Source organism: Melanaphis sacchari, unplaced genomic scaffold (assembly GCF_002803265.2).
Source record: "Melanaphis sacchari strain LSU unplaced genomic scaffold, SCAv2.0 Contig24_pilon_pilon, whole genome shotgun sequence".
NCBI lineage: Eukaryota > Metazoa > Arthropoda > Insecta > Hemiptera > Aphididae > Melanaphis > Melanaphis sacchari.
The window spans coordinates 2,855,268-3,143,625 of NW_020271125.1; the positions used below are offsets into that span (position 1 = coordinate 2,855,268).

At 25.1% G+C, this 288,358-nt stretch overlaps 4 protein-coding genes and 1 non-coding gene across 11 annotated transcripts in view; 3 read left to right on the top strand and 2 right to left on the bottom strand.

Annotated features, from left to right (window-relative positions):
* Positions 1 to 10,998: 10,998 nt before the first annotated feature.
* On the top strand, positions 10,999 to 132,200 carry LOC112595012 (lachesin-like). Its single transcript, XM_025340077.1, has 8 exons — positions 10,999 to 11,088; positions 38,008 to 38,117; positions 67,085 to 67,292; positions 76,892 to 77,053; positions 81,842 to 81,970; positions 87,332 to 87,622; positions 92,303 to 92,368; positions 131,974 to 132,200. Exons 1-8 carry the CDS (start codon positions 11,016 to 11,018, stop codon positions 132,039 to 132,041), a joined length of 1,107 nt encoding a protein of 368 aa, XP_025195862.1. The 5' UTR covers positions 10,999 to 11,015; the 3' UTR covers positions 132,042 to 132,200.
* Positions 132,201 to 133,345: 1,145 nt separating this feature from the next.
* Positions 133,346 to 181,283, bottom strand: LOC112595043 (cyclin-dependent kinase 14). 2 transcript variants are annotated; one of them, XM_025340116.1, is made up of 11 exons: positions 180,976 to 181,283; positions 169,853 to 169,939; positions 149,630 to 149,782; positions 138,985 to 139,181; positions 138,498 to 138,589; positions 137,008 to 137,182; positions 135,714 to 135,900; positions 135,417 to 135,631; positions 135,182 to 135,349; positions 134,354 to 134,444; positions 133,346 to 134,289 (listed from the first exon to the last, which is right to left on the bottom strand). In XM_025340116.1, exons 1-11 carry the CDS (start codon positions 181,022 to 181,024, stop codon positions 134,222 to 134,224), a joined length of 1,482 nt encoding a protein of 493 aa, XP_025195901.1. In that variant the 5' UTR covers positions 181,025 to 181,283; the 3' UTR covers positions 133,346 to 134,221. The 2 variants fall into 2 exon arrangements, with proteins under 2 accessions (XP_025195901.1, XP_025195902.1); XM_025340117.1 differs by lacking the exon at positions 180,976 to 181,283 and adding an exon at positions 170,173 to 170,464.
* A 29,537-nt stretch (positions 181,284 to 210,820) lies between these two features.
* LOC112594942 (collagen alpha-1(XVIII) chain-like) overlaps positions 210,821 to 288,358 on the bottom strand; it is a 236,579-nt gene continuing 159,041 nt past the window's right edge. For 3 of the 6 annotated variants that reach the window (XM_025339965.1, XM_025339964.1, XM_025339963.1), the window contains exons 3-29: positions 245,900 to 245,996; positions 239,203 to 239,261; positions 238,885 to 238,965; positions 233,303 to 233,458; positions 230,486 to 230,531; positions 229,451 to 229,513; positions 229,225 to 229,313; positions 229,085 to 229,114; positions 228,803 to 228,890; positions 227,862 to 227,932; positions 224,550 to 224,586; positions 223,706 to 223,786; positions 223,284 to 223,352; positions 220,374 to 220,474; positions 219,414 to 219,519; positions 218,847 to 218,882; positions 218,697 to 218,749; positions 218,596 to 218,601; positions 218,316 to 218,375; positions 218,156 to 218,242; positions 218,020 to 218,095; positions 217,872 to 217,939; positions 217,661 to 217,753; positions 217,462 to 217,581; positions 217,249 to 217,263; positions 216,722 to 217,032; positions 210,848 to 211,746 (exon numbers count right to left, since the gene is read on the bottom strand). In XM_025339965.1, the coding sequence (XP_025195750.1) occupies positions 211,416 to 211,746; positions 216,722 to 217,032; positions 217,249 to 217,263; positions 217,462 to 217,581; positions 217,661 to 217,753; positions 217,872 to 217,939; positions 218,020 to 218,095; positions 218,156 to 218,242; positions 218,316 to 218,375; positions 218,596 to 218,601; positions 218,697 to 218,749; positions 218,847 to 218,882; positions 219,414 to 219,519; positions 220,374 to 220,474; positions 223,284 to 223,352; positions 223,706 to 223,786; positions 224,550 to 224,586; positions 227,862 to 227,932; positions 228,803 to 228,890; positions 229,085 to 229,114; positions 229,225 to 229,313; positions 229,451 to 229,513; positions 230,486 to 230,531; positions 233,303 to 233,458; positions 238,885 to 238,965; positions 239,203 to 239,261; positions 245,900 to 245,996 (2,430 nt within the window). In that variant the 3' untranslated portion in view covers positions 210,848 to 211,415. Of the gene's footprint in view, positions 211,747 to 216,721; positions 217,033 to 217,248; positions 217,264 to 217,461; positions 217,582 to 217,660; positions 217,754 to 217,871; positions 217,940 to 218,019; positions 218,096 to 218,155; positions 218,243 to 218,315; positions 218,376 to 218,595; positions 218,602 to 218,696; positions 218,750 to 218,846; positions 218,883 to 219,413; positions 219,520 to 220,373; positions 220,475 to 223,283; positions 223,353 to 223,705; positions 223,787 to 224,549; positions 224,587 to 227,861; positions 227,933 to 228,802; positions 228,891 to 229,084; positions 229,115 to 229,224; positions 229,314 to 229,450; positions 229,514 to 230,485; positions 230,532 to 233,302; positions 233,459 to 238,884; positions 238,966 to 239,202; positions 239,262 to 245,899; positions 245,997 to 288,358 lie in introns of all 6 variants that reach the window. The other 3 variants (XM_025339959.1, XM_025339962.1, XM_025339961.1) reach the window with 3 other exon arrangements.
* Positions 225,564 to 225,636, top strand: Trnaf-gaa. The gene has a single exon. It is a non-coding gene; the product is annotated as a tRNA-Phe (tRNA).
* LOC112594943 lies at positions 268,068 to 268,437 on the top strand. Its single transcript, XM_025339966.1, has 2 exons — positions 268,068 to 268,350; positions 268,418 to 268,437. Exons 1-2 carry the CDS (start codon positions 268,068 to 268,070, stop codon positions 268,435 to 268,437), a joined length of 303 nt encoding a protein of 100 aa, XP_025195751.1.

The window sequence follows — 288,358 nt, forward strand, 5'->3', positions numbered from 1 at the left end:
TGTCACTGTAAAAAAATCAAAAAGCGTATCTAACTAAAATCTAATTTGCAAGGAAGGCATAGGTACTACTGGCCCACAAGTACACACCTGTCTATACGACTAAGAGTTTGTTACAAATATTGCCGTACAATTATTGTGTTATGAATAGGTGTCCTATCTTGTTGAAGAAATAAATTGATGCGAATGTGTATTAGAACATTATCCAAAATATTTTTGAAATGATTTAATTAGAAATCAAAGTATCTTAAACCGCAGTTAATGTGCTATCATAAAAATAGGAACCGAATAATAATTGGTCACCTAATAAGTCTACACCGGACGTCTGTTTCCTATACTTGATGAAAATTTGTAGGCATAATTTTGTTCAGAGTTGATTACCGAATATGTTGGGTAATAAAATAATATTAATTAATAACACTATTAGTGTTAAATTTGGATTCGTCAGTTCAATAAATATATTTTAAAAATTCCTCGGTTCTTTAGAAACTTGTGTCATTAATCACGCGATAAACATAAGCCTTCTCTCTGAATCACTGCTATTAAATGTTGAATTAAGCTTGGTCGATAAGGACGTAACTTATTTTTTTTTAGATTCTGAGCAGAGCGATGAATGTATTGATTTTACAATGATGTGTGTGTGTGTTTTTTATTTGTGGATAAATACATGAAAAGTCATCGATAAAATGCATTGATTTTTTAAAAATTGGGGTGGTTTTTGATATCGAATTGGAAAAACAAATAATAAATGTAGGAAAAACCGGTAATTTTTACGCAAATCTATAATTTTCGATAAAACTTATTTTATTTATTTGATGTAACTTAAAAACGAATAGATAACCGTAGAGACTTGAAATTTTCAATAACTAAATGTTTATATTATCTATTTAGGATTTTCAAAATATATTGATTATTTAAGAGCTATTTATATGTGTAAGCAATTTTTAAAAATAGTTGTTTTTTTTTTTAATGTCGATTAAAAATTAGTTTTTGAGTAGAAATTATTGAAAATTGAATACAAAACTTCTTATAAAATATTAATTTTTTGATAAAATATATTTTAAGACACGAAGGAATTTGATGTTAAATCTTTTTTTATTTAATATTATCTATATTTGCCAATATATATAACTACATAAAAAATTTGTAGAAACTACACAAAATCAATAGACGTGTTTTGTAAACATTTTGGTATTTTTACTGAAGTCATTTTACGTCCTTACAACAGTTCTTTGTTAAGAAAATCATTCTCCGGTATCTATGGTGAAACCTTTGCTTTACAAAGTTAAAGTAAATCATATAAAATTACAAAATGATGATAATATAATTTCGTTTTAAAAACACTGTGTTATTAATAACTAAACAATTTGATCTTTAATTTGAAATTTCTTGAATAATTTCTGTAGGTATGTCATATTTTGAGTTTTTTAGATCTTGAGTAAAACGATTTGGAACGTAAATCGATTCATGTTAGAGGAAAAATTCATTCTCATGTTAAACATTTTTTATTAAACGACATCAAAATATTTGACGATACCGCCAATATTAGTATGTTTTGAAAAATGTTTTTTTTACAGCATGGAAGTATAGAAGCTGTTTGTTGTCGGAAATGTTAATGTTTTAAGTTTCCTTTATCAAAATAGAAATTATTAGAATACCTAGGTACAAGTTATTGAATTTACATATTTTTTTTCATAAATTATTGTTATTCAATTTCATGCATCATGTAATACCTACTTAGGTATATAACCTACACCTAGGTATTACATTTTTGTTATAATTCATAATTATACAATAATATATGCATATAAATCTGCTTATCTGTTTGAATTTATTTACCTACACCATATATTGTATAATACATTTATTGTAATATATTAATTTTCGCTATTGTATTATGCGAGTAAATTATGCATATTGTGCTAAAAGAATTGTGCTTTTTGCCAAAAGTAATAAATACATAAAATTAAAAAAACATTTAGTTTTTACTTTTATCTATTTTTATGCTATTTTCGAAAAAAAAAAATCATGAAATTGTGTTTTCATTATTAAATTCAAATATTTTTTAATTGTTTTTAAATGTATGTAAAATGTAAATAAATTTCATGAGATGATTATCGAAAAAACCACATCGTAAAATATTAGTTTCACGTAGAGATTGTAGTCCAAAACAAATAATCACCGATAACTGTTATTTAGAAACTTGAAAACCATTGGAAAATACTAAATGTATTAAAAATAAAATTCTCCGTGTACGAGCGTCGAGCAGTAATAATAAATGCGTGATTTAATAACAGAATTCACGGATTCGTGTGAAATCAAATAAAGACAACTAGTTTATAGGTACTATACGAATCTATTTTTATTGTTATATCGGTAATGTCTAAAAGATGTTTTTAAATTCTGCTTTTGGGCCACGCGCGCCCACGCCACACTAAAAGTGGTTTTGACACTGAGTGAAAACGCGTGAGCATCGCGCGTCAAAAAGGCTTGATGAAAAAGCATATGATATGTAGATGGAGTGCGACATACTACATTGGTTACGACACGTTTTCAAGCCCAATTTTTTATGTTAACCGTTTTTTAAATAAAATAAAATATCGGTGCGTTTTTATTGTTTGAAATTTGTATAGTTGTTAAATCGATTGGACTATCATGTGGCTGTTAAAAATTTGCAAAAAAAAAAAAAAAATAGATTTGCAAATTATTTTCAAAATGAGTATATAATTTTTAAATTAATTGTTTGTGATAACTGATAACCGATAAGAGGACACTTTTATGCGCATAAAAATTATTGATAATAAAGTTTTAAATATTGGCACAGAAAAAAGTTTGAAAATTACATTATTTTATGTTCGCGGGTAGCTGGGGAAACGTGCGAATACGGAGAACGGATTTCAAGTGCGGGGGAGTGGCGTACGAATTTCAGGTTTGGTCTTGCTAAATATATGCTAAATAATGGAACAGGAAATAGTTTATTTGAAAATATTGCGTTCATTATATTATTATAAGTATTTAATTATTTTAATCATACGAATGTATACAATATTATAACAATTTTTTTAATAGGTTCTCAATTTTATAAAATTTCTGTAAACACTATAAGACAGTAAAATAGGTTTGTATTGTCGATAATATTATATTAAAATAAATCAATAATTTCAATACGTTTAGTAAAATTTAAAATAATATAATACATAATCAAGTGTTAAGTTTCTTAAAAAATTATTTTTAAATAAAATCAAAATAATTAATATCATTATTAATTATTGTTTAAATAAGTAATTTTGTTCAAATTTGAACTTAAAATTTCTATAAAAAATAAATTTCTTTGAATATTTTTTAGATTTTATGGATCCAATATGAACTTGTGAGAAATCTTAAATGCAATTTTTAAAATTTAGATATAACAAGAAAATCTTTTATGAATTCCTATTTTCTGACTACAAAATAGTTAACAATTTATTTGCGTAGGTAAGTAATGTGTAAAAATGAACCACGTGAATTTCGTGTGTAGAGCGATAACGCGATTATGTAAGGAACAGTGCAGTTTTTACAGTAAAATATTATAAATAGCATAGGATAACTAAGATGAATTCGTAAACCATATACCTATGATACCCAAATATGGTGGATGTGGAGTTCTCTAATTTAACCATTTCAACGATCTGTTCATTTACCTATTTATGTACTTTTTACTAATATACCTATTTAAGGAAAACTCGTTTCAATTTTAAACAGTTAAACCAGCTAAATAACCACTATCATAATTATGTCCACAGTCCAAACGAATAATAACATAGAAAAATAACCATGTCAAAATATTGATGAGAAAACTTAGTTTTTATTTTATAGTAAAGATTCATGAACTAGATTAATATATGTACTACTGTAATTTGTAATTCAGTACCGTGGTAATATTTTAAGAGACATTAGGGAATATCCTAGGCACTACTGTATTTCAGTATTTATTTTTTTCGTGTTTAGTAAATTGGTTATTTATGTTCAAAAAAAAAAAAACTCCACGATGTTTATTTTTCTCAATTTATTTTTATTTAATAAAAAAAAATAAATCCGGTGCATACAATTATAATATCTCAAATATCAGTAGAATGATATTAAAAAAAAGTTTATCATTCTATTTAAGTATTAATTTGTATCTATTACTTAAATATGCCGTATATGAGTAATAGATACATATATTACATACTTTTAGTCTATATTGATATAATTATATTTAAACACCTAGGTGAGTCTTTACATTTCGCAAAGAAATTACTATATACTCACATACTTATTTTAGAATTGGAGTGTATAAATGAATGAATTGATTTTACAATAATGAGCAGTTTCTGTGTTTGGATTTTTACCAGCATCACCTTTTGAAACAGTGAAAATGGTTCGATTTTAAATAATTTTAAAAGAAAAAAATATTTTTCAGTATTAAAATAACGAGGAGAACAACTGATCAATGAAAAACAAACATTTTTATGGTAAATACATTTTTTAAAATATTGCCTTTGTTTTACTTGTAATTCAAAAATATTTAACTACAAAAACTTAGAATTTTCACAAAATATTCATGAAAGCATTTTAAAAAAATAACAAAATGTTTAATACATTTTGACTTTTTTTAAAAATTTCAACTTTTTTTGTTTATTTTTAATTTATGTAGGTACCTAAAAAAATTTGAAATTTAAGTATATATTTTCTCTTATATTTTTAATATTTCAATTAAAAAAACATCAAAAATATTTACTCAAAGTTTTTGCTTAAAAGAGTTTCAAGTTTGTATTTTTACAAAATTTATTAAAATCATAACAATTTGAAAATTATTTTGTAATTAAAAATCTATTAGTAATTTTTAAATTTAACGCCAAAAATTTAAAAATTAACGCAATTATCCTTATAACTTTTTTTTTCAGAATCCTAAAACAATTCATTACTGTATATAATATTAATTTTAAAATTTTGACGAAATTTTAATGAAAAATAATGATTTTAGCATTAATTATTGTTGTAATTCAAAAAAATTGTTCGTAGGGAATCGAAAATGCTTACCATTACGTATATTATTATTGACTATAGGTACACGATTAAATTTTAAAAATATTTGAACAATTTTAATTTATTAAAATTCTGTTCACATATTTTGTACGTATAATTGACTATTATACGTTAATAGAAGCCAGTAATATTACAACACAATACAATATACTATCTATATGTTGCTATTAAAATTAATAGAATTATTCAAGTAACCTTAGGCATATATTAGTATATTTAATCTATGCCTTGAGTATGTTAATAATAGAAAAACAAATTATTAATATAGTATCATAAATATATAATAAATATCATTAAGCTTAGAAATATACTATGCTCACAGATTGTCTCTAAACAGATTCGTTTTATACAGATTTAGCTCATCCATTTCACTAACTTACTTAATGACGAGAACCACTCAATACTTTTAAACAGAAGAGCGAATTCCTCGTTTTTTTTTTTACAATATATCGTTATTTCATTTAGTCGACTTGACCATCAGTTAATCAATACAAACTGCTTTCTAAGTATCTTAAGAATTTACAATGTATTATAGTATATTAATATAGGTAGGTATACAGTGATAAGTGATACATACATAACTGCATTGTTTATAATTTAAAATGATTAAATAAACTTATGTACCAATATTACTCATCGGTTATTTAAATTTAAGATAAATATTGAAGTATTATACTTATTGTTTTTTAAACATTTATTATGGAACACCATTACTCATTATTCGATATAATTATATAAATTAAAATTATATTAAGAATAAATTGATTCTTTTAATTTAATGTACTTTAGATATATACATAATATGTATTACATATATATTATATATATATATTATTTTTTTTGAAAAATTGGGTGATTATGTTTATTAATCGTACATAATTAAATTTTATATTATCTGCTATAATATTTTAGTAAAAAAATTAATAACGTCTAATTAAACGATAAGAAAAAATACATAAATATATATATATTTATTTTATAAATACGATTGTATTCTGTTACAACTATGGTTTACTAATCAGGGCTTTGATTTAAATAATATTTTTCTTTAGTGAAATAAGTAAGTTTTTCTTAAGCGGTGATTTATTATATTAAAACTAATTAAATATAATAATCCCAGAGAATCACTATCGCTACCTATTTAATAAGTCATAAATGAACATAATATCTACAACATTTCTCCTTAACCTACAAGATGTAAGTCCCAAATTGAGTAATCTGCTAGTTGCATGATTTTTTGAAATATACGTATTTAATTTAAACATAATAATTTTAAAAATAAAAATTGTCAATATGATTTGATGAGTAGAGTAGTTTGGTGACTAGACAGTTGATCTAAACTGAAAATTTAAAAAGAGAAAATTATAATGTTCTTAGAGCGGTAGTATTTTTAAAACTTATCGTGCTTTATTAATAGATCCTATAGAATCTTAAAAGCTTGTTTAATATAAGTGTTAATGTAAATAGAAAAATTCAAGTTAAAATAAAATAAAATCTCTAGATCTCCAGTAGAAATAACTTGCGTAACTAAATAATTATTAATCATACTATAATATAATTATTGATGATTGATATATTACCTATACGTGAAAAAGTATAATAACGCTGCACTTATTTACATTTAATGTTTGGCGATTAACACGATTTCATTTTACAAAGTTTTCCAAGTTTAATTGCAATTTTGAGGTATCATTTGAAAAATATAATAAGGCCCTAGTACATTTCTGGTCTGTACATAGGTAGTACCTATATATTTATTAATTATTAATTAGTATAATAATCAAATGTTATGCTATATTGCTATGCTGATGTAGTGATGTAATGTGATAATGTTATTTAAGATAAAAGAGGCAAAAACATGTTAAATTATACTTATACTATCACTCGTATTCATTTTTTTAACTTAACTTTAACTTAAAAGTATACCTACATGGATATCAAAATATGCTGAAAACCTAATTATCGATTTATTAATTCTTTATAAGCCAATATTCAATGTATTAAAAGTTGTTGAAAAAAATAGAACATAATAAATAAATACATTTTTAATCCAATTTTAAAGTTACGATTGTTAAATAAACACAAACTTAGGTACAACCAAACATATTCTATTTTAAATCTGTCACATTGTTACTTCCTTATGTATAGTGAGAACTGTCTTAAACGGACGTATTATATATCGTATTGTTTTTTTTCAAGTAATATACAACTTTTATATTTAATTTAAAAAAAAATTAAATTGATAAAACTATTGTAGTATCTATTGTTTATCTATAACACAAAAATACAATTTGTACGTACAAATAATACACAAACTAAAATATAAATAATGAGTATAATTTTATAGGGCCTAGGACATCTCAGCCCTACCGTTTTGCCGACGAAAATTTAAAACTTCATGTATTATATGGTTTTACCTTTGACCTCCTTTAAAACTATTATTTGTGTACAAAAATTAGGTCAGATTAGATACTAGTGAATTATTTAAAAATTAGCACAAATTCGTCTTCTATTTTCTGAGCGAATAGTGCAAATAAAATAAACCTTTTATTAAATCTCTTGTATAACAATGCTTGCGCAAAGATCCTCTTAATCCTTAATTTAAACCAATTTATAATATGGTAGTGCAGTTTTTCGCTGATAATATGCATTTATAGCATATAGGTATGTACCATATTATTATGTATTTATCTACAAAAAACAAAAAAAAAAAAAAAATCAAATAATTCGAAATTGTGGGAAAATTGTGTTTCTTAGGTATAAATACTGTAGTGACGCATTGTTTGGATTTTAGATTTATTCGTTTCGGGATGTAAACATTTTTTCTTTGTCAAAAAGTTTAAAAGTTCAAACTTGAACACAGTTCGTCAAATATCATGATTATTTGCAAATTACGTATTTTGTAGTTAACAATTCATACAATTTTCAATTTAAATAGCTACAACTTGAAAATAAAATAAGCTCCTTTCATGTTATTCTACACAAATTTAAAACTATTGAATACCTATACAATATATAGACATAATTTTTATAACTTTGTATGGATTTTAATAATTTAAGTATATTTGTTTGTATTAAAATAAACATTAAAAGTGAATAATAGATACATGAAATAAAAACTTTAGGTACTTACACAGTAAGGATCTTTCAATTTTTAATAAATTTATACACATCTATAATTATGATTTGTAACGCATATACAATGCAATTCTATTGTAAACCTACGTATTAGTCTGTATGTACTTATTAGTTATTAGTTATTACTTAAAGCGTAAATCTAAATAATATTATACGGATAAATTAGTTGGGTGGTTAAACATATATGTATACGTTATGGTGACTTCGTGAAATCGATCTTTCCGTGAAAAGTAAAGTTATCCGTTTCAATTTTATGAATTGGAAACGGTTTTTTCACACTCTACGGAATAACAAAATATTTCATGAAATGGTCTTTCCAATTTGATATCGAGTAAATTAGATTTTTATTACCACATAATTGATGAAATTTAAAATTTGTGGCGACGAGAAGAGTGGGTTTGAATTTTATATTATTAAGTATAGTCATTCACAACGGTGATTTTGACTATGGTACAAATCGATAATACTATACAACGGCAGTAGAAACGATTAATAAAAACCTATCATTACCAAACTAATACATTTATTATTTATACTTAAAACTTTTTGATAACATGGTATTTATATAATAATAAATGTATGAAGGTAGGTACTAGATATTATTATAAAAAGTTTATAATTGAATGCGAAATTTAAAAAGTCTAATCTGACTTTTTTTAATCAACGAATCATAATAATTTAACTGAACATTTCAAATCTTGTAATAACTTATGTGAAACACCATTATATTATTTATACTTTACTATCATAGTATACATTATTTATATATGTATATATATATATACATATATGTCCTAGACGATTAGACAGGTGTGTAACTTTATATTTATTCTATGTTATCATAGAGCTCCGCTATATAGGTATAACTATATTTTGATCATTTAATAAAACATACAGTAAACTTTATAATATAATCCTTTAGGTTGCTAAATATTCGTATACTGAAGCAGTCTAGTTTCATCACTTGCTACGTATATTGATACCCAGTAAACAACGATACCTACAACGTAACAATACTGCTTTTAAAAATAATAAATTAACTACAAAGGTTTTGTTAACAATAGAACTTACTATGATCTCATTTTTAATATTACCTATTCAAATTATTTCTGACTTAAAATTTTAAAATTTATATTTTATATAATATTATTATATAAAATTATCTATGGTATATTAAACGCGCACTAAAACGCATTTCTCTTGAAATGTCGTTCTTCATTGTCATGCACAATATTAGTTCTCACAATGAAAATCCTTTGATAAAAAGCCCCCAGACATTTGGTTTCTGATTAACTTGCATAGCTAGTACAAAGACTTTAGGTACACGGTTTTAATTATTATATACAAATAAACCGATACAGCGCTTAAATGTATACACAATACATGCACACACACACAGATATATATACATGTAAAAAAATTATTATTTTAATTATTCACAAAATTAGGCATGTTTGATAATATTTGATAGAATTCTGCAATATTGTTTATTGTATAGAATCTTTAATATAAATGAATAAATTATTCAAGTATTAAATGTTCTTATATTTTATATAAGATTTATTCTTGTAAGCAACAACTAAAAATACGATTGTATTTTTATATTTATTTTTATTCGGCAAAATGCAATAGTAATAAAAAAAAATCGATTTCATGTACTATGTTATTTTTACATTCTAATAGTTTTATTTTTTTTTTTTACACATTAAATTAAATATAATATTCATATTATGAAGTATAAATTGAACAACTAAACATACCATGTTTTTACTATCATCTCTTGTTAGATGAAATACAATTTATTATTTGTCCAATAAAAATACATTTTTTTATTTAAAATTATTTTAACTCAAACAATGCCATTATATATATTTGGAAATCAATAAATAATTATTGTATAAACTATAATAAATTAAATAATAACAATAATCAAAAAAAAAACAAGGAAGACTGTAAATCTCTCAGTATTCTTTAGTGTTAGAATTTATCTAGATAATTATTTTTTTATCTTTTATCTTATCTAGATAAATAATTACAATTGATCTAAATATTTATTTTAGCTAAATATTTCGCTTATCTAGATAAATTTACAAGATACATTTTTTGTGAAAATTTGCTAGATTTCTCCGAAAATGTTTTATTTTTACAGATTAAAAATTAATTTCGACGGGCTCTTAAAACAGTCGTACCCTCGTACTCCAGGTCCCACAGCACGGCGCACATGGCATGTTTTGGGTTATTTTTCGAGGCGTGTCCAAAACATCCCGGTGAAATCGCAATAGTTCCTGGCTGTTCCGGATAAATTTTAAACTTAGCTCAAGAATACCTATATAGGTACCTCCTATCGAAACACGCCGTCCGATCTGATCGAATTGATTTCGCTTTTACCCCGGCAGGTCGTATCGTCCTATCGTTTTTAACACGTGACGCAACGGTGTTTTTCTCTCCACCGCGAACGGGGAGGTGCCGGGCACCTGCAGCGGCTATGACAGCTTCGGAGATAGCCTCGTCATCGCCGCCGTCGGTCGTGGACGGAGAAAATATTTTTGGAACGTCCGCACGCGGGGCAGCATCTCTCTTTTCCTATTTCCCACGTCGTCGGACGTGACGGCGGACGTCATCTCTTGCGCGCGGAACGCCGTGGGGCGTGTCCTGGGACACGTTTTCGGGCCGCGAACGTTCGACTGCCGCCGCGCGCCGTCCGAAACTCGCGCGCGTGCGCACACCGACCGTCCGTTTTACCTGTAAACTCCACGGCCGCCGCCGTCACCGGTGTCAGCACGCGGTTGACGACAGTGTCGCGCGCGCCGACCATGCTGTACCACCGAGTCGCTTGCATCGCGTTCGTAGCCGCCACCGTCACGATCGTCTCGCAAATGTCATCAGGTACGTTCGCTGCATCAAAGTTGTTTTTTAACCCGCTCCGCACGATATTATTATGATATTAAACTGTAATGGGCGCCACGGGTCTATGTATACTGCGACGATATTTATTTTTTCCTTTCGGATTTCCCGTTTTCGACATCCGTCCCGCAGCGTGGCGTGCTTACGATAATACGTCGCACGCACCGTGCCTACCTAGGTACCGCCGATCGCTGTTCTGCAATATAAATCATCATCGTCGTGATAATACATATTATACTGCTGTAATAGATTATAATAACAATTATCATTATTGTAGGAGTGGTGTACCCGATACGAGATCGTACGGATAACTACCTAACTGTTTGGGATTAAATAAAAAAAAATAAATGATAATAATATTATATTATATTGTCATATGTTTGTACGCACGAGGCAACGCCGCCGTGTCGCGTTCAGCGTTGTACACGTCTTGTAGATCGTGGTTGTCGTATGTACAGTATACTTACCTGTAATAGCTTAAAAAACGTATTATAATGAGTACCTTAAAAATGATATCACGTAACGCAAAGACCGTACCGTAGAATATTGTGTAAAAACAACCAGCCAATGAACGTAGTTTGAACCCGTCGTAGCTGCGCATTTTTCTTTTTTTTTTCTTTTTTTATTTTTTAGAAAATTGCATCATATATTCTGTCGAAAACAGCAAGCTTGTCCAAATAAACAATATATATAAAAAAAAAAAAATAATAATAATAATAATAATCAAAGAGATTTATGTAATTAAAAATGTCTTTGTCAGTAGAAAAGTTCTTACATAGAAAATAGTATGCATACATGGCGATATATGTTTAAACTTCCCCTCCCTAAACTATTACTCTGTTCCAGAGAACAAACATTTTTCATTGTTCAGATAAAACGGTTCAGTGTCAAGAAAGTAAACCGACAAGTGACTTATTAAAGTACATAAATTTTAGTTATTATATTTTGCCGTAATAATTAACGTTAGTTTCATAAATCTTATTTTAAAAGTTAGACAATCTTAGAATATAATATTATATTATAAAAGTGATGCTTAATCACTATAGTTTTAAAATCGTTGGAAGCATCCACACAAGCAATTTAATATAAAATTAAAAATTAAATATAATAATATTGATTTCAATATTTAGTTACTATTTTAAAATAGTGTCCAATCGTATAGCAATTAAACTATTAAATCTAAAGCAATAATTAAATGTGCTCATAATAATAAATAATAATATTTAACATTTACCCGTATATTAATTAGGTATTTAATATAAATCATTTTATCAGATAAATTTATTAGAAATTTTTTCTACAATACATTTTGAAAGACTTTTATTAAGTAGTCAATAGTCATAAATCAAAAAATAATTTTGAAATCAAAATATTTTCCTTTAAGTAGAAGATAACAATAAATTAGAACACATTTTACTTAATAAACAACACCTAATTTATTTATTTTTTTATGTATACTTGACTAAATATGTATAGTTGATTAATATAATTAAGACCTGACAAAGTTTAAAATTAAAAAAATTAAATCGTTTACCAAGTATACCTTTATACTTTATATGATTCAAAACAAATCGTTGAAAATAATTGGTCATGAAGATTTGATCTTGAATGCCAGGATTATTGATCATAAAACAAATATTTTTAGTTTCTTAGTTATTTTGTTACACTAGATATATTTCTTATTTTTTTATTTATTATAATAGGATATTCAGTTAGCTCAACTTGCAATGTGATTTACAGATATGATAATAATATATACTATTATACCACTATATCAAAATTAAATAATATAAAATAATAATTTGTGATTTTTAATTGATTCTCTTCAATGGTAAAATTAAGATGTTTGGACAAATTTAAGCATGATGTATTCGCTACATGAGGTAACTGAACTGACATCATAGTGTGGCTTATTAGCTTTTATAGCATGGCGATAAATCCAATAAACTTATACGATCGTTATCGACTTACCGTTCCGTTGGTCGTGCCAATTATAAAAAAATAAATAGTCATTACTTGTGTTTTTCGGTTCACGTTGGTGTGGTATTGTATCTATACTGTGTTTTTGTTGAATAATAATGGGATTAATAGAGTGAAAAAGTAAAAAATAAATTTATTTATAATTAACTCTTCAAGTAATAAATATTATAAAATTAATAAGTAGAATAATATGTATATAAAAATATTGGATGATTATTTTACTGTTGAAATCTTATCATTTTAAAATCTTTTTCTTTTATAGTTTCTAGTCGGCATAAAACAGTATTTTTTTTAAGTTTTTTACTTTATTACATGGCAGTACATATTTTTAATTTTATATTTTGAATAAAAATATTTTCCTGAGTATTTTGCGGGTTATCTCTGTACCACTTCACATCACTATCGGATTCTTTTGTATCGAATTACTCTAAAAAATATTTTGCTTTAGAATAATATGAATTTAAAAATTTATATTGACAATTTTACATTCAAAATAATAAAATATTAAAAAATTTAGTTTTTATAATCTATATACTCGTATATTTTAATTAAGTATAAATTTAGTATAGATATTATTATAATATGCGTTTTTTATTTAAATCTGTTAAATCTGTTATTGACTTAATAGCAGTAAAAAATACTTCGATATTTAACTTTGGAGATGGTTTTTTTTTTTTTTTATGAAAATTACTTAACTGGTACTTTAAGAAGTTAAAAGTAAAAAAGTTGGGGCTCTTCTTAACAAAGGGAAACACTAAAAAAGTTAATCCCAGAAACTTGAAATTGTAATCAACTATCAAGTATTTATATTGCTTACTATTTTCCGTGCGTAGTATAATTTTGATTTTTTTGAGCTATTTTAAGTATGATATTTTTTTTTTTCTGTAAATATTAATAAAAAAAAATAATATTCGCTGTGTCAAAATTCTTGTAAATTAAATTAAAGGTTTTAAATACTCGTAAATTTTATTTTTGTTTGTATAAATATATTTAAAATAGATAAACAATATATTTTTTTTAACATTTATTTAAAGTTAAAACTTTGATAAAGTTTGTTAAAATTACAAATATTTTCAAATTATTTTTTAATTATTAAAAGTTTTTTTTTTTTATATTTAAGATTTGAAAATTTAGAGCTAGATTCCTTATAAGTACTTCATACTCAGTGTCATAACAACTTGTTTGATAGGAGAGCGTTTGTAAAGTATAACAGAGCTTTTTAACCAAATACTTCTAAATCATTATAATTTATAAATAAACTTATTAAATATACATTTATTGTAATCGAAGTCTTTATTTTTTATTTGCAATATGATAATTTGAACATTTATATGGAGGGACTTGGATCGTACGCCCGACGATTCGATGCCTTCAATCCGATGGGTGGGATCCTCTCTAACAATTTAGAGAATGTTTTAGGTTATACGATTACAGGTAGTGGGGAACGTCCCGCTATATCAGGCCTGCTTGAATAAAGTGGCATTTGATTATAGGGTCCGACACCGGGTTGCGTGACCCAAGCAGGTGCGCTGGGGGAGACTAAGACTTGAAGGCCCTGAAAAGGGGGTCGTTTTACGGTCTCCCTGTACGAGTATCAGCCGTACAGAAGGAAGTTCTTCGTTCGACGATCGATATACCCAGGGCACTACGGGTGTTTAGTCCACGAAGATTGGTACGTCGAGGGCCTTCGTCGGACGTCTGGCCAGGATCGTTGTCGATATTCGATTAACTTGAGAGGTGCTCATCAAGTGGTTACCGTTAATCGACGCGATAAGCAGCCCGCAGTACGTCGTTAGTAGAAGTGGCGTGGCTATAACCTGCTGTTCGTCCGCGGCGCTAGTCCGATCGTTATTCTCTGTTGTCATTGAATCGCTGACAACTCGATGGTTAGATTTCTTCTTAGTTCAATTCCAATTCCTCGTTGATGTATCGTTGTTAATTGCTTGGAATGTTAAAGAAGTTAGAAGAGTGACTATTCTCGGCAAACTGACCAGTATATATACCCGTTTGTCGATTTCATCTAACTCCTGATTGGCCAATCGATATCGTTTAGACGCGTTATCTATACACGTTTCTACTAAACGTGCGGTCTAAACAACGTTGTTTTCACTTGCCATAATGTCCTGTTGTTTCCAATAATTTTGTTGGCTTTGAGAAAAGTCGTTTTATTAGTCTTTTGCCGTTACAATTTTTTTTAAGTTCTTTTAAACTCTAAGAATCTTTAGTTACTAAGTGAAACTCCTTCTTAAATTTAACAATCATAAACTGTAAAAAGAGATTTTATACCATAGTTATGTTTCAACAATTTCACTTCATAAATAATTTTTATATGAGTATTCTATGAGATTTTACCCATAAGTCATTAAGAGGGAAGTATTAACACGACAAATACTTTATATTTTCCTAGAAACTAAAAAACTATTAAAACCATGAGATGAATAAAAAAACAACATTTCCTTTTAAAAACAATATTTTAATTTAAAATTGTTAGCTCTACTATTAATATGTAATTAAAAATGTATATATTATTTTGAAACAATAAAATTAAAATGATTTTAAATTCAACTTAAATTGTTTTAATTTTTATTGAAGAAGTTACAATATTAAATGATAAAAATTGTACGTAAACTAAAATATATTATTCAATAAGTAGTTTTTTGAATATTATTAATAGTCATATAATATTATATTAATAGTAAATTTTTATTATAAAAAACTATGCAATCAAATTGACAATATTGATTTATATTATTTATAGATTTAATAGTGTAGAATACTAAAGAAGTAAAATGATAATAAAAAAATACAAAGTATAAAAAAATTTACTGCATGTGAAAATTTCAATTATTGTCAATATAAATAAACGCTATTTAAAAATAGAATAACTATTATAGATGAGTAAATAAATCACGATATAAAACAGTTTTTTTAAAATATTTCTTTAGCATAAGTAGAGAGGATGCGATAGTATTATTTTTTTCCGGATAAGCAATAAATATTTATATTTAAGCATTTCTAAGTTTATTGATATTGTTGGTATTATAGATACATATTATTAGATATTTAAGTGCGATATTATAAGTATATTAAATAATAAAATAAATTCACTTACACAAATCAAAAATACGCTTATATTGTATTCACTAGAAAATTATATCGCATCCTGTATAATAATATAATAATTAATATTTTATATAGTAAAAAATACTATTGGTTTATATTTTAAGATAGTAAAAAATTGAAATCACATAACTAAAACGAGTAAAAAAGAGTTTATGTATAGTAAATAAAATTATATTATCCAATGTATTAACTATACTTTTATTTAAAAAAAATAAAACTATATGGTTCATATATATATATATATATATATAATGTTGGTACCCTTTTTAACTAAATAATTTCATAAAACGTCGAAAATTTATGTAATATTAATTACTTATTGTTTGACATAAATCAAACTAATTGCGGTGTAAAAAGTAATGTTTGTTACGGTGAACATTAAATGATTGAAAAAATGTGTATATTTAAATGAGTATAATTTTATTGTTATAAAAATGAATGATTAAAATCTGAGTGAATGTAAAAAAAAAAAAAAAAAATAATAAATTATTTTTAATAAATGGTTTTTACAAAATATCATAATTAAATTACATTACAATACACAGAATTCTTAGTGTAGAATTAATTATATATTCAAACATATTATTAACGGTAGAGGATAGCTTAAGTTTAAATACCAACACATTTTAATACAATTTTTTTTTTCAAGTTAGTCAAAAGAGCCTTTGTGTAATATATATTTCTTTAATGAAGAAAAATTTTAAAATTTAATATTTAATTCTGTTATGGTAAAATAGAGTTCATAAATATATATTTTCATTTTCCATTTTTGAGTTAAACTGTAAACAATATTATTCAAACGTTTTAGTCGAAAATTAAATTGAATTACAAATATTTAAAAATATATTGAAAGTGGTAATTTTTAGTTTTTTTACAGTAACTAATAGTTAAAACCAATGCTAAACAGAAACAATAAATAGACAATTTTTTTCTTTTAAGCCTTAACACATTCATCATATATTATAATACAATACATAGATATTATCATTATTAATATAATAAACGTTAATTTTAATAATAAAGTGTATTGAATTACATTGTAGGTTTTTAACCTTTCTGGGTCATGAATTCCTTTGATTTATAAAGTGAACTTATGTAATTATTACGTATGAGTTTTCAATTAAAAAAATAAAAACTACCTAATATTGTCTATAAAAATTCATTTAGAATTATTGTTTTTTTTTTTTTTTTTTGAAAGTAAGAACATACAATTGAATTAATTTGTGTTAAATTGAATTAATTTAAAAATATTACAGTATATATATATATATATTATAATTTAAGCAAACAAATTATGTATTATTTATTTTTCACTATTTGGGTAACAGACGAATCGTACCAATCGAGCTCTCAACGACGAGATTAAAACACTAAAAAAGTGGTATTTTTTTTTTTTTATTAAATGCTCAATACAAAATATGTTAGTGTGTATATCTGTTGTCAGCGTGTTAGTGTGTGTGTATGCATTAAGTATCTTATGCACGTATAGGTTAATATATGGTGACAGAAGCGCATAAAAATGGCAATTTCAGAGTGCGGTCGTAGACGCAGGCAATAACCAGCCTATTATAGGTGTAGCTCAAGTTGTTAAAATATTAGCATTTTATCTTCCGCACACGTATAATTGTTTTTGACCTACGATTGTAACAATCGGGAAAAACAAAACCATTTTCAACGTGTCTCTTCGTTCTGCTCCTCGCGTCTATATGCCGACGATGCAACGGCGGGGTTTACGATCAAAAAAGAACCAGCCAGCCTGTAAAAAAAAAAAAAAAAATACCGAATGCTAACGAAAAAACATTTTAAGTTCACTTTAATGGTTGACATTTACTGTAGCGATATTATATAAGGCCATTTTGTAACCAGACAAGCTCGACTGAACTGACAAGCATCAACAGAAAAAAATAAAATAAAAATTGATACGACTATAATAAAAAGTTCTTAATTTTCATTTAGGATGTGTGAATTTATTTCTACAGACTAAAGGACTACTGTCGTTTATTAAATTATTTCATATATAAATATATATTTATAGCGTTGTGGTAAACCACCTAAATATTAAAATAATAAATATACGAGTATATTCACTTTATTGGATTATATATAATCATTGTCAATAATTAAAATAGATTTACGATTATATATATAAACCTAACCTTTAGTACATGGCACAAAAATAAGATGCTTAGTTTCTTTTTTTTATTACCTAACTTAATCGGGGGGGGGGGGGGGGGGGGGGTTAACAATTATTTTTTTGTCGTTGGTTAAAGTAAGAAGTTTTTGAATATTAGCTTAGGAATTTAGGATTTTAAAAGAAAATATATTTTATTTCTATTTTTTTTTTTAATATAATATACAAAACTTAAAACTACTTTTAAATATTTTAATTCCAGGTATTTAGTAAATAAGTATTATGGAGTAACCGTGTTTCAAATACTCGTAATTCTACTACTGCTCGTTTAGAATGGCCGTTAAGTAAAACATTCTAACCGTGTATTACCTATTACGAGCTACTAGCACGGCCGGTATGTTGACAAACATCTTGAAACTTTTGTCAAGAGGGTTAAAAGGGTGGTCATTTGTATTTACCTTTTACACCACTATTTGACTGTACAATTACTATGTAGGACATCTAAGGCCTTGATTAAGCTATTTATAAAGTACGTTAGATTGTTTTAACAATATTTGAAAAATACATTTTTAAATTACCACTAATATACATTTTTTAAAGATCAACTAGGGGGTTGATATGGAATATAAAACATTTTAATTTACTAAAATTACTAACATATAGGTAATATTTATATTACAATTAATTATAATATTTTCTAAATTATTAGCTCGGATTATATAAGATAATATTAGACAATATAGAATAATAATAATATTAATAATTTTATATATTATATTTACCTATCTAGTAAAAGGTATATGGATATTACGTACTTTTTCAGGGTCAAAACATTATTTTTTAATATATTTATACAAACATAACTCTACAATAGGATAAAAAATGTTTTTTAATATCCATACAGCTATAGTCTGGTGCACTTATGAGTTATGACATACATTCTTGAACACTATTTTTTTAGTATTTTTGATTATGTTAATGGTTTTTAGAAATAAAAGTACTTCTACGAGTTATTTGGTCTTAATTTTTTGTATTATTAAAAAGCAAGAATTTTAATTTTAATTTAAGTACAAGGCTACTCAAACAAATATCTTATTAAATTTAATTTTTAAAAAAGAAATATTTTTAGATAGGTACCAGCCAAATAATTTTCTTCAATTATTTTGGAAGCAATATAATTAAAAATTGTTAGAGTGTAAGTATATAGATGAATCATAAAATATTATTAATTATAAACACTTTTCATAAAATGATTTTTGGTATACTTTTTTAAAAATTATATGTGTTTTTTATTTTTAAAAGGTTACTATAAACTAAATTGTAAATATTTCAATAAAAAAAAAAAAAAAAAAAATAAAAAAAAATATTCAATTGAAATGCTAATAAAAGTAAATACATTATAATACATTATCTACTAATATATCATAAGTTTAGATTTTTAATTAAAAATGTTGTTTTAATTAAGGCGATTCAATGGAAGCTGGATGAGTAATTGAGTTAAGATAACAAAATTAAATTTTAAGTTCCTTTGATGAATATGGTTATAATTTTCATAACTTCCAAGTGAATAAAAATACAAGAAATACTGTAAAAAAAGCCAGTTTGTAGGACAAAAAAAGTTTTAAAAAAAAAAACTTATAAAACTTCAAACGATAACTATTTTTTTTTACACGGTTCAATGTAAATTATCAATATAATAGACGTCTTTTAAATTTTTTAAATGAAAAAAAAATTGTAAAAGTTTATTTTTTTATCAATATACTTAATTACTTTTCCTTAAAATTAAACGCCTAATTAAAACTCGTCGACATACAACCAGAATAAAATTAAAAAAGCTACAATTATTTTTAAATTTATTATAATATGCATACAAAATAACTAATAAGTATTGTATAATGTTATTTTTTATATTAATGTTCCAATATAAAAATTTGAACAATTTTAGAAAAAAAAAAAATTTAATTGTAATGGAGCAAAACATAATATTTTATTGGATAAATAAACGATTTATTAAGTAAGCTTAAAGCTTAAATCCAATTCAGAGGTTAATTATTGTAATTAATTTATACGTAAAAAATATTTTTGTAAGCAAATTATAAACTATAACAAAGTCATTAAACCAAATGAAATATAGATCAAAAGATCCCTTTGACAATAATTATTTGATTATTTGTTTCCGTCAAATTGTATTAATTTCTTAATTATTAGCAACGCATAACTAAACAGCCGTATGTTTTTCAATTTTTGAATAAAATATTTAACATTTTAAATTCGTATTTTAACACAACTTTTGCATAAAGTTTATCTATATATAATTAAGTTTTATTTTCGTATAAAGAAAATAATCTAAAAATTTGTATTTTATTGATTAAAACAACATTAAGTAGCTAACCAGCTCTGCTATAGTTTTAGGTCTGGTGTAGTGTACATTATTGTCATTTAGTAGGTCATTATAATGAATATGTTAAATTTTAACTTAATGATAAATTATTTTATATGATAATAAGCGATTCTGATCAGAGACAGATTAACTGTTTTGTAATCTCAGTGACCAAATAAATGTTTTAATAACATTAATAATTTAACAAAATGTTCGAATTCTAAATTCTACACGTAGTGATGAATGTATTTATTTCATGTTGATATGTGTTTTTTATTTTTATTTTTGTGTCTGAAGATACTTTTTTTAGTATCAAAAATGCTCTAAACTTTTGGGAGATCAAAGTAGAAAATTATTAATGCATTTTAAAGTAATGGGAAAAAATAAGAAATATATCATTTATTTAAATTTCTAAATTATTCTTAAAATAATTGTTTAATAACCTTAATCACTAAAAAACAAAAAGATGGATTGTCTGGACTTAGAATCGTTTTTATTGTATATCTATGAAGGTTTATGACTAAATTCAAATTTAACACATCCATTAAATTATCTACCTAATCAGTGAAAAAGTATATTTATTATCCTATTGTACCGCAAGGCAGTTTCTTCTTATCCTCTTGTTTTCGGTAATTTTATTTTTCATCATTTTAAAATATAATATGAATTTTCTACTTTTTATCACTAAAATGCAAATTAGACCAGAAACTACAATCAAATTTTGAAACCACATTATTTGTTTTCTATTATAAATACTCATACACATAAATGTATTTGTACAATATAAACATCGTTGTAAAATTAATACATTTATCACTCAACTCAAAATCTAAAATTTAAATACCATCGGTTTGTATTTTGTTTTTTAAACATTTACTTTTCCCTTTTTTTTAGAACTTCTAAATAAAAATTAATTTATCCCAACAATAATTTAAAACAATATTTATTACATTAAATAATCATTGAAACTTTAATGTGTATCGTGTTTTTTATGAGTAGAATTTAACATAACCCAATAACATAAGTTTTGTTTTTTATGAAGTTTGATCTTTTGTAATGCTTATCTATCATTATTCAAAACTACTCCAGGGATAGTATTTTTTTATGTGACTTAAAAGTATAATATGAGTTGAGAAAAAAAAATTATAAAAACACTATTTATAAAACGTGTTTAGTTAAATAATAATTTAGAATATTAATTATAATAAATAAGGAGTTTTATTTAAATCATGATTTAGTATTTTATTGTTAGTATCGTAACATAGTATGTTAAAATAAATTTATTTAAACATTTAATTAGTCAACTTGTAAAACAAAACAAATATTGAATAGATAAAATCACAATATAGTCAAAGTTTTTGTTACATCATATATAACTCGTATTTATATCTCTCGAGAAAAATATACTAAATATTTTACATTTTATTCATTCGTGTGTATTTTTATTTATCTAGATAAGTTCTATTCCTACATAGATAAGAAAACGAAAGCTATACATTACTTGTGACTTTTAGACCGAACAAGATCGCTAGTGGATCGAACCTTTAATAAGACCGCAATAAAAATAAATCCATATAGCTAGTAGATAGACGAGTAGAAGAATAAAAGAAAAAAAACATTCAGAAAAATAAAGACACGGTTTAATTCGATAAGAACAAAATTTCTGGGATGCGTAAAACTAGTATTGCAATTGATGTAATATCTGAATTTATATCAATTTGGTGAAAATTCACTATTTGATACATTAATTTTTTATTTAATAGTTGGTTAATGTCATATTTTTTAATTTTTTTTTTCACATCATAAGTGTAACAAAAATGTAAATAGTTATAATTTGATTCAATTTTTTATTAATTGAACAACATAAATATTTTTCGTATTTTCTTTTAAAGCTATTTTCATGAGAATGCCTACATAAAGATAATTATATTAAAATTTACTACGGGTTTATGTGTCGGATATGTACTTAATCATCTTAGAATTTGTTTGCATGTTCCGCTATTTTGAAAAATATATTATATTTATTTGAAAGTAATTTATTTTTCTAGATACGACCGTAATCAATCTTCTCTTAATTTTATTTTGTTTGACGGTTTCCAATTTTGGCAAACTTGATGTCCGTCTACAATTACAATTTCATACTTTTATAACTAAACCTCAAATATATTAATTTTTATTTTTTCTTAGTAACTTAACTGTTTTTACAAAAATGTGTATATTAAAAATACGTTTCGAATCGATTGAGAGTTATGATTATTAAACGCGGTATTAGTTTGTAGTAATTATTCATTTATTTTCGATTATTTATAACTTCGTATAACTCTACAGGTCTTTAGTAGCAACATTTCTGTTAAGCAAGTTGTACGACAAAGACAACTATCACATATATCATTATAGTTGTAAGTAACAAAAAAAAAAAAAAAACAACAACTGACGACTATTAAGAATGACAAGGACTTATTCTATGAATGTAGTTAGTAAAGAGTGTTTTATTACCTAATGCAGGGCGCTGGAAGTTACTTCATCAACAATTATCTAGTTTGAAATTATAATGAGTTTAAACAGTTTTTTCTTATTAAGATTCGTCGTCTCAATTATTCACTTCAAGGTTTCAAACATACAAATGCATTGTGCAAACTATTCAACAGTGTCTTGATCTTTATATTTATAATGTGTATACAGTAAAATATAAAAAAATCAATAAATATTAATTTATACATTTAAAACAAGATGTTTGTTCTTCCCTTTGGCATTTCTTTCGTTAAACGTTTAGTAGATCCAGGAAAATTGAAAATATCGAGAAACACGTAGTATCCTGCTGGTTGCTAGTCGCAGGTTAAACATTTTGATTTCACTAGTTTGGTGGAATACCATTGTAGTGGAAACGTTCGTTATCACTTTTTATTATCAGGTTGTAAATAGCTAGCGCGAAACGGTCTAGAGGTTACTAATGCAGTCGTTTTATTTACTTTTCTATTTCTTGGACCGTCGTCAATTTACCATTTCATACTCTCTTATTTTTCACGTCTGCGAAATTAATACGTTTTTTTCCTTATCTTTGTCGTTACAAAAATCGACGGGGCGTATGTGCGACAATGAAATGGTTTTAATCCAATATACAGAGAGAATGAGGGAGACAATGAGGGGAATGGGCGCAAAGGTATTATCGGGTATACCTATCGGAAAACTGAACTCGTTATTTAATACGATTGAAAACGGTCCGGGAAATGCAGCAGGCGAGAATAGACTGCCTAAAAGATAATCGAAAAACGAATGGTCAACATTCGTTAAGCAGTACGAGGGATTTCGTAATTCGGCATGATGTTATATGATTGTCATATTTTACCGATTTTCGGTTCTTTACTTTATAATAATTTATAAAATTGTTCAAATAATAAAATATGATAGTTACAATGGATTCAATTGCTAAATTATGATAATAAAAATTTAATTCTATGTTTTTATTTATCGTTTGATTTAATTGATGGTACAAAGATTAGTGTCTTGGATACATTTTAGTTTCAAGTAAATAGAATATTTACTTGAATTAAAACAATTTAATTACTTTTATAATACATTTCTATCAAAAAATACTTATTATATTATAAATTATAATATCATACATAAAAGTTTAAAGAAATATAACTTACTCAAATACATATTTAATAATATTATATGTAAATGTTAAATACATTATAAAAATTACAAAATTAACATAACTTTACAGTATCAGATTAATATTTAAAAGTACAATTTTTTTAATATACACACAATAAGTTATTAATCACAATTCATACGGCACCATGCAAAATAAAAATATACGGAGTTTGAACGTAGTAAGATAAAAATACTTTAATGGCATATAAGAAAAAAATATTAAACTAAAAGCATTGCAATAAATCAACATGAAAATAAAATGTTATTATAAAGAATATCAGTATTACACGACGGTACAATTCATCATAGTTATTATTGTTAATTAAAGAGCATGTCGAAAAAAAATGTATTCAAAATATAAAACATATATTTTTTTGTCCGATATATTTTTGTTTTTGGACTTGAGCTACTAATAATTCGTATTGGTGTTGTGTTTTACACAGTTCAATATTTATAACAATCAAACACATTTGTTCATTTAATTATTATGTACGATAATAAACTTTAAATTGCTTAATTGAAACACAAGTTTAAGCTATAAAGTATTGTAAAATTATACGGTTTTAAGTGGCAAACGTCTTCTGAATGCGAATGAAGATCATATTTATGCAATAGTTATGTATTAAAAAATTATATTTATAACGAAATACAACTTATGATTTAAATGTCATCTCATTTAATATTTTTATATTGAAAGGCATTGTTTTAACTCGTTTTAATTTTAAAATTATTGATTTTGACAATGTATTACCTTTAATTAAATGAGTTATTCAACTAGGTTAAATTGTGTCATATATGAATACAAACAATTTAATAACTTAAAAAAAGAAACTTTTAAACCTAACTATTGATTTAGTATAACTTTTAACAATAAAAAAAATAAAGATGTAATTATTTTTTTTTCATCTCCTAGTTTTATATCGTACATAGTGTGTTAGTACTAATATTATGATTTTTTATTCACGTTTTGAGGAAATTTGTTTGTTTAAATATATTTAAAAAATATTTTTTTTTAAAGATTTACTGTTTATTTTTCATAAACAATGAATAATATTGATAAAAACCATTTTATGAAATATCGTATAGTGTGTAGCTTTTTTTCATATTAAAATGGTTTTGATCCAATAAAATGAATTATTAAATAAATTTAGAAACAAATAGAAAGTATTTCCATGATCTATTGTAACCACTTTAGTAAACTGCGAAGAAAGGTTTTAACACATCGTACAATAATATAATATTTTATAATCGTGCGTTTCATGTAATTTTGAATGTCTTGTTCAATTTTAAATAAAGTACAAAATGATTGGTAAAATACCCATGATGTAAGAATATTCATCGATTTAATAAGACACATATAATTAACAATAATTGTATTAATAATCCTCACCAAACCTAAAAAATAATGTTTATACCAACGGATTTTCAGATATCATAGATATGCATATTGTAGAGAAATCGGTTCTATGGCATGGGCTATAAAGTATAGATTCTGGCGATAGTAGGTGACCACAAGGGGTAGTTTTATATTACTATAAACAAAATGTTCGTCGATTAATAATCACTTGAACACAAAACGATAGATGACAGGAATCCGTCGATGACGCCGCCTATTTGAGCGTCAAAATGTTGTTAACGGTACAATAACCATAGTGATGAGCTATAATAATAACAACATTATGAAGGCCTCGTGCACGCAAAACCGATCTACGGATTATACTCTACTCTCTCACTGCCGTAAACCCTTTTCATTATTGGGTTTCGTATCGCTTTACATCGATTGTGGACTGGCCACCCAACAAGCATACAAACATGGTCCATTGTAATTGAAACCTTTGTTTCTATTTTGTCAGCGTGTTTTAAAACTCCATTCCACTAGTATTTACCTAGCTATTATCGGTACTCATATTATATAAGCCTTTCCAATCAAAGGATGCGACTTGAAAAACCATAGACGGTTTTGTTTCAATATAACCGAAAAATACAAAAATGAATAAAACAGCACCCGATTATTTTGTTATAAATGACACGCATTTAGGTACTGCGCATAATGTCATACTAAAATTAAAAAAAAAAATTCGGATATCTCGTATAATAATGATCATTAATTTGAATTTTTTTTTTTTTTATCATTATTAATCACAGTGATTAATTGTAATACTAACTCATACCGTACAATGTATTGTAATCGGTTCACTTAAGTCTATGATATATAAAACGTATATGAAATTTAAATATCGGTGAACCATTTAGCATGATTTAATAATATACACCAACAGTAGCGCTTACATTGTACTATTACTAATAGTCTACAAATACGTTGTGAAACAAGTTAAAAGATCTTCAGGTGTCTTTACAGCTAATGACATGATTCGAAATGATTTTATTACTGATTATACATTTGTCAATAATTAAATTAAAAGTTATGACTCTAGAAAAATTATGAAAATTCTAAATTAATGAAATAATAAATGAAAAAAAAAGTGAAAGGTATTAAATGTAGAAAACCATAAAATAAATGTAATACACTTTTGTAAGACTTCATTCTGGTACACGTAATAATTCATAATAATAAAACAATTTTGTTTTTTATATAAACAAATTGTTACAGCGAATTGTGTATTGATAATAATGTATAAACATTTAATTTTATAAATGTACACATTATAATACAGTTATAATAATAATGATAAATATAACTAATGCATTGATAATAATCGAAAAGTATTTATTTTTTTTTTTTAATTGCATGTATCTGTAAGTGCATACATGTACTCGTATTTTTTACCGTATAAACCCGAAAAATAGTTATTAAAAATATAATTATCTATGTCAGTATTATTTGTCTAATTATAAAAAAAACACAATAATTTACTTATAAAAATAGAAAAGCTATTGTAGTTATTACAGTTAGTCACTGAATGAACGATAAAAAATATTTATTATTCATACATTGAAATATTACATGTTGCAATATAAATGATTGCATGTAAATTCTTACAAATATTATTTGATTAATTTAAAAATAAAATATAACTCAACTAATATTGCTTAGAATGGAAATATTCGTGTTATCGCTTATCACTTAATAAAACGTATTTTTACTAATGCAAATGTTTTAATGGACAAATAAATATAATATTATCATTGATACCTGTTAATGAATTACATGTTTAATGTCAATAGATGATAATTTGCATAGCCATAAATATAATAGTATATAGATTTAGTGTTTTTATAAAAATAGGTATTTTGCAGAAAAGATGTAAGTAGGTTTCTAATACACGATAATAAAGTTTTTATTTTACAAATATAAAAAAAAGTTTAAAAAAAATATAATTATAATATAATTATTGGTAAATATATATTTTTTTAGAATAAAGATATAAACATATATATATATATATATATATAATATTCAATAGCCAACAGTAAAATTATCAACTATATTATTTTTTAAATCGTGTGTCTTAATTGAAGAATACGTTTTATGTTTTTATCATTCTAACTTGGCGGTGCTTCTTAAGTGACCCATTTATAAATTTTATGTGATCCGTATGTTCTAAAAATGGGTAAAAAATAAAAATACTTTTTTTAGGATCAACTGTCTTAAAGAGCTCTTTTAGAGGTTTTATCTATTAATATCAAATACAAAAATAAAATGATAAAAAATACAATTGATTATAATATATAATAATAATTGTTATTTTATTATGTTAACAAATTTAATGATTTACACAAATTATTGTATATATATATATATATATATATATATATATATATATATTTAATTTTCTTCACTTTACCGATTTGTTTATTTTTATCATAGTTATGCATGAAAATATAGATTTTCTATCAAAATATTGTAACAACATCGCAATATAAAACATATTTGCTATAATGATTTATAAACTTATTTTTATAGATTGATATAATGCTAAATTGATAAGTATGATTAATATTAAATGACAAATTTACTTTTGGTTCAATATAGAACGATTATGTTTATGTAACTAATCACTTATCAAGTTATGGTTGAAGACTATTTTACATATTTTTAGCATTTAGCATAAATTTAGTACTGCAATTAGTTTAAATAATATTATACCTATGTATAAGTTAAAAATTAAACTTATGTATTTATTAACATGAATGTAACAATATATTATATAATACTATAATATTTAGTGTATGAATTAAAATTATCTAAAAGAAATATTTATAAAAAGTTCAACTATGGATATTTTACATCAATATTTGTCAATGTGATAGACAGATATTATTATATTTAATATTTAATATAGAGTATAAAAAATATTAAAATAACAGTATTTGAATGTTTTATAACTTACTCCTAGGTAACTTTAGTTTTTATTGTTATTATAATTATTTTACACTTTTAATTTTTACATTATATTACCATGCCATTGTAAACAAAGGTGTACTTGAATAACTATCTTTTTTTTTTTTTTTGGCAGTGGGAGGGATTAAGATTTTAAATATTTGATGTAAGTGTTATTAAAATATAAAATTATTGTTTATACTTAATTGTAATATTTTTTTCTATTATTAATACTATTGTCGCAAATATATTATCATACTTTTATCGAATATTTAAAAAATATAAACATTATTTTCAAGGATGGTTTACTAGCCCCCCCTCCAAAAAAAATAAATAATTTATCTAATAGTAGGAATATTTTATGATGAAAAATAATTTATAAACAATATGCCATAAAGCATGAAAATGTCTTCACAAATAATATTGCGAGAAAATTAGACTATATTGTATTAACTTTTAAGTTGGTTCTATAGAATTTTAAAACAAATATTTATTAAGAATATGTTATTTCTAATGATACATATACTCGACTTTGTATATACATAAAATTATTTTAATATTTTGGTAATTTTTCAAAGTGCTGACTGATACATACCTGTTGCAATGTTTAAAATTTAAAATGAATTATTTTGTTGTTAATAGAATATTGAAATAAATTATTTTTAAGAAGGGCTTACTCTTCTGTAGAAAATTAGTATCTATTAAACTGTTCTAGTGGAACTTTCATTTAAAATTACAAATATTGTAAACTTCAAACCGTTTGATTTATACTCAAGGGCATTCTGATCATAGTTGAGTCTGAAAATGTGAAGGGTGGTATAAGTTAGTTTACTATAATAAATTAATAACGCATACTCTTCGAGTATCAATCTATTTTATTTTAAAGTTATATTTTAAATTGTTTTCATTTTTTTATGATATATCAAAACAGAACTACTCCTTAAAAACTATAATATATATAGTAAGAATACTACTTAGATACTAAATAATAAATATTCATAACAATATAATTATAACATACAGTTCATTCCATTAATGATATTAATATATTTTTTTTTTATTATTTAGAAAATCCGAATAAAATCTTTAGTAAAACAATAAATTATATTATGTACATTTTGAAAAATATTTTATTTAAAACTCTATAGGTGTCGATAATATTACTAATATGTAATAACTCAACGTTAAGTACGCATAAATGCGTGAGTTCTAACTATATCAATATTAGTTTCATATTATAATTCATTCTTACATCATTATATTTGAATTTTTATAAATACTTGAATTTTCATTGTAGTTTTTTTTAAATTTATTATATCTAGTATTTTTATTTTTATTTTTTATATTTATAAGTTATATAACATTTTTTTAAACATTTTTCTTACTCTATAATTGGACGGTGTTTGTGAGAAAGGGCATAAGTCATTTTTTGACATTTTCATATTATACATTAATTTAGTAGGAAATTTCATGCTCTATCGTTTGGTGCAACTGTAAATATTCTATTTATTGTTTTTACCGAAATACATCTATGTGCGTTTAGACATAATAAAAAAAAAAAAAAAAATGTGTTTGTGAGAAAGGGCATAAGTCAATATTAATATGCATAATTATTAAACTAAAATCAGTGCATTGTTGCCGTGTATAGTGTTTTAATAATAATATTTTAATTGCTGCAAAGATATTTTAATAATATTATTGGTAGCTACTAACATCTAATTATGACGTCTAAAAGAAGTAAACAGTTATTGAAAATGGTTGTTGGTAAGTACTCTATTAGTTTATTATATTACAATATTATCTTATAATATACACTTATAAATAATAATATTACTTAATTTTATTACGTATTCATCATTTATTCTTATATTTAAATTAATAGACAATACTGATGGGGACTTAAAGATTAAACCAAAATTAACAGAAATTTGTCGAAATTTAAATCATCAGTTTGAATCTGAATACAAAAAACAAAAAACAATAGTAAGTGTTTGTCATGAATTAAAAGTATGTCATTAGTCTAGGGCTGGGATTTGTAAGTAGATACATAATTTTACAAAAACATAATAAATTAAGTACCTACTGCAAATGTTAAATTAATTTCACGTGATTTTCAATAAAATAAAACATATTTTATTTTATATGTTTTTACATATTTTGTCAGAAATACATATTTTAACATTATTTGTAAAATTTCTGCATTTTATTTTACAAATTTCGTAAATGTTGACAATTTTCGTGGTTTAGTAGTATTATACATTTATACTTTGATAATAGTACTCGTGAAAATTGTAAGTGTATAATGCATGTATGAAATAAGTACATGAAAATATTAGTTAAATATTAATAACTTGTTTATAGTTTATCTTATTTGTTTCTATTCAATAACTATACATTAATGATCTTAGATTATACTTTATGTTCATTAATTATTAGACAAAATATATTTTCGAATTTTCAAAAGTGTCAGTACTTACGTTCACGTGGTTGTGAATACATCTTTATTTTTATATTTTTTAAATTAAATTGATTAAAAATTAAAAACAATTAATTGTATACTATTAAAAAATGATTTAGAATTTTATTTTGATTTTACACGTTAACATAATTTAAAATTCACTTCAAAATAATAATATATCAATTCCAAAAGCATATAACGATATCATATATATCACTGAAGAAAATAAAAAGGATCTACTTTCTCTTTTAAAATATATTCCTGAAACTTTTCATAGTTTTTATCAGAATTTAAAAACTAAACAAAATATAAATGACCCTATAGTGTCAGATGAAGAAAATTATTAATTTATTTATGTATTTTATTTTTAATCATATCCTGAGATTTTAAAATTTTAATTTAGTTATCAGTTTACTTATATAATATTATATTCCTACATTATTTTTAATTTCTATTTATTTTTTTAAAAAATGTTTTAAAAAACTACTTATCAACAGTTATGTTTGTAATTTTTATTTTTTGTTTAAGGTTAAACTAAAGTATTTTAATAGTTAATGATATATTGTATAAATTAATAATTAAAAAAAGTTTATGGAGTTATACTTATTTTTATTTTACTATTATATTAGTTTTGTAATATATTTTAATAATTTATAATTATTATGTATTATTTTATTTATGTTATTTGTGTTACCTAAAAATAAATTATTTTTATAAATGGTGTTGAGTTATAAAAATGGTAGTACATAATACATATTGCTAAAAAAACATTACAGTATAATATTATTATTTTATTTATGACATGTGTCCTTTATCACAATAATTATGATTTTATTTATGTGCGATTAGATACAAGTCAGTATGTGAGAAAAGGCACAAGTCATAAAATTATTAAATTCAATGTGATAATGGTCACAAGTCATTTAAAATAATGAAACGATAAATTAAAATTATTATCCCTTGTTCTAAAAAATCAAATAAAATATAAATTATATAAATTAAAAAAAATTAATTAACAATAAGCAAAACATTGCAAATGAAACGTTTTTCCTGTCTCCTGAAAACTAGTGAATTTTGACTTGTGCCCTTTCTCACAAACACCGTCCAATTTTTGTAAATTAAAATTAGTATTATTGTAGTAAGGAAAAAAACTACATACTGGAATAAAAAAGTTTTTTTTTTTATTCAAGTGAATGAAATCATAAAAAATATATTTTTTTTTATACTCGTAAGTTATATTACAAGTTTTTACTATATATTTAATTGGATACATTTTTATGAGCATTACATTGAGTGAGAATAAAGTTTGTAATTTTTCAAATTACATTTGATTAAAAAATTATAGTATTATGTATTAATTAGTTTAGTTTCTATATTTAACATAATTATTCAATATAATATAATGTTATAATGTTTTTAAATATTAAATTTGCATGCGGGTTTAACTCAGTACACAGTTAATAATAATATCATGATATTTTTTTTTTACACTAAATTAATTTAAGTAAAAAAAAAAAATTATTATTTTTAATCACAAATTAAATCTTTAAATGATTTTTACGGCTTCCACAAAGATTGCTTAATATAGTTTATTAAATAGAATTTAAAGATTTATTGATATTTACACTCTCTGAATAAGATTTAAATTATATAAACATTTTTGTGTACAGGTAAGGAACACAATTTTTGGTTTTATTGGGCATTGAATATTGGATCAACATTTTATTGAACAAACAGCATTGTTTAAAATATGTGCTGTGAATGTATAAGTTGTTGAATAATAAAATTTATTTTACCGAAATCTTGAACAAAATATTGCTTTTAATGTTTTATGTTTCTCGTTGTATGTACCCATGGTCTAGTTTATTTTTATGTTCAATCCCGCAAACAAAATTATAGTTTTAATGTTCTCGTAAATATATTTCATTGTTATCTCGCAATAACTCATGTGTTATTGACTTATATATGCTTAACTGCGTTATTTACGTATTACCAACTAATTGGAATATATTATTTGTTGTCACATTATCAGTAATTAAATTTAACATAGAAACATAATGTGTATGATAATTTATTATTGATATTGCTAATAATGTACACTCACATGTGTTATAAATTTAATTATAATTTATACCTGACGACTTTATAAAAGCTTTTATAAAGACATAAAATATTATTATTTCTTTTAAAATAATACAGTAAAACAACTTAATGGTCATATTTTTACAATTTTGAAAGACGGAAATTTTAAAAATAATATTAAAAATTTGTTTTTACTAAAACAAGATTGATTTTCATAGTAAACTTTATTTAAACTTCAATTTACCATAATCACCTGCAAATATGGTATACACATACGTAAATTATAAGTAATTAACCAACACAATTTAATGCATGTTATGAGCATTTTAAAATAAGATGTTGACTTTCTTTAAATTATTTAGAATAAAATTTAATTTTTACTAAAAAGAAAAACCTAAACTGTACTTAAATATTCACTTTGACTTATGTCTCACCTCATCACGACCATCATTATACTAATTGGATACAAATTTAATTTAATTTTTTGATCCAAACTCAAAATGTTGTGAAAACACAACTTACACTGTTAATTATATATACCTCCAAAACTAAAGATTCTATAAAAATTAAATTAGAAATTAAATCCAAAACAAAAGTCTCTGACTTATACAACACTAAAGCTCTTTTTATCGTTTTTATAGTAAGTACTTATTTTGATATCAAAAAATCGTTAAATAGTAAAGGATGTGAAATTGAATCTTGAAATATGGTTGTTTGTTTAATACAGTATAACATTATATTTTATTATTTGAAACTACTAGAATAGTTTCGATTTTATTTGTGGATAATAATACTACAGTCACATATAGTTTCGTTATGATATATGTAATACTAGTGTTAAAAAGATAATAAAATATGTATATATTGATTGTTATTTATATAAATTGTATTTGTATGGAGTGGATAAAATGAAATAAATTTTGTTTTACTATTGAATTTTTAAAACATTTAGTTAGTTAGTTAGCTTAAATTTTATTAATTTAATAAATAAAATATTGTTGTTATAAATATTTAGTTAAGCAATGAGTATTGAATTGAGACTTGTAATCGTGATAATTAAACATTTAAGTTGTAAGGTGAATAAAGAGATTTAAATATGATGATATTATACACAATTGAGTTTATCAAGTACAATATCATACTAAAGAATTAACATTTACTTTATTTACACAGTACCTATATACGTTTATTTCTATAAAATTTTGTTTCTTTTAAATTTTTTAAATTATATTTCATATACTTAATAATTTGATAAATTTTCATCATCAATCATCAAAATTAATGCTTTATAATATGTAATGAATTGTCAAGTTCTTGGTTAATATTACATTAATTAGAATATAATGTTATATAATGTTGTTATGGATACCTCGTGATAAAGGACACATTTTAATTTCACTATGGTAACTAGTGACCATTATAGAGAGATTTAACTGCATCTACAGACGTAATTTATTTAAAATGGCACCTATGTATTATATTTTGCTCAATTAACAAATGCTAAATATATTCTTTAATATTAGTCCAATTTGCTTTAGTTTGAATATAATTTAATGTACTATACAGTGCAAAAGGAAATTAATTAGTTTAAAACTTGATAATACGATTCGTGGGAGACCATTAATGCAACTACGAGAAAGTTCTAACTTTTGAAGTAATTATTTTTGTCGTATAATTTTTATACATTTCAATAAAATTGAAATATTATAGTACATTATTTTTAATTGAAACGAGTTTTTTTAGTTGTCAGAGAGAAGGTAGAACGCGATATGGGCCACTTATTATGACTATAAGGGTGTATGACTGCATTTTTGCAGTCAAAAGTGACTGATGGAAACGAGACTTATTTCAAGGTGTAAAAAAGTCGTCTCAACGTTTATCGTCATGGCTTCTGGCTTCTGCCACGCGAGCTATTACCGCACGATGTTTTTGAGGAAATAAAGAAGTAAAAACAGGAAAATAGCATCTAGTGGAACCAGATGGTTTTTATACGTCAGATCGTTTATTCTCATTACAAACGGCCATTTCGTTGATCAACCGTTTCTCCCTCTATCTTTATCTACATCTCACCTACTACTCTTCTTCTTCTCCCCACCAAACGTTGTTCGCCATCTGTATTTTCCTCTTCCACCTCGTCCTCATCGCTGCACATTATCCCTCTCATACTCCTCCTTTATACCACCAGTGGTTGTACTAACCCCATTCTCGTGCCCCGTATACATCCATCGGATTCACTGCAGTGGTGTTGAGCGGTGGAGGGAATCTGGCTTGCTAACACGGTGGAATGACGGTAGTCAAAAAACAGGTGGACTGCAAAACGGATGAAGTCATATCGTCCCGCCAGTCCCGAATAATAGCTATATAGAAACTTATTTACGGGTCCCATAAAAAATACATTAACTGAAGAGCAATGAACCAATGGCGGTAGTCGGCAGTTGTGGCGTTAAGCCCAGGATGAACTACAGAAGACCGACTAAATCGTCTGCTGATATTCTTACACCAAATACTAACGATAAACATAAACATTTTATTGCGTTACTCGTTGTTTTTACTGTGTATTACGGTGAATATTGTAATAATGATCAACGTGTTACATACATTATGTGTGTGTGAGAGGTTATTTGAATCCATCGCCGATCTGCGTGTCTAAACACGTTTCCAAACAAGCCTCATTGTTATATGTAAAGACGTTTTGAATGTTGAAACATCCCTTGAGAAATCCAAGTAGAGTAAAACACTACGTGAATGTGGAGAGATAGATCTTCGTGACATCTTTCCCTTCGATATTACATTAAAACGGGTTTAGATTTTTCGTTTAAATAACAAAATTGAAGAATTGAGTTTTGTAATACATTTTCCGATAGCTGGGGGAATAACTTTTCACATTTTATAATCGGGATTTTTTTTTTCATTTTTGTTTAAATATTTATAAAAAACAATAGTTTGTATTAGTAAAAATGTGTCCATCGGTTTTCATATAAATATATTATTTAAGATTTTTTTATAGAATATTAAATTCAACGGTCTATGCCAAACATGTATTATTTAACAAGGTAAAATTTGTAGTAAGTTAAATTATTTAAATTTTAACTTTCCATACAAAATCAATACTTTTCAACTAATAGATTAGTCATTTTTCAAACTAATATCAAAAATCTAATGTTGCACACAAAATATTACTGCATATATTCAATTCGCGGTTCATGTAAATTTATTGGAGTCATATTATACTCGACTGTACAAAATAATTCACTTGAAAATATTAAAATAACTATGTGCTCGTTATGTCTAATTAATTTCTTCTTTTGGTTCGATGTCATATTATTTACCAGCTGTCCGTCAAGGTATTTGAGTTTCGAAGCAGTTTTTGTCCGTTGTTATCTGTCTGTTTGTTGATTCGTTGACGTAATTTATAGGAGACTTGGCGAAGTGAATGGTAATTTGGAATATTTATCTGGTGCGCAGCATTTAAAAGCACTGTGCGTGTCTAGAATTAAATGATGGTGAGTGCATCTACAACCCGCATACTTGGCAATTAAGTTATAACGGGATATCATGCATAATAATATAATATGGTGATGTGTAAGTATACGCGCGTACTGTCTACGGTATCGTTCGCAATAGTGTTGTTGTATGTGTGTTGTATTCGTTTTAAATTTTATTTGATAATATACATCTAATAAACTTTATAATCTGTAGAGATTTAGATAGTTCAACGTAATTCAAGATACACGACGTTCAACAAAATCTCTTTTATTGTATTGCTCTATATGCAGCAATTTAAGTTAGGTATTAACTGTATATTTTTTAATGCAAAAAACAATTTATGCATTTTTATCGTCATAAATCGGATAAAAACTGTCTACGAAGGCGCGCGCGTTTAAATTTATATCTCTGTTTTAATAATGAACACAAAATTGTTCTGTAATTTGTATATTTTACCGGATGTAAATATTTGAAAATAATTGTTTTATACTCTCGAAAAACGGAGTTAACGTTCTTTTAAATAGGCACTTATGTCTCTAGATTTTAATGTAATTCAATTGCATAAGAATTGTCTAATTTTATTTTATAGTTTTTAATTTAAATATAAAATAAATCATTACTATTGATTCAATGTGAGTGTGAAAATATATAGGTATTTATTAATTAAAAATTAAAATTTTATAACTTTTATGACCGATTTAATAAAAAGTATATTGATAATATGCGTTAATTGTTTATGATAAAATGAATATTTATTTTTTTTACATTTAAATAATTATAAAACAAAGTTAAGATTATTTATAATAGATATTTTTAGATAATTTTTTAATCACAAACAGAGTGAGAAATATTAATTTATACAAATATCATAGAAAATATTTAATCGACTTAATGTTAATGTAACAATTTTAAATTAAATTTTAATTTTAATTAAAACGTTAAAATATAATCGAGTTGAAAACTGATTTAATCTAATTTATCATTTATCAGGTTAAAAAAAAAAAAAAAAAAAAAAAAACAACACTTTGGATTACTAAAATGAAATACTTGAACATGTATTCTACTGAAAATCGATTTAGATACCATATAGAAGATATTTTATTAAAAATTGATAGATTTAAAAAAAAAAAAACATCTGGTTGTAGCATTTTTTTTTATTTATGATCATTTACTTATTTACAATTGTTGCGCAAATAAATTACTACCGCATTACGTATGTGTACGAATAAATATATAAATTTTCGTATTTTTTTATGTTACAGTTTTATCGGTGTTGGAACCCGAGTTCGCCGAACCCATTCCAAACGTTACGATACCCGTGGGAAGGGATGTCTCACTGCCTTGTGTCGTCAGCAATTTGGGAAATTACAAAGTATTTGAATCTTATTTAAAATTGATTTTCGTACTTTGTGTTTTTGTTTTGTTTGCTTTTCATTCGACACAATAGCAATAGCTTTAACTTCTGGTTTTTAGTCTAGTATTTGATAAGAAAAAAGAGCTATAGTTTTTATTGTTAACTCAAGTATCACGAAAGGTACTGACAAAAAAAAAAAAAAAAAATATACAAGGAAAATATGAAAAAATAAAAGAGAATCAAATAAAGTAGTATAAAACACAATTTTATTTTTGTGGCATGAAATGCGATCCACGAGGTTTTTACTTCTCTTTAATTCGCATCAGGATGAATGTCACTAAAGGCTTATGTTTAAATCTAATAAACCGAAAATAAGATAGTTTAACAGCTTATTTAAAGACCAAAAATGTCAGTGGTTACCTACACTATGTTATTATCGATAACATAATGTATAGTTCAATATAATTTAATGTTGAATGTATAACGATTGTAATGCAATATAAACCTATTTTATGTACACTAAATTTTAATGTTTGTCTGTTGATTTTAACAATTTGATTGATAATACCTACATTTAATTACATATTATATAATACAATTTATGACATTTATATTTTATTTTCAGTATGTAAATCTATGTACCTATACTTAATTTACATAAAATTATAAGTACATGTAAAATACAATATAGTAGTTGAATTTTCAAAATACTTAATATGTTTAACTTATGTTTATTCAGGCATTATTGTTTAATTAATAGTAACAATAAACGATCATCATTTAAAAAAATTTTATACCCCTTGTAAAAATGTATGTATATAAGTAAATAGTATTCCAACAAACACATATAGTTATTTGGGCATACGAAACTGCGTCCGAAATTTTATCTATGTTAAAAAGGTATACTGTAAACTGAGCCCGAATTTGTATCTATGTTAAAAAAGTATAATGTAAACTGTACCCGACAACTTGAGCTGTGCCCCGTTTGTAAAATATACTAAACTTTTGACTTATTAAAGTCTCTACGATTGTGCACTTTTTCAATTATATTACATAAAATTTATTTTCGTCTAGAAATACTAACACATTATCGAATAACTATTGCATTTTAAAACTAAAAAAAAACTCGATAATTATTACAAAATTTAATTAATAAATATAATAGTGGTCAAACTCCAATTGATAATTATGTAACCACAATATGTTATTAATTGTAATATTTGTAATTATTTTACTTTTTAATATCATATATATATATTTTTTTAGTTCTTAATTTAATTTTAATTTTAACTTTTTATATTATATAGTTGTAATGAATTAAATATACATCAAAGATAATTTTGCAAAAATATTTATCTATTGATTCTTAAAATTTTATCCAAGCGCAGTTTGCATGTCACCTTTTTACACTTGATAAAAACTCAGGCGTAGCTTACACGTATGATTTTGGGTTTATCTGTGTTTTGGACACGGTTTACAATCACCGAGTTATTTATACCACGTATCATAGTATGGTATTTTGTAAGTTATGTATAATTACTTCTTAATTATGTTCTAATTAATAAAATACTAATTTATTGATATTTGAATCATAAATAGGTAACTAGTATAAATTAATTGAACGATCCCTAAGGTGTTCTTGGGTTTTTTTTTTAGTCAAAACTGTATATAAATTTATTACGACCCACAATTATTACAACTTTTTTGAATAAAATTATTTGGTTATATTTTTAGGAATATCAATGAGTAAAATAAAAAAATGAATTTATTTATTTTCTTCAAATTTGCTAAATACAATAAAACTAATTAATGGTTAAGACATATAATTATATTTACATAGATACGTAATAAAGAATTAATCTATGTAAGTTAATGCATATTATACATTTTCTTTTTAATGATAATAATATTATATGTATTTGTCATTAATCATTAGAAACATTGTATCAAATTTAAATTTTAAATAGTATAATATTCTATAATTTAATTGCATATTTAAAATTATAAATTAACTAATTTAACAAAAATAGCTAAAATATTTCATAATAATTATTCATTAGTTAGTTAAAAAAAAATTTATTATTAATTTGTTAATTATTTAATTATTAAAAAAAATAATAACCATTTTATAAGGCTTTTGGAAATTTTAAAACTATAATATATTCTTTAAAAACAAATATAATATTGTGGGTATATTCTACTTCATAATATTAGAGAATAAAAGCTAGAGTGAAATATATTTTCAATGCATAACTAAACATGACTATTATATTTAATAGTATAGCCTTTCAAATATAACTGTTGGCCAAACCTTTGAATGATGCTTATAATAATAATTCTAATTATTAAATAATGACTTTTATGGTCCTATTATAATGGTAGTTTGACAATCAGTATAAGCCTTTGTCATCGAAATAATTGATTTAAGGTCAGTCAAATCATATTTTAAAGTGTATATTCTAACATTGATAAAACAAGAAAATTAATGAATTTAATTAAATATAGGTGGAAATGTATTTAAGGACATTTGTATAATAATATAATTAAAATATATAGCTATTAACTATTTATTTTTTTTTTTTATATAAGTTATAAAATGAAAAATTAACTTAATTTTTTATTAAATACATTTTAATATTCATCCATATTTCAATAATATATTAAAAATTCAGTAAAAACATGATGGATAATTTGATGTTTAAATAAGACATATTATTTTATGTACCTATATGTATTTTCATAGTGTTTTAATATAAAAAGAAATAATTCCTATTGCATTGCATAAGTAGGTTATTAATATTTAATTGTAAATTAAAAGCATCTTGTTCTAATTTTATAATTTTTATCATTTTGGCATCGTCAGCAAAGATAAGAATATTAGAATTAGTGATAACATTAGGAAGATCATTTATTAATATGCTAAAAAATAGAGTTAACAGGTGGTCTCCTCAAAGAACATATGTCGAAATAAAAAACTGTTTAGAGCATATTTAACAATTTGGTAACGTATAGATGGAAATTATTGAAGCCAATTTAACGAAGAACCAGAAAATTTAAATAATTGTAATTTTTTAATAAAATTATATGATTAACTTGGTCAAATGTCTTTTAAAAGTCAATATAGATAATATCAGTTTGTGCATTTGTTACAAAAGAATGAAGGATTATATTTTTTACTACGACTAAATTATTACAAACACATGGTTTGGGGATAAATTCATATTGGTTAGTTGTAAGGAATGAAGAACGAAAGTTTAATAATTTTGACGAAATTCAATGTGCAAATATTTTCGGAACGGTAAATAATTTTGAGATAGGGCAACAATTCGGAATTAAGAAGGGTGTATATATTTTTTTATTTAAATTGGATAAACAAAATATGTTTCATAAAATGATGAGAATATACTTTTATTGAAGGATAACTTAAATATTATATTAATTTAAAATAGTGTTAATATAAATCTGCAGTTAAATAGAAATATGACAGGTATACCATCTGGCCTTATAATAGAACTGAGTGTAAGATTGAAGATTATATTAAGGACATCAAGTTTAGTGAAAGAAATAGAATTTAGGTTTAATGTAGAATTTAAATTTACGTTATTAGTATTTAGAGTAGACAAATTAAGTAGATATTGTAAATTAGAGTAAGCATCGGAAAAGTATTACAACCGTTGTATCTAAAGTTAAAGATTAAGGTAGTGCATTATTATTGGTAGAAATATTTATATCTATTCAAAATTATTTAGGACTATTTTTTTATGAAAAATTTAATTTAATTTATACTATTTTTATAATTAGGTTTAGTGAGTCTTTTGTATTCAACTCTTAAATGAAAGAAAATAATATTATCAGAGATGTTTTTGAAGTTTTGAGTGATATTTATGAGTGATTTTTTTTTTTTTTTATTAATTGTGATTTTATAGAATTATAATACTCACTAAATTAGGTAAGTATTATAATATATAGATTTCTTAGGAGCAAAAATATGTTAAGAGCGTTGTATAAAACCAGATAGAAACGATCAGCTAAGTCGTTTACATCGGAGAAGGTAAAATTATCAACAGTAAGTCTCCGATGTACTTAAAAATTTTAACATAATCACTAGAGGTTGGAATAATATTCTTTTGCATATTTTTTTTTTGAGTTTATGCAGTAGAATTTCGGTTTGAAATCTATAAAAAATAAGAATCATATAATTTAATGGCAAAAATTGTTTTTGTGTATTTGAGAATATTTTTGGATAAGAGAATTTTTCGAATAAAAAAGAATATTAGATAATATATCGATTAATTTTATAGAATTTGAATATTTTCGATATTTATCAATAAGTAAAAATGGGTAAGGGTGACTAGTGACGGATAAGACTAAATCTAAAGTAATATTATTGTGGTTACGTACTAATTTGAATGTGTTAAAATTAAACTAAAATAACTTATTAACACAATAAGAATCTATTAGAAAATCACCAATTATTGACAAAAAATTAAGTGCAAATCTAGAGAAGCTAAATCAAAATCGTCTTACAGGAAAAATCTAGCTTTTCAATTAGATATAAGAAGTTGATTAACAGCTTTAAAAAAATTGTTCATACAGTGTAATAGAAAACAATTGTACAATATAAACAAAGCCAAGAATTAAAATGTTAGGACTTATATTAAGTTGTACAAAAACGTGTTCGATACATTAAACAAAAACACTTAAAACTTTATATTTTAAGGTGAATTTAATTGCAATTAACACATCTCCACCGCGATCACTTGAGGTGTTGAACGAAGATCTATCACAACGAAAGACTGTGCAGTTAGAGAAATTAAGCTCAGAAGTAGATATGTATGGGTAAATCCAAGTTTCCTTGAAAGCAATGATATCAAAACAAGAAGTGCATACAAGTGATACTTAACTTTGAAACTTAACTTCTAACATTTTGGTAATAAAGTTGAAACTCGGTGAAACTTAGTAAGTTTTTTTAAACAGTAGAAGTGATAATTGATGGAATGCCCATAAAATATTTTACAACGAGGTTCGACTCGTCATTAGAATGTTGGTTATTTAATTTTTTTAGTAGACAAACATATATTGTTTAGAAGTTTTGTCATTTGTTATTTTAACTTCATCAAAATTTGGTCAAATTTTAATTTCATTGATTTATTGAAGATCTTGAAAATATCAGAAGTTATATTTAGTAAAATTTTCAAAAGGCATATTTTTCCATTAAACTTGCTAAATTGTTCTTGTTGATCGATTTGATTCGATCGACATTTGACATATAGTCAGAGTTATTAGAATTAATAGATACTTTTGGGATATTAAATAAAATCACTTTTTTTGAACGGCTTGGTGGTCAATGAAGTCAAAGTGGATTGGTTGATTTTTAGAGCCTCTATATTCGTACATATGAACTATTTAAGTTGTTACGGAGAAGAATATTGTCATTTTTGATAGTAAATAATTAAGAAAAAGCTTTTGTGAATTTATGTTCAAAAGAATCTAATTTCGAATTTTGTTGATTATCGAGGTTATCGAAGATATTTTACTGTTTTATGATCAAATGAAGATTTGATGAGCTAATATTATCTGAATAGAAGTATTAGATAAATTATCAGATAATCTGATTTAGAAACCTTAAACTTTTTTAAAAAATTTTAGAAATACGAAATTTTTTCACGTCAATTATATAATCTAGATCTCCTTGATTTAATTTAACACAGTGAAATATACTATTACTGGATCAACAGGTTAATTAATGCAGTTAAAATAACTAAGTTGAGTAATAGTATTGAGCGTAATTAAATCTGAATATTTGAATGTTATGGACATAATGTCATGACTTAAATTGAAAATTTGTTTAAATCAGTAAAAATACAAAAAATAGGTAACTAAAATCACATTAGCTTTGACAAAACACGAGAAAGCCATTAGTCGTGAACCAACACCACATACGCATTTAGTACACAGTATTATGCATGTAAAATAATATATGCAGTTTCTCTTTCCACTCATATTTTCATCGTAATTTTACATCATTTCATTTTATAATTACCACTTACCAAGAGTTAGGAAGTTATTGTTTTTATAGAACAAAACCGTATTTATATGAAATGATGGCATACTTATGAGAACCTATCTTCAATTTTTAAATTTACATTGCGCAATTTAGAATTAAATGCATACTTGCCATACCTCCATATTGGACACTAGTTGTTCTTTGAATAACTACGCATAAATAATATTTGCTAGTTTATAGAAATTAAAAATTCTGTTAGATTAAAATATAAACTAGGAATTTTATTCTGTGAAAATGTCTCCTATACTTTTAAATTAAACCTGTTTAATTTGATACAAATAATGTTTGTGACTCATTAACAATGTCTATTCACATACAATGTATTATTATGCCTAGTTAAATATTACTTGATTTTAGTATATTAATATAATGCTCATTATGTTTTATATAATGTAAATTTAAAATCAATTCAAATGTTTTAAACTAGCACGAGTTACTATAACATTTTTATAAACTTGAAACTTGAGTAGATGAAATATGTGATCCAATTTCAATTATCGAATGCTTTTGGCATATTTCGAATTACTTAAAATATTTCAAAATATTTGTAATCAAACATCATAATAGTTAAACATGTTAAACTATATACAGAAATGTATATTAAGTTTTTTTTTTAATTTTCAACAAATAATGACTTCAAAATGTGTATGGTCATAATAAATGTCTAAATAAATATGAAATTAAATTAAATTTGTTTTTCAATCAATTAAACTTATTTTTTCATCCGTCCACTTTGTAAAGTAAAATAAACTATTTATGCATTAGTTCTTCAACAATAAAAATCTTTAAAGTATTATTATTATCATTATATTATTTCCGAAGTATTTATTTGCGTAAATGTTTAATCATACATTAATAAATATATCAAGATTTTAATGACCTTTATAATTGCGATCAATGCTAATAACCTATTGTAAATTTTAAATTTGTGTATTCACCAACGTTAAAATTTATAATATTAATCCAAGCATGAAAATTGTGTATTTATCATTAAATCATTTGTAAAACTTTCAGTACTAGTAGACTTTGAAATTTATTTTTACAAAATTGTTTAATCGATTTATATATTATGTTATTTTTTTGCGAATCATTTATTATGTAATAGTACTTAATAATATAAAGATCAATATATCAGGTCGTACGCTATTATTTTTCATAAGTTTATCACTAATTATTAAATTTATATTAAGTATAAAAAAAATAAAAAAATGTATTACATAATATTATTATTTTAGAAGTAATCGTTTTATGTGCTTCAATCGGTGTCATTTGCTTTGCGGTGAGTTTGATTTCTGACAACTCAAATCAAAAGCATATCAACAGTCATTAACTTGCATGCATTCAATTGTGCACAATAATATAATGACATATATTTACGTTGATTATCAAGTATATGTATATTACACGAAGCGTACGATAAAGCTCCTCAATACCCCAAAAAACCTGCAAACGTATACGCATTGTATCCGGTTCGGTTCTGAAATATCGAAGATAATATCATTCGTCTAACGTATATTGCCGAAGTACATTGTTTTACTTGACATACGTTTATGACATTCGTATTATATATAATATTAAATAATAATATTATATTTGGTTTGATGGGACGATGCCTGCTGTGTGTTAACATTGCAAGTGCAAAATAATAATATACTTGTATTTCTGAGTATCCGTTTGACGGGCGTGAGGCTGCGGTTTCGGTTCGGCAGTTAACAAACGTTTTGTTCTTGGTATAGCAAACCGTGTTTCCAATGTGTTTTGCCAAACGGAATTATAACACACGGACGTTTCCACCGTGTCCGACCATTCCCGTTTCCGCGCCGCAGCCATTGCAGATAATGTAACGGTGATAAATCGTCGTCGGATATATTTAATGTGTGCGTGTGCGCGTGTATTATACCATATATGTTTACCCTCGTGCACACGAGTGTGTTAGTGTTTTTCACGAGTCAAATTATCGAGTTCCCTGTACGGCTTGTAGTATACTACGTGTAACTGCAGTACACGTGTAAACGAGATCATGCGTGTGTATCTCCTTGTGAGAATGTGTGTATGTGTATGTGTATGTTTGTGAGTGCATACGTATATGTGTTTCCGGTGGGATAATAATAATAATAATAATAATAATAATAATAATGTATAGGGATGACTGGGCGTGTTTGTGGCGGAGGTAATGGTGGTGAGTGGGTCGGAGTGGAGCTCACGCAAGGTGTTTCAACGGGTTAATGAGTATTTATGGATTATCGTCCGAATTAACCGCGCGTCGTGCTGTTTATGTTTTGTACAAATGTGCGCCTCCTCCCCCCAGTGTCCGATAATCCTAACGTACAAGGGTCGCCTACACAGCTACACAGGCCCGCGGAACCGATGTCGGGATAACACGCGGTTGCAAGTGTCCAGGGACGAACTAAGGTTTTTTTACCGCGGCCGATCGGCGAGCATTACTGCTGCACCTTTAGTGTGTCTAAACAAGAAATGGAAATCGTGCGAGTGAATCGGTCGCCTGCAATATTGAACTATTATTATTATTATTATTGTTTCCGCCGATATGGTAGCCGTAGACGGGATATGCACACTCGTATAATATTATATGACAATAATAATAGTATGATATTTATGATGGGACGTTATTGTATTATTAAAACGCTTATATACCTATATTTTCATTTAATTATATAAAATTTGTTGTTGATGTTTAAACATTTTAAACATTATTATATGCTATATTATGAATGCAATTTTATTATACAGTTGTTTAATTTTGTAGAATATCTGTTTATTGAACAGTATTGGGCTTTTTCACTGTTTAATAAATAATAATACTGTTACCGATTTATCGCAGGTACTGTTATCCCGTGAAACCAATACGATTATGTTTATCCTAGTGCGATTATGGAACTCACACGTTTTCAAAACATTACGGATGTAGAACACCTATAATAATCCTACGGCTATTATATTATACTAGTGACATCCATGAAACCTTTTAAAAAACCATTATGGCGTGACGATTTTAATGACTAATTATTTATTCAGGGTGTAAATCCCTTTCGAAAATCTAGAAATTTGATAAAGTTTTGAGCACTATTTAAGGATCTAATTTATAGGTGTATTCATTTGTAATTATGATAATTTACAGAATATTTCATAATAGCGTGCAAAATATGTAAATCATCTATTTGAAATAATTTAAGTCTGTGATTACTGTTATTTTATTCGGTGAAAAATAATTCAATAATGTAGTTACAACTTACAAATAATAAAATATTTGACCGAAATATAAAAAAAACATATTTATTAAAAAAATTTTGAAATATAAAAAATGTTTAATGGCCTACAAAAGTCACAAGCTGGTAAATAAATACGTGACATTCCACTCAAAAAAGATTCATATTGTGCTTATGAATTCAAATAATAATACCGTGTATGAAATGTAAAATATTATATGTTTAAAAAAAATATATTTATAGTGTAATGGGTCTGATAAATTGTAAACAAATATAATGATAATTCCCAACTGATAGTGTACCTAATACACACACATATAAATATAATTTTTTATGTTAAAATACTGTACGTTTTACAGTAGTAATAAAGTAGATATAATTTATTAACGCTTAAATTAACATTAATACGTTATTAACGAATAGAAGATTCAGTCGCTTGGAAGGCTCAATGTTACCTAGAACCAGAGGTTTATAAATGAATAGTTTCATTAATATTTTCTTCCTTTACTGGTCTAACGACACGATTAAAATATTAATATGAAATATTATTGGGTTGAACTTAATTTTTTGTACAATCTAAAATCTAAAATAAGCAAGCGTGTTTCTATGTAATAACAACAATTACAAATTCGTGTTTTATGGTAAGTACAGTATTACGCGACAGATGATTTATTTTAATCGTAATGGGTCGTTAGGTTGGTTTTGGGTACCGCGACATGATATTCCGCCATTTTATATTATTCGGTCACTTAAAATAATTGAGATGAAAAACTGTTTATAATATTATGAATCTTTTGGGTTGCCAGGTGCTGCGCTGTGTCTGACACGATTCTAATCATTCTTATTGCTTATGCATTTCGAAGGTGGTCGGTATTATTATTATCCAAACGCCGCAGCAATCGTCAAACATCGGAATACGGATTGATTATTTTAATAAAAATATCACGGCGGACAGCGAATCGATTAGTATCAACAGAACGGCCTTTGTCGGCGGAAAATCGAAATGTTTATCGATAAGTCTTTTGTCGGCCGACGAAACGAGCCCTTCATTCACCCGCAGCACGTTAACGAACCTCGTAAAATTTTGGCGTACATCATATCGCGATTCACGAGCTCTTAATGATTAAGTTGAGGTCACGTATTATACTGTTGTTTTTCGTCTCAGAGAAAACCTTCATAACAACTATATAACTTATCACCGACTTTACCGCGAATTTTGGTAATTAAAGTTGCACTATATTAGTAGAACTCTGTCGGTTTTTGTAAATGTCCAACCGACGTCGTCGACCGCGATCGTGTGGCATCTGCGTGCTAGTGGATATAACGGTGCTGTGTTGGACGCATTCTCATTTCCATTGGTATCAAGAAATGTTGTTACTATTTTGTCGAAACATAAATACCGTTTCCTTTTTATTATTTCGGATCAAATTGACTAATGATTTATCAACACTTTTGATGAAATAACTTTAATAATATTAATCGATATCAACACACATGACGTGTTATCAATATTGAAAATATAAATTCGTTAATTACTTAACAATAAAAAATTTTGAATAATTAACATCATTACTTAAATAATTACACTATTATTAATATATGTATTAAAATATACAAATTTAATTAAGAAGTGCAATCTCCAATTTCGTATTGTGAAATAAAATATGGTTTAAAACCATATGAATACAACACGCACTTAATTAGCGTGAACTGGAAATATACTCTAAAAATAAATATCAAAACACTTAAGAAGATTATTATTAATGATAGCATGTATTTAAATGTTACTCTACTACTATAAGATAACCTCGTCGAGTACACAAAAATTAAAATCGCACACGGAAATTGTTTAAAATAGGTAGTACTTAGATAAAACAACCAGATTAGTTAATTAAGTATATGTAGTATGAATATACAAACTATAATATGAATTATTTGAAATAAATATATATGTAGGTATATCATTTTCATGATATTTGTAAAGTGTAATATTTTGAACAGAAAAAATAAATATCTAAATAAAACGAGTAGAGTGCATTACATCTTTAACTGTAATATCTTATTAAATTTAGATCGAAATCAATCTTTATTATTATTTTAAATTTGGTATGAATTAATCGTCTGAATACAAACATATTTATATGGTTAAAGGTAAAAATAAAACATATTGCATTATATTATTTTTCAGTACACTAGTAATAAAAAAAAAACACCCCGTTGTTATTTATAACAGTTGTAATTTAAAATTGATCAGATCCTGGAATATCATGAATTCTATGAAATAAAATAAACTATGTTAACTGATAAAAATTGTTCAAAAAAACTTCATAAGACGACGCATTGTATATATAATATTATTGCATAACGGTTGTATAAAAAAAAAAAAAAAATGACAAAACAATTTTCTTTTTTTTTATGCATCTTACTTTTATGATTGAAAATATATTATTATTATAAATGCGCCATTAATTTTTTTTCTCGAACTTTTTTCAATTGGTTATTTTCATTTGGGAATACACTCAAAAGTCTTGGAAATAATCTGAAACTTTCTTTATAATATGTTTAATATGTAAAATAAATTCAATAAGTTTGGAACGATTCTTCACTGATTTCACCTTTTGGTTGTTTTTCGATGTCTCTATCCATATCAAACAATTTTGAGAGATGAGATTTCTCGAAAACAAACAAAATGAATATTGCTTTTCATTTTAACGCCTACTTATGCAGGCCAGTTAGTGTATCCAATATATTTTGGTTTAACTATTGAGTAATTGATGTATAACCATGTATGCTCGGAATGCGTAGGTACTTTCAACTAATGAACAGAATTGTGTTCTGCACTACATAAACATTGTTCTGCAAAAGTATTAAAAAAAAAAACCGCATAGCAAGTTTCTTATGAGTACAAAATATGGATGCTTAGTGAATGTTATTTCTATGCTCAAAACAAATAACTGTCTCTTGGTACAAAGATGAATTACTTTTGTGATTTTTTTTTTTTTTTGTTCATAAAAATGTTTTATTTTTGTGTAGCATATTATTTTATAATACCCGTATTATTATTACAATATTTATGTATTTTTTTTTCATTAAAACAGTATTTACGAGTAGATTAAATAGTTACATATTTTTAAAATACCAAATACAAGTAATATTTAACTTGACATGTAATTTTATAAACTAATAAATTATAATGCCGCAATAATATTTTACAATAATATGTTTTATAACCCATAATGTAGTTATATAATTACACTGTAGACTTTGCAACCAAATGAATTGTAATTAACGTGTTATTCATTAAAATGCATAATAAATATCACCATTAAATTAATGATAAATCAAAACATAAAAGTTATTATTTTTAGAAGAAGAGTTAATGTAATAAGTTATAATTATACATAAAGCATTTATAAAATATTTTTAAAATTAAATATTAGTATATATAACCTCACTGATATCATATTTTATATTATACTGTAAAATATGAATAGGTTTATCAATCAAATAATTTTTTGTGGTTACAAATATTCAATATAAATAATTATGAATTATTCTTAAGTTACATAGAACACTAAATTACATACTTGTAGAACTATTATTTATACATTTGTTTGAAGTATTTAATATATTTTTTTAATTTTAATTTTTACGCATTATTTTAACTTAATTATTTTTTTTTTTTTTTTAAATAAAACATAAAAATAACAATAAGTGTATTATGGCGTCAAAAAAAAAAAAAGAAAGAAATCTTTATTTCAGGTTAAATTTTGGACAATAGTATCTATTTGTCAATTAACTTGAATTTATACTTTAATTTATTCAAAAACAACAGTATGTACTTATACAAACTTACTCAGTTATTATTATTCACAGTTATACATAGATTTTACGTAAAATGTAAAACTCATAATTTTTAAAATAAACATCGATTCGATTAGGTTCAGATTTGTATGAACAAAAAAAAAAAATGAAAAACGTTATATACCTGCAAATTGCACAGTATTAATGTTTTACAATCAACATTTTAATATTTTATTATATTATGAAATATAGCAATAATCATATTACATAATATAATATCATAACATAACAACAGTCAATTAACTGGTAACTGAATGACTCCGGATGAAGGACTCCGGAGATACATTGATGTTCCCTTATAATTCTTGTAAAATGTTATCAACCAACCTAAAGATAACGTTGATTCAACTTTAGTTCAATAAAAAGACTGAACTCTCTTAAAGATCTAATTTAGACACATATTTTAATCCCATGCAATTAGAATAAATAGGACAGTAGGTATTTACTTTATTTAATTTTAATTTAATATAGCATAAAATTTTATGTATTGGTTAGAAACGCCAATAACCGTATTCTTTGAGGCGTATAAATAAATAAATAAATAATAACTATAACTGTGTACATAACACAACAATACAAATTAATATTATAATTAGATAATATTTATTAGTTAACTAAAAAAATAAAAATAATAAAAATTATAATAGCACTACGGTATACACTATATTTTTACAACATTATTTTTTAGATTGATAGATTTTACTAACCTATACTATTTCACGTTTACGTAATAACTAATAACCAATTGTTGACCATTAAAAAAATTATATATATTGTGATTCGAGAAATGTTGAACTATTTTAAAATTAAAAGTAAATTATTAACTCAAAAACGTATTGAGTGAAAATTAGATAGTTATTAAAAACTAAATTATTAAGATAAGTACATTCAATATCGATAGAAATATTCTAAATTTTACAAATAACACTAATTATTATTTATTTCTTCTTTAAAAAATTACTAGTGTTACATTTCTAAATAAAAATAAAAAAGTAAATACTTATTAATAATTTATATAATTAAATCAAGTATTTTAATTTTAAACTTGAAGTAAAATATTTGTATTTTTTATATTCATGATGTTAGTAGGTGCCCTTATATATTACCTTAAGTTAGAATTATTGTTATTCAATGTGTATACGTATTTTAAGAAGTATATAAACACACTTCAACAATTTTAACAAAATCAATAATTAATTAATTTAAGTGCAACGTACGAAAATTTCAATGAATTATTCTCCGAAACAATGTCATCAATGATAATTCAATAGGTTTGGTGTATAATACTTGTAATATATTATTGTGCAGTATATTGTCAAAGGCCGTTTAAATCCGACGAGTTGTTATACAACCCCTATTGAGATTGTTTAATTTAAATTTTATTTTTATTTCTCTAGACACTCATTCTCTCCGACCTGTATAATTAACTAAGTTTATGAACTTTGTCAAATACTGTTATCTGGTAGTTGCATTTACTTTGCCAATAAAATGTTTCCCATGTCTTATCTCCGACCATACACTATTTAACCGAGGATACTAAGAAATCAGATTAACGTTATCCCTAGATTTTTTTTATTTAAATACTGGAAAACTTAAATGCTTCATGTAGTTCCTGTTAATTGTTATATATATATAAATAGGTGTCAACAAATAATATTAACTAATATTTGATAAGAAATAGTAATTGTTTTATTATAGAAATAAAATAAAAGTTATATCAATAAGTTAACGATAAAAATGCATTATTAAATTGTTAAGACTTTTATTTTTCAAGCCATTTTTAAGTCACATATTTTATGCATACATACAGTAAACTACCAATTATATATGAAAAAAGGTAACGCGGCATTCACAAATAAGCAAATCCTCATGTTAGAAGGCAAAAAATTGACAAAAAATATTTTAAAAGATTTTAAAACCCTAGGGTGGGATTGGACATTGTAATCAACAATTCAACTTTCTGAGGTAAGTTTGTATCTCTACAGGATACTCTTAAGTTGGTACTAAAAAAAATATCAAGAATTGAGAACAAAAAAGAACTTTTATCATAATATAATCTTGTTCGGTTTTAAACACGGATTCAGCTATGGCCAAACTTTGCGTACTTTTCAATTTTTGAGTCTTTAATTAAGCAACCCTGTTGGGTACGCTAAAAGCCTTTACAATAGGGCTGTTTTCTAATAACTGCGTTCAATGGCCGTGGTACCTACAGTGATATTGTTATTATCAATTGTATTAACCATAAAAGAAGATTAAAGTAAATAGAATATGACGTATTTTTTTTTATTATTTTTTTATTTTTTTTTTTTATTTATATCCGACAGATTTTAATGATGATTGAGAAAAAAATGACGAAACGTTGGCGATTTTACACGATATAAAAGATCTATTTAGGTACTACGATAATAGCTAATAGATGGTTTTAAATAATATGTTATCCACACGTATTTTAAATCGACTGTTTAAAATAATCTTTCTCAAAAATTAAAATTATAACACTGTTTTAATGTTATCAGATGTATCATGTATAAAAATTGTACTAAAAAAATAAATTAATGAATAATACTACTTTGCGTTTTAAAACATCGGCGCCGCGGGTCACGAGGTGGCCTACCGCACTTTAATTATTTCCCACTGGCCGATATGAGAAAACGATTCGTTATCTCGAAACGTGTACGCATATATCGAGATGGATGATGATGAATCGCGTTTGATGTCAACGTGACGATGGACAGACTCGAGTGACTGGTGTATATAGGTAGGTACGTAGGTACAGTGTACAGTGTACACGCCCTAGCGTCGTTATCGATGGCGGGGGCGAGGTGCGTTCGTTTTGTTATTGCGGTGGACTTTCCGGTTTGATTAATTGCAGCGCTGCCCGCGTGCCTTCCGGCGGGACTGCAAAAACGAACAGTCGTGTTTTCCGGAAGGAAATATACTCGAACAAGTGGTTTTTTCCTGCCGGCCGCGGGGTTTCTAACACCGAATGATATGCAACAGTTGGCGGGCGGGCAAAACCGTCGGAACCGCCGCCCCGCGGTGCTATCTCAACTGTAGCTGCTGCTAACCGCCTCCACCGAGTGTTATTATTGTAATATCGTCGCGCTCATCGATTCGCTGTCGTTGAACAGTTTGCATAAATAATAATGTCACGACACTGTCGGCAAGGTGGTCGATAAGAACCGTCACATAGGATCGCGCAAACGTCTTAGTCGTGGTGCTCGAAGACGTTTGAATTCTTCAGAATATTTTAGACGAGTAAAATTTAATATGTTTTTCAACAAATGTGTTCAACAAACATTATACGTACAGTTGACGCGACGTAACGATAATCGCATAGTAATGTTATTTGTCACCACTTTCATAAACTTAGTACTGTACAGCCAATATGTGGATCGCGTACATAGGTGCACGTGAATAAATTATCATAACAGGTACCCATTGGCAATTTTGTGCGTGGGGGGGCGATGGGTGTACCACTCCCCCTTGGGACCTTGGGAGTGTAAATGTATAAATTTAGCCTATTTAACCTAACCTTTATTGATCTATATATTTTATATGTTAGGCCGTTGTAGTATAAAGATTATAAAACTTATAGTAACCATATATCAAGCAACAGAAAAAAATATGTGGGGCATATATGTAAGTATATGCCAAATATTTTTGCCAACCCCCCACCACTCGTTGTGGCTGCTCAAGAACCGCCCTTACAAGTACCGAATGCGATTTCTACAAATATCGTGATATCCTTTCGTGTCCGTTAGTTTTAAACAAATCAAAAAATATAAAATATACGTATGTAATCCAAAAAATAGAAATAATATTAATATCTCGTACAAATCGACACGATACGAGGCATTGACAACAGTCTTCGTCGCATCGCGCGTTAGTCGTTTATTACTTCAATCATTGTTCAAGCGTTACAGAGTAAGGACCGACTCCACTTAAAAATTAATAAATGGTGTGTAACTATTGGTGAATCGAAATTATATATTTTTCTTTTACAATAAAATATCATGTGTTGGTGACTATAGTAATAAAGTTTCATCGCGACAGGAGTCGCCGATTACCAACGGCTACTCGCACCTCATGTGGTCTACGATCGTTATAAACTATTTAAACTGTATTTTTAAATTACGAATTTCGACATCATCTTGCTTATCAAAAATTCACATTATAATAAAATACCTTGGTTCCCTGTCAATGTATACCGCCTACTTCTAAATTTCCTCACGAGGAGCTATGCCGTTGAATATACGTATAGCTATAGCATTAGATTCCGAGCGCGGCGTTTGGCTTGTGTAAATAATTTCTGATCGCGTTTTGTACGTTGTCGTGACTTTGGTATTTTCAACGATAAATGGGCCGAACTCACAACGACATCGGCTGTTATTAATTACTATTAAACGACTGTAACATCGACAACGACGACGAGCGGCGGAGTAGTAAGTAGGGGCGCGGTTATTTTGCGACGGAAAACTCCGTGTAATTAACAACCACAACCCGGCTTGTTAATTCACATTACCGGAACAATCGCATAAAATGTATACTCAACGATCGACGGTTAGCGACCGAGCCGCGCCGACCCATTTTCACTTCCGCCACTTTAAGACGGAACACATAATTCCCAAGTTATATATTATTACGTGATTATAATTATGGCACACTTGTCTGTATCTGTGTGTGTGTGTGTGTGTGTGTGTATGTTTGTGTGCGTTGAGAACGATCGTCATTGCAGTGTACTGTACATGAATGTGCGTCAAAAAACCCATGACTAAGTACCATTCACCCGCAGCGTCATTGTAACGCCGTTCTTTCCGCGTTAATTCGCGGAAGTGCATTCCACTAGGTTGTAATAACAATAATTCACTCGGCAATTCCGGAAGAAAGCTGCAGATGTGAATGCATTCGTACACCCTCCCTTTCCCTTTGTAACGTAGCTGCATTACTACATTTAATGCGCAGACAAACGGAATGCATTGACTGCCATAAACACTGAATGATTAACGATTTTGCCGCTAAGCTTCACGCTTTTACATAGTTTAAAATATCAATGAAAATTTACTGAGTTGTAGATCGACTATACGTATTATATAGTATGGATTCTTCAGCAAAAACCGTGTATGCACAAACAGCGATTTACAGTTAACATTATTATTATTATTATTATAAGACAGTATACAATATTCACGGACCTGTCCGAAATCAAAATGGGGAGTATGATAGACGAAAGAACGATGAACTAGAAAGGTTATATAACAAACCAAATATCGGATTGTTCTTAAAAGCGGAACGATTAGAGTGGGTTGACCATGTCTAGCGGGCTGGTGAATGTTTCAAACGAAATGTCTTAATCTGAAACCCAACAAAAAAGCGATCAAAGGGAAGAACTCGCCAGTGATGGTTAGACAGAGTTAAGAAAGATATTTCAGATACCGATAAGACAAAGCGATTGGAGGATGAAATGGACCGGAATGTATGTAAAAGTTTGGTTGAAACGTGCAAAATACCTTAATGGCATGTATAGTACTAAAAAAATTTCACTATAAATATATTACGAACTGACGTAAATACTATATAAATAAGTTATATAAAATTATCACAAATGATTAAATATTAATATAAAATAAATAAAATAATATGACATTGTATTACTTTACGAGCTTTTAAAGTGATATATTATGCCATAATGTACAAAATATAGAAACTAATATGTGTTTATAACAATAGTTAGTGTGTACAATAAATGCGAGGAAAAACTATTTTTTTTTTTTAATTTAAGTTTAATTAATACATTTTTATGTCTTTATCTTCTATATCTATATTTACGTACATAAGATTTGATATAATTTACAAAGTAGTAAATTATCTGAATAATATTATTTTTTTTTAAATAAACTTTTTATTTTATTGTATTTGGTACAATTATATAATATGACCGTCATTACTACCAATAAGCTTTCTATAGCACTTTCAAATAATTTTTTTTACGAAGATTTCAAGTTACGGCTTTTAAACCAAATAGTAGAGAAGTAAAGTTTGATTATTAACGAATAATCGTTTTAACATTCATTTTAGAAAAATAGGCGTTAAATAATAAATACAAAAAATACAATTTACAATGAAGTAGTACATCATATTTTATTATATGTGATTAGTGCTTAAAACTGTTGATACTCATCAGAATTAATTAGAATTTAGAAATTTAATTTAATCTCTCAATTATTAAAATTTAACAGCTCATAATAACATTATCGTATAAAACTGGTCTTTTTAATTTATATTTTACTAAATATATTTATATTTTCATTAATAGAACTTTATTCTTCCATAAATAATTTATATATTATATAAGAAAAAAAAACATTATCATAATATTAGGTTCACATTTAAACTCGAAGTGAGACTTTTTCAAGAGAATATTTCCATCCCCTCTCAACTCATTCATCCTACCATAACAATGTCAAAAATGATATTTCAAAAGATTACATAGTATTCTAAAATGTAACAAAATATTTTTTATTGAAAACCATTAAATTGTCTTTTATAGTTTTAATGTTTTATAAAGGCTTAAAAAAAAAAAAATGTTCCACTTCCATATTAAATAACTTTGTTCAATGGCTGACTTATTTCACATAAAGATCTCTTACAACGTCACAACACAAGAAAAGTCATGATACGCAAATGATTTCAAAAGCAATGCAGTTGCAACTTCAGATACTATTATCAATTTATTGTTTTAATTTGTACATTTTCAACATATATTAGTTTTTAGCTCAAAACAATAAAAACATTATATTATCGATAAAGAGTCAATGATTGTTTTTACTTTTTATTTTATTTCATCTAATTTTATAACAATAAATTTAAAAAAAATTCATTTATTCAAACATTTGCAGAGTTAAACCTAAAAAATTGTTTTTTATCTTATTGATAAAGGCTAATAAACATTAAAGCATGACGTATGTAACGTAAATTATTTCATATCTTTAAAAATTAAAAAAATGATGTAATCGTTGTTTACAAAACGTAAATACTGTTAATTTATTTGATGTTGTATTTTATATTTTTTTTAAATTATATTTTTTAGAAAAATACACAAAACAAAGTTTTATACTGAACCAACAAAGTGTTATAGTTAATAAATACAATTTATTTTATTGTCCTAAAACAACAGATTTGTATATGATTAAGTTAAATTTTTGATCAAAATTCGAAAGGTGTTATACTGTAACCGTGTATCAAAATACTAGTTCAATACCGCATATAATCGTTTTTCATGTTACTGACAATGTCACCCAGTTCATTATTATTCATTTAAACAGTCACGGTTGTCAAAATGTACCATTAATGATACAGCATTTATAAAAAGCTATTTTATACTTTATAATAAAAATATTTACGAACCAATCGATGCCGTCACGTTTATACATTAGTATTATATCTACGTATCATCAATATCTTTTAAAATTCAAATGATTTCGTAATATTATCATTAAATTCAAAATAATATTATGGTAATAATAAATACAGTTAATTTATTTATTATTTTTTTTTTTTTTACTATTGTTAGAAAAAAAAGAAGGTAAATCGAGTTTTTAGAAATATACTTATAATCACTGGTACATGATTATCAATGTGTATTCAGCCAATCGAAATTGTCGTTTATCATTTTGAAATATTTAATACGAAAAATATAAGTGTGTCAATGTTCATTTTATTTTTTATTTTTTGTGCGTGTGCGACAGGTATTATTTAACATAATATTATATAATATCAATTAATTAATTGAATTTGAAAATTTAGAAATTTATTTATTTAAACAAAGTTGTCTACATCATTTTAATCGTAAATTGTTCGTATAAAACATATACAATTAGTTAATTATTACAGTAGTATAAGTGACTTTAGCCCCTAACTATGAGACCTGAACGTTTTAACGTAAACCATTTTGGCATGAGTATATTTAATAATATTATTTAGTATAAACAAAAATATTTTATTTTTATAAAATTAAAATAAATATAAGATTGAACATGTATGGTGATATAAAATGCTTGTATACTACAAAAGCAGACTGATATGTCTGTATTATCATAAAATATAATATTTACTAATCAGTTGTAATAGACAATGGCTCAAGTAAAGTCCATTTGCGGTCGAGAAATATATACCTGTGATGGATATATGTACACACACACACACACACATATATGTATATATATATGATGCATATAATTTTAATAAAACCAAAACATTTTAGAGATGCCGATACAAATATGATTGTTCATGTTCCATTCATACATCAATTGAAACATCTGAAGTAAAAATTATTTTTACTAATTAATAATATTTTATAATAATATTATTTTCCGAATGCGGCTCTTTAAAAATATTAATTTGTGGCTCCTAGACTACAACGTCTATATTTTATTTTTATAATTTAAAATATTGTTATAATTTATAAATAATATTGTTAAATATACGCCAGAACTTAACGCCAATATAGCCATACGCTAAAATAGTTTACGCCAAAGTGGCCACTCCAAGATGTCTTAGACTGCCTAACTATTGTGCAAGGATCTTAATAAAACTCAGTGTCGATAATCTTATGAACATGAAAGAATAAACTTAAAAAATATCATCGTGGTTTAATTATTATTATTATTATTACTATTTTTTTTTTTTTTTTTTTATCGATCCTAACTACCTGATCTATAAACTCCATTTATTACTCAAAACTATTTTAGGATTAAAATAAAATTCTTCTGTGTGATTTATGATTCATGGTATAAGTGTATTTTAAACAAATGCATTAAAAATAGATAAATAATTAGGTAATATACGTAAGTAGTATAAATATAGATAAGTAGAATATATATTATAACTTAAGTAGGTATATACAAAATTCAGTGAAATATACAGTAGAAAAATCGAAAATTATGAACGAGAATGGCTTTGAATATTTATTTTTAAATTAACAGTTGTTATAGGGTGTTACCACTGGGTATCTTCCTTAATCTAATTATTCATATTATTCTTACTTGTCACCTATCAAACCTACTTATTATACTAAGAAAATGTACAGATTGTAGATTACTTCAAATAAATAAAAAAAAAAAAAAAGTTAACAGTTAATAATACTCGTATTGCATGTTCAAGAAAAGCAAATGCTTATCATTTTTTTTAAAAGTTTAAAAATATAAAATAAAATAACAATTACTTTCATTTGTGGAAAAATTATATTTTTTTTATGAAATGGGCCATTTTTCAGTACTATAAATAAAAAAAAAAAAGGGTTTGTGTTAACTGAATAATATAATGTATTGTTTTTATAAGTTATAGAACATACTTCTATATTCTTTATTTTAAAAATGTAGATTAAGTTAAATTAATTATTGCTTGAATAACATTTTTATTCTAACATTGTTCATGTTCATTAGGTTAAAATTAAAATATAATGTGATACAATAGTTGGCTTATTTATCAAAGTAAATAAACGAAAATCAAAAAAAAAATAAATATTTCAAATCAAAATTAAAGATGAATTTATATTAATATTTAAAATAATTAATATTATTTCTCTAAGTGGTTTATATAATTTATTCTATCATATTTATTTTTAATTAATTATTTTCATTAAAACGATATAAGTAACTTAATTGTATGTAAAACTGTTTTTAACGCTTCTTCTATATTTTAAAATTCGTGATAAGCGATTTTAAACATAACTACTCAAGTAATCAAGTGTACTAAGTTAGAAAAATATATACAACAAATACTGTATTAAGTATATCTATATTATTAACTTATTTTTCATAGACATTGAAAAACATTAAAAAAAAGGTAAACATTGGCTGCAGTAACAAAGTATAACATTGCAGGTAGATAGTAGGTACATTGTGAGTATTTTATATGAGTCTACGAGTTCTCATTCTAAATATTTTTTGATTTGAGTGAATATATTTTTGACAACAAAATAGAAATAGAACGTGTGTGTGAAAATAATATGCATTGAACGACTCTTACAATACTTTCGAAAATGTTTGGGTTAGTAGGCTTAAGGTCGGTTAAGCGTAAACCGGAGTCTCCGATAGCAAAATAAAGGGAAAATTACCGAACCGATCAGGAGGAGTGATGGAGGATCAATTGCTTTTGTCCGGGACCAAATTAATTTAAGAAAAATTTCTGGATTATTCAATTGCAGGAAACATTGACTTCGCCCTTACCGTCGTTTACGTGAATCGCTTCAGATTGAATCGGACAACAGACAAGTCTAATGGATACTTAAAAGTGGAAAAGCTTATCTGCAGTACGCCACTCGTGACTTTTCGGAATCCTGTTGGCCCAGCGTATCGCGTTTAATTAAAACGTACATTTTCATAACTCGTTCAAATGTAAATTTATTTTCTAAGACGATGCACACCAATAAGTATTAACTATGTTATAGGCATTGTAATTATCACAGATATATGTGCCATGCTCGATGATAGCGAATAGGACAATAAAAATATACGACAACTTTAGTTAAATTAAAGATTTCTTGGATTTGATTCTATCTTTCTGCGATGTGAATTGAAATTAATTAAATGTCTATAATAAATTATATAAACCTATATCATATTAAATACGACAAAATTCAGTAATTTTTGTTTTAAATGATTATACAATTCGTATTCATTATTATCAGATTAGCCATAATATTGTTCACGCTAAACATTAATTTTTATTCAAATAAACTTATTTCAATACTATAGCTTGTAATATGAGAGTAATTATTTCAAGACTATATAATTTAATAAAGTTTATCCGATGAAATAGTTCGTACACTATTACCGAGTTCATAAACAAGTAAGGAAAATCGCCACAGTAGTCATTCATATTATTCTCTATTGTAATAGTTTAATTTTATCCGATTTCACCACTATGAAATAAATTTAATAGCCACATATTTCATCATTGAATGGTAACATTAATTCATTATCATACTAAAATCAGAAGGATATTATAATCAATTAAATCTACTTAAATGTTTGTATGTATAATAAACTATTTAAAGAAATACTTTGCCACCGAATAACTTAATAAAACAATATTATAACGATGTGTGATACGAAACGTCAACAAGTTAAAATGCCGATAGACACAAATTAAAAATTACGAAAATCAATAGCTTAAAGTATCAACCGTTGTTATAATTTCTATAAATCAAATAGTAGATGTTTATTGTTTTTTCAATGAAAAAAATAAAATGTTTTATTATTAAAAAAAAAATATAAATTTAGAATTTTGTTTTCTAAAAGAATACACATTTTTTATTAAACGATTTCATATAATAATTCATAAATAAGTAGTAAATGATTTACAACTATAATAGATATAATTTTGATTGTATCATGGTGTTTAAAAGGAAAATATAATCTATAATTTTATAAATAATATTATTAATTTTAATTATTTTAGTATTACAACTTCCTACTCTTACCATCGTCCTACTTTGTCAAACATTTCACATCAAGTTTTTCATTTATACCAAATATTCTTTTGTACCTTAGGACACAGATTGTGTATGACGTGTAGTTATAATTATAAAAAAAAAAATTGAATTTTTAAATACTTTCTCAATACATCCTCCATATATAACCTAAACATAGCTAAGGTAACTAAATGCTTACTTAAAAAATCCATTGCTCGTCTATCCCATACTTTCAACTCTGTTTTAAGACTATCGTATTTCTCATTTGTGTGGAAATTATCATTACCTTAGTTCTCAAACATAATAAACCATCTAATTTTTTATTTTCCTTTTGTCTTATAAGTTCTTAAAAACGTATTACACCAAGTATCTCCAAAAATTCTATTCATCCCGATTCTCTTTTGGTTAGTTTGGTTTTCATGTTGCACACTTAAATATACAACAACTTTATATTGTTATTGAAATTACTTACTAAAGAAAAAATGATATTGTAAAAATGTATTTTTTGATATCTCTCAGGCCTTTGACAGGATTTGACATGACGGTTTCCTTTACAAATTAAAAATGTTTCTTCATACTACCTACTTCTTTATTATAAGATTCTACCTTTGATCGTCATTTTCAAGTTAACTTCGGTGGTACATTTCCTCAATAGCCAAAATATCTACTAGTGTCCCTCAAGACGGTATCATTTACAATATTTACACCTTTAGCTAACCAACTACACCCAACACACTGATCACGCACTCGATACGAACGACAAGGTAATTTTATCTATTCACTCGGACTCTACCTTAGCTATGCAAAATCTACAATTCCATCTCACTCTTATTGAAGATTAGTACTTCAACTAAAGATTTAAAATAAATCAATCCAAATTTATCCATACTACATTCATCCTTAGATTCATCTGCTACCCGAATCTTTATATATGGAACCCAAATTCCAAGTGCTCTTAGTATTAAATACCTTGGATTAACCCTTGATAAAAGGGCTAATTTAGACACCGTAAATAAAATACAAAACATTTAACTTAAATCAATAACTACACATTTAAAAAAATTTCATCAACGATAATAAATATACGCACATCAATAATAAACTGCTTATTCATAAATATTTACTGAAACCTATTTGGACATATAGTCTGCAACTTTGAGGTAATACGGAAAAGTTCAATATAAATAAAATACAAACCTTTAAAAACATCAAACTACGTAAATTATTAAATATCTCTAACGTAGTCTCTAACCATACTATCTATTTCAATCTTGAAATTTCATCAGTGTACGAAGAAGTAAAATCATACTATAAACGTTACCATCTTCGATTTCTATCTTATATCAATTTTGCTACTTCTACAATTTCTGATAATCCACCTAGACGTTTAAAATGAAAACGGTGTTGTGGTCTATTTAAAAATAAATAAATAAATAAGTTAAAGTAAGAAGCAAGTAAAAGTGTCACGAATCTTACTAAATTTAAAGTAGTATAAGTAGTATATTATAAGCCGATACCTACTGATAGGTTACACTGTCTATTACGCTGGTATGCCATAAGACACATGATATGCGTATAACTGCTTAAAATATTTATAAATCATGCGCATTAATCTAAAATAATTTTTATTAGGGAGAAAATAATGCATTGATTGACAATAAATCATAGTTTTATTAAAAAGTAATAATCAGAGGGCAAAATAAATTTGAAAATAATTTATTCAATTTCATATCTACTAATTTTACCAACTAGCTATAATTTAGATCACAGAAAATAGACTAATGTCATGTTATAGGGATTTTTATTTTTGATAGCATTTTCCGATAATACATATAAAATATCGTTTTAATTTCTGTCTATTTTTCAATGACGTCAACAGATTGATTTCAAGACGGTCAGAATTATATTAAAACTCACCGATCAGAGACATTGATTTCCAGTAGAATTTCAATTGTTGAGAACGACAACAGATCTGTCAATATAATTACAATCACATACAATGTTATATATATATATTATACAGAACGAACTATCTAAAGCAGTTTATTGGCAATAGACGAGATAGACTTGAGTATTACATTGTTATATATATAATGTGTATAAACTGACGGTCAGACAGTTATTTAAAAACTTACGACGGTCCATAGAAAATAAAATGAGGTTTCTTAGTGGATGGTGGTATGGAAAAGTATCTCTGGATCGTTCACATGTTTTGTTGTAGGTATCCTTTCATCTTTATATTATTATGTTTGAGATAAATTTATCTTTACTTTATGGTTTCGATGAATAAATTTGTTTGCTTTTAATCTGAAGATTACTTGGAAGACATATTTTTTATCAAATTATTATTTAATCATAACATAATATATAAATAGATATATTTATCTATTTAATCTATTTCTATATCTAATGAGATAATATATTCATAAAATATTATCAAATATGTCATATGAATAGTATACATATAAAAGTTTAATAATAATGGATTGGGACCGGAGTCTTACATAGTTGAGTTCTATATGCAATGATTTGCTACAACAACTTGAGTCCTATAAAACATTTGCAGCAACTTCAATTTACAACAGTATTTAATTTGGATTTTGAAAATTTTTTTATCATTATGGTGTAATTGTTGTAATTTTTAATATACCTTCTATACATTCCTATATATATCCCTTCTATATACATATTATATAGTAAACATTATACGCTTTTTGTTTATAAATTTATGTTAGAATATTACTATTAAAATATTTTTTTATAAGTTATTATATTATGTGATATGATAATTTTGACTATGATTTTTAAGTTATTTTTAATAATTAGGTAATATTAATAAGAATAATAATAGGTAGGATTTTCTTCTGGACGTAACATACATTTGAACGCAGAGATTATCGAAATTAAGTGATCTTTTCATATAATAAGTCATACCAAAAGTGTGACTATAATAGTTCCGAGGTTAATATTTGTTCTTAAAATTGGTACCTTTATTTGTATAAAATACAAATTCAATAAAAATTATACTTATTTTTTTATTTCGTGAGAAAATTACAAAAATACATTAAGGTTATAATATAAAAGAAATACTTTGACCCAGAATAAATATTTAAAATAACCCATCATTTTAACTAACAGATTTTTTTATTATTTTCTTATTTTTAATAAAAATGTTTTTAAAAAGTGGGAAATGGTTTTTTTTCCATTGGAGTCTTTGCTTCCTTAATAAAAGTAATTATCCAACATCCTTTTGCTCTTTTACTTCGCTATTAATACCCGTGAACATAATCAATTAAAAGATAGAGAAACATTTTTTTTGGTAGAGTATAGACAAGGGAAGGTGTGCAAATTAAATTGCCGCAGGCAGGGGGTTTATGCATAGCCTGTAATAATAATAATAATAATAATAATAAAAAACAGCAACATTTCAGCAAGAAACAAATTATCTCTAAGGTATACTTAAAATTAAATTTTATTTATTACAAAGAGTTCTGCCTTTGTGTAAGATTATACAAGCATCTGGAAATTAAAAAAAATATATATTAATAAGCAAACACTTTTTGTGCACCCAAAATGAACATCCTCTAGTTTTTATACACGAGTTCAAAGAGTGTATAATAACATGGTAGATTATAGTATTGATATTTTATATTTTTACTGTTCACAAAAATTATTAAAACAGATTTTCCAAAAATGAAAAATCTCGAGAAAATTAATTTCACTAACGTTATTTCTAAAAGTAGTGAATTGAATACTTATTTAATATCTTCTTCTGCTTTTATAATGGTACTTTGTTGTATTACAGTTAAGTTTTGAAGAACCAATGGGATTTAGAATCTTTCTAATCCTAATATAATACGAAAGATTTATATTCAATGCGTAGAATAAGAAATATATATATCGATAAAGTTAATATTGCATTGTTCATATACATTGTAATTGCAATACTTGCCCTACTACTATGTAGTTATGAAAACGCTATTTATTTTATTACACATCAAATTATAGTTTAATATATTGTTTTTTAATTGGATATTATGTTAATCGGTAAAATGTATACAATTTAATACCGAAAGACATAAGTCATAATTGTACTCAAGATAAACATGACTAGCAGTATCATTCATAAAAATAAATCTTTTTAGTTGAATAAAATTACAAATTTGTTGCAACATGTGATGTTGTTCTCAAGTTTATCGAATTTAATAACGTGATTGTTGGTGTTTTTCTTAGTGTTCTGAATGCAACGTTATGTTTTTTATTAAGTGTCAATATGTTGATAGAATACACAAAATATGAGTAGATATCGAGATGCATTCCGGCTTATATTATAGCTTATGACTGTTTACAGGTCGCCTGGATCCACATCGATAGGAAGATGATACTCGCAGTGCACAAACACGTCATCGCTCGTATACCCAGATTCAGCATGGCTCACGATGGCCAGAAGACGTGGTTTCTAAACATCAACGCCGTGAGAGCGTCGGACAAAGGCATTTACATGTGCCAAGTTAACACTGACCCTATGATCAGTCAAATCGGTTACCTTCAAGTGGTCGGTGAGTATAAACACGTCCATAAAGGTGTATAAATATCGAATAATTATTTTATATTTGTTAAAACATCACGGTTCTACAAAAATAGCATAGTCTATGTGGGTGACAAAAAAAAAAAAAAAACAACTACCAGCATAATATTTTGTTTAATATTCCCTTCTTACATTGTTGACTCTTCGTCAAGCCAATATTGTTATTAATGCGCATGAAATATTTAATTATTTTTTGTTATTACTTTCATCTAATCCCTATGAAAAAACATTCTAGATTTTTAATAGTTGAGTGCCTTGAGATTTTTGCTCAACAAAAATATTAAATTTGAGTTTTTATTTTGTATTCACGGAAGACAATTGATTACATTTAAAAAATTCATCATCATATCGGAACTCATAACACTTTAACGTTGCCCGCCAGTTTAGGTTATACTACCTACTACCCGAATATACATAATTTAATATACTTTTGGTAACGAGAATTGCGGGGATGGAGATAAAATTTAATTAAAAAAAATCCCCACACCTAGGACCGGCTTAAAATTCAGGTCTATTTTTTTTTCAATGGCACCGGACTGTCCAGCAAAGCCGATTATAATATTTTAGAACAGAAAATCCCATTTTTTCTCTTATACTTTTCATTATATCATTCAACGGCATTTGAAAGAAAATAGTTAAAAAAAAAAAAAAAAAACACAACTAAAAATACACAAGCTCTTTGGATGGATTATACACTTAAATGTAATCCAATGACTCTACTTTTTTTTTTATAATACTAAAAAAAGTTAAGCAAGTTTTTTATCCTTAGATTTATTAACAAATAAACGTAATATCTAAAATCATAAAGTATACATAATAAAAACATGCTATATACCTATATTTTCTAATATTACCTAAAGTAAAAATAAAAGCTTAAACATAATAGATTATTTAAGTAAAACTATATTATGGTTTTTAATTTGAAATTTTTGATAATTTTACGATATTCATCATCATAAATCTAACTTATGGGTAGACATTAATTGTCACAGTAAATTAATTATATCAAATTAAAAAAATAACAAGATTCACAATGATTAAAAGTCATTATCTATATGAAAATATTTTGTGCCAATTTTAATGTTATTTAAAAAAGAACGAATATACAACATTTTGCTAAATATTTGAATAATCATTAAGTTTTGAGTTTGAAGTAGTGTAGTTATCTTAATTAATTACACATCAAGTATACACGGTGATTCACCAAGCATACTCCGCTAATTTTTTCTCAACGACGTAGTTGAGAAGAATCTGGTTTTTAGAACCTTAAAAATATATGCTCAATTATCATATTATTAATTTTTTAAGATTTTTGCATTACTATAGGAATAACTAATGAAACTTAGATTTACTATTGTAAACTATTTAGCAGATTGCTTTTTAATGCGCTAATATTAAATTGCAACGAGTAGTTTTTGAAAATTAAATCTAAAAGAAGATCTTTACAGGTCGTAAAAGACAAAGAAAAAGAAGTGAAAAGTAAGAAATAATAACGACAAGGAACTCAAATGAAGGGACTTTTCCAGAAACATAACATATTGACATAATAATAAAATTAAGAGCTGCGAAGAATGCAGTAGGCTAGGCGTGCATGAGGAAATCATATATATATAAGTATATCTATTTGCGATGCCACCTCTAGGTGAATTACTTGCTCGTACCTTTAAAGTTCATCTCTCAAATATTACATTTACTTATTGAGTATTGTATTTGTTTGTACAATTTGTAAATTTTCAATTAAAAAAAAAAAAACGTATTTTTAAAAATTCCAAAATTATAATTTAAACAAATAAAATATATTACTAAAAAATGAAATAAACATACTTTGTAAATCACTGAACACAATACATCTATATACATAAATATACCTTACCAAATTTAAAACTATTGGTTTTACAACTCAGTAATAGTGATTCAATATAAGTTTTTAAAAATAATAAAAATATACACATTAGTGTTTTTAAATGTACCTAACTATTTCAACCAAACATTTATGATATTTAATAAAATAATATACGTAATATAATATAATTTATTATTAATATAGATAGAAGTTGTAATGCAATAATATCATAAAATGTTTGAACTAAGACTAATAGTTATATCATTTGTATTTCGCTTTATAATAATATTAGAAAAATATTTATAAGATATTTTTACAATATTGTATTTTTTAAATAAACCACATGTATAGTTTAATTTTAATGTTTCAGAAAAACATGATAAATATTGACTTTTTGTGTTAGAAAGGTTATTGTGTTGATTATAAAACAAAAGAAAAATATTTCAAATCAATTTAACTTTAGAATTTTAGATATTAAACGAGTAAGCAAAGAAACAATTTAAAAACTACGTAATTAGTTTTAATAAATTATTTACGTTTCTTTATTTAATTTATTTTAATAAAAACCCAAAAAACGAATTTAGTAATTAGCAATTAAACCAAATAAATATGAAATTTATCAAAACATCTTAATTATTTAATTTTTAGTTTTGTATTAAACAGGTACCAGTTATAGAAAAAGTTTTACCTAATTTAAATAATAAATATAACAATTTTAAATTTTTAAATTTAGGTTATTCTATATCTTATTGCATTTATTTTCGTGCTTACGTTTTGGAGTTTGTTTATTTGATTATTTATAATTAGAAATACGTAATTATCTATAGTTATAATTTGAACTAGGATTCAATAAGTTTTAATTCCTTTTTTCTCTTTCGCTCTCTCTCTCTTTTGTAGGGCATTTCATTTATTTTATGACAAGTTTCTAGAATAAGATAAGAAAATTAAATTAAAAAATAAAATAAAAAATGTATATATTTAAGTATAAAAATAGAGGTTGACTTAATTTAATCTATTAGATAAAATATGGTAATAGTTTTTTTTTAAGTAATACAAGTCATATAACACAATTAAAATTCAAAATAAATAATCTTGTATATTATTAGTTATTATTATTTTTTTTTTTTTATAACGGTTTGTTATTTTATTAACAGTTATATATTACGTTTATTACATTGAAAATGTGGAGCTTTTGTTATTATTGACCAAATCATTATATAAGCTTCAAATTCCTCTGAAAAATACTTGGCCATTAAATGTCAAAACTATCTTGAAAACATATCGACTTTATTTAAACGAAAAATAACTTTAGTGAACAGAATGATAATATTTATTATTACATTCTTTTCTTATAAAACTGACATTTCTAAGAGAAGATTATGTGCTTTTCTCGTTTCTCCTTTAAGATTGTTATTCATTCGTATGGCGTTCTAAAAATAAACCAGAATAATAGCTAACATTTTATGCATTATTCAAATGTACCTAAAATTCTTTAAAATGTTTGGCAGTTATGTGAAAATCACTGAGTCATGACGCTTTATCTATATATTAAAAATAATAATTAATTCTTTAAAAAAACTAAATTATTTCTGAATCCGTATAGATTTTGAATTATCTTTATTCATAGTTTAAATTTAAATACAATTCTTGTGCTTGGTATTTGATCACAATTTTTATATACATATACATAGGTACCTAATCAAAATAATAATACAGTGGCGTGTTGAAATACTTTAATTAAGGAGCAAAATTTTTTACATACCACCCATCCACCCACCTGTTTTAATAAATGTCCCTACATACCAAAACTGTTCGCTTTGCTAACATTGTCACAATAAAAAAAAAGTAATGAACAACTAATTTGTAATTTATTGTGACGCGTTGAATTCATTTTTAATAATGAGTTTATGAGCAAATATGTATTCACCCTAACATTTTACACAATAAAAAATCTGAAATCTATAGAATATGCATATATATTTTGTAGGTATAATTAGATGTAGGTACCTACTTAACTAGTAAGTTACTTTATTACACTTATTAATAATTATTTTGTATCTTTATTTATGTAGTGTATGTGTATGTAGATTAATAATGATATAAATATTGGCACCTATGAATATTTTGTTATCATCAATTTTTAATAGTGTAACGGGCAATTTACATCTTGATTGTCATCAAATTTTTATTATTACTTAAAAAAAATCTAATTTGATGTTTATAATATCTATAATCTTATACTCAAATTAATTATATTATGTATAAGTATTAGGTCAGCGGTTCCCAACCTTTTTAGTTTCGCGGACCATTAATTTTGTAAAAAAATATTTGAGGCCCATCCATAGCATACCTATACGTTTTTATAAAATTATAATATATACGTAACATAACATGTTATATATTATATATATATATATAGTTATTAGGAATAAAAAATTAAAAAAATTTAAAAAAAAAATTGTTTATTAAAAAAAAAACTTAATTCAACTTTATCACTAGATAAACAATTTAATGTGATTTTTGACATTGCTTATTCTTCACGAGAAAGTCAATATCCGGATTAAAACTTGTTACTTGTACACTTATTGTACACTATAGTTAAAATTGATTAAATGTTATTATGATCAGAAATATAATAATATTATTTTAAATATATATAATGTTTAATAATATTATACTTATGACTCGCGGCTCAGTATCATGCTGCTCGCGGCCCATGGGTTGGGAACCGCTGTATTAGGTAGTTATAATAATTTGTATAAAATAAATTATACTTTTTGCTATACATTTTGTAGATTGTAAATACTTAAAAATATAAATTTAAAAAAAAAAAAAAGAAAGAAACAATGACATAAAAACTTTTTATTTAAAGAATAAACATTTTTATAATAATGCTTATATTGATACATACTTATCAAATGCTTCTTCTAAATCAATTGAAATATTGATCATTTTCGTATGGTAATAAAAATAAACTTTCCAAGCTGGTTTGATGTATAGTAGATCTTAATCTAGTTTTAATCAATTTTATTTTGAAGGAAGATCATTTATTTGGCGCTAAAGCCTGAAGAGAATAGAATGGTACACAAATATTTATAAGCTGTATATAAATTAGGCAATGTTGTAATCAAGTTGTAAGATTTAAAAGTTTTAATAATTTTAGTAAATTGAGTTTGGTTTTTATCAGTTATACCATCTTCATTTTCAGAATTTTCAGATAAGTAATATTCTCATTACAGGATTGGGTTAATTCTAGTCTAATAATATTTAATTTATACAGTGACATGCTGTTATAAAGTTTCATTACAATATACAAAGAAAACGAAACATATTTTATTTTTAATTCATATAGTTTAAAATTATAAATCCATTAAATTAGTGAAGATATATTATGTAGAAAATACATTATTTGGGACTATAATACACGATTAGACAATAAAAAAAAAAAAAAAATCAAATAATATTGTTCCAGAACCTTCAAATTTAGTATTTATTGATGATGAAATTTGATCTAAAATGACAAAATACACTTTTGTTATAAAGTTATTGTCTAATTTTTTAACACATTGATTGAAAAAAGGATGTTAAGTGAAAATACATCTAATTTTCACTTAACATCCTTTTTTCCCGTTGAACTAGTGCTTAAAAAAAAATCAATTGCAATAAGATTTTTTCTTATAGTTCTTCCATCAATAAATTAGCACATTTAACTTTTCTGATATTTCTTATTTATTTATTTTTTTTTTTTTGAACTAACAATGTATAGTGCTAAATAAATCAATAGATGGTGATTGAAAGTGTTTTGATAAAGGAAAAGGTAAATGAAAAAGTGTTTTTCATTAATATAAGATTTATAACAAATTTAAAAAAGACATGATTTCTAAAAAAATTTTTAGCTGTAGATAGTAGTTCATAGGTTTTGACAATATTTTCTAGGTGTTCAATAAACTATTACAGCATAATATTTTTTTTTCAATAACCAAAATGGCTTTATCATGTGATGTCCAACGTGTTGAAAAAAGATTTTTTATTCTAAGAACTCTATCATTTGAATAACATTTTTTTAAAGTATTTTGTTCTTCTAAAAATATTATCGTACGTTTTTGAGGCAACTTGTGGATAAATTATTTAACCAGCCTAAATCATATTTAATGCGAATATCGCATAGTAAATCAAACCAGAGAAAACGATTCTATATTAAAAATATCAGTTATTGTATCAGTCATGATTGAAAAATGCCAACTTCTTCACTTTTTTTTTTAATACTTGAGAACAAACAATATCATTCATAACTAAAAGTATTATATTTTGGATGTTATTAGATAAATAAGTCAATCGATTTTTATCTCGGCAGATTCAAGTGTAGCGATTTGAAAAGAGAGTTTAGCAATAAGCTTAATTAATTCAAGAAAGTTTCCTTGATTCTTAGATAACCAAATTTATTATGACCTCTTAAAGATTAATTTTAACGAGCGAGATATAGTAACACTTAAAATATTATTTTTTTAATATGTCTAATATTCTCAACTTTGGTATTAAAATCATATAAAGATTTTACTATACACTCTTCGATTAAACAAATACATATCATTTCTAACCTCAAATTGTAAATTATTTGGGAATGCTTTATGATTCATAACTCATAAGTCATGTCTATCAAGTTAATAAGAAGTATGTCTCCAGTCGTTTGAATCATAGTTGAACTTTTCATCGATTGCATCAAATAGTTTGCATACAACACAAAAAACTTAATCCTCAGTTGCTCAGTTGAAGAATAAGATAACCATTTACGTTTGACAAACTCTTCAGTTGGAATCTTTTAAAAATAATGTTGCTTTTAGAGCCTTGAATGATTTCCTTGTATTCTTAAAGAAAATTTATCGTCTTTTAACTCTCTTGGTTGTGGTTGACATGGTTCTTGATGTGCGATTTACAAATAACGTTCAATTAAAATATTTGAGCATAAAAGTAAAGCCGGATCATGAGAAAATGTTTTTTATTTGTTTGATATTTTATCCACTACATTGTCTACTAGTAACAGTGTATTATCTTCATCGTAATAACTGCACTCTACACAGACAATTAAGCAGTACAAATTAATATTTATATTCAGCGTATTAAATTTTATTAAAATATTATTATTAAATAAATTATTATTATTCATACAATCATACCATTATAATATAGTTATTAGGTATGAGTTTGTCATTTATATACGGAACATGATATTTTATAATAAGTATATACTATATATAGGTAGTAAATATTAATATAAATTTGATTTATGAGAAGTTATTTAATCAACGGAAGAAAAAACGATCATATCTGGCCTGAATTATTATAAATATTTTAATATGTAAAAAGTGTTTTTATACAATCAAAATTTTAAAAAATCAACAACCTGAAATGTTTATATGAAACATATCGATAACACAAAGTTTATTTTAAGCATACAATATATTATCTTGTTATCAAAATAAAAAATGAAATAATAAATTATGTAATACATGGTAATTAAAAAAAATATGATAAGTAAGAAAAGTAATGTAATATCGTTCAATTTTTTAATAAATAAAAAAGCTATCAGTTTACCTATTAATTTTAAAATAAAATAAAACTTAAACAGAATTTTCAAATTAAAAAAAAAGAGATCTTTATATGAATGTCTCTAAAATATCTAATCATAAACAAATAAAATAATTTAAAATATGTAAAATAATATAAATATTGAAAAATATTATTATATTAATACAGAAGAAATAATAAATAGTTATAAAAATAAGTTTTTTGATATGAAAATTCTTGTCTATAATTTTTTTTTGCTAATTACTAAAGGTATAGAATTTTAAAATCTGGACGTAAGATAGTTCACAAATTTTGAGCTGAAAGTTTTAGTATAGTAATTCATTTTAGTATCATAAACTCTAAGTTATCTTTTTATTAATATATCTGACGTAAGAATTATGTTTTAACTGATAATATAATTGCAATTTTTTTTAAATAATAATTCTACTAGTAAGACGTTAAGGATTTTAAAAGTTTTATAACGAGACTTTCAGAGTACCGCAATAAAGACAAATGCGAATAATTTATAAAATAAATTGTAGCCATATCTCAATTTTATATTTAACCATAAGTAATAAATAATGAAAAACCACATTGTGGATTTCATATAAACATTACCGATATAAATAATGATTTTCTACAATACTGGACGTTTCAATAAAGAAGCATAAATGTATTATTGACTTACGTTTTTTAGACTGTCAAATACCTGACATAAGCCTATTGTTTATGATTTGTGACTTTCTTTTCTACCAAGCGTCCAATACGTTTCTTATACCCGTGATTTTTCATCTTTTTCTATTAAAAATATATATATTTATTTAAGTAAAAAGTTTCAAAACTAAACCATTAATGCATTTATAGATAAGCTTAATGTTTATCAACTTAGTTATATACTATTATATATGTTTGATAACATAAATTATTACATTACTAAGAGTTACACAGTTTTTTTTTTTTAATATTATTATTATTAAAGTAAGACATTTGCAATATTTAGTATACGTAAAATAAGCAAATAAAATATTAATATTGTATGGATAACATTTACATGATGATATAACAAAAGGAAATAGGTTGTCTAGTTATAGTATCCCCAAGTAGAATTATGGTTAAGGATTATATAAATCCCTACACAAGTGTCTTTTTAATCGACGGGGGATTTTTTTAGCAAAATGGCTCCGCTTTGAATGGCTTTGAATGAGTTGGTATGAGCGACTAGTTTGGAGTAATATTTTTTATAACAATAAGATATAATTTGTGTAAATATTTTAATTTTAAGATTATTGTGTAGTGATTTGTAAGAAACATACCAAATTGTAGAACTTAGTAAACGGAGGGTAATATATTGAAATTTTCGAGTTTTTTTATTCAAATTATTTGGCACGACCTGATATTTTTAATCCATCAGCCCAAATGGGCCTTAACATTGATTTATAAATAATTATTTTATTATTGAGGAGGTTAGACGACTTAAACTAGTTATGACTATAGTTTGATAACACTTCCATAATCTTTTGTTTTAAAAGTATGTTATAACAAGTTGTGTGCTTTAGGAAAAAAATATAAATTTTTATTCAGTTTTATTAACAACAAAAACTCATAAATACAAAGAATGGTTAAATATACAAATCTAATATTCACGAAATTTTAGTGATAATATTATCTTATGTTATCATAAATCATGCGATAAATATAATTGTAAATTTTAAATTTAACTAAATAAAATAATATTACTAAATTTGAAGAATGTCTGATATTTTCTGGCTATTAAAATTAATATTGATGGTTAAATTTAAGTTAATACTATTTCTGTTTTTAATATTTTAACTTTAAATAATTATATCTTTGTTAAAATGTTCTACTTCATATTTTAAATAAAAATTATAAAATGTATAAAATATAAAATAATATATATATATATAATATATATATAAGTATTTAGAATACACGAATAATTTATATTTTTTCAATTTTTCTTTATATGCACTTTAACTATAAATTATGATATACAATTTTATAAGTTTTATTACTATATTGATAAGTTCGTATAATCTGAGAAGAGTTCCTATTATTCATTAATTATGTAGGTATTGTGCAAATTTTTGTCATTTATATTGATAAGAATTAATAAAGTAAATTAATCAATTAAATGTTAACAGTGCCACCAAACATAGTGGACGATGAAAGTTCTACTTCAACTGTAGCCGTGAGAGAAGGCCTCAATATATCACTTACATGCAAAGCAAAAGGTAATCCAGAACCAAGAATTGTGTGGAAAAGAGAAAATGGATTCAATATAACAGTGGATAAAAGGAAAAAAGGTAAATATTGAAAATTAACTACGCACAATTCAAGTTAATATAATTATCATAGTTTAAATATTGATTTTTGTTAATTCAAACTATTGTTTATATTTACATATTATTTAATCGTATAAATTATTTATTTATATTTATTATTTGATTTTGCCATGGTTTGATCAAATTCTTCTAAAAGGTTTCTATTGTTGACATTTTTCTTGCTTACACATTTCCTAAAAATTAAATTAATACAGGATTAAATATCATAGGAGTTAATTTAATAAATAATCGCTTAATACAATTAATACATTAATTGTATCAAATAAAATATTTTAAAAATTATGTTGTTAAGTTACGATAAATTCTAAAGTGATTTTTATGTATAATTTATTGTATATTTTCAGGTAAATTGTAACTTGATTTAAAAAAAAAAAATATAAATGGAAATTAAAAATTTAACAAACCGAAGTAATTTATATTAAAAATATTTTATTTTGTCTCGTAAAATTATAATTTAAACAATAATTTTGGATTATATATACATATGAATATACCACATAATATATTAATTTATATTATTATATATATATATTATCGTTAAATTTAATAAAGATTCTTACTAATATATATTTATCCCGAAATATATTATAGACGTATCACAGGTAATAGGCATCAATTTTTATTAAATGCTTTGGAATTTTAAAATAAATATACTTCTTTTCAAATTATTAGTGATATACTAATGATTTCTTTTCTATTTGTTATTTAAAAATATGGAATTTGAACGAACAGATGTTTTTTAATTATAATGTATATTTCCTAAACAGTCAATTTTCGTCCATATAAAAGACATGATATTATTACATTTATGTAAGATTACAATACCTACATAACATGATACTCAAAGAACAATATTGACCCAACACATGTATACATACCCTGTTATATGTTGTCTAGCCGGAGTGAATCTCGATTGGCCAGTATTTTCAGAGTTATTTTTTATTGCCATAAGTTTTTCCTTTGGCAAGTTTAGTAATAATATTATGTACCGTAAAAGTTGAATATCTACTTGAGTTTTTTCCAATGGTAAATCGTCCATTACATTTTGGTCCTGGCAAAACTACAATAAATTGATTTCAAGATATTTGATGTCTCAATTATCGATATCAAGATACTGAAAACAGTTAAAAATAATATTATGTATATTACTACCTATAGTAAATAATATAAACTTAATAATCAATATAGTATATATCGCACAAATCACTTAGATACCTACGTTATATTATTATTTTAAAATAAATATAAGCACAACATAATTTATTAATAAATTATTATAATATGCGCATACTGTGTGCATAATAGTATATGGATTGTATAAAACAAATTAATAAAGTGAATAACCAAAATATGTCAAAATATATTTTAATGCTAGTAATAATGATGAGTGATCGTTTGCTGACACTTTTTCCAATACAAAACAGTAATTTAATTTATGTGATAATTTTTATTTGCACGTATTATATTCTGATAAATTTGTTTTGACAGGTATTAATTATTGAATTGCTTATAATATATTTTATTTATTACGACGTAGGTGGAAATTATTATATGATAAATTTTTAATTTGTATAAGATACCTGTTTTACTTTTAACTATAATTGTAGCAAACTAACATAGTACAAAAAAAAAAAAAAAACACTGAATTAAAAATATTTTATTAAGATAAGCGCACAACTTGACGTGCTCTTTCTTTGACCTACTCGAAATATACAAAGTTATCGTTTATCAAAACTAATCATGTATTACAAGCTTTAACCTAAAAATTAATTTATTTATTTTAAAGTTGAGAGCATTAGCGATAGTTTTATAGTGTTTTAATACAATATTAACGTAAGTTATGGAATTCGAAAATATAACAACTTAAAATTATGTACATACATCACAGGAAATCAAAATTCCGCAAAAGAGCCAAAATTTAATCGTCACAGTTAATTTTCTTATTAATATAAGTTAAAATAATTTAAGTTTATTTACAGGCTAATATTAATTATTTGATGTTAAAACTAACAACATACGATTAGTTTGTTTAAGTGCAAGTTTGCATTGTTGCACGTGGGCCAAAAAAAAGAAAGCAAATAGTTTCACAACAATTGGCATCCTGTAAACTTTATTTTTTATAATATTATGAAGAAAAAAACGTAGTTCTTATTTTTCAATATTCCGAAAAGATAGATAAATTTTGACAGAAGTCTCCTTCCATATTTATTTTCAAATCATATTTAACTTGATGTCTTTAATAAATTAATAGATTTTTATAGTTAACTAGGTTCGATCTTTTGAACTTTGTCAATGATTAGGTATCCATCAATGTTTCTTCCATTAATGCAGTTTAAAATTAAAGGCATTTTATATATTATTTAATAATGAAATAAAATATTAATTAGTAATGTTTTGATAATATTATATTTGTATATAAAACTATTCTATAACAGCTTAAAATTAGAAGATAATTATTACGAAAATAAATACTAATTACTAATAAACCACTCGTAAAGGTAGTTATACAAAATTTTATTTTGATTGTTTGAGTATTCACTTTATTACAACTAAACGACACACAGTAATTTTATGTTAAATATTTTATACGCTTAAGATAAATTATTAATTAACTGAACGTCACAATTTAATGTATTGAGTTTTATTGTTTAACTTCGTTGTATAGAGGTTACACTTCTAAAATGTCGTCCATAATCGACGATTATTTACTTTTAGTGCCACTCCAGGGCAGTGCCTAAGTTAAGCATTAACTTTTCCGTGGCGTTTTTTTCGTAAAGTCTTTTAAGTAAAAAAATTATATTTTACTCCAAGATATGCAAAAAAATAATCTCCATCGAAAGTGAGATTTTACGATGAAAGTTTATCAACGTTCCTTTTTTTATATATATTTTGCTAATGGACGTTGAAAAAGTTACGTTTTGCGATGCGGTTAATCGCTGATATACATGGTTTATATACACATACACACATATATATATATATATAATATAATAACAACAAATCATAAAAAAAATAACTTCAAAGCTTAAGTCATGTGATGCAACATTAAGTGTTCCCTGAAGGTAAAGTTTATGGGATTAGTTTACAAGTAGGTTGTTGTAAAATAAGTGCAAGGGATACACAGTTGTGCGGTTTTCCTACCTATAAAATTAGATTACGATTCGTAGAATTGAATTGTCTCCAACGGTTACAATCGACGTGACAGCTTCGTGATTGGTTTGGATGTTAGCAAGATAAATCAATTTTTTGGGCACACTTCATTGGCCTGAAACGTAACACCAATGAATTAATGAGATAATCAGTAAGGGTTTTGCTGACAAAACATCCGTTAAACAATTGCTCACCTGTTATCTGGCAAGGCAAAATAAATTGACATTAATTTATATATTATTTACAAACAAAAATCACGCGTGCATGTACGATGAATTCTAGAAAAATGTTCGCAATAATAATATACTGTTGAATTAACCTTGAAAAATTATTATATATAAATATCTAACACAATTACACAACATTGTATTCCATTTACACGCTGCGTGTTTTAAGGCGAAGACTATTAAAAAAATATTTACACGATTAACATTTTTTCTCTTTTTTACTATTGTACAAACTAAACCTATAGATGTTATAATTTTCGTTCTTATTTAAAATAATTATAATTAAAAAAAAAAATACATTTGATAATATTAGCTACTAGCATAAGAGATAAAATAAATAAAATTGTTTGTTTATTTTATTTTCCTCGGTAATTTGGTTAATTCGAGAGTGTTCATTTAGATAAGTAGTGCATCGTAGCCAAAAAATAAATTAAAGTAGTCGTTCTAATATAATTTGAATTAGTTATTTCATTTCTATTTTTTATATTTTAGACAATCACTTTATTCAAAAATATTATACTTAAATATATACACTATTTGATCAAATGAAGTAATTTACTTGTCTTTTATAGTTTTGATCTATCATGTCACACTCAGAAAATTTTATTTTCATAAAACTTATTACATATTTGTGAATTATATCACATGGTACATAAATTTAAAACAATTAAAAATTTTAAAACAATAACTATTGTCAGTTCAATCCTGTTTTGCCATTTAAAATATTTGATCAAGATTATAGGTACATATAAAACAAATATCGTTATTATCAACCACTTTTTATTTTAAATAATATATTTATTAGTTGTTTATATATCCTTGAGTAAACAATGATGTACATTATAGTATAAAAATCTTTAATTTTTATGTAAGTGACTCAAAACACTATCATTGATATTTATATTTATTAAATATTTTCTGAAAATATTTACACGTAATTTATGTAAGAAATAAAACATTATATATCGAAAGGAATAAACGTTAACATTTTAGAATGTGAAACGAAAATGTATATACATATTTTATGACGGGTTTCATAGTATAACAGTTTATACTTTTGGCTCTTAACAGTTAAAGTAATAATAATAGTTATGACATAATTATAGGTGTCTTTTTTGTGTTCCATACTACATACATGTGCTACTATATATAACAAAACTGAAGCAATATTATTTATTAAAACCATTATCTTCCAGGACAATAATGTTTGCGTCTGGGTGCCGAGGAGACACACAGGCAACAGAAATTACATTTAGATAATTGTACACATAAATATTATTTAGAGATGACACTTCGAACTTTCGTTGCTCTTATCATAATAATCTTGTCTTGTAATGATATTCATTTTTGCTGTTTACGCATTGTTTTACAGTCGAAAAGCAACACGGCAATGTCCTGAACCTGACCAAAGTTAGTCGAGCTGACATGGGATCTTATTTGTGTATTGCATCAAATGGTGTTCCACCATCGGTCAGCAAAAGAATCGTTCTCGACATCGAATGTAAGCATTAAACTTACATTAAATGTTTTTTTAAATTGCAAACATTGTTAAAAGTTAATTAAGTATAAGTAATTAGTTATTTTATTGTATGGTGAACTTTGGTTTTATGTTTTCTGTAATAAATAATTGTTTGAATTGTACTGCTAGACACCAGTACACCACTCCCGTTAAATAAATATATATAATCAATTAAATAAACAAATCATCCTAATATCAAAATGATACAAGAAATACACCTTTTTTTAATAAATAATAATATTATTACATTGATAAAAATTTAATTCAATTATTAATATTCTATATTAAACTTAAATAAGTCGTCAATGTAACGCTCGATTATTCGATTGGATTTGTATTAGTTATTCATTCATATGTATAAAAAATAAACATGTCGAATATTATTAAAATAAATTTGTTTCAATAATTCGATGGCTTACGTAATGTACTCTGCTGCATATATTTTACACACGCAAAATCAAAACAAGTAATAGAACATGCAACAAGACTTGATGGGTTTGTAATTTATTAAATATTATGCTCGCAAATGTAAAATATTGAATAACGTACTTGACAGTTAAAAATATTATTTAATACTTAGTAAACAAAACTAATATTATCTAGCAGTTTTATTTTCACATCTAAAGTGAATAATTAAAACGTTCGGTGATATTATCCTGAAAAAAAAAAAAAAAATAAAAACATCCTACTATAGAATAATATTTTATTTTATTTTTTATTTAAGCAACAAACTGAATATTTTACAAATAATCCGATTTAATCTTTTAGCTAAGCCCATTTTTTTTCTTACTTTTTTTGTAAAGATATCAAAATACTATACACAGTATATCTATCTAATATTCAACTGTTAAATTAATAATTTATACATAACTTCGAACATTTTCCCTGTGAATGATTCCCTGATTTTTATTATCAATCAAAAATCCTTCTGTATATATTATTCTTAACCATTAACGAAGTGCGTTGTACAAACAGATTAATTCATAATACTATCGATATTATAAGTTATTTGTATTTATAGTGTTGTACACACAGCATGCGATTTGGCGGACAGACAACATTTTATTAGTTTTGTCGAACGAAAACCAACCATATTCTGTCGAAACACCATATCATATACGAAATAGTTTCTCGTTGAAAACTGCGCGGTGATTATAACATCGGTTGCTGTCGCACAACAATAATAGAAAAATAGTACACTGCAAATCGTCAAACCGGAAAAAATAACGACATCGGCGTGTTTTTGTCTCGTAGCGGACGATATTTTAAATGGTTGGTCGCAGAGGGGGAAGGGTTGTCGGGAGATGAAATTCAGAAGGACTCTTTCAGTGTAACGTCTTTCATTGTTGTATCTGACTAGAGCGAATCCGTCGAGCTGCCAAATCGTACTGGTGTATAATAATACGCTTTAATAATAATAATAATAATAATAATAATATTGTGCCGTGGAAAAGGAAATGATGAAAAAATAATTATTAGTATCGAAATATCTTTGAGTTGTGGCGATGAATATTTGAATAATTGTTGTTTATCTTTAACAGTTAGTTAGCCACTCAAACGTGTATATAATAATGACAACGATGAATTTGGACCACGAGAAAATTGAAACTCTCTCTGATAAAACTTTTAGTTTATTGGCGTAACCTCGATTAAAACGTACACATCGGCTCTGTAAATGCACGACGCTAGTTTTAATGAATTACCTGTCTATCTGATGTGCGAAGTCACGCCAAAGTTACACGGGTGTAATAACACATCGTATACCTTTTGTGTGTGAAACACTATCATTGTGTGTACACACAGACCTTTTAAAAATGATTGCACGCGACCAATAACAATGCGTTTTAACGATTATCGGCATAATTGTGTTGAAAAGATGTATAACGCACAAACTGTTTAAATTGTGGTAGGTATCCAGACGTCGATGTCATCCATTTCTCAAACCGTTTGATATAGGACATTTTTTTTTTTTTTTTTTACTAAAAGCATATGTTTAAATAATTGTCCATTTTTACACAATGCTATCAAAATAATTTATTAAATTAAAATCAGTAGATATCATGTTGTTATTGTGGCTGTAACAATTTCTATGACTTGCTGTATTTTTAATTAAAATGTAATATATTAAAATAATTGTTGTTGACCGATTTTTCTCAACCTTTGTGGTATGGCGACACACTATCAAAGTAATGAAATACTTTATGGCACACAATAAAATAAAAAGAATATTAGGCAATATTTAATTTTAATTGGTGATATAAAACATTTAAAATATATCGATAATAGATTACTTCTTTTTAATTATCACAGAAATTATATAAAATACCTATTAGTTCCTGTAAATCATGTCAACATTTTTAATGTATTTTGTTTCGTTTGAAATATAATTCATAACGAATTTGGGCTCACTGGTTGAGAAATACTGCTTTATACAATAAACCGAGAGTTGACAACTGTTGGTTGTTTACAATTTTTTATTTTTTTTTTTTTTTATTATTCAAATTATTAATTGTATGCTATTACGGATACAAATAAAATATCTAAATCAAACAAATATTCTATAAACAATTACAGTCATTAGTATTTAAATTAGTATTAAATGTTATTCAATAATTTTGCAGACAAATTTTACATGGTAATTGGAAACAGTTAAAAAAAAGTGGCAATTATTAACTTATTAAACTAATAAACTAATTAATCTTTTCGAATTAAGTGTATACAGATTTGCAAACATTATAATACGGTAAAATTCTACATTTGAAAGTTATAAAAGTTTTGTAGAATACAGCTCTCGTAATTCCAATACTACATTATTTAATTTGCTTCATTAAAAAAAAAAATATTTATATATAAAAAATACCTGGTAATGTTTTTTTTCAAGAACTGTAGAATATTATTTTTAAAACTTATTAATTCGGTGTAAATTCACGGTACGTAGTTAAATTATGATGAATATAAAAATGAAGAATTCTCTTTAAAAACTTTTCTTGTTTCCTACAAAAAATAAAAATAAAACAGACAAAAAATTGGATATTTAAGACGTAACACAGTTTGGCGTAAATGCATAAATATATCAAAATTTTGACGTTCAGTAGTAGTGCTAATATTTTAAGATAACTATAAAAAATGTTAGATAGTATACACTGTATAATAATTATTGATGGTTATTCTTTTTGAATAATAACAAAAAAATAATCAACAGTAAAAATAATTTTAAAAACGTTATTAAAAATGATTTAATATTGTTATGTAATAACTTTTACGTACCATAATAATAAAATCGTAAAATTTGTTCTAGAAATAACTAAGAAAATATTACATTTTATAAGACTAATATCAATACTGGTGCTATAATAAGTGTTGAGATACATTAGTTAGTGTCATTAATTTTTGAGTCCATACATATTTTTTTGAAACTGAACACGCTAAATTGATTGAATTACTTATTAAGTTAATGATTTTAACACTATTTTTTTTTTGCGTGGTAATTTTGAATATAAATAGTTCATTTATTCTTATTTAGTATTTATATTTTATTTCATAATTCTTTTTTTACTATACAACTATTACAGTTGCTTAGTATTTGATACAAATAAAATCGATAAATAATTTTAATATTATATGCTTAACTTTGAATTAATTTTTTATAAGCCTTTGGTTTGATGATTAAAAAATACGGATTTGTAACGGTATATAACAAAATTATAGGTACCTTTCATAATTTATTATTGCACAGTATTTAAAATAACTTAATAAAATTTTACCAACTAAAATGTAATATTATTGAACAAAATCAACCCTGTGAACTACAAATTATATGCCACACCCATAATTTAATACCAATTATCTTTCATAAACGTAACACTTGCAAATGGCACGAAATTAGTCATAGGTCACGTGAAAACTTTTAGTTCACGCATTTGATTATTATTTCCTAAGTTTTGAAAATTAATTTTATAGACTTTTGAGAAAATAATAATTTTTGATTTGAATATTAAACGACAAAGACTTTATCGAATTCTCGTAAAAATTTAAACACCAATGAATATGACATAAAATCACTAAAAAAAAAAAAAAAAACTACTGTCCTTATAATAGCTTATGTTATGAGATAGTGGATGCTTAGTTAATTATGAACTAATGATAAATGTCGTGTTATCTCTATTGCAATGAAAACTTTGAATAAATTAAGATGACTTATTATAATAGATCGAATACTATTACAACTAATTACTAATACTAAAATAATTTACAATAGATGATGTCTGGTATTTTGTTTGTTATTAGTTAACTTTTCAATTTACGTTTAGTATACGAGTATAACCTTTTCGATTTTTGAAAGATTTCATTTTAAAGGGACTAAACTATACGACCAATGTTAATGTATTTATTTGGGTTGGTTTTGCTTTTATTTTATTCATTTAAGAAGTTTACTGACCACTTTGTAAAATTGCTGCAGTACTTTTTGATGACTATTGGAATTTATTGACGTATACAAGCCGATTTATTAAACGTGCTCACGCACAAAATTTTTAAAGTAAAACATTTACTTTAATAATGAACTTATTCTAATTCTAAGACTTTCTTCTTATTCCTTTAGATTTTCTTTGAAATGGCTCTCCACGAAAATATTGCAAAATGTGAAATTTTACTTACCTATTCCATGTATTCTTTTCAATTAGGTATATAAATATTCACCACAATACACCTACCTGTTGTCATTTTTCAACCGTTCTTATTCAACATATTTTCCCTTCAAACAAAATAATATTATACTCCCTAAATAATATATGTTTCGTTCTATAATTTGTTTATATTTTATTGTTTTTATGATTAATATTATATTGACTAATATTCACAAAATGGTCGAAATCGATTACATTTTTTCATAAATCTAGCAATGTATTCGCTTTTACCAGATTTTAATAAAAGTAAAAACTTACTCGTTTTTGTTTTCTTTATTTGGAGTTAAATAATTGATTAATTTAATGGTCCAAGACATGACGTTTTCATTAATATATTTTTAGAAATTCTCAGAATCGATTTATAATATTTCTTAGTATGATTTATTTTAAAATGCGTTGAAATATATATTTTCATATTATTTTTTACATTTTATTTATTGATGATTCTTCAGATTAGTAAGTCTTCTTATACTAATATATTTGTTTACAAGAGTCTAAAATCAGAACCTAATAAAAAATAGTTAATTCAAACATCTGATGTATTTATCATAATTTTATAATTATTGAAAAATATAGAACTCCCAAAATTAATTTTATTTCCTTTTTTTTAACATAAAATACTGCTAATATAATATTTATTTTACTTAAATATTTTCAGTTTCTCCAACTTTAGTGGTACCAAATCAATTAGTTGGTGCCCCATTGGGTACTGACGTCACTATTGATTGTCTAACTGAAGCATATCCTCGACCAATAAGCATTTGGTCATTCCAAGATCCCAGGAATATGATATTTTCTGGGCCAAAGTATCATTTAGTAATCAATGAAGATGGATACAAAGCACATATGAAACTAACTATACGATCTCTAAATTTAGAAGATTATGGAAGTTATAGATGTATCACGAAAAACTCGCTGGGCGAAGTAGAAGGATCCATGCGAATTTATGGTAAAAAAATACTTTTACACTATAGTATTAATAATATATCAATCTTATATTTTGTAAATATAATTAAATTTTATACTTTTAAAAAAAAGATATATAATAACAGTTAAAATGATTATTTTCAATATATTTATACACTAAATATTTTGTTTTAGTCATATAATAATTCTTATAGTAGAACACTAAATGATATCATAGATATTTATAAAAAAATGTTAAGGTTAGTCCCTTAGTTAATAAATGAATTAAATCGTTTTATATCATATTCAACAATAAGTATATTAGAATTGCAATAGAATTATCTAAGTGAAATATTATTGAAAATAATAATTCCTGGTTAAATTAAATTAATTTAAGTATTCAAAAAATAACAATTCGGATTTCGTTAATAATTATAAACATAATTATTTTAATATTAATTACTTTGTTTTAGTTGTAAATTATGTAATTTAAAATATTCATATTGTAACTAGTATGTCAAAATATTATTTTAAATATTTTTTGTTTTCATACAAATTAACTTAATTCATTACTATCTTATAGTTAAACATTAAATTGTAGTGATTTTTATGTTTAGTTTCAAACTTTTGTAGTTCTTGTATTACTCTAAATTTGAAATATTCACCCAAAAATAACTATTTTAATCGAGCAGTTGAGTATAGAATTATTATCATTATTCTATGTAATGGTTTTCCATTTGCATGTTTTACACCGATAAACTACAATAATTATTAAAGTATAAATACTAGAAAAAACTATACCTATTAAAATTATTTTATTGTGTACCATTATTGTACAAGCGATATTTGATATCTTTTTCACTTAATTCGATTAATCATTTTATTGAACTAACGTATTTTTAGACAAAATAAAAAAAGTAAGTTATACTCGTTGCAAGAAATAGTTATTTGGTCATTCATGCTTCAAATTAAATCTAAATTCCATGACACTTATGACTAATCATACATTGCAAGACCAAATTAAACGACTTGGAGTACAATCGATCACATTACGTTTACGTTTAAATAAAAATGTTTACGTTTTTTATTCAATTGTGTCAACTATTATCGACATCGTTTAAAGACAATGTGAATGGCCCTACTGGAAAAGTTTCATTACGATGCGATTCACTAAATAATATATACCTACATAAATAATATCAACTATTTGGAGTCGTTTTACTGCATGAAACTAGATTTACTGTATTCTATATAATTGCTAATTTGTTACAAGTTCATCGTAGTGAACTTTGAGTTATTAATTTTATTTTGTAATTTTGAACAACATGAAGGGGGTATTAGCATAGATAAAATAAAATTGAGGATTAAATTCCATTGAAGTATTTGAACTTTGTAATTCACACGTGTAAGTCATAAATCTTATTAAGATATGATAATGAGAATTGCAATTATACTTAGGTTATAATTAGCTAAATACAATGGTATAATATTAAATAGCTTTAAAATATATCATATAGAAGTAATACATTTATGCTGGGCTACACAAAAAAGATTAATTTAATAGATCACTAAAACTTAATGGACCAATCATTGACCACTACATCATGTTTAAGCGACTATATTGACTCTATATTGGTTCAGTAAGTGTTTAGCTACTGTTTTTACGTATATAACCCGGAATAAGTGGTTTTTTTTTTTAATTTTAACATAATATACATGTCATAAAAATAATAACATAAAAATGCACTAGTATTTTTATACACAATGTATAATAAAAACTTAACCTATAAGAAACCGAAAATAAAATAAATGTTATAAAACATACACAATATTTTTGAAGTGATATTAAAACGCAATAATATTCGCATTCGTATTCTACAAAGAGCACATCACTTTTTAAACTTTCTATATCAGTTTTAAACTACAAAAGAACCATTTATATATTATATGAATATGGTATATAAGAATTTATAACATAAGTCATAAATTAGTATTGTATGCGTATGAATTTAAACGACGGTCTCTGTAGAATTTCAAACATATATTTGGAGTTAAATTGAAAAATATAAATTTCATATTAAGATCCATAATTTTCTAGGAGTAAATTCTAAATGTCTAGTTTCTTGAAATGTATACATTAACATCTTAAGAGTAATATGGTAAAAATAATTATACAAATGGCCAATATTAAAATATAGTGCCTATAAAAAAAAAAAAAAAATACTACATCAAGAACGTTTCAAAACATTTTACAATAACTGTAACAAATAACACTCTTCAATAATCGTCGATGTAGTATAATAATAGTTATACTGCGAAACTTAAAAAAATAATAAATAACAACTTGTAGAAATCCAAAACAAACTTCAAAATTTAAAATTAATTTGTATACAGTTTAATTGATTTTGAAAATAAAAAAAATAAAATATATAAGCCAAACACCAATGCAATTCTTAGAAGTTTTTGTTTGAATAAATTGTTTTTATATTGGTAAACCCAAGTAAAAAGTAAATATAAAATTCATTGAAAGTTTTAATACTTAAATAGGTTACAAACTCTTTGTAAAAATTTTTGAATATAATGTAATTTTTGATTAATGTTAAAATAAAAAATAAATACGTTTTTATGGATCAATTTAAAAAATTAAAAATTTAAATTATTTTTTTCATATGTTGTATAAATAAATTATAAATTTACCTTTTAGTTAATTTTCTAATGATATTATATAATTATTAATTTTCTGTTACTTGTAATTTGTATAATATAAAGCAAATATATTTATTTTATTCTAATAATTAATAAATGTGTTTAAATCTCAAAATATTATATTTCTTTTAATATATCTGTATCTATGTTATAACGACTTGATCTCATATTTTCAAAGTTAAAATGTAATGAATTATACTAAAACAATCAATAAAATTTATCAATTTTTCAGAAGAAATGGTCTCTGAACTAAAACTTCTTTTTATGATAAAGTTTTGAAATCGAGTCTAAAAACAATGATTTTCATCAAATCATTAGCGATTAAATTAACATTTTAATATTACCCACTTTTTTTGTCAATTAATTCAAGAAAAAAATTTGACAAACTTCGTAAACTTATTTACGTGATTTGAATTTATTTTATCTTTTTTAACATAATTTTTTTTTTTAAATAGGGGGTGAACTATTAGTTTCTATCGAAATTTCTGTGATCTGAGTATAATTATTTCCTATTTTACTTTTTATCAATTTATAGTTTTCTAATTGGTAAATCGTTAAATATAGCTGATTTTTAATAGTCGATAAACTCCAGTGATAATTCATATTACTTTTTTATAGCTATGGTCTTCTTTAATTGGTTATAGACAAACAACTATATAATTAAATATACAAATAACGTTATATTAATCACACTTTCATGATGTTAATATCCATTAATAATAATTATAAATATTTATATACAAGTAATTCTGTAATTAAATAATTTAAATGGGTTCTATTGAATGCCATAATATACAAATTGTATAAAAAAAAAAAAAAAAAAAAAAAAAAAAAAATGTTTATTTAAGATTAGTGCTATCGTTATCAGTTTATATTATAAAATATAACTTTTTTAATATTTAATCATGCTATTTGTGACTTGAAATAATTTTAATTAAGTAAAAGATCCCTATACCATTTTCTGTTTAGTTTTCCAAGAGTTATCGAATAGTACATTCGTTGAGAGTTTATTGATTAGGGATTAGTTTGTGATTGAAGTTTATAGTGAAATCTAGAATAATACATTTTGAAAATTTTATTCAATGTTTGAACTTTAACATTTTTGAGAAGTTTATTGTTTGTTATGTACCAAGGTCCAGAGGAAAGTATATAAAGGTAGGCAGATTGGAAGATTTTTCTGGCATTGGAGAATTATACAGCTCCCCGTTGGATCCAAGTTGGATGCCATATGTCCAACTTAGTAAGGCCTTATAAATTAATAATTCATTATCAATGTTCATTTTAAATCTCAAAAATGGGTGTAAAAAGTAAATTGAGACAGAAATTCAAACCTTATTAACCTTATTATGTTTATCGTTAAGATAGGGCTTTCAAGTAAGTTGTTTATCTAGTATAAGTCTAAATTATTTTACTTTCGAAGTTAGGTTAGAATCGAAATATTGTTCATGGTAACTTGAGGTCATGTTTTTTTTTTTTTTTTAAGTAAATTTTATTTGGGAGATCTTGGATTCATATTAAAATCATATTAGAAACTATAGCTGGATTTTCATTGAAAGGCACGATAGTCGTATCGTAAACGCAAATATCACATTTGGTAAAGGATATTCTATGAATTTCACAAATTGATGCATTATAAGTAAAGGAGTAATATCGCTATGTTGGGGAACTTCAGTTAGAACATTAAAATAGTGTAAGTAATTAGAGTTATGACATACAACAAAGATACAACGAACGGCTGTTTTTACATTCTCATATAGATTTTATGAGAAAAAACATTTCTGTGTTTGTATTCCAAATTTATATATTATTTATTATTATTTATTATTTGTTATTTATTTTTTATTATTTTATTATTTATTATTTATATATTTAAATATATATATATGGTTATTATTTAATAATAAAACAAAAAGTAGGTATCAATCATATGATTAAATTTTAAAAATAACAACACTATTTTAAAAATTATTCTCGTTTTCATTACTATAAAATGTTATTCTATATTTATTATTTTCAGAAATCCCAAGACCATCACAAAATCCAAAAAGTACGTCAGGATTATTAAACGGAGTAGCACATATCGGTAAGCTATATCATTAAAATAATTTGTTTTAATTTATTTATACTCGGTTGAATTGTTGATTAAGCGATGCCCCTTTTTATAGTTTTTAATTCTACCACTCGAATATAAAAATTTAAACGCTGAAAGTATTGTATATTTAATACTTACCTCGTTGCTTAAATATATTTATCGGGCGTTGAAGTAATATAAATTCAATATTTAAGTAGTTACCTATGCCGAGTTGTTAAAATGTGTTATTATTCGTTCTATATTGAAATATTCAAATCAATTTTGGAAAAAATATAAAATAAACTAATATATTACTAGTAAAAATTATACTAATTATTGCAGTGCATTATGTATCAGGTTCTAAAAAATATTTTAAATACGAGGAATCTACTATGACCACTATTAACTACTTGACTTTTGAATGACCAAAATTGTAAATTGTATTATTATGTGTCCAAGTGCAGAGTTACTGCGATACATCCATTTAGCCATATTATATCGGAGAATCGTATTAATTGTACTAGTAATGTAATGGCTTAATGGAATTCACCCCAAATGGTCTATTACAATAATATGAGTTAAGAGATTTAATAAGCTTTATCCACTGGAAGATTATATTGACTTAAAACAATTCAATCAAACCATTGTTTTTGATTAATAATTTAGTTTTGTAAATAGTTCTATCGATGTACAATTTTTTTTCTTATTTCTTATAAGCTATTGTGATATAATTTATTATAAATTATTTCAACCAACCTTGCTGATTATGAATAAAACATTTTCAACTGGAAAAAGTTACTAGATTTGAGCTCTGATTCTAGGCTTAACTCGATCACCACTATACTTGGTTAAATATCTTCGTATATTATTTACTTAACTGTTGTTTTTTCTTTTAATGTACCTATTTGTTTTTACGGTTTTGCACATAACTGAGAAATTTGAAACATAATCTTTCTTAAGTCTCAGGACTAGCATTCGACCAATAAAATAAAATATATGATTTGTAGTCCGTAAAATATCTACAAAATAATATAATAATTATATAAAATCAAATTAACATTTTAGATAACCAATTTTCTTGTAATATTACGAATTAAACATATACTATTATGATTAACTCTGTGTTGACTCTAGTTCAGTATTGAGAAAAAAAATTCCGGAAATATTTATGTTAATATTAAATGTTATTGAGTTGAAGATATTTAAATTTACTTTGTATAATATAACTTATAAGATAATTTATTTTATTTTATCTGCCATCATAGGAAATAGCTTTTTTCACACAAAAAATAATTTTATAAATTTAACGATATTGAAAATATAATCAATAATATTAGTTATAGAAAAGATAAATATTTACAGTACAACTTATTAGATGAAATACCCATATAATTCAATGTGATCATTCCTAAAATATTCATTATAATACATCATTTTATTTTTTAAAAGTGAGTGAATTGGAGAATGTATCATTGATAAGAGTGTAACTTTTTTTTATGAGTGGGATGTAAGTAACGAAAAGAAATTTACTTCAATTTCTAACGCTGAGAGTTATCTCTGGTAACAAATTTCATCTAATGATACTTATGAAGGGGAAAATAAATATAAATAAGGGAAAAAGTTAGGAAATTTCCAATACTTTAATGAACAAATAATTAGTGTGAAAATGGGAATATTTACGCAACGCTTGTTTTCGAAAAAATTGTTTTTATTATTATTATTGTATTAATTTCAATCAAATATTATTTAATTCTAAAATTTTTAAGATATTGAATCATTTTTAAAATATTTTAATTCTTTATGACATTTTAAATTTTTTCGTTACCTTAGCTATTTTTTTTTTTATGCAGAATAAGCTTTTAAAAAACAAAACGTTCATCAATAATTATTATTGTTTGTACAAAGATATTGTAAATACATAATAAATATGTATTATTTTTTTTTTTTTTTTGTAAGCGATTTATGTACCTATAAAATTCTGTCAAATTCGGTTGAAATGGAGAAATATGGAAACTATGCATTTTGTAGTAGAATGTATAAAATTTTCAATTTTAATGGTTGAAGTTTTAAACGTTCTTAGAAAATATTGCGTTTATATTTTTAAAAACTTTTATAATTTTATTATATTTTTACCAACATTTCATAACGGTATTTGTAAGTTGTTTGTGTATAATACACGTATGTTGCGTATAATATAATATGCGTTTTAGCATAATACGTATATAATATATAATTACTAAAAATCTTCAGAATACCGTTATAACAGCTTATTTTAAAGAGTATTTCTTTAATATAATAATAATAAATAAATAAAAAAGTCATCACTATTTCTGTTTGACACGTCTGTTTATCTAAAGAGACAGAATCAAGTGCAGTTTTACTTAAAATTTGCAGTCGCAATAATAATGGCAGAATACCGTATAAACTTTAAATGTGATTTATATTCGAATGTGTGAAGTATGAATAACATCTCACTGTTATCCGAAACAAGAGTAGTATACAATTATGTTCAGCCCAATGTAAATAGAATGTCGAGGTTGTCATACATAAAATACCTTTTATGAATTGATGGATTACAAATTTATGTGAAATTATACAGGCTAAAATAAATTAATAGTTAAAAAAAAGGTAGGTAATTTAAAAAAGGCTATTTTAAACGCATACTAATGGATTAATCAATAAATTCATTCCAACGAAAAATCGTGGATTATTTCATCAATGAATCCATATTTTTTTAATAGTATAAAAATATTTAAAACAATAACGTCATATTATTATGTGCCTTTGTTGACTAAGATATGTAAAAATAAATAAATATTATGCTAATAAAATACTTATAAAATTGTTCAAGTACCTATGACAATATTTTAAAACGATACAAACGAGTCTTAATTATATAATATATAATTAATTTTTGAATAATGACTGTATTGCGTAACAAAGTCGTATTCAAATGAATTATCTTATATCCATATGTTTCGTTTGATTAAAAATAAAACGAAAAAAATAAATTAATACATATAACGCATTGTTTTGATAATTTAAAAAACAAATCATCTTTTTTTCTGATCACCGTAGCAATGCGTTAAATGATAACACGAAGTTGGGGGAGAGGGTTTAACCGGGTTTATTGGCTCTCGCCTAACACCTCGCAGACCACGCGTGTTACGTTAGTCACGGGTCGGTTGACGAACTCTTTGGTGACCGTTTCTCACGTACCGCAAAGACCGTGGTACCCGCTGGTTACGGTAGCGTCAGCTCTCCGACAAAAAACCACACACCCGCATGAAGCCGGCCTAGTGGACGGAGTTCGCTTACGGAAATGTGGGTCTGTGGTTTCACGTGACACGGCCACGGGACCAAACATCCGACCAGCGTTATCATTCTTAATTTCCATCGTTAATGGTTGAACACAGCTCGTCGGTCGACCCCCGGCTACAGAAGTAAGAGCTTCGCGATCCGACAAGCCACCGCAGACGCACGGCCCACACACTCACCGATAGATCACTGACACACGTGTGGGGACGCGGCTAACACATCGTTAAAAGTTGATTTTTCCGGCCCCTCCGCCCCCAAAAAAAAAAATAAAAAAAATATAAAATATAAATACCGTTTATGAACGTGAAAAAATTGGACAGCGAGAGGGAGACCGACGTCGATAACGCCAACGCTCGCGTAGGCGGGAACGCTCCGGGACGAAGGACCTTCCGTCATCGGACGCCGAGTTGATTTTACTTGGTTATCTGAGGGTCGCTTGCTTATTATTTACGACTATCCTGCGTGCAGGACGATCCCCTATCCGCGACCCGGGAACGATGATCTATTCCGGATGCCTCCGGCCGTAAAACCACAGTAAGCAAGTGAAATGACTGGACTTGTGAACCCTAAGATGTGGTTTCGCTAGGTTAAATAATAACAATAATAAAATACACTTAAAAAATGATAAGTAAACAGTATAATAAACAATCGATTCCTTCGATGCGAAACATTGGTTGAGGATGATTTTTGTATTTTTTTCTTGAATTCGGTCGGAGAACAACCCATAATAAATTACTCGGTAGACGGGTAACTGATATTATAACGAAGAGAGGTGAAGAGAAAAATTCCTTTTGGTTGTTGTACATTCTGATATGAATACACAGCATAGTAAACATCTATTATACAGGCTAATTCACCAAACTTGCTTATCTCTATTTCAATTATATAGATTTTTTCATCCTGATTGAATCTGTAATGATACAAATTTTGTTTTTTTTTTTTCAAACGAGGAACAATCTTTTTTTACTGCACGTTTTTATATGTTTTAACAAATAATTGTTTTAAAAACTTTGATGTATCTTAATCCAAAATCAAAAGAGCGATTTAAGGTTTATTAAAATTTACTTAAGATAACATCTTTAAAAATAGTTTTACAAAAAATAAAATAAATGTTATCTAAAATCTAGTATTTATTATACTTGGAACATTTTTATAATTTATGGCATGCTAATGGATTAATTTTTAACATATTAAAATCATTATAGCCCTGTTATCTTCTAAAAGCTGTATCATATGATAAATCTATTCTAAAAAAATAAATATTATGTAACTTAAAAATTACTCGATTGAGACATCAAAGGTTTCAAAATATTAATACAGTAAAACCTGTCTTATGCGAACCCTTGATAACACGGATTCCTGTTCTGTGCGAAATTTTTTATGGTCCCGGCAGATTTCTATAGTTTAACATAGGATTAAACCCTTGATAAAACGGAACCTGTTTTACGTGAAACGGAAAGCTATATTTTGGTCCCGTAAATCATATTATATATCTTTAACAAACGGAAAAACACATCATAAAATGAACCAAAATATTTTTGATGCCCATATTTATTTTGCTACTAAACAATTATTAAGGTCAGCGATTAATACATATCGATAGATAACTACATTTTATCTTGATTCTATAAATTAGCGCTTATTATTGTTACCGTAGTCGAAGTTAACCTGTCGTTTCGTATCGTCTTACCTACTGGTTCTCACAATGTCTAAAATTTGTTTAAGTTTAAATGAAAAAATAAAAGTAATCGAAGAAAGTGAAAAAGGAAATAGTGTTATTATAATTATTTACTAAAAATTAAAATTTATTGTAGCCTATGATATTTATTAATTTTTTAAATTTTTATTTTTATTATTGACCGGAAAATGTTACAACTTTAATCGCGCAGTATATCATAACTCTATAGTACGGAATTTTCCGTTTTATTCAGTTATAAGGAAACCTGCCTAAAACGGAAATTTTTATTGGTCCCGTGCAATTCCGCACAAGACATGTTTTACTGTATAATCAAATAGGGTGATCCTTATTGATAAAAAATAATTTATGTATCACCACAGAATACTCTTTCGACGATATCTAAATAAAATTTAAGTATCTTAAAATACAGCCTTTGAAAAAATAGAGATAAATGCTTGGATAAAAAAACGTGAACATGTATTATTACAATATATGATACACGTACTTGAATTCGTGTAATTACATTACAAGAGCGTTTCTAGAAAAATACTAGACATTTTTTACGTCGACGATCTAGTTAAGGTAATTACTATCGGTCCATGGCTGGGCAGACGTAAGTAATACTTTTATTTTTTGTCCACCCATTAAGAGGTGTACGTACTTATCTTGTAGTACAGAGGTTTAGTACGGTAATTTTGCGTCTTCGTGATTTTCAGCACCGGATAAATAACGACAGCATAACGACTTAGATAGACTTCCGTTGTATCGCTCACCCAGTTGGTCCACCCCTTGCAAACGACTTGATTTATTTTTTGTCACTGGTCACGTGGGAAAAAATTAAAATAATAAACCACCGACGAACGTATATTGTTTATCGTGTTTATATTATGGAATCCGATGGCATACACCACCACGCTTTTCTCATTCATAAATCTTGTTCTTATTGATATTATTTTTTATTTTAACCAACCTTTAACAATTATTATGATCTTATAATACAACGCTATTGATTTATTTGTTCGTTTTACTTTTACTTCCACGATTTAAAATATAATCAATCATTAAATAGGCTCAAGTTTTCTAAAAAATGATTGATCCATTATTACTACACGACGTGTACGCACGAAAACAAAACTACGAATAATTTTCGAGCTTTGAGAGGACGCGTTACCCACATGTGTTTTTATTTTACAATTACCGTGTTACAAAAAGGTACAAAATTATATCAAATTTCCGGAGTTTTGTAGTTTTCAATAATAAAGTTAAAAGTCAAGGATACCGATTTAGACATTTCGCGAGCTTCAAAAAATGTTTTAATTTTAAATTGAATTTTCTTAATTACCTTTATACCTAAAGTGCATTAATAGATTAAGTATTGATTAGTGTTGAAATTAGCGATACATAATGATTTTTTTTCGGTGAAAAAACAATACCTTCGTAAGTAAAAACAGTTTCGTGATATTATTATGCACATTAAATGTTCAGAAAAAAATTTGAAATATTTTAATAATACGCATCACGTATAACTCCATATTTCTAAAGCAACTTTAAACTTTAATGTAATTTAATTTGAACTATTTATCAACATTCTGACAGAAATATCAAGGATCACCATCATATGAGTAGGTAGTTAATAAAAGAATGTATAGAACGAACATATAATATCAACTACGTGTTAGGGTCGTGGTTTTTTTTTTTCTTAAAAAAAGAAATCAATATTTTTTGCTTTTTTTGAAGAGAGACGTACAATAATGGGCTATTTTTAACTATACCTACACAAACCAGTTAAAGCAGTGAGCCTTATATATTTTAAAGCTTATTGCTAAATTTCTGTGCGGTAATCATTGATGTTCTGTTCATTCCTTTATTATCTACAGGTACTCTAAATGATAATAATACGATCGCTGTTATCAATGGTTTGACAGAAATAGCACGTACCTATTTCCCAATATGAACATTTTGACTTTTATTTTTATAATTATATTTTAACTGGTTTTTTTTTCGTATTCATATAACATCTTATGTTTCTATCGAAAAATTGGCCGTTTTGACTTCTGACTTACAAAATACCACCGACGATTTTCTCCGTTGTATGTAATTTTAGTTGGATAAAGACTAATACACACGCGTATGTAACGTTGTCTTGAAGTAGACTATAAAATAATATGCATACACTATAATTTGGCTACCCGTTAACTCGTGTGGGTATATCGCATTGTATATATTATGCATAATTATAATATGAGCGCATCACTGGTTTTTATAAGTCACGTTTGTTAGTCGCTTTTGGCGGAGACTACCACCGTGTCACATCCTATAGCCACACATTTTATACGGATACACGTCTAGCAATATGCTCAACACTAAACGTGCCGACATATTATTATTATGCGAGTAAAATGTGTACATTACAATATTCACAGCGAACACCGGCGCAATGCTTCTGACGGTGATGTTTCCGGCAAAGGGAAGAAGATTGCGTTTTATCGCGACACTCATGCGCAATAGTCAATAGAGATGGTCCCGACGATATATTTTAATATACCGATGTGATATGCAAATTTATGAGTGTGTGTGTGTGTGTGTGTGAAGAGTGTAATCGATAGTCATGGATAATATATAGTGCCCTATGATATTAAACATTATTTATACCGTGTGTTGATAATAATAATAGCACACACTTACCATATGGTTGGAGTGTCGGTAACGGCTAAAACCGTTGTACGCAATTGCACATCGAGACGATTACACGATATTATCATTAAAGCGAATAACTGTACGGCCGTTCCCTGTACCGCACGAAACAGTGAAAAATGGCTTTCCGTTAGAGTGTTTTTTAACTTGATTCTCGTTAAAAGCTGCTGTTATAGCATATACATATATTTATAAACGTTAAACTGCACTAACCATTTTAACGTGAGGACATTACGGGTCTCGTAAAAAACTTACTACTTACATTCATTACGCTATCCTCTGCATTTTGCAAGATACACAATAGGTAGGTGTGTATCGTTGTGCTAGACAATAAATAATCCGGTGTACCTACTGGTTTGCAGTCACAGCTCGATTCGTTTGATTTGCTAAATTTAAATTTATTAGAAATATGTATGATATGTTTTTTTTTTCTATTCCTCGCCTTGTTCACTACAATATTATTATATTTTTAATTTATTATAGTTTTATATACCGTTTGAACACAATCCAACAGACTTTAGGATTTAAAACCATAATCCGATGGTAACATTATAAATCCTTGATTATGCATTAAATGAATCGTAACGGTTTACTCTGGATCGTCGTCAACCTTATTTAAATACAAAGTAATTATTAGATTTGATTTTTGAAGAAATCGTTGTTCCACAATATTTCATATTGCCTCGAGGGGTTTGTCTAAAACCCAATATATTGAGATAATAATAATTTAAAATATACACAAATATTCAAAAATATTGTTTTGATGTTTTCGTTTTACGGCAAAACAAATAAAATAGTTTTGGATCAATAAGCAATTGTTTAAGCTTAATATAAATTTCTATTTCGCTCAATACCGTATTATTAAATGATACATTAATGTTTAACGTGGTTTTGAGTTTAAATGATTTAAATAATATTTTTAGTTTTTTGTTTTTTTACGAACGCTCAAATATTATATTATGATTATTATGGTGTACAGACATAATACCAAACGAACAAGTTGTGAACGAAATAAGACAGATAGGTAAAGCAGGTACATTATTTTACATCAAATGAAAAAAAAAAAAAACGATTAATCGTAATTAAACTCGTAACCGAGAATAATAAACTAATATATTTAAATCAACGATGTGTACGATTAATAATTATCATTACCGGCTATTAGTGGGGAAAAAACATGTAGGTATATATAAACATATTTTGTAATCGTATTCTTGCGGGAAAACATTAACAAAACAAATTCTTCTTTTCCGGTTCGTTTGCAGACCATTAAGGCCTATCACTGCAAAAACAACCAAGACCATTTATATCCTCCTCTGCTGGTTATTAATTTTTTTCACCGGTCTCAGGCCGCCGACAATCTGAGGTCGGCGTTAATTCCGACGTCGTTGTTTTGGTTTTCTTAATGGTACTGCAGCTACCAAAGAGGAATCCCAATAAAACACCTCCCTAATTAAACGATTCGTACCCGCTAAATGTGTTTTGCCGCTCAACGAACTCACTATAATCAGTACACTGTCCCAGCTGAGTTTTGCTCTTTTAAAGCTTACGTATCCCGTTCCGGATCAGATAGAATCGAAATTTGACCTTAAAAAGGTGATAATAATATGACATTGCTATGTAATATTTCACCCCCGACGGTAGAAAATTGTATAATATGTTTTTATTTTTTGTTTTCATTTTTTGTTTACAAATGTTTATTTTTTTAACGAGCAACTAAAATTGTTTAAAACTAATAAAACAAGTAATGAAGAGTCCGAGTTGATAATGAAGGAAAAGTTTTGAGACAAATAATACTGAGATTAATGATGTTTAGACTCAGATGGTGGAAGAATTTATTTTTGAAGTGTTCAGATTGCATTTAAATACTCAAGTATCTTTGTACTTAAACATCGAATATCTGTATTTCTTGTACATATAATTATAATATGTACTGTTATTTAATTTTTATTATTTAGACAAATATTTTCAAGTAATACAAACAATATAAAAACCAATTTTAAGTATGTTGTAAAAAAAATTAAAATTCTTTAAACTTACTCAATAATCATCCATCTAGAAAAAGAATAAAAGAAATAAAATTCAGAAAAAAAAGCTTTTAAGCTTTACGTCAATAGTGTACTTTCATATATATATATATGACGTATGTATTAAATGTATCGTGTGATCTGTAATAAGAACAAAAATTGTATTTTTATAAGTACAGTTTTATTATATTATAAAGATCGTGTAAAAAAATCATGATAAATTGTTCATTATAGTATATTATCAATCGCTATTCAATATTGTTCTCAATAATATGATTTTCTAAAATATTTGTTTACTAATTTTAATTCATGTGTAAATATAAAAATATAAAAATGTTGTGCAATAAAAATATTTACATTTCATTTTTTAGATTTACAGTATTAAAATAGTAAAAATTAAATATTGTAGACTATCAACGTGATCACGTGTATTTCGCTATGTAAATAAAGCAAATATCATAATAAATATTTACGATATGATAGATATTACCGTGTATAACATTATAACGATAACAAATGATACGAAAATTTGTCTATGTTTTATTAGGTACTTAATTCTAATATTAGTAATTTAAATCTAAATTATTGGTGACTAGAAGTCGTACATAAGTATGTATTATACTACAAATCATATAATAAGTGTGTACGTAGACAATTATAATTAATAAACTGTATAAAGATTAATTATTTAAACAATAGATAATTATTTTAGATGAAATTTAAACAAATGATTGGTTAATACAATATATCAATGATTGCTTAATACCCTTAGAAATTACTGAAACAACAGTAAATAAAAATATCATTCAATCCTCATAACTTTTAAATTTTAATACTTACAAAATGAGAACATTATTTATTTTTTATTTTTATATTCAAATTTACATCATCCAGATTAAAAAGTCGGATTATTAATCAAAATTGCATTTTATATTATATTATACCAAGTGTGAATTTTAAGTCCATTTTATGAAATCATAACAAATAGCAATAAACTTACCGTTATTATTATATTATTATATTATATAAAATTATGTATATGTATATACACGAGTATATATACATAATATTAAAAACATGGTATTAACATTACAAAACAAATGTTGTTTGTTTTTGGTCATAATTAACTCTATTGATAAATATTGTACGTGTATAATACTTAAAAACCAGAAATAGCTCTAATCTCAAGAATTGGAATTTTGTATATAACATTTATTTATTTTTTAAACGTAATTATTACTACACGCGACTATTTGGTGCAGTGCAATACAGAGGTGTCATTGTCTGGATCACGTTACACGTGAAACAATCAGAATTTATTTTCGAATTTTAATATAAAAATGTTGATATTATTAAGTTAAAAAAAAATATATGCTCTAAGTAATATTTAGAATACTATTCCATTATTAAATAGCTTGTAAATTCGTACATGTATAGGTTTGTTTTCCAGTTTTGTATTTGATTTTAAGATTCTAAAAACAAATTAAAATTTTAAAATAAATGGCAAGTGGTTTTAAAAATTAACCAGTATAAATAAAATATTATAAGCCTTACAAAAAACATTCTGCATCAAAGTCTACATGATTGATTTTTTTTAAATAACACTAGCTTAAAATTTTAAAACTGTAGGTACCTATATATCAGACACTAGATGATGGAAACTTTTCTTGTTCGCTCACCTTGGTGCAGGAGAGTAATATATAACTATTATAATTTGTAAACTAATGCAAATTGGTAAATCTTCTTATCAAATTACTATGTAAGCTCACTAAAAACTTTGCTACCTAGGTAAAATTACTCTCAAAATTATTTAATTCGTTATTGTCGGAAGTTTATCTTTCACGGTAAAAACAATCATTGACTTTCACAACTAGATTTCTTATCAATGCAACTAAAATGAATTGTAATATTTGAAAAACAGAAAAATGTCCATAAAAATTTTTTTTATAGCATTTGCGGTAATACACTACCCGTTTTAATCAAAATTTAAAAATTATGTTGTTTTAAAGTATAAGTTGTTAACTTACAGTTTTATAGTAATCTTGATTGTTGATTTGAGTTCTATAGAAATATTCCATATTTTATGTAGTTTTCGTTGGTCATTTTGTGGAATGAAATTATCGGGAAATGATGTTCAGTTTTTACTCACAGACGCATCAGTGTAAAGCGAACTGTTTTATGATAAATTATTTTAACAGAAAGGAATATAGTGTTTAGACATTAATTGAAAAAAAAGACACACTAATAAATAGTACACTTACCAGAAAATTTACTTCTGGTAACTTTTCAACCTCATCGACCGATTTTTTTTTTTTTTTTACTTAAATAATTCAAAGCAAACTTTATCTTAACCCACACGACGATAAATCACGTTTTTTATACATAACCATTGTATATATATATATATGTGTGTGAGTATGTATAAATATACATATTATACGTTCTTATCAACCTGTCATCGCGGAATCCGTTTGTAGAGCTCGGATCAATATATTATGTGGCCGCGATTGATTCGTAACGGATGCATACGTCTGTGTCTTCGGTATTTGGTTTGTATAAGTTCGATCCCGGCAATCATTTAACGCCAATATATATACGGGTCGCGAATATCGACAATCCTGCATCCTGCGATGGTATGCGTGTTTGCAGGATACGCCCCACTCTGTAAGTAATAATTATTATATATTATATCAAGAAACCTTAATATATTGTTGTACAATATTAATATTATCTCCTATATATAGATGCCTTCCCCCAAGCTCACGCCGATTTAATGATTCGCTGTCAATTACAATTAAACACTATAGGTACCATACAGCAAAATCATATCGTATTATAGCCCGAAACCACATAATATTTGAAACAGCGATAGAAATATAGGTGATAGACACATATAATGCGCATAAATTATGATAATTAATAAAATGATATTCGTTATCGACGTCAAACTAGCGCGATATTTAACGTCATGCTACCGTCGATCACAATACCATCATAGTTGTTGCAATAATTGCAACATTTTATTTATTTCGATTTACTTATAAAACGTTACAATGATAATAGGTATACTCTTTTTAATGCGTGTATAGTATCATATGAACAAAACGAACGGAACTTAAACTCGGGTTTATAATATTATTTTTAGGTACCTATGTTACCTACATAAAAACTATATTATAAGCCCGCGTTTACGTTTATTAACTAACTCTAAAATGTAAAAAATATTACACAATTATCTTTCTTAAAAAAACTTTCAACCGTATATAAAACCAAATCAAACTTCTTTTAAATAAAATCGATCGTGTTATTTAATAACTAACTTAGTGAACTTAAATATTTAATATACCTAACTAAACGCACTTTCACAATTCACGTTGAATTTGATTTTCTTTACGTAGTTCTAATGTAAGCAACTCCTTGTTGATATATTATGTGCAGACATATATAGAATTTTTTATTATAGTTAGTGCATCTCAAATAGCAATCATGGCTTATTTTTTTTATACTATCTACTTTTCTGATCAACCAACTTTTTATAAAACCCTTGTCGCAAGCTACACTGCTTTTGACACAATTATTGTATCCCCCTTTAAAGGTGCAATAATCACCACTGGTAACATACAAGCATTTTTTATTACCAGCCTATTAGTACGTACTCGGTTATAGTGTAAATTCGCCGTGTCAAATAGGTAAACTTTTGTGTAATTTTTTCTAGTTGGAATATCTACACGAAAAATAGTTTGAAAAGTTTTTTCCGATCTTTAGAACATTTCAGTATTAAAATAGCACTGTGACTAAAATATTTTTAATTAAACGATTGCCTCGCTGCATTTATTGTACGGCTTTGCTTGAAAATTGAAATACAAATATTTTATGTGCATGAATTTCGTCCAATAATAAGTTTATTGACGTTATTTTTGTGTTTGGCAACTGTATTTATTTTTCTTGATTGAATTTTATCGGTTAATTTAATTCATTATTGGCAAGCTTATATTTTAAAATATAGAATAACACAAACATTTCAATAAATAGTGAATAATAATATCTAAATCATATTTATGTTCACGCCGATGTGACATTTCATTCAATTGTATTCTAATTGCACACGTCATATAATTTACCAAAAACCAACTAATTCTTCGACATTGACAAATATTGAATTTTAAGCTTTCCGTGCCACGTGACTTCGTTATTCTCAATTCGGACAACCTTATATCCTATTACACAAATGATGAGCTCATGACTTGACCTGAATATAAGTTATGTGATGTCAGTACCAATCAGGGGTAAATTCCCTATATTAAAATATTGTAATTTGAATCTTGTTACAAAAATGTATTATCATACTAAACTACATAATATTATTGGCTATAGAATTTATAGAAAACCTATAATTTTTAAAGTAGGTACTATAGTCTACTATAGTCAATAGTACTTATTATATTGCCATCAGGTTCTATGTCATTATATCTTTCTAATAATTTTGTTTGATAAAATATATTTTATGAAAGTATATTATGACAAAAATGTCTTGGATCAAAATATCTTTTAAACTGATTTTTTTTTTCAAGATTTTTATTCATTTATTAATTCGATAAATCGTTACACATATTATCAAAAATATCGAAGCGGCTTAAATGTATTCAAATTAGGTGTAAAATAACATCTCTTCAAGTGTCAAAGACTACGCCTGAGGAGAGAGCATCTAACTTAAAGTAAATAAAAATATAAAATATTTAATTAGGTATACTATAACATGAAAATTTAACTAATACGTAAATAGATGTTCAACATAATATTAGATCGGTTTGAATAATATTAATATAGAATGTTAATAAGAATTATTCTTATAACAAGATTATTGTAATAAAATATTGTTATATTGATATACTTTAATCGCATATTATATTTTGTAGAATTAATATTATTAAAAACTTAATTAATTTAATAAAAATTAGTGATTAATAGTGAATATTGTGAGATTAACCCCTTAAATATTGATCTGTTAGTGTTTCAAAGTAATTTTCTACAATTATTTTTGTTTTTATTGTTGCGTGCCAATATCAGATCCAGACTCAGGGTGTTATTTAAATGAAATTTACAACTCTTAAGAACAATAATGTGTTTATTACGTATAAATGAAGTTCATGTAACTGATACAAAAAGTGGCTGAGTGTTGTGAAGTTGCTCAGGTCTTCGTGGCTCTGGTACATCTGCGCATCTGCCCCTATTGGTCTCTAGACTCCCTTATGTACAAAGAAGTCTCTTGTTGTTGTAATCGACAACCTTCTAATTCATATTAATTCTTGGAATTGTTTTCACACTTGAAAACAACAATCTCCAAGATGTCTTCTGTTCTCAATTAGCAATTCGTGGAAATGCAAAAATACATTTAAATTACCTCGTCACACGACTGCTATTTTGATTTATTATGATGTTTTTACAAATATGAATCTAATATCTCGTATACATTATAATTATTAGACCACATATATATCTATATTACTATTGCTAACACCTCTAGCAATAATACATATTATATTATATATACTTATATTATTAGCATATCTCGTAGCCCATAACACATCCCCACAAAAAAAAAAAGGTTTATGTTTGCAAGACAGAAATCTTTACAATTTTTATATGTATGCAGTTACACTTCATATACATTAATTACTTAATAATAAAAATGTTAGTAACATAAAATTTAATCAATTAATTATATAACAAAATTTGTTAGTATATTCCTTTATAAAACATAAAAATCCTTCACCTTAATAATTAATACATAAATAAATCTGTGAACAATTAATGTTATTACACATGTATGTTACATTTAATAATTTTGTATTTTCCTAAACAATAACTGAATATAAACAAAGGTTCCTATGAATTTCTTACATTCCCCTTTGTAATAATCTTGAATATTATATTTTTATTTTTATTCAACCTAAACTATATTTTGTTCCACTATTTATTATTTATTTTAATTATTTCTCAATATCCTTAATATCTGTCACCCTTACTAATCATTATTATTAATTATTTTTTATAAAAAGATAATACTATAAACTACTACTATATACTCATATTACTATAATATCCTATCTTGGTGATGGTGGAGCAGTAAATGGTATATCTTCAAAAAGTTCTGTATTATAAGTTTCCCTCCTTATAGGTATTCTAAATCTAACTAACCTCCTAGGTATATCTGTTATCTGATGATTGCTAACGTACCTACATTTTATTAATATATACATAGCTAATATTAATATCATACATAATATAGCTAAACCTATTGTTGCATATAATAGATTTGAGTGGATAAATTGATGTTTTTGAGTTTGTTCCCTTATTATTTCATTATCAATCATTTGTTGTACTTCATCAAGAGATTTAGAAATACTATGTAAATCTGTTAATTGTATATTTGTTTCGTTATTTCATTTTTCGTTTATTGTATAATTATGTATGTGTTCAGGTATTTTGTCCAGTAAGTCTTTCATTTTAGTTATAGGTATATAAAATCTTTGTATTTTCTATTTGAATCTTCTTCTATCGCATTTAATACTACATCTCTTGTAAATATTTTACAACTCGTATCTATTATGGATATTTCTCCTGAGTTTTTCACTTCTAGAGTAAATGGTTCTATTACATCGTCACATCCTACTGTCAAAACATCATGTCCTACATGTATCCATGTGTTTCTATTGGTTAAGCCTATGATATATATTTTCACTTAACGTAAATTTCTTAACTATACATTTTTGCGGTGTTTCGTCTGCTCCTTTTAATAATTGTATCTCACACGGTTGATGACTATTAGCTTCCTGTACCAGCTATGGTAATTTACATATTTTGTATATATTTAATTCTGTGCATTCACTTATCTGTTTATCTGAATAAGTGATAAATTTCTTTCTATCTTTAGTTATTGCAATATATTCATATTTAAGTGAAGTAACATACCATCCAATTATTTTTTTCTCCATATGATGCATATGTATAGGTATTAAATTAAATAATGTAAATTCTATATCCATAATTATTAATGGTATTTTTGTAATAAACACTAATCTCTCGTTCTCATGATATACGCTCATTTTTGCTATTTTTGAAAATTCACTTATCTCTGATGGTTTTATTCCTACAGGAATGTTTAAGTTACTTCTAAAATATTGTTTTGCTGCTCTTAACATTTCTGCAATTTCTTGAGGTGTCATAAGACATGGATGTATTATTCCTCCTCTTGCAGCTGTAATTATTTGTTCTAATGTTGACGTTTCATATGCATATTGATTAGTTAATATTTTATATAAATTATGTACTTCATCTGCCAATAATAAATCTAAAATATCGTCAGTTTTGTTTTGTATTTATAATAATCTTTAATGTAATTGTTGTTCATTATTTGATACATCTTTGTATAACTCCTCAGTACGATTTATTGTGTTAGCTATTTTCTTGACAGCTGTTTTTACCACTGTTGTTTGTGTTTTCATTTTATGTAAAATATTAGTTCCTGTTTCCTCTGATCGTTGTACTTTTTACTTCATGATGGACTTGATTCTTTCGACAAACGTTTTTCCAGTTGAACTACATTATATCTTGTTATTAATCTTTAAACGATTGTTTGAAATCAATTATAATGCTGTTTGACTTTAAATACAGTTAAAATGTTTATAAAACATTTAAAAGTTTTTTATAGGATTGTTTAGTGCGATTAGTCATTAATACGTAAAAAACTGGAAAAGTTGATTGGTTATAATAGACGTGTATGGTTTACTATTGTGAAAAAATTTTTGGAACTTTCTGAAATGTCCAATATGCTATCCATATATTACAGTTTTTAAGTACCTTTTTTTTTAATTATCAACCGTTTTTATTTTCGTAAAGTAAAAACAATTTGTTATTAATTAACTAGTATTCGATAGGTATATTTAAATTGTCATCTGTTAATGCATTTTGAGGAAAAACTTGAACTTAATATTTCACTATATAAATTGTTTGAGGAATCAGTGATTAGCTTGGAAATTGAGCAGCAACAACTGGTGAAACAGTTGTAACAGCTTCACTAATTAAAAACCTTGTGCAAACTTGATTAGTTTTTTCATCATCTTCGATTTATTCCAAAATTTCCCTTACTTAAATTTTGACACCATTAGTTCATGTGAATTACAAGATTCCTTTAGTAATGTTCCTTTAATACATATATTATGTAAATAAATGCATGTACTTTATAAATAGTAATATTTATGTAGTACAATAGTAACCTGTTTCACCTTTAATACTTGTAAAACATAAACTATATATTTACAAAATTATTATACTCGGTATAGCGCCAAATATATTTGTTTTTACTATCGTTAAAAAAAAATATAAAAATATCCGTTGTGCAATATTATTTAATTACGTTTTTGACTTTTAATGAAGGTAAAAGTCGCATTCAAACCAAATTTAAGAAACAAAATCAAAAATCGAAATCAGTTGACAAGTATAAAACTCTTATGACTAAATAATATATAGACCTGATAAAACACTCAGTTACAGTTAAGTCACGAAAATCCCATCTAATAAACCAGTAAAGTCTCAACCATTTTTTTTCTTAATGTCATTAAGTACCTACATGTACAAGTAGTAAATACTTAGCAATTAACTGTCTAGCAACTATTTTTAAATATTAAATATTGTGTACAATAAAATACAACATTTCAGATCGTAGATATGAAGATACATATAATAACTAATAAGCTGATAAAAATCAGAATAAAAGATATTTTGTACAAAGACATTTTTGTTTAAAGATATTTTTACCAAAGATTAATACTTCAAAGATACTTTGACCAGCCACCCTACCATCAATATTATTCTGATTAAATGTCAACGAACTTCAAAACATGAAACGAAAGTATGACATACACTTAAAAATATATTAATATAAACATAAAAATATCCCTCTCAAATTCAATTTTATTTTATTTTTATTATTTAGAATAACGTGTGTACTCCGTTTGCTTTACCGCATGATAAAAGTTTTTCTATATTGATACCATTAGTGAATATGATCCAATGATAATATTATAATTTTCTTAGTACTTATATTCCCATTAGTAACGCATTCGTTAAAAAAATTAACATATCCCTAAGATTTTAACAGAATCACGTTGATTTTTTTTTCACTCGGTAGAATAATACCGATTTTTAAATTATTTATTATTCTGATAAAGATCGTTTTGTTTTCCATCAATCTTGTTTCCGGTTTTTCCAGGTATTATAATGTTATAATGTTATTATTATACCGGTAAATGTCACTACATGCTTGATTAAGAGGAATGGTTTGACTTTGTTTTCTAAAATTCGATCCGGCCGTTTACGCTCTTCTGGGTTACAATGACACACACATACACGGACTGTTAAACATATGACCCTCGCATTCAGGGCGCAGTCAGATAAAAACAATGCACAAAACAGTTTGATATTTTAATATAATGTGTTTTCGATGCGAATTTGTATGCAGGTTCACATCCTACCGTTATTATTATACAGAAACAACTGAATTACGATGTTCAAAAACAAATACTCCAAGAAATCCTCAAAATGATAAACATTATTATTTAATATCGAATATATTATGCATTCGGAAAGGAATTGGCCATAATAGGAAATCGTAGGAATCCCGATGGACCCATCAACCCCAGATAAAAAAAAAAAGCTATATCGTACTTGTTTTCGATTACTGTCATTTATTAATATAAAAAATGATATGTACAATACTTTTTTATCATTTCGTATTTTCAAATAATAATATAAGTAACCAGACATTATTTGAACGCAATGTTTCTGTGTCAATTTGACAAACATTTCAAATGCATGCTTAATGTAATACTATATCGGTATAATAATAAAATAAAGTTAACACAATATATCAAAATGTTTGAACACGTATCTTCATTACAAACTTTCCGTTAAAAACTAAAAATATTTCAGTAATCTATTTCTGGTGATGAAATTTGATATCGTTTCTGAACTTTAACGGACAGTTTTAATAATCCGTCTCTAACTTATTTATTTATGCATTTACTTTGACATTTTGCGAAACTTTACATTAATCTACTAACGATAACGCATCAACCATTATGAAAGCCGTGGTAAAACTATTTAGTTATTTAACAGCAATGAAAATGTTTAATAATATATTATATAAATATAATAATTAAGATAATTTTGTCGTGCTTATGCTTATTTCCCATCTTGTTTCTTAATTAACATTATAATTTGCACGTGAAATCACAATAACTACCTAGTTACTACCTATAATTATTATTGTGTGTATTTATTTTAATAATATATATAGTTTTACTGATTTATTGTAAAAGTTATCAATATTTTCCATTCAAATGGATAGATAGGATGAAATTTTGTACATAATTGTTAAAGTAAATCGCCTTGAAAAAATGTAGTCGTTGTAATTTTGTAATTTTTTATTTTGTTTGTTTTAATTAGTAGGTAGTTAAAAAAAGATTGTCGTAAATATTCAATGAATCATTTACAATGATCAATAACGTGGTACTAAGAGGACGCTTTTGTTGTATTCGTCTTACAAACGCATAACATAATTTTAAACTTTTCACGCAGGCAAGGACCTCTTGAACTATAGTACAAGTTAAACAACCATATTTTCACACTACAAAGAAGATCTCTTTGATTGTTCAACATCGTTTTAATTTTTTCAATATTAAAACTAAAAAAAAAATATTCAAATTTGATAAACACAATAATAATGGATTTTGAAACGATAAGAACTTTTTTCATATTAGTGATATCTAAAAATTAAAAACGATATTGCACAGCCTATGTTTTCCTTTGTATAGTGTGAAAATTGAGTTGTTTACTTTTGACTAAAGTCTTAGTGGTTTTTTCCCGAATAAAACAGTTTTTACTATATTGTACATTTTTAAGACGGAGACAACACGTGCGGATGAAACATTCTCTTAATTAATATTATATTTTTCAGAAACTGATGAAATTTATTATAAATAAACTAATAAAATAAATATTTTTTTTAACCTCAATCTTAAGATATTCATTTTAATTTTAGGTACTTCTCCTGCATAATAATACGTCTTATTACTAACTGACTTTTTTTTTTTTCAAAAATATAAGCTTTGTGAATATATTTCATAATATTTCATAAATAATATAACTAACAGCTACATCAACTATGTCTTATGACAAATCGATTGTGTTTCTTATTTCTTATTCAGTAATACTTATTTTGCGTTTTGTCTTTCACAGTGTTGATAAAAATAACAAAACTACCAAAGCACTTTTTTGACAACTAATATTTCTTTGAGATGCATTTGGTATATTTACACTTCAATCAAATGCTAAATACAAATTGTTTGAAAAAACACTTCTTGACATCCACCATTTGATGATCAGAAAACTTATTTTGTTCGTTTTGAGTTGGTTATAAATCGAAAGTTGTGCATATGTAAATCTTCGTTAAAGTTATATAAAGTACTATAAAATAAAATGATATATCTAGTACCTACGTAATAATTTTTCTGCCGTTAACTGCGTGTTTTGGTGTTAAATATCCATATAAAAATAGTAATATTTTTAATAAGAATAATTTTTAAAAAAAAAAAGTAGATGAAAAATAGTTTTGGAACCTTAAAAATGTGATGTCGTCACAAGGTTAGTACCTGTCCTTATGCCATCCCTGTAATAATGCATACATTGTACGGATGATATATTTAGTGTGTTTCTAATATCACGCATTTATACTGTTTATTGAAGTGTTAGGTGGTAGATAACAATTAAAACATTGTCTATCTCTGATGAGGTACAGCAGTGATAGCTTAATACCAAACGGGGGAATATTTAAGTATAAATAATATTAGTCGAGACATTTATTTATACCGAGTACAATTTAATGTATATTGAAATAAAATGTTAGTATAATATATTTTACTTACCAATGACCCGGTAGCTAAACACGGAGCAAGCGATAAAACAAGACTGCTTTAGCACGCGAATGTGTTGCAGACCGAAGGATTGTATTATTATAAGTATTATTAAATACTAATATTATTAATATAATCAAAGTAGTAAAATATGAATACGATTTTAGACCATTATAGTAGTATTGTTGTATTATAATACAATTATAATAAAGAATCAATATGAACATAATAAAAAAAAATTGAAAAAAACTGGGCTTTTGTAGAATAATTGTGAAATTTGCTAAAAAAAAAAAAAAAAATGGGTTTTTGGTAAAATCCGTCATACCTATTCAGCTAAAAGTTCCAGTTTCAAATTCACACATATATGATTAATAACATTTGGTTATTTTATTTTCATAACAAATATGCATATTGACATTTGACAATACCACTGAATACGTCATTTTATTGGAAATAACAGTATATTATACTATATACATACGAGTATAGTACTTTTTTTATTTTCTACTTTACCGGACACCCTTTTAGATTTCAAACAAAGCGATAAATGTATTGATTTTAGAATATATGTTTTTTTTTTGTGTATAATGTGTATATAGTGTATATTTAAGTAACCAAAAAATGCCACGATTTTTAACATTTCGATCTCTTACTCTGGTTCTTTATAAACAAATTTTAAAAAAAACCGATGTAAATATCTGACAAAGTCTTTTGAACGCGAGTAATGTTTATATAGTTGTTAAATAATGATACGTACGTGATGGTAAAAAAAATTCTCACTCACGCAAACAATAACATTTTTTAGTGGTCGTCAAGAATCTTTCTTTTTATGCAAGCCCCATCGCAGTGCAAACCACTTAATAATTATTGCGTACCACTCGACGCTTTAATGGCCAAACAGTTTTCAAACATTTTAACACAAATTTGAAATCGTGTGTTTACATCATGGTCTGCTGTTGTAGGTATATTATATTATTATTTTAGTGCGTGACTGAAGGACGGTCACGTTGCAATAACAACTACGAGAGAATCATTAAACTCGAAATATGATTCACCTAACGCGTGTTCATCCCCTTTTCATCCTTTAATTATGAACTTACTATTATGATTTTTAGTTACTTAATTGTTTGTATGCCACAGATTGTCCAGCGACAACACACTTCTTTGTTTTCAAACAAGAACAATTCATTTTTACTGTAAATAATTATTGTAATAATTAGATGATTTGTTTTTAGAAAATGTTGTTTTTAAATCGTAATTTGGATAAGTACATTCCGATATATGATTTCATGAATTATAATTAGATATAAATTAATTATCATTAAAAACATTTTTTTTTTCAGTTTGGTACTTCATAATAATATATCCATTACGGGTCAGTTATGTACTTCTGACATAATTACATAAACCAAAATTATTCAGATGATAAATAAGTAATATATTATTATTTTTAATGTGTTTATCTATTAGATAAGTTTTATCCATTGTACATTTATCAAACAATTTATATTCATCTTTTCATTGTTTAGTGGCAGAATTACTGCTCATACGGATAAATTTAATATTTAAACATTAATAAAATTATTAAAGTTTAAATTATCCATTTATATGTAACGCTTGGTCTAAAAAGTAAAGGTACTTAATAATAATTAAAACTATAATACTCTGACAATTTTTAAAAATTATAAAATAAATTGTTCTTTCTATAATTTTCAAATCATGTAACCTTTGTAAATCAACTCGTATAAAAATGTTATGTTTATCGAACTGAGTACTTGAGCAGAACAGGGACTTCTCAGTTCTCAAGAAGTTAACCATTGTATGACCACCTAGTCGCGACTTTAACAACGGAAAGAGATTTGTGGTAAAATTTAATTTACGGATTTTTTCACTTTAAATAACGCTTTGGTACGACTATAAATACGTTACCACATGTTTTCGGTGAAAAATTGTTTCATAATATACTTTTATTTCCGTGTTAGTAAAATGTAAAATACCTATACATATAATAATGAGAAATTATTTTAGTTTGAAACACTGTGGGTTTGGGGTCATATTGAATCAACATGCTATCGAGTTTACCTATATAATTTAGCATTCATAATATATTATCAAAATTTGTGTGGAATGTTAAGCTTTTTTTGATTTTGAAAATTCAAAGCATGATTAACATACTAATATGCTTTAATTATCTACTGTTTACGGGTACTTTCAACAACTAAAATAATAAATCATAGTTTATAATTATGTATACCTTATTTTAAAGTAATAATATAAAATAATTTTATGTTTATTGACTCTTAGAACCCTGAGCCTTATTAATACACGATGTTAATACTTAATAGTACGGGAAAAACAATATTCCGGTTGTGTGTACGACGGATGAATACAAAAAGATCTACGGGCGACGTTCTCTTGAACATCGACGAAATAAACTTGCCTAAATATTATTATATAGAAGGTATGAGGAAAAATGTACTCGCTTCTGAAAATGTGAAACTTTCAAATGTCCTTGATAGACCCTTGTACACTGCAGTATACACAGTAGCACGCGATAACTGTCGTCACAGCGCGGTCAACCGCCACCGTAGTCGGTCGTAATAAATCGGAGGCATTCGAATTCGACACAAGAAGAAACGGTTTTTTGGAAAAAGGAAGGATACAATCACGAGATGGTGACTTCGATTTTGGCCGTTCGTCAGCATAGCCGTATAATGTTGCGTTTCGTTCGTCCCGCGGGAATTCCGATTTGGGCACTATATATTATACCGGCGCATGGAACCGTTAAATCCTAATGGTATTTTATTTATTTATCGGTCAGCCTACGGTTAATCATCGCAAACTAAACTATACATACGTTACTATATATAATCATTATTCCCAGGAACGATTTGAGGAGATCGCGGTGCGTGCACAATCGTAAATCTAGCGCCGTGATTCCGCTGAACACTCCGTTATTACATAGGTATTATGTACATACTATTAGGGACGTTGTCCGGTGGCCAAATTATAATGTGCAATAATACTGTAATACATAAACTAATAACCTAACCCAACAACTATATATGAGTTCCAAACACGATATCATTTATTATAAAATATAAATCCTGATTATGATGATTATAATAACAAATCGACTCATTTCACGTTTCGAACACCCCATTCTTTTGTGATTCTTGTCATTAGAATGAATTGGCTTACTATCGTGTTCGAGTGATAAATTATTTAAAATTTACAAATTTACCTAATAAACTTCTTTGGAAATAAAATATTTAAATAATCATACGTGAAGTCCTAAATGATAATATAATTCTTACCCTTAATAATTATGATAATAGATGATATCGTACTTAAAACCGACGGGGTACAAATGGATTCTTCTGAATATAAAATTCGTTATTATAGATACCATATGCGGGGAAGACGGGGCGTGACTCGTTTCGCCCAAATTTTGTAATAATTGTAAGATTTCGGTTTCGCCCAGACTAATTTATACCAATTTAAAATTAAATTGGCAATGGTTCAGTCAAATATTGTTGTACATTATACTTGAATATCATTTAGCGTTACCCAGAGAACACCACGAGGAAACGATACGACTTTTTATTCTCCAATTTTTTTTTTAAAACATTAAATTCACTTCGTGTTAAAAAAATTTCAGTATTAACAAGTACATTAAACAAATTATTTAAAAAAAAAAAAATTCACATGCAATCAAAGGTTTTAATTTTTTCACAAATATATTTAATACTTACACACTATAAATTGCACATATAAATTCAACCACACAAATTGTATAAACAATATGGCCGTTTTTTTAAAGAGTAAACGATATTTGATGTCAGAATGCCCAACTGACGATAGAGTTATTAAATACTGTGGTTGTTTAATAAACAATTATATTTCTGAGGATAGTACATTTACTCCTAGTCTATGGGCATGTAATACAACGAGTATACTGCTTACGACGAATACGTATGAGTCTCCTCGAGGTGTTTTCTAGGTAACGCTAAATGATACTTAAATATAATGTACAACAATACTTGACTGAACCATTGCTAAATTAATTTTAAATTGCTATAAATTAGTTTCGGCGAAACGGGAATCTTACAATTATTACAAAATTTGGGCGAAACAAGTCCCGCCTGGACGACGATCTCGTATTATAATTTTAATTTAACAGCTATAAAATATTATAAGTAATACAATTATGAATTATCTAAGTATACAGAATTTAATGTTCAAAAACATCACAAATAAAAATAATATGTTGTCGTAAACTCATCATCTTCCACATACTTAGCATACCGACATCGGTTGGTGTCGGTGACAAAATCGGTCACTGGCCACTGCCGTCAGTCTACACTCTACATGCACGAAACGGTTTACTTCTCTCGTGTTCTGAACTCCGCGGAGTATATTATAAGCACGATTTAACTCATTCGTCCATAAACTCTATAAGTACCTATCTATTGCAAATGATTTCAAATAATAGACTATATTTGAGACTCGATTGTGGTAGAATTTTTTTTTTCGTTCAATACTTTAATATAGCACACGGCTACACAAATGCTCTCGCAAAACGTTTAAATAAAACGCACTATATTTGCCCACTTGCAGTTTGGTTCGATTTATTGAACTATTCATTACAAGTAAAAATAATATTTACTATGTAAATACTGAAAAAAGATAGTGGTTGAGAGAAACGGATAAAGAGATAGAGAGAGAATTTATTTCATAAATATATTTTAGAACAATGTGCTATTAAAGTCATTTGTTATAAAACTCTGTAAAACACCATATATTTATTTTTTTCGTTTATGTTTGTTAGAATATTAAATTAAAAAAAAAAAAAAAAGGTTTGATTGTTATTAATTTGTATTCACCAATAACGATAGTTAATTATTTAAAAAAAAAAAAAAAAAACTAATAATAATTAGTTAAGGTTGCAGAACAATTATAATTATTATTTATGTAATCGAGTGTTAATTTTGATTTTAGTTCAATATTGTTTTATTATTATTATTATTATTATTATTATGTTTTTTATATGTTATTATTATTTTATAATTACGATTCATACCGCCAAATGGCTGAATATCGAAATAATAACATTGTAGCTTACCTAACAGTATACATATAGTAGTTATATGATTAAAGCTGGTTTAGTAATAATTTTTAATCGTGTTATTGTAACTGATTAAATAAATATGTTATTTCAGAACTTGATGTAGGTACCTAATGGATATTTTAACACCATTGTAATATTATTCTCTCCACGGTCGGCTTGAATATTATCGTCAACAATGTCTTGATGAGTTATAAATATTCGTCTTCAATTTTGCTACATATTTGTCGATATAATTTAATATTTAGTTATTCTCATGTCTTAAACCTGTAGTTAGGTAGTTAACCGTCTCATCACTGTTACACAACTTACATTATCGTTCGGTTTTGCAGCAAACCGACCATGATGGGATTCCAAAACTTCTCTACATTATCTTTTGGAGAACTAAACGGAGCGTCCAAAGTTGCGATGCTCCTTTGAATTTGTTTGTGTACCGAAATTCATACACACAGTCGATATTTCAATACGAAAATTGCACGAGAAAATTTAATAATACAATCAATATCATTTATAAGCATTCTAACTACCACTTTGCGGCTAATCACGTATTCCATTTTATATCCACTTCTCTAAGATTTTCACAATAAACTAAATATTACAGTTAAGTTGTAATATATTGTACTCATGATACACACAAGACTAAAAACAATTATTGCGGGTGATATAAAAATAATTTTTTAGTGCCATTTTTGTGTTCACAATAGTTTGGTGTTTAAAAGTATGAGGTTTTGTGTATCTAGTATCTACGTACTGTGAATCTCTTCGTGCTACAACGTGTCAATTTAATTCGAAATTACAAGTTTAGAATTTTATTCATAACTCAATGTCAAACATATAAAAAAGGTACTGAAAGTAAAACTTAAAATTTCATTCTGTCCGCATCAATCGCAAATCCACGTCCCAAATACAAATAGGTAAAATATATTACAGATTATAGTAATTACTAATTTTACACCTATGAATTTATTAATTATGATTGTATAAAAAAAAAACTTTTTTTAAATTTCACCGAAAATCATATATTATTTTTCAAGTATTTGATAAAGCTATAGATTATAAAAACAGTATAGTTTTGGTGAAATGCGTAGATATTGAAAGTATTATTTTATTTTTTTTTAAAAGAACAACGAAAATAATAACGCATAGGTAGATTTCAAATGTTTAAAGCGCGATACGATGTGCTTTTAGCATATTTTTTTGTATTTTTATTTAATACTTAACCTACATACAAAAAACAATAACTACATCTTGGAAGACATTTCGCGTGTAAATAATATGGTTTAATTAAATAAAGGTTTGCTGTTTTTTTTTTCATTCATATAAACTAACACTTAATCATTTAAAACTAAGAAAACTTTTTTTGCAAATGTAGGACAAATAGTTATTTGGTATATTCTATATTTTGTAAAAGTGGTGTAGTAAATAAATTCAAATCATACGAATTTCGTATCAAACATTTAAATAGTTCAAACTTGTATGACGCAAGGCTATGATCAATATCTTTTAGTTTTTACATTATCGTGATGTCGAATTTAATACCGAGAACGATTATAATAAGCGATAACTTTATTATATATAGGTGCCAGTGGTGCTGCCCACATAATATAATATATTTAATAATTATACATAAATTGAGACTGTCAAAAATGTTTTTGATTCTACTTTCATTTCAATTGAAAATATGATCGTACCAGAAAATAAAAATTAAACTTTTAACTTACAAGTGTCTATAACTTTTATAGAAGGCTCGGCACGCGTGTCGTACACACAAAGTCGTCATTATAATAATATTTCCACCTAAATTAAATTTTAAATACAAACGAATGAATGAATTATTTGAAACATGTTATCAAATATTATGCGATAAAAATGTCAAAATAGAAGAATATTATTATGACCACTTTGGCGAAGTACGTATTTGTTAATAGATTTTTGTTATTTTCACATTCTTTAAAAAAAATATATTAAAATATATGAACGCATATAAATGATCTTATATTGTATTACTTAAATAATCATCAGTTTGACACAAGCAACACTAAACAAATTCGTTATTCGTGTTTTAAGTAAATGGCTCATCTTGATAGGCACATATTGCGTTACTGTTAGATGTATCACAAACATCATTATACTTAGTGTTATCTAGCTATTTCGTGCAGATTATAATTTTTATTTTTGGCGATCGTCGTATATTTAGTACTAAATAAAAAATCAACATCGTAATAATAGGAACAATATTTAAATCGAAACTATTCGCATTAGCTCTGTTGTTACTGTGCGTATACACTTTTAGAGTATAATAATATAATAAAGTGCTTTACTGAATGCCACCCGAATCGTACCGTAGGTAGTCCAGTTGTATAATAATATGTCAAACAATCGTCGGTAGATCAAGCGCAGAGCTGAGTCTGACGGCGTACAGTTACGGTCTCTCTGTCGTGTTTCACCGGGAAATATCCGATTGCAAAAAGGAAAAGCGAATAAAAACAAACAAATAAATAAATAAAACTTAAGCGACTAAACAGTTTTTATTTTTTATTTTTTATTTTTTATTTTACACTTTCGAGTAGGTACCTACGTTTTTTTTCTCCGCTACTCGAAAAACTCGACTGTAAGTCTGTAACTCTCTGCGCGTGTTTATGTAATGACATATCATACATGATACCTGCAGCGCATATATATATATATAAAGTAATATATAACGCTAGTTTGCGCTCCATTATAATGACGTCATTTTCCTAATGTTTTTGTCGTTTGAAACTGTGCGCACGATTTCAGAAACTTATAGCAATGCACAGCACCTGATGTACCCTCTGGAAATGGGTTTCCGAGTCCGATCGAACAAACATAAATGGGAAAAACATACTGATTTATGAAATACACTTATTGAAAATAATATAATACAAACATTATTTTTATATTTACCACGAGTAAACACAGTTACGCGATCTTATTTTCAATTCGGTTTACTGCAACAGCGTTCTTTATTATTATATGCGCGCATGTATATTATTATTATCACATTATTATTTTGTACAGACAAATTAATTTAAATTCGTGCAACGTAAACCAATTATTATTATTATTATTATTATTATCATCATCATGATATGAATAATATGAATAATCTATCCATACCATAATATATAACAACCAATTATAACAATAATAATACGTGCACGTGTACGGTCTGACAAAATATATTATTTATAACTACGGAATTTTGTTAATATTGTAAAAACGTGCCGCGTTATATAATACGTACAAGTAAACGCAGTAATTCACAAAAAAAAAAAAAAACGAAAAATATGTACGAACATAATATTATAATTCTATATGAATTTTAATACTACGGTGAATATGTAATCGTCGCACGGTCGCACATACGTAATTCACAGGCAACGGGAAATAGAGTTTTACAACTCACAGCAGCTATAGGTACTCGTGTATGAGCCATGAGGTATATCTACCTAAAGATTTTATTACTCAATTTAGTAGCCATTATTTTCAATTTGATTTAAACATACGGGCAGAGGAGTGAAAAGTTTTAGCCTCTAACCTCGAGGATTTACTCGAGAGACTAATTCGAATGGAAACCGGCTGTGCTAAATTATGTGGTACTTTTAGACGCGTTCTAATATCGTATTGTACACGTATATACACACATCCGAAATTAAACTTCACATTAAAACATAATATCGCGAGTTTAAATTATGATGCATGATGTAAAGTGGCAATGTTTATCATCAAGCCATCCAGTTATCGTGAGATTAAAACCAATTTTCCGTCGTATCGTGAATTATTATTATTATAATTATATTTATAATATTATGATTTTTAACCGTCATACATGTACGCACATAAAACACTGCACTATTAATGGTAACCGACCGTGATTTAAGTACTTGACTTTTAATAGCAACACACATGTTTTGGAAATTGTATAACGCTCAACAGTAAACGTATTTTAAAAATACTCTTTAATGTTCCCTTCAACAAAAAACAACATAATATATCATGTTTATATAATAGTAATATATGCAAATATGGTTTATTCCTGTTTTTTACGGAACGAGCCATTTCGTAGTAACTCTGACCAACTACTCTGAACAAAAATATTATATATTAAACAACCGTCTAAACGGATTGTTGACTTCTTTGATCGGTAAAATATAATTGTAATATTATGTCTATGCGTAGGTACACTTAAAAATAGGAGGCGCTAAGCCATGAAAAGTTTAAATTAAAAATTTTTAGTAATAAAAATTATAAATAATTATCAACATTCATAAAATGATGATAAAATTATATTATATGCCTGCAGCTAGCTAAAATGTAAAGAACATCATAGTAAATTACGTATTTTACTACACAAATGGTAATAAGAATGCTTATGTACTTATATTCGATACTTATTAAGTCAATGATCAATGGTTGTTATAATTGTTGTTTAAAACTCATAGTCTACATAGTTATGAAAATGGTTGTAATGCAATTTTAGCTGTAATTGAATTTGATAGACATCCAACACATTAATTATTCAAAAAAATAAATAAATTCTCTTCCATTATAAAGTTCTGTATTAATTCTCAACTAAATATAACTATTTAGATAAAAACATGATTTGTGCATCTTAATTTATTTTATAAAATCAATATGGATTAATTTATTTTATTCAATGAACAACGTAAAATGAATATTATTTTCTTGCTTTAGTTTTTAACGAAGTGCAGAAGTTATATTTGGAAAGTTTATGTCAAAATGTTAAAAAAGTTCAAACTCGAATGAGGGTCGAACTGAAAAACAATTAATATATTATATAAATAAAATATATACATTAAAATAACAAAAAATATTATATTACCATTGGACGAAGTTAGGTATTATTAAAGTTAAATAAATACAAAACAGTGTCTTGTAGGTATATTCTTGTTCCATGATCTATTTTATTGGATGTCCAATATAATTAAATATAGCCTACGCCCTACAGGCTACATTTGTCTGAAATAATAATATAATAATAATAACTGTAACATAATAATAATTAATGCATATTACTTTTGATTTCTTTTTTTTTTTTTTTGAAAAAGACACTCTTATTTATTTTTTACGTTTGCGTTAATTGAAATATAAATAAGGCATTAAAAAAAAAAAAAAAATGGTTACTTTTGCCGCTTTTTCTTATTTAATAAACTATAATAGCGATATTCTTTTCAAAAATAATTGTACATATACATAAACTAAGTTTCCCAGAATGATTGTTAATTCAAGCATATTATTATTTCTTTTTTCCCCACTTGATCCTCGCCACGTACAATTGTGTGCAGAAAAAACCAATTTACGGCAGCATAAAATATGCGCAAAACTTTTTTGATTTTGTTGTTTATATTCTACAAAGAGAATTCTATCGATTGGCAAATTAAAATTACACTGTACTTTATGTGAGTATGTACTTTGTATAAACGTATGTAAATTCAATTATTACCCAAGACACAAATTCTAAATTTTAAAAACGAAAAGAAAGAAATGGAATTTGTACGACTTAAAAAATGACATTGTAAGCGAAAACATGGGTTGTAATTACAGATGCATGTCAATATTTTGAAGTCCCACAAAAGTAACTGCTGGTACACAAGTGTGTGGGTTGATGTCAATCTATTTCATATTTTGTTATGAATGTATTGATTTTACGGATATGTGTTTTTATTTTTGTGAATGAGCAAACACGGTAAATCGTCAATAAAAAATAGGGATGGTTTTAGATATCAAATTGAATCTAGTTTGTATTTTAGAGAAATAAAATTAAAAATTTCCAGTACTTATTTTTGCAATCGGGAAAAACAAACAAAAAAATTAAGAAAAGTGGGAACTGTTACATAAATCCAACTTGACAAAAACCATTTTGTTTTTTTGATGTAACTCAAAAAATAAAAGCTCTAAACTACGATCACTCTGTTAACGTGTTTATTGAATAGTTAAAGGAGATACTGTTTGTGTGTTATGGAGCATTTTTAGAATGCGACAAGGCTATCGGCGGCGTATACCTTTTGGTTGAGATAAAACTACGGTGGTGAAACAGCACCATTAGGTGTTCCGTCGCCCAAGTTTTAATAATTTATTAGAACAATTAAAAATATTACTAATTTTACGACTGTAGAAGAACGTCAGGTTTGATTGAAATCATGAAAGTAGTTAATGGTAGTTTGAAAATAGGCAAAAGTTTTGACGCCAAAACGAATAAAAAACTGAGTAAATTGACTTTTACACGGAATAAAGTACACAAAACAACGTGATAGGAATGTTGTGCGATCGGCATACATAATATTACATGACGACTACATAATATTACATATATGAGTTTTAAATCCCCACAAATAATATTTTTGAATTATAACAAAGTCATTAACAACGTTAACTATCGTTCAAATATTTTTATTAATTTTTTAGTTCCAGTATAAACTACTTATTATAAACATTGTACTAAATTTTCAAACCTATAAGCTACAAACATTTAAAATTGTGTACATATTTTACTACGAAATACTAGTAATTTGTAAATTTTCACGATTTTGATGAATTTAGTAAAAATTTAAACTTTAAATGCATATAAGACAAATTTTGCCCATGTCTATTTATAATTTTTTTTATAGAAATATAAAAATAAGTTATAAGTGATGTTATTAAGTTTTTGAAAACTTTGACCCTGTGATTAATTTTTCTTTGTTACTTATTTATAGAAAAAAAAATCGAAAATTTCTCATAAGTAGGTACCTATAAATTGCTAAAAAAAAACTTGAAATATATTTTTAAAAGTTATACAACGTATAGAAAATAATAATAAAAAACATCTTTGTAAATTAAAAATATCTATAGATATTAATTTTTTGATAATTTATTCAGCGTAAAACTTTCGTTTTTTCATTTATTTATTTATTTTTTTGTTTTTCCCGATTATAAAGAATAATATTGAACATTTTTTTAGTTTTAACTAACTAGAATAGTGACTAAATCCAATTTTCTATTAGAAACTACCTCAAAAGTCAAAAATTGGATCCTGTTTTATTTGAAAAATACACATCGTTATAAAATCAATGCATTCATCGCTCCGCTCAGAATCTGAAAAGGATGTTCTCGTTTGAAAAAAGTGTGTATTACCAGTTACCACATGATATATAATACATTTTACTTTGTAAACAAAAATATCTGTATTTTAAAATATTGTATTTCTGTATACTTACTTAAAAGTGCTAACATTAGAATTTTAATAATTGCGTTATTAAAATTTAAATGTCTAGTATATTTCATGTGAAATTCTGTAGGTATATTAAAGTTATTAGAATTAAAGTATTGACCATCTGAATTTGGTGTAAGGATACTTATTTTGTAGGTATAATACACCAAGAAAGTCAACAAGTAAACTGTTTAAATCACGCTATATTTCATTACTCACGGAACTGATGGAAAAGGCCATCGTTTTGTCGACCAGCGTTTTAATTAATTTGTATACTCAAGCGGTGTGCACCTTTTAATTAAAAAAAAAAAATAATTTAGTACGTGCATTTTTTAATTTTTATTATAATAATTTAAAAGTGCAATTCCATATTTGAAATAATAGATCAAATTCTCTCTCTCTCTCACCCACACACACACACACACACACACACATATATATATATATATATATATATATATTATACTTGTACTTATAAATACCGACTGAATCTTCCTTGACACGCAAATAGATATGCTAGTAGCAATTAAATATCTCCGCTTAAAAACGTTAAATCATCGACATCGTACTATTTTTCACAGAATTTACCATAGGTAGTAAATAAAATTATAATAATTACTTTGTTCCAAGTTGCATTGGGTCTACTAACCTAGAAGAAGATTGAGTGTGCTAAAAATGTTTGAATGTATAATAGAATTTACCAGGGTCGGATTTAGATATGATCGACGTATGTGACGGTACAGGAGCACCAAAATCCGTCGGAGGGGAGGGGCGAAAGGCGTTAAAATTAGAAAAAAAGAGAGTGAAGGGCGTCGACATAATTCTTGCTCTGAGTGCTAAAAAACCTAGAGACGGTCCTACATCCAACTTCAGAGTATTAAATATTCACTATCGACACGATTCACACTTTTTTTCATTTCAACATTAATATTTTGACAATTAATGGCAGTTTTTCAGATTTCTCATAGAAATCTTGTTTAAAAATAATTATTGTTGTGAACTCCGATGTGTGGCAGGTTGAAAGATGGAATATTGTTGTATTTATAGTTACGCGTATTAATAAAATCGACTAAGTTAAAAATAATATTAGAAGAGTAATTATGTGGTGTTAGCTATTGAGGTGTTGCTTCCAGCTCTGTAATGTCGCGTCTAACAAACCCTGCCAGTTCGGTGATCAGCTCTCATAGGCTAGAGTGCTTATCCTTATTATCTCCAAATTTCTATATCTGGCTTGTGGTCGGTTAACCTTTCACACATATATTTATATCGGAAAAATACATCCGCCAGATGTCCCTGTATAAATACAAGTCTAGTGTCAAAAATACACTATCCCAGATCTTGTCAAAAAACAAAATAAAATATAATTAAAAAAAATCTTTTATAGTTTTTGTGTATATACGTAACAATCACAGCTATTGCTACATTACTATAAAAAAATAAAATTACACAGCATTATAAAGAACATTTTATATTTTAATAAATAACTATTGATACTTGAGTATCTACATTATGTTTAAAAATATTCAAAATATTAGCAAATATTAGACATAAATGTTTTTCAAAATATTTTAACTATTTTAGTGATATTTGTAAATTTTTGAATTTAATTTTAAATTTATGTATAATTTATATGTTTTAGTATTGTAGCAATGATTAACAAAATATTAATTTATATTTATTAGTCAACGGTTATAAAATACTTCTTAATTGATAATTAAGAATAATTAAATAATACTAACTTGAGTAAAATTTTCTATTTAAGTCACTGTTTAAAAAACTTAGATATGTTGTTATACTAAAAATTAAAAATAAGACGACACATTGTGGCATTCTTCAACATACGGACCACGGGTAAAGTCTCCCTAGCCCCTCTTTTGAACAAGTTCTGACACACATACTATAGGTATAACAATAAGCTACTTCCCCGGTGTTTTATATTAAATATAATATTACATTGTTTATTTCTGCTTGTAAGACCAATCGTTTTTTTTTATCGACCCGTTTTTCAGACTTTAAGATAACTTTTTAAGTATGATGTAGTTTGTGCAAAAATTAGATACCTACAACAAAATAAATTGTTTTTATTAATGTTTGTATTTAATGAATGTCCATTTGCAATTTACAACTAGAAACGTTCTCTTCTTCTTAGTAAGCGTAGGAAAAAAAATATACGTTTGATTTATATTTTAATACTAATATTAAAGTTGAGTTTAAAAATAGAGGATCGGATTAATTCTTCATTAAGTACGTATAGGTATACTTCATATTATACGTTTGTATATTGACGGGAATATATTAAACGCAAACCCTTTCAGACTATTTCACATAAAAAAAAAAAAATGTATTATAAACGACCGTTTGATTAGATACACGCTGAGTATTGCGCGGACAAATGAACAAATGGAATACTCCGTATAAAACGTAATATTTATTTGAACTATTATAGGTTAACCATGATAACAAAATAAGCCTTTAAATAGGTTTTATGAGTAGTATACGTTCTATATTAGATTCATTACAACGCATAATAAACGTAGATATTAATTAATATTATTATAAAACTTACAATTATATAAAAGAATATTTTCTAAAAAGTTAATAGTTTATAAAACAATGGATGTTTTTCTATTTTTTATGAATTACTTAGCATAATGTACATAAGTTTATATTATTTTACAATAACTAATGAGACATTTGGCACAGGGGAAGCTTATTAGATTTTATTATTTATAATTATTATAATATTATACCTGTATAATATATATTATGACATATCTAATAAATTTTGTTTTTGTACAATTGTACACTACCGCGACATATAGTATAATAAATTGTTTCCGTTATTTAAAATACTATTATGAAAAATAATCACTACCAATTTATTATGTGTACTGCAGGTACACATATCTATATATTATATTAGGCGCATTATAAAAAAAAACCCATGATATGATTATGATAATTAAATGAAAACCAAACGATGAGTAAATATAAAAGTTTAAAAAAATCGTTTTATTGGAAAACGCTCTAGTTGATTTTACCCGTATAATAACTTTTAATTAATTATTATTGTATTTGCATAAATTTATTTACGTTTTTTTTTCCATTTTAACGGCTTGACAAATAGTAAACGACAACAGGTTTTGATTGAATTCACTAAATTTACAAATTAAAATTAGTCAGTTCGATAACCATTATGTGAATATAAATTTCGAACGTCAATATTGTATTGGCACACGCTTGCATGGCAAATATTTAAATTTATGTATTTTTTCGGTATTTTTAATTTGTCAAATGACCAACTAACAACGAATTTTCTATTATAAATAATTTACAGGTAAACAAAAATGTTATCAACAAAAATAGAAGTAAAACATTTTGAATACCTATTAAATAACTCAAGAGCCAAAATATTTTCCAATATTTTTGTTATCTATGGTTAAATTTATAAATTTGTATTGCCATAACCAATTAGTTATTAAATAGGTATACTATTTAAGCACTTATTAATCATAATTTGGGTATTAATTAATAAAATCATGCTCGAGTTAGTATCCTTGGTGACCTAATAAATCACTCTGTATATGTATATAATATATATTCAAATTTAGATATAGTAGTCTAACAACAAAAAAGTACATTGTTAAAAAAAAATTTAGGATTTTTTTTGTATTAATACAAAACTTGATTAAACGCTCTAGTCCTGATATATTTAAAAAAATATTTATATATTTTTGTGATATCCACAAATAGGTACTAAAGTATTTGAAATTTTAATGATTCGTATTCTGAAAGGTATTAAAAATGTTTTCCTTGTAATCTATTATAGAGCTATAGCTGTAATTTTAAAAAGCATTATTTTGTATAATCTCATCTTCTCATACATCCGCTTTCAACTAAAAATAAAAATATACAATTGAGTTGTTATATCTATATTTAAAGTTTGTATTTCTTAGGTATATTTGACAATATTACCTATACCTATGATAATAGGTGGTTTTTATAAATGAAACTTGGTAACAAAATCGATTTACAAAAAGAATCATTTAGTTGATAAATAAAAAGTAAGCAAATATTAAGCGGTATGCTTGCCACTCACACCAAAATTACGTTTTAAAAATATATAGGTCATAAGTGTAGGTACCTACCTACAAAAGTATCAGTTTTGAAAACATACATTATGATAGAAACAGGAACTACGGTAATGATTACATTATTAAATTTTATTGCAAAGGAGCATATAATGCGAAAGAAAAAAGTGACTTGTGTTAACTTGCTCTCATATATTTTTATCAATCGATTTTTGCATCAAGCTTCAATGAGGCTATTATAAATTGCGTGCAGTTGTTTTAATGACATTGTTTGTGAATAATATGGTTGTGTCATCAGTAAATGTGACTTATACAGCTTAAAGTGTGTCAAGAGCTGGAGAAATATTTCCTATACCTATAGTCTATAGATGTTGTAAAGGTTGGGTGCTAGTTTACTATCTTAGGGGACCTCATTAAAGATGGTGTGTAGCGGTGAAGTAGAAATGCCTTGTTCAACAGTAAATCTTAAATTTTCTGAAAATCATTTTAGAATTAAGAATAATTGGGTTAGCGTGAATTTGTTTTTAGTAGGAAACATAATATTATACTAAAAATAAAACCGTTTAGAAACATGCCCAAGAAAATATTTATAAGTAGGTAGGTACCTAGTATGTAATATAAATTGTTATCATAATTCATTATCTTTTACTTTCATGTGTTATTAGGTAGGTACCTACCTACGTTAAAAATAATAAATGTTCATAATAATTGTTTTAACTATTAAATTCCCACAAATGTATTTTTCACATAAGGCTTTTAAGTGTAAGTAGGTATTAGTGTATTACAATAATAAATATTTAATAATATCTTGATCACAAAAATAGACGTAAATGTGTAGTTATAGTACAAACGATTTAAATAACTGTGACAAGCTAATATACCAAACCACTAAAGTATTAGGTACCTACTTTGAGATAAGCGTTTGGTATCGGCTACACCCTAATATAATTTAACATTATAATATATAAGGGTAGGTATACAATGTTACTTGCGAAGTTTTAAGTCGATTATTTTATATCTTTTAAACTTTTAAAGTCTGTCCACGTTTACACCCTTTATCACAATCATGACATAGCACTTAAGATATTCGAATAGGTAACGTTAACGATTAAATTTAATATTTTATTTGATCATTAGAACTATATTTCATTAAAACTGTACAGTACTCATATCCATGACTATATAAAAAAGCCTAGATAAGTCTTGATAAGTTCTTCACCAAAAAGGTACCTACACAATCATTGATAAATAGCCTATGTGAACAAACATAATATTGTTTAATATAAGGTGCACCATACCAAGGAACAAACTCTGAGGAAAAATATATTCTTAAAAATTAACCATAAAACATAATGACTAAATATATCTGAATATAATTTTTAATCATGGACACAATCTGAAGTGTTTAAAATTATAATAACTGTTAACTTGACTATAAAATTACCGATATTTAATTTTTTAATCATTATTTGTTACAGGCCTAAACAAAAAACATTTATTCTTACTGCTGTTTGCGTACATATTGATGTCGTGGCCATTTACGTGATTCCAACGAGCTGTCAGCGGCAATATATGATCTCCAATCCATTTGACGTGTGATGAATTATCATTTGTACATACAAAGTGGCACAATTAGTTTTATTTGTGTGTTAGGTGTTAAATAAAATATACATGTTTAGCTAGTAGTAAATAAAAGAAAACTTGATATTTGTTTTGAGAAATTTGTTGTTTTATAATTTATTATTTAATTCTTCTTTTTTTTTTCTTTTTACACTTGATGAGTCGTTCTACAATATAAAGTCTTTAAACAAATATAATATATAAACAAACTATATAAATGACAAAGTTATGATAATAATTCTATTTACACCCGTTTTTTTTTTTTTTTTTTAACAGTCCTAAAATAAATAAATAATAATATAATAATATAATAATAATAATAATAATAATAATAATAATAATAATAATAATTGTCACATAAAATATGTATATTACATTAATAATAATAAATACACTATTATTATGACAATATATTAAAATATAGACAAAACAGTAGTTCAATGGGCAGGAAAATGATACAGAAAGGGCATCATAAACATTTTTATTTTTTTTTAAATAAATTACACAAATTTTGCTAAACTGTTAAAATTGTTAACTTAAAACACAATGACATACAATCACAGTTGAAATCCACATATATTGCCTTAAATGTTTCATTAAAGAAAACAGCGTACAAAATTTATTTTACAGAAAAAAAAATACTTAAGTACGCGACTTCATCTTTCACAATAAATTAATTGACTTCATTAGTGACAGAAATTGGTTATTTCACTAGCGTGTGCAAAATTTAGAACACAGTGAAATATCTATCATACATAAGATGTCATTATTTATAATCTATTAATTCGTTAATATAATATTTAGCCGCTAATATATTTGCTACCTTTAAAGAGAGACTGTGAAATTAGTTTGAAAAAAATATATTTATATATTTAAATAATATACTGAATGAACTAAGATTTACTAAGTACCTAAGAAGGTTGAGTTATTAAAAATAAAATTAAAAAAATAAAAATGTTGAGTGTATCATAGTAAGAAAGTAAAAATAAAAATTGTTATGATTTTTAAAATTATAAAAAAATTACATTAAAATATAAATTGTACATTAATCGTAAGGTTAAATCAAAATTTTGATTTAACTCTATTACTTCTTAACTCAACCTTTGTATACATTTTATTTGAATACAAAATAAAGATTAAAAAAAAAAAAAAAAAAAAATAAAAAAAAATATAATATACATGTAAGTAGGTATATATATAAAATGCAGTAAGTTAATACATTATGTGTTTAAAAACACAACCATTAATATAAATGAATGTAAACGGATCATTAACTTTTATTAAATAGTTTAACAATAACAAAAGACCTGATGTCATCTTGAAAATGTTGTTATCGGCTAAATAAAATATTTTTAGAGGAATATTTTGCTTTGACGGACCAATTGGACGGCAAGCGACAAATGTAAAATATACTATTCAAAAACAAATATAATCCTAAGGGAAAATTTTGTGATTGATGCATTTTTAGGAATGTTTTTCAAACACAATAATTTTACATGAAGTGGACGTTCAAGGGACGGCAAAGCGAATGTGGGGACAGTATTTAAGTTATTTTGTTCAGTTTAAATTTAATGTTTAATATTATCAATACAAATATATGTATTAGTAAGTATACATATTGTAATGTTACTAGATTGTTATACAGTTGACCCCCACTTTGTTGAGCAATTTCATTTGCCTTAAATTCTAATATTTTAGTTGTGAAAACTGTATAAGTAGTAAACACAAAAAGATTATTATCGCTCTAAAAATACATATTTTATATTATCTTATTTCCTCTTTGTTCTTTTTTTTTATATTTTTAATAAGTGTATTATTGTAAAATAACTGATTGTTTTTTTTTTTTTAATATTCAAATATTTTTACTCTAGAAGCCCTTTACAACACTGATATACTAACATTTATAAGTATGAATATAGGAAATATAAAATAATCATCATCACAGTAAAATGGCTCAACAGCCGAGACGCGTAAAGCCCCGATTGGGCCGCACAACTCAATGTTTCTGGTAAACAACTATACTTAAATATAATATTATTATTTTAATTTTATTGAGCTAATAATTAGTAATAACTTCAGAATTACTAAAAAAAAAAAAAAAAACATTTAACACTTGAACGTAGTTCTTGATTCATGACTCAGATGAATACCCTTTACACTGAAAACAGACACCTCTGAAAATATAAAAATACAATTAGTTAAAATTAATTTTTTAAATTTTATCAATATTATACTGACCATCTGGAAGATCATATATAGCTTTGGGAAGGGATTGAAAATATTTGTGCCTAAGACCAGCTGGAGCGTTTATACGCAAATCTGGATTAAGCTGAAAAAAAAATATTATATTTTTATAAATAATGAATTTAAATATTAAATAAAAAAAATAAATACACATAGTGACTTCAATATTGTCAGTAACAATTTCAATAAAATTTATGGATAATAAATATTTTTAGTAAATTTAATTAGTTATAAGATTAATTATATCAATATTTATCAATAAAAATTTTGTATATATTATAATATAATTGCATGAAATGTAAAAACCTTTAATATTTACACAATTATTTATCAAAAACCATTACAAGAAACATAAAATTTAATGCAAAAAAATTGAAATAGATATTTAAATTTATCTTATCATCGATATTAACATAAATACTTTTTGTAAGAAAGTTAAATTAGTGTATTTGAATATGAAATAGGTTATATATTTCAATAAAATTAGAATATTTAAAAAAAAAATAAAAAATGTTTATAAAAATTATGATGAATGTTTAAAATTAACTGTAAAAATACTTATTCATTAAGTTACAAAAAAAAAAAAAAATGCTTTGTTTTGTTATTGTAAATTGAAAACAAAAATATTTATGAAAATAATATTGATGTAATATGACATTTGAAATTGATTTTTTGTAATAAATAATAAAAATACAGAATTCTTTTTATTATTTATTTATATAATTAATAATCACTGTAGTAATATATTTGTATCTATTATATGTATTACAGATAGTGACAATTAATACATTTATTAAATTAGTATACCATATAAATTTGTACCTGAAGTAATGACGTAGCTAAGTTTTCGCCTTCAGCAATGTCATACAACCTAGGAAACACATGGCCAAGTTTTTGATGTGGGTACATAAATATTTTTCCTCTTCCTTCTTTATAACCTTTTAGATGTGTGCAACCTTCCCAATGTTCTTCTGTAGGTGTACCCAAAATCTATGAAACAAAGTTAAAACAATAAAACCATTAAAAGTTAATAAGCATAAATCAATTGTATACTAACCTTAAATATTTTATCCAATTGATCATATGTATCACGTACTCCAGGGAATGTGGGCACACCAGTAATCATCTCAATAAATATGCATCCAACACCCCACATATCTAAGGATGTTGAATAGTCTGTAGACCCAAGCAAGACATCTGGTGGTCTATACCACAATGTGACTACTTCATGTGAGTATGTATGACTTGGCACTGATTTAGCACGAGCCAGTCCTAAACAATAACAATAAACATTTTTACCTGAATAGAAGTGCACATAATTTTTATATAGGAAATTAATTAATCCAACACTTACCAAAATCAGCTAATTTAAGTTCTCCTATCTCACTGATGAGCAAATTCTGGGGTTTAACATCTCTATGAAGTACACGGCGTTGATGTATATATGCTAAGCCTCTGAATAATTGAAACATGAATAGTCGTACGTTAGAATAATCTAGACCTCCTGAATGTCTTTCCATGTATTGTGACAAATCAGTATGCTAAAATAATTATCACAAGGTTAATAAGTTTTTACATTAATATATCTCAGTTTTTATTGTTCCTGTATCCATTAATCATTATGTACTGGGAAATTCTAAAGGAATAATTAAGATCAATTATTCAATTTCTTAATTACTTGTATTGTTCACATTTTTAATTTTAAAAAGAGAACAACTACATAACATTTTTTATTAAAATCTAGTTAAAAATAAATTGATTTTAAATTTAACTAAATCTTGACAATGATATTAATACATTATGATAAGTCATTCATTTAAAACAATATAATACAAAATATATTTTTAAGATATAAATAAAACATCAAAATAATAATGCATTTGAATAACTATATAACTTTATGATATTTAAAATAATACATGAAGACAAATCAAATATAAATCAAAATAATTCATTGTTTTATATTGTAGCTAAGGTTTATGACTCATAAGCATTTATAGTATAGTGGATGCATTACGAGTGAATACAATCAAATTAAATGAACATTTATCATAGAAGGAATTTATTATTTTTTAGCTTCTGAGCCTGTTATAGAAACCATTTAATAGTAATTAATGACATCATAATAGGATAATGTAATACTTTCGAAATATTTACATGTATAGAACGTAAAATGTTAACTTTTGTTACCAAAGATGTATGATGTACGTATAGACGTATAGTTATTCTATTCACATAAATAAAAACAGTAGTAGAGTTTGTTTATAATATAAACAAACCATCAAACATTATTTTTTTTATGTAAATACTTTTTAGGAGAGAATAATAATATTTTATTCTTAGATCAATACCTATTAATTTTACTGTATTTTTGAATTCATAAACGTTATTACTGTACTCGAGTATAAAGATAGTATAAATTAGTATAAACATTTTATTATGCAACCATAAAAATAATAATAAAGTAGTAGAAAATAATATAGAAAAACATAATTTAAAAAAAATAAAGGTACTAAAAATTGAGGTTTTTTTTAAATATGTAATAAATAATAATAATAATAATAGTAATAATACATTGTAACTGCAAAAATTTATGTTTTAAGTTGAAACCAGATATATTGTTAAATTATAACATGCTGAAGACTTACAACGTATTCGAAAACGAATGTAAGTGTTTCACGTGTGTGCACAATGTCATGTAAAGTGACCACGTTGTTGTGCTTCAGTTCTTTCAACAACGAAGCTTCACGGATCGCCGTGAAAGGTGCACCTTCTTCTTCTTGTAGTCTTATCTCTTTTAACGCGACGACTTGATTGGTCAAACTTGAAATAAAAAAAAAGGTAAATTATTAGTTATGAATTATTGACATAAAACGGCGGCAAATATTATTATGAGTTTATATATATACAACGTGATATAATATTCATATCATACAACAAATTAGTAATGTACAATGTACAAACACCGGAGTTTCTGATATATGATCGGCTTATATAACAACCAAATCATAATATAAATTATATAAACCCGAATTCATATAGAACCTATTATAAATCCTATACACCATGTATAGTACGTATTTACATGTTTAATAAATATATGTATATCTTTAATAATATTATTGATATATACTACATTTATAATATCCTAATGTAAATAATGTAAATATCAAGAGATTGAAACACGATCGATTTTTCATTTATTAAATTTTTACTAAGGCACGCTAACCATTGATACACAATGTTTCTTTATGGAAAAAAATATGTTAACCTTCCAAATTAAACTGTTGACTTATTTTTGTTATTTAAACTTTTAATAGCCTCTATTTGCTACGAATAAGACGTAAAATTAAATAAAGAACCAAAAAAATATTCCATCGATTTTTCTTCATATAATAATCGTAAAAATGTAATTCTTGTACACATTTAAACGTTTTGTTTACAAACTAACTTATCATTTTATCTTCATTCTCATTAATATAATTTTTTTTTTTTTTTATATATTTATTTTAATTTATACAATCTGTATAAAATATATTTACAGTAAGCACAATAGAGAAGTTAATATAAATACATTTATTTTTTATCATTACAGTAAGTTGTTATTTTATTTAAAATTTTAATTATCTTGACTTAAGATAGTAACGCTGAATATTGTGCCTTTAACAATTATTTTATTTATTTAATATAGATAATATATATAAATACATGTATGATGGATCATTTTAACAATCTAGTAAGAAATTTATTTTATATTATTCAAATACAAAATTAAAAAAAAAAACAAAATGTTTTACGGTTTATAGAAGAAGTTATAAATATTAACGATTAAAATTTTCATGGATTTACGGTAAACTAAAATTCTGTATTCTAATAAAAATAAAAATAAACAATAATTTAAACGATATCATTATCATGAATATTATAGACTTAGTTATTTGACTAATTAATAACTTGTTCACTAATAAAAATTAAATATTTTAAATGTATGTAGTAAAAATTATTCCATCTTATATATACATAATTAAAAATAAACGATGCACAAAAATATTTTTAATTCATCTCAAATGCATAATTAACTTTTTACTAAAAAATCTATAAAATATATGTTTAGTATGTATATCGTTATTGTACTTACTTACTGTACCCCTTAAACACGGTAGCATAGGAACCTTCACCAAGCGGATCTAATTTTATGTACGCCTCTGATTTTCCAAACGGAGAATCTCCCTGAATAAAATAAAACAAAGAGTAAAAAATCATGATAGTTAGAATGAAAAACAATACTATATTATATAGGAAGAAATGTTTGAAAGCGAATTTAATAATATTTCTCGAGAATAGTGAATTCAAAGTTACGTGTCATATTTTAAAGGGAAAAAAGAAATCGAAATTCAAAAGGGAAAAATAATAATGAGGTATAAAATGGTATAACATTTCTTGGCTGCTTAAAGCTATATTATAATGAATAAAGTTATAAACATCATTAGTGTTCAAAACAATTCTGAATTTTATTTTTCATCAAGAATGGGGGAGAGGTTAGATTTAAGTACTTTCCTTTCAACGTGCAATGGATTGCACATATAAATATATAAAAAATATTAAGTTAAATAACAAATACACACCCCAAATGCCGAATACCGTTTGGTTCGTCTGTGGTTGGGTTGATTTAGGAACACTTCTGATTTAGGCCTAGGAGGTTTTTTAGGTCTTAGTATGACACGCGTTTCCTCACATATAGCTTCGTCTAACAGCTTTGAATCAGACGAAACGGATAACTGCCGTTTAACTCGTTCTTGATCACCAAGACCAGAACTCCAATCTAAAAATATAAATATAAAATTTAATTTGGAGACTAAATTAATAATAATCGTTCTTGATATTATACTTAAATATCTAAAATAATAAATTGTATAATTATTACATAACTCGACTATGAAATAAAATATACCAACTGTTAGTCTCTCTTATGGTAAAACATGTTATTATGAGTTTATAACCAAATATCGTATTTATGAGAAGGAAAGACTAAAAGCGGAAGTCGTAATATTCTGTCGGAAGCTCTCGATACAGACAACACAATATATCAGCTCAATAAAAAAAAAAAAAAAAAATTATAATAAACCATGTATAAATAAAAATAATAATAATCTCAACTAATGTACGTTAAATTATTTATAATTAATAAATCCAATACAAATTAGATGCTAAATAAAAAACTAAAAATATAATGTAATATAATTTATTATCATTTACCTATAGGTACTTTTATAGCATGTATGTGATAATAATATACGTTATATTAAATATATATAATGTAAAATAAGGATCATATAAGCAATTACAAATCCATAGTAATTAAAATAGTTAATTATTTTAAGTATATTTCAAACATATAATTTAAAAGGATCATATCTATATACAAGCTAGAAAATTAAGAATTGTGTAAGTAATAAATCGAATTTTAAATTATTTTTGATACAAACAAGAAGTTTTGATAAAACTTTCATTATAGATAACGATGATTTATTGTTTGGTTTTTTTTCGTGAAGAGGAGGAAAACAAATAATTGAAGTAAATATCGTTAGGTTATATAGTGAAATGTTTGAAATAATAGAGAAAAAGATAATATGTTTTCCTAAAAAATTACTTCATATACTTTGAACCATGACACCATAAAATGTATACAATATATATAGACATAATAAGCAAATATTAAATAGGTTAGGTTAAATAATAATTAAATATGATATTAAATAAATATGGTGTTTCTAAGCCAAAGAATTCAAAGTACAATTGTTATAATGAAATTTTAACTAATAAAATTTAATTTTTTAAATTAAAATCAGTATTAATCAGTAGATACATAATAATTTCTATAATGCTATATAACAGGGATGGCCAAACTGCGGCTACCGTCATAGACTTATATAACTCACATCTTATCGTAAGATACAAACATTATTACAAAAAAAACAATTTTAATATGAATTTATTTTTATTTTTAATTATTAATTAATATCATATTATATTGTTTTGCATTTTATATATTTTATTACGATTAATATATTTAATTATCTTCTCTACGATATAATCATATACACACATTAATATGCATTTTTTTTTTTATTTTGGCTCTTCCATATTTATTAATATATTGGGCGGTTCGCAAGTCTCTTCTTGTTGGCCACCCCTGCAATATAATGATAGTATAACTTATAAATTATGACATTTGATTATGCATTATCACAGAATATGGATTTCAAATTCCATCCGGAGCGGACGAATGACTATAAATTAGGATACCCCGTATAGTATGATAATATAATATATTAAAGACAACGGATCGAAAAACTGTCACCCCACAAAATAAACAAAACTAGGAAATTGGGATTATTGATATTTTCAAAAATTTGATACAACTATTACTACATCACACCGGGAAAACAAAAACGGAACCTAGATGTTGGTTGTTACACATAGCTTGTATTCATAACATCTTTTAACACATTTCATTTATATTGTTGTATTTTTTACTACCTATTATAAACAAAATAATATAATATATTATATTGTATACGAAAGTAGAAATAAAGGTAAACAATTCTAAACGATACGTCATAAAACGAACATAATATTAATAATAGAATAAAATACTATTCTAAGTATTGGATTTTTTAACAGCATAAAATAATAAATACATAACAAAAATAAAATGTTGTTTCTAGTTTCACACTTGACAGCGAACTATGCTTTTTATTCACAAATCATCACATATAAGAGGAGGGAATACTAAAGCATAAACCTATATCACACACACCATGACAGTTCGTAGTGTTTAAAGCGACATAAATAAAAAAAAATCGTTAACGGCGCAACCAATGCGAATGACGTCGGAATGATATTATTAGTGGAAATTAACACAGAGGGCACCACACCCGGGAACTGGCTTTGATGGGCGTTTGTCATCCAAATGTCTAAATTGCACTCCATGTACGCTTTTGTCGTGTTGCCAAAGTCTAGTAAATGAATCCCTCACCTCTTCTCACAGATTAAACACACACGTACAGCCATACAAATGCAATTCCCGGAGCTAGGGGACAAATTACTTCACCTGATGAAATCTGTTCGTTGACCCTTTTATAGATTACACGACGCTCAGGAAATTAAAATCCCTCGTGTGTACAAACCGAACCGAACAGTTTATATAACTGGATATTATTTTCACTATTACTTTTATTTTATTTTATTTTATTTTTTATAAGCTGCTCTAAGCAGTAACTACATAAAGTAACTACTTATTCGAAACGCCGGTAACGTCAGAGTTAATATAAAATACAACGAAAAATCATTCTTGGTTGTGAGAATAATTTTATTTTAAATCTTCTTTATAAAAACAATGATTTTGTACACTTACGGTTTGTTTTGTTTTTTAGTTAAATGCAAAGAAGGGATTGGAGGTGTATTGCGTATGATAATAGCCTGGCAAGTGCTCTGAAGATGACAGGTCGAAACTATTATTCAAGAGAGCGTTTTTATTTGTAAAGCACAACAAAACAGTTGCGGGGGATTAAGGGTCTTTAATAAGAGAAAATTTCCAAGGGAAACTCTGCTATATGAAATATGACACAAGGTTTATAATATTTATAACAGGAAAAATTTAGAAATAATTGCCTAAATAAGCGATTAGATATGTTAATATTGTCTTAAGAAATTCAGAAACAACAGTTTTTTTACACATAATGTACAAACAAAATACAATTACAATTCATAAATCGTATTCATTTTAGATTTAAATAAAACGTTACACAATTATTATTCTTTTAAGTAATTTAAAGTAATTACTTTTAAAGTAATTGTTTAATTAACATTATAATTTTATTATGTGGTGTAAATTATTATTGGTTGTATTAATAGTTTTATATTTTTTTTCACAATCCAGTTTTTGATGTTTCTAGCAAATTACATATTTTAACAATAATTATAATTAAATGTTCTAAGTAATACACTATTATAGATTCTATACTTTAGCATTTGCTTACTTAAAATTATTTTAATAGTATTAAACAATGTTTAGTTCAATTTATAAATGTATTAAGGTTTTTAATAAAATAAATTAAGTATTAGCTGAACGGAACTATAAGTAGGTACTTGGTTTATACTTTTTTCAAAATTAAAATATAAATGATAATTAAACAATATGCGAATTTTGTATAATTTTATTTTCGATTAAATATTTTAATTGGATATATGATTAAATTTATTTAAAATAAATGTTAAAAATCAACTAATAAAGTCAAATATTTTAAATAATTAAATGTATTTTTGATGATGTGAAAAAAAGTATAAGGATCAACATTATTATCAAGGTTTAGGAATTGAAATCGTCAAAAATAATGATTTAAAAACATAAAAACAATTCTTTATACAGGCCATCTCTACTTTCTATAACCTTTATTAACATTTTAGATACACAGAACTTACAGTAATAAAAATAAAACTTTGGATTTTTTTTTTATCTACCAAAAAGGGTGCGATCAAATAAAAGATCAACCCCTTAGGGAAATCTGTTGGTTATATTAAAAAAAAAGAAAGATTGAATATTTTTTTAATGAAACAAATTTTGCTATCATATAAATATTTTTTATAAATTAGTTCACTAAAAATGTATTTATCAAATATATTTTAACAATAATTTAATCTATTAATTTTAATTACAAAAAAATGAAAATATTTTAGAATAATAATAAGCAACATACCCATTTGACTTTCGTATTAAAAGATTAATTATGTTAAGGATGTAAACTTGATTAAAACTAGTTTAGTAAAATTTAAATTTAAATTAAAAGGAGTATAACAAGAACGGTAATTAAGCTAAGATGAAAAGCTCATTTATATAAAATTCTATGTTCCTAAAATTATAACGACAGATTTTATGGTTATAAACTTTAAAATATTAATTCTTGTATAAACAATTTTGTTTAAATAATAATTATATTTTAGTTAAAGTCGCTATAAAGTAAATAAAAAAGGAAAATCATACAAATATTTTTAAAAAATGAGATTTAAACAGGGTTTTTAAAATAATAAGTGAAAAAATATAGAGTAATATTTTTTTTTTTTTTGTCAACTAATTATTTTTTAAAAATTATTAAATGATTAAAACATTTACAATAGTTTAAATTTATCATTATTTATAGAATGGGAAAATACCAGATTAGTTTTACATCAGTTAATAAGTCAAATAAAATATTGTTCAACTCAATCAAAAGTTATGGTCACCTTTAATGTCGAATATATGGTGTAGAACTATTGATTTAAATGTAATTTTCATCAGCTTTGCGTTTTGCTCTTGTTAAATAAAGAGTAGGGGTATTCCATTATGTCCATAATATATGAGCCAGACGTGGTGAAAATATATGTATATTAAACAATACATATAAATATAAATATGCACTTTATTTACAGTGTATGCTATAACGCACACGCTAACCCCTTTATGGTTTTATGTTTTTTGATTAAGCTGCTTGTTTAATTGTATGAACATTTTTTTTTTTTTATAGCTGTTATTTTTTTTATACTAAATAACACAAAAGATTGTATAATATTAATTTTAAGAAGATCTAAGTCTACCAATATCTTCCTTACTACATGAACTTCGTATTTTATTAAACGAAAGCGTATTTTATTTTCCAAACGTAAAACCATTTTACTTAAGAGTCAGAAGAAAACTGTGGAAAATTTACTAGTCCATAAATAAGTGCTTGTTAGAACATGTATTTTGCAGCAGTATATATTAAGCATTGAACTTTAGTAGACATTGTAGGCGGCGTGTATAAATGAACGTGACGCACATATAATATTTAGAGTCGAGGTACACATCATCTTACTTTGAAAATACATAGATGAACAATCAGCAAATTTTTATTTATTTTTTTTAAATGACTAATAAATTTTTATTCACAGAACCATATGACAAGAATTTCATATTTGAAATCTACAATAACAAGTTGGCGATTAAAAAAAAATGTTATGTTCTCTATTCTACTTTTATTAAGTAAGTTATAATTTTTAAAATCCAATTATACATATATATATATATATATGTCACACACTAACAAAGCATCATATATTATATATTATATATTATCATCATCTGTATATTACACACCAGCACAAAAAGCCAACACTCGAAAACTTAAGCAATCTTTTAGCCTTTGCATTTGCTTCTAAAATTACAAAGTTCATTTAGGACATAAATATATCATTGAAAATTACTTCAAAATATTGTAGAATGAAAAATAATTATCAAATAACACAATATTATTTAAGGGTAAAATAATAATTTGATTCAATAAATTTAATTTCAGAACAACATTATTCCTATTTTTCAATAAACCAATGATAATTAAAATAATAAATTACTAAAGAACATTATAAAAACATAATACTTAAATTTAATATTATAGAAATATTAAATGTTAGAAATTCAAAAAAAATTGAATTCAAAAAATGAAATTAAAATGTACAGGCAATAAATTTCAATAGACGAATAAATTAATTAAATATTATTATTCAAAACTTTAATCGTTTTAACTATAATATCTATAATAATATAACTATAAAATCAGTGTTTAAAATATTTACTTTAAAGAAAAATGCGTTCAAATTCAAAATTCTTTAAATTTAATGAATTTAGAAACAAATCAATTTTTGCTAAGGAGGATCCATTTACTACAATAAAATATTAAGTACGTAAAGCTTTCGTTGATAAAATTATGTTTTGAATCGTAGTAAAAATATATATATACTTAGGTACGTGAAAAAAAATACTTAATATGGATATATCAATTTGTTTTATAGTAAAAAAATAGTTAATATTTAGATTATACAGAACTTACTAAGAATTAAATAAAAAATAACTAACCAATCCTTAGTTGTTTAAATTTTAAATTTAACTTTTGAATACTCTAATTTTCAGTACATTTTAGGGTTGGTTGAATATGAAAATAGCATACTGTCTTTATTACTAATAACGAAACAGAAAACTATTGCTTACACACTAAAAAAAAAAAAAAAAAAACTGTGCGCGGCGCAGTAGATTCAAAAATAGATATAGCCATTGAATGATGGAAGATATGATGTGAACGGTTTTATTTTTTTCCGTCACCGATCAAAAGTGAAACGTTACCATACATAGATGAGACCTGCAGGGACAGAAGCACTAAAGGTTGTGACATAACCGCTTAACAACGTTGGCATGCAAACAGGGCGGGTATTTGACAAACGACCATAATGGGATTTTGATGGGTTCACCTTTTATACTTCTGACAAATTAAATTGAGCTAATGCTGCAAGAAAAAAACCTAGTAAATTGTAAGTATGATAAGATAGTGGTTTTCAATACAAAAGTAAAATTATGTTTTTCATTAAATTTGTAGAAAATCTTTTTTGCTTATAGAATGAATCACGAGTATGAACAGTAAACGATACATACCTATTATTAAAATCCTGTATAAGTTAGGTTGTTAAACTAATTTTAAATTAAAAACGTAATATTAGTACAACATAATAATATTATCTGAAGAATTTGAATTTAAGTTTTTATTTTTTAAACCCGGCAACTAAGGCCATTAGCTGTAGAAAAGTACAGTAGGTTTTTTTTTTGTATAGGGTTTATTTTAGAACACGTTGTTGTGTATGTGTGTGCATCATAGATTTGTCACTAAGAAATCGGGTGGTCACCCATCCGAAAGCTAGCGACGCCGGCCGATGCTTGACCTAAGAACACATTAGTGGTTGAGGCCAACCACTGCGCCACACTAGACCACGAATATTAGTTTAAGATAATATAGAACATCTTTTGTAATACAGGTCTTTCTTAAAAATTAAATAGTAATAAATTATATACTTTTATGTATTCAAAGTATAAATTAATATTATTAAAGAAAGATTATAGTCCCATGAAATAGGTAACGTTTTAAATAAAAATTTTATATTAAAATTATATTAAATGATGAAAATGAAATCATTGTTTTAAGTATATTGTTTAAATATCCCTAATAGCAAAATTATAAAAATAATAATTAATTGACTGAAAAAATATTAATGAAACTGATATATTATGATCACCAATCTAAAATTAATCGGTTGCTGTGTAATGTTTATTTTTATATGAAAAAAAATGAATTCCTACAGGAATATAAATTAATAGAATAGCGAAAACAAGTACATAAAACAATACGTCATCATGCGAGGTAAGTGTAAGTGCTCCATCTCTCATTGTCAATACTAAAAAAAAAGAAACAAAAAAAAAATTGTTTACGTCCCTCATACCAATATTTCATACAAAATGAATTTGATTGATGGGTTATTATAAGGTAAAATAGAAATATTTAAAAAATACAAATGAGAATTTTCCTTTCAATTTTAGATTAATTAATATCTCTCAAAATGTTTATAATTTTTAGGTTAGGTTAGAAAATTAAGAATATAAACGATTAAATAGGTGTCTATATTAACTATTTACTAATAAACGTAGTTAAATTTTCATGTGCTATATATTTTTTTAGATATTATTAGGTATTTATTAGGTATATGCATATACATTTATTTATGATATACAACTTATAATAAGTATGATCATAGTTCATAATAACTATTGACACGTGATAGATTTTTGTACTTTATATATATTTTAAAAAAATAGGTACATTTTAATTTTACTAGTCGCACATAACATATATTTAACCTACGGATTTTATTTTTAAAAAATTAATATTTTATAATATACTATATTCATGATATTACTCTTTATAATCATACAAATCACAACAAATATGACGTAAAAAAACAAAATTCCAGTTTATACGAGTACTTGAAGTCAATTAATTGCAGTGTACTTGATTACTCATTACTCATAATGCTTATATGGTAAATTTAATTTTAATTTTAACTGCCGAAAAACAACAAGATATTAGCTTTTCCAATCTCTAGAGAAAGTATTAATAATTAACAGCTAAATGCATAGTATTAAAAACTATAATTTAGCACACGAAATGGCTTTTAATTTTTATTTATCAGTTGTGAAGATTTTACAAAATTAGTAAAAAAAAAAAAACACATGCATGCACAGTCCATTTTTAATCATAACTACTTATTCTGAAAGCGTTAATATCTCATTACTCCAAGTTTTCTTTTGATACAATCGAAATGCATATAACAAGCTATTTAATATTAAGTTGAATTATAACAATGTTAAAAATGTAACAGATTACCATTAAATATTTTTGTCGCAAATATTATTAAATTTTATATTCCTATTTGTTAAATTAAACAATAGATTTAATATATTTAATTTCTCATGTTTACGTAAATACAATAATAATAAATTAAAAGTAATAATAATGAATCAAAACTAAAACTATTTTACAGAAATTAGTGAAGAAAATCGCGTATCAGTTTCCGTAACAATTTCATGGTTGGTGTTTATTCATGCGCATTATCCACTTAAGTAATTATTTATTGACAGTTCAGAAAAGCGGATAAAAAGCTTTCGAAACCTTTAAGTTTAAAAGAAAAGTATTAAGCTCTATAGTAGCTAACCATAGCGTACTCTTGCCACATGACCAATTTTATATTAAAAACTGGGCGTTATCCAAAATCAAAATTCAACACTTACAGAAATTGTATTTTGACGAAAAAAAATGTATTCAATTTTTTATAAAGTATAATTTATAGTTTTTAATTTGTATGCAAAATAATTCACGACCTGAGGGCAATCAAACTTAATAATATAAATTAAATGTCTTTTTTTTGGCAACATCGAGTACAACCAAGTTAATTATTTCATGGAAAATTGTAATATAATTTTAATTTCATTAAGATTCGGAAATAACTTTCAAACCAATTCAACAATAAAAAAAAAATAATAATAATAATAATAATAATAATAATACAAAATAATTTTTAAAAAAACTTAAAGTCCCGATGAAAATAAAATATATTATCTAAATTTTATTTTATTTTTTTACATTGAACTTTTTAAGAAATGATATGAACTTAAATGAAAAGAAAAATAATATTTAAAAAGTCAAATCATTAAGTAAATAATATATTGAATATTAGGTAGAATAAAATGTAACATAAATACTAAATATCAACTTGAACTTTATTATGTAGTTTTACTAACTACTAAGCAATATAAATTATGAATATGGCTTGGCGTGGCGCGTTGGCTGCTTCCAGTTGCGGAATACCTCTGAGAGTAAGTAACGGCCACAGCTACTAGCTCCCGAATGGGTGACCACTCGGGATCATAGTGGTTAAAAACCTTGCCACACATACACGTGTTTGCTATCAACCGTAACAATCGTAAAAATACAACCTACCGTACCAACCTTACCCCCTACAAACAGCTAAGTTAAACCAATATAACCTATGATCACCACATAAAAAGCTCATACAGATTTATTTATAGAAAAAAAAATATAAATGGAGTGTAAGTCATATTATAAGCTAATAAAATAAATATCCTATTCACTATTAAAATAAACCTATCTATATGCAATAACATTTATAATAATAATTTGACTAAAATTAATCTATAACTTTTTTCCTAATTGTTTTATCCGAGGTCATTTTTTATAAATTACTTGTACAATGATTAAACATACAAGAGAAAATCGTTTTATTTTTTTTATACTAAACAAAAAACTATAGTTGAAAGTATTGAATAGTATCCGAGTATAAGACATTGAAGAAAACAAATAAATACTCGGTCTTTTAATAAATTAAGTGAAAATATGATATTGATATTACAGGAGTATTATAGATAGTATTAAATACTTTTACACATTACTGAATAATACTTTTTTACCTTTTTATTCTTCAAAACCTTTCAAAGTAAGAACTTTATTTTATCTACATGCATATAACTTAAGTTAAAAAGTAAATACCATTGCTAACCGCAACACTTCAAACAGTATAGACCATAATTAATCATAAAACCAAACAGATATAAGATAAGAAGCAATTCAATCAAATATATATAATAAACACCAGGTTAAAATAAAATCACGAATTGTTGAACAATAAATATAACAAAATGTTAACAAATATATCTACAACGATTTATAAGTGGCATCACTAACATTCATCATATTATAAAAAATTATTATTTTTAAAATGTTTAACTATTAAGGTAACATCAATACATTGATGAAGGTCTGTCTTTTTTTAAGATATACAGTTATTTTAAGTATTATTTACCGTATCTGGACAAGTGTTCATCATTGGCACAAGGAATATTTCCGTTTGGTTCAATTCGATCAAGATACTCTTCAGAATAACCATTGAATTGCAATTTACTCGGCAATGCATCCCTAGATGTTCTATTGCGGTCAGGATCTTCTTTAGAAATAGCTAGAAAAAAATATGAAATTAATATAAATGTTATGAAATATAATCCAAAATATTTTTAAATCATACATACGATCTACAACTTTTTCATTTTAAAATATCATAAATATATTTTATAGTGTATACTAAAAATGTATTTTCTAGTCTAAAGTAAAAAATATTTTTCCTTATTGCCATTCGAAGAAGATTTACATAACTCCCTTCAATACGTATAGCTTTTTTATTTTTTTTTATTAAATATCATACTTTTAAGATGAACAAATATACAAAGTAAATCTGTGTCAAACACACATACTCAAAAGTTTAGTTAAACATTTATAAGTGTTCTATCAAACCCTAAATATTAAAATAATAATAGGTTAAGAAGCATTAACAAATCCCGATTCAGTATAATACTTTATAACTAATTATTTAACCGATTAAAACTACATTAAATAAATTTTTAACGAGCTCTAAAGTCCAATGAGCAACAGGAATGAGAAGACCTAGAAGGTGAGATTTCATATACTCGTAAATACAAATATTTAGTTAGGTGACACATAATACACACTATAATTATATAAATTTTTATCATTTAAAAATATACAAAAACAATTCCTAAATATATATTATTATCAATGATTGAATATAAAAAATAGATGTTCTTATAAATGTAATTAGCATTTTTCGAATAAATAATTAACTATCCAGTTTAATTAAATAGTCGAAAATTAAATAATACATAATATTACATTAAAATGTAATATAGCTATTAAAATGATGATACACATTCATCAAATAGCATTCCACTTTTATAGAGAAGTGTTGTCCCTATTATTAAATATTTTCTTTTCTTCGTTTATTCAATATCACATTACGTTAACAAAATACATTTAATATAAAATTATAAGCTAAAAAAGTTTAAATATGAAAATCATAATAACATTTAAAATGCACAAACAAACAATCATTAGATAATAAAAAATTAAAACACTAGATATTCTAGTAAGCTACAATTTAGCAGCATCTAAAACAATATGTTTTAGAGTAAGTTAAAATAAATATTAAAGCTGTATTTTTTAAACGTTTTATTCGGTTGAATCATTTAAAATGGTTTAAATTTAATAAATAAAATAAACTTAAAGACTTAAAAATTAATTAAAATGTTTAAAAATCAAGCAGAATGAGAATTGTTTATATTTGTAGAAAATTATTTCAAAAAAAAATACAAAATCATATCAATATATATATATATATATATATATATATATAATTCTTAAGAAATTATACACAATATAAATATTTATTTTTTTTTAAATTAAATTAATTTTATTTGAATAAATGCATGTTAGTACGTTTTGTACAGTTCAACAATTTGTAAAATTTAATAAACAAAAGAGATCATTGACTATGAATACCTTTCAACTTCGTAATCAAAATGTAAATCCTATTATACTTCAAAGTGGAAAACTATTTGGCTGATACAAAAAATTTTGCATTCATTTTTCCAATGCATATTGGCTTTGATTTTAATTTACAAAGTTCATTATTATTTTTGAATTCATTAATTAAAAATGTTTTTTAAATGCACTAAACATTAATTATCATACATAATATCTTATTTCAATTTGAATAATGGTAAATCAACTAACATTAAATTGAAAAAATAAAATGAAACAAAAACAAAATATGAGTGATTCAATCTGCGACATGAATACTTTGTAAACATAACTATGCGCGCGGTAATCTCCTTAAATACATTAAACTAAGATTTTATAGTACACTTAGGTATAATACACAAATAAATATTATTACTGAAGATATAATATAGATAAACTTGTTATAATTATTATTTTATTTAAGTAATAAAATACATTTTTAATTTCATATTTTGAAACAGAATATTTTTCTAAAATCTTTGATATAAAAAATTTAAGTTCAAACAAATAGTTAATTTGTAATAACTTTATACCTATAAATATATTCAGTTTAGTGGAGGAAATGGATCAACGTTTTAAGTCATACAACAGGACATACTATTACTAAGCTTAAATAAACTTAAAACAATTACAAATGTAATTCATCACTTTGTTCAAATTCGGATTTTTATAATTCAACTGAAGGAAAAACAGTCTGATTTGGAAAAATAAATCTTAAAACGTTCTTAGTTATTCAAAAAAGTAAAAACTTAAAAATGTTATCACAAAAAAAAAAAAATAATGAAAATAAAACTTTTTCAAAAATTTATATGCAATGTATATTATAGTATTATACATACTATAATCAATTAAAATTTAATAAGTCAACATAAAATGAAATTTATCATGTTAATTGTTCGTAACAGTATATAATAATGTATAATATTTTAAAATATGTATTATTCTAACTTAAAATATAATTACATTTCAATTAAAAATGTACTTTAAATTAAGTAATAAAAGGAGTTTTATTTTTCAGACAAAAATACATCATTACAGAATTATTGATATTTTGTTCATTGAACTATAAACCAACTTTTTATGAAAGTAATTTTTTAAAAGATTTAGGTAGATTATTAGGGATTTATATCTCATAGATATCCAGCTTTTCAGTTTATAGAATGACTTTTAGATTAAGGAAGTAATGATTTTTATTTTTTACGATGATTTCATACTTGAAGTGATTGAAATAAGTATAATCCAAAACATGCTTTTTGTAAAATAAAAATAAGAATTCATTTTCTTAAAATGTTTATCATTACTATTATATTTTTATTTATATTATTTTTTTATCATTAATATACATATCTGTAGGTAACTTAATGTTATCGGAGCAAAAGTATTAAAATTTAAAAGCAATTTTTTTAGAGAACAGTATTAAATAATCGTAATTTATTTAAGTAATGCATTTCATAGTTAGTTATCTACTTGAAATTAAAATTTACTGCGTTTAATTTAAATTCTCAAATGAATTAAAAACAATACAACTAAACGAGGCATAGAACATAATAACATAATTTAGACAAATACACATATTGATATAATACATAGTACCTATAATACATATACATAACATTATATTATTATATACAGACAAAAATGGTAAACAAACAAATCGCTCTATTACAGTATTTTTGTAAGCCCAAACCTTTACTTACGAATTATTTGTTAAACGATTTTTTGGATAGTATATATCAAACAAAAAATAGAATATATTTTTGGTAGAAAAGTAGCAAAGCAGAAAGATTGCTGATCGACAGGAGATCTGAAATCACAAACCGTAATGTGTTCCGACAAATGCTCCAAACTTATTGATTTGTGGATTCGAGGAGATTACAATCGTTACCGATTTGTCTGGATTTACGAACTTGTGTATGGTTAGAAGTTATCCGTGTCTTAAATCCCGAGGGGATGCAAGTTATCAAGGGACGCATACACCCTATGTGGTACATAGTATATCTCATTTGCTGTTCGAGCACTATAGGTGACACACATGTGTTTCCTTTTCCTTTAGGCATTTTTATTCCAATAAAATGAAATAAAAACGATATTTTAATCGAAAACACAGACTTAATAGAATAACACAACTTTCAAGTGAACTAATTGAAACGGGCTAATAGGTAAGGCAATTGATTTATTTTTGGAGCGTAGACGATTAAACTTCTCGGTTCATTAATCAACCAACCCTCATTAATATTTTTTTAATGACTCAGGGGAATATTTAATTATATAGACATTTTATTTAAGCAACAAAATATTAGTTGGAAAATTACTAGGTGTAATTGAAAAACATGAAAATTAATACATTCCTTCAATAAGATTAACACGGATGTAGAAACATTAAGATTAAAAATGAAAAACACTTCATTGAACCAGTATAGCATTATCCTATTTCGTCAATAAAATAATTAATATCTAACTAATGTTATGTATAATGTATATCATAGATAACTGGCTATTTTCCATATTGTTTGGTGTTGCTGTACCGTAAAAAAGTTACAGTCCATAAATTCTTAAAACATAACACAATTTCTAGAACCATAAATGTGTTTCAAGCGATTAAAACACATTAAATACGTAAATTGTATATCATCATTAAGATAATACTAATCAAAAATAAATTATATGTATGTAATCAATAAAATATAACTTTACATCTATAAACGAACATTGGTTTGTTATTTCGTTTGTTTTTAATATGTTAGTTATTATACTGATATTATTTTAACAGACTTTATACTAAAATACTCATTAAATTTATATTTTACCCAAAAATATTTAAAATCAAAAAACACCAAAACATTAAAATAAAAAATAGAAAACTTATGAATAAGATTATGGATATATTTTGGATTTATAACAACTGTGTATAGAATACATACTATATTGTAATAAAAATTAAAATACTATAATATACAATATTTTAGTCTTTAAACAGAAAAAAAAACAATATATATAAATCACTATAATTTATAATAATATTATATCATATAGATGTGTAGTTTAGTAACTCAATTTAACTACAAAAAATCGTTGAAACTAAAAAATAATTGCATCAATCTTTACAGGTATATTTAATAAAATTCATAATAAATTTTACCTAATAATACTTATACTTGTTTATTTTATTCGAGGAAATAAATAGCTGTCTAAAAATATATTCACATAAATTGTATACACAATTTTACAATTTATGAGAATTCAATTCATTTATAAATAATTTATTTATCATATAGAACCTGCCTACGTCTAAAGCTACGGTTAGAGTCTTGCGTAACAATGAAGCTGGGTAGCCCTTGTCTAAAAACTTTACACAAAACAACAATATCCAAGCCATTAATATATCAAAACCATTATACTGTTACTGAACTGTTAGGGGTCTTTCCAGTTTCCTATTATTGTTACCAAAAACAACAACGAAGCAAACCATTGGACGATTTTAATATTTGAATTAATGTATCAACCAGATGACGCCTATGCAGTTGAGTTATTATATTATGTTTTTATTTTTCATACGAACAATGATTCTATCATTTTCAAATTATTATTCACTAAATAATTCTTTAACGGACACCTCTAAATAGCGCACACCACCGAATAGAGGAATTTTTTTCTAAAATGGGAACATTTTCACTACTTATTTATAGATAAACCTCTAGATGACGGCAACTTTGGCTAGATTTTGATAATTTTTATCGTAATTATTATCTAAGTATACTTTATTACACTATATATTTTTCATTTTTACACGTTACTATCTGTTGTAGATAATGGTTATCTCATTCGGTAACTGATTTTGTTTTAAATAATAATATGTATATAAGTATATTCATAGATACATATGCGTATCATTTTTTTGATATATTTTGGGATTATTTTTTTTTTTTATTTAATTGCTCACTCTATTTAAATAACATACAATATTTCAGCGACCATAAATGTCTGATATTTAGAAGTTTCACTGTAAAATATTTAATATTCTAAGGAAATTCACAGTAAGTTTATTGAATTATTATTCTAAAGCTACATTATTACAAATAGTAAAACACTATAAATTATTATCTGAATTAATAAAAGATAGTCATAAAATCATCACCTACAAGGTTAGAATCGGTGAAAGATTTGATTATTTGATTCTGTTACACTACATTATTTTAATTCCTAAAACCAAATAAACACTTTTGTAAACTGTAAATAAATAATCTGATGCTTTATCGCTTAATCTGAACAAATAATACGTCTACATAAAAGTATTAAATACTTATTGTTTATATAATATTATAATATTATTAAGAAGTATTATATTATATTATTAAGTATTACTAATAAACTACATTTTAGTAATAATAAAATTGTAATATATATATAAAAAAAAAAAAAAACATTAAGTCCGTCAGCAGATATAATAAGGTAGAAATATTTCTTTCACCAAGTACAATTTTTTTCAATAATTCTATATTAATATACAAATACATAAATTATCAAAAAACTTATTTTAGAAATGAAATAAAAAAATAATACAAATGGAATTTAATCATATCTTTGGATTCTCTTATTTAATCAACTTTAAGAAGATAACAAAAAACTTATGAATACGAAACTAAAGCTGTCATCAAGTCACCAACAATGATTGATGTTAACTACTATTATTACTATGCTACATAATATATTGTGTACATAAAATCATATTACAAAATTACGTATTAATAACTTAAAAATAAAATTCAACTTGGACAAGTTAAAAATAATACTTATTATAGTAATAATATATTATTATAATAAAGTTCCTTCTTCCTATATATACATTTTCTTTACTAATAAATTAAACAAACAAATACCATATTATTTATGAAAACATTTAAAAATAATTTTTAAATTAACTATTACAATGATCATAGTAAAAAAATAATTGAAAATACTTTAAAGTTCATTAGGTCTAGTCGAACAAATTTCTTACCCTAAATTTTAATTATTAAATTTTAAACACAAAAGTAAAAATTTTCAGCCAAAATCAAAAGGAAAGTAATTTACTAACAGCAATCAATAAAAGCATTAATCCAAAAATATAACTTTTATAAGATTGAAATACAAATTAGTAAGTTTAAACGACAAATTCAGAAATATTATTGTTAGTTTTGTATATATTTCAGTCTAACCCAGTTTTCCCTGGAGAAGAGCATAAAAGTTGTATGTCGAATTTATTACATTGGGATTGGGAACTTTTTTATCACTTCCAGCATCAAAGCATATAAACAAAACTATTCCAGATGAAAAACGTTATTTATAGTACTCAGAAAAGAACAAGTAATATTTTTCAGTCCATTTAAACGAATAGTATACATGAGAAAATAATAAACAAATCACAATACATTACTTACTGAAAAATTAGAAAGATATGTTTAAGAGCAACTTTTGCACACTAAATTAAAACGGCACATGTTAGATATATATTTTAACGATAGTTTTAAAATTAAAATAATAATTTTGATTTATCATGTAGCTAAAGTATTTAAAAATCATTAAATTAAATAGCAAAAAAATATGTGCGTTTTAAAGAGCATACACATACGAATTAGTTTCTAATATTATATAAAAATAATTTAGGTAATTATACGTTTATAAATATAAATCATTAAATAATTTAATTTTTAACTTAAAAGCTTATAATATTTGTAATTAAAGTTTAAGTTTGAATAATTAGAAAAAAAATTATAAATCAACATTTCTAAAATTAAGAAAATACATGTACCTATATTATAAATTAAATGATCACAAACATGATAAAATTTATTTTTTGTTTAATTTTTCTTAATAATTATATCAATAAAACTCTATTAAACCTATTAAAACATAAATTATGCAAAGAATATTATAGTTTAATACAATTTAATTAATTAATATAAATGAAATAAACTAAATTTAACTGTGACGTATGGTGAGAAATAAATTATTTTTTATTATATAGAATTCTATGACTTAATTATTATAAATGAATTAAAATTTTAATACAATAATACACTAATATTTATCTCGTATAAAATTATATGAACTTCATAGATGAATAGTTTCATAAAAATAAATAACTTCTTTTATGTAAATATATACAATATTTATACATTTCAATAAAAAGTATTACTTAAAATCAAACTTTATTTGCGGAAGAAAATTATGAACACCACTAGGAACATAATATCACGCACAGCAGTCATAAGTAAGTCAAAACATTTGTATGAGCATAAAAATGAAAAACTGTAAAATAATGTATGAAAAGTTTGTTATTCCTTGAGAATAATGGTAATGGTAGAAAATGAAAAAGTGCTCCAATGAAAGAAAGAAAGAAAATAATACCAGAGTATTGAAAAATAACAAATATTGTTAGCTGCAGAAATAAAGACGCCTGACAATAAATCGCTGTTATTTATAAACTACCTATATCATAGCTGTCCCTATAGAGGGCTATTTAAGAAGTAGAAATAAGTTTCATTTTCTTGTATATACCATTTGTTTCCAATTAATCATATTATATTACTTAGTATAGTTTGTATTACATATATCTACTTACTTTTAATTTTAAATAATTAACAGAAAAACATGAAAATGTATTTTAAAATCAAAAATAATAGGCATCAAGATTACTGAGTATTTATCTAGCATCAATTACCTCTCAGAAGAAATAATCGACTCGCTCGAATTTTAATTTCGACAATAAAAAAAAAAAAAAAAAAAAATTCTAAATTGAACTGAAATGTAAACATATTTATGTGAAAGTTCTAAATAATAAAAAATTAAAGAAAGTCATTAATAGTTAATTTAATGTTTTAGTTAATTAAATCACTATGTTTAGCACCATTATCTAATCATTCTTAAAATAAAAAACATCTCAATAAATGTCATCAACTGAAAATAAAATAACGTTAAACTTCTCCAAATAAATACATTTTCTTAGCTATACCTACAATAAAAATTAATAACAGCTTTAATATTGTACATAAACTAAAAATCTTTCTCCTCGCCACATCACTATCAAAAAAAAAAAAACTATTATTTTCAATTAATACATGTTGGTAATGTAGGAAAAACAAACAAAATTCATTAGAAAGCTTTTAACTTAAGCACTATTAATTTCAAATAATTGTCAAATCAATTTAAATTGTAAGAAATATTATATTAATTTTCGCAAAAAATGAACTCTACCATTTGGCATGCATAGGTACATTGATACATGTATATACAAACAAAATTTGTTTTATAGATATTGCCAATATTTACAAAAACAAATATTTATAACTATAATTTTTGCTTCAATATTTCAATATTGCATTCTATGCTTAATAAAAAAAAGTAAATACAACACTGTAATACAGCTTTGGGAAAGCGCATTAACATAATTTTCTCAAGAAAAAATGAAAACAAATACGAAACACCTGTACAGCATACTCCAATATGTAACTACATTTTCAATAAAATTAAAATATTCAATAAACGGTTGAAACCAATACGTATTACAATAAATACAAGTAAATAAATTTATATCAAAGTTTAAATTATACTATTATGTGTAATACATAATGTGAATACACATAATTATTAATCTGCACATTATAAATTTTTTTTCGGAAATTTTAAACAAAGCACCTATCAATTACTTATTATTACTATAATTTTTGTTTTTTACAATCGGAATTTAAATATATGAAACATATGTTTAAAAAAAAAACAAAAGATGGACAACTTGGGTAGTATTCTGCTAAATAATAGAAGTTGGGTTGGTCACTAGTAACAGCTTTCTGAAGTGTTTCCTTAATTTTTTTTCGTTTATCCCAATTATTAAAAAAGTACTGAGAGTTCAGTACTTTTTTCCTCTTAAAATACCTAGTAGATCCAATTTTATACCAGAAACCAATCCTAAATTTAAAATCGAAGTATATTTACTACCCCAAAAGATTAAGAGTTTATGACACACAAAACAAATACACATTATTGTAAAATCAATACATTCATCGCTCCAATAGTAATCTTCAAGTAGATATTTATAAAATTATAAAACTTTTAAATTATATTTTTACATACTATAACTTATATAAGTAACAAATTATTAATAAAAACTAACATTGATTTTAAATAATAAACAAATACTGAATATTATGTAAAAAGTATATAAATAAAATTAATTGTACAAAGAAATAGTTCTTTTGAAAAACGTTAACATTTCTAAATGAACAAAAAATAGTTAAAAATGCTTGATAATTAATATATATTTGCATTTTAATTTATTTTTAGAGAGGGAGGGTGTTCAATTTATTTGCAACACGAAACCCATTAGTTTTGCATTATATAGTTACGTCATGTAGGAATCGCCGGTTAATTTCAAGGCAAATAATGCGAAATGTGATATGGGGGATTAAATGGTCCTTTTTTTCATCCCCATTTTGTGTCCTTTATTGCTATGACTAAAAAGTATCCAAAAGCAACCGTTTAGTTATCCGTAAATAATATGATGCACGATAAAAAAATAATAATGGGCTTATGTACACCATGTTGAATATACAAACAAAAAGTAAAAACAAAAGTGAAAACAATAGAGTATCATTACGTATGTAAAAAAAGTATACTTAAAAAAGAGCAAAAGATAACATTCAATTTTCTCTATATTATATACAATAAGACGAAAGTAATACATTATTGTATGTTCATTATTTTGAAACCATAAGGGAATTTGAGAGCTACAAAGATTTTGATTTCGGAAGGTAATAATAGAAGGAAGAAAAATAAAAATGTCAAAAAGGTTAACATCCAATTTGATGTTAATATTTGTTCGAACATAAATAATGATGGCTATTCAATTCCATGGAGAAATAAACCATAGTTTTTATTAAAGAATAAATAAAATCAAAAACTATTTCACAGTTACACAATAATACAATTGGTACTGTTCATCGTATACAATAGTACAATTAAAAAGAAAGAACCAATTATAGTTAGTTATATAAATTATGGTTTATTTAACTTCATATTATAGTTATATACTCGTATGATTATGAAAAAAAAAAAGCTAGAGGTATCTATCTATTTATTAAATATCCATATCATAAGTGGTATGATAAAATAAGTCTTCTTTTTAAAAGAAAGAAAAATTACTATAATGTACACAGTTTTAATAGTATATTACAACTTTATAAAAAATTAATATAATACCTAGTAATATAGATGAACGAGGTAATATTACAAAAATAAATTATCTATTCAACAACACCTTTACAGATAGATTCACAAAAAGGTATTAGTTACAGATAAATTATTCTGTACCATATACTTGATACTATTCTCAAAAAAAAATACTTAGGTACGGTAAGTCTATATTTTATAAAAAAAAATTGTATTAATAATCATATTCTTTGAGCACGTTAATTATCCATATTTATAACTATAAAAATTATCTATATAGTATAACATTATAATTAAAGTATAAATATTATTTGATGATATACGTATACTATACTTATTATACCTATGTGATTTATAATTTATTTTTACAATCGTGTACCTAATTAATTCAATAGTTTATGATCAAAAAAGTTATATACGTATTGTAGTAAAAATGCGTATTGATGTCCTGAGAAATTTTACAAAAAGATATTTTGACAATTAAATTTTTGAAAACCAAATACATACAAAATTTTATAGGCAGAAAATACCAACACAAATATTGAAGAACATAGTTTAAATTGTATAAATAGAATTTTTAAAATACTCGTGAAATAACAGTTGGAATAAAAAGTCAACATTTTTTAATGCAGAACGTGTTTCTTTTTTTTCGGGCAATTTAAAAATAATTCTTAAACCTAATACAATACTTATTGGTTAAATCATAATATAATTAATATATCTATATTAATAATTTTAGAAATGTGTCCTGATGTGCAAATATTTGTTAAGAAAATACGATAACACATGTATAAATAAAACCGTACAATGTTAAGTACTAAGTAACAATTTACAAGTCTATAATTATTACATTAAGCTGTAAAATCAAATCCTGCCGGTAACATGTTACCATAAATATTAATTCTATAAGCTTAATATAAAATAATGCGAAAAAAATTCTATAAACAAAATATAATGCTCGAAAAAGTATAGAATAACCATAAAATAAAGATAAATATATTTTTTATGCAGATATTAAGAAAATTCAAGATTAAATCAAAGAAATCACATTCAAATAGATATACCAACTTAAAAATTATTCAAAAGTATAAAAATGTTAGTACAATATTTACCTATTTATACAATTTGATTTAAAATTATAATACACCTTATAGTTTACATGACTGTCTAATCTTGTGTTATATAAATATGTAGTTTTAACATTAAATCCCACAAAATAGTTCATAAAATAAATATAATAATAATATGTTTATTGGTAAAATTGTATGTAATATAATTATTCAAATTCGGTGATGTGTATGAACGTATCATGTAAATCGAAAACACATGTATGATATAGATTCATCAAGTACTATATGACATACATGCATGAGAGTAAAATAGGAATAAGAAATAAACAGTAAATAATAAATATAATATATAAAACCTTAAATTTAAAAAAGTTAAAAGTACTGATTAAAGAAATAGTTCCATAAAAAATAATATATAAAATTATTTTTATGTCTTCAACGACGCTATGTAACATACAAATCAATTATTTAAAATTAAAATATAACCGTCTTCAGTATAATTTTAATCAATAAAATACTAATGAATGATAATTATAATTATATAAAATTTAATAAAGACTTTAAAAAATAACACTCATATAAAAAAGAAAATAAATAAAATACTAATGTATATGTCATGATAATTTCAATTGCATGTAAATAAGAAAAATATAATATAGTTACTTAAAATAAATTAAAGTAAAAAAAATATTATCAATATAAATTTATTATAGGACAGCATATTTCAATTTAAAAAGTTTCAAAACTACCTAATATATACTGTTTTAGTGTTGCATTATTTAAATAATAATTATTTTAAATTATTCAGATAGCATAACTTTGAATATATATATAATTTCTAATGAAGTAGGCACACTGTTGAAAGTAGTTTAATACTCTCTAAATATTTAATGTATTAGAATAGTATTTGTATTATACACGTTAGTATAATATCAATAATTGATAAACTTTATGAACATTAGTTTCAAAACCAAATATTATGATGAATACGAATTTTCAACCAACCATAATAATGTATTCGTGTTATTATAAATTCTCTATTGAAAAAAAAAAAATTGAATTAATATGATTACTTAAATAGATAAGATATTCTATCCATTTGTTATTATTTATTTTTTTTAACTTAAGATACAATAAACAAATAAAAAAAAAAATATTACAATTATTATGAAAAATACCAATTCTATAAAAATGTCTAATCGAAAATAAAGGTTACTTAACCAATATAAACCAAATATTTTCAGATAGTATAATACTTTAATCATGTTTAAAATATTGCTCGTTATTACTTATTTTATTCTTTACAACTATACCGTACAATATATGAATATAAATATATGTATAATATAAATAATAAAAAATTATGTAATTGAAAACAAATAAATTTATAATACATTTATGACTTCATTATAATGTGATTTGTTTTCTATTGAAACATATGGATAACGAAATTGATACATAATAATAGGTATATCATAAACACATAAAGATGTGAGACGTTGTTGATAGTGTTCGTATAACCACCTGGGTTACAGCTGTGTCACACATGCACAATGAACACTAAACACACAACAATAATATCGAAATAGTTTACAATCACATAATATTTGAAATTTTATAATTTATTGTTAAATGACTATTGTGTGAAAGATGTGATTTTTTTAACCATTTACTATACACTATATAGTCAGATTTCAAATTATTTCATTAAATATTATATATAATAATATGTATTTTATGTAGGTAACTTTATATATCCATATGTACTGTATTTAAAAATAATATATGTCATTTAAACAAGATACTTTAGGACAGTTTAAAAAAAAAATAACGTAATATACTTGTAATATTTTAAATTTTGAAGGGAGTTAAAATTGTTCAGTTATCTATACTGGTTATAAATAATTGGACGCAGTTACTATATATTAAAAACAATTTAAAAATTATTAAAAAGCGCCAACACAGTTTTATAAAAATATTCAAGAACCTAACAAAAATAAAGATACTCTTAAAAGTTCAATATTTTTTTATTTTTTTTTATTACACAATATGTTCACGTAAAGAATAATAAGTTGATATGAAGATAAAGAAAAAGAAAAAAATAACACAAATAGAGTTGGAGGAACTTCAATACCAGTATAATTGTTATATTTACATAATGTTAATATATTATTATTTAGAATTTAAAAATAGATACTAGAATACTAGAAAGAAAGCAGGTCAAGAGACAATATATTCTTTATTTTGTAAAGAAAAAAAAAATTAATTGTATTAAAATATAATTTTGAGTTGTACCTATATAATAACATCTATACAGTATGAGAAAATTGATAATTCACGATATAATATTAATCAAATATCTAGAGGTAGGACTTAAAAAAAAAAAATATATTCTGTAAAAATATTGAAATATATGCACTTCAAATATACAATATAAAAATAAAATAAGCACAAAAAATTAACGAAAGTCAAGTGTAACAGAATTATGAATAGTATATTAAAGTATCGAAAATACCTAGATTATTTAATGAACTGAAAATGAATTCAACAAAAAATATTGTCACAAATGGCCAATAAAAAAAAAAAAATGTAGATAAAAAGCATTAAGAGAACTATATTTAAATATAGATAAATGACAAATTATTTGAATGACTTAATATAAGTGATAGAAATAGAAGTAAAACCTAATTCTTATACAAATCTTAAGTTCATAAGATAAACCTAATCAATACAGTTTAAAAGTTGGTAAGTTGGAATTCAGCTGTATAGTGATGTTATAGGTGTCAAATGTACTTACCTCGTCACCAAATAGATTGATGTAATGAATGTACGTATTAAATTTTAGTTTAATGATAAATCATTGTTAATAAAAAAGGATTCTAAATCAAGACGGCCTGTCAACTTATATGTATATTGCTATAAGTTTATCTTGTTAAATATTTTTTTACTACTAGCCATTTATTGTAATATTATTAACACGGTAGATAAAATTAATTTTGACCAAAAACATCGCATTCATTACTTCATTATTTTACCATCCCATTTATTATATCAGGTTAAATGTATATCATCTCATATCAATGTTATTAACTTTTGTATTAATACCGACATACTATAAAACGGTATCCATTATATAAATAGCAAATAACCTGAAATTAATCTAAATATCTTTAAAATTGTATTATGTATCAAACGTAATAATAAAGGTATTTTTATAATTTCAAGTCCCCACAAATAATATTTTTGAATTACAAGAAAATATCTAAAATCATAATTTTTCGTTTATGTATCTTATTTCAATAAATAGCAACTTCAAATGTAATAAAAATAAATAAAGGTATACTGTAAATATAGTAGGAAAATATCAGAAAATAAAATAAAAACAAAAACAAAAAATAATAAATAAAATTGTATATTACATTATAAAATCAATATCAATAATATGTCTGCCATTTAACTAAATGTATGAATATATAATATTATTATTGATTCAAAATATAGAACACGACTAAGAACATCCTTGCTTGTTTGATATATAGACGTATATAATGTAGGCACGGTGCAAAAGGATAATCCTAGCGTTTACTTATGCCCCTATGGGGCGCTATTGTTATTTTCATTCCTGTAGAAATTCACCATAAATCATTGAAGACAACAACAAAACTAATAACGATAGATTTTTGAAAATATGTCAACCGATAATCTTACCTTTACAAATGGCTTATACCTACCAATGATTCAGATATTTTGTATAAATCGAGGTTTTCGAACAACTACATTTGATAATAGTTAGATATGTCTAAAACTATTTTATTAATATAAAACTAAACATGAAACAAATGTAACAGAAAACATAAAAGTCCAAGAATTTTATAATTTATTTGAAAAAAAAAACAACTTAAATTTTACTTAAAATTGTTTAAATATGAGCTATTTTTCCATGATATACCTATTATCAATTAACAATTGTACTTAGTTTATCTTAAACAATGTTAATTTTCACCTATATAAATTATAACTAAAAGCAAACAATATTCGAAAAAAATAATTTATTACAAAATAGTTTATTATATTTATTTTATGTGTATAGCTTATATTTATCAAAATATTAAAATAAAATATATAGAAAATTAAGATAAGGAAAAATTATAATACGTTAAGAGTTTTTATAGATCATTTAAAAATAATGAAAATACGACCAGAATTAAATACTTTTTACCATTCTCAAAACTAAAATAAAATAGCATCACTCAACATAAGTATAATATTTAGTGCTAAAATCATATATGTATAAATAACCGAAAATATATTAGATTCTTGGATTATCTTTGCTATGTACAGATCGACAATAAAATAGTATATACGCTAAAGTATAGTCATAAAGTATTTATTTATGGACAATGAACATCCATTATTAACACTTGACTTCAAATATTATGTTTATATAAACCATGAAATGTATCAAAAATATGTTAAATTAAAAAGCTAAATAATGTCTAATTAATAGTTTAGGTATAAAATATTTTCATGAAATTTTACAAACAAAATTCACAATACGTATATAATATATATATATATTAACCTAAGAAACAGGTGTTAAGAAAGAACGAATTCACATAAGACCTTTAGGATAAAGACATCCCCTCTGAAAGATTTTAAACGACAAGTTTATCTCTCTTGGAAAATGGGGTTAACTTATTCAAAGACAAATACCAAAGCTTTTAAAGTCAGTACACTTGACAGTTGAAAACACTACGGTTTGTAACGAAACAAATAATATATCCCAAATTTCATTTTACTTTTTTTTTTATTGGAAAATGTATAATATATACATTATTTATCAATATATATTACGTATTGAATAATAAACGTTTTATATTGTGGCCTAAAATAAATATTTAAAATAATTGACAATCGTTTTTCATAGCTCGAAATATAAAAACTATCTTCTTACAGTTGATTCTTGATTAGATATAATAAACACAAAGAATAAATAACATATTGCAAAAAGATTAACATTTTATTTAAGAAGAAAGTACGTGATTTAATGCGGTGTGAACATAGAGACTAACAACATAGTATTGGTTTGGTTTTTATGATCTACACATGCGCAGGGTATGTCGAAGCATGCGCGTCGAATGACAATTAGGGTTTAAACTGTTTTCCGGAACTCAACGCACGTATAACTACCAATTTTTATATTTACTCTTATTCGTATATTTATTCTACTTCCTATGTATCAACTTACAGGCTTATTTTTAAAAACCCACAAACGCGTAAAACTTAATTTGGATTACTGAAAATATAATCTGTTTAACATTATTTCGACGAAAAAATAATGACATTATATGGAGTACAATTTTTTGCTTAATAGTTAATATCTATATCTAAATTAAATAGATATTATTAATTTAAAAAAACTATAATTATTTAAAAAAAAAAAGTTTTCTAAGTCTTAACTTAACCTTTGCTAAAATATGTTTTTTTCGAATACGATGACTTGTGAAATGAAAAGTTTAATTTAGCAGTCTACTATCCTGTGCTAAATTAAAGTAAGCGAGTAGTTAACATCTGGTATAATATTATGTATTATGTTTGATTTCATTACAATTATCAATAAATATTAAAATTAAAAATAATTAATAATATGTATTAACTAGAAAATCAGAATATTTTATTAAAAATTATAAATGTATTATTATCGATTTAAGTTATTAAGCTTATTCAAAGTTAAACACACATCATAAATTAAAATTATAACATCAATTTAAGCTATAGGATTTAGTATGTAGTAATCTGTAACCATTTTATGTATCATAAATGTAAAATGTACATACTGCAACACATGTTAAGCACCCCTGCCTACCTAATGCCTATGCACGAAAATGAATCATCAGCCAGACGTCTAACAGCCAAGGCAAACATGAGACGAGTGAGCCTCGAGGCAATAATTGTCATACTGATAAAATATTTATTTAATTTCAGCGAAAACTATAATAATATAGTTTTAAAATTATGACGTATATCAATTTCTCTAAGATAAATAAATTCAAGTTTATAAATATGTAATAATTATTGAATATACCACACTATTTTTGTTATAACTATTTTTATTATTGATATTTACACATATATGTTATTTATATATATTAAAGTATATCAGAAGATCAAAGTGATAATGATAACCTGATTTAATTCAAATTGTCTTACAATATTCTGTAATGATTGTTCATGGACGTGCATATTACTACATTGTAATCTATAAGGAAGTTTTGAATGAGTCATAACAAAAAAATTATGGAGATTATAATTATCATTATTATTATTATTATTTCACTTAAAACGATATAATTTAGTATAAAAATTAAAATTTCGGTAGAACACTGAGAATGAAATAACCTTAATTCTACTAATAAAAGATAACCCCTATGGAGGAAGTCTGCAGTCTTTTCTAACTACATGGAGGATTAATAGACCCTCGAATTAATTAAAAACATAACTGTACAAAATTAATCGTTGTAATACTTCATTATTTCAATAACACGACATAAAAAAAAGTAACTATAAAATTTCAATTTAATATTTTGAATACAAAACTAATATTATAAACATTTCATAACTTGTATGCCTATAAATTTCAACATCTAAAATGTTCGCCAATAATGGTTTAAGATATTCTCTTGCTTGCTCATAAATTAGAAATAAATAAAACTTAAAATAATTCTTGAGCTTTATTTTATACATAGACATATAGTTCATAAGTTAAAATCTTAATGAACAAAGATGCATAAGAACGGTAACTGACCACAATTTACGTAGTAATAAATAATTTATAAATCATCCTATTAATTTAATACATAATACATCAGTGTTTAAACCCGTATTATTGAGCATTACTGTATTACGTTACTAGGTATTCCATAGCTCATTTAACCATGGTTAACATAGGTTAACCATAATATCATTATTGTAAAACTAGAGATACAATAAACTTTTTCATATGATACAAAAGAAAATATATCTAGATAATAGAGTAAAACAAACCTGTGCAGCACTTTACTTTGACGTATTTTATAACCATTTACCATATATATATATATATATATATATATATATATAAAAACATAATACTAACAATATAATATCGTGACTTGTGAGACATAGAAAGAAAAGTACTAAGCGAAATACAGACAATTTAGTATATAATTTTTTCATTAGAAAAAACATTGACGATATCAAAAGTGAGTAAAATTTAATTTATTCTAATATTTATAGTAAAAATGTAATTTAATATGTTGTAGATAATGCCTTTATATTATCATACTCATAAATAAATTTAGGAAAAAATGTTATAAATTGGAATCTACGAATGATAAATAATTTTAACTATGTTTTAATCAAATTAAACATAGAAATATGCATAAGACCATTTAAAACAAAGATATTTTAAATATATCAGTAAGTATACAATATAAAAACAGAAATATTAATATGACAGAATTACAATAATATTTTAAACGAAAGTAATTAAGGTAAAAAATATTATATCTAAGATATACACCATACCAATTATAAACTATAAATAATTCATGTGCTAAAATATTCTATAATTTCCATATTTAATTCAATTTACTAACAGTACCAAACGCATTATCTAACAGCTAATAATAATACAAAAAATTATTAAAATAAGTAATGCAAAAAAAAATTAAGAGTGAAATTATTTAGAATACCCCCTACCTATAGACTACAATATAAAGTCTGAGATGTATAAACAACGATATTTTAATAATATACAAATAGATATTAATTTATATTTAAGAACCAATAATAATTTTTAAAAAAAATAGGAATACAAGTATAATCTTTAGGAATTAAAATACAAGTAATTATTTTAGAGATTCCAATTTAGAGACTAAATCCGTAAACATAGAATAAAAATAAAAATTATTAACCGATTGAAGAAGTATAACAAACAACAGTATTTTTTACATACTGCAGCAATAAAAATTATAAATTAGTGAGCACTTTAAATGTATAATATTTTTATCATTTTATTTTACACAAAGAAAAGAAACGCGTCAGAAGTTCGCAGAATCCGTAGGCTGACAGACCGCGTAGGCATTCCACTAAGATAGAAATACAACTCTGTCTTAACATTACACAGGTAACCGTAATATTAATAACAAACATCCTCAGTTTACCGTTCAAATGACATAACATCGATATTTGTCAATACTCTATTCCTATATATAGGTATATATTATAGGTATAATATATTCTTAATTAACATTTCAATGATTAACTTTAATATCAAAAATGTATTTATTTTAGTATAGATTTGAGCAAGAAGATAATAATACAAAATAATTAGTACTTACAAAGTCGACCAAAACTATGGCTCAGGCGTTTTTTAATTTTTTGAACTTTGCTTAAAGCACCACTCTTCTTTTCTCTCATGGTAACTCCTGAAACAATAAAAAAGACAATTATTAAATAATTTTAAATAATACCAATTTTTAATTCTAAAAAACTATTAGATATTTAATTTATTTAAATATATTTGTATCTTGCAAAGCAATTTCGGAATTATCTATCACATTCAAATTGTCGTGAGGAAATCAAAAAAATACCTATTAATGTCAACAACAAATTAAAACTCAAAAACAATAACACAAGTTTTAAAAATTAAAATGTTTACCTGATTTCGGTGGTTTTTCGAAAACACCGAAATAAATTACAGGAGTATCAATTGTATACGATCATTATGCATACACTCGATACAAATTGCATACTAAATTATTAAATTTAATATCTTTAGGACGAACAATTAAATCGCAAACAATATCTATTTACACGTGTGATAAAAAATATATCAATATTACATACAAATAATTAAATATAAAATGTAAATATTATTTAAAAATATTATTTTTTATTATAAATTTCACACAGTAAAGCGCACAGAGCATACGACTACTCGCGAACGGGTCACGATAACCACTACTAAAAGCAGTAGCAAGTACTAGCAACTGGCAAGCAATGTTAGTGCCCGTCAGTGTCGCCGTTCACCAGAGTGCAATATTATTGTTCAGTCGCAGAAATGATTGCCATCATATCATATCATACAAATGGAGTAATGAAATAAAAACTATAAACTAAATTATTCATAGTAATAAATTATCAAATCAAAATTATGTTCATAGTATAGCTTAAGTTAATATACAGGAATATTTTAATACACTTAATTAATAATCAAAGAATATACATTGTGTTTTTTACTTAAAAAAAAATACATAGTGTTTTCATTCTCAATATTCTCACTCACAATAAACATAAACATAGATGCCTATATAATGTATTTAATTTAAAAATATTCATATGTATATTTCATGTTATAGTTTATTAGTTTATGAGATAATTATGCTATAAGATTTTAAACAGAATAGTTTCATATTGAAATAGTTTTACTGTATGTATTTCATTATTACTAGTCAATTAAAAACAAAAAATTAATTCGAAATTATAATTTTACAATATAGCTGTACAACTTACAACTTTGTAATGAATATTTAAAAACTGTTATTTTAAATTTAAATTTTTTAGTTATATATTTATTTATTTTGCAATTATTTCAAGTATGAACAATCACTAGATTATATTAAATATAAAACAAAAGTAATTTAACTTGTAACATTATAAATGAACAAAATATTTTACAAATATTTTAAACTAAAAATTAATTTTAGTCAACATTTCTCAATAGTTAAAAATATATATATGTAGGTAAATAGATTTTATAATAACCAAATGTTATGAAATTAAATGAAATATAGGTACCTACGTTTTGTCTTTAGTATTTCTTTTTACGAATAACCAAATAAAAAAAGGATATAATATAAAAGTTTCCCCTCGGCACATAAATCTGGATTCCGATCTTACGTTAACTACGCTTGACAGCAAAATCCTTGTCAAAATCAAAAAGGGGATATGGATAGGGTCTCTTCTTCGCTCACTCTCACTCACTGCACCCGAAACAATATTCGCCATCTGGCACATAAAGGGTCATTGCAACATCAACTACTACATTTCCACTTCCCTTCAGCTACGTCCAAAATGGTCATAATTAATTGTAATAATTATTATTAGAAGGTCCCAAACACTAAAGAAAACATTTCCGTTTCTACCGGATAATAATATAATATAGGTCTGTCACCTAGACCCTATATATTTTTTAAATATATAAAAATACCGAAGTTATTCATATTGTAGAATTAATCAGATAATATTAAATATATAACAATATTTTTATTATTTATTATTTTCTGAGCTATTAATTTATTATACTTGATGGATAATCAACAGTATATAAAAATAATACCTACTGATTTTGTAACAATCATAGAAACTATTATTATGGTTAAGTATTCACAATGGTTTGAAAATGTACATATGTCATATACTATTATATAATCAATTATTTATTACTTAAAAAAAAAAAAATAGAATTAAATGAGCTAAAGACTGATAATTGTTTGGCATTAGAAATATTAAATTTATTACTGTATTTTATTTAGAAAATTAAATTCCTACAAAATCGAAATATAATTTTAATTTTTCCAAATTAACGTATAGATTTTACAATGACTATTTTTATTAATTTTTTTTTTTTTTTTGAAGGGAAAAGGAGGGCGTTTTTAAGAGGTGTAAACATTTTTTAATTCTCCACTTTGAAATGACATAAGAGTTATGAATTTTTCAATCAACATTTATAATAGAATTTTTAAAATATGATATAATTTTCGAAAAATTCTGACTCTTTTAGTCTGTTTGAAGTTCAAATGTTGATAACATTTACCAAAACCATAGAAATCTGCTAACTATTATGTAGTTATAAACTTATACAATTTTAATTTTAATAGCTATGGAAACAAAATACAAGTTATTCTTAAAGCAGCAAAGCAGCTATTTTTTTTTTTTTTAATAAACATATGAAATTGGATATTTAAACAAAATAACGATTTTAGTGAAAATATTTTTTAAGTGAAAGTAATATTTTCGTAGTTCTTTTCCCATTTGTGGTACCACAGGAAAAAAAGTTATATTTTTGTAATTCAAAAAAATATTATTTATAAAGACTAAAAACCGTTACATACGTATTATTCACTAAATAGTAAATATACACAATGAAATTTTAAAAATAATAATATACATTGTAAGCTATTTATAACATAAATCTATTCACACCATTCTACGACACATCGATATTTATTTAAAAGTTAATAACAATAATTATATAAATATTAAATATTAAAGTAATTAATAATAAATGCATTGTTCATTTACAATACACGCTAACCATCTACGGTTAGAATCATTTTTAATATAATATGCAATGGTTTATTATTGATTTCAAATTTAACACATTTATAACAGCTACCAACTCGATGACGAGATACACTTACAACTTGTAAACAGCAGAGTGATTTTCCCGCTTTTTCTTTAATTAAGTAACTAAACTAATTAATGTTAATGTTTAATGCTAAACTGTCAGAACTCGTAAGTAATAAACATTTCAATGTTTGATCATAATCACTAATTTGACAAATACAATACAATTAATAATTAACTAAAATCTCCTAACTACACAAAAATTAAAAAAGATAAACTATATAATATACTATAAGTCTATAACTATAAAATATTTTCAAACGAATAATAAAAGAAAATTAATACAAATAATAAATACCTAATGGTTAATTTATTTTAGTTATAACATAACTTTTTTCAATAACACTAATAATTTTTAAGTAAATGAAATGTAAATTCAATAAAATACTTTTATGTATATAAATGGAGCGTATTTATACTATATGTGTAAGGGTACATGTTAAGACCTTACCTATATTAAATAAATGGTTTAGATTCATAACGAATAAAATAACATAAAGTGCCCGTTACTCGTTTTCATGTATTCCCATTTTGCATCCCTTAATAAATATGACCTACATAAAAGGTTACACAGAATCCTAGAATAGTTTTTATTCGCTCTCCAACATTAATTTCTAATTTAAATTCTGGCAAGCACTATTCCCGAGCAGCGTAAAAACAGTCGAAGATGGCCGTACAGGATCAATTTTCCACCGGAAGATACCACACACAAGGGACTCCAAACGAAGTATTTTCCCTGACGTTAAAATATTAATTATTCAGAACATTCAACAATAAAACAAAAGAGCCAATCACATAGTAATGTTTAATTTGAATTGAAAAGTTTTATTCTTAACAATGAACTTATTATTAACGAATTTTATTAGTACATCCAACTCTTGTTGTCTCTCAAAGTACTACACATTTTGTTTCTCTACTCAAGTCCTTCTATACAAAAACAATTACACCGCAAATTCAAGAGAAAGCGAATGGAGAGATTAAGTTACCTAGAAAAACGTCCCAACACGTTATTGTCCACCCTCAGTTGTAGGGTTGTGTGAAATTCAATTACGGGGTTGTTTGGAATGGTCACGAACAAATTGCAACACGAAGATCTTCCCTTGATGTTAGAATTTAATACAGTGTATATGATTCAGGGTTCTCAAAATAGGAAATGAAATGTTACGTTTTTCGACATTAACAGCAGTTATTAACAATAACATATTGCTGTATACTATATTATTTAGAAAGGACTGTCCTCTTGAATAGTTAACAGATTTCTTTACCGTACTTTAATGTTCTTATTAAAAATAATATCATAATCGAACATAGTTCAAAAGTTAAAACAATAAAAAAATATACGCAACATTTACAATTATAACAAAAACAAATCAAATTATTTAAATTAATATTGATTAAGTTTCTTTTAATTAAAATAGTCAATACTTGAAAAACCAAAATTGTATTTATGAATCGAACAAAAGCATAATAGTATTTTACTTAAAATTAGACAACAAGAAGTGTATTTTCTAAACATATTTCTAACTTCTAATAGTAATAATTACCTATTAAAATGAACAACTAAACATTAAAAATAAACCTTAGGTTTTCCTCAAAATGTGTTTATTCTCAAGCGTACAAATATATAAAACGTCTGTACTTCTATTATGAATATAGATTGACCATCTATTAGAGATAATTATCACATAATCCCCTAACCCTTCCCCCCCTCAAACAAAAATGATAAAATACATTCAAAACCTAGTTAGCACTTGAAAATATAGTACGTATGTGTCACCAATTCAATTGCGTACTATATTGTATACAGTATGCATGATTAAATAACATGAGTTAGCAGTTTATATAGTACATTAAACGAAATGCTAGTTAGCCAAGCCTAATTCAATTTCCTACCAAAAGAGGAAATTGCATGACACGAGATAGCTGTAGCAAGTGTATTATGTGCAATTATTACAACTAAGGTTAATTAAAACTGACTAATATTTACATAATCAAATAGACAACAGTTCATGTTGTTCTATACCGTAGGTACTGTATTTGTATTGTAAATGTTTTAATAAGACACTAAGAATAAAACTAATATATATATAAGTGATTTACACAGAAGACCATAAATCTGACAGTTTATAAAAAGTTAGAAACTTGAATTTATTCTATAGAATATATATTTACCTTATAAGTTTAACAGTACCTATATAAACTATATAGTATATATTTTAACAATTATTAGGCACGTTACATCATTATTAATGCTTAAATTCAACTATCTAACATAATACATTAAAACAATTAATGCATTTTTTTTTTTTTTTTTTAACCGTAAGTAAGTGACAAGAAATGAAAGACTTGTATAAGGACTAACATAGTAAATAAGTATCTAGTATGCATATAACCTTTTTCAATTATTTTTAATAATATATCAAATATTTTATTATTTCATTACTTTTGATTGTGATATTAACATAATTCTGATACTAAAAACTTCCAATAATAAATACCATTGCATTATAAAAACGATTCTACGGGCGAAGCGAAGCCAAAGTCTACAAAAGCTTATGTAAATTATATTTTAATCGTTTTTACTATTTTAGATATTGAGCAAAGCAATGAATATTGTATAATTGGTTATACAGTTTTACATTTATTTTTATACATGTATGTCTGGATCACCTTTGAGAGCTTTACAATTAAACATAAGTGAAAAAATCAATTTTTATAATTAATTGGTATAATTTTAAAATATACACAATGAATGTATTGATACATCAGATACATGAATTTTATTAACAATTAAATATCCCAACGCGACTTAACTACGATAATTAACACATTTCTTGTGTATTTATATGATCAATAGCGTATATTCAACATCAAAGGTAAAATTATTTTAATTCGCAAGAAATTCAATAAAATATCAAGGTGAAAGTATAAAAATAAGTTACAATAGCAACTATATAGTAGTTATTTTAAATTCCGAACAAAGCGATAAATGTATTAAGTTTTATTATGATTTTTATTTTATTTTCTATATTTACATAACACCAATATTCAATAAATCTATTTTGTTTTTTATTGTAATTTAAAAATAAATAATCATAAATAAGAAGTTCACCAAAATTAAACAAATATTAGCATATAATTTAAATTTAAAAGAATTTAAGAATTTTTAAGCTATTTATAGACATAATTTAAAGGTATGTACTATTTAAGGTTTTTTTACTAAACCAAAAAATTTGAAAATTTTTATTTTGTATCGTTAATTTTATATAGGTAAAGGTGAATTGGGCATTCGTGTAGTAAGTGATCTACTACCTCTTTTTAGGTGTATCAGCCATCATATGATCGTATTATACTAGGTGTAGTTGGTGATCTACAATTATTATTAATATATAGTTATCAAATGCACATTATCGCATACCGCAGTGGATTCATTAAAAATAAAGAATATAATCACTTGACTACAAACCATTCTAAAAATGTCTGCTAACAGAAGCCAACACCCAGATAATAGAAATGTATTTGATGACAACTTAAAATTAAAACACTTCAGAAAAATTCATGGCACTACATAAGAACTTTTACATTGTCATCTGATTGAAGCATGGTGAAAGTTAGTTAATCCTCAGCATACTTTTTTAAAAATTTTAATTGATACTAAAATGTTTACTTGAAATTTTTATTATACTTGGCTATTTATTTTTTATTTTTTATAAATGACGAATATTTGTATTATATGATGTAATAAAAAATATAATGTGCTTTTATACTATTAAAAAAAATATATATATTTAATTTGTATGTAGATCAATCGTCCTGAATTCGCAGGTCACTCTACCGCAGTTACCTGCTACACAAATGCCCTGAATTGATATTATACTATTTAAAGTTATATTTTGATTTTTAATTGATTATGAGTGTTTTAAAATTATAATAAATTATAAAAATAAAAATAGATTCTTATGAACACAAATATTGTTTGTTGTACATTTGTAGGACGGAGATAACTTATATGAGTGTTTTGAGTTATTTTAACTTTTTAATAATATATATTTTTACATAATTTGACAGTTTTACAAACAATATTTTTTACTATTAATATTTTTAACATTTTATTTTATAATTTTACAATAGTGTATGATTTTTGTGTAAGAATACACGATAAATAGTTAAAAAAATGCTTCGATTTTATACTTTGAAGGAGGTTTCGGATAGCGAATTGGATCTAGTTTTTGCTTTAAATAGGTCAAAATACAAAGAATTTTCTAAAATAAACGAATAAAAAAGCCGGAAATTTTTATGCAACTCTGACAAATTTGATTTTAATTTTTTGGTAGGTATAGCTGAAAACTGAATAAACGCAGATACTTTAAATTTCACCAAATATTTATACATGTATTTTTTAAACATAATAGAGTATTCAAAATATTTTAACTTTTTTTTGTTAACTATTGACATTATTTTTTTTTTTAATTTTTTTTTAATAAATGTTCAAACAAAATTTTACTCGGTCAAAAAGCTTGAAAATGTAAAAAAAAGATCCCTAAAAGTTAATCTTATGGATTTGTACAAATATTTAAAATACATTAGTACAGTTTATTTTTATAAGCACAAAAATATTAACTAGTAGTAACTTGTAAGTGTACCTCGTGTCATTTGAAAAAGTCACTGCAATGGGTATATGAAATTTAAATTTAATGATAAATCATTGCATCATTGCATACAAAAACGACTCTTTTATTTCGATTACTATCATTTTATAAAAAAAAAAAAATGTTCACCGAAATGATTATATGTATAATAATTTTAGCAGCCCTAGGCAATAAAATCCAATATTACGATACGTTAGGACCTAAGGTACCTAAGGCTTAGATCATTGTAACATAACTATGATAGAAGGTATTTCATTTGATATTTGCTATATAACGGTATAATGTAAGGAAACAATATTCCATCCGCAAAACCTCAGTAAAAGGGGAGAAACTCCAAAAATAAAGAGGGCGCAATAAATTATTGTTCACACCCTTGAGAGGCAATCGACCATAATGTATGCGTTTATCCCAAAGCTCAGCAGGAGACTCTCAGACGTGTAATAATTATTTTAGAACGTAAATTATCATCAGGGGCCTAGAATGATCTCCATTTGAAAACTACAGATCATTGAGAATAGAAATATTTAAACTAAACTAATGACACACAAATGTTAACTTGCTATTATATTTTTATACTTAAAAGGTTTTAATAATGATTTCATGTAAAGCCTTTTAACATTTAATGAAATACAATACTAATTGAATATTAATCTAAACATTGAATTTAAAGTTTATTGACCTAGTTAATACTACAACAGCAAAAAATACAACTATTACAGTATAAACAGTATAAATGAGGATAGATTCAAGTAATAAAAGTGATCAGAAATGTTATAGAAATATTATTAATTAACCAAAGATAAAATAAAAAAGCATATTCTATATTTTTTAAGTTAATAAAGCATTAAGTATCTAAATATTATAACTCAAACTGTTAAATTTATTAGAAATAATTATTTTTAATTTTGTTTATACCAATTTAAATATTAATTGTTTTAAACTATTTAATTATGAGTATTCAATATATTATGATACATACAACTTAATAACCTTGCTACAACAAATATTATACATTTCACAAAAACTCTACTTAGGTAGAATTAAAATCAGATTTTACAGCCTACAGGTTCCTACACATTTTTGATCTTATTTTAATATCATAACCTAATCACTCTTTTAGCTTAAGTAAAACATAAAATTAATAATTTAGTAAATGATACAAAGCACATTTTACCAACCGATTAATCACTGGATTTTTTTTTAACAATTAATTATCTTATATATTGAACACACACATATGTATCCTTATTTTACAAAAATTTGATAATTAAATTTAGTTTTTTTTTTTTTTTACCGTGTATATAATAATATTATAAAAATATAGTGTTTAAAATGAATCGTTTTTAAAAGAGAACTGCATTCTGAATGTACATCTGAGAAAATTACCAGGTAATTAGTTAGCGTAAAAATAAATTAATTCTAGACAAAATAATAAAATTCATATGAATCATATTTATTTGATACTTACAATACTAATTAATATTAAAATGTACTTTCTTTAAAATAAAATATTTTTAAATATTAAGAAATAGCAATTTAAACCAAAATATCTTTGGATTTAATAATATTTACATCTTTTAAGATATAGATACATAGTTCAGATTTGTCTAAATTAACCTGTGATTTGTTAACATCAAATTAAATTGAGAAGTAAACGAAAATATTTATATTTTGTTTAATAAATATTTCCAAAAATATTTGTAATTCTCAATGTTTAAAGAGATTATAGTAAATAAATGTATAGATAATTAATAGCTATGTATAACAAAGTATTAACCAAAAACTCAATAGTACATAAATTAGTATTCAACAACAATAAATATAACAAATAAACTTGACTTAAACATAAAATATTAATAAAATCACAATTTAAACCAAAAAATAAAATAAAATAAAAAAATTAGTTTGAAAAAAAAAGTGTATTTTTCTAAGTATTAATTACTTTACAAAATTAAACCAACCTACCTACTTACAATAAGATAATTTACATCAATCAAACCTAACTTTATCAAATTAATTGAATATTGTTTTTGGGAAATGTCTGCTTTGAATTCAATATAAATGAAAGAAGTCAGAGTTCAAAACAGTTGTTAGTTGATAAGCATGAAAACTAGATATTCTCTTTAAGGAATAAAATAAAGTACATGCAATATATTATGAAAACAAAAAATAAGTATTATTTTCAATAGAGAAAGTTTCTGTCAAATATTAGACTAAACGGATATCTACTTAAAATCTAGGTAAACTAAAAATAGATAGATAGGTAATATGTATTGATTTTGGGATTGGCTATATTATTTTTCATTTCTAAAAAAAAACTTAAATATCAAAACATTTTCACAAAATATATTATACAATACATGATAGTAAGAGTAACCAAGAGTTAATGTGAACCTTTACTATTTTATAACCCGTATACATAGTTAGGTTATTGTTAAAAATTATAATAAGTAATCAAAATATTTTTATAAACTTAACACAAATTAAAATCATTTAGGTAAAAACCAATATACCTATAATTATTATAAAAATAAATAAAATAGAATTATTTATGTATCTAGATAAATAAATAAAATTTATAAATTATTATGAAAAAATGTTATATAACTAATTTAGCAGTAATAAGTAAAAAAAAAATGCCCGAAATTATAAGTGCTTCTTACACAAGTGTTTAGGTATTCTAATAATGATGTATGTTATATTTATTTTATCTTAAGAAACATAAATTAAAGGTAATATATAAAATACATGTAGGTTTAAATTAAGTATGTCAACCAAATGTTTGTAAATAATTAAAACATCTGTATAAAATATTTTATAATATACAAGCAAGAATGTAAAGAGTGAATCAGTTAGGTATGGAATTATTATTTTATTACATAAGTAATAGAATACTAATTAAGGTATATATAATAAATACCAATATAATCAAATATTTTGTATCAAAATGATTAAATATGTATTTAGGTACAATAATTTAAAATTATATATTATATCTAACAAAAAAAATGTTATTTTCAACCCAACTAGCTGATCATTGAGGGTTTTGAATTATAACTAAAATAGCTAAAAACTAATAGTAAATTGTTTTTTATTAGAAATGCATATGTATACACACAATAAGCTGTTTAATAAAATAAACACAATTTTTATAGAGTAGTAAATTCCATTTAAATATTATTAAATTGGCTTGGTGACAAAACTAAAATCCGTATTTACACGAATTTCAAGCTTTAACCTACATAATATTATGATAACATTCATCAAATTTGTAATGGACACTCCTGAATTAAAATACCTAATGTTCGAATAGTAATTCAAATATAAATACGCACGATAATAACGTTATCAGACTGCTACCGATACCAATCAAAATATATTAATATATATATATATCAACATACCATCTTTCAATTTGGACGTAGAGTTGTTGCAGTTTGGCTGGCAGTACATACTGTGTCATTTGTAAAGAAAAAAAAAAGGAGAAAAAAATTAAAGATATATAATGTTTAAGATTACCGACGGATTGAATTTCAACACTTAAGCTAAAAGGACGTTATCAGACATTTCGTTTTGTACATGATTACCTATATTATTATTTTAAAATATTAATATTGTTATTGTTTTACTAAAATAATAATGAAATTACAGTAGCCGTTCTTGTTGCGCGTGTAATAATGAACGGACGTGTTATCTCGTTTGTTGTTTTTCGTAACTCCGTTTTATCCCTTTATCTGCGTGGGTGACCGTCTGTTTTGCAGACGGCGCGCAGTGCCACCAACCCGCACCGACCGGAATGTCCCAGGCGCCTACCGGAATACCGTCGACGCCGACGCACACGACCACGAACGCAGCTGCTGCTTAATAATTCCCGTCGAAACCATCGCGACTGGCGATTGCCCCGATGACGCCGGGACGACTTAATCGCCGTTTAATACCAATACGGACGCGACATCGCCATCACTCCGCGACTCTCAAGAAATAATATCGCGATAATATTATAATACCTTATAATCATTTTCGTTTTCGATCCAAATCGAATATCATTTTCCGACCTTCCGGGCTGGACACACTGTTCTCCCCTCGATTTCACACTTCTCGTGTGTACGAGCGTTTAACCGATTCACCGCTGCTGTAATTGTATACGAAACAACGAAACGTCAAACGTTCGATTTGCGAGCTGGTCGAGTTCTTATCCACACTCGAATGCCCCTGTAGACCTGCGTTGCGCGAAGCGAATAAACGAGTCAACTGACCTACCGTTTTTATGATAATACCCAATACCGTCGTTATTATTGTTTTTTCGTACACGTCACGTCGTACGAACGGATGCGAATCACTCGTGACCTTAATCATCAGACTTTTTAACGTTGCGAACAAACAAAAAACAAAAACGGCAACGATTTGCTGTGATTGCAGACTTTATTTATTTAATTCTAAAATAATCTATTGCTCACACAGACAAATCGAGGAAACGAAAAACACTGTCACATACTGTCTCGACTTTCAAATCAATATTTATTATAATATATTATATATATATATCCGATATCGCTACTTTGACTTTAACCGATCTAAGAAATCTAAAAAAAATTTTATTTGTAAGGGAGTAGGGACTACTAACGTTTTTTTTTTCTTTTTTACCTATGTGTTACCTATCTCTTAGATTAATCATTCACATTTTTAATCATAACAACATTTAAATATGATTTCTATTTCAACAAACAAATTCTAAATAGTTTAATTTATTTTATTTTTATTTCTATCACAATACAAATCTAAGTTTGAGTAAGAGATAGATAATAATACAATTAAATACAATAATATAACAAATGTAAATATAATAGTATGCAGAAAGGAAATTAAAATAATAAAAAAAAGAAAGAGAAGGAAAAAACATGGTTAATTATTTTAACATAAAGTAAAAAGAAACGTACATAAAATTAAAAATATTTTAATTATTTTAATTTTAAAAATAAACAATTATGAATAATATTTTTACAAAACATTTTTTTTTTTTTTTTTTAACTACAATGACAAAGAATTAAAATACTTAGGTTTTAAATAGTCAACGAAAGATTGATCCAAGAATTTAAAATCATACTTTAAAAAGATATCGTAACTCTGTTCGATCTTTCGTTTTCGAAAAATAACTTTCTAATAGAACGTATAAATACAAATATAATATAAAAGAGCTATTTTTGTTACATAAATATTTTACTGGCAATTGGCATTACACTCAAATCTCATTTTTATTTGTACCTATAAATATGATTAAAATTGATATATTTTACCTCTATAAATATATAATATATTAATAATTAATAAAAATGTAAACTGTACTATGGACTACGGTCTACTGTGTATACAGTTTCAGTGATAAAATAAAATCATTTCATCAGATGGGGTGGACTGAGAGACAACCTAGTATTATTCAATAATACACTAAAAGTAATAATTTAATATTTTCAAACATTCAGCAACTCCATTGGCCAAATATTGAATTCGGCGTGCTATAACAGCTATTATTATACCTAAAAGTTATAACACACTAGCATACCAGACTGCCCCCTTAATGGCTGAGTATAAGCACTAAGTATAATAATAAATATGAGGGAGGGTTACCTCATATATACTCAGATACTGAGATACTCTGAAAGCCTGAAATGATATTATAAATATGTGTGGCATACATTTTATATTACCTACTTTATTAGTGTTTATACTTTATTTTCACAATCATAATGCCTATATGGCTATATAGCTTATAAAATATAAGTTATAACATTATTAATTCTTAGATTATGTCCTTCGTACATTCTCACTAATATTGTTGAGATGTTCAGTTCAAAATAATATTTTATCACAAAATTCCTATAGCTATAAAATAAATGACATTATTTTTTTAAATCAACAATATCTAATGACTTTAATCTAGAACATATATATTGATGCAACAATTAGGTACCTTATTACTTGTTACCTATCTACATATAAATCAATATGATAAAAGATTTTTTTCATTCCAATTGACAATAAATCTAATGGTACAACCAACAAAATAACTAAATATTTAATATATTAATATATATATTACTATATAAATATTATACAGTTTTGTGTTTTTATGATAATAATAATATTATATCCATATATTTATAATAGCTATAAACTAAAACTCATGTATCTAATACAACTAATTGTTGTCTTAATAAATCTTATGTTATATGTTATCTTCGAAAATATTAGTATAATACATATTTTTAGATTAGACATAAGACATGTAAGTATTATTTAAAATAAAATTACAAAATCCTTGATTAATAACTCATTTTAATTTTTACCTTTTTCAATAGGATTTGTCTAGTACTCCTACAAGTTCATAACTATCAAATATAAATTCTTATTTTTGTTCTCACTTGTATGCATTAATTTCACAGGTATTTAAAAAACTATCGCAATGATTGAACATTTTTATTGAATTTGTGATTTTAATTATTATGTCAATTTCCAATTTATATTAGAATAATTTTGTTTTATAGGTATGTAAATAATTTGATGTAAAATAAAAACCAAACTAGGCTGCAGGAGGTCCTTATTTTGTAGTGAAACAGTCTCCAGGGACTTTGCTTCTCCTAAAATTTAACTGTGAGTATTCATAATTTTGAGGTAGCAAAAATCGAGTAATAAAACAAGTGTTTAATATAATTTCTAAACATTAAATAATTAAAATATGATACCTAATTGTATGACTATAATAACAGGAAGAAATTCATTACTGATAGGTACTGCAGAAAAATGAATATAACTTATACGTTATGTACACTATATAGTACAATAGTATGTTTAATAAATATCGATTACCTATTGACTATTAGCTATTTTTATATATTAATTTAATAAAAATAAAAATATGTAAGCACCTAATACTAAATATTAATACAAATGTTTTCTTTCAATTTTTTTATACTTTTTATCAAAATAATTAAATTTTGAATGGGTATTATTGTATTATTACATGTTATCATTTTATACCTACATTCGCAGGTCACAGTTATCTTTAATATTCTCAATAGAATCTACAAAATGATTGAAAAACATTACGTTGCTTTTAATTTTAATTAAAAAATAAATACAATTAATATATGTAATGGCATCAGGTAAAAAGATGAATGGAAAAAAGAATGATGTTTAAAGTATAAGTTATATCTTATCTTAACTAAAGAAAAAAACATAAATAACCCAAATTGAATAAGAATTCCTTTCGTGATTAAAGCACATAAAGTGAATAGTATATACTTATAGAGTTTTATAAGAAATAAAAAAAAATGAAATGGGTACTGGGTAGAAGATTTTATTATTAATATATAAAAATATGATAATATAATGATTTTAAATACCTATCCATTTCATTTTTTTTTTTTTTAGGTATAGATACATAAATAAAATCACTTTAATATGATATGGGTACGTAATAATACTTTTCTATCACTAATATTATTATAGTATATACATACAAACTTACTCAATGATATTTTTGGAAAAAAATAATGATTTTTCTCTTCCTATAAGATTATGATATACGAGCTATGTTTTTTTTTTTAGGATTTAAATGAAATATTTAGGTATCTAAACTCTATATAGGCTGTAGGTATTAAATTTAATTTAATTGAGTCGTTTTACAATAAACTAAAAAAAAAATAGTATTGATATTTTACATAATATTTATTATAAACATTTATATAGTTGTTCACTTTTTGTTGTACAAATGTATACATTATCGTTCTTTTTTATGATAAGTTTACCTCACTCCTCTCAAATACATAATTTTTCAGAAAACATCTAGCAATAACATAATTTAATCTCCTATGAATATCGATTTATAATTTATATCGTGTATATTGTATAATTAAATAAGTAGATTTGAACAAGTCTTGAACTTTTTTTAATTTTTAAAGTTATAATATTGATAAATAATGATAATATAGCTATAATCAACAAAAGTCAGTAAATGTATTATGATTGTAGGTAAATCTATGTTATATTCTTAAGTGTACAAAGATCAAAACACTTATTTAATAATTTTATTATTTTATGGGGATACTCTAAAGTCGTCGTATTATGATCTTGTACTCTGTTATTTATTAAAAACATTATGTGGGTAAATTATGAGACCATATAGTTGTCTTATAGCGACCTTATTTGATTTATCCATTCTACAAAAGATAACTAGATACAATTGTAGCTATAATCTATATGTATTCAAGTAATGTTAAAAAGATTTCACTTTTTTTTCAATTTTATTTTTTCTATTATATAAATTTTAGACATAACAATTATTCTATAATCAGACATTAAACTCTACGAATATCATTATGCCAACAGAAAATGTTAGGCATCATTACTAATTATCTGGGCATCGGTTAGGACCCTTGAAGTTAATGTATTTTCATTCTCAAAAATAAAATCTATGTGAATAATGATTCAATCCTATAGAATAAACAAAATTTAACTTAATTTTTTTTTTTTTAAGATAATTTTGAAAAATGTTTAAGCGGCCATATTTAACTACATTTTTCAATATTTTATTATCAAACTTTAAAATGTCTTTGAAAAAGACAATTTTAAGCTTTTTTACAAATTATTTTTTACCATTATTTAAATTAAAATAAAATAAAATATTAGATTTCGAAGTCAGCAATAGAAAGTCAGTTAAAAAAAAAAAAACAGTTATCAAAATCCAGCAATTTTACGAAGCGAGAGTTTTTCCCGTGAAGTCATTATCGTTAATACAATTAGCCGTACGAACCCCTTCTAAACAGGTATCGGATAATATAGATTAGGAGAAAGTAATATAATTAAGATAGCAACTAAAAATTAAAATTAGAATATTTTTTGATTTAATAAAATTGCCGTAAATTTGAAAAATTATCAAAAGCGGATTCTTCAAAAATCAGTTTGAAATACCAGCTAATTATACGATTTACTTATTTATCAACTAACTACAGTGGTACCAAGTTCTATAAATTTAAATGAATTAAAATCAAAATATTTACACATCCACTTACCACTGAGGATTTTAACACACCTTAAATTAATATTATATTATTTTAACACATATTATATGAAGCGATCGCTTCAATTCATGTATAGATTCGGTATCACTGACTAACTGTATAAAATAACATAATATTTCAACATCTACACCACAAATTTTTTTAAAGTTAGAAAATATTTCAACAGTAAATTAGTATAGTTAAAAATATTGACAAAATTCATAGCCATCATTTTGAATTACGAAATAAAGAATGAAATAGTGTTAGTAGTATATATATATATATTTTTAATTTTGACCATACTACTTCATAATATTGATATACATATATTAAATAGCATTCATCACTGATAAATGTATTTTTACTTATATATATTAAAAATATCGCATGCAACTTGAACATACCCCTTTAAACTCTAAAGTATACGATATAATTCGTGCAAAATGTTATTTATGCGAGCGATTTGAATAGACCAACACTGCGTTATTCAATAGCCAATAATATAATGAAAAAAAAATCCATTTTAGGTTATATTACTTTTTAATCAGTGTAATTACATTTCATATAAGTTTTCTTTTTTATTATTATTAATTGTGTTTAAGTTTTAATAGTTAATATTATAAATTATAATGTATCATAATAATTATATGATGGAAATTCCGGACAGTATACTACAGACATATAGTATATAGGTAATTACTCCGTGATCGATTATTAATAAATAATAATACTTATTATTCATAGTATTTTAGTACTTTAGTAGGTACTTATAGAATATTGAATAATGAATGTTTATATCTTTATTACTACGTTTAAAATTATCATAAAAATCTGAGTTTAATTACAAATACTTACTGTTTAAGATTTAAGTGAACAATAAATAAATATTATAGTATGTTCAATAAGTTAGCTGTAAAGTAATTGGATACATAATATTATTATTATAATATATAGTGTTTGTCTAAGTAGTATAGTTACTTTTATAAAATAATTTCAATTGTAAAATTATACAATTTTTGATTCTGAGCGGTACGGTTTTATTGATTTTACAATTCTTTTTCTTTTTATTTTTTTGTCATTACCCTCTGAGACACTAAAAATGTTTCATTTCCAAAATATTGGCAGCAAAATTATATCTAATTGATATTATTTTTCTAATGAGGAAGGGTCAATTTTTTATTTACCAACAATTTAAATTTTTGATATTTTTGTTTGCAGTGTTACATACCTATATTATGTATTTAAAGTTTGAATTTTGGCGAAAATACAAATTTTAAAGGATGAATAAGGTTGTTGATTATTTTGTTATAATTCAAAAATATTATTCGAGTGACTTAAAATTTTTACGTAGATATATTATGCATTTTATAAGTTTATACGCAATGAAATTTTCAAAATATGTAAACCTATTTTATTATATTACCTATTTATACCATAAACCCTTGTTTTACGGTAAGATGATATTGATTCAAATAATACTAATAATATAATATATATTTAATATGTATTATTTTAATAAGTAAACGCTAACAATATAATAATTGCAATTTTTCAGTAAAAATTAAATTAACCTATTGCAATTACTGATGGCAAAATAAAATATCTACTTTAATAACAATATACAATTTAACGTACTTATAGCAAGATAGAATGATAGACCGTTTTAGTTCTGAATCATTTTTATAGTATACAATGATATATCATTGAATTTATTTCAGAGACCCATTCGAGAGTCGAAACTCGACACCTACTCCTTTTGAGACTAGAAATGTTCAAATGTGTCAACATATAAAGCAGCTTAACACATAGGTATGTACTAGACTAATTTTTCGATCATTCCGTGTACATAGATAATAAAAGTTTCAGACTTCGAGCTTAGTGCATCATGCATGTGCCGTTGTGCATTATAAAAAAATTACATGCACACAAGATAATGTGTATCGAGGGATTAAAACTTAAAAGTCCACGAGTGTCATTAATAATTATTTTTTCCACTCGTTAGTCGTTATACAATACAGCCCCAGCAGTATATGTAATTAGTTTCTGCTTTTCGAGGATTTTCAAAAGTTTAATGTGCACCTACACAATTATAATCTATAACTTATGATATGCAGCGTGTGTTTTTCATTTTCTCGCCAACTACAGAATACCAACGATAATTTATTATTATTTATAAATTTAAATATTTGCTTTCAACTGCCAGCGGTTATTTATTTTGTCGCTGAAACTACGCGATAATACTATTATATAATAACGATTAATAATCTGATTGCACGGTCGTTAAGGTCAATAAATCGAACCACGACACTTCAGATATACGATTGTGGTCTGTGGAGTGACGTGTCAGCTTCTCCACAATAATACAGCACTGCTCCATTACGCGTTATTATATGTGTTATACAGGCGACAGTTGCGTATATACAACAAACTGTACTTATTGACAACGATAACGGCGCACGGTGTCCGACACGATGACGTCACCCGACGATGGCAATGACTAATATTGTATGGAATTCAGTGACGAGACTATTGTTTGGTTACAAATATTTAATCATTTTTGGTCTTATCTGTGAATAAATTATAATTCACATTATGATATAATACGTATTAAAAATAATTATACACAATATAAAACCATAATAATATAAGCAATTTTATTTTATAGTTTTAGACTGTTTAGAGGACGCAACAAAATATCTATTGTCTTACACACTTATAGATTCCTAATCATTTATTAGTAAAACTAATGTAACGACAGCATAATATCATTAATTCATTAATTTTAACTTATTGCTGTATCTGAGGTACCTATCAGCTTACTCAATAATTGTTGAAAGTCTTATATTATAATTTTGAGCAATGACTATATTAAGAACACAATTTAAATAAAAACAAAGTGTTATTAAGAACAAAATTATCAGTATTTCAACAGAAACTCGTTTTTAGAATTTTGATTTTTTTAAAAGTAAGTGTTATTGTAAGGCACCGCATTAATCACTAAAAACAAAAATTGATAAATGATGATTATTGTCTGTATTCAAGAAACAAAAATTTATAGTAGGTAGGTACATTAATTATGACGTAATTACTTACGACAATATTATATAGTTCACTTCAAATTACCCATATTATGTATGAGATTATGACTTGACGTATTCGTATTATATTATTTATAATACCTTAAATAATAATTTATACGCTTTTACTACTTTATCTAGATAAATTATTAAAAATATTTTACATATTTTATCATGATTTATACCTTAGGTACATAAATATAATTGTAGATTTATAAAATATACATATTAATTTTCAATTTTGTTCTTTCAAGTTTTTCACCAAAAATGTATTTTCAAATAATCTTTAAAGTGTTAAAATTGTGATTTTATAATAATAACAATAATAATAGACTATTATTAATAGTAGGTACCTATTAATATAGCTAGTATTGATTTTATTATAACATATAAAATGTATGTAATAATACATTGTAAATTGTGAAAAAAAAATTCGCTACACAAGATACCATATAATGATAGTATTTTGATTATATTATAGAACATGCAGCATTTGCGATTCAATGTTAATATTATATACATCGGAGGCACAAATCCATCGGGGTTTAAGAAGATCTAAGCGCCGTCATGCCGCCATTGCGACCGCCAACACAACCACTATCACTCTCGCAGACCTTTTAAAAGGAATACACGCTTATTACGAGTCGCTTCGTCCGACCTACTGTTACTGTTACTTCATAAAATATTTATGCGTTTTTGTGAATGTAAAAAACCCCGCCCTCGTCGTTGTATATGCTACTATGTTGTATAAGCAGCGCACTTTTGTCTATCGCCAGATTAAAACCATTTCGAAAAGAGTGTGACCGACTTATTTTTCACAATTTCCAATTAAAAACATTTTTAATCATTAAAATGCACGTGATACGTTGTTTTTTAGGTACATTAATTTAATATCTCCACTTAAAATATTAAAAAAAATAAATATTTTAGTTTCCTGTATGAGTGGCTAATGCAGAATGCAGATAAGTATAATCTCCGTTAGCTACGATAGTAGGTACTTAAGGAACTACGCTTTGCCAAGTCGTTATCAAATCTTAAAATTATTATTACATTTCAATTACCTATGTAATCCTGGTTTAATGTATAATAATATATAATTTATTTAAATTCAATTTAGCGTGAAATGATAAACAATAATATTCGGTACGCAAAATTAATAAGATCTACATATGTAATATTAATGTAACAAGTGGTATAATATAACTAATAAGTAATAACTATAATATCTACTGAATACGCCGTAGATATTCTGTGTGGATTTGTAACCTGTATTTAGTTTAATAACTGTTAATTATTATTATTTATTTTTCGTAGAATTTGAAAATTGTTTTGTAAATCTGTAATTTATTCGCATAATATTATAAGATTAAGATATGATATATCGGCATTAAATTTAAATTAAATTAAAATATTCCATTTCATTATTAATTAATAAGTAATAACTAATGAATTATCGTCTTTTTATTATTATTTTTTTTGTTAAAATACGTTATTTTTTTTTTTTTTTATGTGTATTTATATAGTAAGTCATAATTGTATTCTTTATACTTTTCAAAATAGCTTAAGTAGAAAAAATTTAAATATTTAAAGTTTCCGGTTGTTTTGAAAAAAAAAATATTTTCACATTTTTAAAGTCCATACCTTTTAAACTAAAGAATCTGAGCAATGTGATAAGTGTATTGATTTTATAATGATATGTTTTTTTTCTGTTATCATCACCTATTAAGGTAATAAAAATGCTTCAATTTTCAAAAATGGAAATAGTAAATAGGATCTAATTGGTACTTTGGGAGGTCAAATTTAAAAATATACAGTACTTATTTCTATAATCCGAAAAAAAAAAACAAAAATTTAAAAAAAACTGGAATTTTTGACAAAATGTATTTTATTTTTTTAAGTAATTTAAAACATTCACTAGAATTTTCACCAGATGTTTATACTATTATTTTGTATTTACAATACAATTTTCAAAATAGTTTGGCTATTTCTGAGCTATTTATAAGCATGAGAAATTTTCAAAGTTTTTTAATTTTTTTTTTTCTGTAATGTTGATGATAAATTATTTGTTAGGTAGAAACATTTTAAATTTTAACACAAAGCTTCTCAAAAAAAAATAAAAAAATAATCGTAAATCTATAGACATAATATCATTGTAAAAGTGTTTAAAATTAGAATTTTAACAAAATTCATAAAAATCATTAGAATTATCAAATTAATTTGTAGTTAGAAATTCATAAACATTTTTGTTTTATATCTAAAATTCAAAAATATAATACAAAGTTCTTTAAAAAATTCTAAAGAAAAGCTAAATTAATTTTTTTGAGGAATCAAATTCAAATTTTTTACTTTAATGAATAAGCCACAAAATAATTACTTCTCAAACAATTTTTATACATCTAAAAAAAAAAAAAAAAATAGTAACATAAGGTACTTGAAATTTTCACCCAATTTATATTATCATTTTTATTTGAACAATAATTATATACTGTTGAATTAAAATTTAACATACACATAATAGTGACTCACTCGATCAATACTATAATGTACAAAAAAGCTGTACACACTTGTCTACTTTTTTTATAGATACATAAAAACATCAGTATATTATTACTAATAATTTAAACAATTGAAAAGTAAACTAAGTCTTATAACATATAGTTCTATAACTATATATATGTACCTTAAATGGCTTAAATTATATTAGTATAATATTATCAGTATATTTTACTAAAAAATGACTATAAAATATTAATTTTTTTTTTTTTTTAATTATATGAATAATTTTTGTAAATTTTAGTTTAATTAATAAAAATAATATTATGAAATTCCATTGTATTTATTTTGTTGCTATATTGAATACTTTTATTATTTTAGTTTTTATGTGAGTAGATACTTATGTATAATACTACACGTAAAATTAATAAAAAAAACAAACTATAGTTCAAGTATAAATGTGTAAATAATTAATTAAAAACATAACCATGCACTCGTACTTAGTATACCTACTTATTTGAAGTTTTAGGTATAAATAACAAACATTTATAATGAATAAACAAACGAAATATAAATACTTGTTTTGAAATTTTTATTATTAAGGTTTTTCATAGAATATGCGGAGAGATAAATTGATTTTTTATTTGACTCTTTTAATCAAAACTTAAGTTTTATTTTTGTGGGGAAAATAATATTTATTTTAAATATGGCTTCTAATTAAATTTAAAATTCAGATTTATTTAAATTAAATTTTAATGAAACTTTTATGAACAATTATGTACACACATTTCAAAAATATTTTGGTTGTAAAGTTTTCATATTTAAACTATAATATATACGTGTGTATGTGTGTGCACTGTGTATATGTTAGTATTTTTTTTTTTTTAATATTTATTTTAAATTATGATATTTTAGAGTTAACATAATACCTCAAAGCAATTACTAATGCATTGTTTGTAAGTACATGAATAACATTTAAAATAAAAAAACCCATAATGCTCTCATTAATGGTTGATTTTAACTTTACTTATATTAACACGAGTTAGCGATCTGATTTATTTTGTAGGTACATTTATAATTCTTATCACTTAGACCAACAAATCGTGTCGACCGGTTATATAAGATAATGGATTCAAGGTATAAGACATCAATACGTATATTTATATATATTATATATAATATATGAATATACATATTATACCTACTAATCGTTCTGCAGGGACACCTCTTCATATTATTAGTTACTACGATCTTTACTTAGACTTACTTGTAGTTGTATATAATTGTATGCGCGTACATTACATAGATACCTGTATGTAATAGGCTTGTAAAATTTTAAAAAATCTTAAGAACAAGGTCATTTGATCACAAAGTCAACAAAAAAAACAAACGCCGAAAAAATTATATTTTAAAAATTGGTTATTGGTATTAAAATAATACTCTTAAAAAATCTAAAAACAACAATCTTAGTAAATTCATATTTTAAACTTAAAAAGCGTGTATTAAAAATGACCCTATATTCGTATCGTATTTTAGATACACGGGTACCAGCAACATTTTAATAGGCAGGAGAGAAGATGTTACAGTAGGGTGGCACTTCATATTATACTACACCCATATATTTTGGGTTTATAAATTCTTGTAATAAATAACATGACGTTGTTGGAAAATTTATTTTATTTATTTAGTTAGTACCTATATGCATAAACTGACCATGTAATGATAAACTGAAAAGGGACAGTGTGTCCTCATAGGTTCTAATTGTGTTCTTTGCTGATAATTAAATGATGTGTTTATTTATCTTTATTAAATTAATTTTTTTGATTAACTTTGTGAGAAAATATATAACATTTACTTGTAATTCATAAATTTATATTTATAATAAGCCAAAAAAAAATAACACCAGGCCTTCAAAAATTCAAAATACATCTCTGTCCTCTGCGTATCAATAGAAAAAATGAAAAATAAAAATTAATACTACCATATTATAATATATATAAGTAATAACTAATAAGTATATTAAATTAATAAAAAAATTTTGTCTAGCAAATAGTAGATTTAATTTCTTACTTGTTTATTACCAAGATAAAATATAATATCCGTATTTTTTTAATTTTCCAAGTAAAATCTGTTTTTTTTAATTTTTCACTTATATAGGTATATTTTACATAATAATATACCTCGTGTATATTGTATAATATAATAATAAATATTCCTCATAAATATATATTTATTGCTTTACTACAACCAAACTACCGATTGGCCAGGTATATTGTTATGTAAATATGTATTAAATCAATTTTTGTTTACCATAAAAATCTTACGTTTTCCATTAGTTGTAAGCTATTAATTTTACTTTAGAGCTAAATCAATTTAGTATTTTTCGGATTAAATATGATTTTATTTTTAAAAACATATTAATACGTATATTTTATATTTCTATGTATCTTATTTAGGAACAAAACATTTATTTAATTTTTCATTCTGGAAAACTCGTTAGGTAACAAAACAGAGTCAACCGCATATTTCAGTAATAATGGGATATTAATTTGTTTATACGGGTCTGAAACCCTTTTACCTATATACGGGTAATGTATACAAGTATAATATTATCATATTGTAGTTTATAACAATAATGAATTAGAAACTTGGGTAAATTTAAGTGACGCATCAGAAGTGGTAAATAATCAATAGAAAAATACACTCATCGCTCAGCTCAGAATTTAATACGACAAAACTATAATTAATAGGGTTTGGAATCTAATACTCTTAAAAAGTACTAATAAATATGCATGCACTTATGGGCGCATAATAGTACAAATATGTTTTAGAAATATGTACTCACAATTTTCTTAATAATTACAAATATTTTTATATTTTATAATTTGTACTAAATATTTATTAATAAAAATAGGAATTTGTATGTCAACTAAGAATTTGAAAAACTCGATACTATAATATCTAATGAAAATCTTTAAAATAAATTATACATTATAAAATATATTTTTTTATTGTCAAATTTTCAAATTGTATTAAAAATATATTATTAATCATCAAATATGCTCTGAAAAATGGTAAAATTGAAAAATATGCTCTTAAAATTACAAAATCACTAAATATGTAAAAATATACGCTATAAACTTTTAATATTGTTTTTGTAGAGTCGTGAAATTGATTTAAATTAATCTAATAGTTCAAAAAAATGTACGAATGTAATAACTTCCGAACCCTACTACAATAATCAAAATCTAACACAAAGTTCACATGATTGACTTAAAAGTTATTTTATGAAATCAACGATCTTAAAATGTCTTATAACTTTTTTGTGTTGATTAATATAATAAATAAATTGAATTTATCACTCATTCATCAATATTATATGAAATAATAAACATCAACTATTAATTAAAGTATGGCAAAATATTGATAAATGTGGTTATGACACAATCATTATGGACAATAAAATAATGCATTATTATTATCTTATAAAATATCATATAAATATGTACATAATTATATATTTTTTAAATGTAACCGCTCTGATATACAGTAAATAGAGCTATAGAGCTATAACAGAATAAGTCACTATAATTTATGAGTTAAACCTGAACTTAATGATAAATCATTGCGTACGAAAAACGATTCTAAGTGAAGAGAATCTGTAAGCCTATACGTACTCGTAATACTAAGAATATTTTATGATATTATATTTATACTGCTATTAAAGTAATTTATTTTTTTTGCTAGTAATACTGAAGTTGGATTCATTTTTGTCAAAAACATTGCATTTAAAAATGAAATTGTGTGCATATATATATAACATAATATACATTTATATACGTTAAAAGTTTAAATTACGTAAGTATACAGATCCTTGAAAAAATTTCAATTTATATTCTGTTATTTATATACAAATAATGTTTGTAATACAATGTAATTTAACTTATAATCTATCTATAAAAATATTATAGGATAATAATTAATGTTTCAAAAATACACGACACACAATTTATCATACAATTTTAATGTCAAGCTATACACTTAAAAGACAGTCCTCAGTGTAAAAATTATATTTTATGTCGATGTAAAATAAAATATAATTTCTTTAGTTGTTACTTAGTAGATATTCTTGTATTTATATATAATATGTTTCAAAGAATATGTTTAATGGTTATAAGGATATTTTTGATGTATTCCTAGTTCCCGACATTATTTATTGAGGAATTTTCCTAGAAGCACATCGCAAATCGCACGGAGTTTCTACATGATGTTATACTATTCTATTGCCATCGTAAACAAAAATGCCGTAAGCCCTGAAAAAAATTTAAAAATATGAGATATAAACAAATAAATAACTCTACCTATGTACCTTCCGAAAATTTCCAACGATTCGTCGATGTTGTTGTATAATCAGACGCGCTGTTCGTTATACATACAATAAAAATCTCTGCGAGAACGGACATTGATACAATATGCGAATTCGGTATCAAACATAAATTTCAAGCAATTATGTAGCACCATCGTCAAAGGCAGTTTTCGTACATCATTATACGATAAAGATATATGGCAGAAATGGTATATCGCTCCTATTGAAATGAATCGAAGTGTAACGTTCACAACGCTTATACGCTTTTTCTGTATTTTATTTCGTTCAAGACACGTAGCTTTATAAGATGAAAAAGGTCGGTTCTTCTATCGTAAATGCATTAAAAATTATTTTTATTACATTTTTTATTATTGGACTAATAATGAACGTAGTTTATAATTTTACTATAAATTATCTTTATTTTACAAGAAATACGTTATAAATCAATAAATGATATATATTAGTTCACTACAAATTGAAGTTTAAGTGTGAAACATGAAATTGTGCATATTATCCTCCTCTTATAGCTTGGCACACAATGACTTTGTCAATGTAATTTCTAATCAAATTTTCACAGACTTGCCCATTAAGTTCACTGATAACTCATTAACTTTTTTTTCTTAAGATTCAATGAAGTTCATGACTTGTCTCTATACAATAAGAATTTAATGAAATCCCTAAAGAAAAAAATCACAGAGTAAATCACACCTTAATAGCCACTACTGGCCGCCACAAAAGGAAATGAGTTAGCTGTTAATTTTTTCAAGGAACAGAAGTATGACAGGGGGCATTGTTTTGCTGGAACCATATTTTCTAAGTGTTAATGTCATCCATAAAAGGCAAAGGAAAATTGAAAATCATGTTTCAATAACATTTCTATTCTCTTTTTCTGCATTTTCATGTTCATTTTCAAAATTGTTCAACTGAAAAAACTTCAACCCTCTCCTGCTAAGTCCACACCAAATGGTTACTCACTGCAAATACGTTTATTTTTCCTTAATTACCCTTGGATTAAGCTTAACATCTTCTTTTGGGGTTTCAATTAATCGTACTTTTATACAGACAAGTCATGAACTTCATTGGACCTTAAGCAAAAAATTCAATGAATTATCAGTGAATTTAATTGGCAAGTCTGTGAAAATTTGATTAGTAATTGGAAATTGCATTGACAGAGTCACTGTGTGCAAAGCGATAAGAGGGGGATCATATGCACAATATCATGTTTCACACTTAAATCTCAACTTGTAGAGAAACAGTATATATCATTTATAATGTATTTCTTATAAAATAAAGTTGATTTATAGCAAAACTAAAAACTGCGTTCTTTATGATACACTCTATATGTATTAATAATAATTTAGGAATTCGTAAAATATGGCGTACACTAAAATTTAGAAATAACATTCAAAAAATATTTTTAGAAAAATATACATATTTTGATTAAAACGTCATTATGGAATATTCTTGTTTAATGTTTATTTATTTATTTATTTATTTATTTATTTTATGTTTATGAATCTATGATAAAATTCAAGGTCTAGATAAATTAATTGGATAACTGTATTGTAACATAAAATATACATATAATATTATATGATATGAGTATAATAAATATTGGAATGTTCGGTTAAGATAGTGGATTATTTTAAGTCCTAGTATTTTTTTTAGTTTTAAATCATTATATTATAATCTTAACATCTGTTCAAAATATTTTCCATGAATGTTATTACTGATATTCCTTTCTTCACAAAATATATTATAATAAACACAATGACCATTTGTAAATAATATTATGATCATGTATAGTATTGAAGTTTGTGGATATAATAAAAAAAAAAAAGGACACGCAATGTCTAATATTCACGTTCTTGAAGGCCTTGTAGTGGATTTCAATTGAAGACATTTATACTGCAAGGCATTGGGTGCCATTCAATAAGATGAAACAAAATGGGTTTTGAAAAATGAGACCTTTTCTTTCTTACAATACGATAAAATCATTGTATTGTAGTTACTCGTATACTATTCATTTATCACGAACAATGTGCATATATTTATTGCTGAAGGATTATATTTCATCATGTATAAAATACACGGTTTCTTCAAATAACTAATGAATAAAATATGAGTGTGATTTAATTAAATCATTTATTATTGAAGATGATGTTTTATTCTTTTTTTTTTTTTTAATATTTATATTTTAATTAATTTTAAAAATTTAAATATTTCATTACTTACGATTTACGAATTTATAAGTATACCTACGATCATCATCATATTAAAAATATCAATGTTTTATTCGAATTATCAAATAAATTGAAACTATCTTAATATCGCTAAAGCACTAGTGAATTTATAAACAGGTTGGTTGAACGCTGTGAAGAAATTAGTTAATAAAATATTCAATGAATCGTTTTATAAAGTATGACACTTCAATATCATAATATATGATTGTATGAACTTAATGACTTTTCCGAACGTGTCGACTGGGTGAAGGGATCACAAATCAATTAAATAAATAATGTCTTATTCATAATATATTTTATACTTATTTTATATTTGAAGCAAATTAATAAATAAACAAATAATCAATAATTAACATAAACAAACCCATTATAAAATGTATAAACAACATATTAATTCCGTATTAACTGTACATTTTTCATTTTTTAAATATTTTAAAGTAATAACTGAAAATACATTTGGGAATTTAAAAATAAAATAGATAAATATAAGGTTAATTCAAATAAAATTTGTAAATATAATTTTCTAATTTAAAAGATTTGAAATGTATATGAATAGTATTTTAAATTAAACGAAAAATAAGTGTTTATTTTAATTTAAAGTTAAAATTAATATGACCAAAATATGTAAATACTTATTCACATTTTATAAAATGCATAGTCAATATCTTGATTCAGTTACGGTTAAAAGTTCATTGAAATAGTATTAAAAATAAACTTTGAAAACAATATTTGAATTATTTAAAATAATACGATTAAAAATGTGCATACTAATTATTAGTAATTACTATTATTATTTTTTCTTTATTATTATTAATCTTGATTATAACATAAATTAATAATTTTCATTAGTTACATTTTGTCACTTTATGTTATGTATAGTTACACAAATAAATTTATAAAAAAACTTTTTATTAAATAAATAAGTTTAAATTTCAATTTATTATTATTATGAGTTTTATGATAAGATTTTCAAATTTGAATATTATTAAGCATCCAATTGATGATTCTTAATCATTTTAATACGTCTTGATGACATTAAATTAGTAACAATTTCTCTATGATTACAACTACGTCAATTAGGCGCGTAATAGAAATGCTATAATCTTCAGCTTAAAACTTTTAGAATTTTGTTGGGTAACAAATTAGATATGACTTTAATTTATGTGTATAAAATATTATTCCTAGTGCTGTTTAAAATAATTGAAAAAATTAAAACAAATTTATAAAAACATGGTAATATTTACGCAAAACCATTTTTGAACAGACTTAATATTATTTTTTGTTGTGTTTCAAAATGATTATCGTTATTGCGTAAATATTTATACTAGAATTTTTCATATTATATAATAAAATGTCAAGTATTTTCAAGATATTTTGGCTCTTTTTAAGCTATTATAGACTTTTATAATATCTTATTTAATTTTATCCGATTATTTATATTAAAAATATTGTTGTTTATTACTATTGTTAGTCAAAAATCTTGAAATTTTAATAGGTACAACGTTTCTAATAAATTTTTCTCATAGCAATTAAAAAAATATCAAAATATATTATTGTTATTTTTTTTTTTTTTAATGAAGTTTAAAGTACTTAACCAAGTATAAACCAATTTCCTGCGCGTTGGACATTGGTACTGGATCGAATTTAGAGGAAGCCTGAGTGGGCCAAAGCCTAGGGGCCTCACAATTTTATGATATTTAAATTAGTAAACGGGAAAAATACTTTATTTAAATTTACACATATATAATTAAATTATATTGAACTTTACTTGGACATTTAAAAAATTTAATTTTTACTAATTAATAATGGATGTATTATGCCGTCCGTGATCATGTGCACCGTCGATTGTAATAATATTAGTAAATATGTTTCTAAAATATAATATGAACACATGGATCTGGAATTATACGTCAAAATGTTGTAGTTCTTTGCATTTATCTTGTTTTTATGATTACAAACAGCAGTGGTGAAAGGTCATTCTCTAATTTAAAACACATAAAAAATAAATTGCGTAGGTACTTCTATGGACGGAAACAGGCTTAATAAACTAGCTATAATGAGCTCTGAATCTGATATTTTAAGAAAACTTGATTTTCATAACATTATTGATAAGTTTATACAAATAAAATTTAGAAAAGTTTCAGGCATTTCATTTTAATTACTTGCCATTATTATTTATTATTATTCTTTATTTAATTACTTACACTTAATATTATGATATTATTACTTATACAAGTTATATTCGATTTAATTTTTTTTATAATTATTTCTTATTAAATAAGTAGTTAATTGTAACTACCACTAAATTTTATAATAAATGTTATTTAATAAGTAAAAAAAATACATTTCTTTGTTTATTTTTAAGGAACCCCTACAATGCATTCCGCCAAGAGCCCACCACATACCTATATCCGCCCTTACATTGGTATATCAACTTATAAGTATGTAATATTATAGTGTATATAATAATTTATATTATGATATATTATTTTATTAATGATTATATAAAATATTATGTTATTATAAATATGACAAAAATATACAGTTATATATGTAATTAAATATAATGAATTTAAATGCATTTAATCGTTTACTATAATTAAGTAATTTGACAACTTTCAAGTTATATCAGGGTCATTTTAACAAAAAAAAAAAAAAAATCAATGTTTTTGGTAAATATTAGTTTAACTTCAATTTCTCATATTACTAAAAGTAATATGAATAAAAATTACAAAATATCTTTAGAAGTAAAAGTTTATGACCACTTGTTCTCAAAATAATTTCGTGTGCAATGATTTATGTAATGATTTATTATTAAATTTAAATTTAATATAATTATTAGGTAAATTTAAATCTACTATAAAGTAGAATAAAATTCACAGATTTTATTATTATAACTTATAAGTTATAAGGCATCAGTATCGTATTTTTCTAAGATTATTGTTTGATTTGTTTAACATAAATACAAATCATATGTAATGTATAACAATAACTCATTATGTACATAATAATAAATTATAATATTATACTTTCTAGTTTCTAATGTAATACTCGTATAATATTTCAAAGAAATAAATATAACGCACAAAATGTTTAGTAATAATTACGTTAAGATTCTTGAAACTATTTCTAATACATTTATCAAAAAATATTAATTTTTATAATTAATTTAAAAGAAAGAAAATAATAATAGATAAAGGTAATGTAAAACATTAAATACTAAAAATGAATTTATAAGCAGAGTATTACACTGTCAATGAGTTTACTTGCGGGTTAAAATTGTATAAAATATATTGAACGTTTTTTTACTGTCCATTGTAATAATCTAGCGTACTGAAAAATCAGAAAAAATGGTTCAAGTTTTTATACATAATATATTTTAAAAAACGACATGAGCACTTTGTAGTAATAAAATATCAGTGTCTTCTTTAATGTAATATTTTTTTGACGTAAAACTGTTCAAACATTCATATAGTGTATGGCTATACATTTCCTGTCGTTTTACTCTTAAATTTATTTATTGAAGTAATGAACATCAAATGGATAACTGTACTGTACTGAACACTTTTTGAGAAAGCCGTTCAAACACCCTAAACCACAAAGGAATAAGAAATGGTTTTGAAAAATAACGACCGTATCTTAAAAGGGTTCGAGGCGGTGTGACGTGTGACTACACACACACACACACACACACACACACATAATATATATATACGATTCGTGTGGCCGATTTCGTTTTAAAAAATAAAATACTTCACTTCCCTACAAAATATACAGAACAGTATGCAACAAAGATACAGCACATTGAACCTTTTTGATTTGCCATCTCGACCGGAGATAACTACCCGATTTCACCTCTCTACACAATTTAGTTAACTGCGACGTTGCAAAAACTCACTTATTTCGAGCGTAAATTACATTTAGGACTTCATGGCTTTGCTGTATTTAAAAGATTACATTCACATAGAAAATAACTACTATAATTTAAACTATTAAAATGTTTCTTTATGTACCGATTAATATCGAGTACCTGCTAAACGTGCCGTTGATGTTTAGTAGTAGTAACGCATATATGTCATATTTTCTATACAATATTAATTAATTTTATTACGCATTGAGTACCAATATATTTGTTCGAAAATTTTATAATATATTTTACTCTGTTTACGTTGAATTGTTATTTTCAAGTTAAATTCATAAATCATAGCACGTACATTATATTATATTGTCCGTCAGAACGTAGGTATCCTGCGCAGGTGTACATCGTCAATTTTATTGTTCCGTTACCTCCTTACAGCATAAAGATTCGATGAATAATAAGCAGATTCGTCTGTGTGTTTTGTCTAAGATATTTTGAACTCTCTGAAAGCGATTACAAGGAAGGAACAATAATATATTATATTATTATGTGTATTGTCTATGTAGAAACAAACACCTTCCACACTTGTTTTAGCCGTATTTTGACAAAAACAAACCACTCGCTTTAAAAATGTTCAATCCTACGATAAGTGTTTCTAAAACTAATTTTTTTAAATGCGTATCTAGTTGTGATTTATGTGGAATCACCTATTATTGGTACCGTTTTGGCACATGAATAATTAGACACCCGTTTAATGGTGATGTTTAATTATTAATTTTTTTCAGGAATATCTTATATCATAAAACGTGTAAGTATTGTAGGCTGTTTCAATCAATGCAATATTTTCGTGTAATATAAAAGTATTTAATTAATTAGTCTTGGTAAACTATAATACAGTTATTCTATTGCTACTATTCTAAATAACTAGATACTAAGTTAGGTACTTATTACTTTACTAAAATTTAAAAATTTAATTATATAGGTAGTACAAAAACTATGATTAATTTAAAATGTAAAAATAAATAATAATAAAGGATATAGTTGCAGTAAAAAAAAAAACTAATAATTAACAGCAAGTATCATAAAAATAAAAATTGACTATTATTTGTTGTTTTATAGTACTTTAAACTTTGGTCTCTTTTTTTATGTTTAAGGCTACAATGTCTTGCTACAGGTGTCATATTGTGGTTGTTTTCTTTGGAGTTTAGATATTGTACGGTAATTTCATGATACCATCAACCTATAACGACTTTCTTGATCAAACAAACCCTTATAAATGTTTTATTATATCATATACACGCATCTGTTACGTCGCGTTGAGTAAAATCATTAAATTATTATGTTTACAGAAGCATTTCTCTTAGGCGATAATGAATAAATTTTTGTTTGGTTTCGATGCGTCTAAACCATGTGATAAGTACATATAAATAAAATTTTTTGAATAAATCCGAAAATTATAGTAATATAAATTCGCAGACTTATGAAACAACTAAACACACATTTTTGAAATATAATAGTTCTATGTAGTTTTGTAAGCATATAAAATATTGTAATACAGGAATATATATTGAGATTTTTGTTTATCATCGATATACTTTTTAAAAATTATATTTTATTGTAAGGTAAGTATTTACTATTTTTTTAATAGTTATTAAATATTTCATTCATTAATAATACATAATCAACTATTTCAAATAATTATATAGAATATAGATGATAGACTAATGTATGTTTGTGACATTGTATTATTATTAATTTCAGTAAAATTGAATGTTAATACTAATATTATAATACAGTCGTACTTGGTTAACTCAAAGTTGAATGGACTGGAAATAAGTTCGAATTATCTAAATTAAAATTTTTTAAAACAGTACAAAATGTATTTATTATAAATAAAACAATGGGATAAAAATATTTACAATGTATTTATATATAAATTATGTACTTACATGTAAATTAAAAAAGGTATGTATGTATATACAAAAATGAGATTAGAAAATTATTTAAAAAAGGTATTTATTTTTGTTTGAGCTTTGCTGTCGATCGCAGCATTTGTAGTGAATCGTTCTAAACCGCTTATCGGTAACGATAACACTAATGAGTAATAACTTTATTTTCGATATTAAAATATATAAGTACATGAGGGAAATATCATAATTTTATAATATTAATAAAACTCAAAACTTCGAGCTATCCACACGAAAATATTTGAGTTAAACAAGATTTTTCCATATTGTTTAAATAGGAAATTCTAGAGACCGGAGAAAAAGTTTGAGGCATTGACGATTTCCAGTTAAAAAGTTCGAGATGACCAAATTCGACTGTATATATAACCATATAAGCGGAGAGGTGAATTTAAAAAAAAATATTTTACTTTAGAATAATTTAGTAGATAACCTATATGTATTAAATAGTACTATAAAATGTTTTACTTAATTATTTATTTTTGATACTGACTTATTGTAACCATTATAGTTGTGTATATAATCGACTGTAATCAATACAAATAAAATTAGTAAGCATAATACAATATAGATAATTAATATTATATAAAATGTATAATTGTATTGAGGTAATATATATTATACAAAAACACTGTGTATTATTGTTTAACAGTTTTTCATAGTTTGGAGTAATCAATTTTTTTTTTTTATTTAATAATTTTTTTCTGCCATATGTTTCTTGTGCTATGAATGCTATGATGGTGTGCCACTCCGTTCTCTAGTTCCTCGTCAATTTACGGCGACGTTTATTATTATTTACCAATTTTTCATTTCCGTTATAAATAAATTAAGACCTTTTTACTATGTCTGAATGTTGTTTCAATTAGATTGTGTAATTCAAAAATAAATCACACGATCTATTGCTTGTAGTTGTACTGTAGTAAGTATATATGTTACTATTTTAGATTACCAAGCATAAAATTTAATTATTTTCTGGGCTCATTGGAGGTCATGTGCAGATATATAATGCTGTTCGGTTGAAAAATGAACTTTGAAATATTCTGAAAATTCAAACCTTATAGTGATTGTAAACAGTAAAAAAACATGGCACATATTTTGTGCATTGTGCGTTTGCGTCTAAGCGCGAGTAGCTCTAAGTTTTTTATTTGTTTCTATTTAGATTATGTAACTGTAACATTAATGAAGTAGGATTAATACTTTATAAATATACGGTACCATGATAAAATATAACATTAATACAAAATTGCCAGAATACGATGATTGTTGAGCATTCACCAGGCTTCGCTTACGTAGGGTAGTGTAATTACTAATCATAATTTGAACCAACTTTAATGATAAACATAATTTATTCTAACGTTTTTATATAGATCAATCAGGAAGAGTTAAAAATTTCATGATATTACTTTTATGTTCAGTAAGGTTAGTTTAGAGATATCGAGAGCTCTAAGCTAAATTATTTATCATACCTACTATATTATAATATATAGGATGATAACAGTGAAAAAAAATATGGCATAAAATCATGGTTTTATACTTCCAACAATATGTAGGTTTACTGAAGACTCTTCAGTGAAGAAGCTTATAGAAAAATCATCTATTATGAAAATTGTAGTAGAAAATCATATCAGGTATTGTATATAATTCGATTTTTACTAATAAGTTAGCATGAGTAAAATATACTCATTATTACCAACCTTATACTTAAATTGTATTTTATTGCAATTTGAGGTTTTCAAATGGAAAATGACTGAACATAATCATTTTTAATGTTTAGCATATCTATAATATTCTGTAACAGTCTAAATGACGTTTGTTAGTTTGTTTTGGCAATAATTCAAACAGTACGTAGTCGTAGGATATTAGTTTCGGTAGGCAATTATTTTTAACTACAAAATAAACTAAAAAATATTAAAATAAATATTAAAGTGGACGTTAAAATTAGTTTAAGCTAATTATATGTTTAAATTTTTCTTTTAAATTTTGTATTTAAAAAATGGAAGTTAAAGGAATACAGAAATACTATTTTTTTGTTCGATACAAAATAACTAAATTAAATTTTTCAAGTAACCCATAATTACTTTTAAAATTAAACTTTAGATGAAGACTTGCATAATATTTTCATTTAATTGCTGAATAAGCAACATTTTGAATACATAATTAATAATATTGTAGTATTGACAGTATTGTCACTAGCTCTTATGACATATGTGTTACTTGCAGTTTTTCTTAATTTAGCATACCTATTGGACAAACAAAGACTGTTTTGAAACATTCCACTGCAATTACTTTCACGCGCTAATGAACAATGGGAATTAAATGTTATTAAAATCGTTTCTTTAAAAAATTATCAAATTATTTCTTAGTAAGTTTATATTTAAATATTCATTTACTAACTACCTAGATGATATTCTAACTACTTTTTGGTTGTAGTGGTTGTACCAACATTGAAATATATTGTTTCAGATATTTTTAATAGGTAGTTGAAACACTCTAGAGTTGTATATTATTAGAAAATATACTTGCAATCTAATATTAAAATATAGTTTTTAATAATTAATTTTTTTTTTACGAAATGAGATTCTTATTTCTTGAAATTATATTTAAAAAAATATGAAAATGAAGTATAATTATACAACCGTAACCTAAATATTATTATTAGTTGATATTTAAACAAATATTATATTATAATACATAAATGTGTTTACCTATAACTTATAAAGTTAGGTATATAGAAGTATTTAAAGGATTTAATTAAAAATATTATTTTAATATCTAATTAATCAGTAGATAAAAATATTATATAGTTATGCAATTCAACATTTTGTGCTTAAATTAGTTAATTTATATTATTTTGTATATTTTTTGTTTTTTTTTTTTTTTATCTATTATTGGAACTTCAGTGAAACTATAAAAATTTAAATATTAATTGGTTTAAAGGTTATACCTATTATAATACACGAAACATGAATCATTGAAGATAAGAATTAACAAATGACTACCTACTGTTAATTTTAATGAATAAAATTAAATTATTTTTAATTGTTTTGTAAGACGACAGTATTATTTTTTTTTAGTTTATATTATCTAACAATTACCTATATTTAAAAATAATGAAGCAAATGGTATGAACGGTAAATGATGTGGTGCTGCCATCTACTGTTGATATTGGTATTTAAATTATAAAGTAGAATCATTTTATTCTAGAAGGCGTGAACTGTCTTTAAAAATTTAATATTTTTACAAGATCAAATTTTGAATGTGGAATACCTATTTATAAAAACAAAAGTTATTACAATAGAAGTTTACAATACCTTGTTAGATATGATGGGATAGCATAGCTCTAAACTAGGTAAAAATGTTTTTAATACGATCATATAACAGTCTTAAATTACATTACAACCAAAAAGTATTAAAAAAAAAAAATTAACGAAAAATGAAAAAAAATCGAATACCTATTATTAAACAAAATATATCGATAAACATATTTTAAAATTAATAATAAATAATATACCTAAACATATAGTAAATAATAATAAAAAATAATTACAAATAAGTTATTATTAAAATTTTTTAATTCAATTTTTATAATTTAAGCTTTGTTCATAAATTATGAGTTACAAAAAAACAATTTTTATTTATCTTTTAATAAATATTAAAATATCTATTTGCGAGTTTAATAGTTACAACTTACAACCTTTGGTAACAACTGTAATAACACATTAATAAATGTTCTCAACTTACAAGTTTAAGTCATACTTTGATATAATTTATTATTATTATTATGTTATTCTTTTTTTCCAATAAATAAATAGGTAATTCATTTTTATTTTTAAACTATTCGTTTCTTTCTTAGATATTTGGTGATTTTTTTACAGTAACTATACATAATAACTGTTATTAATTACCCATACTTGATCATTCATACACATATTAAATTTTAGAATATGTTTAAGCCTTAAGGTTTGATAAACACAGTTTGTTACATTATGTATAATATTTTATCAAATATTAAGTAAAAATAATACAGAGCAAGTAATGAGAAACAATAATTTTTTTTTATTGGACTTTTAATAATATATAATAGGTTTTTTATAGTGCGTGTTGATGTCATCTAAATAAATGTGCATATATTAACTTGTTGTCTATACCTCTATACATATGCCATGTTACAAATTAGCTGAGTGGTAACAAAAACACAATGAGTGGAATTAATCTGAAACTCATTTTAGCGTGAAATTGTGGATGATTCTTGTTATCAAAAATAAAACCAAAATTATAAATAAACCATAGAATAATAAATAACAATAATAAAATCACTGTTGTAGTAAACTGGTTTATTGGTAGATTCAATTTTGTTAATTTACTATGTTCTGTTGTAGGATGGGGAAGTATGATACATGTTTAACAAATTAAAAACTAGGTTTATATTAATTATTACAATATTATAATTATAGCAATTTATTTATTTTTTTGTTTACACATTTAATAATATTAAAATAGCTAATAAAATAATACATAATGATCTAATTAATAAACACTTAACTAACACATAGTTAAAAACAATTACGAACTTAAATTTTGGTAAAATTTATGTAAAATACAGAATATTTTATCATATTTTAGTGGAAATATTGGTTTTATTTCAATTGTCAGAAATGTTAACCTCCTAATTCCTAAAGTTGTAATAATACTTCAGTAAATTTTAAGTAGTTTTTTTTACAAATTGCTTTAAAAATTTAAAATAAAAATGGAATAAATACAATTTATTAAGGTACATATAAAAGTTACTACAATAAAAATGCGTTTTTTTAATATAACAACAATAATTATCGTTTATTGTAATTATTTATTCTAAAATTATATTAAAAACAAACTTATTTGAAAATTAATAAAGTCATATAGGTATCTTATATGTTATAATTTCAGTTAATGTTTAACATTAGTCTTTAACTAATGCATAAACATTAGTCTTTGACTAATGTATAAACATTTATTTTTTATTTAGTTTTAACTTATTGTATATGTTTTTAAATAACTTACTTGAAATAATTTTAAAAAATACTCTTAATTTATCTTATCATTTATAAATTGTAATCAAAGTAAATTAACGTCTTCTAAATTGTATTTATTTATCTGTGCTTGAACTAGGTAATAAATAAATACTATTCAAAACATATACAATAATTATATTACTTATATTAACTTAATAAAGTAAATTTTTATCAAATTTATTCTATTTTTGGATAAATATATAACGAATGTTTAATTTTATTACAGTCACTTAAGACATCAAATACAATTTTACAATATTCTATCATATATTCTATAACTATTATAAAAAAAAAATGTTCATCGATTAAATATATATATATATAAATTTATAGAAATGTAAAACATATTATATCAGTTTAATTATTTATTAAATTTTTATATAAAATAAAATAATGTATATTCATCATCATCAATATACAAAAACATATTATTTTTCTTTTTTCGTACTCTTGAACTCTGAATGTTTGATTATAAAATAATAAATATGTAAAGTATAAATTTAAGTTAAAAATATGTATACACAAACCAGTTTTTAATTTTTCTGTTAATATTTTAATCGATGACACGGATTTATATTTTAAACTACATTTCCTATTTTTTTTAAAGTACACTAATGCTATTATTTTATAACTAATACCTTAGTAGATAAGTTTTTATTTATAAAATTAATTGATTTAAAACTAAATATATACAATGTACAAAATGTTTTATAAAATCAATATATTTTATGTTATAGTATATACGATTATGTTTACACAAACTTCATACATGCTTGTATAGTATAAAATGATTTAATATTTAAAATAAATATACAATATTATTACTTAAACACATAAATGTAAAATAATTTTCAATTATAATATACTAAATGTTCAAAACAATAATGATATATTTGTGTAAATGCAAATGGTTATTTATAACATAGAATAAGAAATTTGTCAAAAAATCTATATTTATAATATGATTGACGATTTATGTTGTTATTGGTAAATTTTTTGATAGCAAAATAATAAGATTGTTTAATTAAAATAAGGTATATTTTTAAACTATTCAAAAAGTATTGCTGTTATTGTTATCCTTATTTATGAAAAACGATAAAATTATGATTTGCATTAAAAATTAATATTCACTAGGAATACAAAAACATTAAATCACTCATTATTCATTTACATTACTATATTAGCTACATATAGACAAATAAGAACAAAAATTCACATGTTTCGAAATAGTCGAAATAGAAAAACATTTCGAATAAAAATCTTTCAAAAGATCCACAACATATTAATAAAATAACGAGATATGTTCATATTTGATGACGATAATGTTATGGTTAAATTATTATAATTATATGATGTGTTTTAATAATATATTTTTTTAGCAAACCATTGTTGTAGTTTCGAAAACCTTGAAATAATAATAGTACAATATTAACAATTTATTTAGTCAGATATGACGAGAGTAGTATGAATGATATGCTATTGTTAAATACTGTTACTTTATAAAAATTAACGAGGAATGAAATACGTCAATCAACGACGATCGTAATGATAACGATTATATCGTATGCAATGTTGTTTCATTTATTTTTATAGTGTACAGCAAATTTATGTTTAAAAAAATAAAATTGGACAAAAGTGCGGTATCTTCATACACTAAGGAATAAAGTCGAAATAAAAGAAATAATAATAATAATAATAAAATACAGCCGATGAGGCGGAAGTTTTAGGTGGGTTTTCAACCTCGGATGTTGTCGATGAGTTGCTCGTATTCTTGGCGGCTCATCGGTAATTGCGATTCGTCTTGCAGATTTCCGCCGCCACTGCGACGTTTCCTCGAAAACATCGCCCCCGAGTGAGGTGTTATTTCCACGCACAGGACGACAAAAAAGTTGCGGCAGTCGTAAGCAGAATCCTGATCCAGGAGTTTTGCCTGACGATCGGCCCTCGGTGTCAATGACGAGCCCAGTCCCCGTTTGTCAGCGCTCTCAGAGTTCCATGCATCGCAGTTTCCGTCAACGGCACTGTCGCCGGAAAGGTCTGATCCATGCCAGATGGTCTTCTGAGGCCTGTGTAACGATAAATCATAAATATCGTAATACATTATGTACACAATAGATAATAATATTATTACCACGTCACCGTTATGATAGGTAAATAGTAGGTAAGTTACGACACTACGTGTACAGAAAATATTGATTTAATTTTACCAACTTTTGTATATTTTTCATTATTATTACCTAGTAAAAACGAGTTGTGCGTGCTATTTTTTATTATATTATAATCCAAGAACAGAAACCTTGACGGGTTTAATAAAATTCGTTTAACATTGGTTATTACCGGTCATTCAAGCCTAACTTTTTTAAGACTCAAAAAAATAAATATGTATTGCATTGAAATATAAAATTATATTACCTTTTCTTAAAATAAAAGATAATTTTTGCATTTATAACACACAAAAAATATTTATATTTATCATAAAATGTTAGGATTTTATGATTAGTAGTGTTATTTAGATTGAAATCTCATAAATTTTCATATTAGTTTAATAACTTGAAGAATAGATCATTTTATTTTAAAAATATATAACTTTTATTAGAATAATAATAAAAATAAACCCACTGAAGAAACTTTTACTTCAAAATTTGGATTCTAAAAAAATTATTTAAGAATTAAGTTTCGATGAAATATCGGTATCAGTATGGTCTCTATAGAATTGTGGTCAGTGCACGAGTATTATAAAAGTTATAACATTGTACTGGTTTCGAAAAAAAAATCTATGGTAATCTAAAATAATGCACTATTTTTCAGTTCACAAAACAAAACATTAGATACTAAACAAGTGATTGTGAAGCATTTTTAAATATTTTACAGATCTTTCGACAAACTTAACTATAAGTTTGTGATAAGGTCAGAAATATTTGAGATTTTAAACTATACTCCAAATACGCACAAACAGAAAAAGAAAGGATATTTATACCATAACTTATTACAATAAACTAAACAAATTGAGTGAAAAATTATTATTAAAATGACTTAAATTTATTAAATTGGACACGCAACTTGTTTAAGAACGACCAAAAATCAAAAAAATCTGACATATATTGTTCTCCAAGTTAAGATTCCGCGTTCTTTTTTTTGTTCACGTCACCATTTGTCACATCTTTGTCTATTATTATTTTTTTTTTTTTTTTTATTAATTTTCAATATTTTTTTTTTTACTCAATTAGTTTCTTATTACTGACTACTCTATGCTAATGATAAGCTTATCTTTTACGTCGTGTTTTAAACCAGAATATGCTTAGCGAACACTGCAGCCGTTGTGTTATAATAGTATATGAAACTATGGGTAACAAAAAGACAATAGCGTTTTATTTTTTTTTTCTAAAGGCACATAACTAAAGTGAAAAATGACTACAATGAAATCACTCATTTAAAACGAATTTTTATTGTTATAGAATGGCTTTTAATATGCTCTGCCCGAATGCTTTTCGCTGCATTGAAAATGCTGTAGGTAATACGATACACGCAACGGTAGAAAAAAGTAAAGGTTCTGACGTAACGCGAGTATATAGTTCGATAAGGTCGCAATATCATATAAATAAGCTTTTTTATGCATTTTTTTTTAAATTTAAGAAACAATTATTTAAATATTATTCAAATAAAATGGACTGTTTATAAACTAAATACAATATTATAATATTTTAAGAGGTGTCACAAATGTGTGATTTCCTCCTCATGTGACTATTCATTGTCAACTGTTGTAATTCATTAATATTACTTATTGTACATACTGTATAGATTGTAATTTTTCAAATAAAGCCAATTATTTAAAAAAAAAAAAATTATAATATATATAATATTATTTATAGTATGTTAATGTTTGTTCAACATTTTAAATTCCCAATTGAATATTTGTTAATTGTTATATAAATGCGTATAAAGAGATTTATTTTTTGGTCCTTCAAAATGATTGATCACTTTATTATTTAAAAACATATTACTATGAATTAATACAAGGAATAAATAGAAAATTGCCATCAGTAACAATGATTGTAATTTATACATTAGGTATATAGGTATTCAATATAATATTTGAAAACGGTATTTTTTCTTCTTTCATAATGAACATTTTTAAATTTTAATTTTGAATGTTAATGATTAATAATAATTATAAAATAAATATTTGAAAGTATTTTTTTTTAAAAACCACTCTTATTATTTTATGCGCTAGGGGTATTAACTTTTGATTTTTAAATGGCAACCCCACTTTTTCTACATTCTGAAGAAATTGAAAAAAAATAATTATAGTAGTTGAAATTTTAATTTATATTAAAAACTTTTTAAATGTGTTCAATTTATCAAAAAATAATAGTCTAATATAAATGAGTAAATTCAAAGGTGTTATTAAATAATTTAAGCTTGATTAAAAATATTCCTGATTAAAAATGTATTCGTATTTTAATTTCCTAAAAGAAAAAAAGAAAAATTGGTTAAAATTATCCTTGTATTACGTTTACGAAAAATTAATTCGTAAAAAAAAGTAATAAAATATAATCTGTCGGAGGTGATATTCTTCATTTGTGCAATATCTTAATAAGTTAGTAAGTTAGTTATAAAAAAAACATTAAACTGTATAATTAGCAGACAATTTTAGTATGTTATATGTATCGTACGTCGTACCGATTATATTATTTGGTTATTCGGAAAAATAATAATAAATTGCAAGTATTACTTCATTAATTTTATTTTTAGATACAACAATATTATTACTGGTAATAAAAATAACTCAATGTTGATATTATTTTTCTATTAATTAATTATCATCTAACTGCCGCTTACCTAAACAAAAATAATATTGTCATGCATTAATAACATGATTTTAAAAAAAAAAACGTAATACCTACTACATAAATTATATTTTTGTTTATTGATGTTCAAGAGCACGATAACGACCACGCATTTTCAGTATCTTGCGAACTACTTAAGTTTTTTAATACAATTTTGTAAGATTTGAATTATTTAAATTTTTTTTTAAAGTTATTATTTTATTTATTTATTTATTTTTTTTGTTTATATTGATGATAATTATATATATTTAAAGTAAAATCACTGGGCTTAAATAGTCGGATATACCTACATATTATATTAATTGAATAGCTACATACTTTCCGTTAAGTGTTATTTATCAAATTTGACTAGTATTTTTATACATATTAAACATTGTAAAAATTTTTCTTTCATACAAAAACATTAAGTTGATTAATTAATATTTCTATGTGAGTAAATATATATGGACATTGTTGATTTCATTCATAGAAATGTGTATTGTTAGCACTGAGGTATCTCATCTATCTATTTGATTAAAATTTTACAATGTTACCTATGTATATTACTGTGATATATTTTAAAGATCCTATTGATTATAATACCTAAATGCTATTTATATACTTCACTCAAATATTTTTAATATAATATCTATATATTTCATACAAATAAATCATTTTTCTTAATTTCATATATATTTACATAATTTAAGTTTTTAAAAATATATGTAGGTTTGAAATCCATGTATATCTATAAGCTTAGATAGCTTTAGTAATTATTAACTATTGATAACATTTGGAAATATTTACGTTTTTTTTATTCAGTTACTATACAGTGTTGTAAGTAATATACATCATATAAAAAGCAGATAAGTTTAATGCAAAAACCTTAAATGTTTTCATGTTTTTTTAATAAATTTAGATTTTAACTATGATTCTTTAGTTTATTTTGTTGTCCCAACAACTTTATGTGATATTTTATGCATATATTTGCATTGTTATTTAAATGGATTAAATTTAGCTAATAGCAAGTTATATTTCCATTAAGTATTTAAATATTTTTTACTATGAAGTATGAAACTATAATTTTCTAAAATATAAAACTTCCATCCAATTTAAATTATTCAAAATCACTTTTTAAATAGAACAGTAAGGATTTTTTTACATTTTTTTTTTTAGTGATGTAATCAATACATTTACATAACTGATTTACATTATTATCTTTATATTATCAATATTTTCTTACTATATTGAGAATTTTATATAATTTGTAGATAATAAAAGTTCATTTTATGATTGCTTATTTAAAGCATGATTATTAGCGATCTACAAGTTAATCAAATAGTTGGATTAAGCTTGTAAGTTGTATACTTAGTTGTTTATAATTAACAATAAACAAATGAATCCAAGTACTTTAATTGACTGCGGGATAAGTAATGTTTTCAAAATGTTTTCTACAAGCCAGTAATGCCAAACAAGTTTAAGTACTATATATGTTTTTTAAAGCCATTATAAATATACTTTATTATATAATAGTAGTAACATATATAATAGTTTAATTATTTGAGGTTTTTTATTTTTACAAATGAAAAATAAAAATCACCAATTACTTATAGAAATGATACTTTCGTTATTAAAAAAATAAATAAATAAATAATAAGGTTAAATGTTGATGAAATATATTTATTTTAAAATGATTGAATATTTTTATTTTAGTTTTAGTCATTTAATATTATTTTACAATTCTTATAACAGTTCGAATAATGGTTTAAATTCTTAAGTACATATTAAACATGATTTTGATTTTAATAGAATTTAAAATATGATAATACAGAGTTTTAGTTTAAATTTTATTTAATTCCTAGTGTGTAAATTCAATACCATAAATATTAAAAGTAAAATTAATATTTAATTATTTTTCAGTAATATTTGATATAATAATAAATGTAATATGTATACATGGAAACTTACTTAAACATTCACTACTTTGGGATTTAGTAACTTCTGAATTTCTCATTAACTGTGTGTAATTTCAAATCATTTAATAACTTCCCTAATATAAAAATTATACGATTTTTCTATAAAATAAATGGCATAAATATTTTACTCAGCGGTTATCGACAATAATATAAATACGATACGCTGTATACGTCCGTAAATTATAATTTCTACACGGTTATAATAATTACTAAAAATGTTAGTTTTATTACTCTCTTACCATGTAAAATCGGTGAGCACGTTTTTTCCGCTAAAACTGTATATTCTAGGCTGTTGTGATATAAACGCCCCTTTTTCACTGAATATATCTTTCCAAGAGTTGAATAGAACATCTCCTTTGATATTAACTACGGGCAAATCTCTATCGGACTCGTGAACGATTGTTTTCAAATTATTAAGCCTTGAAGACAGGAACGCTTTGAATGCTCCGTGAAGCCCCGCTCTCTGGGATTGGCGATAACACGAGTAGTCTACGCTCTGAACGCCATGCATATTACCTGAATATGGTTCATTCAACGCTGCTATTCGTAACTAGATCGTAAAACATTTTCATTAATAATTATAATTATTGAGTTAGTTTATAAGCTACGGGCCTACGTACGTAGAAATAGTCGTATTACGTTAATACGTGCTTATATAATATATTAAAAGTATAAATCAAATACGTAAATTAAAAACTGCATTTATAACTGAAGTTTTTTTTAATAATAATTAAATGAAGCAAATCTGCGAGTTTCCAGTACTCACCATTTTAGGATGCCACTGAAACAGAACAAAATATTAAAAAAATATTAACTTTAAAAAAAATATTGTACACATCTACGTTAGAGTTATTGAGTATAAAAGAGTATACATAAATGAGACACACAATAATTAACGATATTATTTAACTACTGAGAAATAGTTATATTATTTAATTTAGTAATTTAAAATAGAAAAAAAATCAACTGTGGGTCATACCATTGTGTTATCTTTTATTGGATGGTTATGAACTAAATTCGATGATTCTAATGACACTCTTGTCGGCATCGGAATGCTTGTCGGGATCGGTTCGATTCCAGTTGTGACCAATGAACCAAGCTGTAAAAAGTAAATAAATAAAAAATAATAAATCGATATATTAATTAAATTAAATCTTTGTGCTTAAAATATGACTCACGGAAATATACTGCCAGCCACGCGTGACACGTACTAAAAGAGCTTCTTCTTCGACGATGAATGCAATGGTACCCATCTGAGTTCTGTCTGTCACCTACATTTAAAAAAATATATATGATTTGATTATTTATATAAAATACGTGCTGCGATGTACGAGTAAAATGAATTGTAACAATGTAACATATTATAAAAATACGAATCATATAATTTACGTTTATCATTGATTTCTTGTTCGGGAATGTCAGAGCACCTGGTACAATAATGTGTTCATTTATTTCACCTGTAAATTAAAGGTTGTAAAAAATAATACTGATTGTTAATTAATTAAAAAAAAAAAAACATTTAGCTTATTTTGATTACTTCGGAGAGGTGCTGAAGAAAAACCAGGATCACCAGGTTCACCTTTTTGCCCTTCGATTGCAATACCGGGAATACCCTGGTGAAATGGACATTATTTATTAACAAGAACATAAATTAAACGTAAAGAAATACTAACTGGTGGGCCTGGTGGTCCTGGAACAGGCACGTATGTTCCGCCTGAACCTGGTAATCCGTCTTTTCCTGGTTCTCCTTTATCGCCTTTCTGTATACACAGCCATTATATTTTAAATATTTTAAAATATGAAATTATTAATAAAATTAACTGATTTACTTACAATAGATACTCCCGGATCTCCTTTTTCTCCTTTAAGTCCTCCTGCTTTACCCGGTGAACCCTAATACATATACAATTGTAAAATTGTTATTTTATAATATTTAAACAAATAAGTAATTTAAGCTGTCTTAATAGAAAATATCATTTATTCGTCGTATTTCAAACTACATTAGTACTTAATATAGTAAATTTTTTTTTTACAACCAGTGTTTGTCAATTTAATTTATGTTATACATGTTGACTGATACTAAATGCTATTTTTCTTAGATAATAAAACTTACGTCTTCCTTAATTTTTGATTAGCATATTATTGAAATACATATAGAGTTAGTTATCTCATTTAGTACATAATAATATACACAAATATTATTTTAAGACTTACTCGTAAACCAGGCAAACCGATTTCTCCAGGTGGACCCGGTGGACCTATTGGACCTATAAATCATTTAAATAATTTAAAAAATTCATTTTACATAATATATTTAAGTTAAAACCCGCGAATTAATTAAATACAAACTTAATGGTATTTTACCTGGTTTTCCGCGTCTGCCTCGTCTTCCCATTTCACCTAAACGCATACAATATTAAAATATATGTTATAATTGAAATGTCAGTAACAACACAAAGTATTTTATGTTAGGTTGTTAAAAATGCTTTTTTACCAAAACAATTGTACGTTTAGACAATTTAAATATAAAATTATAAAACGAATAATCATAAAATACAACATTGCTATTTATTATATGTCATTGGTAAAAAAATAATATTTCTTGAAATCAATTTAATAAGTAACTACTAATTAGTATTACTATGTTTTAACTTATAAATAATAATAATAATAATATGCCATTGTAATATCGTTACTAGTTTATTAACACTTTTTTTTATGTTTTGCAATAATGCTCAAATCATAGTAAAATTCTATAAGAATAATCATTATTGTTGAAAAACGAAGATAATATAGTTGTCAATAGTCAATAATTTAGTACTATTAGGTGTGTACTGAAATCAGGCTAAAAATGTATTTCTTTAAAGGCAATCTTAGCTTTTATTTGCTTGCACTCTATGTTTATAAACAAATCCATATATTCATTCCTACCTTTATCTCCTTTGATGTTCATTCCTAGATCGGTCGTAGATAATAAGGGTGCTGGTAAACCGGGTTCTCCTCGATCACCTTTGGGACCTGTTAAACCAGGTGGACCCTAAAACCACAGGTAAAACATTGTCACATAGGTAATTAATGTTACGAAGACATAATATATAATATAATATGATCATCAATTTGCTATCCAAAAGAAATATTATTCTGGATATATATCTAGGTTGACCAACTTACAGCTCTATGAGCCATATGTGGCTTTTGTCATTGTTAGATACGGATCGTGCCTTATTTATAAAATCAAAATTGTCATCTTTTTCTTCTCCTTATTATTATTATTTTAATTATGCATTTTAATTTTTTAGCTACCTATACGTTTATAAAAATATTAAATTGTGTGAAATGTATCTATAAACATTTAAGTTTTTGGTATCATTGTATTTATCCACGTAGCCCGCGAACCAACTATTCATGTTGGCCACCATTGAAGTATATGATAAAGATCAATATACCTAGACGGATACACTTCACGATATTATCTACAATAAGTAGATATCAAATATGAATGTCAATAATATTATTATCAATAAATTGGTCTATTCATTTTTAAACTTCATATTTTTGCGTAGAATTTATTAACTTATTAATTAAAATAAGAAAAATATATTAACAGTTAATAAAAATATTTAAAGTAAACTGCAATTGCATACAATTGTAATTTACAATATAAAAATATATTAAGTATGACTGATGATGTACCATACTAAGATTTATAATTATTATATTTTTTAATTGAGAGATATGACAATTTTTCCCTTGTATAATATACTATGTAATGGAGAAATATTTCCACTTTTGTCATGATTTAATAACTAAAATAAACTTATCTAGTACCCTTCATATTTGTAATGTATGCATTTTAGTCCAAATAAAGAATACATAATAAATTATACTTACAGGGTTTCCTCCTGGGCCTTGATTACCAACCGCTCCCTTTTCCCCAGGATCACCTTTTGTCCCTTTATCACCTTTGACTGTTTTCACAACTGCTGTATCCGCTAATTTAATGAAATATAATTAATAAATATTATTTGAGTAGATAACATAAAAATAAAAATCTAACTAAATATCAGCATCATCGATATCTCTCGGTATTAAAATGTGTGATCAAGAAAATGATTCAATTCAATTTCATAAATACGTAAATACATAATTAGTCATGTATGACAATTGTTTATGATCGATTTTAACTTGCAACGATTAAAAATATCACTATAGATTCCAATCGTTTTTATTTTAGTTTATTAAATACCACAATTTTTGATACAGACTTATTTATTAAATAGTAGTATACTGGTAGACTTTTTTGGGTGCGTTACGATTGCGTATGATACTATTACGTATGGACCTTTTTCATTAATACGATTGCGTACATTCTACCAACCCAAATTTAGCGTAACGTTGCCGTTGTTCAAGGTCGTGAAAATTTATAATATAACTTATTTTAGGAAATGACTGCTTATATTTGATACAATTTCATAAACATTACTGTAACTATTTTTTCCAAGCCAATAGTTTTCGATAATCTATAAAATACTATAAGATATGATAAAATGTCGATTATTATATCGGATTATCTGGCATGTCACACTTTAGCATCGTTATAAAATTAATATACGATTAAGTTGCCATTCAATAAGTCGCTGGTATTATAGTGTTAGTGAGTGTAACAGTGAGTTAACCATAGAGAATCTTTTAAAAATTATAACATCAGAACGTGGGAAAAAGTTAACTGTGGTTTCTTCACATAAATATCGTTATATAAGAAAATGCAAATACGAATGGTTAAAATGGATATGTTATAACAAAAGTTGTTATACCAGCATTTTAACTGATGTAAAAAAACTCAGGTTAATGCAGTAATTGGTGAGCACAAGCATAAAACACCTATATTGAAAGCCAAGTGCTTAGAAGAAATTGTAAACAAAAAGCCAGCGATTCAATTTCAACTTGACAAAGCAAAATTATACGAAAAGAATAACTGACAAATTTAGGTATAGATATTGTACATAAGGATATTTAATTTATTCAAAAAGCCATATATATATATATATGGTAAGATGGAAAAACTTTCCTATATACCCAAAATCTTTTGATGAATCCATAGATAAAATTTGGAAAATGCAAAACAATGATATTTTTTAAATTTAATGATAAAAAATTTATCCACATTCCGAAAAATAAATCATTTATCTATATGACGACTGAAGACGATTTAAATTTTATGAGTTCTCGCACAGAATATTTTTCGGATGGAATATTTCAATTTGCACCTAATTTTTTTATGCAGATGTATACTGTCAATTGTTTTAAAAACGGATTTTATTTACCGGTTATTTTTATATTTTTGAAAGATATATTTAAGCAAACAGATAATGAAATATGGACATTTATTAAATAATTATATTTTACAACACACATTTCAATATATGCAAATTACACATCGATTTTGAAATAGAAGCACACGAAGCTATAAGGAAAATTTTTCCAAATGTACAACTTACTGGATGTTGTTTCTATTTAAGTCAATCTTGGTGGTGTTATGTAAGTATTTGAAAAATTACTAACTCACATCGGTTGCATAAAATACATACACAGTTACATAAAACATTTTTTATATAGATGAACTCAAATAAAAAATTGAGGACAGCATACTTGGATGATAAGGGTATATTAGGAAAATGGTTAAAAATGTTTTTTTGGTCTACCATTTTTGCCTTATCAAATATTTGAATTTTTAGATTACCTATGTATTAAAAAATTATATACAACCAAATTATATATTTTCAACTAATATATGGGCTGAAAAACTTTCAATAAATAAAAGGTATTATATTTTTATAAATTAATTTATAAAGTTTATGTTCTAATACATAAAAATAAAGTGCCATCAAATAATTTAATTTTTATTAATTCCATATATTTTTCTTATTTTAATATCAGAACTACAAATGGTCCAGAGAGTTTCCACAAAACTTTTAACTTTCATTTCTATAACGCACATCCACAAATCTACTTTATCATTGAGACATTGAAAGAAATGCAAGCTGAAACCAATGTAAAAAATATCCACTGTATAAAAAAAATATAACCGAAGCTATTTCAACTTAAGATATCCAAAAAATTAACCATGTAATAAAACTATATAATCGATTTAAAATAGATGATAATGTATTACATTTTTATCAGGGACTGGTTATTGATACCAAGATTTTAACCTATAATAATATATAATTTGTATTTTATGTATATATAAATATTGTTTTTTAATTGATTTAAACTTTTTAGTTTCTTAAAATTTAAATTATATTATTTTAATCTAAACAAATTATCAGGAAATGGTTATTGATAAATATCAAAGTTTTTAATGTATTTTATTGTATTTATATACATATATATTTTATATTGACTATACTAATAGTTTTTAAATTAAATTAAATTTAGTAGTACCTACCTGCTGGCAACGTTGCACTCATTTTCGTACGCAATCGTAATGTTTTTAATGCCTAAATAGAGAAATCATACGCAATCGTTCTACTAAAACTAAAAGGGAAAAACATACAAAATCGTATATCACCACTTTTTTTTTTTTACATAAGAAATATTTGCTGTTTACTATAGTAGTATATTCGATACAGTTTTTGTGCATTCGTTGATAATAAAAATATTATTCACGTAAAATGCAGTCTTATGGATGAGTGAATTGTATTCATTGCAGTACGTTATAACGCTTTACAATATTATGAATTTGGGATTTGGGATTTTAATTTACATAAAATCTATGGCTATTTAATAGTTCATACTTACTTTTATCAGTTTTCACTCCAATTTGCGTTGGTCCAGGTGGACCTGGAGGTCCGGGTGGCCCACTATCGCCTATAATAACACAATCATAATATTTTATTTTAGATATCTATTCCAGGTTATTTTGTAGCTAATATTATTATTGACAATTTAGTTTTTAATTTAGGTTGTTTAGAAAATACAATAAATATGTACTCTGGTACTTCCAATAGGTAGGTACCTATGTACTACGTTTAAAATATAAATCATAAAACGTTAGACGCTGATATACTGCACAGAGCTTATGTTATACATGGTACCAACGTACGTATAATCATTAAAAATGTAAAATGTATAATAGATATATTTATTATTAAAACTAAACGTTTTTTCCCCTAAACGATTTATTCAATACCTATGTAGTGCACATATTTAATGAAGTTTACCTTTTTCGCCTTTGGGCGCTGGACGAGCATTTTCTCCTGGCATTCCTGGAGTTCCATCAAAACCACGTATTCCTCGTTCCCCTAAAGTATACATTAGTCAAATATTTATAGTTAACTAATAACTCATAAGTAATACATTCAAACAAGGATTAAATTTGGATTAAGTAAATATGCAAAGGTACATAACGATAAATAATACGTGATTCATATTTGATTTTTAACGTGGGAATATTTTGATAGGTTTCAGCGAATAAAATTTGATTTATCATTTTTCAGAAGTACACATTTCAAAATTATATCATGTGGGTTTTTATATTAATACATTTAACTACTATAATAATATTATATGATAAAGTTACGCCGTATTCAATGGCTTTGATTAGGACCAAGAGGACTACATGTACAGAATAATAAATTATAAGTTTAAAAAACTATATATCATATTGAATTAAATTAAATGAAAAGTGAACTGTTAATAAAGAAAAACGGATTTTATATGTTTTAAATATATTAATCATGTGATAATACCAATAAAAGATATATAGGTTCTAAATCGTAGATAGAATATTTCATTAGAAGAATTTAGTGTTCACACTGTTTGGTAGGTATTGAAATAATGAGTATTAGGTGAGTATATATAGATAGATATACCTATCTACTTACTAAAGTAGGTTAGATGATATACTTATTAATGAAAATAAATTGTACCTATCGATTGCATGATTGATATAATTGATAGTAACATTTATAATTTTTTTGAAATCAATTTAGTAATATCATGTTGGAATCAGTAAAATATAGAAAAGGAAAATTTCAGTCGAAGAAAATAAATTTTTTGATTTACCTTTAAAACCTTGTGGTCCCATAGATCCAGCATGACCCTATGACATAAAATAATAATTAAAATCAAATTGTAACTGTTAAACATTTTTAAAGTATTTTATAATAATTATAAATATTATAATATTTTACAAGAAAATTTGCAGTCTACAGTAATGTAGGTATACAATTTGTATAGGTCATAGGTATTTTATCGTTAATTATCTAAAAGTACTGCTGCAAGTGACATGTGCATGGTTAATCGTGTCTATTCTAAACTTCAACATGGAAAGATGCATGATCATCCAAAAGTACCTTATAAAACTAAGATTATAAAATAAAAATTATTGTTAAACACACTACACTTGTAAATTATTTACCCATATTGACAATTTTATGTATGATTACTATTTACTAATTTTTTAGGTACTACTGTACTAGGTTGGGACTTATGATAATAATTATTGTTGTAATACCTAGTTTATAATACACTGAGAGTTAACTCTTATGTATCTATATTATTATAATATTTAATGATTTGGTTAATGCAATGAAATATCAAATTTGATCTCACTGTACTTCGACCGGATTGTCAAATTTATTTTCGTAGGATTACTAAAGAAAAAGTATTTTAATAAATTTATTAAAATAGTGTTTCGAGACAATTAAAGTTGAGATATCACAATTAACCTCATGATTGTAGACAATATCTCTATTTGAAAAAAAAAAAACGACTAGGATCATGAGGTCCCATAAATAGGTATGTCGTAGGTAGGTACTAAAAATATAAAATGTCGACATGTATATTATAAAACTTTGGATGTTTAGACAATCGGATTACATATCAACAATTAAATATAGGTAAATAACTTTTTTTTTTTAAATTCCCAAATGAATTATTTCTATTTATAATTATTATAATTAAACTATATTATAATAATTATTGTTTTGTGGTAACAGAATAATTAATATTAATAACACGATTTCTTAAATATTAAATTTGACTTAAATCAGTACAAAAGTCAATAGGCATACATCTGCCGAAATAGCTCAGTTGGGAGAGCGTTAGACTGAAGATCTAAAGGTCCCTGGTTCGATCCCTGGTTTCGGCAATATCTTTTTTGTTTTTTTTTTTTCATATCAGTTTGGTTATTTGATATTTTTAATCGATATAATATCGTAAATTATACTTGCCTTTAATAAAACAATTTTTTATATTACTTCACGTGGATCTGAAGATATCTGAGACCTATTATATTAATATTAATTTTGTTATTGTTAAATAGCTATAAATTGACTCATAACTCGAAAATGAACATAATTTTTTGTGTAATTAAAAATAATGTGATTGGTAATTTAACTGGATTATACTTTAAAATTTTTAATTATATTTTAATACATTAGCCAATTCTTCTGAAAAATCATCAAAATCCTATAATATGACATGATTAAATTGGCCTAGCTACAGTAAGGATATCCGCCGCGTGATGTAAATTATTAAGATATTATGTTAATTATTATTAATAAACTTTTCTTTGATAATTTTATCAGTGATATCGACGTTGACCCTTAGGCTAGGATCACACTATGCGTTTTGTCGGTTCCCGATCAACCGGAGCCAAACCGCAACACTCTAAAATAAAATAGGTTTAAATATAAAACGCGTTATCAGGGCCAGACTAGACCGATTTACGGAACCGATTAAAAACCGTCGGGAAGCGACCGCAACGTGTTGCGGCCCAACCGTCCGGTTGCGTTTCGGGATGTAAAGCACAACACATGCAATGCAATTTGTCCGATCACATTTGTGCGGATTATCGGTAACCGAAATTGAAAATTTTATGAATAATTAATAATGATTTTTAAATTTAAATAATTAAAAAACTTAAAATATATTTGTAATATACATATATATATATATATATATTATATTTTATTTATATTATAGATGTATATTATTATTTATTAGTATAATTAGTTGATACACGTTTTAAATAAAAACAAATAATTCTAATTACACAACCTTTTTATTATTTTTTTACTTATAATACTAGATACATTTCGTTTAAATAAAAAATCAGTTTAAAATTTAAATTTAAATTAAAAACGATTTTCGGGCTTTTTAATCTCATTTGTATGTATTCGGTTACCGATAAAACGCACAGTATGATCGATCGTCCCGATTGCGGTTAATCGGGATAGTATTTTTCGGTTGCCGACAAAACGCATAGTGTGATCCTAGCCTTAGTAAACGTAAGCAAATACTCGTTTCTAATTTACCCGTGAAACTGTTTACAGGTAATGGCGTTGATTAGAATTTATATTAGATATTATTATTACGATTATTAGAACGCTAAATATACATATATAATACATCATAATATTAATGTATACAACTTCTGATTAGTGTAAGATATCATCGCTTAAACTCAAAATAATGTTTAACCGAATGGTGAAGTCAAAACCTTATTTATGAATTATAATAATAATTAATAAGTCATTGAAATAGTGAATATTAAAAATATTTTGATGATTATTGTAACTAATAAGAAGTAATTAACAAGTTTCGATTGGATGTGGGCTTGGTGATAATTATTAATAGTATTAATATATATTTATTTAAAATCCAATACGAATATTTGTCTAAAAACTTACACGTTTTGGTTTAGCTTTAAATCGGATTAAAATACACGGTTTATATAAAAATTGAAATAAAATATAAATACAGTGGTTATTAATAAAACAAAAAGTGGTGGATTTAAGTACCATGACATGTCATATTAATATTTCATTGTGTTTTAATGAATGTACTAAATATTTAAACAGATGCAAGTATAATAAATCGACTACAATAGTGACGAATGCATAAATCCACTGTTGTTAAGTGAAACTTATACTGAATAATGAATAATATGACCTTATTTAGGTAGCTTTAAACAATCATAATAATTGTTACTGTCGAAGGATTTTATATTTTTAATCCAATCACTCAACTTGTCCAACAGCATATTTCAGAATGTTTAGTATATTTTTTGTACGACTGACATGTCTGTCTCTCCAGTTGTCAATTTACACTTTGGGACTTGGGTTTATTGTTTAGTTATTTTTAACAGTATATACATTTTAAGCTCAACACTGTGGCACATTCAAAAGTTTCACGCCTCAGGGCTAAAAGTTTACTCTACTTCGACATAATATTGCAACACAAAAAATGTACACTTTCAATTCATCTAAAATAATATTTCCTTAAAATATTGACTCAACCATTCCAAATAGACCACCAATTCATTAATTATAAACTTTTAATATATTAATTATTATTGAAGTAAAATACTACCTTGTCGCCTTTGATTCCTTTGCTTCCCATTTCACCACGAACGCCTTTATTGCCTTGAATTCCTTTTGCACCTATACAATTCAAAAGTTGAATTATTAAGCTATGTAAGTAAATGTTTCTATTATACCCTCAAGTAGTTTAGTACTGTATAAAAATAAATATCTCTTTTAATAGAAAAAAATAAAATGTATTAGCATATGTATCTTGAATATTGAAAATACTGTAAGAACAGTCAATATTTTATAAATAAAATATTATAAATTCTTTGGGGATTCCCCAATATAAGTAGAAGAATAATATAATTTATCATATAAATAAATGGAGTGGCCGAGCAGATAAGGTATTTTCAAACAAGGATAATAACAAGCATCATCACCGATTTAAACTCTTCACTTGTAACTTTCGACTTACAGTCTCCAAGTAAATGATATATTCATTTAGAGAGGAATTCAGAGGACACAGCTAATAATGATAAAAAATAATTTAGTGTTTTTGTTCAATAGATATTTAAATCTCAAAATGTCAATAATTATTTTGTATTTAAAACTGCATTTCGTTTTAAAATGAAATACATAAGTTTTGATACAATGTCTCTCTGAAGAGTTGTTTTAACAACAATTTAAAAATATTAAAAAGACATTAAGTGTATAATTTAATTTGATAAGCGTCTTAAATCATCTATCTTCTTTGCTCCGAATTACTACAGAATTTCGCATTCTTTTAATAACTTATTGAATTCATATTGAACTTAGGATTTGATATTGCACGTACGTATAAATAATCTATAAAAGTTTGATTATTAATTTATTAACAAAATTAAAATAAAAACATATTTTATATGGTATTATTTAAATTTTTTTCTTTATAGTATTATGCTATGGGGTTTATTTTTAAGAGATTCTGACCGTAGGTTATAATAACATTAATACGCTTTGAAGTACCTTTTAAGCCCGGAGAGCCGTCAACACCTGGGTCGCCTTTAGGACCTGGGGGACCGGGCCTCCCAACATTTGACTCAAACCCGATGTCCTGAAAATTATATAAATAATATATTTTTTTTTTTTTTTTTTTTTTTTTGTGAGTGAATTTTTAAACCAAAGCTAAATTAAAAGTCTAAATTGTGGTAATAGGTGCTAAAATAAAATAGGATAATTTTTCTTGTTTAAGTGTTCAACTATTCAAATAATAAATCATAATTCATTCTCTAAAAATCAAAAATTTACCTTGTAAATTGGTCTTGGTTTCCAACTAGGCTATAAATTTTAAATACAGTATTATATTTTTGATTATTATGATTAACATAATGAAGAATTAGAAATTACTATTTATTATTTAAAACTTTATATTAAATGTATTAACTCACATCGTTGTTTGAAAAGTCAGATCCACCAGGAGGACCTGGTGGACCTGGAGGTCCTTGTAAACCACGCTCTCCGTCAACCCCAGAATCGCCTGTAAGTAACAATAAAATGGAAAATAGTATTAAATATTCACTTACTATATGGCAAATCAATATTATTATGTTTTGGTTTGTGATTGGAATAATACAGACTTTATTATTCACGTCATGATTAAATTTGTATATTTACCTTTAGGGCCTTGAATGCCTTCGCTTCCTCGTGGCCCGACATCTCCTCTTTCACCTTTATCTCCTAAATTAAAATTATCAAAAACAAGTATTAATTATTATTTTACATTTTGGAATAATATTGTATTATATATTTTCGAATAATAAGTATTGATGGGCATCAATACTTTAAAAAATAATTGATATACTTTAAAAAAACAGGCACCTTAGATATTTTACTAATATATGTAGACAATTAATGAAGATTATTATGAAATATTAAAAATAAAGATTAGATATAACAGAAATTATTTCGTTTGAAATTATATAATATACATCTAACGCATTTATACATTTATTATATGCAATATAAATATATTAAAAGTAAATGTATAAATTAATTTTAATTTATGTTTGTATGTTTTGATAAATCGTTGTATGGGAAAAATGATTCCAAGTGGAGATGAACTATATTTCTAAGGATATTTTATTATATTACAATATGTATATTGCTATTAGTAGTGTATTTTTCTTTTAAGCAATTTAATAGCTTGAATAAAATTTAACCAAAAACAAATAACATAATATATATAATATTATGAGGTAATAATTATAATATTATTAATTACTAACATACTATTATCAACTTATAATACCAAAGTATTGAAGAGTATTATAAATTGGTTCGTGTTAAAAAAGCACAAAATGAGTCTATATATTTTGAAAATTTAATTTTTTATAGTTAAACTTAATTTATGCCTAATGGCATAAAAGTTTTTAGGTTCTATGAATATATGTATTTGAATTACAAAAAAATAACTAAAATCGTTATAATTTGTCATATTATTCATTTTTGTTAAAATTTAAATTTTATTATCTATTAAATATCCAAAATGTTGATGTGCATTAAGTACACTGCTTAAAATTATATCACACATTAATTATTTTTTTCATAAAAATAGTTGATTGATGTGATAAATTACTTGAAAATAACTTAAAAAAATTTTGTTCAATTCATTATTATTTATAATAGTAATAAAATAATATTTTGTTTTACCTTTTATTCCTTCTGGTCCTCGATCTCCTGGCAATCCTACTGCACCCTAAAAAAAAAAAAAATGTTATTAAATATTAATTATGTTTTATATTTTATTAAGCCACGAAAAATACAACATCTATTTAATATTTATTTTATTATTATTGAAAATTTGATCTATTTATATATATTTATACCTAATAATATTTTATAAATTTAAAAAAAAAATTACTTTAGACAGGAACTGTTTTTTTTTTTTTTTTAATAATATTGTAGTTATAATAACATGATTTGAGAAAGATCATTATTTAGTTTTAGATAAGAAATAACCAGTTCCAGATTTTTAATTTATCAATGAGGGCGGAAGAAGACGAGTATAAATTTATATTTATAATGTATTTGTGATATTTAAATAAAATTTAATATATTTATTTATTAATTAAGCTATTTTCCGTTTTTATTATTATTAATAGCTTTAGCAAGGGGAGGGGGATAAAAATTCATTTTATGTCTCTTTAATATATAAATATTGATCTATCACTGTATTATATAATACATATATATATATATACATATTATACTAATTAAATAAATGTATTTTAAGACTTAGTACCTATAACTTCCTATTAGAAATACAAACATACAAAATATAATATTGAATTTCAATAGGTAAAAAAAATATCAGATTTTTATTTAAATGCGTTATATTTTGTAACTATATACTGGTCAATAATCGATAAATTACTTTCATATGAATTCAAAATGACCTTTTCGGTGCCTAAACTCTTACTCGTTATTATATTTGGTGGATTTAAACGGGTTATTCTAATACATTTTTCCGGTAAATTACTATACTGATAGTTGGTGCAATACCAAAACCAAAATTTCATTATTATTTTACATTAGAGTACCATTCACGATTTCCCAAGTGATCACTTTATTGACTTTAATCCCAATAGTGGTAAGTATCCAACCCTTGTATGCACACCTATTATATAATATAGCACTGTTACTGGCGACTTACCAAACTAAATTTTTTATTAATACCTAACAATATATTATGACACTTACAGTTACATACAAGTATTTACAAGTAAAAATAAATTATTGAATAAGCTTTAAGCTCAAATTCTGGAAAAATTCAATATTCAAAATTCAATGCTAATTTAGTAATCAACATAAATTATAAAGTTTTTAAAACGAAAACTTTAACAAAGAATAAAATAACATTAATTTTATGGTAAGTAAAAAATGGCAATATCGTATAAAATCACATCAAAGAATTGTTAATTTTTTTTTTTTTTGTAACTTTTATTTTATTATTATTGATAATTATATAATTTATTATTAATAATTTTAACATAGTTATATATTTTCTATTAAATGTTTTGTTAGAAACTTTTCGGAAATTCAATCTTATGTTAATCAAGGTTGGTCTGTAATTATTCCTTGAATAAAAATATACCTAACTAAAAAACTACAATTTTTCCGTAAAATATTTTTTGAATTTAATTTTTAATATATATATTTTCATAGTAAATCTTTAACAGTAAATAATAGGTTGGTAAGTATTTTAATTTTTTTAATTAATTTGTTGATAGTTTTTCACGAATTTATAATTTAAAATTTACTTGTTTCAAAAACTTTTGTGCAAGGCTCTTTTCATAATGAACAATTCAATAACAATTAAAATCTATATTCAAAATTTTTATAAGCTTCATTTTATTTATTTAAGTATTGATATAAATTAAAAAGTAAATTTAAATTTCATAATTATATTTTACTGAAAGCTTTTTAAGCTTATAAAGAATTTTAGTTTCCAATACAGCTAAATTATAAATGTGTATAACTTTTTAGTTGAAAACCAAGAAAGACAATAAGCATGATAGCTACGGATTTCTTTTATATCAACTACTAAAAGCATTTTGAAACATATTCGTTCCTTGTGCAAAACTGTACAAAATGTATAACCATTTGTTTCAAAAGTAGGTATTTTACAGACTTAAAGTACATAATATACCTATATAGGATGTCAAAAAAGCCATTTTCCGACATTAAGTAAAACTTTAAATTGATTTTATAGTTTTTAAAATATACATTATACATATTTTGATTGTAGGTATTATATGAATAAAAATTATGAAATATAATTTTTTGCATGAAATACTATTGATAGTTTTACATAATTTTTTGCATGAAATAACATTGATATTTTTATTGAAATACTCTAATTTAGAAAATATGAGTTTTTATACTTACCGATAAATTATACTATCATTGAATTTTTTTTTCATGTTTATATTAATTTATTGCATTTAAAAATTTAGAACAATATTTGGGTCCTTATGGTTGAAATAGATGAAATATAAATTCAATATAAACAAGACATTTTAATATATATATTCTTTTTTTTGTGTATCATTGACGTCAAGCAGGTCCATATATGTTGTAAAATAATAAACTTAAAGGTAACGCTCAAGGAGTTAAGTTAAAGGTATACAACTATACAAAACATGCAATTTGCCAGTACGTAACGTAAATTCAATTAGACGTATCATACATGACGTGTACGATTAATTGCTTATATTTATTCAAACAAGCTATTATATTAATGTTATTATTATTAACTATATATTACGATTTTGAACTCGATTAATTATCTCCTAGAATAATTGGAGTGTAGATCAACATTTTACGTTAAATAAAGTTTTATTTTTCAATCGTATTTTATTAAGTTAATGAAGATTCAAAAAAAAAAAATCGAAAATTCACTTTTGAAAATTTTGTATACAACATTTTATTTTGACTAAAATTAGTATCTAGAACGTGTATACCAACCGGGAGTCCTGTCAATCCCATTTTGCCATCAATGCCTGGATTGCCTGGTGGTCCTTGTAGTAATTCCGGTATTTTTCCGGGTGCAAATAACGTGGTGAGGTTACAGCTACATACACCTGGCGGACCCCTTGGTCCGGATACTCCGGATTTGACGAGCTAAAATAACATCGATATCATTATTATTTACTATATCAATTAATTAAATAAAATCGACGCTATAATAATGCGCAGAGTACATATTTTAAATTATATTATTCGAGATCGTTAGTATTATTGTTGTTGATTATTATCCAACCCTTTTGAAAACCACGAACTGCATAGCATAACATTAGACATTTGCACAGCACGTGATTCTAAAGCGGATTAGTACATAACACTTTGTGGTTGTGCTGGCACGACTTTAGTCAACTTTAATAATAACGCCTCAAATATATACACATATACATACGAGCGCGTACACACATATAGTGTGGAATGAGAAACGCTTGTCGAAACTTTGCCAATTTAAATAAGACGTCGACGAGGAGGGTACAAGATCGTGGGTTGTGGTCAGTGTTATGATTCAAATTTTGTGGATAACATACGACGGTCAAAACGCAGTATTATACATATTATCCACCATGAAAAGCTGTCAAATATTGAATTCATAATTTTGTTTTTAAAACGATTAAAAAAAAAAAAAAAAAAACTATCGTAAATTAATTCAGAAAATACGCTTTTACGACGAAATTTTTGTAATTTTCACAACTATATATAGTATTGTATTCAAAACTTATTTTACTAAATAAATAAATAACTGTTACTTAATACTTTATTTTATGTAAATAAGTGTAATAGTATTATTTTGTTCTTTTATTTCAATAGCTACCTATCTAAATTTGTATATTTAATGTTTAATGCCATTTGAATAAAATTACAAGAAATTATAAAACAAAGTATTACGTTTACCGACTGTCAAACAAACCAAATTTATTAATCAAAAATGTTTTGATAAAATAAAGAGATAGAAGTTTTTCAATGGATATATTTAGTACTATGAATATTTCAAGTAGTTCAATATTAACGAAAATGTCTACATTAAATACCCTTAGGTACATAAAAAACAATTTTTTATGAATTTTTAACTACAAAATAATTTGTATATTTTTGAGATTCTGAATGAATGTTATCAAAATTTTAACTTTAGGCATTATAAAAAAAATATTGTAACTATAGATATTCAATATTATTTAATTGAGAAAATGAAAACTTACGTAGATTTTGTATTACATTTTTGAGTATCTCTACCTAGTGAATAATTTTTAATCTTCATTTATAGTAAAAAGTCTATATAAATTTGAAAATTCTTATGCCTAAAAATAGATGAAAAACAGATTAAATTGTAAATATAAAGTGATAATACAAAAATTTAATAATAATTTCAAGTATTTATGGTAATATTTTTTCGAGTTTCAACTAAATTAAATTGATTTTGTGAAAAATTGAATTTACGAGAAAAATCCAGTTTCTTCTTAATTTTTTTTTTTTGGTTTACTCAATTATATAAATTACTAGGAATTTTTTATTTTTGATCCTTCAATTTACTAGATCTAATTTTTAACCAGAAATCAACTCCGTTTTTAAAAACAAAACCGAAGTATTTTTATTGTCCCAAAAGGTGATGGCAGGTATAAAAAACACATGATTTTAAATCAATACATGCATCGCTTTTCTCAGAATCTTAAATTAGTTATTTTCAAAACATTATTCAATTGATTAGATTATAAGGTAAAATAATTTTATAGCTATATATCAACAGTAATAATATATTTAATTAAAATTTAGGTATGCATGAAAATTTGGCAGCAGTATTTTATTAAACTTTGAAAAAAAATAGTTTACAAAAGTTTAGAATGAAAACAACATCTAATATACTCCTAAGAATGTAAGTACATTATTATTATTTTTGACGTAGAAACCAGTTTTTGATATGTAAGTATACTATTATAGTCAAAACACTCAAATAAATATTATAATAGTTACGAATGTTGTGTACGATTCATGAATAATGTTAGCTCAGTAAATACCTGAGCAGTGCAGTAGCTGTGAAAGTATTCACAGCACAAAACAGTGTCGTCAGTCTGATTTAGATAGTAGCGTATATTGCATTACTTTTTTTTTTAATTAACAATAAATATATCATATTAAAATCACCATCTTATTAATAACACAACGAAACAAACTATGCAAAAAGGTTCAGTCAGAACTGGTTGGCTAAGACAAACAACACAAGGATCAACCAAAATGAGAACTCTAGGTTACAGTACGAATACCCGAAAATTCGATCAACATTGAAAAATTACTTGTTAAATATTATACCGTATATGTTTTTTGTTTCTATAACAGTTATAAACAATACATTGTAATGCATTTCAAAAGAAATAAAATAAACTGATTTAATCAATTAAAATATAGTTTAATAAATATATAAATTACAATAATATAAATCAATTTTTATACCCCTGTATAATAATAAAAATTAATGGTAATAACTTTCTATTAAACAATATTTAAAACTAACCAGAAATGCAACAAATCGTTGAATGATTAATAATCGCTAAGATAATAGTTTAAATTTTAAAATTAAATTAAATTGTAATTAAAAACATTTTTTAATATACTAGCGTATTATTTTTGAAGTTAAAATAAAAATGCTAAAACCGCTGTGATAAAAATTATTATAATGTATTTACTGATTATAATATAATATTGTATAATTGTTTTAATAGGGTACATTGTTTTTGAATAAAGTAAATGGTAGGATGGATAGTTTAAACTAAAAGTGGAGAAATACTATCTGATCGTATTTTCTCTATATAGACCGACGATTACTGAATTTAATAGGAAACTACTAGAGCTTAGTAATTCTATAGCATTGATAGGAAATATTTCTAAAATGTTTGTAATAACGATGTTTTATTCATGTTTATCATAAATATGGAATTTACGTTGAACCCTATCGTTTATAAGACCTTAATTTATTATAATATTACGTAACTGATATATAATGAATTTTAAAATGTAGAATGATTATTAAAAAGTTAACAAAAAATATGTTGAGAATTAATTCATAACATTGTTTAATTTTATTAAAATAAAATATATATTTTAATGCAGTATTGTAATCTTTCATTTTAAAGAATGGTTGTAGATGGTAATTGACTAAAAATTATCTCTCACAGTATCAGATTAAAATCCTTGGAAAATATCTGTGTTATAAATAAACTTAATTTAAGTAAATGAAAAATTAACTTAAAAGCTCTTAAGATTTTATCAAGAATAAAGTGTCACGACTTTAGTAGCTTCAACTAATACATATTTATGAAAAACTTTGTTTACTAAGTATATAATTATTAAAACCAAATCGTATTTCTATCATTTGTTTAATCTGATTTGAAAAAAATAATATTACGCGTATAGGCAAATATATGTATAGACATGGTAAAATATTAGAAGAGAACAAATCGACATTAAAGTATTGTATATTATTTATTTTAATGACATTAATATATTCACAAGTCATTGACAATTAATAGTTTTTAACTTTAAATATATTATATAATCCATAAAAAAACTTTTACTTTGAAATTTTTATTAAGATTAAAAAGTTTTTAGTTAACAATATTTAAATTTGTATCCAAGATTTTTAGATATCAATAAAAGCACTATTTTTATAATGGATATGCAAATAGTAATGACTATCATAAACGTTAGATATATTCAATTTTATAAATACATAATTAATTGTTTAATTTCAAGTATCATAGTAAATATTTATTAATTTTAAGAACTTTACTAATTTTAGCAAGTTGTGATAAAATTAGAATTGAGTTCTTCTAGAATATTTTAATTGAGTTTTTTTTTAATATTTTAATATTTTTGATTTATTTTTTGGCACTTTGCTGTAGTTTGTAATTAATAGTTCATTATTTTTATGGTGATATTTATTTTATTTAAAGTTAAATTTTTATTTAATTGGATATTTTATATATAATTACTAGTATGGTTTTTATTCTATTAGCATATTATCTTAAATATATGATCATTTCGTCATCATATATTTTTTAACTTGACATTAAAATCAAATTAAATACGTTAGATTCGGATAAATAATTACTGGACTTAAGGTACTTAGTAAAATATAATATAATATAAATATAAAAGTATTCACTTTATCTTCAATGAATAAAAACAAAAATATCATACACATGTTATTTTATTAATAATGCATTATAGCTTTGCTTGAGTAACTATTTAAATATGCATAATAATCAATTGTCTTTAAATAAATTCAAATTAATGAAAAAAAAAAAAATGTATAACTTCGTCATGAATTTTTTTATTTAATTATCGAATTATTTTGAAAAAATGTAATTTTTAGTTTTTTACAACTCGACATAATAATATACAAAGTTATAAATCGGTAATTAGGTATTATGTTTTTTATATTTCCTAGCAAAAAACATTATAATTCTATTATTATTTTTCACATACATAAATTATGTCAACATTTCAAATTTGATTTAATTAAAATTATTTTACTTACATTCAATGAAATTTATTTTCAATAAAAGTGTCTTCAGAATTACAATATTATATAAGTTTTAATACTTGTGTAATATTGTAGGAAATTACTAACTCGTGAATTATATTGAAAATTAATGTACCTATACAATGTCTCATCATTATATGTGTACCTTTGGGTTGAGATTGAACTTTATTTCATAAAATAATTTACATAGTATACTAAGCATTGATTATAAGATAGTAGTTTTTTAAACTTTCATTTCATGTTATTTGTGCAACTAAAAACTTTTTGATCTTTACTTTTCAACTTCTTTGATGAGATATATGATTGTCAACTGTTAATAGTTTCATATTTTATCATTATTAGTTGTAACATATTTTATTTAAATTTGATAACATGACTATACGTGCCTCAGTCGTTAATGTTAGTGTAATTTATTAACATACCTATATTATGTAATATTAACCTTAAACAATAATATAAAATTATAAGTAACCTACTGTCTCATACATATTCAGTTTATTTGGTCAATAGTTATTTTAAATAAATTTATCACATAGTATTTTAATATCGATGAATGCCCTAAGTGTTTTTTTTTTTTTTCAAAGAATATTGCAATTAATTAATTTATATTCCTCATTTAAATTTTAGATGTACTGTAATGGACAGATTCAATTTAGGATACTGCACGAATTACTCCAAAAGTTTAAACTAAAACGAGCTGCCGGTTGCGTTGCATTAGCAAAATGTCAATAGCTATACTATCTAAGTCTATATTAAATACATGTTAACAATTTGATTGGCGTTTGTTGATTACAACAATAACATTAACAACAACAACAACTGCAACATTCTGAGCAGATTTTGATGCAATAGCAATAATGTTATTTTTATTGTTTTACCTGTAGTCGATTTTCATTAAAATAAAATATAACTGTGTAATGATAATAATTAAATAAAGACAGAAAGAGATTGTCTTATTGAAAATCAATAATCATAATTTACAACAACTTACTTCTTCGTCGGTGGCAAAGTCTCCGGAAAACGGCGAGCCTGGAGGTCCCGGTGGTCCGGGCGGTCCTCTGATTGACTCTCCCTGTCAGTTTCGAACAAATTTAGATCGTTGTGGACAATTCATTATTATTCTTATCATTATTACTGTTCGGTGGTAAACCTCAGATTCACTAATGAACAGCTGGTTGTTAAGCGTGTAACTCCAACGGTTCATTAGATCCGTGTGCGAGCACATAACCGTTGCAGTGTTCGCCAGACCGATTTGTAATAATAACAATAAAAAAAAATGAAAAAAAATACATTGAACAGTGACACTCACCTTTTGACCAGGATCGCCTTTGTCCCCTTTGATGTTGGGCGTCTGATAGCTATGGTTTTCTGTAATATAAATAATCTGAGTTGGTAGGTATACATAACTAATGACAACTAACTCATCAATTAAACATAGTTAACCTCAGTTCGAATGTTTTATTCGCGTGTATTGCTAACGCAACAGTAACTTATTAGTATCGTTGTTTTCAAATCGTTAAAAGTCCGTTTGTTGGGTGATTTTAATTTATTGGCCCCGACAAAATCATGTGTTATAGATAATAAAACGCCATCTTTTTTTACTTTCTTTCTTTTTTTTTTTTTTACGAAACAGTTTGGCACCACGACGATTGGAGAATGAAAAACAAACAATCGTTCTAAGATTTAGCAATTATAAACGCTTTTCTGGATTACACATCGTATTATTTATTATACATAGAATCTATCTACTACCTATGTATATTATATTATAGATTTTTGACAATTTTTTAGTTGTAATTTAAACACTTTTTAATTATATAATAAAAAATTCAATGTCAATACTTTTGGACCTTAAGATTTCTTTAAAAGTCCGTAGAAAGTGAAGGGAGTCGGTAAATCATGTACTAATAAAGTTATCCAGAACATACCGATGCATCGATTAGACAAAGAAATATAAACAGTGTAAGTCATGGAGTGTCTCAATCAAAATTGCTGTGTATGATCCCAATTTATGATACTTTAATTAAATCGTATACTAAAAATAATATGTATATAATATATATATATATATATATATAAAATATGGTCCCTTTGAATAAATAAAAATGCCTAGAGATATGACAAAGCAAAACAAATTAGAACCTATTGATAGGAAATAATATTTTTAAAGTGATTAAAAACATCACTACTACAACTTATAATAATGTAGTTATTTAATGTTTACTAGCCTTTTCATCCGATTAAATTAGTTATTGAACGGTTAATAATGTCCATTTATAAACTGGATTATATTAATTGATATTTTATTGATAATTTGGAAATGTTTAAATATTTTAATTAATTGTCGTTAATGTTTTATTTAAATTATGCATGTAATATTTAAAATAGTAATACATTTTTGCGTGCTCAATACATATAAAGATAAGTCAATTTTAAATGTTTAAGTAATTTTATAATTATTGCATTACTATGAATTTATGTCATTTAGGCACTTAAATATAATTTTTCAAATTCTGATTAATCATTAACTTATAAGATTTAGGTATTTTGTATTAGTAAATTTATGTTAGATGCATTTTTTAAAGTATTAACAGGGACTGGGAAAATAGAATTTTTTGTAAGCTATTGTTAAATAAAAAAAATTATACAATTTATTATACGTGGTGATTACATTAAAATGACTTGTAAAATTTCATTACCTATTAAATTATTTCACAAAACATAGTATTTGTTATTTACGTTTTACATTATTAATTTATGTATAATATGGTAACTCGGTCATGACAATCAATAACTTTTTTGTTATTTATTATAGTTGATATTTTTGAAATACATTCTTGGAAATTGTGTACGACATAATTATTCTATTTCGTGTTTAATGCAGTAGTCTGGATTTATTACGTGTTACTAAGAAATATTAATTTGAACATAATATTGAATTTAATTAGGCAAAATAACATTAATTATTGATTATATCTTTACTCATAAATCACGTATAATATAGTATCTACCTAGCAAGTTAGTACGCTCGTAGAACACGCTAGCCTTAATTGTTTGTAATATAAACTTTATGGGGTCCTCTGTTATTAAAATAAATAATGATATTATGTGTATAACAAAACACTAGTTATCTCTTGTCGGTAGGTGTCAAGGTAGTTCAATAATAATTCTTATACCGTGTCAATAATCAAATTGCATAGGTACGTTTAAATACATAAAACCATAATGGAGGTCTATATAGCCGATATTATCATAGTATAATGATATGTAAAATACAATATTGCTTTTAGATTCAACTTTATTTATATGTAAAATCTATGGGTTTATTAGTTGAGAACCTGAGCCATACGAGAATAAATAGAAATAGAAATATTATGCACTTACTCAAATAATGACAATAATGTAAAGGTTATATGCACATTGCATGTACCACATAGTAATTATTTTAATTTGGGGTGATCAATAGAAGGATAATATAGATTTGGACCAAATAAGTTGATATTGTTTTGCATTAATAGTAATATCATGCCATAAATGCGTTGATTAATGATACTGATTTTATAATAATATATTATAGTATGAAATCAATATTTTAATGATAGAATTTACATTTGTTCCACCTAGATGCCTGAAGTATTTCATATTCTTAACAGAGTTATGGAGTTTTCTCATTGACGGAATCATATTTTTCGGTACCAATAATGATGTTTAGATATGAATATATGATGATACTTCACATAGCCTCTAAAGACTGAAAACTAAACTCAAATAGTATTCAATATGCCTATATTATTAAACAATTATAATTGATGAAACACACTTCAATACTCTAACGTCAAAACAGAAAAATGACTGTAATAAAATCATCTATTTTATTTACTAGTGAACGAATAATTAATGGTTAAATTAAAATATATAACCGTTAGATTAATATTTTAGTGCCTATAGGTCAGGTTATTTACATATCAGAATATTTTACCGTGGATTTATATTTATACAAATCACCTGCCACGTAATATCATATTGAAATAGCATTATTTTAAGTGAATAAGAGGATCAAAACAAGGATACATCAAAAATGCATTACCTATAAGTCATGACAATGATGGTTTGAATGCCATAAAGGTTTAATAAATAATAAACAATAATATATCACTACTAATAGGCCCATACATGAGCATAGAAAAGAAACGACTTTTTCAAACGATGATTACGCTAATTGGTCTTTGGACAAACTTAAGACAAAGAATTGATATATAATATAGACTGATGAATGGGAATGATATACTAATACCTATAATGTGCGTAGATAAAAAAGTCCTGTTCACAAGTTATTATCCGAAAAGTCGCTACAGTTTAAAGGAAAACAATGTGTAAATAGTGTGATATCATAATAGGTAGGTAATGATTAGTAGTGAGTGTTTGTTGCACTGCCACAACGATGACAAACGATAAAAGTAAGTTGTTTTGTCTTATAAAAACCCCTTAAAAACACTGTTTGGTTAAAAATATAAAACCAACACCTGAGATAAATAAAAGAAGCAAACGTTGGACGATTTAAAAATAATTATATGTGATGTGACTCTGAGATATTGAATGGAAAATAAGGAATTGTACCTATTCAGTTTTCTTAACAAGTACATCGTAATTTTAAATAACTATATGATACACCTTAAAATAAAATAAACAGTCACTACAAGAGTGCGGTTTCAAATGCTAATTTTTTATTATTTCATTGCTAAGTAAGAACAACATTTGTTTCATGGTATAGTGATTGACAATTTTATATAACATTTATAAAGAGTGTATAATAAATATTATATTTTATTATACATATTTTGACCTTGTTTTATGGACTTATTCTATGACTTTGACTTCATATTTTATCTTTTAGTGTAAAATTTGTTCACTTCTCAAAAATTTTGAAAGAATTTCAATAATAACGTTTTCTGTCATTCTGTCAATACACACACACACAAAAAAAAAAATTATTCAAATTTTGGTTCTATATTTTTTGATTGTTATTGTAATAAATTTATATAAGCGTATCAAATACTAATAAATGCGGATTTTCCGAATAGTACTTTCTGCAATTACGAAATCTTAAATAATTAATGCTAAATACTCAGATGAAAAATTCAGATCTCTCACCATTATTTAATATTTATAATTAGGTAATGTTACAAGAAATAATTTTATTTTTTATAGTTTTTGAATGCATATTATTATATTATTTTTAGCGTATTCAAACTTTTTATTGCATATATATATTATTTATTAAACATTTTTAGTGTATATTTGGCTAGTGTTTATTGCATATAAAGTTACCAAATCAGTGTATAATCCTAAAAACTAAGAAATTATAAAAAATTGATAGAAGAATTTTATCTTATATTAGTTTTGAAATTTAAACAAGCAAAAAAGAAAAAGAAAAAACAACATTCAAATTTACATAATTATAAAATCAATTTGATGAAAAATGTATGCGAATATTTTTTTTTTAATCATTTTTATTTAAATACAAGTACTTAATATCTATATGGAATTATGAAATAAATCAAAAGTAAACTTAACATAAAAAAAAAAAAAAATGTTTTACGATGGACAAATAATCAGAATTATATGGACATTAAATGCGTTTTTACGAACTGTAATATTATGGATTTTGAAAATAACACATTGGGTTTAATATGTAATTAATAATATAGACCTTGATATTTGAAAAACAATTTGTTGGAATTATAAATATAAGCGTAGGAAAAATGTGGAAGTAATATTAGTAAAAGTTATTATACCTAGTGTACGTTACAATAATTTTTTATCCGGTGTATCATTTTAACCATGAATGTTACAGTGAATAAATATATATCTGGCAGATATTTTATTAAATAGTACATTAAGAACAATGCCTTTTTTTTTTTTTATTTCTGCTGTATAATTTGTGGATACATTTTAATTTATTTTTCTAGAAAGGGAATATTTTTCTCATGTCGAGCACATATGGATAATAATGATTGTACTAAATTGTAATGTTTTCAATTATGTTGTTAATAAAGTATACCTTGAATAGTTTAAAAGTACTTACGCATTTTAGAAATACCATTATACTTAATAACTTAATACTAAACAGAGCTGAATATCATAAAAAAAAATTTACCTAAATAAAATATTATTTTTTAAAAAAGTTTTATATAATAGAATTTATTATGCAATATTTTTTATAATAAAGCATGGTTTGCTTTAAACAATAGTTTTTTTTTTATATAAATTTATACAAAGTCATTGGTTTTTATGAACAATACTAAACTTGTGATATACTATAACCAGTTTATATGGTTTATGATGCATATTTGTATTATCATTTTTATTATTTGTGATTTTTTTGAAAAGCCAATAATGATATAGTTTTTTGTACGAAATACAAATGGTAGGGTATTTAAAGAACAGTGCACGGTTTAGTCACATGTCTTGACTATAGATTTATCATATTAACTATTAAAATTAGTGCAATAATATCATAAAAATTATAATATTAATGATTTTTGAATTTAAATTAATTTTCATATACGCATTTTAATTTTCAAAAAGATTCGTAGTATTCTTACGAAATAGAGTAACCATGTAAATTTACTATCCATATACATATTCTCGGAAAAACTTTTTGATTTTCGACAATGTTTACAGTGTTTAAATGTAAATATGTTTTTTGCTGACATAGTAACTATTCATTATATATTTATAGGAAAGATCAAAATTATAACTATAATAAAATAAATTATTTTCTCTACTCTTAATCCTACTATACTGCTGTAAATAAAATCATTAAAAGCGTTCTAAATTGTGATATAATTTTTATCATCTTGTAATGGGTGATTATTTTATCGAACAACTCTTACCTAGTTTTGGTTTGCGGAGTAGTAGACCAACATTTTGCAAAGTATCTCTTCGCATAAACTTTAAATATTTATATTATAGCTCATAAATTATCCATCTTAATTTCGATCTTTATGTATTGAAATACTTCAAAAATATTTTGCTTCAGAATATGAAATTAAGAAATATGTTGTTATTTAAAAAATTAAAAAATTAAATATATGATAACGACGAAAAATATGTTTTTCTAAAAATAATATTGTTTTACTTTGACTGGAAATTATGAAAAAAAAATAAATATTTTTTGAAACGTATTATAATGATAAAATAAGTGTGAAACTCGGGATAATTTACATACAATAAATAACTGTAATATAGAATATAGATGTGTTAAATTTCAACCCAATGATTAATTAATGCATACGAAAAAAAAATCTGTGCGAAAATTTACCAGTCTCAGTTTCTATTTCCATAAATATTTTATCTAGTTTACTATTAATATTATTATTTCTTTTTTATTCTGATACTGTAGCTCAAACTAAATTTTTCCAAAATCATTGTATGTTTTCTATTATTATTATTTTATGTTGATAAAATATGTTATTTATAAATTTATAGTAAAGAATTACGATTAAAATACTTTTTGTTAGTCATGTATTTTCATGAACTTCATCCGATATTTACTGTTTGATTTTTCTATTACTTTTTACCATTTCACTGTTAATTCAGTTAAAATAAAATATTAGAGTGTACTTTTTAACATTTAGAGCTAATCAAAGGATATTTTATTTAATTGAACATACATATTCAAAAGATGAAAAGTTTGTCAGTAATAATCAATATTTTTATTTTATCTTAATTAAAAAAAAAAAAAATAAAAACCTTTATTTAAAATGTATTCTAGTAAGTATAATAATCACCTAATTTTTTTTTGAAATAAATACACATAGATAATGTAATATATTTATTAAAATAATATGTGTATTGTGCACGCTGTAACCTAACCCGTAAACCGTAAGCCGTAAATATTACATAAATATTATTTGAATTCAACATTAATAGATGTTTAATGGTTTTGTTGATTCTGGAAAGTAAAACTAATAAAACTAATATGTAGTAAAAACAAAAATTACCGTTTGATGGCGGTGGTGGTGGAGGAGCAGGTGGTCTATCCGAGTAACCGGCGTTAGCTAGGTCTTCGGAGTTTTCTGGTTCCTTGTCATCGTCTGGCTGTAATAAAAAAATAAAAACATGTACGGTAAGTTTTATATGCTCAGCGGTAAGTTCTAAAACCCGGCTAGAAAATGAGAAATTAATTTACACAGTAGCCGGGGCGTTTTATGATAACTGTGGACTCGACATGATTTTAACGATTCTCGTGTAGAATCCGACTAACAGGTAGACTGAAGTGTTTGGCGGGGGGTTTTTTCTTATCAGATATTACGTGACCTGAAACTTGGCGTACCTCACACGAATAGAGGACGACTTTGGGCTTTATTGATCATTGGAGTGCATTGCGGCGGTGGACGGAGAATGGAACAATTTTACGATTCTAGATATGAGAACAATAATAATAAGGCATCGGCAACGACAACCGCGTCTGCTTATAAATATTTTAAGTGCGGTTACAATCAAAATGGTACGACAATAAATCATTTCAAGAAATTGAATTTGATTAAATCACATTCGAATAATGTACATAATGTATTTTATGATCCGCACTATTCAGTGGGTATAAAATGTTCGAATATTATAACATAGTATCACATCAATCGTGTATAGATGATAATAAAATATTGTGATATAGTTTAAACTAACGCGCTAGGCATTCAATTCGTACCGTCAACTCGTCTTTCAACTGTCGTTCAATCATCCCGAACGTATACCAGCAACCGACTGTTAATACATTAGCAATATGATTGGAATCCGTGCGCTTGTTAAATATATTGTGTTTGAAATTATATCTCTACTGCCGAGCAATAAATATGTGTATTTTTTTTTTCTTGTATTGTGATCAGTGCGTTTTGAAAGGAAGGAAGACGATTCGAACGCGCACTCAAAACTATAAGATGTCGTGGATATTTTAAATAATATGTTTTTAAATCACGACGGACATCTAAAGTGGCTCGTTGAATAAATCTGTGAAGGATGCGCTCTTCGGTCGCGTATTCGATGTTTGTATTCCGCTCTAGAAACGGTCACGTTGAAAATACAAGTGTTGAAAAAACAAATAGCACTTAACCATGAAAATATGTGGGACACGGTCCATACGTCGTCGTCCGTGCAGGGTTCCGCGCTACAGCACTTAACAGCTCTGAGTACGACTGTTCCGAGCATAGTTCGAAAACTGAGGCAATAATCGTTGCTGTGGCGGAAAAAGGGATCGGCAGGGCTTTTCGTGCTCGACATAATTCAAAAGGTTCATATTATAGTGTAGACGTTTCGCGGATGTTTGCGTGTTATATTTTAATATCGGTGGTAACGTACACGTGTCTAACGTTAAGATCTCGGCTGGTCTGACGCAGACAAGCGTATCAGAGTTGAGCATCCTGAAGGATACGGCGCTAACCACTTCGCTGTTAAATTATTGTACGGTTGCCGACGAAATGAGCAAAACGCGATATTGTATATTGTGATGGTATAATAATAATTGTCAATGGTGTTTAACGTTTAACAATCTTCATTAAAGTTTGGTGACCGTCATTTTTTTTTTCTATTCAAAATTACGTCATCGTTGGCGATGTGCATTTTTTGTGGTGCTTGTCAGACTAAATTTGGCGAAAATATAATTATAATTTTATCAATAATAGGTATATTCTAACATTTCTAACCGAATCATTGGTACACGTTTTGATGATGATAATATCATTGTAATAATATGGGCTATAGTAAATTGATAGGTGTATATTAAATTTATTGACTGTGATTAATCAACAACACCTACTAATATAATATAATAGAATTGCGTTGTTTTCATCGTTCGTTATTTTTTCATGATACGTTCGTCGAGTGTAAATATATAAATATATAACTAATAATTTGGTGTATTATTTTGTAGTGATATAGATGATTGTTGTCTATCGGCAAAAACAACTGTGATAAAACCGTATTTTCACGTTCTGTGGAATAAAGCGGGAAAAAGAATGGAACGGATTTGGCATGGTTTTCATTTTAAACGGTGAGTTCGCTAAGCCTTTCGTTTGATTTATAGTTCCAATATTGTGCCAAAAATAATTGACAAGGTCCTCGTTGAGCTCGTGTACATTCTGCAATATAAATGACTCGATCGAAGTGTCTCTTTCACTATTCCATTCCAGTCGCTGCCTTCGACGGATTGTCTTCCAAAAATACGACGAGTATATTTTAGCCATTATATGGTAGACCTTAACAATGATAAATTTCCAAGAAACAAAACACACCATCATGTACATGTGCAAAGCGTATTCCATATTTTTTTTCGTTACACTTTTGTTGTCCAATATATTATGTACAAGCAGTACAACTATATTATACGTATACTTTCAACAACCAAACGCTGTACATGTCTACGTTTTAATACTTCACCCCTCTCTCCCGTATTATACGATATAAAACAGATTGGCAATCCGATTTAAGAAAAATGAAAAAAGATATACATGGTGTGTATCAAATGTACATTTATATCGTTAATATAACAATAGAGGACTTTGTGGACTGTGAAATTAGATTATCGATAAGTTTTTGTTTTTTTTTTTTAATCTGTTTGAAGATAATATAATAATTGTGATTGTATATTGTGGATCGAACAATTTATTCAGTTTTAATTGATACACTACTAGAGAGTCATAATATAGAATAAAGTAAAAATTTACTGGAAAAAAAAAACAATATGCAATTTTAATAATGAAATTTTAAGCACAAATTGTTTTGTTATCTAAATCACGAGGAGAAAATGATAAGGATTAATAATATTTAACATTATACCTTCGATGGACAAAATACGTTTTGATTCATCGCCATGTTATTTATTAAAAACGTGTGTAATGTATAATAGACACGATGTTATTTACATTGATTTGACACAGCCCACGATATTGGAAGTTTAAACAAATTAGCAGGTTTTATTTTCCATTAGAATACGAAATGTAAATTGTTTGTTGTATTATTTAGTATGCTAAGTATCGGAATCGTTATAAAATTCCTTTTTTGCATTATAAATTGTATATAGTTAACTTTAAAATAAGCATAATTTGCAATAGGTAACCACGTTTTCGCCCGAATTAAATAGGATTGTCCGTATTCAAAATTGTACCGGATAAACGCTTTGTACATTTGTATTAGAACTCAAACCTAGAAACGCGTGTAATAGAGTATTATGATTGTATTAAGTTTTACTCCTGTGTTACAAATTGACGGCCATTATCATATTATACCTTTGTAAAAGTTATTTTTTTTTCGAACGGTCCTACTACTGTTTGTATTATTATTTATATGTGTTAATTATAATGATTCAACACGGTACACTAAGATGGGGGAGTTAATTCCGTTTCCATAATTATTATGGCTAAATGATTCAATTAAAATTATAATGCTAAAATCTTGAGTTACAACATAAAACCAAACATTTATGATTCGTTTATAATCTAATTCAACTTGAAAATTCATTAAAAATTAGTAGAAAGTACGTCGCCACTCGCCAATAAAGTATATTCTGTGTATACTTAACATAAGTTAATAATTATTTTCATTAATCAATGTTCAATACGTTTTAAATATAACACGTCTAGGTACACAAGACATTTTAATTGGAATTGATGTAAAATTGTCTGATTAATTATTTTTCACATATAGTCATAAATATTTTCTGTTCTCACTAACTAAAGAATTCTATTAATTATATATTAATACCATGACAATTAAATATTCAAGTAACAATAAAATCCTAACTTCTGATTGTTCAGTTAGGATGATAAATTGAAGCAATTACAATTTATTTAAAAATATTTAAATAGGTTAAATTACTTATACAAAAAACATTTAAGATAATTTATTATTTCTATTTTCATAATATGGCAGTGAAATAATTTAGTTTTTGTTATTTGAATACAAAAATTAAGTTACATAGTGAGTAATTTGGATAAATTAGATGTTAAATATTATTTATATATATATATATATATATATATATATATATAAGGTAATAAAACCTAAACAATAATTTAATCTACCTTAAGGTAATGCATATTTTATTTATGCACGAGAATTATTATTGATTATCTTCTTATTTAAACAAAACTATTCATATATCATATATTTTAAGTACTGCAACGTTATAATATTAACTAGTAACAGCATAAATATGTTAACCATATCATGTGCATCGATATTGTTTTCATATGCTTTGAGGCGTACGTTGAGTTTTATTTATTAGATAGATAAACATATATTTTACTGGGCAAGGGGAGTACGTGATGTTTTTTCACATTTCGTACTAAAAATTAAGTAGGTGAGTAGACGTTTCAGCATTTTGGCGGTCTAGGGGACCGGTGCGGAAAAGGTCCCAACTGTGTAGTTTTGAAACCGAAACATAAACGAGTAGGTTAGGAATACCTACTCGAAAATACCAGGAATTTTGTTTTTAAATATGTATTCCGATTTTCGACGTAGAACAGTGCCCTCGAGTAGCTTTAATTTTACTTTGAATTTACGAAATGCGTAGCGATCAAAAAGGTATAGTATACCTACGTATGTATAGACCATTATCCGACTTACTTCAATACTATCAAACTTGGTAGAATTGGGCTATTATTATTTCTTTAGTTTATATTAGGTACACAACTTTAATATACATTTAATTCTATTTTCAGTATTTTTATGTTCTGTAATTGTATGGCTCCAGACAAACAAATATGTATACCTATATAAATACTAAAAAAGGAAATGGTACAAAAATAATAATAATAATAATAATAATAACAATATTTGTAGTACTTTTTTCGTATAATTTGTGGTCACTAGCTAGTTTCCTAAAAAACGACAATCTTATTTAGAATACTGTGGATACAGAAACTTCGCTCAAACCGTGTAATCTTTATGGAGCTTTTATCTGTCAAGATATTTTTGAAATTTGTTTTCTTCCTTTGTTTAAAGTTTTACTATGAATGTCGAAATATATTATTATTATTATTTTATTTTTTATTTTTTTGGCATGAAAGAGTTTTGTGGGGTTTGGGCAGAGATAACAGAAACGAGTAAACAACACAAAACACAAAAGTATGTGGATTTAGATATTTTCAAATTTTCGTTTATATTTTCATTTCCTGTTATCGCACTAGAATATTGTTATGAATTGATATTGTATTAGCTCAATTTTATAAAATATTTATTTTCCTGTCTTACTTTTTAAATCGCACTATACTCGTAAGTATGCGAAATTTAACAATTTTTTTTTTATAATAAATATGTCATATATTAATATTAGTATCACCGCCATTAAAATGTTGTATTTAAATTATATATAACAAGCTGATCTCGTACACTTCGTTGCCTACATATATTGTCTTTATCTATGTAAATATTTTCAGTAGTACAACCTACACTATTAACAAAATTTGAATGTTAAATATTTCTATGTAGCTTATTGATTATAATTTAGAAGTAGGATTTTTATAATTTCACGTACCTATTTATTTCTGATGTCCCGACAAGGCGTCACCCGCGTATTAGTTTGTTAGGCCTTGTATTAGTGTTATTACTTATTATGTATGAGAAAATAATTTTTTTTTTATTTGGTGTTTATTAGAGGTTTCGAAGATCATAGCGTATAGTAAACTATGAAGTATATTAAATTAATATTCATATAATGGCACTAATAAAGATAAAATCGTTTTTACCGATTTAATAACCCACGTGGTTAGGAATAGAATAGTCTGCAATGAATGAGTAAATTGCAAAGTTTTTTATAGATAGTAGTAGTGAGTTTTTATTAATTTTCCTTGAATGACGACGACTCTAACGGCGATGCCGATTTCTCAGCTGTGCTATTCCCGATAATATATTATTAATATTATATTACTTTCGTTGTTATTGTTACTATTTTTAAGTTATTTTCATAATGTACAAGAGTATTTTGCTCAAATGTGTAATAACAATAAGTGTATATTGATGTTTTCAGAATATGGTACATAATATATTCATATTATTTTTTTTCATATATTTTTTATTTTTTTATTATTATTATTATTATTTATTTTCCCTGTTTTCACTGATGCTTTGCTCCTATAACGGTCGTAGCGTAATGTTATATAGCTTAAAGCCTTCCTTGATAAATGGACTATCCAACACAAAAAGAATTTTTCAATTCGAACCAGTAGCTCCTGAGATTAGCGCATTCAAACAAACAAACAAACTCTTCAGCTTTATAATATTATAAGTATAAGTATATATAGATATAATACAATACTAATGTTACAAGTATGTTCATTTATGTTCATATACTATAATATTTTGAAATAATATACTATTTATATATTGTATTATAAAATGCATGTAGATTGGAAACCTCTGGTTTAATTATTAACTGGCCACATTTTATTTTGATGAGTTTTATGTATTTATTTTATAAACCAGTGTAATATGACATAAATTATGTTAGGTTTATATTATACATTTACATATTGCTCAGATAATCGGATGTTGATAACGGAATTGATAAACATAGACCAGGGTACATAACAATAATTATACTTTACATATCAATTGTATTTTTGATTTGTAGTCTATAAAGTTTGATCGGATTTTTAGATTAATGTGTGTAGTACCATATTAATATGATTACGATCATTAGAACTCCTGTACAATTTAGCACTGTTGGTAATGTATCTTTAACCTACTTGTTAGATAAATAAAACTTAGCTCAAAATCATTTTATAATTTTTGAAACCTATCTTAAAAGTAAAATGATTTATAGTCTATAGATAATTATATTTATGAGAATATGAATTATTGATTTGTCTAAACATAGTCTAAAAACAATTGAATATGTTTTAAATGTATATATTAATTTTTTATATTTTTAAGACAAGTTTAAATTCAAATAATAATAAAATATAAAACAGATTTATCAAACCCTCTAAAATATAATCTTTATAAATAACTCTCTTAATAGATAATTTTATTGTAAGATAGAGCTCAAAAATCATGAAAATGATTTAAGTGAATACTTTTAATTTACGTACGTTGTACGTGGGTTTGGGAGCGAGAAAACAAATATTGCACTAATATTCTCTCAATGTTCAATTTTATAATTAAAAATTGCGTGCGTTTTATACAAAAAGTTCATTTAAAACATATAGCTATAAGGTACTTTTAGTTGAGAATAAATATAACAAAATTCAATCAAAAGTTTTAAGGAAAAAACGACTATTTAATGAATCATTTGAAACATTGAAGACAAGTAGTAATCTATCTAAACATTGAAAATTGTTCTATTTTAAAAGATACACTTAATTAGTCTCATAAGATTTTTTTATTCTGTTTTGTTAAAAGATAAATTAATTTTTAATTTTATGTAACCCCGTGTAAAAATCATAAAGTAATAAATATTAAAACTACACGAGTAGAATAATCAATATAATATATTATAAATTCATATTTTATATTATCATGATATTATATTTTTAAATTATTTCTTATGTTTATATTTATTAAATTTTATGATGCCATATTACATTGATAGGTATTAACTACGTTAATATGAATATATAATAAAAAACTTTTCTTATCATTATATTTTAAAAATGTATAAAATATAGGTGTATACTCTTAATATTTTTAATATGATTAGATTTATTAAATATATAGATTTATAAAAACAATTATTTATCCAAACCTGATTCATACATAACATAATCATGCATTTCTATATAGTGCATGCTAAGTACTCATTGGTGTACAAATAATTACAAACTGATCATGTATTCATACTGAATTATTTGTTGTGATTTAAAAACATCATTAAATGATTTAAACAATAATAAAAACTATTATTTTTACTGTTATTCTCTCCTATCTATGAGTATATTGTTAATATTGTTTATAAAACATTTTAAAATTCAATAAATTCTCGTTAATCTTTATTATCAATTAACATTTTTAAAATAATTTTATACATACAATGAATCACTTTAAAAATTTATTCAACAGTCAAGTTTTTCAAATTAATGTTTAATGTAATTTGTAAAACTTTACAAAATTATAAAATTTTATAAAATTGAAGAGAAAATAGTTTACAGATGAAAGATAATAAATAAATAATAACACAAATAAATTATATTATTCAAATAAGCATATCTGATATATATTCTGCATTTAATATGATGAATATTTTAAGCAGAAAAAAATTATAAAATATTATATAAAGCTTGTCATGGAATCGTAAATGTATTGTATTTTACAAATTTTAAATTAATCAAAATTCTTTAAATGCTAATTAAATTTTGTTATATTGTATATTTACTATTTTTTTATGACATATTTTACATATTTATAATCTATGTTTACTAAGTACTATAATACACATAGAAATATAGATTACGATATGTAACAAAATTAAATATATTCTACAAAATAGTGTTAAATCGGATAAATTTAGTAGTGCAAGAACTAAATTCAATATCAGTCAATTTATTATACACAATATAAGTATCTACTATTTGTTCTTTTGTGTTGGAATAACTTTTATATTCGATCGAAAATAAATTCTAGACATTTTACCATTTTAGAGGTATTAATGTATTATAGAAAATAACGTTAAATCTAACTTAAAAACTCAATTTTAGATAAAATTCATTTGAAAATTTTTACTATTGAGCGGTCATGATCAACACTGTCAAGAACCTACAATAATGCTAAGTCGCGAATTAAAAACGAAATTTGTGCATAAAAAATATGATTCAATTTATTTATTTATTTGTTTTGTTTTTTTTTTGAAAAAAATTCAGTACTGTGTATTTTATACTTTCAAATGTTTTAAAAAAACATGAAACTATTTATTTCACTTCATTGAAGATATATTTTTTGGATCCTTAGATTGAAAAAGCTTATTTAATATTTCAAACTTTACTTATATCAATGGCTATTTAAAAAAACTTTGGACTATATTACAATATTATATAGTATAATAGTATAAACTATATCGAGATTAATATAATATAATATATATAATGTTTTTTTTTTAAACTGGCTGAAAAATTGTTGTGTGTTTGTGAGTATTATGCGACATCATTTGCGAACGTAATTAAAACAGGGAAGAGGCTATTTTAATTAAACAGGGTTAATGACTTTTATTTGTGGCTAGACAAAGAATTTAAGTACGAACTTACATAATCGTCGAGTGTCTGTTGAACACACGGCAGGTGCCAGGTGTAACGAATTACTAGACTTGGAAAAAACTGAAATGCGTTAAAACACATCTGGATACACAAGAAGAGAGGTTTAGAGATATGAAAAAAATAAAATAGTAATAACAATAAAACAACGATATCTTTATCTAATTACGTCATTAGCGCTTTTTTTTTTCGTATTCATTTTTATTTCCACGTTCATTTTTCATTCCGCAAAGGTAAAAAAATACAAACTATGAAATAAAAAGGTGTAGGTAGTTTTCAAAAACTTAACCTCGGCTATTAAAAACTCGATTTATTCTTAAAATGCCTAATTACAAGCGTAGAATTTGTGCCGCAAAAGTCAGTCGTTAAGGGTTTTCGTTTTTTGTAACTCAGCGTATTGTTGATTTATTTTTTGGAATTTCATTATTTTATTATTATCACATGAACTCTTTGTACGTTATACATGTTATCCCCGGGGACAAGAAAAAACCGACATTGGTCAGACTTTGTACTAAACAAAAAAAAAAACAAAAATAACTAAATTATGTATAGGACGAATATACTCATATAAAGTATAAACTATAAATTACAAAACTATAGAATTGACAACTTAAGTTAAATTTTTAACTTTTATCGTAATTTGTTTGTTTTTTAGTCTTATATCTCATGTATATATAACGTTATCTACTCAATAGTCTACACTTGGTATTTGAAAAAGTTTTTTTTTTTTTTTGAAAATCTAATTATACCATCATTTTTTTGTTCCAATTAAACATTTTTGTTTCATAATATATATTTTTAATTTTATGTCCAAAGGAAAATATTATTTTTTTAAGTATACACATAAATCAAAATTTGATTTTGTAATTTATAATCTAGAAATATTTAAAGTGTAGACAAGTAAAGTTAATCAATATTTTGTTGGTTACTATTATTGTGCCACTCTAGACTACTCATCCATACTTAAAATAGGCATATAATTAATAACTTAAAAAAAATATATTTTTTAAAAACTTTCTTTCAAAATAACTTTAAATCATATGAAAATATATTTTCAAAGATGCTAAAACATTTCAAAATAATGAGCTTAGACACGTAATTGATCACCTAATATAATATTTATGTTGCACAATAATATTTTAGTTATTTCATTTTTAAAATAATTCACTTTTTATTCGTAATATTTAATAAAATATATGACACGATATTTTTTTTTATATTATACATATCAATATATTGATATTTAGACTATTAAGCATTACAAATTGTTCACAATATTTGAATACTGTAGCTATATATTTACTTTTTTTATACTAAATTAAAATATAATTTATAGCTATTTAGTACTTTCTTAAAATTTGAATAAGTTCAACTAAAATAAAATATGCAAATGGATTTAGAATCTACTCGAGTTATTGAAATTATTTTTATTAAATGCATGAAAAGAAACGTTAAATAAAACATTTATCTATACAATATTAAATATAATTTTCAACAAGTTTTTGTTTTTTTCTTTATTAATTTAAATCGCAACGTAAGTAACCTTTTGTATATATCTACTATATATTAAATATTATACTATGATTATTAACTAAAAAATTGAAATTTACCAATAATCTACAATTATAAAACACAAATTATTATTATATAATATACATTTTACAACCATACTATTATCATCCCTGAATAATGAATAATATGTAATAATATGCGTCACGCAAATAATTACATTTATAAGTACTATAAGATCTATGTACTTACAAAACACCGTGAAATATGTCTGTGAATGTAATACTTTTGTCTTCCATAATAATTGTACCACAGTGGATACATCGTACAAAGATTAAAATCATAATCAATGTGTAGCGATTTATTACGAATTATAAGATTAATTAAAATGAACTAATGTAACAAATGGATTTTAGTCTTCTTAATGCATGTTTAAATATCATACATTTGAATGATATAATGAACAATGTCTATCAAACATTTTAGAAATCTAATATAGACTTACAGTCATGTATTTTAAAATTTTGTATGATATACGTACATTTATAATATTATGGTATTATGTGTCTGTCAATAAATTGAATTTATAATATAGTATAAAAAACGACCAATAAAAGTTAATTTTCGTTATTCCATCTATTCATTTATGATTATATTTTATAATTTTATGCATGCTGCAACAAAGGTTAATACCCTAGGTCTTTATGCAAGATTTCCTCGGTGAGGACCAGTTTAAACGAAATGAATAAATACATATATAATTTATATTTATAATAATACAAAAGCAATAGGTAATATGTATACATTAATTAAAGTCAATGTAATATTAAATTAATGAGATAACCTAAACAATACAATAACCGATAATCAACACGAGTATAAACATTAAATTATTTTATTTATTGTATCTATTGTAAAAAACTTCATGTCAGCTTGCAGATATGTTTGACAAATAGCATCACAAGTTCCGGACAACTTTTAAGTTTTTTCCAACCCGGATAATAACATCTACATATAGTATATTTATACTGGATATATCATTCTCTGCACGAATGAATAAAGTTACCAAGAGTACATAATATATCCTGTAGGTTATAGACTTATATATTATCGACTTAAAATGTTTTCTGAAGCGGTTTAATATACTAGATAAGATATAGGGAGACGCGTAGTCAACAAATCTATTGAAAACTATTATATAAATAATAATAATTATTATATAGAACTATTATAGTCCCATAGGATGTTAATATTATTGTGGTATACATGACTTTCCACGCTTTCTCGTTGAAACATATTGAAATCCATACACACAAACGACAAACACACACACCCATAGGTTCTACTGCACGTGGCGTTTACTATATCCCATGTGATTCGTTGTAGCGGTTAGCAATTTCCTCCTGCATATCGTGTGAGTGTGTTTGTGTGTGTGTGTGTGTTGCGTGTGTTCTCCAGAGCTTCGAAAATTAATTCTATTGCTAATTAATGCTTGGGGGCTTGTGGTTTTTGATAAGTAAACATGGTTTGGGAGGAACTAGAAGACTAAACCATAATGTTACTCGATATGGGAGTGAGGCAGAAGATATTACGCAGTAGGTTATTGGTCATTACGAAACTTTTTGTTATTGCCGAAACAATTACATTTTTTCTTCTTGCCATGGTTTGTTTTATTAAAACCACTAATTCACATTCATTCGTATACAACACCACCACAGATGATACAAATTGGAATATCACGCACAATATTTGTTTTATTGTTATTATTCTGAATTCGGAATTAAAATATTAAAATATTTTTATACTAAAATGTAGGTCAACCTAAATTAACCTAACTTAGTATTAACAAACAATTCTGGTTAAAATAAAAAATAAAAAAATATATTGTTAAATGAATTAATATTAGGTATATAATTTAACTTTCTTAACTTTTTAAACTAACTTTACTAGTGAAAATAAGGGTATAATAAGGTCTTACAAAATATACATAATATAATATTATCTATACTCTAATAGTTATAATAGGTAGAACACAAATTAAACTATAGGTTGAATAAAAGCACATAATAATTTGTTATCAAATTAGTACATAAGGTTTATGGAAATGCTAGCAGTATTATAGTAGTAATTATGTTATGGTATTTTAATTGCTACATGGTTAAATATACCTATAAGATAAATTATTTATTAATTAGAACTGTTAATAGTTAGTACTAAGTAGATCATGTAATTATGCCAATACATTGATATTATTTACCTATTCACAAACTTGAAATTAATTAATACTCTGCAAAAAATATTCAAATTTTTTAGTTAATTTACATTTAAAAATAAGCTATTCTATCATAAGTATTTTGCATGTATTATAAAAATATTTCTAATAATTAATTTGTTATTTTATTTTAATAGAAAAACACAACTAGCTGCAAGGTTATATTATTTAATTTATTTTAATCGTAAAATTTTAAACGAGAGCTCTAAGTTTGTATTACTTAAAATTTAAAACAAATTTAGTATTTTAGCAATGAGGTTTTAAAATTATTGGAAATAAATAAAAAAAAATGGTTATTTTTATTTTATTTACGCAGTATCTCATTTCTTTTTAAATAATTATAAATTTTAAACAAAATAATTTAATTACATAGTCAATTGATTTTTAATATAGGTAGGTATATTATAGTTTTATTACTAATTGCGTGATTATATTATAATTTACACTTCTATTTTATTAATTATTCATCACGATTTAAAAGTTCAAATGTAAAATCCAACATTCAGGTAAATAAATTATTTTGAATACCTTATTGATATTAAATTATACTAATTTTTATAGTTTGTAATGAGAATAATACTTAACGTATATATTATTTTTCATTTTGAGTTGAATAAGGAAACAATTAATTTTAGAATGATATAATAGAAATAATTTATATTTACCATATAATATGTCATTTATAAGTTAACAGTAGAACGACGTATAGACATTTAAAAAAATACAAAAATGTTATGTGAAAAATGGTTAAAAAACTATTTTTAATCATGCCGAATGATTTATAAATATCCTACAAGTTATGAAAAATAGTTGGTTATTTTATAATATGCAAAACTTAGTTTCATAATATTATATTATAGTTATTGATTATTGTTAATTAGTTTTTTTTTTTGTTTTTTAAATTAAAAAAAATAAATAAATAAATAATAACTAATATATATATATATATATCTGATCACCTCAATAACATAATGACTATTTACATTGAAAATGAGTATTAAAGTCTTCAGATTAAAATGTTACTCTATAGCTTTTTGTGATTTTCAAATGTACTAGAATTTAATAAATTGCGTTAAATTAATAAATTAGATACCTTTTTCGTAAAATTATAATTTTTTTTATTAATTTACTATGAAAGAAATAAAAATTTCGATTAAACAAGGTTATCATTTAAGTATATATTAATAATTACGTGAATTTATAATATTATTATTGACATTATACTATTATTTGTTATATAGGTATTAGGTATGTAAAATGGTTTTTAATTGGAAATATTTTTAAAATTTTTTGTTGAATATTATTCGCTTACATTTGCCTAGTATGACGTATTTGCAGTTTATTTTTTTTAGTTATATATCTAAATGACGTTAAATAAATAAAATATACATCTGATTAATTCTAAAAGTTAAATAGTTTTATTTTAAAATAATCATTTTCTACCAGAAACTGACGTGGATCAAATCCTATTCGTATACGAGTGAAATATTTTATGAAACGTAAATCACTTACAAGTAAATAATATTTCTATCATATAGTTCATAGATTTATGAAAATATAACCTACTTTTGTACTTTTGTGTTATGTTATAAATTTTAATTAAGTAAATGATATATTAAAATTTTATTAAGTATCGTAAATGTCATTTCATTTCTGTGAAAATGAAATTTACGCTTACGAGGAATTTTTAAAATTTAGAATATTTTTAATACATAAATCGTCTTGTGAAAGTCAATTACTGTCAAAATTACAGTATTATGTAAATGTAAATGTCAAAAAAGTATTAATATGATGTTATAGTATTGAAATTATCACAACGGTTTTTGTGAAATAATATTTATTTTATGGTTGTTTAGCATGTATATCATTATTGTAAGGAAATGTATTTTTTATAGCACTGTTGTAGACTTTTGATATTAAACGCCCTTAATGTTTAAATAAAATTAAGTTAAGAGATAAGATAATTAGTAAAATAGTTATGAATAAGATTCAAAATAAAAATATTTAATAAATACAAGGTTCAGCTAAAAAAAACAAAAACCGAAAAAATCATTCTGCTGTTTAAGAATGAAGAATTTTTTATTTTTCACCATCTAAAGCGTAAAATAGATTCAATTTTCTACTAGAAATTATACTCAAAGTCGAAAAATTAATTATTATTATTATTCTAAAGATGACATTAATCACACGTAAAAAATGATTAAAACTGTTATTTTAAAACCAATTTAATATTCATACAATCATACCTTAACTTAGGATCTAAAAGAAAATTACTTATATACGAGTATTAATATTCATGCATAATAATTATATTATTTTTTTCTTATTTTTAAACATTTGAAGAGTTTCAAATTAAATATTATTATATTCTATTTACAATTATCATGAACATGTGGACGTATTTATATACATACATATGTAATTACTTAGATGTCTATTCCTAATATATAGAAATAAAATTATAGTTTCCATTTTTCACCGATTGTAAGATAAATTAAATGGTACTTGTTGCGTTGAATAAAAATATTTTCTTAGAATTTTTTTAATTTTAAATTATGTTTCTATAAACTCAATCACTTCACATTGAATATAAAGGACGAATATAAAGTCACTCACTGTTCCTGCTGTTTTGTTTTTGGATTAACAGAACCACTGATAAATACTTGATATAAATAGAACATTGTATACTAAACCGAAAAGTCATGGGAAATATTTATTTCTAAACCTAAATCAACCGTCACTATATCATAAATATCATGTATAACACATATATAGTAATGTACATAAATGTTGTTACATTATATTATTTTGAACAAGCATTCAAAGAGATCGTATGAGAATATATTGTAGCCAAAAGGGTACAATAATTTAATTATTTATAATAATATATTTTACGTTGTTGTATACAATTCTACATAACATAATAATTATATTATATATTTTATAGAAAAAAATCTTGAAAATGTCAAATAGTTATTAATAAAAAAAAAAAAACACATAAAATATTTCAAGCATTTTAACATATCTATAAAATATTTTATGACAATTTTAAGTATCTATGGAAATTTGTTTTTGAATTTCAACAAAATTGATTTTGTCAAAAATTTAAGTTGCCTGCATAAATTTCCATGTATTGTAATTCATATTTTTATTTTACCGATTGTTTTGATAAGTACTGAGAATTTATACACCCCCAAAAGTATCAACCAGATTCAATCAACTAAATTAAACTATCCTTGAAGTTTAAAATCAAAAAAAAAATAAAATCTGCTTTTTAAGTGTTTTTTTATGGGTATAAAATATTCTATTTATAATGAATAATATATTTGTCTTCCAAGTCTGATGAAATAATTTTTTTTTTATTGGTATATGTAATTATTATTTTTGAATTGAAAAGGAAATAATAATAATCAATAATAAATACAAATCATGATTTTATTTAATCCAAGAAAAATAATATAAACTTTATACCGATAAAAATTGAGTAAATATTTATAAAATATTATCTGTAAGGATATTACTTTTACGTTACTCTACTTCTATGTAGGTTGAACGAAAAAATAATTTTAATAAGTTATTTCCATAGGAGACAATATTTGCTATTTATCGATTTTAGTTTATTAATATTTTATAATATGAGAAATCGCAATAATTGAAATATACATCACGTATGAAAACATAATATTATAAAATATAAAAGTACGAATACATACCTAATTAATACAAATTCATTAGATATAGGTTAAAAAGACTAAGTAAATAACGAACCATGATAAAAAAAAAAAATTAAAAAAAAAATCATAATATTTTAACGGGTATTACCTTGTAATATGTATATTATTTTATAGGTGTAAATACAACGATTGATTTGGAGGAATTTGACATCTTTGGGCCATCCCAGTCCTTTTTTAAAATAGTATTTGATTTTATTATAATGGTTATGTTTTATAATGTATACTCAAAAGCTGTATTATAGACAGTAAATTAAATTATAAATACAATTTATATAAATTATTATTTATTAGTTATTTTTTTCATATCTCCTACTTATTTTGTTATTCGATTATTTATAATGTTTGGAGATAAAAAAACTATTTTTTTATATTTGTGATATATATTATGCTAATATTATACTAAAATTTTATCGATTTACTATATATTTAGTACGGGCTACGTTAGCTCAGCGGTTATATACTATACGGAATTCAGAAACAGTTATAACTATTAGACACAAGGCTTGATTTTGAAAAAACAATTGTTTATACGTTATTTACAATTAAAACGTTATTCAACTTTTGCGTTTATCATTATTCAGAATTAAAATTTTTAATATATCTTATAAATTATAACCATTAAATAATTGTAGATTAATTATTTCGTTTAATGATATACTATGTATATAACGTTTTTCGTTAAGTTTTGTTTGATGATGTATTTTGTTAATTGTTATGTTTTGTTCTGTGTTACTTAATTATTTATGTTTATCGTTTTCCGTTATTATTAAGTTTACAAATTTCAATCTTTTTTTTGTCAAATATATCGTTTTAAAGCCCTAATAAGACATATGTGTTATGTTATTAAAATTATACCGATTTTTGATACCTGCCGGTATTTTTATTAGATCCTATACCTACTTATAAATAGATTTTTATTTGTTTATGAAACCATCACATTAAATTTATATTAAACACTATAAAAATACAACCGGTGTGGGGAACACGGAATAAGATAGATTTATTGATTTAAGTATTTTAATTTATATACAACGAAAGAAAGTTATCTAAATAAATATAAACCATCCTCCTAATGAACACCATTACTTAGAATGGCAGAAGGATGTAATAATATAATTACAAGGAACATATGATACATCTGTCAACTGTATTATCTAAATCTATTTATATTAATGTGCATAATGTATCAATTTAATATGAGATTATTTTGAATTATTTTATAAATTGATTCATGGAATAGCATTACATAACACTGTATAAATTACATTCTAATAAATTAAAAATAATTACCGCTTATTCTTGACAATGTCAGAAACATTATATCCTCTTCCTAACAGTAAAATTAGGAGAAGTTATCTAGTTTAATATCCGTTCCAAATAAAATGATGTACATTAATTATCATATTATCGATAAATGATCGATATATTTATTAACGATATTAATAAATCATTTTAAATAGTTTTAGTCAATGTAGGTATAGTGAATATTATTTACCTTCACCGTACACCGGCTGTACCTGTTACCTATTAGTGGTTATATATTTAGCAGCTTTTATTCGTATTTTCGTATTTATAATTTTATTTATTTATTTATTTTTTTTTTTTACTTTGATTAGTTGTTCGGATATTATAGAAGTAGAGTACCATAGTTTGTAGCTTTTAATAATATATTTTAATATCTAGTTTTGCGAAATATTAATTTACTTTTTGTATTTAGTTATTATGCTCGGAAAAGTTAAACATTTATTTTACCATAGCTTATGCAATATTAATTTGTAGTTACTTTAAAATTATATATGCATTTTTCGTCTGACGCTTGAGTTAAGTTTAAACATGACATTTTGTGTTTGGTTTGGAAACCGACTTAAAATATGATCCATTAAACTAGATTGTGGAAACTTAATTTTTGTTGGAAATGTCAATCAAAAACCTCTTTAAATAGTATAATGCTTAACGAAATATTTTATCTACCGATAATATTGTCCCGAGTTTATTATTGCGTATAATAGTTTTAAATGCAAATGAAACATAATTAGAAATCATTTTAGGGGATGCGTTATTTAAATTAAAAATTTCGATCATTAATATAATTATAGAATACTTCATGATATATAATAGTTATAATATTAATTGCTTTACATATTACATGCATTGTTAATTTTTTTTATGGGTTTTATGAATAATTAAACCCTTGGAGGACGGTATTATCTTCTATATTTAGTGCTCCGCGACGTAGGACAATAAAACTCAAATCTCTGGATGCACATGCAGTGTCCACCACTGTACATTATTATTATTATTTTTATTACTATTATAAGGTGGGTTGTCTGATGCTCACGAAATATTATAAAATTTACGTGCCACTCAAGCACCATAAAAGCAGTAAGAATTCGCTAAAAACCATTCTGACGACTGGTATGATACAATGGTTGTTGCTGTTCTCGTCGTCGTGGTATGTCACACGGTGATAAAAACGCCGTAATGCATATATAGTATGCAATCGTGCATGATACTCATTTAATGTAAAACAATTATTATTTAAAAAAATATTTAAGTTTTTGAAAAATGTTTAAACATGATTTTAAGTGTTTAAAAATTTCATAAATATATTTATATTGACTTTATCGTTTATCAACTGTTTACTTATTTTAATTTATTTTTAATTCTTTATTTCAAAGGTAAATTTTTTTTTGAGTACTTCGATGTATAAACATGTAGGAAATTTGGACGAGTTATTAAAGAGTTTTAAACTCATAAATAACCATTTAAAATATGTCCCGGAATTATATGCATTAAATACATCTGAAATATGCATGCATTTATTCACTTATTTGTTATAAATGTTATAATTTATGCACTAAAACTGTGTAAAAAAAAATATAACGTAATTCACAAAATACATAAATTTTAATGATATTTTTTTTGAAACAAGTTTAGTTTACAAGTGTTAATAATATTTAGTCAATAATTTACTGCAAATAATTGATCCAATAATTGAATAAACTATAATGGGTTAACAGGCACATTTTATCATCGATAGTTAACTCAATAAAAAAAAAAAAAAAAATGTAAAAAAATAAATAAATTGATGTAGGTAATAGTAGATTTTTTATGAATAATTTATACAGTTTAATGCAGGTTTACATTAAATATATTTTAAAATTAGAAAAACTGTTTTTATATCTACAAAAGGTATTGGGACATATTTAAAGTACGAGTATACCAAATCATTGCTTGAGAGTCTTCTATTATTTTGTTAGTCGTTATTTTCTTTTCTAGTTATATTGTTAAATATATTTGATAATTGCCAAAATCCATAGTTGTTTTTAATGATTTATTTAAATTATTGTAAACTACAACACTTTTTGCACAAGTTTTTTGTTTAAATTTGTTTTTAATATTTTCAATAAATTGAATTACAAGTAAAAAATAAATACATTTTATTCAAATGAACCTTTGGTTAGATAATAATATTAACTTAACACTACTTTTTTTTTGATGTATTCATTATATTTTTTTTTTTAAAGTCAAAATATGCATGATAGTTAAAATTATACTGAATATGTAAAAATATGTAAAATACAATTTTACCTACTAACTCATAAGGTTCACATTTGAATTATGTCTTATCTTACTATTTTTTTTTTTAAACAATCAATAGAAATATTTTATAACTCTGAACCATAGTTACAAGTATTTACTATTTAAGGTTAGATATATAGAATGAAGTGGTAGAGGGATTTATCGCAAAACGTTAGTCCACTATTTTGGTTATCTAAATTTTAAATATTTATTAGTTATAAGTTATAACTAATTTTTAATGAAAACACGCATTTTTTCACAATAAATGCATATAACATCGACGTAGAATATTTCTTATAATAAGTTAATAATTATTAATGTTGTTTTATTTTTTTGTACTCTATTGAAATTAATTATTATCGATAAACGTCAAATAAAGTCGAGATGTCTAACGTAAAATAAAGATAAGATATTTGAATAGAACGTTCTGGTTTTTTTTTTTTTAAATAGTTTCCTGTACAGCTCGTTGTTATTTGTTACTCTAATTGCTATACCGTCTACATTCTACATATTAGTCTCGTGTCTTGCCGTCTCGTGTGCGTGATCGTAAAATTTTATTTTTATTTTTGTTGAAAATTTCATTACATTTTTAATTTAATTTAATTTTGTAACAAATATGCCTAAGAAAAAAACGAATGTTTTAGTTAAAAAATATATTACAAAATTCGGATCAGATGTTTTTTCAGCAGACCAAAATGTATTGTTTTGTTATTTTTATGAAACGAAAGTGAGCGTGGATAAAAGGTTTATTGTCACCCAACATCTGAAAACGGAAAAACATAAGTGGGCAGCTAAGCGCGTTGAAAATCATCCAAGTACAAATAAAATACTTACACAAAAATTTATAACGGACGCTACAAAAAGTCTATAATTAGTCACAATTTATGTAAGGCTTTTATATTAGCTAACATACCTACCTTTGAATAAATTATCAAATATGTAATTTAAAGAATTTTTATCAATGTACATTGGTAAAGATATTCCTTCTGAATCAACGTTAAGAAAAAGATATGATAATGAAATTTATGAAAACACAATTCAAAAATAAGGAATTATGTTCAAAATAAATGTATTTGGTTGTCAATAGATGAAACTACCGATTGTACAGGTAGATATGTAGCAAATGTTGTTATTGGAATTTTAAATGACTCAGAGATTAGATTTTTCTTTTACATTCTGAGGAGCTCGAAAAAATGCAATCATTCCACAATTTGTAAATTGTTTGATAAATCAATGAACTTACTTTGGCCAAAAGGTGTCCAGCACGATAATGTATTATTGTTTATTAGTGACGTTACCCCCTATATGGTTAAAGCTAGAAAAGCCATTAATTTATTTTATTCAAAAACTATACACATTACTTGTTTGGCCTATGCATTTCATAGGATCGCAGAAACTGTACATACAGGATATCCAAAAGTTGAAAAAAGAAATTTAAAAAAAGTTTTCCGTAAAGCATTTCTTGTGTAATGCATTTCTAATGCATTTCTTCCATTCAATATTTTAAATTAATAGCCCCATTTCTATCACTACCACCAGAACCAATTTTGACAAGATTGGGTACCTGGATAAAGGCAGCGAATTACTACTGTGAACATTTTGAGCAAATAAAATTAATCATTAATACTTTTGATGACAATAATACAGTATCAATAAAAAATTCAAAAAAGTATCTTTCTGATTAAAATATTGAAGCTCAACTTGTATTTATTAAATCAAATTTCGGATTTTTACCCGATTTAATTACAAGACCTGAAAAACAAAAAATTCTACTTGCAGATTCTATTTCTATTATCGAAGGAGCAAAAAAAAAAAATTAATTTAAATTAATGGAGAAATGGGGGAAAAAATTAAAATTAAGATTGAGTCCGTTTTATCAAAAAATAAAGGCTATCAAGCAGTTTTAAAAATATCAGAGATACTAAATGGAAAAGAAGAAACAGATGGAATACCCGAAGATTGGAGTTTAAATGATTTCATGTATATGAAAAACTGCCCAATAACATCAGTCGACGTTGAACGTACGTTTTCAGTATACAAAAGTTTACTTACTTGCAATCGACAATCGTTCAAATTCAAAAACATTAAAAAATCTTTAATTGTTCAATGCAATTTCCAAGGTAAAATAATACACAAAATAAATAGTAAAAATAGATACTTAAAGAAAATTGTTTTTATTTTTTTCAGAGCCATTAAAAGAAAACTAAAGAAAACTGAAACTTAAACAGAAATACATATTTTTAGTTGCATTTTTACTATTTATAAAATTTATTGTACTTATATTATTAATTTTTATAAATTATTTATCAAATTGTATTTAAAATAAAAACAATAACTTAATAATTATTAATTACATATTTCAATGCATATTTCAGTGTATATAACTTTTTTTGTGCATATATTCGTGCAATTTCGATGATATTTTAATGCATTTTTGCATGCATATTTTCATGATTTTCAATGCAATAACTTCCGAACCCTAGTTACAACCAATAAACTGCTACATGTCCATAATGAAATTTTTATTGATTGAAACACTCAAAATAATATTTCGATATCTACGGCATATGAAATAAAAATGTACGATGTCGATCAAATTAATAAAAACTTAAAAAAAATTACAGGCGATAAAATGTAATAAAAAATAACACGTTTTCCAAAAAAAAAAAAAAAAAAAAAATGTCGTATTGTAAAAGAAATATTAAAAAAAAAAACCCCGATATCTTCTGTAAAATTAAACGTCTTACGTTAAATGGATCATCTCGTATAGATGTAAAATATTGTAATGTTATATTTTATCCGTCCCCATCGATTTTCCGGACAAGAAAAATAGTAACAAATAAATATAAATAAATAGACGACATACTGTCTGTGTATATTATTGTTATTTTTATATTCGGGATATCGTGGGCCGAACTTTACACACAGGTACCTATCTCCTATAACATACATCTGTAGACCCGCTTGATTGCGTTACTGTTGGATTTATGCGTGGCAATATAAACGTCGTAGATGGGTATATAATATAATATTATAATATACACTCTCTCGTGGCATCGCAATAATACATGTGTATATATTTATAATATCTGTATACCCGTGCGCGTATTACGCCGACTAGTAAATATATTATATCGGGAGAGATACGGCGCGGGAGTGCGGAAAGGCCGGAGACGCGGTCGGAGCGAAGGAATGACGGTGAAGGACTACCTACTTGGGCACCACGCGCGTGTGCCAGACCCGACCGTAGAAAAATCGTATTCGAACGGATGTATTATAGGATGTGCATAGGTATAAGCGTATTGCGATACCGTGTTATATTGTGTATATAATGGTTTTTTATTCTCTTGTTGTTAATCTTCGACAGCAGCGGTGATCATATTTTGCTTTTCTCGTAATACGTACCCTGTGCCGTTTTGCACGATTACAAGAGGGAGATAAATAATGCAATGAATAGGTTTTGATTAAGCCGCAGTGTTTTCCGAGTGAAAAAATAAAATATATACCTAACACGAACGTATTCGTACCGGGGCCGATCATCATCCGTCATTATTGCACATATATATTACCGATGACAGTAAAACTCCACGCCCACGCGAAGTGCACCGTTACGGATTGTATAATCCTCATTGCTGTGCGGAAATAAAATATATCGTCAAGATTCTGGCGGCGGCGTCGTCGTCGTGCCCGAAAAATCACTCCGGTATAATTTAAACAATAGTCATATTAAAATTAAGATTTAATAATTGGTTGAATATTATGTACGCCTTTGCGCAGTGTTTAGCTAACACGTACGCACATTTTATCTTACCGCAATATAGGGGGTGACTAGTATTATACGTAGACATAGGTGGCGTCCAAACAACGTTACATCGTCGTATATTATATGATATATCTACGACTGTTTTTGAGCTGTTTATGGTCCTAAACGTACGCTGCACATGCCAAAATATTTATATAATAATAATGATAATGATAATAATAATAATAATAATAGTGACGCGATTATAATATATGTAGTACCTGTGTATCCTTCTGTGCAGGGGTACAAACACTGCTAAGCGTATGTCACAGCTGTGCATAGATAACAGTGAATTAATCTTTCCTTCGGTGTCCTGATTTTAATATCGTACTATAATAATATAATGTTCTCGACTCGAGACAATTAGAGCGTTGTTACCCGCGAAAAGTTGTCATTCTGTTTGATCGTCGTATACAATTCAAATACCTTGCTATTTGCATTATGTTTTCTCGAGAAATGTCATACATACGAGCATTTTGATTCTCAGAATAAGGCTGCAGTCGAGTGCAGTTTTGAATGTTAATATTATACCGTATACGTAATAATCGTGATACATATTTATCAGAATAACATTAATGTGTATCATGTTATATTAATTCTTCGAATTAACAACTTCTTAATGTGAATGTTATGTCGAAAACGTGATATTAGTACCTACGTGGGGTTTACATCCTGTTTAAATAAAAATTAGACCGACATCGTAATTCTAGTATCAACATAATACGTTTGTAGGTCAAATATTTCCACGAGAATATAATATTATAATTTTCGTAATTTTATAAACGATTTTATGATATAAAACTGGGTCAGTCGCCTTAACCAACGTTAATCAAAAGCGTTGTAAAATCGTTGTGATTCTTGGAGCAGACGATGAATCGTAATTTTAAATGAAGATAATAATGCTATGAGATACATAATTGTTAAAAATAAACAAATTAAAATCGCGAAATTCAATACTTTAACAGCGAGAAATCAAAAAAATATAATATTTCATTATTAAAGATAAGATATTGAGAATAATAATCAAACCTATGTAAAAAGATCAAACCTGAGTAGTTATTGTCTAAAATACGAAGAAGATTCGTTTTTAATGAAATCGATATGAGTATTAACAAATAGTTTATTTCTTGCTTTTTTTATTCATTTATAAAGTATTGTGAAATTTTTATTCAAAAAACCAGTGTACACATATTTAGAATTTGAATCCTAGTCACGATACATAAGCCTAAAAAATTGGCTTTTATTTAAAAGAAAAAAAATTAAATTATGTATTTATTACGTTTTGTTTTTGTTGCTATTGTAAATTATAAATACCTAAATAGATACACTTTACACTTGGAAATCCCGAACACGCTACTGATTGTTATCCCGACAGGTAACAATAATGCTTAGTATAATGAACATACCTATAAAATAAAATTTTACACGTAATTAAAAAATAATATAGGCATACTACATTTATGTGGTTAAAATAATATAATTTGTAATGTTCACCTTAGTGGACCAAATGATTTTAATGTGTCACAAAAACAAAAATATAATATACAATATAAACATAACTATTAATTAATTAATTTATAAATAATATTAATTTATATAAATATAGTGTACCTGAGTAATAAATAAATAAATAGGTAATATTTCCATACAACAGCAAAATATTATTTATTGACTAAATGTAAAAAATAGCAAAAAAAAAAAAAAAATTGGAAACTTTGATAAGTTTTTGTTAACAAATCAAATAAATTATACAAAAACGTCATGTACTTATGCTCAACATTCAAAGCCGTTGAATAACAAATTTTTGAATATTTATTGACAAAGCTAAAAGTCCTTTATCCATTTTCCTGGAATTACTCTGGGATAATAGCTGAAGGGGTAGTTTAATTTCCCTACCAACCATCTCTTCTTAGACGCTACTCATATCGTGTATAGAGTATAGTAAGTTAGTAAGTTATACTATATTATTATGAAATACTTATATTTTCGCAATAGTGTGTTGTAATGTATGTGCAATTTGTATTTATAATGAAAAAAATTCATTTTTTTTTTTTTTTTATAAATATAAACTATAATAAAGTTATATCTTCAGTTTTTTTCTAAAAACTACATTGCTTCATGAAATGTTTTTTTAATAAAAAAAACTATGGTAGATGACCATCATATCCCTTCTTATGTACGCCACTTCTATATTGGTACGAAAACACTGTAAAATGTTTTTTCAATGCTATAAAGTGTATAAACTATTATTGTACGTATATAGTAATAGATTAATACGAATATCATATCATTATTGTCATCGTAGTATTTATCTAGTATATTTTGATTGTGATGCATTTACGAAACGAGAGCACTATTTTAATAATAATGAATCGTATCTACTTTGTTCTAGTTAAAATTTGAAGAACCGTGTTTATTAGGTTCCGCGTGCATTTCACAATCTTTAAGGATATTTGTCACAAATAACGATATTTTCCTTTTTCATTCCTATTAGTACATACAACTTTTAATATGTTATTAAGCATTCTTCGAGAAATGTAATTATTCTGTTTTACATTTTTAATGAACTATATGGGTTTGTTTTGAAGTCACCGTATTGTGGAATGATAGAGGTGTCCCACTGAACTAAAAATAACTAATAATTAAATAATTGTTTGCGTTCTAACCGAAAAACTACGGCCATTTAACATACAATTCTCACAATTTTAATATTTTTATGATACTCATAAGAGGTGTGGGATCCCACTGGCCTAATATGCCTAATGGGTTACCACGCTAATCATGTGGGTGTAGAAGGCAAAAGACCCGCAGTAGACCGGTGACCGGTAATTCTACCGTAATTTACGCTTCCATATAAATATCTTATGAATTATATTTAACACTCATTACCACGGTTAGCTATTGTGTATTTGTAAAAACAAATGTTTTTATATTGTTTTAAATACAAAATTTTATCTTTGAACTCATTTAAGATTTTACTTTTTGTTTTAATATTGTACAAGTTTTTATTTTAGATAAGAGTTGTTGAATTTTGCTGTACTACACCACTAAAAAAATATAAGTTTAAAACCTGTGTAATTAGAAATCTATAGCTCAAAATTTGGTTTGGTAAAAAAGTTGAACATCATTCTATTTTCAGTGGAAAAAAAAAAAATCATTATTTTTATTTGATAAAAATCTTAAAAGTAATTCAGAAATAAAATATAGCTTTTGAAGCTTATGATTCGGTCAATCAATGATATTTCTTTTTGATAAATTGGTAAACTGCTGTAAATATTTATTTCCCATATAGCTGAGTAGTCATTGTGTATAACACAGAGGTACTTCGTATACATTTATTTTAGTAATTAATTACTATGAGACGATTTTAAGCGATTTGAATTGAGAGAATTATCAGGTAATCTGGATACTTTATAAAATTAATATATCCAGTAAGAAACAAGTAGGTACACCTACTTTAAACTGTAGTTTACTGCTTAATTTCATGTTGGACTTTGGGACGTTCAATTGAAAAATACATAAAACCCAACAAAAATTTAAAAAGTATTTTAAAAATGGAGAACAAAGTAAAATTAAATAATATGACCAACTTATGATACATTTTAAAGAAATTAAAGGAGGAAAAAACAATATTTTCAAATAATTTTAAAATCATAAAGAAGTATAATATTCTTAAAGTTTGTTATGTGAAACGACTTTTACCAATAAATAAAGTTAATTCAATTAAATATTATGTTTATAATGAAGAAATGTTTCATATTCTGCATGAAATTTATTTATCTACATAACACGGGGACGTAGTAGAATGGAACGCAAATTCAATAATAAATACAAAAATATAATAAGAGAAACAATTATGTAGTATTTAAATTTCTGCACATCATGTTAAAAAAGGCAATACAGTTAAAAAGGGCTTGGTGGTTAAACCTATTAAACCTAAGTATATGATCTCACGTTGTAAAATAAACCTGATTGATATGCAGGCATAATATGATGGTAATTTTAAATTTATCTTAGTCTACCAAGACCATTCAACTAAATTTGTGAACTTACGCCTTTTGACTTATAAACGTACTGAGGAAAATGCGTAATGTTATTAGATATTCATATATTTACCACTTTGGTGCTTCAACAATATTACAAAGTGAAAACGACATTCGCAAGCAAGGTAGTAAAATAACTAAGTCGTTCTCAGACAAATTCTTTTGTTGGCTACGATAATATAATTTTATTATTGCATTATTATTTATTATCGTACTGATGGTACTAAAAATATTATTGTAATACCAGTGCACTTAATCGGCTAACGGGACTAGGTACAATAATAAAATATAAAAACTATTATTATAAATAACAGTTAGAAATAAAGGACCAATTTAGATCATCGGGATACAGTGTTAGTAGTATCATTTTTTATTGGTTTCAGCCATTCATAGTATATGTATATAGTCGTAATAATAATAATAATTTTAATGATATTGTTATTGTTACGATTTCGGAAGACGACGATGAATGACTATAATTCAATCCTAACGATATCTGATAGACAGTGATATGTATATTGAGTAATAACACAACTATACGTATCTATTGACGGAAGTGAAATCTTATTTTTGATAAAGCACAGTTAAAATTTATTTTGTAAATACAATACAATAAGTTTAATTGGTATCAAAAATACAGTTGGACCAAGAACAAATAAGCCAGTAAGATTATATTATCACAGTAACAATATCAAACCGACCTGACCGATATGATTTAATTGCCATAATCACCGGAATACTTGGAATACCCAACAACCCCCGTAGTTTCGGCTCCGCAATGGTCTTAAACTGCGCACCTTCAATCACGATATTGCTTTTACAATATTCAAGTAGTTATTCAAGTCTGCCGACGGTTCGCGTTTACTTATTAATATTGGTTGAACAGTTTAAGTCAGATAGCTAGGTGAAAAACCAATTAATCTCATCTAATAAAAACGGATAAATTTTAAGTTCAAGAGGTCTTATGATGTTTATAATATTATATTGTTACCAATGTCAATAATAGATAAATTGATTAAATTCTAAAGTAGGTATATTATGTTTTATTTTTAATCAGTAATTTTCAATTACCTATGATAAAAATAAACCACATAATAAATTTCAATATCAACCTATAGAAGACAGACTTAAAATTTAAGTTTAATTAATCTCGAAAGAGCTAAATATATATTATTATATTCCACTACAGCTTTTTAAAAGTATTATATTGTAATATATTGTGAAAGGAGTATGAAAATTGTATTGTAATAGTAGCTTTAAAATTGATATAATTTTAATTAACTTTTAAGTGTGCAATACAGTTTATATTAGTTTATATTATATAGAACTGAATTATAATAATATTATTAAATTGAGAATAAACTTATTTTCTTCGAGTATTTGAGGACTTTATTGCATATTTTTTATTTTTGAAATAATATTTAAAAATAATTTTAGTAATATACTTTGCTCTATGCATTATCTCAGTGTCATACCTTTAAGTGTTTTAATATAGGTAACTGCTACATTTTAGCATAGTAATTATAATTTAAATACGAAATTCTAGGTCAGCTGGTTGCCTATGCATAAATATATAAATAATTAAATACAAAATTCATGAAATACTATTGTCAACAAACGTCTTGCATAATTTTACAACATTTGTTTTAATAAATTAAATATTAACTTTATAATATAGGTACATATTCAATAACATTAATTATTTATCTAAGTTCAGTTCACGGAGTGCTTAAATGCTTAAATGGTAATACTATAATGATGTTAGTAATAAATATATTTACATATACCATTTTTCTAAGATTCAGGAACATTTTCCACAGAACAGTTCTACTTTAAATGTTCATCATAACTTTTTATAAATACTGTTTTATACAGATGGTCTTACTTTGAGACAAAGTCTGGGGATACGAAGATGGAAATAACGTCCAATTGAACTGCTAAAGAAGCTCAATCGCCTTAATCGTCCTAGATTCAATGAGCACACACTTTTTCATTTCCAACTTGTCTTTTAAGATGTTGGCGACTAATTTTGATGTCAGTTATGATTTTGATATCATTAAAGGTGAGACGTCCATCGCGTTTAAAAATTTTTAAAGCGCAACTTAGTTTTCTTCTCAGTGGCGGTTAAAGAACATCTGGAGCGTGGCTCATTAACAATATTCTAACAGCCTCTCACAAACTCAGAACACCATATCTACACCATTTGGACACTCATTATATCCATACCATAAACAGAAAAAAATGTTTAGATAGAGTTTAGCTAGATTGCCGTTTACTTGGAGAAAACGAATCACAGAACGCAATTTAACGATGGCGTGAGAAGACAAAATGCGTCCATGGTTATTAAGCTACTGAATGCCAAGCGTTTGTTGTAAACAAATTAAAATAAACTCAAAGTTGTCCATACGTGTATAGAAAAAATTCCACAAAAGATGAAAGTTTCATAAAAATTTTCTTTATTTTGGCTAAACAGGGAATTTTGTTTTTTACACAACCATCGTATTAATCATTTTTAGATATTTGGTGACAAGTGTAGTAGGTAGTGTGACATTTAACGAATCTAATTAAGGTATTTAAAGTTGAATTATTAATTTAGATATATTATTTTGATTGTATAAACAATATATAGTTAAATGTGCTTATTATGGGTTTTTTGAATCACCGACTAAAAATAAGCAACTCAAAAATAATTTATTAATCAGTCAAAATGTATGTTTACGATTACCTATGTAGTCAAATATAAATAACAATTATGAAGTAAAAAGTAAAGCATACATTTTGAATAAAATAATAATATGTTACAAAGAAGTAGTAAGACAATAAAATATCTTCATTTTTCAGTTTGATTAAAATGTACTAAAGAAAAATTCAAGTAAAATTTTTTAATCTCATAATAAATTTAAAACATGCATTGCTATCATATTTGTGATGAATCAAACCATAGAAACATGTAGACACGTAACTCAATTTATACAAAGGAAATAAATACATGTTTTTAAAATAATTGTAGAAGGTTAATCGATATATTATTGTTGTTAAAATATCAAATACAGACTACTCAGAGTTCTTTGTAATATACTGCTTTATTTATTTGATACATCCTATAATAAAATGGTAGACGTACTTTCTACATTTTAAATTATATTTAATATTTCAGTCATCAAAAACAGATATTTTAGCATCTTCCGTTTAACTCGATTAATTTTGTTAGCAGATAAATCGTTTTTTAAGCGATTCATGTTCTTGAGAAATATTTTTGTTCCCTGTTTGTTATTATCGTTAAGGTTTATTTAAATAGTTATTTTTATTTTAATAATTTAAATATAGTGTAATTAATGTTCAATAAACTATTCTGAACACAATTCTTATGAAATTATAATATTTAATGCATATAAAAACTACATTTTAATTTAAATTGAAAAGTATCATCAAATTGGCTTATTTTTGTATTTAAAGTTTAACTCGTATAATGAAATTATAGTCCAAAATATATTAATTTTTTTATTTTGTAGTGTAAATTAAATTTCTAAGTAAACGATTCAACAATTTATTATATCGATTTTTTTTTTTTTTGTTATACTTTAAAAAAATATAGGATTTATTATGTTTGACAGTTTTATAATGGTATTTATTTGAAATCTTTTATCATTAAACATAACATTTAAAACCGCACTGATGATATTTTTTTTTTTTAATTAAAAATGTTTACATTTATATACTTTTTTATAAAATAGTTAAAACGAATCATTTATGAAAAATGCAAATACAAAATAGGCTAATGTAGCGACCTGCGTTTTCAAATTTTTTTATTAAATGTTTCTGACATTGTCTAAAGCAGTTATGTGAATGACTATGTAATCCTTGTATGACTAAATGTTTGCGTAAGAAATTGAATAGCAATAGTCACCAGGAAGTACTTTTTAAAATTTCTCTACGAGTAGAAAATAAGTGTATGATTAGTTCTGTTTTATTCATAATAATGCATTGAAAATATATTTAAGAAATGTATTTATTTTTAATTATGTAAAATATTTCTTATACCAAAAAATAGTGTCAGTAGTATCACTAGCATGGTACAATTATTATTATTTTTTAAGTTGGTGAAATAAAAATAGTCACATTCAATTTTATACAATTTAGTAAATTTAATTTAAAATAATATTAAAAAGGAAAGCTCTACTATTAATGACTGTTGGTTTTAAGTTTACAGAAAAAAAATGTATTAGACCCTAAAAATTAGTATAATGTATAGTTATATAAACTCAATACACATGTGTATATTTTTTTCATTTGTTATTCATTAATATGACAGCTACGAATATAAAGACCAAACCTTGAAAGGTCTTTAATAATAAATTTAAATATCCGAACATCATGATAAAAAAAAAACCTCAAAATATAAAACCACTCTTAAATTTAAAACACAAACGTAACGAGGACCGTATTAAAATGGATGTTCAGCAAAAAACTGTTTAATTCGAATCGTATAAACCTAATTATACACATTATTTAATTAATGCTTGATAAAAAAAAGTATCCAAAATTATTTTGCTGTTAAAATACATTTACTAAACATTATGCTTAAATATTTATAGGTAGTTATTAATTGTCCTTGTTTATACCATAGTTTTCAATAGATATATTAATGTCATGAATTGTTTGAATAATTAAATACATTTAGTGAAAAATATGGTTATTGATTTTTTGGATTAGTATTGATGTATCTATAACAAATCCCGACTTCGTCAATTACCTATAACAATATAAAATTACATTGTCATGCTTTAACTCAACATGTATAAATTAACTATTGAATATATGTATATTATATTGTTTTCTCTAAATTAATTTATAGAAGTTTTATTCTTAGTTAGAGGGTGTATTTTATATAATACATCAAAGACTAATGGTCCCGATGTCTTAAAATGGTAAAAAATTCAAGCTAATTTATAGATTATAAGGTGACTTTAAAATCTATTTAATAATTATTGTTTATATCAACTTTAAATTTACGTTGTAAATATTGCATACATATAGTATGCAACCTAACGTCGAAATTTTGCCTTAGGTGAAAGTATACTAAACTCCGTTGTGTATATAATATTCTAATTATTATTATTATCATCATAGAAACATTCTAAGAAACTCAATCTCTTAAAGTAGATTATAGCGCGTACAATGTACCCTTATAATGTCATCATGGCCTTATTTTAATGGTTTTAGATTAAAATCAGCTAGTGTATAAAATCGCTTTATCTATAATGACTGAACACCTCGTGAATAATTTTACATTGAATAAGTGACTTTTTTTTTATTATTATGACGATTAGTTTTTTTTTTTTTTTTATAACTTTCAAATGAGAAAAATGTTCAAAAACAAGTGGGAGGAGAAACGAAATATTTGGTTTCTGAACATCATAGAACTTGAGAGTGTCGCTGTGAAACGCAATTATCGGTAATAATACGTATTTATCTGACTACCACAGTTTTGCGATTTTAAGTCATATATATTTTAAACATTTTCACTCAATTCGAAATTGTTTTTATCGCAAAAATATAATTTAATAAAGAGAAATAATAAAATTATGCACAACACTGTGTCGAGCTTTGCAGACACAACTTTCTAGAAATAACGTACTTAATGTTTTGTTCGAATTATTTTGTACTAGATAACATGAATTTTTAATAATTAGTCTATTCAAAAAGGATTGATCAGACATCAAACTATCAAAGACCATGCTATTATACAGTAATTGTTTGAATTAATAAAAATATATTAAAAAACGGTAAGCGTTCAGCTCGAGCAACCGTACAGCGCATACGTGCAGTTCATTGTTCCCGAGCTATGTTTATACATTACTCGTTAATCTTATCGGTTTACGATCTAATTTTTTTTCAAATTCAATATAAAGTCGCAGCAAACTTTCAACTCATACTATCAAACCACTTTAGCACCTTCAATCATCGCTACATCAAAAAAAGTAACATATTTAATTAACTAATTAGGTAATTACTTAATAATAGCATAAGAGAAAAAAATTATCTATATCAGTCACTCCAGGCACCGTCAACGCGGTGACCTTTGGACTGCAAACCAGATAACCGCACCATGCAATCTAATCTGCCTAAAAGTAAACAAGCTAAAACGGTACAACCAATTAAAATAGTTAATAATCAAGTGATTAACAACGCTCTTCCATCATCAAGCTCCGAATGGCAGCAACAACAAAAACCTTCGAAACGTAGTCTCCCCTGTTCACCAAATAGCCCGATCAATATCCAAGAGAAAAAATCAAAATTTTTTTTCCTCGCCAAACCGATACTCCGTTTTATCTGAAAACGAACCCGATACTATTGATAACGATGACACTAATAATCAAAACGAACCCGTAATCACACAAACAAACAAAAAAAGACCAACCACCACCAATATATGTAAAAGGAATACTTAACTTTTCTAATCTAAGAAATGCAATTGGCGATCTAATTGGGCAGGATAGCTTCACTTGTAAATCAACTACCACGCATCTAAAAATACAACCAGACACTCCTGATAACTACAGAACACTTATACACTTTTTAAAAGACGAAAAAGCAGAATACCATACCTTTCAACCTCAGTCAGATAAATCACTCAGAGCAGTTATAAAAAATATTCATCATACAACCGAACCCACTGAAATCACTTCTGCTCTAGAAGAGATCGGCTTTACCGTAAGGCAAGTGACTAATATAAAACACCAAAAAACCAAAAAGGCACTACCATTATTTTTTGTTGATCTTGCTCCTGAAACTATAAGTAAGGAAATATTTAATATTACTTCCCTACTAAACACAAAAATCAAAGTAGAAGAACCTCACAAGCGCCGCGAAATTCCCCAATGCCTAAACTGTCAGACCTACGGCCACACAAGGAGCTACTGTTCTAATTCTCCTCGCTGTGTTAAATGTGGTGGGACTCATCCCACCGCAAACTGCACCAAATCACCTGAATTGCCGGCAAAATGCGCGCTCTGCAACGGCGAACACCCTGCAAGCTACAAAGGTTGTATTGTATACAAAGAGCTTCAACAGCGTCGCCGCCAACCTTACAACTCAAGAAATAGCAATCAGCAGCAACAACCACCACCAGCCAATCACCATTCGCAGTCCATCAACCAGCCAACACCACATCCAATGACACAAATTCCAAGAACTCAACATCACTCATACGCAGAAGTGGCAGCTACTAATACAGGTAACACACCACCGCCAAACTTCCCCGATACCCAACAAACATCTAGCATTGATAACAATGTACTAACTAAATTTTTAGAAGACTTCAAATGCATAATAAACCCACTTATCTCTCTCCTCACAACAGTCATGACCAATCTTTTAAATGTCAAACACAACGTATAACTCATTTACCAACAACTCTCTCACGATCCTCTCATGGAATGCAAATGGCCTAAAAAATCACAAAGATGAATTTTTAATCACTCTACAAGAAAAAAAGAATTGATATTGCATTAATATCTGAAACGCACTTTACAAACAACTACTCACTCAACCTACCAGGTTTCCGCTCATATCAGACTAACCACCCAGATGGAACTGCACATGCAGGTGCTGCAATTTATGTTAGATCATCACTTGCATCGCACCAACTTACTAATTTTCAAACAGACTACATCCAGTCTTGCGCGGTATCCATATCAATTAACAGCATTCCCATCTCAATAGCAGCTATATACTGTCCTCCCAAACACGCCATACATTCAAATCAATTCGATCTTTATTTTCATACACTTGGTCATAACTTCATAGTTGGTGGCGATATAAATGCCAAACATATTCAATGGGGATGCCGCACCACAAATCCGAGAGGAAACTCACTCTTACAAAGTATCACTCACAATACCCTACGAGTCATCTCACCTCCCAACCCCACCTATTGGCCAACGTCTCCTAGAAAGAGACCGGATATTTTAGATATATTTATAGCAAAAATCCCTAGCACGCTCCACTCCTCGATTATAAATCTCCACGCTCCATGCTCAGATCATTCCCCCATTCTACTCACAATAGACTGCCAGCCTTTGCCCAACCAATACAATGCACCACCGTTACATTCTCAAATCAACTGGGAAAATTTTCAAAAATTAATTCTACAAAAAACTAGTCTAAAAGTCCGGCTGAAAACCACATCTGACATTGATGACGCGGTGAATCTCTTAACACTCAATATACAAACCTCAGCATGGGATTCAGCTCTACCATCGAAACCACACACACCCACCGCAATTCTTCCTTTATATATATACGTACCCTTATAGTACAAAAACGTCGGGCTCGCTGTTTATGGCAAAGAACTAGATACCCGGCTGATAAATGCCACTATAATGCACTCGCGCAAAATCTCAAACGCATCCTAGCAAATTATCGAAATGAATCTTACACTAAACACTTAAAATCACTTACGACAAAAGACGGTTCTCTCTGGAAGGCAACGAAACAACTTCTTCGCGTGCATAACCCTCCAGCTATTTTACGCGACGCCAGTGGCAATTGGGTACACTCTGACATGGAAAAAGCTAATATATTCGCAAACCACCTCGCTGACACATTCCAACCACACAATACCATCCTTCAACCGGAAAAAATCAATGAAGTTGAACAATTCCTTGACATACCGTTACAAATGTCCCTTCCTCCTAAACACTTCTCTCCAGCAGAGGTAAAATATACAATTTCGAAATTTCCCCGAAAAAAGTCTCCCGGATACGACCTAATAACAGCAGAAATACTTAACCAGCTCCCCAAAAAAGTTATCATACTTTTGACCTACATATATAATTCAATGCTCAGATTATCCTACTTCCCATTACTATGGAAGTATTCCTCTGTTATACTTATCCTGAAACCAAAAAAACCTCCAGACTGTCCATCATCCTACAGACCAATAAGTTTGCTACCAATACTATCAAAAGTTTTTGAAAAAATGCTCCTAAAAAGACTTATTAAAACCGTTGAAGAAACAAAAGCCTTACCCGACTCGCAATTTGGTTTTCGTAGCAAACATTCCACCATCCATCAAATTCACAGAATAGTTGACAAGATATCTTTCTCCTTAGAGGAAAAACAATACTGTACAGGTGCTTTTCTTGACGTTTCCCAGGCGTTTGACCGCGTCTGGCACGCAGGTCTACTGTTCAAATTGAAGCTCATTCTACCAGCTAGCTACTACCTGATTCTGAAATCCTACCTAGAAGATCGCTTCTTCTCGGTACGTTACGGATCATCCACCTCCCCACCGAAACCAATAAACGCAGGAGTCCCTCAAGGTGCAGTCACTGCTCCTCTTTTATTTAAAATTTTCATATCCGACCAACCAACAATACCCACTTCCCTTGTTGGTGATTTTGCCGATGACAAGGCAATAATAACCAACAATATTGACCCTATCACTGCCTCCCTTAACATCCAAGAACATCTCTCACTCCTTGAACAATGGTATAAGGAATGGGGAGTAAAAATTAATGAATCTAAATCCATACACTGTACCTTCACTCTTAGAAAGAAAAAAATGTCCACCCATCATCCTTAATGAACAAACTCTACCTGTCGCACCATGCATTCGCTACCTAGGCATCACCATCGATCAACGTCTCACCTGGGCTCCACATATACGTAACAAACTCTTAACTCTAAACGATCGTTTTCGTCTTCTCCGTTCTCTTCTTACTTCTCATCATATAAAATTGTCCACTAAATTACTAATATATAAACTCTTCTTAAAACCTATTTGGACGTATGGAATCCAATTATGGGGCTCCGCAAAACCTACAAATGTCAACCGTATCCAGCGTTTCCAGTCCAAAGTCCTCCGCGCTATAACCAAAGCACCCTTCTATGTATCAAATCATACATTACATAACGACCTAACCATCTCTTCTGTCAACGATGTAGCTAAGACCTTCTACAGACGTTTTAATTTCAACCTACAAAACCACAAAAATCCTTTAATCAAAGAACTTGCGTCTATAAATATACCCGGCAACCCACAAAAAAGGTTGAAGAGGCGGTGGTGTAGGGACCTATTAGTCTAGATCAATCTAACTCCCCTGGTTCTTCTTCCATATCTACCTATTATTTCCACTTATCTTTCCTTATGATATTCTCTAACGTTGTATAACACTTTTTTTTTTTTTTTTTTTTTTTTTTTTTTTTTTTTTTTTTTTTTTTTTTTTTTTTTTTTCATCTTTAACTGTAAAAGTGCCTTCACTGGAAGGTATCTTTAATCCGTCCTTCACGCCATAATTACCATTTCATCAAGTTCACTTATTGTTTTAAATTTATGTAACAGATTGTGGAAATATAAATAAAGTAATAAAAAAAAAAAAAAAAAAAAACGGTAAGCAGAGTATGGATTTTATATTTGATCAAAGCAATGTCAAACTTTACAAATGTATAACCTTTGTCTCCGACTCACCAACGATTTATAATATTTATGGGTTTTTTACAAACTTTAATTATGATTCGGTAAGTATTAATTTTACAGTGATAACAACACGTGAAATTGTATAATATGATGTAAATAGAATTCATTGATTGCAGTTGAATTAGCCACTAAAAATACCTACTTATGGTAAAAATAATCGTGCCGATATATTAATAATATTATTACGTTATTTAATGATTTAATTTCAATAATTCGTACGTAAAATGTGTTGAGTTTACAAAATGTATGCCCAAAAGTCAAGTGGAATTAAACGCAATAATTGGAATAATCAAGTTTCCGAGTTATTACGGCTTCACTATTTAAACACGAAAATATTTATAAAATTCGGTTTTTTTCAAATATATATTATAATTTAAAATATCTAAACAAAAACTTCGTAAAACTTGTGGAAATCATATTTAACTCTGGGTTAACGGTGATATAGACAATCGGCAATAAAACAAATATCAAGTAGTCTATGTTACTCGATGTATGATATAATACAATATGTATTTTATTCAAGCGCACAAATTTGGACCAGCCATTTTGATGCTGTGATTCTCAAACCAGTATCAATATTTAGAGAGTAATTTGAAAGTATAATAACACAATTTAAATTCGCTACCCCTTTAACCAGAATTATTATAAAGTGTATACGTGAAACTATGCGAGGCAATTTCGTGCATTCAATCTATGTTTCATTAAGAAGTTGAAATTGGCATCAATATTTTGTTTATAATTTCCAAGATTTCGCAAGTCTATGCACAGGACTTAGTATTCACCAATGATAGTTCATATTTTAAAGTTATCTTGCTTAAGTTGTACAAGGAAGATAATTAGTAACAAAATATTAATTTTAGTTTACAATGACAAATTTATTTGTCGTATTCAATTGTGTAACGTATACAATATCATTACAAAAAAATTAAATGTTTAAATATTCTTGAATGTAATGATTTTATAATTGATACATTTTTTAGTGTTGGAACGACTAAGGCTGATTTATAATTTAGTGTTGGTCTTGGCGTATTCAGGTTCAACGTATAATAAGCAGGGAAATTGTTATGTTATTAAGTATGAAATATGTAGATTTTGATATTGTAGATTTCGAGTATATTACATCATTGAGTTGGTCACTGTAATAAATGATTTTAATTTGCATTTAATGAAAAATAACTGCATACGAAAAAAAGATTCTAAGCAGAAATGGTGTACTTATTTACACGGATATTTTATAATTAATTGATATATATATTTTATAATGGGTAGGACGTTTTAAATTATTATATTTTATAATAATAGTTATAATATTATATGATATGTTTTTGTAGTTAACCTATAAATTAATACTGATGTACAGTAAAATTATGAAAATAGGTTTGTTATATAAACATTTTAAAATAAGAAATCTCATGTCCTTAAGATAACTATTTTTTAAACTAAAAAATAATAAATATATCGATCGTTATATATCTAAATATTCAATTTCCTCAAAAATTAAAATTTCTAAATTCTAAAAAAACTATTGCTTAATATATATTTTGATATTTTTTAAACTCTCTAAAACTTTTGTGTATAAAATTAAGTACTAAATTATGAAGCCTTAGCTATACAAATTTAAAATTAGTTACATTTTCATCCATAAAATATTTTTTAAATGACCGTATCTTGTTGATTTTTTTCAAAATTTAAGCTTTTAACGCATTAATATGCCATTTTATACAGTAAAAATTATATTTGAAATTTACGGTTATATGTTATTAAATTACATGTGCTTATAAATAACAAAATCAATTTTATTAAAAAAGTATGGTTTGTAAATATTAGTCATTTTCCGTATTAAAAAAATGGGGAATTATTCTTTTGACCCCAAATCTCGCAGTTGAAGATAAATTATTTTAATTGCTCAAAAAATTGATTAAATATACAAACGAAAACACATTTTATCATTGTAAATCTAATACATTCATCGCTTCACCTAGAATAGTTAGAAATTAATACATTTGGATATGACGATAAATGTCTAAGTGATGTATATGTAAATCATTATAACAAAATTATAGTAATTTTCAACTAGTAGCAGTTTAAGTGATTGAGGTTGAAAAGTTATTACATATATAATATTGTCTAAAGTGTGTACATTATTTATGTTTGAATTTGCCATTATTCTATAATAATATTATAACGGTGCACAGACATTATTGATAATATCTTATTTGTATAGTGACCTCAACCATATTAATGAAATTCCATTTATGATATTATACAAATTACATTTATTAATTCATAATTGACTCAGTACTGAAGTTTGACGTTATTTATAATTCAATGACATTACTTATTATTCACGTGCTATGATAATATAATATTTTATTACAATATTAACAGAAGGTTAAAGTATTGCTTGTTTTGCAATAGACCAACTTTGGACTTATTATTAATAAATAAATAATGGGTTCTTAGAAAAATTATGTTTTTCCGTTATAAATATATTATATCAGATTTTATATCCTAGAAAATGTTTATGACAAGTTGCCTACCGATGACCTATGTAGTGTGCGATCGTAAGGGCCGACAATAATTTGAAAAAACCTTTTATAATAATATAATATAGGTAACCATGAACTTTTTTATACACTCTCACGCGTGAAGAAATCACTGAACCATATTGATACCCATTTTGAGTAAGCGAGTATATACGACTATAATGTTCTTGAAATTATTAGAATAATACTATCATAATATTAATTAATAATTTTTTGATAAAATAATTTTATTAGGATAAAGTGAAACAGTACTCTTAAAGTTTTTAAAATATAATTAACTAACTGTTTGAGTTGTTCAAAATAAAACTAACTTAAACAAAATACTAAAGTATGAACAATTTATAATTGTAAAACATATACATGTATACATAATATATATATATATATATTATATTATGTTCATAATTTATATTTTATATACACCAGTTATATTATACATAAATAACTAAGAATATAAATATTTATATTTTATATTTAAATTTTAGTTTATAATTCAGAATTGACTAGTACGTAATTTTCAACGATACGTTTATATTATATTATACGTATTCTTTATTCTTTTTAAATTGAAAAAAACTAAGTCAAATAAAATTTAATATTATCTTAAGTCACAAATAGTAGATAAATTAATCACGTTTTATACAAAACCGATATATTTTATGTAAAATTGTAATTTGTATATTATTCGGTACTCATAAAGTAATAATAAAGTCTTATTTAATTAGTTACTTTTTTTTCTAGTATCACAATTATGCTATATCTAAGCAAACAGATAATTGATTTAAAAAAATTGTATGACAGTGGATAGTGCTTAAATTATAGAATTACTAAATAGAGTATCATGTATGAGAACTAAGTAATTTAAAATGTATCATTCCCAAGAAATTTAAATATATCTATAAATATTATATGTCAGTAAATAGAGCATAGAACTTTAATATTATACGTTATGATTTTTTGAAGTTTGAGTCATAACATAGTTATTGTCCTTAATGCATTGGCCATAATCGACATGATAAAATTTTACGTATCTATTCGTTACTAGAAAATAATTATTTCTCTATGTCTATCATAGTTATAACACTTATAATCAGAAATGTAAGTTTAATATTACCATAGAAATTCTGATTAAAAGTAAATTAATTCCCTTAATTTATTATTTGATTAATGTATACCTATGTATGATTTTAATATTTAGAACAACTATTATAAAATAGCATCAAGTAAATAAAAACGTAAATGACTTATATAATA

Excerpts from the sequence above, each read along its gene's own strand:
- LOC112595012 (XM_025340077.1), top strand. The coding sequence starts at position 11,016 with ATGCTGTACCACCGAGTCGCTTGCATCGCGTTCGTAGCCGCCACCGTC. Across the intron at positions 77,054-81,841 it reads AGTGGATAAAAGGAAAAAAG|TCGAAAAGCAACACGGCAAT; the intron begins GTAAATATTGAA and ends ATTGTTTTACAG. Across the intron at positions 92,369-131,973 it reads AAACGGAGTAGCACATATCG|GCCTAAACAAAAAACATTTA; the intron begins GTAAGCTATATC and ends TATTTGTTACAG.
- LOC112595043 (XM_025340116.1), bottom strand. The coding sequence starts at position 181,024 with ATGTACTGCCAGCCAAACTGCAACAACTCTACGTCCAAATTGAAAGAT. Across the intron at positions 149,783-169,852 it reads CCATAGTTTTGGTCGACTTT|CTATTTCTAAAGAAGATCCT; the intron begins GTAAGTACTAAT and ends ATTTTTTTCTAG. Across the intron at positions 138,590-138,984 it reads AACGGTATTCGGCATTTGGG|GGAGATTCTCCGTTTGGAAA; the intron begins GTGTGTATTTGT and ends TATTTTATTCAG.
- LOC112594943 (XM_025339966.1), top strand. The coding sequence starts at position 268,068 with ATGGGGGAAAAAATTAAAATTAAGATTGAGTCCGTTTTATCAAAAAAT. Across the intron at positions 268,351-268,417 it reads TGTTCAATGCAATTTCCAAG|AGCCATTAAAAGAAAACTAA; the intron begins GTAAAATAATAC and ends TATTTTTTTCAG.